Source organism: Sander vitreus, chromosome 22, assembly GCF_031162955.1.
Source record: "Sander vitreus isolate 19-12246 chromosome 22, sanVit1, whole genome shotgun sequence".
Taxonomy (NCBI): Eukaryota; Metazoa; Chordata; class Actinopteri; order Perciformes; family Percidae; genus Sander; species Sander vitreus.
The window spans coordinates 3,653,018-3,925,453 of NC_135876.1; the positions used below are offsets into that span (position 1 = coordinate 3,653,018).

At 40.5% G+C, this 272,436-nt stretch overlaps 5 protein-coding genes, 1 non-coding gene and 1 pseudogene across 7 annotated transcripts; 2 read left to right on the forward strand and 5 right to left on the reverse strand.

Annotated features, from left to right (window-relative positions):
• Nucleotides 1–20,446: 20,446 nt before the first annotated feature.
• On the reverse strand, nucleotides 20,447–39,402 carry LOC144537409 (palmdelphin-like). Its single transcript, XM_078281107.1, has 7 exons — nucleotides 39,355–39,402; nucleotides 36,453–36,533; nucleotides 30,998–31,128; nucleotides 29,872–29,986; nucleotides 25,014–25,038; nucleotides 23,884–23,994; nucleotides 20,447–21,923 (listed from the first exon to the last, which is right to left on the reverse strand). The coding sequence occupies exons 1-7, from the start codon at nucleotides 39,397–39,399 to the stop codon at nucleotides 20,671–20,673; spliced, it is 1,761 nt and encodes a 586-aa protein (XP_078137233.1). The 5' UTR covers nucleotides 39,400–39,402; the 3' UTR covers nucleotides 20,447–20,670.
• Nucleotides 39,403–79,387: 39,985 nt separating this feature from the next.
• On the reverse strand, nucleotides 79,388–179,326 carry cubn (cubilin (intrinsic factor-cobalamin receptor)). Its single transcript, XM_078281249.1, has 63 exons — nucleotides 179,204–179,326; nucleotides 174,114–174,209; nucleotides 172,205–172,306; nucleotides 167,431–167,599; nucleotides 166,176–166,307; nucleotides 164,772–164,867; nucleotides 163,718–163,842; nucleotides 161,543–161,735; nucleotides 160,701–160,819; nucleotides 158,458–158,692; nucleotides 157,465–157,646; nucleotides 156,401–156,563; nucleotides 155,802–155,992; nucleotides 154,116–154,272; nucleotides 153,287–153,462; nucleotides 150,770–150,935; nucleotides 149,140–149,365; nucleotides 148,401–148,531; nucleotides 146,607–146,796; nucleotides 143,558–143,718; nucleotides 142,151–142,332; nucleotides 140,811–140,967; nucleotides 140,324–140,514; nucleotides 134,923–135,082; nucleotides 133,884–134,065; nucleotides 131,573–131,741; nucleotides 129,021–129,202; nucleotides 128,602–128,758; nucleotides 125,499–125,615; nucleotides 125,227–125,340; nucleotides 124,802–124,930; nucleotides 124,522–124,654; nucleotides 123,113–123,318; nucleotides 120,375–120,556; nucleotides 119,113–119,305; nucleotides 118,265–118,462; nucleotides 116,107–116,253; nucleotides 114,441–114,631; nucleotides 112,595–112,763; nucleotides 110,051–110,225; nucleotides 107,898–108,076; nucleotides 106,307–106,516; nucleotides 105,447–105,587; nucleotides 104,080–104,264; nucleotides 102,995–103,166; nucleotides 101,930–102,133; nucleotides 101,211–101,360; nucleotides 100,988–101,109; nucleotides 100,157–100,382; nucleotides 99,816–100,003; nucleotides 98,492–98,648; nucleotides 97,377–97,526; nucleotides 97,051–97,236; nucleotides 96,359–96,488; nucleotides 94,561–94,778; nucleotides 93,237–93,436; nucleotides 91,609–91,771; nucleotides 91,235–91,443; nucleotides 89,364–89,508; nucleotides 88,376–88,557; nucleotides 84,232–84,397; nucleotides 83,813–84,048; nucleotides 79,388–81,719 (listed from the first exon to the last, which is right to left on the reverse strand). Exons 1-63 carry the CDS (start codon nucleotides 179,324–179,326, stop codon nucleotides 81,612–81,614), a joined length of 10,494 nt encoding a protein of 3,497 aa, XP_078137375.1. The 3' UTR covers nucleotides 79,388–81,611.
• Nucleotides 115,551–115,623, reverse strand: trnak-cuu (transfer RNA lysine (anticodon CUU)). The gene has a single exon. It is a non-coding gene; the product is annotated as a tRNA-Lys (tRNA).
• A 3,424-nt stretch (nucleotides 179,327–182,750) lies between the features above and the next one.
• LOC144537079 (uncharacterized) lies at nucleotides 182,751–193,227 on the reverse strand. 2 transcript variants are annotated; one of them, XM_078280502.1, is made up of 3 exons: nucleotides 193,159–193,227; nucleotides 189,218–189,366; nucleotides 182,751–185,704 (listed from the first exon to the last, which is right to left on the reverse strand). In XM_078280502.1, exon 3 carries the CDS (start codon nucleotides 185,690–185,692, stop codon nucleotides 184,934–184,936), a length of 759 nt encoding a protein of 252 aa, XP_078136628.1. In that variant the 5' UTR covers nucleotides 185,693–185,704; nucleotides 189,218–189,366; nucleotides 193,159–193,227; the 3' UTR covers nucleotides 182,751–184,933. The 2 variants fall into 2 exon arrangements, with proteins under 2 accessions (XP_078136628.1, XP_078136630.1); XM_078280504.1 differs by having other exon boundaries at nucleotides 189,218–189,369; nucleotides 193,159–193,216.
• LOC144537489 (uncharacterized) lies at nucleotides 185,873–207,635 on the forward strand (annotated as a pseudogene).
• A 13,900-nt stretch (nucleotides 207,636–221,535) lies between these two features.
• neurod6a (neuronal differentiation 6a) lies at nucleotides 221,536–222,474 on the reverse strand. Its single transcript, XM_078281250.1, has one exon. The coding sequence runs from the start codon at nucleotides 222,472–222,474 to the stop codon at nucleotides 221,536–221,538; it is 939 nt and encodes a 312-aa protein (XP_078137376.1).
• A 12,873-nt stretch (nucleotides 222,475–235,347) lies between these two features.
• Nucleotides 235,348–267,250, forward strand: itprid1 (ITPR interacting domain containing 1). The gene is made up of 17 exons (XM_078280944.1): nucleotides 235,348–235,705; nucleotides 237,234–237,354; nucleotides 238,810–238,861; nucleotides 240,503–240,540; nucleotides 243,048–243,101; nucleotides 244,599–244,647; nucleotides 250,141–250,218; nucleotides 251,049–251,251; nucleotides 252,153–252,676; nucleotides 254,815–254,875; nucleotides 256,867–256,979; nucleotides 257,655–260,099; nucleotides 262,031–262,158; nucleotides 262,357–262,468; nucleotides 263,453–263,740; nucleotides 265,135–265,185; nucleotides 266,548–267,250. The coding sequence occupies exons 2-16, from the start codon at nucleotides 237,243–237,245 to the stop codon at nucleotides 265,180–265,182; spliced, it is 4,305 nt and encodes a 1,434-aa protein (XP_078137070.1). The 5' UTR covers nucleotides 235,348–235,705; nucleotides 237,234–237,242; the 3' UTR covers nucleotides 265,183–265,185; nucleotides 266,548–267,250.
• The last annotated feature ends 5,186 nt before the right edge of the window (nucleotides 267,251–272,436 follow it).

The window sequence follows — 272,436 nt, forward strand, 5'->3', positions numbered from 1 at the left end:
AAAATCTAAAAGAAAACCTAATTGAGTTTCTCTCTGCCCTTTCCGGACCCAAATGCACCAAAATAATAAATAGCTGACAGTGTACAGAAATGATTTCCTTTCATTTGTTTTAAATTCACCAAGCACTTTGTTGTATTTTAGCAGAATACTGAAAGTACACTTCAATATCTGTTCATTTATTGCAAGTAGTATCGTTATCGTGATACACAACAACGTTATAGCATATCACATATTTCCTCATATCGCGCAGCCCTAATAAGCTGCCAATGATTAGTGTAGCAGCACAGAAATAAAGAGCTATGGGTTTGACGTGAAGTTAGATGCTAAACACCATCATGATCCATGACTAATATGAGAGGCGGTCAATGGGACGTCACAGTCTCGGAGATATTAGACAAGAGAATATTATAGCCTACAAAAGGTGATGTCACACTGTATGGTGTAACAAAGAATAATCCTGGGCCGAGACTTTCCTAGTTCGTACTGAACTTTAGAAGTTGCTGTGCCGAAATAACCCAGTAAAAATGATAAAATAAACAAATAAACTCAAATTGGCAGCCATGATGATGATGCTGATGATGCTGACGATGATGATGATGATGATGATGATGATCTGGTAAACAGAATATACATTTTGAAATTTGTTCATGGGCATGTCAAACCACAGTATGCCGTGTTTCCTGCTCTCACACATGCACGCACGCACACGCACGCACGCACACACACACACACACACACACACACACACACACACACACAAACACACATTAAGAAACCAGTAAAACTATTTTCTCCTGCCAGTCACACTTCCTTGTATGCCGATGTAAGTTTTTAATCTCTCACTCACACACACACGCACACACGCACACACGTGCGCGCGCCTACAAGGACACACGCATGCGACAGACTGAGCGCCATGGTAACCATCAACAGGCCTGACACTTAGTGCACTGCTCAGCTGTCGCCGCCTCCACCTCCCCCTCACCACCTCATCAGCAGACTGCTAAATGTGACGGGAAGCAGGACTGCATTCATGTTGTATCAGGAAAAAAAAGTGGTAAATACAATCTTCCTACTTTACTGTAAAAAGTTCCCCTTGTCATTTTGGAAACAAATCTTTCCCATTAACATACTGGAATGACCACATACTGTACAAAACAGTATTTTATGGCACGGCAGCCCACAGCATTAGTGTTTGCAAGTCAACTTTCCTGCAATTTGTTAATGAATTTCAGCAATATAACACCCTTTTATTTAATATTAAAAATAAAAAGCCATTAAGTCCTTTAAATTATTAAATGATATAAATTGATATGACACATGCTCTTGCATTATGAAATGTATTTTTCATGGTATTGTCTTTTCTTTTTATCCCTGTTTTGTAATGCCCATTCTATGTATCTGTGTGTACCTTTGTATATGAACTTTTGTATAATAAAGAATAAAAATAAAAAATAAAAGGCTAGCTCTGTGATTGGTGTTCCAGCTATACATTTACATAGGGCCAAGCAATGTTTTCAACAAGAGAAGTAATTTCAAATGACAAGTCAAATTGACTAATCATATCCAATCATATCTTCACTCTAAATGGGCGGGCTTTGTTATTGCTAACTTTATGTAAGTTCCGCCCGCTGTGGGCACAAGCAGAGACGGTTTAGAACTAAATATGTCTTTTAGCTGTGTAACTATCAAATGTTAGCAAAAGAAAATATTAATAAATTATACAAATATAACTTTTCATCCATCCACACGATGTTCGCTAAACTTTCAAACGAGGCCACGCCCCTTTAGGAGACAGGACGTGTGTACCGTTGGCGCTGCTTGGAATCATAGACATATATAGAATGGAATGCGCTATCTTTAGTGTGTAGAGGATCTTTGGCACAAGCCATACGTACACAAGCTAGCACCAGGAGCTAGGACCGCCGATAAACTAGCTAGGCTAGTAATGTTGTTGCTACAAAGTTTTTATCCACGCCGTTTTTAAGATGAACTTTTAATGAAAAGGTGGAGTCAACAAAGACAGACCTAACTGTTACACCTGGGCTTAATTTGAAAATCCGACGCTTTTGAGAGGCTTTTCGACTTCCTTACGAAAACGTTACACATGAACTTCGACCCAAGTGTGTGTGTGTGTGTGTTGTTCGCTACGTCACCTGTGCACCTGTGTGTATGTGTGCTAATCAGAGGTTAGAAAGGGAGTCGGAATGGATGGGATGGAGGAATTGGGCTCTGGGAAGCCACACATTTTTTTCAACCACAGCTGTGTGCGAGTGATGTTTTTAGATCTCGTCTGCTCGTTGTTGATCTTTCACAGTCAGTCTTTTTGTAGGTGTTTTTGAAATGCATTTATAAAATAAAAGATTAACCTTAAGACGATGGCGGACCTCCATTATTTGCACCAGCAAGCGTTGGAAATGGTTTCAAATTCCCTCCAGTGGCATTTTTTTGTGATCAGATTTCCACTGCAACTATCTATCTGTAAATTTAACGTTACCACGTTATGCACATTTACTGTAAGTCTGCATAACGACCGTTTCCCAAATAAACCGTAACATAGCCTACATGTATATTTAATTAGCCACTGTGCTAATCTAATATTAGTTACTACAAGTATTGCTTGTTTGTGGTGGTGGGTTTCAAAATACAGTGATGGCTGTTTGCTGTCCATGGTTCTGAAGTGTGTGTTGCTCATAGCCACTTGTCTGTGTGCGCGCACGCTGTCATGATGTGTAGGCACACGAGATATAATGTTAGTTGGTGTTGTGTGGTAATGCGTTTAGCACCCCAGCCAGCTGTCACTATTATTGTATTTTATTAACCTTTATTTTACCAGGAAATAATCCCATTGAGATTCAGAATCTCTTTCTCAAGAGAGTCCTGGCCAAGACAGCAGTATAATAGTTCCATATTAAAATATACAGTGAAAGACAAACAACATAAAACTAAAAAAGACAGTTGGCAATTTAACATCTCAACATAATCACCAGCATCACACGTGCATTTAGTAATCAAATAGTCCTTTATCCTAATTTTAAACTGTGTCTTTGTTGGTAGGTAGTCTAATTTAAGCTGATTCTGCAATTTATATATATTCTGCTGAAGTGTACGCACACACACACACACACACACACACACACACACACACACACACACACACACACACACACACACACACACACACAGCCTGTGTGATGATGCAATGTGTAAGCAGGATTTGCATTGCTTTAGAAATCAGCTGTTTCTTGTTTTGGTGGTACTGTCCCTCTCTCTCTGCTGTTTGCTCGTTGCATTGTTGAGGCTGGACAAGCGTCTTGGTTTTTGTTTAAGAACTGGAATTGTCATACATAATTAGGTTGCACGATATATCGACTCAATATCGTTATCGCAATATCACGTCGTGCAATATTATATCTAGGGGTGCAAGATATATCGACTCAATATCGTTATCGCAATATGTCGAAAGTGTTGCAATAAGTATGCAATATTTTGTTTATTTTGTGGAGCGCTGCATTGGCTGTGTGGCTTAGTTGTGTTTGATTTAGAGCCCACTTGAAACACTATAATGATCATCATTTCATTGGCCAGTTACCGTGTCACTTGCACATGTTAGTGCACGTCAGGTCCACTACGTGACAAACCCTATGGGGTCCATACCATGTGTGTGCATATTTCGACAGAGTGAGAGTGTAAGTGAAGAAATAGATAAGAGACAACAAAACAGAACGAATCAGAGAAGGGAAAGAAAAGTTGTGTCCTGTTCTCTTTATTTATATATTTTATACTGTCTAACCAGTAAAACATGTCCTGTTCTATTTATTTATACATTTTATACTGTCCAACCAGTAAAACATGTCCTGTTCGATTTATTTATACATTTTATACTGTCCAACCAGTAAAACATGTCCTGTTCTCTTTATTTATAAATTTTATACTGTCCAACCAGTAAAACGTGTCCTGTTCTCTTTATTTATATATTTTATACTGTCCAACCAGTAAAACATGTCCTGTTCGATTTATTTATACATTTTATACTGTCCAACCAGTAAAACATGTCCTGTTCTCTTTATTTATATATTTTATACTGTCCAACCAGTAAAACGTGTCCTGTTCTCTTTATTTATATATTTTATACTGTCCAACCAGTAAAACGTGTCCTGTTCTCTTTATTTATACATTTTATACTGTCCAACCAGTAAAACATGTCCTGTTCTGTAGACATGGTCCTTACTTATTTATTCATGTTGGACCAGTCCAATGACCGTCAGTTGAAATAAACCTTGTGTTGTAAGAAAACTTGTTTAACTTGTTATGAATCCATTTCGATGCATTTTCCCGTAACTTTTGTAATTTTACATATGTTTAAAAATATCTAAATTAATATCTATCGCAGTATTCATAATTGATAACGCAATCACATTTTGTCAATATCGTGCAACCCTATACATAATGTTTGCAGTTCTTAAGAGAGGACACAATAACCTAGGCTGGTAGTTTGCTTTTTTGCCCCGAGTAGGGAAGGGGGGTCAGAGGGCCAACGTTTAAGAGTCACGGTTTGTGTGCACCCTCAGAATGAACTGCCAGGAACATGTCATTTTGCAACGGGTAATGGAAGAAATAGCCACGGTTCAATACAAGCATGTTTCCAAAGATCCTCTATAGGCCTACTAAAGAGCGAATTTCAAGCAGCACCAATGGTACACACTTCCTGTCTCCTAAAGGAGCGTGGCCTCGTTTGAACGTGTAGTGAACATCGTGGATGGATGAAAAGTTACATTTAAATAATGTATTAATATGTTCTTCCGGGCCCTATAGTAAATATAGGGCAACCCTGAATATGAAGCGTCAAGTTCTTCCCATAAGACTGACAGATAATAAAATAAGCCCATGATGAACACCAAATTGAGAAGTAGAGTTGACTGGTTTAGAGGGCTGATGTCAGAGCCGGCTCTTTCTACTCAAACAGCAGATGAAATTCGATAGTGTCCCATATCTTTAGAAATGACAATAGTATTTTTGACAGTATATATTTTTTCTCCAGAATTCTTATTTTTGTGAGGTTGGAAAAGCCTCGGCAGATCTCATCCTAAAGTAGGCCTGTATCCATTTCTTACTTTCTACTTGTTTCATGCCTCCAGAACGTAATACCCAAATTCCCTCAATTAATAATACATGGAAAAACGTAGGTTACTCTGGTACATTCCTTCCAAATCCCTACAGCTTCTGCCTGGCTGGCAATGAGTTCTGCAGTCACAGCGCTGTGTGAAACCAATACAGCTTTGACATGTTTTTATGTTAACATGGTTCATTGCACTATTGAGTCATGGCCTGGTTCCTTTTTTTATTTTAGTTTTCCATCAATAGAAAGGATGTTACATGAGTTGAGTGACTATGTGGTCTTAATTATTAGCTTCAATACTGACCAAACCTCTTATTATCCTTCCCTCGTCTTATTTGATGTCCGTTTCATACTTTTGTAGCAAGGTTGCGCAAAGAAACTGGTTTGAATGAGTTTTTTACAGCCGCCTCCCTCAGAAGAATGTACGCTTTCAAATGGATATTAAGGGGTGGAACGGTACATGTATTCGTATTGAACCGAAACGGTACGGGCGTCACGGTTCGGTGCATGAATTTGCACGTACACAAATTTACATGCGTCGCCAGCAGGCTGAGCAGTGTCTGGTGTGCGACAATAATAATGATCCGTGTGGAAACACCGTCCGTCAGCAATACAACGTTGGTAACATTGATTTAATGAAGCTTCGAGGCAAATCATTTTGCATCGAGGATTTTTTGTAATCGAATTATTCGAGGAATCGTTTCAGCCCTAATATATAGTTTTTTTTTAATCGTCATTGCAATATCAACTGGTGCAATATGGACATCGTGAAAGACACTCTTTGTCAAAACACAGATTTTTTGTCATTAGAAAGACGATATCAGCAGAAAACTGCACTTTAAATTGAAAGTGTCATTATTAATGTTCATTAATATTATATTAAGGTACACTTTAACATCTGTTTGTTTATCTCAAGTAATATCGTTATCTCGATATTCAACAACATTATCGCATATCGCATATTTTCCTCATATCGTGCAGCCCTAGAAAGAAACTAAAATACTGAAAAGAAAAGAGTGAGAAAAACTAAACTAAAATTACACACCATATCAAGTGTAGCATCGGCTGGTGCTGGCCTCCCACTTCAGAGTGTGGCATACGGTGATGCCAAGGAATTTTAAAAGTGTCAACCCTCTCCACTATCTGGTTATTGATGCCCAAAGAGGGGAGACCCCTTTCCCTCGTTCTGGAAGGCAATTATCATTTATTTTCTCTTAGCAATGTTAAACCAGCTTGTTTGCCCTACACCATTCCACTAGGGCCCCCACCTCAGCCCTTTATGCTGACTCATCCCTTTCCTTATTATGCCTGCCACTGTTGTGTCATCTGCATCTTTGAAATCTGCACAGATTCAGAATGGAATACACAATAGTGAGTACAGCAGAGGTGAGACAACGCAGCCCTGAGGGACCCCAGTGTTGAGTCATAGTCCAAGAGAACCTGGTGCCTATCTTAACCACCTGCTTCCTATCGGACAGAAAATCTACAATCCAGTTGCGTTGGCCGAGATCTTGTGAGATTAAAATGGGACGAGACTTCTTGTTGAGGTAAAAATTGTCTCGCGATATCAGTCACAATGCAGAACAGCAGCCAGTAGACGGAGTCTGGCCTGGTTGGTCTTATAATACATCTGGCTTTGAAGATGAGTCTGGCTTGGACCTCTAAACTAGCAGAGAACTTCCTGCTGCATTATTAAAAGTATAGATGTTCACATTAAGAGTTGATACCAAAGCAGTTACATGAATGTCCTTTTTATTAAACATGAACACACAATAAAGTGCAGCTCGACAGACTCTGCAGTCGTTGAGTTTTGAGTGACATTTCATCCAGATATCTGAAGGGCATGCAGTTTTTCCCCTCAAAATCTTTGGAGGGTTTTTCCTGTCAAGCTAGCATGACATAGCCATACCAATGGATTCCTTAGGTCTTATAGTTTTATCTGATATTAGGGATAGACCTATTACCTGGCCGATTATCGGGCTGTTTTTTTTTTCTGCCAGTTGCAGATTATCTGTATCGGCACTTTATTTGCCTGATAACTGATAAAGTTAATAAATTAAAAAGTGTTCTACTTTGGCTCGGCTACAGCTCTGTGTCTGTCCCTCTGCTTCAGTTTCACTCACCACTGAGTCTGACTTAATGTCCCGCCCGCAACACTATCTGACTCTCTGTTACTGGGTGTTATGTTGAAAGTTTCTCATTTATTAAGTAATTGCTTAAAGCATTTAAACAAAGTTTGGTGTTGGAGTTTAACGTTAAAGATTTTCATTTTCACGGTAAATGCATGTCTGTTCCAAATATCGGTTATTGGTTTCATTAACTACTAATAATTATAGTCATAATTAATAATTGAAAAAACAGTATCGGTCGATCCCTATATGATATAGACAGAGATTGATTCTGGATTTTATGAATTGATACTGTATTGGATAATTCAAATGAAAATTGATTTTAAATTGAAATATCTTTTTTTTTTAACCCAGCCCTACCTGTTTTATTTGTAGGTAGGTAGGTAGGTAGGTAGGTAGGTAGGTGGTGGGAGGCTCTAGGTGCTGCAGGATACTGTGTAGGAACAGAGACACAGCGTAACAGACCTGTTAGCCTGACAGGCAAACTGAAACATGTCCATCTCAGCGCCGGATAAATGGTTCCAGACCAGTTGCTCAAACACCTTCATAACAACAGACGTGCGAGCAATGGGCCTGTAATCATTCACACTGACCACATTAGACTGAGTGGGTACTGGGAGGACAACAGCACATTTCAAACATTTGCTGACAATAAGACAAATATACAGTAACGCCAACCTTGAAACATTTTAGGATTATTAAATGTGACTTTTAAATTGTGCATGCCTTTTTTTTTTACAGGAAATCGTAAACAGCATGCATGCATTAATTTCTAATAAAGCTGCTTTAGGTCCAACAACAGAAGCCCTAATACATAGCACTGATAAAGCTCAAGACATTATTTATATTTGCTGTCTGTGCTATACATTTTAATTTTAATTTTTAAAGTCCATGAGCATGAACAGTCAGATAAAGTAAAAAAAAGTTTACTACAACGTTTGGGGTTAAAGCCAAACTAATCTATCCACTGTTCCTCGACGCAATATACCATAGAGCTGAGCCATACCTACCGTCGACATGGAGTAGATCATCCACACAGAAATCATATCCAGGGAACAGCTTCCAAATAACACAGGTAGAAACGAACTACACAACACACTGCTACTGTATACTGCCCATATGGTAAGGCTCTGTTGGAGTGGTAAGTGAATGGCAGCAAACTTTGGTGGCTTTGTGTGTTGTTTTACACACACACACACACACACACACACACACACACACACACACACACACACACACACACACACACGTATTGGTAGAACTGTCATTTAGATGAAGTTGCGAGAGGAGATGAGTCTCCCTGAGGCTGTTTCCTATTGACACACGCACGCGTGCGGGCACACGCGCACACACACACACGCACGCACACACGCACACGCACGTACACAAATCAAATGTATTTGTCCCATCTTTGCAGTGAGAGCCATAAACAATAAGCCTAAAACAAATCAAGAATGCTACTGTTTTTAAACTCCTGTGATTGGGTTGAATTTCAACAAATTAACAGTAAGTTAGTAGAAAAACAGCTAGGGGATGCTCATATATATATATATATATATATATAGCTGTCAATCGATTAAAAAATGTAATCTAATTAATTACATACTCTGTGATTAATTAATCAAAATTAATCGCATACATAATTAACGGTGCCTGAACCGATGAAACCGAAGAAAAGGAAAAAAGGAAAAAAAAGGGTACTAAACAACAGTTGGTGGCATTAAAGAACGGCTTGTTTATTGCTAAGGCCATATGGTCAAAATTAAATGTTTAATAATAATGTATAACAATAACTTATTTCACTAGTAAATTGCTGTTGAACGACAAAAACAACCACCAGATGGTAAAGGACATTTACAATAACTTCAAATGCACCACGAGGCTGTAGTTTACCAGTTTCGCTGAACGCACCATCTGTGTTGTTTCTCCGACGGCAGCTGCAGATTGTTACATACCGGTGTTGAATCCTCTACAGTAAAACACAGTCAAACTTTACACCGTTTAGCGTTAGCTGTCAGCATTGTAACCGTGTTTAATCCAGCTACTAGCTAGCGGTAGGCTAACGTTAGCTGCTGTCGAGTATAGTGTTAACTAGCGTCACGTGCAGCGGTGTTTGTGTTGCCGGTATCGTCTGTTTCAGAGCATCAGAGAGAAGCGCAGACATATCAGTGGCACCAGATTTTGGTAGCCAGGGATGGCAGGAAGAAGATTTTTACAAGTAAATGTTCCAATTAATGATCCAGGCAGCACATTCTCGTCTCCCTCCTTCATTTTACAGTCGAATGGTGGGTAGAACGGCTCTGGGTCAATATGGAATGGATTAATCTGCGTTATTTTTTCTCAGATTAATTAATCGAAATTATGGACAGGTAGTAAAGAAAGATTCATAAAGATCGGACAAAGGGGGGGAGACCAAACATGAGTTGTATTTGATTGACAGAACTAACAGAGAATTTAAACTTATGACAAGCACAAACAAAGCAAAAGGGTAGAAGCCAGGGCAGAGAGAGAAAGTACAGTTCCTATGTCCACCTATACAGACTCACAGACTCCATCACACGCTCCCTCCAAGTCCATACAGTTTATAGCTGTCTCTCTGTGAAATGAGAGGTTTATGAGTCCTTTCTGTACATTTTCTGTTGAGTTCACAACTCTGTAAAATAACCCACGATGTAGAATGTTTTGATGTTAAAACAGTCAGTGTTCGGCTGGATATCGATCACCTTCAACTTTCTTTGTGTAACCGTTCTAATCTCCGGTCAATTTATGAGGACTGTGGTTAACTGCTCCTTAGGTAGCCGTGTGACAGTGGGCTTTCTCTAGTAAGCTGATTTTTATTTTAAACATGATGTAAACGAGAACCCTAGCTTATGGGAGTCCCCACGGTAAAAGTCTTCCCTAGAACATTGATCTTTATGCCATGTGTATGGAAAGGGTTCTAATATGGTTTTGTTAAGTATGCATGTGCATGACAAAGACTGCAAACAGGGAAAGTACAGTTACAGCGGAGTGAATGGATGGAGGGGAAGATCATTACAGATTGATGTGTATTGTAATGATTCCATCCAAAGTCTGATAGGCTGAACCTAAACTAATGCCGACCTTACACCAAACGACTTTTAATGCGATTCACTGTCTCAGACTAATTTCCAATATCAGAATGAAATCCTGAGAGTCTTGCTAGAGTTGGGGCGCTCCCGTCGTCTCCATCGTTTGGTCTAAGGTCATAAAACTCAGTCCCAGTCAGTCTTTTTCCCGTCTGGACGTTCAGACAAAATCAAACATGTTTGATGTTATCCTAAGTTTAAAGTCTTGGTAGTGAAGTTAAATCACGTGAACATTGTCAACAACCAATGGGTGCTCTCCCTCCAGCACCAAACAGGAAGCAGCAAACGGCTAGAGCCAGTGGTGTTTATGGTTGCTATGGCGCGCGCGCTAAGCTAAACGCTGAAGAGGGAAAGTTGCCGATTTTCAACCCTTCTGAAGCAAGTCATCCAACAGGAGTTTAACCGGCTGATAAAAAGACCTGGAGTCCTGGAGACATTAATCTGCATGTACGGCAGAACAGAAAATCTGCTAACTTTCCCTTCAGTTACCAGCTAACGCTAGCGGGAGCTAGCTAGCTTAGTATAATTGTTTCAAAATGAATCTAGTTGTAGTCTTGCAATGTGTGACCCTGCAAGATCCCCAGTCTTTACATGTTATGACAGTCTTTAACAGTAGATGTGAGATGGTGTCACACTTTAGTTTTTTTAGTCTGTTCAGAGTCTTCTAGTGGATGGTAGGCATAACATTTATTTAGACTACTAAATACGTCTGTTTACTAGGGCTGGGTACCAAATTCAATACTTTATTAGGCACCGACCGAATTGCCTCTAAAGTATGCAGTATTTAAAAATGCCTCGTCATTCAATACCCAATTTCAATACCTAAGGAATAAATCTCATCAGAGTCAGTGAGCCAATAAGCATTGTTCTACCAAGATCTACTAATGTCTGTGATTGTCTGTCTGACGTTACACGTAGTAGAGACACGCAGGAAAAACTGTGTTACACTCTGTGTTAGTAGGAGCTAATGCAAAAATATAAAGATTTGTACCGTAATGTGTATATGTTGTAATTTCTTTTCATTTCATAATACTGGTATCAAAAAAAGTATCATTTAAGAGCCGGTATCAAAGTCTTGGTATTGGTACTGGTATCGGAAAAATGTGAAAAATGTGAGAACGATACCCAGCCCTACTGTTTACACAGATGAACATTCGACTATCTGTAAAATACAGACACTTCGAACTGTGAGGAAAAGCTCCACTCTGTTTGTCTGTCTGTCTGCTGTCCTCTTCTCACTGTGGCGTCCAAAGAACAGTCAGTCAGTTAGTCAGCATCGGACCATCTTCTTTCACTACTGTACTATGGTTAAAATACATAATCCATGCATCCAAAAATAAGGCTAGGCATAGGAGGGGAATCTGATTACTAACCTGCAGCATATACACAGATTTCTACTGCAGTGCAGTAAATGCATTCTCACTGAGCAGCTCACATCATTGTTTTGAAAAAGCTCTGTTGAGCCCGTACACACTGAAACACCCACCGGCACTAAGATTCATACACTCTGGAGAGCCTTTTGGAAAAACTTGTTGGGTGAGACAAAGGTTATTTTAGTGAGGAAGGAGGGTTGAAATGGAGAGAAAATGACGTGTTTATAAATTCAAGCAGGTTAGTGTGTGGCTGTATTCCTAATGATCCGACACAGCGTTGTCACCTCAGGGTTAATAAAAATTATTTGACCACTATTGCGGTCATGGTTAAAAGTAAAACAATGTCTAATGTGGGGATAGACTGATTATCGGTCCTGGCTGATTAACGGGCCATTTTTTGTCAGTTTGCAGATTATCTGTATCTGCGTTTTATTTGCCTGATAACCGATAAAGTTAATGAATTAAAGTGTTCTACTTTGGCTCGGCTACAGCTCTGTGTCTGTCCCTCTGCTTCGGTTTCACTCACCACTGAGTCTGACTTAATGTCCCCCACCCCCACAACACTATCTGACTCTCTGTTACTGGGTGTTAGGGTTGCAGAACATTGACAAAATGTGATATTGCGATATCGATATTAATTTTGATATTTTTAAATGTATGTAAAATTCCAAAAGTTACGGGAAAACGCATAAAAATGGATTCATAACAAATTAAACAAGTTTTCTTACAACACAAGGTTTATTTCAACTGACAGTCATATTGGACTGGTCCAACATGAATAAATAAATAAATAAGGACCATGTCTACAGAACAGGACATGTTTTACTGGTTGGACAGTATAAAATATATAAATAAAGAGAACAGGACATGTTTTACTGGTTGGACAGTAAAAAATAAGTAAAGAGAACAGGACACAACTTTTCTTTCACTTCTCTGATTCGTTCCGTGCAAGTGGCATGGTAACCACGCTAACTGGCCAACGTAACATGATCATTCAGTTTCAAGCGGGCTCTAATTCGAACACACCTAAGCCACGGACGGGATGCAGTGCTCCACAAAATAAACAAAATATTGCATACTTGTGTGTGTGTGTGTGTATATATATATATATATATATATATATATATATATATTTTGTGACACGTTCAATATAATATTGCGCAATTTGAATTTTCACCGTAAATGCACATTGGTTCCAAATATCGGTTATCATTTTTATTAACTACTAATAATCAGTATCGGCATTGAAAATCGGTTGATCCCTAATTTAATGTTTCTAGAAGAATGCCGACAGAGACATTCAGTGTCAAAGTCTGACAACCTTTCATCCATTTGTGTTGCTAAGATCCACGTTACACTTCTTCCATCTCTGCTCTTGACAAACAACATTCATAATCCAATTGGCGCTAGAGGAAAATGTTAGCCTGACGTGGTCATACTCAGATTCTAGTCAGAACTTCCCGACCTTGGATGTTGTGGGCGGGGCTAAGTTCGGCTGGCATCCAGGTTAGGAAAATGTCACAGGTTGGTTCAAGTGTTTGAACAAATAACTGGTGCTGTTGTGTTTTTCTGGGGAAGAAAATCTGTTCAAAAAATATACAAAGCCAGAGTCGACTGTCAGCGTCGTTATTACTACAGCAAATTAAAAAAAAATATCAAAACGACCATGCGGGTGTCTCTGAAATCAAAGCGAGAAAATTGTGAAACATCACTTGAGTTGAATACCCACTTCTTTGGAAATAATGAATTCCCCAAGCTCAGCGAGGAGCAGTGGAGACGTTAAGCCCTTCATAACATGGCACGTTGAAGTTGTGAGGCTGGACACGTGCCAACGTCCTCAGGAGGGTTTTATCTGACAAACTCAAAGCCTGGCATCTTTATGAGCAAACAGGACCTTGAAATGAAGTGCCTCTTGTATCAGCCGTGTGGAGTTTGTGTGCAACATGTTGCATTACACATGCAAAGCTTTTTTTCCGCCTTTGTATTCTGGATGTGAAAGTCCTTTTCCCCCGGTGAAATACAGGGAGAATAAGACTGTCCATCGCTAGGCAAAAGGCATCAGAACAGCACTAATTTCTGCTCTGAATTTATTCCATCAAGATTTAGATGAGGCTACACAAGGGTGGCAAATTGTATTCCACCATTGAAAATAATGAATTCACTAGTGCCTGGAAGTACAGTGGCCGCCACGGAAACCCAAACTTGCGTGTGTTAAATTTGGAACCGATGATCAGATTTGAAACGATTCCAATAAAGAAACTATTCCATTGGAATCGTTATTTTTTTAACGATTCCGAATTTGGAACTCTTTCTCGATGCCCAGTCCTATTTATAACAATCGATTGTTAAATCTGCTGTAGGGCTGCGTATCAACAATGATTTCACAGATTGATTTGATTCCAATTCACAAGGTCCCGATTCAATATCAATTAGGGAAATTTCAGTTACAATGCCAGTTTAGCTTGGATATAAAAGATTATCAGGGAACGTATGCTGTAAGTTGTACGAGTAAGAAGCAACCCTAACATTTTAAGCAAACTGAACATAGTGGCCAAACAGGGGAATTGCAACTTCCGGCCCGTCACGTGATGCCCTTATAGGCTACATCCATGGTGAAGAGGCATGTATACTAAAAGATTGATTTCGGGATTTTATAATCGATGCCTCAGTCACTCAAACAAAGATGGATTTTAATTGGCGAATCAATTATTTCAACCCAGCCCAAGCAAGCTGTCATACTTTTGTTTGTGTATCTTACCAAAACAAAAACCTCATTTAAAAAAAACTACTTTTCCAAACTATTTGTTTTGTTTCATGTTATCAGCATTAAAGATCACAAACCTGCTACTCTTCAGGAATATCGTTATCTGGCAAATCTGCTGAACTGGGCACTCACTGTACTGTAGACATGCAAAAGAAAAATATCAAGCTTAAAGGCTTGTTTCACAAATACAAAACAATTATACATTTCCTCAGAGACAGATATCTCCAACTAGTATACTAGTATACTAGTCAGATAGAAATATTTAAATTTGGTTCAACCAAAGGCATTTATTCAATCCACTAATATCAGCATCTTGGGTCAAAAATTGAAAATGTTATTTCATTAAAAAAAGTGAGCGCTTATCCACTCCATGCAAGGACAGTTCAACCTCACCGCTTATATATATATATATACACACACACACACACACACACACACACACACAGACACAGACTACTGCAGCTAGTCGATACACAGCATATTATCAACCCAATAACTGCTCTGCTAGGACGCTGGAGGCATCTCTCCGTCCACATCAATACCAAACACGAGGTGATTTCCATTTTAGTAGCCACGGCAGATAATGCAGTGTGGATCCATAGTGTGTGTGTGTGTGTGTGTGTGTGTGTGTGTGTGAATGGACCTACCTTAGAGAGTGTGGCGGGCAGAGGGCTCTGCTCTGTTTCTGAGTGCAGCCTCACACTGGCAGCTCTGCCTGGCTGCTGCCGCCTCTGATTGGACGGCTGGTAAAGGAGGGGGGGGTGTACTGGAGAGAGCCAATACTTGAGCTTTCTCTGATGAACCCACACACAGGCACAGAGGAGCTCATCATGTGCTCATTCAAACACTCTGTCCCATAGCGGGATTGATTTGAACCGCCAGCTTATTTCTCCCCGCTAGTAGAAAGAACATTATAGGCTTGTTTGTTTTGAAGCTACATTTATATTTAATTCAAGAGTTTGGGTTATAGTTGGAAAAATAATTTTGTGTTTCTATAGGCCTGTTTTCTTGCTGCTTAAAACAGAAAACATTCACCTAGACGGAAAGAGCCTGTGTGATAGCACTTCATAAATTTGGCAATGATTTGGATGTTCCAAATACATGTTTTGAATTTGTGAGCCAGCCATGCTTTAGTTTGGATCACAGGTTGTTGCTTTAAATGTTACATGCTTTAATTCTTAACACGTAAGTCAATACACTTGTGCCCCATGCTCCGCTGAGGGTCTGTGCCAAATTAGGTGGCGCTGTTTTTCTAACTTTTGAGGAGGCGCTACGTGGCACTTTTCTTGCAAAATCATGAAATATCATACAGTTATTTTTCCAAACTACTCTGCTGAAAAGTAATGCACTATAATCCGTTTGTATTCCCCTTATTTTTTGCTGTACGCACCACACTGACTGCTGCTGTATTAGAACGCTGTGGACCGTGTAGGGAGGAGGTCGAGGTGGATGTTTGGCTCCTAAAACACAGGGCTTTCAAGCCGGGGAGCAGAGTTTGCTTTCCTGGGGAAAACACTTTCACCCAGGAAATGCCTGTTTGTTCCTTGGGAGTGTTTCAATCCTAACCACAATCTTTTTTCCTAAACTTAACTAATCATTTTGGTGCCTAAACTTAACTGCCATCGCCGCATGACGCTCACTTTTTGTCGGCTAAACTCAACCGCCATGGCCTCTGAAAGGAACGTCACCTCTTGTCGCCTAAACTCAACTAGCAACGGCCGCTGATACTACTGACAGCTCAGCTCTGGAAGCTCTGTCAAAATGTATTTTCCCCTTGCGTGATGAATAAAATATGTCTTAATCTTTACTCTTAATCTTAGCCGGCTGCCAGTAATCTATTGTCTTCTAAACTCAACTACCATCTGCCGCTGATATGAGCGATGGCTCACAGAGCTCTGTAGCTGGCGTCCCGCAATCAGCCGGCGGTCGCCTAATTCAGTAGGATATCATACGAATTGGTGTGCATACATTTTTGTACAATATTCAGGGTTTCCCGCAGCACTTTGCTGTTAAGGTGGCCGCCTAAGCAACACATGCCTGCCACCTTAACTACGTCTCGTCAAATAAAAAGTGTGTGTGTGTGTGTGTGTGTTTGTGTGTGTGTGTGTATGTTATATATAAATAAAGTATATGAGCGATATCCGCCGTGTTTCTCTGTCCTGTTTTCTCCCTTTCATTCCAAACCGTGACCAACGCCTTCTCTGGTTAAATTACTGCTGCAATAATTTAACGTTACAAATGAACGTAGCAAACACCAGCTAAAACACAGAGCCAGCCACCGACCTCAGGACAGCTGCAGCTGCAACGGGGAATTCAACGCAAGTTGGTAAGCTTGTTAGCGACTTTGTTTATTAACATTGTAGTTAAATGTTTGTTAGCTTGTGAACGTTACCAGTTAGCTAACGTTAGCCTGTTTAATGTTAACGATAACTTTACAGTTAACAGCTAACGAGTCAGGTGCCAACTTTTGCATTTACAGTGGTTATCACTGATGATAAGTTAAGAGGCAAAACTCCGCGACAGCTCAAACATGTCACTGGCATTACCGCTTAACGTTACTTAATTTCTCTTCTTCATCCACTATGGGACATAAGGCTGCAAATAGATCTCTCTATCACATTTATTCTTTGGCAACATGCTGCGTGTCTCCCTGTGACAGGTGCATCCTGTCTATCATCTATTATCGCACAAACAAGCCCCAGTGATAGAGAGAGACAGAGAGAGAGCGAGAGAGACAGAGATATGTCACTGTAACACTATCATGTGTATGACTATAGAGATGTATCTCTATCTCTACATCTAAGATGTATCCTGGGATTCATTTAAACTTCAATTTGTTTTGAAAAAATAAATAAAAAATTTATTATTTCAGTAAAAGAGAAAATTATATCATTAATCGCAATTATTTCTGAGACAATTAATTGTCCAGCAAAATTTGGAATTGTTACAGGCCTAACAGGGCTTGACATTTTGTACAACTTACCTGTTTAAATTAGATTAAGGCTTAAGTGATGTATAATTAAGTTTTGAGTGAATGGTAGTGATGTCCAAATGAAGCCTCATGAAGCATTTTATTTATTCTCTGAGCCCACTTGATGTCTCTGTCTGTTCAACGAAGGGTTGAAAGCTCACTGAATTGCCATTCCCCAAGCCTTTTTTTCTCTTTAAACCAAGAGAGCCATCTAGTGGGCTCAACAAATACACCTCATGGAAAGGAGGAATAATTATGACTAAAAAGTCATATTAAAAAAAACGTGTCCAGGCACTCAAGGCTGGTTACGAAAAGTGAATAAAAAGGCCTTTAACTAACGGGCAAGACGTTAAAAATACACCAACGCGTATCGGCTTGACCCTTCCTCAGGGTGTAGTGACACTCAGGGCCCTATCTTGCAAGCCTGACGCAAGTGTCTTTGCTATTTTAAGACCGATGCAGTAGTCAATTTCCCGCACAGCGCCCACGTCGTTTCAATAGCAAACGCACCTGCGCCCATCTTTGCGCCCATGGGCGTGCTGGTCTTACAGGGAGGTGTGTTCAGGTGCATGCTTGGCGTATTGCTATCTCGAGGCAGCGGAAAGTGATCGTGCCATTGTTAGCCAAAAAACAACAACATCGATATGTCTTTCCAGAAACAATGTAGTTACACTGGATAAGCCACAAACCCCTCAGTTGTCTTCCAAACTACTTCAGAGGTTGAGGTTATACTTTCTCCTGGATTTGTCTTTGTCCTTTTAAGGCTGTTCAGGAGAGGTGCTACCACATCCACAATGTGTGACTGACTCTAGTCAATCCATGATGAGTAAAATATGAGTCATCACCACAAAAAAAATTTCAATTAATAAGACACGTGCATTCCTGTTGGAGGAGGAGAGAAGAATATATTCACACAGTTGTTAAGTACACTTATCGAGCAAACGAAAAGACAGATTCACCGTGAACAATATAACAATGATTGGTTCTGCTTTTTTCAGGTTTTTGTCTTGCATACAAAATTGCCGTTATATAACTGTATCCTTTAAGCATGATGTCTCGGGTGCCACCTCGTTTTTTTTCCACCCTCCTCCACGTTTCATAATGCCACAGAGAGACGGAGAGGAAAATAAAGCAACCAAGGACGAATGTTACATGAGGAGCAGAACAATAACAGTCAGTTCACCCAGCTGTCTGTCCTGGTCTCCAAGCAAATGCAATTCAGAGCAAACCTGCTGTGCTGTACCTTTTTATGAGCTTATTCGTATCTTTTTTAAATTGTGATTTAAAGCTGTGCACTTGTTTGGGTCCCAGCATTAGGTCATTTATTTTTTTATTACATTTAAAATAATTCTCAGATGTACGTGTCATTTCTCGTTCTTGTAATTGAACGGGCTTCGGTGCTGAATACAGTCAAATAGTTGCATTAATATGAAGAAATGTCTTTTCATGCTGTGTCAGGTACCACTGCCAAGAACAACACTGTCACCGTTAGTTGATGAAGAAATATTTTTAATCACTGAAGGAAGTAAGTGCACACAGGCCAGTTAGTTTAAACAGTTTAAGTAGAAAATCAAACATCATGTCTCGTTCACTGCGGCATGATTTACACATCATTTGGAAAAAAAGGCACCACTTTAAAAAAGCCATACTTTATAGATGTTTGTAAGTTGAAAAAAATAGGTTTAATAATAGTAAATACATGATCTATGAAAGCTTTTTATACATAACAAAGTGTGTGGGCTCCTGAACATCCCTCTTATCATTTTAAACCGTAGAACCAAAAAATGGTCAGGTTTTAACATTGTCTGTGCCCATGTTAATATGACTGTCTAATGAAACTAACTTGCCAGGAGGTGGCAATAAAGCTTTCTGAATCACCAACTGGCACAATGTCAGTAGCTGTCAGCTGCTTTCCTCAATTAGGACGGAGCACAGACATGGCAAGATATGGCACAAAAGGGAAAAGTTGTTGCCTTCCTATTGTATAAAAAAGGCAATTTTAGTAAGGCTGAGAAGCACTGTATGTTGGATTGCCAGCAGGTTATGCATTTACTAGTCCCTCCACAATTTTGCGATGTCTCGATCGCAACAATTCACACAAATTCAACCAATCACCGTGAATTCGGTGCGACTCGCAATTTTGACCAATCACCGCAACTTTTCCGCAAATTTGACCAATAACCAATCACAGAATGTACGACACGCCAATTCGTTCGTTTACAGCGTAGACATACACGCGGATAGCTCAAAATGTGTACAGATGACACGCCACTTGGCTTAAGAAAGTATGTTTTCGCGAAGTCATGATGTCATGTTGCTCTGAGAGCCACTGACTAAGCGGGAGTGAGAACCGGTTGACGTAACACACGTACGTCGCCAAATTCATTTCCTTGTTTCTGATATGAAGACGAGACGAGTGTGACTCGAACATCTCACATTTACCAACAAAACGTACTGTAAAAGACGTGCAAAAGATTTCAGACCGTCCTGCCAACCTGTATACATTTTGATATCAATGTACGCTGTAACGTTTTTTCACTCTAAAGTCGCTGAAAGCTGCTGCTGTTTCAATCCTGTGGGCTCTCTGCAGCGGGCGGGGCTGCTGCTCAGTTCCCTCCGGCGACTGACGCGTGCACACACACTAACACACACGGTGGATGCAGGAAAAACCGGAGATGAGACGTACACGATGACCTAAATTGAGGACAGCTACGCTCGTTATTGTAAGTGCAATGATAAGTTCTGACAAGAGAATCAAGCCACTGACGGATGTCAAATTTGATTCATTCAGTAAATTATTATTGTTTGTCTTAAATCCACCGGCCATTTTCATATACCAACATTTGCAGGATCTTAAGACTTTTTGGTAAGGTTACTAGGAAAACTCAGCCCAGAGTAGTTTTATTCTCCCCGAAACAGGTTTCCTTTTATTTTTAAAGAACTATACCCAAAAAAATCGCAACTTCATTGACACTAAAATACAAAAGACATTGCAACTTTTTTACAAAAGCTCCCGCAAAATCAGGCATTTTGGGCCGCAACAATCTCAAAAAAAGGCTGCAAAATCCTGGAGGGACTGATTTCACACAAGATATGTTCAAATCTATAAAGACCTATGAACATTTTAAATGACCAAAATAAATCACCTAAAGTATATTCCTACATTTCTTCTTCAACAACCTGGTTTCTCACCATTGAAGTTCCATCTCATCTTCCTGTTGAACAGAGCTTCATTTTCTCCATATTAATGCTGCCTGTGTTTGCAGACTCATCCTCCCTCTGTCCCTGCGTGTAGGGACTGGGTTTCCCAGACTTGTGGGTGAATGTTGGCTTGTGTTGGCCTAAATCCTCCCAGTTTGTGTAGGTATCTTCGATAATGTCTCTGCAGCCTGTAACCTTGGCAATACCCACTTTGGGTTGGAAGACTTTGCTGCTGTATCCCTCTGGGTGGTATGAGAGACACTCTTCCTCGCCACTTTCATTTTCACCAAATTGGGCCTCGTCATCATCATTATCGCTGTTGCCTATGATCACCAGCTCAGCTTGGATGTCTTCTTCGTCCTCGTCCTCAGCGTTCTCATAGCCCATGAAGATCATGGTGACGGGATCTGATTCTAGCTCCTCTGGCAAGGCGTTGACGAGGTTCAGAGAGGAGATACTCTCTGCACAGAAGGGTGACTGTCTGTTAAAATCACCGGAGCTCTCTATCAAGGCATCAGGATCAACGTCATACTTGTGGCTGGCTTGTGAAGGACTGCGGCTATCAACAACCCTGTAGGATGGCTGTATGAGTGCTGGCATTCCTTCTGACCTGGCTTTGACTGAGACAAGAGTTGCCGAGTGTGGACTGCCTGCATCCATCTTGCTGTTGCTAAATCCTTGTGGAGTTTTAGCACCCAAAAGAGGCTGTGAAATCAGATGCCCGTCACCAGTCGATTGTCCTGGAATGTGGCAGTAGGGCAGTTTGGTTTCTTCTCTAGGTCTTTGGACTCTTAACTCTGAGTCTTGTTGGATGAAGCTTGGGCTGGGTGTTTTGCTTGGGGTTTTCCATCGCTCCAGGTCTTGGCTGCACTGGCTTTCCTCCCTGAGGATTTGAGCTCTGGGGCTGGGTGTTGGGGTTTGTCTCGGTGTTTTATTTGGTGTCCTGGGTGTTGAAGGTGTGCTGCTCCCTGTGAAGGGTAAAGAGTAGACAGGCTGATGGTACTGCACCTCAGTGGGCACGCTCTTATCTGTGGCCTGATGCAACAGCTCTTCTACCTCTGTGGACGACATCTCTCCAACTGCTCCATTGTGTATTTTGCCTCCGTCTGGGTGCAGTGCATATACGGACTTTCGGCCATCATCATACACCTTTAACCCCCTCTCCTGCATTGTTTCTGGGGTGATGGTTGATGTAGAGACCACCTGACTTTTGCCTGTTCTCTTATCATGCTCCACACTAATCTCCATCGCAAATGTAGCTGGAATAGAGAAAAGACTTAGATGAAGGTCTGTGGACAAAGACTAGAAGGTACATTTAGTTCAATGACATGTCTTGATACATTGAACATTTCTTGATGTTATATTCTCATTTTCATAAAAAGGTAAAAACAAGGCATGCTTGTTAAACTTGCATAATGCTGTTTTACATAAAATACTTGCTTATACATTGCTTTTTAATTTAATTTCAAAGAGGAAAAAGGGCTGGTTCACAGTGATGATTTGCAGGCTGCAAATAGTGCAAACAGACTCATGTTTTGACACAACGTTGTCTTCATCAGATTCAAATATACATATAGATAGTAAATATAGATAGTCAACCCTAGAATAGGTGTACATTTGGACAGAATTTTAAATCTATAGGATATGTGATCCTCTTTTAACTATACTTAACACATATGTACAGGTGGAAAAAAATACAAATCTAAAATCCCAGATAAACTGCAGCAGAGCAGCTTGTGCATATGCTGAAATGTCTTTGTGAGATGGTTGATTTGTGACGAACAATAAGATGTGTCTGAACACAAAACTGCAACGTACACACAGAACACGGTTTATGCCTTTGCACAACGTCAAAGAAAAGCTTCACTATGGAGGTATGTCTACATCAAGCAGACGGCAGGATAAAACTGGGTGGGGAGTTTTCTCCATTTGCCACCACTGAGGTGCCTTTGAGCAATGCCCTTAACCCAATCCGCTCCAGTGGAGCAGCTCAATGGCCAGCAGATCAGACTGTGGTTGTACTGGGCATCTTACAGACAGACAATGTAGCATCCATAATAATGATTAATACAGCTGGGCCTTACGCCTTACTAAATGTTGGCTGTTATGCAGTTATGTGCTTGCTCATAGAAGTGAGGTTGAAGGGATTTAGTTGTTTTTACAGTATAGTGTTGAGGTGTTTTACGGCAGACAGAGGTCTCTACAAAAACGACCAGAAAACACCAATTTGGACACAAATCGTTTTCACACAAAATCAACATTTTAAAAAGTAGACATAGTCCAAGTTCTGGGAAATAGAACTCTCACCATCTCCTTTTGAGTTAGTGACATAGTCAGTCACTGCTTCACAAAGAGGCATACTGGATTCATCCTCTTAACACAGTTAAACCCTTTGGCCTTGCTGGAGAACTTTCCTCTAATTGTTGATACTAGTGCAGTGCGTCATGTCTTTGTCCGTTTTGACTCTGATAAAGACACAGTGGCGTCAAACTCTGTTTGCACTATTGAGGGCTGCAACTCAGTCAGTGTGCTCCAGTCTTTTTCCCTGTGATGAAAACATTGCTGTCTCTGATGATTGACTTCAGCAAAGTTCCAAAATGGCAGGCATGGAGTTAATGTTCAATTCTCCTCATAGTGGAATCTAATTTGCATCCTGGTGAAATGTAAAATTGCAGCTTTTAAAATGATGGAACCACAAGGCATTTTCAGTCAGAGCAGCCAGTCTTAACCAGACAGCTGTGCCTATAGAGCACACAATGTTTTTTCTATCCCATAGTGTACCACTTGTCTCATCATATTTTCAACAGATACCAGGGTTTTCCCCAGAAAAGACGAGGGCCCGGCTGGGGCCAGTAACAATGTAGCATCAATGTAGAGCCCAATAGTTTCTGTGACAAGAGAATCATGGGCGGAATCGTGAAATTGAGGATTTAAAAAGCTATAAGACAGATTCCATATGGGCCATACATTAAGTTAGTGCTAAAAGCTAACTGGAGATGTGAAAATATGACTATGTCTAAGTTTCCAATGAGCTGCCCCACTGTAACTACGTCTTAAAAATACATTCAAAAAATTTCCCCCCAGTGGCTTAGGCCTGGTGGGGGGAAACTTAGGCCCGGTGGGCCACCAGGCTTGAATACTCCTGACAGTTGATCAATCAGCAAAGCAGAAACTGATTTCAGCATATGCAGTAGTAATACCATGCCTGTCTACCCATACCTTTCTTTGGTTCTTCACTGGCAGGCTGATATAAAGGAGGCTTTTTTGTTGGTGTCAGTGGGATGAATGATGGGATATCTGGGAGTGGTGAGGGGGCATGCTGTTTCACATCTGAGGAGACAAATCTGACCAGTGAAATATAAGAACACACTATAAACGCAAAGAGAAGCTGTGTTTGCTAAAAGATCATCAGTAACACGTTCTAATAACCAACATTAACACATTTTACATTTATAGTTAATTGAACTTTAGTCAGTAGTTGTTTTAATGAAAACAAACAAAATGTTATTAAATTAATTGACCTATTATTAGTAATGGTAAAACATTAGTTTTAGTTATATCACATATTTTTATAAATATACACATTAACACAATAACTCAGCAATCACAACTTTATTTTAAAATATATTAATCACACATAATTCAAAATGCAGGGGTAAGGTACTTTAGAGGCACAGTTCACTTTAAAAGTATAAACCATTTTTTAAGCAATTGGAAGATTTTAAAAACATCAATTGCAACTTTATATAGGCCACCTACATAACCTTTATAGATGCACAATAGTATTTATTAATCTAGGGATGTGTTCTTTGTGTCAAGTCAGCCTTCATGGAGCCATTTGTCTACATCTTGAGAGAAAGAATCTCGCCAGATTGTTTTCTCCAGATCATTTTAATCTTAATCACAAAATATTGGTTCTGATGTGTTTCAGGATGACAAAATATTCCAATCATTATCTTGGTATAGCAGTCATCAGAAAATCATGATTTGTTATTTCAAGATAATAATGTCCTGGATTTCAGTTGACTCACAAAAAATACATTATTTAAGTAGGCAAAATCTTGATCTCAAATTAATGGGCCTTTAAAAATGTGCAACCAGTCATTGCTGCCTGTGTCTGAATGATAAAGTGTAAGAGCTAAAGGTGAAATAGTTAGTAGGCTATATCAACAATAAATTAAACATGTCTGTTTAAATCACTAACATTCATTGTTGTAGCTTAATAACATATCAAAGGTTATCATGTCAAATAATGCCCAATCTACTGTGTGTTAATACAGCCCAGAGACGTGAAAAAGGAAATCTGTTACAGAATCCACAACACATCAAAATGCTACTAAAGTGTTTACCTGCCTGGAACTCTGCGTTTAGCTCCTACATGTGAAGACAGAGTAGTTGAGGGTCAAAGTGAAGAGAGAAGCAGGAAGTCAACATCACAGCACTGCTACAGAATAGTGGTGCATCAGCATTTCACCGTTATTTCACTTGTGCAGTGTCTCAAATTGTGCATTTCTGTACTCACACTTGCTATTTTCAGTACACAGTGCGTTCACATTGGCATAGTGTGGCCAACTGCAGCGCACTACGAGTACCCGGTTGCTGCAATCAAAATGGTCAAACCGTTGAGTGTGGATCGCTGGGCACTACTCGCACTCAACGGCCGCCGTCTCTGCTACGGAGCGGAAGCTACGGGACCACCAATGTATTTTAAAACTTGTGAACGTGGCGGCCGAGAAAGCTGCACTGGTCATTATTGAAACGGCAAAAACACAAACTATACAAGTGTAATATAGTATAGACATGTCACTCAATATCACAAAACTGCCGTCACGACAATACGTAGCGGTAATGCTCCGCTTGGCTGCAATTTACCATTTAAGCTTTAGTGCGTAACCTTTTTACATTAATGAACGTCCGTTACATTCAAACCATTGCCAAATGAGTTGCTACAAAGCTAATTAAGACTATCAGCTCCACACAACTCTCTCTGTTTTTCTCAGTATGGCTATGTTTAGAAATTGGTGTCTTCCGGTGACTGTCGCCCGCAGAAAATCCAGCGAAGAAAATTCCCACTTCTGAAGAGTCCATGTTTTTTTTTTTTTAATCCTCCATGGCCTCCTTCGTTACAAGGAACTAAAGGGGGCTGCGCGATCACGGAAGGGTTGTATCATGTGGACGCGCCTACAGTTTTGTTGTCATTACTATTACAGACAGAAACTACGCACTATAGCTTTAAACAGAATAAGAAAAAGAGTCCTTTCCAGTCAGCGCATAATGGCCGTGCGAGATTTGGGACAACACTACCCTATCAAAATGTACGCACTGCACAAGTGAGTACATAGTGTACTACATGTAAGTGTACTCACGGAAGTATCCAAATTGAGACACACTATTTGTCTTCCAGTCTAAGTACAGACCGCAACCAGAAAGCAAATTATGCATATTAGTCCTTGTGCACTGCACACCCACAATGTGAGAAATCCATTTACCTGCCACCTTATTCACTCAAAGCAGCCTCTTGTGAGCCAAAGCACACCCACACAGTCCTCAGTGAGAGCTTCTTGTTAGAAGACGAGCACAGATTACAGGAAGAGCCACAGGCAGCATGCCATGAGTAGAAAACAATGATGCTTTGGTTTGAATTCAGTTTGGTATATTCACAGAAAGCGCTAGAATCTGTTCACTAAGTTGAAAACCCAAATTCTACCTCCTATAACCCACACATCTGATACAACTTTCTAGAACCTCCGAGAACCACGTTACATACTAATTACATACTCATAGGTGCACACGCAAACAAATGTTTAGACACACAATAACCCTGCACACACATTAACACTGTAGAATCATATATTGGAGATTCAAATATGAACAAACTTATATTCCAAAACACTTTGTAATGTAAATACCATTATTTTGCTTTTAGTGGTGATCATGGAGTGGAGGATAAAATGATTGAACTGTCTCAAAGCAGTGCTGTAGTACTTGGACTGCAGTGTTTCCTTTAGGATTTTTTTTTTTGCAGTGGGGGCAGGTCTGTCCAAACAACCTACACTTAGAACGGACCCACCGCGGTGACTCGGAAGAAAGTGAATGTTTTCATACATCAACACAACAGTATGTGGAGTTAAACTGGACGGGCCCAATAACCTCTGAATAGTTCTACTTGTTGTTAAATTGCAATGTCGGCATTATGTCGGCAGGATAATTTAAAAAGCAACCGCGACAACCTTTTTTGTACAGCCCTATTTCTGATACCGTGGTGGCAGAAATTTTGCCATGGTGGCCACTACAAAATCAATATAGAGGAAAACACTGCTGACTGTAGTAGTACTCAAGACGTTTCTTTTTTTATTGTCTCGGACTTGTCTTGGACTTGTTGGTATTTGCATTCGGACTTGACTCAGCCACTGGACTCCTCAAATATTGTAGTTGGTCTCGACCGGGTCCAGCACTATATGCTCTTTTTCTAAAGTTGCTTCCTCCTTCAAGACAAGTAATACGTTCAAGAATGGGAAAATATCCTTTTTTTATTGACACCTGTGTTGCTTTTTATTTGTTACAATTTTCATTGGCAGTCCAGAATGTTGTTGCACTAGAATAAAAGACTTAATGTCTAAAATGTAAAGTTGCACTTCAGCTTAATGTGAAATTGCTCTACTTAATGTAAATAATATGGCCTAATTTGATCCTACAGTGTTGTTATAGATTTACTGTCTCTCACATGAAATAAATTATACAGGTAAGTTAACGGGTAAGTAAGTAACTGGTCTTGAACAGGATTTTTTTTTTCTGTCTGTCTTGACTCATTTGGACTCGGTCTTGCAGAGCTGTAGTACTTGAGTCCAAGTCCGGACTCAAAGCGCTTTTCTGTTGTCTTGGACTCGTCTTGGACTCATTGGTATTTGGACTCGGACATGTCTCGGACTCCGGCATTGGACTCGCCAAATATTGTAGTTGGTTCGTCAGGGCAAGTAATATGTTCAAGAATGGGAACATTTCCATTTTATATATATAGTGTGTTAGTCTGCACTTGCTTTTTGATTATTACGAATAATAAAGCAAAATGATCATCTTAAATAGAAGATATGCTGTCTCTCATATCACAAGTGAGTGAGTCTTGAAGAGGATTTTTTTTCTTTTCTGTCTCAGTCATGCCTGTCTCTCATTTGGATTCGGTCTTGACTTTGACTTGAACCTCTTTGGACTCTGTCTTGACTCGGTTTCGACTAGTCCTGGTCCTGGACTTGTCTTGGACTTTACCAAGGCAGACTTGACTACAGCCCTCTCTCAAAGTATTATAAACCACTGTGCAGTGTTTTGGCATCTGTTAACCCTTCAAACTCTGTTACTCAAACTGACAATCCTCGATCACCTTTCCCTGTCTCTGTATCTGAAGCAACATGGCAGCCACCAAAACAGCCACTTGCATTTTTTAGTTGCAGTGCTTTTTATCCAGTCTAATCGCCCAGTAACACCTACAGAAAGACAACCATTCACACAACTACAGGCCATTGAGAGCTGCCAGTTCACATAACCAGAACATGTGAGGACTATTAATGATTAAAGAGTTCTTCCACAGCTGTTAATCCCTTGTGACAAATGTATTAGCAAAAGGGACCATATTTATCAGAGAAGCATCAATTAAACAACCTTGAAGTGCACAGTGTTTTCTGCCTCAGTAACTGTTTACATTCAATTGTCAAGCGAATTTTAGGCAAATGTTGCAAAAAAGAACTAGGTGCGTTTCGATCAAATGAAGCATAGTGTAAGTTCTGGCAGGTCATGGAGTCAAACTCGGCTATTATCTCAGCTCATAGCTGACAGTTCCGAAACCTTGTCTGACTTAATCAATGTTGTGTCTCTTTCATTGATGCTGCTCTGTTCTGTACCCTATGAGGATCCTGCACTGCTGCTCTCCCCGCTTAAGGCTTTCCATACATGCACATGGAAGGGCAGGGAGGTGTGCTCTCCCTGCCTCATGCTTTCCACGTATGCACGTGGAAGTGCGGGGAGGCCCCAGAACAGGGCCATACCGCAAAATACAAATTGCAGATGAATGAATCTATTTTGACAAAGTGGTCCTGACTGAACTGGTTTGGCGCGAATAAACTAGGCTACAGTAGACTGCAAACCAGAAGAATCTGCCAGCTTCATTTGCTCTTGCAGACACGACTTGCCCCCAAGTTTCCTTGGCAATCTTACGAGAGAAAAATGAAAAGAGGTCTTCAGGAATTTGGTTCAATTGGGCAAGTTTGAATTGTTCTTTCATGTCAGCTACTATTGTATATTCTTCAGAGATGAAGACACATTATGCAAATATCCTGGAAGAAGCCGACAGCGGAAGCAGCTGATCATGTTCTTCACACAAACTTATTCAACAAAGGCATTTTCATATAAACACACACCTCTTTTTCCACAAAAGCAAAAACCACCTCAAGAGAGCGCAAAAACCTTATTGCGCAATAAGTTCTATTGAATTTTTACCGTTTCCATTCAGCTTCTCAAATGCAATACCTAAAAATGTGCATAAAATATGCACATAAAATTGCTTGCGTGTCTAAAATGCGAGCCGCAGGCCATTTGTACAGCCAGGCAGGAAGTGAAACGGCGAGAGAATCCAGTCAGTTTACCAAAACAACCCCAATAGCCTGTCTCCTCTACAACACCATGGACAATGAGAGATTCATCTCGGAGGTGGGAAACATAATAGACATAACAGATCCTTTTTACCAGGACAGCACCAGAAAAGAGAAGGCATGGAGTTTAACTGTAGGAGAACTTGGAGTGGAAGGTAGATACTAGGTTAATAAACACCTGATTGTTCTGTAAAGTACTCGTAGAGACAATATAATCTGCGAGTCGGGAAGCAAGACGCTCTGCTTCTGAGACGCTGCCGGTGTGGTATGGTGCGTGGCGTAGGACGGAAACAAAACCGGAACGCAGCGTAGACGTGCCCAGTGGAGAATGGCTGTTAGGAGCAACATTTCAAACATACAGACCCATGTGTATTCTCACATCAGCAATCAGCAAATGATGTTTGTTAAAAGCTTAAGGAATATTAGATCTCATCATGATTCATTGCCTTAAGATGAGAAGTTGCATATTGCAGCAGATGTAATCAGCAAGCAAGCAGCACAGCAGCAGTGTATGTGAAGAGTAAAGCGAGCGCAGTAATAAAAGGCAGCCAGTTTATGTGAGCCTTACCTTGATAATGTCCTCGGCCGTCCTCTCCACCTCTTTTAATCGTTTCAGAACGACTTCTTCATTGGCAGAGATGTTGAGCTCCTGGGTTTCCAAGGCCTCAATCTCCTTCTCTATTCTGTACAACAGAGTAATGGGCTGTGTTGATTACTGAAAAAGGTGCTTAGCTGGATAGCATTTTCAGCTGTTCTTAACTAACAGCAGCAGCTGGGGAGCATTTGAATGGCTTTTAACAAAGCAAGCACAACACAATTGCTTCAAGGCTTTTTCATCCCCCCCAACAGCATCATGGGTAGTATTGCTGTGTTTGCTTGTAACGTATGTCCAATTTAAAACGTGGCTTTGTACACATGAATGAAAAAGGGTCTTCTCTGAAGTGAAGTTGCTTTTCAGCTTAGGTAATGTGTAACCCTGTTGGCATTTACACATCTTAGATTTTGTTTCTTCCATTTTTAATAGCCTATGTTTAGGGATTTTTTCCCTCTGTTTTACACCTGTTTAGAAACTAATTTCAATTTGACAATAGACTTCTTAGAAAATACAAACCTAGATATCTGCAATTCATATTTTTAAACAGCAGTGATCTTTCTATTTCAGCCCGCCTCAGGGCCTATAAAAGTATCTTATTGCATTATTATGGACAACACAATAACGAACTGAATTGTAATTGTCATTTGCCAAATTATTGTAAGTGGTAGGTTTATTTTTTCTTTTACTTTATCTATTACTTTCTGCCCTTGTAATAAGAGAAAAATGACAGCTTGTATGAAGCGTTCTATTTTCTATTAGTTGAAATTAGTTGAAATGTATTTGCTTATGATTGAATTTTTACTTTTGTTCATTTCTATGGTGAGATTTCAGAGACGTCACAAGAGTTTAACAGGGCAAAACAACTCCTGGAATGACATAAACGGACTCAAATGAGTTGCTCCAAAGTCTGTGACTATTTGCTTCTGCAGAAACTGATTTTCTCCACTGAGATCACTGAAGTTTCCCTCAGGCTTTACATGCATCAGTGCACCCGCACCAAAATATAAATGCCTTCACCCACATGATCTGTTAGCTGTGCCAGCTCTCTGCCGGTTGTGTGTGGGATGTTCTGTGGGATTTACTGCAGTTCTCAGGTTACCTGAGGATGTTGCTCTGCAGGTGATCACTCTGCTGCTGTTCGTCCTGAGCCTGAAGCCTCATGGCCTCCTGTTCCTCCTCCGACTGCTTACTCAGACCATCCATGAGCCACTGCTCCCTCAGGGCTTTCTTCTGTCAATCAAACACACCACCACACAGGCACCGCAGTATTTAGAGTTATATTCTTTTTGTCATAAAGGAGTTTATGACATAGTGACAACTGCTGTCTTCCAGACCTTGTCATTCCCCACTAGGGATGCACGATATCAGGAAAATAACTAATTGCGATTATTTTTGACTGATATTGCGATATGATTCACGATATTGGAGGGAGTGATCATTTTTGTATCAGTTCTCATTTTCATTGAAAAATATAAAAACAAAAATATATATATATATATATATATATATATATATATATATATATATATATATATATACAGTGGGGAGAACAAGTATTTGATACACTGCCGATTTTGCAGGTTTTCCTACTTACAAAGCATGTAGAGGTCTGTAATTTTTATCATAGGTACACTTCAACTGTGAGAGATGGAATCTAAAACAAAAATCCAGAAAATCACATTGTATGATTTTTAAATAATTAATTTGCATTTTATTGCATGACATAAGTATTTGATCACCTACCAACCAGTAAGAATTCTGGCTCCCACAGACCTGTTAGTTTTTCTTTAAGAAGCCCTCCTGTTCTCCACTCATGTAGTACTACCTGTATTAACTGCACCTGTTTGAACTCGCAGCAGGACCTGGTCAATGACCTGAAGAGAGCTGGGACCACAGTCTCAAAGAAAACCATTAGTAACACACTACGCTGTCATGGATTAAAATCCTGCAGCGCACGCAAGGTCCCCCTGCTCAAGCCAGCACATATCCAGGCCCGTCTGAAGTTTGCCAATGACCATCTGGATGATCCAGAGGAGGAATGGGAGAAGGTCATGTGGTCTGATGAGACAAAAATAGAGCTTTTTGGTCTAAACTCCACTCGCTGTGTTTGGAGGAAGAAGGATGAGTACAACCCCAAGAACACCATCCCAACCGTGAAGCATGGAGGTGGAAACATCATTCTTTGGGGATGCTTTTCTGCAAAGGGGACAGGACGACTGCACCGTATTGAGGGGAGGATGGGTGGGGCCATGTATCGCGAGATCTTGGTCAACAACCTCCTTCCCTCAGTAAGAGCATTGAAGATGGGTCGTGGCTGGGTCTTCCAGCATGACAATGACCCAAAACACACAGCCAGGGCAACTAAGGAGTGGCTCCGTAAGAAGCATCTCAAGGTCCTGGAGTGGCCCAGCCAGTCTCCAGACCTGAACCCAATAGAAAATCTTTGGAGGGAGCTGAAAGTCCGTATTGCCCAGCAACTGCCCCGAAACCTGAAGGATCTGGAGAAGGTCTGTATGGAGGAGTGGGCCAAAATCCTTGCTGCAAGAACTACAGGAAACCTGGTCAAGAACTACAGGAAACGTATGATCTCTGTAATTGCAAACAAAGGTTTCTGTACCAAATATTAAGTTCTGCTTTTCTGATGTATCAAATACTTATGTCATGCAAAAAAATGCAAATTAATCACTTACATACAATGTGATTTTCTGGATTTTTGTTTGACTTCTACATGCTTTGTAAGTGGGAAAACCTGCAAAATCGGCAGTGTATCAAATACTTGTTCTCCCCACTGTGTGTGTGTGTGTATGTATGTATGTATGTATATATGTATGTGTGTGTGTGTGTGTGTGTGTGTATATATATAAATAAATAAATAAATAATATTTAAAAATGTTTAATCGTGATTAATCGCTGAAGTTCTATAGTTAATGGTGATTAATCACATGTTTTATCACAATTAAAATTCTATTACTTTGCATTTCAGAACAGTTTTTAAGTACATAATAACAATGGAAAGCAGTTCTTACCAGTGTATCTTGATTGGGAATCAAATGAATGCAAAGAAAGTGACTTTATGAACTTGACTATTATTTATTTACTGTAAACAAATGTGTGAATCTGTCATTATTGCACAATTCCTCCAAGTACCTAACTAAAACACCACAGCAATTGACTGAGATGTAACACTAACATGTTGCTTATACAGTACAAACAAAATGGTCCAAAAACCAGATGCCACAGCAGGACATTTAACCTTTACATTTTTAACAAGGATTGAGAACAATTGACTGAGATGTAACACTAACAACCACCGTTAAGGCAAACGAGTGCAAAGTCCAGCCAGAGTCGATATAGTGTTTAGTAACTCCTAAATCATTTTGATTACTCACTGACGTCCAGTGATCACCAGTTAATGAGACAGCGTTTGCACTTTACAGCAGTTCCAGTTTAGCTGCTTTCTCCGTGTCATACAGGCTGTGTGTGCGTGAAACTATTGTCCCCCTCGATGGCAGTATATAAGACGGGTCAGAACATGTCAACCGTAGTACGTCTTTAAGATCCGAGTCCTCTACGATGCTGACAGGTCTGCAGTTAGTTTTGCAAGAGCTGTAGTCATTTTTTTGGATTTGGTTTCATCCACAGGTCGGCAAGTAGAACTCTCCAAACTAGTGCTTTGCCTGAGCCCGCTAGCATAAATCTGCATCACGTTAATATGCTTAGCTCGGTGGTAGCTCAAGCTTGACGTGCTTCGGTGATATTTTAATTTGGCTTTACACAATGTGCATATGGCTTTCGACATGTCTACTGAGCCGTCCAGGAGTTTTTTTTAAAAGAAAAGCGCCATTCAGAAGTGTGTTGCTGCTGTCTTTCTCAATGCCGGCAGCTTGCCTGCATTCTGCAGCAGAAGATGTGTTATGAAGAAGTACGGCATCGCCAAAGGGTCAAAATAGTAGCTGTTAGGCACGACGCAAAGCCGAGTGAAGTGTAAAATAAATTAATCGCATGCCGGTATGCGATTAAAAAAAATTAATCGCATTGCGTCGGCCCTTAATCGCATCACGATTAACGTGTTAACGCTGACAGCCCTAAAATAACTACATATATACATATATATATACATATATATATATATATATAATACTATATATATACATAATATATATATAAATATATATATAATATATATATATATATAAATATATATATAAATATATATAATATATATATATATATATATATATATAGTATAAATAATTGAGGATCTGTACCAAACTGTATCTGTAGGATACCATTTGTAGGCTGGGACGTTTCTGCAGCACCACAATACCTAATTCAGAATGGTTTAACACATATTTTGCCTTTAAAAATATTGCCCCCCCCTCTGCGATTTGGATATTGCACTAGTCCATAGTCTACAGTCCGGTTTTGCTAAAATTGCAATTAATTGTGCAGCCCTATTCCCCACATTTCCACTAGATGCCCTCAGAGTTTGGTGTAGACCTTTTCAATGGGATTCTATTGCTAGGCAACAGCCTGGCCCCTTGTTAACGTCCTGTCAGTTGTTGTCATTCATTGTAACAGGATATCAACTTAGGGCCATTTGGAATGTTTATGTTTACATCTGTGAAATGGTCTTTACAGTAAGGTTTCAAGCTTCTTGCGTTCAATTCAAGCTTGAAACACCTTTTGTACAGCTCGGATAATTTTATATATTTATAAACGTTTAAATCTTTCACTATGTACAGTATCACCATTTCTAAGGTGTTACACTTTCACACAGACCCACACATATTCCACAGATCTCCACAGCGCTGTGTCATTGCTGGAGTATGGTCTGGGTACACCTCCTATGCATTCTGGGATAGGGGAAAAAAAACTGGCTTTTTAGTATTTCTTTAAACCGATCACAACTGTCCTAGGCGGCGTTAAGCCACTACAGCGGAGATAGCATGAGCAGAGGTACATTCGGCGTGTGAGGGACGCATGTTTTATCCTAATGTACATTCGTTAAGCCACACTACTTCCTAAGGACTCCAGACAGAAAGTTACTGACTTTCTGACAAACTGAAAAATCAGAGCAGTGTTTTCCAGTGTATTGTAAGCCTGGTGGCCCACCAGGCCTAAGTTGCCTCCCACCAGGCCTAAGCCACTGGGAATTATTTTTGGATGTATTTTTAAGAATTTTTTTTAAACTGCAGTTACAGTGAGGCGGCTCAGTTGGAAACTTAGATGTAGTAATGCTGTATTTTCAAATCTCCAGTTAGCTCTTAGCACTGACTTAATTATGGCCCCTATGGAATCTGCTCTATAGCTTTTTAAATTCTCAATTTCGCGATTCTGTCCATGATTCTGTTATCACAGAAACTATTGGGCTCTACATCAGTACTGCCATCAGGCTGTGACTCTGGGCCCTACAGTAAAAAAAATACACTTGCCACTGTGGTAAACAACATTTCTTGTGGAAACTCTGCAGTGTATTAACAAAAGGCCCCACCACACGTTCAGTATCTGCAAAGAGGACGTACTCAGTTTGTCAGTAACAGGCCAGCTACAATGCACGTGCAACATATGCGGAGCGGACGTTCCAACACTACGCTTCCACTATAATCGATGAAACTGGCGACGCCGGGCAGAGAGCAGCGTAGTGGTGCGTCTGCTCAACAAGCGTAAAAACAGGACAGTCTTCTATTTATATTTTTTATGTGAGTTGTGTGCTGCCCTTTTACACAGAAATGGATCATAAAGTCTCATTATTTCTTTTAAATTAAACTACCGATAGACAGGAAACGACTTAATGACGGCCAGTGAACGTGTTGGCAGTTTCATTTTGAGAGTTTCTGTTTTCTCTTTTCCCTCACCTGCATCCTCTGATAACAGCTGACAATAGATTGATGTTTCACAGCGCTGTGCCGGCTCCAACAACTGAAGAAACAAAAATCCCAGAGGGGAAGCTCTCCGTCTCGCCTGTGACTCGCACAATCCTACGCTGTGTGCGCTGCAGGTGTAGCCAGTTAAAAGATACATTCACATGCACATATACGCTTTTTACGCAATTTAGCCAAAGCGTAAGATTTGAATAGTTCTGTCACAAGAAAAATCACAAATGTAACATAAGACAGCAATGTTATTAAAGCTAATATATTGGACAGGTTATTGATACTGTATCGCGAGAATCCAGCTGCCGTGCAAGGTAACAGAAGAGGTCGACTGCCAGTAATAAAGGTGTAGAATAGGAACAATATTACAAAGTTATATAATGCTGATGCAGAGAGACCTCAGTTAATACTTGTGAAATGAAGGTCTGGCCTTGCTTCAGGTTGTGTCTGAGTTTGTACAGAAATGACACAGAGATCGTTGCGGCGTTATTAGCTAACACTAGCTAGTGAATTAAATCACAATAACTTCATTCCAGAGTTCCTCCTGGGAGTATTACAGTCTCCGTTCAGTGTCTGCTGGAGACATATTTTTATAATAAGATTTTAGAACCACATTTCACACATTTGGTGCAGTACTATTTCTCCTGGATATTAAGTTTTCTTGTTGAAAAAAAGTACCTTTATGTACTGGAGTTTTAGTTTCTCCTCTTCAATCTGTCTCCTTTTCTTGGCGATGTTCTCCTGGATTCTTCTTTTGTCCTGTGGGGGAAAATCAAACACGTTTGCAACATGCATACATTTTACAGCATGGAAACTATTCCATCTGTTGTCCTTTCACGCTGACACTTCAACCATGAGCTGACAGCTGGACAGCCATGAATAGCTAAAAAGCAACACAACCTTTATGTCCTGACCCTACCTGTGTGTGTGTGTGTGTGTGTGTGTGTCCACGTGTGTGTGTGTGTGTGTGTGTGTCCACGTCTGTGTGTCCACATGTGTGTGTGTCCACCTGTTCTCTACAACCACTAAAACTTTCCCTGCTGATAAGCACCTCTATATAAGCACAAAATATAATTCATCTTATATAAAACCAGATTGACAGCTGGACATTTACAGTCATTTAATAATGGCCACATATTTGTCCTGATTGGATGATCACAGACAAACGCACACTGCTTAATGGCTTTGACTCAACATCAAAATACAAGCCCTGTGTTCCTTTATGTCACACTGAGGGGGGGGGGGGCTAAAACTAGCCTCTGTGTCTTGGATCAGAGTGGCACTAAGCCCCAGTGAAAGGGGATCTCCCAGATGACGTCTGCTGGTATTTATAGCCCTGTCTCTGTCTACGTTTGACTGTCAAACTCAGAGACTCTGGCACAGGGGAGGCTGGCTGATAGAGGGCGATAGGGCACCGCCCTCCTAGAGCCACACAGGTGTGTGTGTGTGTGTGTGTGTGTGTGTGTGTGTGTGTGTGTGTGTGGAATAAATTAAATGTATAATTATTTTTAGGGCTGGGCGATATGGAGAAAATCAGATATCACCATATTCTTGACCAAATCCATCAATGTCGATATTGCGACAATATTGTCAGGTTGACAATTGGTGCTTTCCCAAAATATTTTTTACAATGAGATTTCAGATAAACACTAATGTGGTAAACAGCTTCAAGTGAAATTATAGAGGAAAAATAAATAATTTGTTTCCAGATTGAAACAGATTTCCTGAGAAAATGGAGTATGTGCTTGTTATCTTTTTAGGCAACGTAATTGTATATCACCATATCTCGATATATGAATTAATCACGATATGATTCCATTGAAAGACGATAAATTATCATATTGAATTATTGCCCAGCCCTAATTATTTTATATATAATTTGTAAAATATACACTTCAAGCCATTTTGTTTGTTAAATATCATGGTCCAATCAGCCGCAGCGTCATGTCGTGCTGTAGATGTTGTTGTATTTGCATGACTCTCTCCAACGTAGTCTCATTGATGGAGATGGGGTCATGTCCTTCACTTTGTCACTTCCTTTAGTTCACAATCTGTGGACTGTGGGGCACAGCAGCAGCAGGACACCGGCAGGCAGTGGATGGAGCGCCGCGTGGGCCTGGGGCCTAGATACCGCTGTCTGGGTCTCCGGGCTGGACCAACCACGGGACTACGGTAGCTTCCGGCTGCCCGGCTCGACGTGCTGCTGCACTCTGCACTCTGGACCGGATCCTGGTATGGGCATGGACTGCTGACTGGAGGACGTTTTCAGGTGAGTCAAAGGTATAATGTTATGTAATGACTAGGGCTGCACAATTAATCGCAATTTTATCAAAATCGCAATATAGACTAGTGAAATATCCATCCCTCCATCGCAGGGGGGGGCACAATATTTGTTAAAGGCAGAATATGTGTCCCACAGACTGAAGAAAAAAATCTTTGTTTGATACAGATCCTCGCAAAAATCACACTATATTTTTTTTATTTTAATAGTTTTCAATGAAAATGAGAATAATGATAGCTGCCCTGCTGCCGACAATAAAAGTAAGGATTGTTGGTGTCCCCCCTCCCAAACCTGTGTGACATCCACTAAAGCCGTCTCCTCACGCAGGCCACAAACATCCAGCAGGACCCCTCACACGCTGGAGACCTTTTTTTCACCACCCTCCCGTCAGGTGGAGGCTGGCCTCTGGAGGACTTATTTTATTTCTTTGTTCCAACTTCCAAGTGGCCTATAGCCTACGTTAGTTAACAAAAATTATTTATCACTCATTCTTGGCAAAAGAGCTGTGTGCATGCGCACATTTGAATAATGTCGGGCTGTAAAAGGATTCGGGCTTTTAAAAAGCTGTCAATCAAAATGCAGTTGTCAGGCTTGGGCCGAATTCTGTCGGGCTCGGGCCTTATCGGGCCTAACTTTTAAGGCCCGATTACAGCTCTAGTGACAGCACTGTTTGGCTTAATTATCAATGTCGTTAGCATTGTGGCTAACACTATTGTTACTAGTTTATGACAAATCGTTTCGGCTGCGCTTTCTAACATGATGTCATTGCGCTAACCGAGCACCAATAAGCCTTTACAACAGAACCGCTTCACTACACTTGTTAGATAATGTTTCATTACAGAGTTCTCTGTTGATTGGTTTTTGTCGCTGTGTGCTCGTGGTCAAAAATTAATTTAAACAAAGCGGTGTCGGAAATGCAATGCGCCATGACTTAGATCCCCTTTGAGGCCAGGCTAATGTTGGAAGTCCCTCTAGTTGACAGAACGTGTAACAAGAACCACATGTTTACAGTGGCATTGACAATACATAAGCATGAGTAGTGTCGTACATATTAATAACAGGCTATGAAATTTGAATGGTTTTATATAAGAAGATTGACAGCTCTAGTGCAGACAAAAAACAGTATTGGTATGGAATATTTCACTGAGTTTAAAAATGGTTGTTGCTTTAAATAAGTATTGGAAGCAATAGATACAGAATATGTAATGTTTTTTGTATTGAATAGTACAACTATGAGTAGTTAAAGTCAGCAAAGCAGCTCCCAACATGTGACACATGGATTATTATTATGGTCCTTACCGTGATGGCCTGGAGCCTCTCCTTCAGCAGGTCAGCCTCCTCCATGATGGCCTGCAGAACAGACACATTACATGACAGTGATTCAACTGCAGGAGATGGAAGTGAAAGGACAAGGCAATTTCCAAATAGGCTCGAAGCTCCAACTCACATTACTCAAACAGAAGGAAATTGCAGAGTAAAACACATTTGGTGCTCTAGTGAGTGTTTCTGGCAGCAGGGTGGTGAATGTGGGATAGGGCTGTCATATCAGATTTTCACGAATAGTCAAATTCATCTTTATCTTTGTTTAGCAAAGGATAATTTACACATTATTCATTGCACTCACAATATTGTACTCATTATTTTGCTTGATGCCCAAACAGCACAGATCTACTGACACTAGGATGGGGTGAGTGTCATCACTTGTGGCCTCTGAGAGCACTTTTACACACGCATGTCCAAACAGGAACACAGCCTTGGATTCAGCATACTCTACTCAATTACATTACATTACATGTCATTTAGGTGACGCTTTTATCGAAAGTGACTTCCAATTAAGTGCTTTCAACCCTGAAGGTGCAAACTCCAATACAAGTAGTAAGTGCAAGTACATTAGCTTTAAATAAGCAAAACTACAAAGAGCCATATGAAAGTGCAGCGTCAAGAAATATATATATATAAATAAATTATTATTCTTATTTATTTATTTATTTATTTATTTTTATGTTTATCCGAGGTGTAGTCGGATAGATGTGTTTTTAGCCTTCAGCGGAAGATGCGTAGGCTTTCGGCCATCCTGATGTCAGAAGGGAGCTCATTTCACCATTTAGGAGCCAGGACAGCGAACAGGTCAGGATTTCGTTGAGGAGGAGCGGTGTAGTGTGAGAGGACTTGGGGAGGTTGAAGACAAGTCGAGCTGCTGCTTTCTGAATGAGCCGCAGGGGCCAGATGGCACATGCAGGCAGGCCAATCAGGAGGGAGTTGCAGTAGTCTAGACGTGAGATGACTAGAGCTTGAACCAGAACCTGAGCCGCCTTCTGCGTTAGAAGGAGACGTATCCTTCTGATGTTATGCAGTATGTATCTACACGATTGGGTAGTTGCAGCAATGTTGGCAGTGAAGGAGAGTTGGTCGTCAAGTGTCACACCCAGGTTTCTAGCAGTCTGGGCGGGGACTACCACAGAATTGTCAATTGTTATAGTCAGGTCTTGGATAGGAGAGCCCGTCCCTGGAAGGAAAAGGATGAGGCCGAGATACGTTCTGCTACTTGAGTTTCAGAGACCGGAAAGGAGAGAATTAGTTGGGTGTCATCTGCGTAGCTGTGATAAGAAAAGCCGTGCGAGTGAATGACAGACCCGAACAGTACAGAGAGAAGAGGAGGGGACCCAGGACTTATTCCTGAGGAACCCCAGTTTTGAGTGGGCAAGGTTCTGAGGTAGATCCTCTCCAATGCATCATGGGACACATCTTGCCCTTCCATAGGCTTCAGCTAGTCTCGCATTGCCAGACCTTCCTCCACAGAGCTGCGGAGGAGGGTCTGGCGAGTCCACACAGCATTCCGGGATGGGAGAAAAACGTGCTCTGGTTTATTGGCATTTCTTTAAACCAGTCACAATCGTCTTGGGCCGTGCTAAGCCCCAGACGGCGCTACGGTGCCTCTGCAAAATAGCCTTGGGAAGGAACTTGTTTTGGTGGAAGATGTGTACGTTCAAAGGTTTTTTTAGTCATGCAACAGAAAACTTAGATTGGACAGATTTACCCTGCAGAGATCTGAGGAGCATTTAACCATAGTCCTCATTAATCCACCGGAGTTTAAAATTCCACCACAAAGAAAGCGGACTGTGACGGACATCGGGCCGAAATGAGGGACATCCAGCGAAATGTCCGGCTGCACCGGAGCAATCCCAGAAGTGGAACATCATGGATATAACAACAACAACACCTTTTTACGTAATACGGATAAATGGATAAATAATCACAGAAGACATTCATTGTTGGATTTATTAGTTTAAAAAAAGTCTGATGTTCTGGTGTTCCATGCTGCATTACAAAGCTTCTGAAAGGGATACGTTCGCAGTGCAGTGCTCGTTGGAAAGCTACAAAAGTAAGTTCTAGACTGCAGTGTTCCGGAGATATTCTAAAAAATATTAAAAAGAGTACTGTGATGTTGTATACGTCATTGCATAGTGAAAAGGCAACCAGATGAACTGAAACAAAAAATCCAATGTGTGGGGCTTAGAGGGAGGAAGACAAAGTGAGATTGGAAAGAAAAGGACATGATTTTGGAGGTGCTGGATTTTTCACATCATGTTCTAAGTATTATAAACATGATACCAATATTTAATTTTTAAATATCACAATCAAATCAATCAAATATAAGTAAATACCGGTATATCGCCACACCCCTAATATGGGATTGAGTCAAAATAAACTACAGTGTGTGTTTATATTTGAATGAATGAACATTCGTTCGTATCGCAAGCATTATCCTTTAAGTGAGGAAAGTTGTTAATATAAAACTCACTGTGATTCTCTTCCATTGTAAAAATGGGTATGTGTGTAAATTTACACAAATCGATAATGTGACTGGATGTATACTTCCAGACATTATATAATACACTGTAAAAGGTTACGCACATACCGTGGTGAAAGTTCAACTGAACAGTGTCTGTGCCTGCCACCAATGATTTACTGCAGTACATTATAACGCACAATATGGATTTGCATGTATCAGCCCTGACAGGAAGAGAAGTAGCATGTGTGTGTCACATGTCATGTGGACGAGTAATCCAGGCCTGAGGAATGGCACAATGACTGTCGGGAATGTAACATGACTGTGTTGGTGTGCTGTGGTTTAATGCACGACAGTAAATCAAACGAGAACAGAATGAACAGGACCTCTCACAGGGCTGTCTGAAAAGAGAGCACTGGGGTAACTTCCATAGCCCTGTGAGACACGCAGTCTGCAAAAATGTACGGTGGGAGTAGGGTTGGGTACCGTTCACATTTTTTCCGGTACCCAACGGTACCTTTTTCCGGTACGTTCCCCTTATAATAACAAAAAAATTAATTTCAGTTGTAAAAATAATTCCAAACTTATTTATCCTATTCATTTAGAAGATTTTACACACCCTCCCAAACCCGTTCCTACTACCTATCAAATCAAATAATTATTCCTTTCTCACACTGCACTGTGACTTTTATTCTTGTATTTGTATCGCATTATGTTAGCCTGTTTGTTTGTTTGTTTGTTTTTCTATCTCTTTTTAACTGCTCTTTAATGTTTTATGTAAAGCACTTTGAATTGCCTTGTTTGTTTGTTTGTTTGTTTTTTTACACGCGTGTGATGTTTGTCCTCTCTCTGTCTATCAAGGTCAACAAACTCTCAAATCCATGCCAGTAGACAAATTATGGACGGGGGCAGGGGTTGCCACAAACAAACAGAAGCCAGTCCTGGGCGAAACTGACAAGCTGCTGGTGCTGGTGTCATATAATGTGAATTCCATATAAAATGACATACGTTTCCATTGCTTTAATTTAAAGGCAAACAAAGGTGGTAGAGCGAGCTAGATAGTGAATGAAGAGAGGTTTTCCTGAACCATAACCACTATTAATCAATCATTCCGTAGCCTATAGTTACCACATATATTGAAGAAATAACTTATACATTTTAACAGCAGCATTAAGTTGCCGACATAATTGCCAAATAATGACAGATGATTGTAACTTGGTGATATTGCTGTCACCGTTAACTCAGTTTCCATCACTTCAGCTTGTTTTTATCAGTAATTAAAATATTTCTAACCCAGGGCGACGTCCTGTCAAATTTCAAGCATGCATTTAAACACCCTATGATCAAATAAACAACAACTTGGATTTGTTCCTCAGCGCACTTGTTCAGGTGAACATATTTTTGTCCAGAGTAAACACAGGAAGTAGTGTGTCCTTTACCGTGTACCAAAGCAAAAAGTATAGAGGTAGATAGTGCTAGAGACTTGAGTTTGCATCCTTACACAATCCACACAACACTACACAACCCTTGTTTTCTTTCACAAACTTTAAAGGTGTTGTAGGTAGGATTGCGAACATCCAGGACTTAGCCAAAAGATTTGAACATCGACAACTTCTCAGTCCCTCCCCCCTTTCCGCTAAAGCCCAAAACGGTCTTCTAAGCCCCTCCCCCCACAAGGGAGAATGAATGCGTGTGCATGAGCAGTGATTGACATGCAGTTAGACACCCCTCCCCTGGCCCTGATTGGTGCATCTGAACAGGGAGCTGTGGATTTTTGCAAATCTCACTACAGGCTGTAGGTGGTGCCAGAGGAGCTGGATTTTTTTTAAATGACCTGCTTCATGTAGTTCTACTGGAACATAGGGTCAGTTTCAGCAAATATGACAGAAAGTTAGTTTTATAAGGCTTACCTACTGCACCTTTAACTATTGTTTTAGTTGTCTTAACTTCACTATACTTTGACCTTAGTTATTTTATTTGTCATAATCTTTCCTTAACCTTTACCATAGTTGCCATACAGAAATATTGCATACCATGCCAATTAATTACGCAATTCTAGGGTTTCAGATTTTTTACACCATTGTCCTCTTCAACTTATCCCCTGCCCCATATTTAACAGCTTTTTTATCTTTTGTGAAATACATTTTACATTGTTTTTTAATTTATGTTTTTATTGTATTGGTATTGATATATTATTATGTCTTTATAGACAGCAATGGTTTGATTAAGATAGGTGCACTGCAATTTTCATGATTTGAATAATGAGGTGAACTGAGTTTTCTAAACATGAAGTGTGCAGATATGTTAATAGCATTAATTGTGCCAACATCATTTGCCTGTGAACCTGTTTAATATGTGATTTCATGTTTCTGGGCTATAAATAAACCACAGGGGGGGCTCACTCTTCACTGGCCTGTTAACACCTTGGCAACTAACACACAGTTTAGCTCTAGCGGGACCGGCCAAGTGAGTGAGTACACACCTCCAGTTGGTTGTCATTTCTCAGGGTTCAGCTTGGTGTGAGTTTCCCGCCCCAAACACATAAAATACTGTAATAACTGGTATCCCCTGATCTCAGCACAACAAGGTCCAAGCTACAGAAAAGTCTGTATTCAAAAGATCCAATGAAATTGGAGACAGGAAACTTGCTGTGGATATACATATATAAACACGGTTTCATATCTCTTCAACTGCTCCATAACTGTAATCTGATTCTTTCAACAATGTCACTCTGTGAAATGCTGCTGTCTTTTCTTAGATCCACCACACATGATTCCACTTTAATGTCTAATGAAATGGCCAGCTGCTGAAAAAACATACTGTCATACATACCCTCAGTGATAAATAAGCAGTGACATGTTTATTTATGTGGTGCTAGTGTGCACCTGAGCTGGGTGAATGTCATCCTGTCCATGTTCACTACTGTGTGCCTCCTCAGTATACCAGAGGGGATACATGGATTCATCTCAGTACAACTAAAAGGTGGTGCTATATATGGCAATTCCTCATCTCCTTGTCAAGGTAATTGTAATGCATGAAGCTGTGGTGGAAAAATGGCAGCTTCTGTCTCACAGCAGTGGTGTAGCTGTTGGTATGTACAGACACTCTCTCACACACACACACACACACACACACAATGTATTTGTATAAAATAAGATGTCGGAAATCATTATTCTATGAAGAACTGTTACAATAATCAAATACATTATGACAAAAGTTTCCCGATGAACAAAAGCAATTTTTTAATACAAGCTGCTGTTAAACTGGCATCGTCCTTTTAACTGCATCCATGTATGCTTCTTTTTTTTGTTTCGTTTTTTTTAGTTTGGTAGCCAATCCGGATACATCAGCATTTGAACACACCGGAAGTGCGATGAGTTACAGTACATGATATGTTCCATCCTACTTCCAATAATGCACCTATAATCAAAACTCAGAAGCGACTGAGCAAACTCACTAACTTTTGGCCAATCTCTAATGTGTCAACTTCATCTAACCACCTCAAAAAGTTGTCTTTTCACAAGTTGGCGGCGGCTCTCTCCAGACCTCAGCTGCTCTGCTCCGCGCACTGGTGCCGCAGAGGGAAACCAAACACTGTTCATCTAAACCAAGAGGCAACCGACAGTGCTGTAAAATTAAGCCAATGCAAAGGGCCAAAAACTGCAGTTTATCTAGTGGCCACTTGAGGCTGGCTCCAAAAAGGGAGTCAATCCACATAGAACCCCATGTTAACTTTAACTTTACAGCAGAATGTTTACAGCCTGGCTCAAAAAATGGTTTTGAGTGACAAGCGGGAAGCCTTCACAGGAGGCGAGCATAGACTGTAGGCTTCAATCAGCCTGCCTCAGCGTTATCCACGCTCCACCTCAGGCACTAATTAATTGAAAGTGGTTTGGAGCGAGCGCTGGCATGTCACTCAAAAACCAGTCCAGCCCATTTTAGGCAATGATGATGGTTAAAGAACAACGACGACTACTCTAAGTAGGAAACAGGAAACAAACAGTGGTCTCTTTTGTCCATGTCACATACTTTGTTGACCACATTGGAACAATCATGCATTTTGGGCAATCCAAAGTATAAACAATAACTTTACTTATTCAGATATGAAATCTATTGATTCAGATTACTGCTTAAAGGGTAACTACCGTTTTTTTCAACCTGGATCCAATTTTTCTATGTGTTTGTGTATAAGTGACTGATGGGAACAACAATCTTTGACATTGGTCCAGTATTAAGCGAGATCGCTGCAGTCGGCAGCAGAGAAACAAGCTACGATGTAAGTTGATAGGACAATTGTGCAGCTTGTATTCATGTTCACAAAAGTGCTCGTTTTGCCACTGACAGACTCAGATTAATATTCTAAGTGTCTGACAACATTATGGAAAGGATTTCTAAGGATGTCGACCTTTCTGTTAAAGAGTAAGATCCTTTTTTTAAACATAAAAACAGCCGCGAAATTGCATTCGCTAAAGCCACCAGACTCCATGTAAATACATTTTAGCATCGTAAAATACACTTCATTCAAAGTTGACAGAAACAAAATAAAACTATGAAAAGCTGTTTTGGGTCATCTTTCCACTTGTCCAACCATCACAACTCTAGTTTTGGTTGAAATAAACACATAGTTTACCAATTTACATGTGAAAATTACACGCTAAAAGTATTGCTTTTTAAAATGGAGTCTGGGGGTTTTAGCGCTAGTGACCTCAGAGCTGTTTCTGGTTAAACAGAAAGGTCTCAAATAGGTTTTAAAAAGGTCTATCTCTGTAGGGGTCCTTTCCATAATGTTGTCAGACACTTAGAAGAATAATCTGAGCCTTTCATTGGCAAAAAAAATGACCATTTGCCCCATAGGGTTACATTGCAGCCCGGTCTGCGGCTGCCTGTTACAACCGGACCAATTTCAAAGATTGTTGTCTATCGGTTACCTACACACAAACACATAGGAATTGGGTCCAGGTTAAACACAACGAAATTACCCTTAAGTGTAAAGGAATAACTACTATACTGCGCACACATGCAGACAGGATCAATGCAAATGTCCTTGACAGTCCACACTGTGTCCACACTGTTGTCAGCTGAGAGGGGACAGATGCCATGAACTCCAGTCATGACAGTACAAGTCTGTTCTAACTACCATATTGTATGCAAGTAGGCGCTTATATTTTTACACATTCATGCTCAGCCCCCTCACACACCCACACACATACCAACTAAAATCAGCCTTTCACCCACACATGGCCCAGGCACAGCAATCATGTCACACAGGGAAGACAGCATGCATTTGTCAGAAAGTACTTCTCAAGTACAACTGCAGGGAATTATGTAATTCATACTACTTTAAAATACATAATTAAATACAATAATCAGGGCGTTTTTGGTCACATCTAAAAAAACAGTAACACTAATGTTCATAATTGTGTGACTCTGCACCGTCACAAACTTTGATGAACCAACCATCCACCCTGACTCCCTTCATAAGAGGTTTTGTGGTGCTATAAAAACGCCACACTACAGTATGTCCGTCTTAATGCTACTGACAGCTTAGCTGTTCCTGTACTGGAACTTTGGTTGAATTGAAACTAATTTTCTGCGCAGAAACAAATATGCCATAAGTAGGATACATATACTATGCTATTTATAGTATGAAGATGCAGTGCCTGAAGATGCTTGACAGTTTAAAATTAAAACCCAAAACATCAAGTCAATTTACCCTCAAAATAGGCATGAAACCTGAAAAAACAGCTCACACACACAAAGGATCAAGGAAACCACAGGTCTACAATTTGATATGAAATCAACATCTAAATTGTCACTGTCCTGTTGATTGAGTGTGACAGAAATTATTCTTACTTGCAGTTGCTTTCAGTTGCGCAAAGAAACAGAGTGGGAGAGGAATGGCAGCTGGAGGAATGCTGAGATTGGAAAGAAACATGAACAACATCTAGGTATGTTACAGAGCGGGACTTTCCTATTAAATCATGAAAATGACAGCATGAGTTGTTTATTCAAATGTACAGGCACAGTGGAATGTAACACTTGAACTTGGTATTTCCATGTGATGCAACTTTACATCTTTACTCGTTACTTCATCTGACAGGCAGATATTGTACTTTTTTCTTGACTTCATTTGTCTGGCAGCTATAGTGCCTAGTTACTTTTTCAGATTGTAATTTTCCGTACCCTTCCTGTCCATTGGAAACCATGTATCTCCAAATTATGTGTTTTTAAATGTAAATTTCTCCTGATAAACCCGACAGGTGAAGTTGTAGTTTCTTGTACAAGCAGCGAACCGTGACTCTTAAACTTTGGCCCTCTGACACCCCTTCCCTTATCAGAAAAAAAGCAACTACCAGCCTAGCTTATTGTGTCCTCTCTTATAGTACTGCAAATGGTAGTTATGATAGTTCCAGTTCTGAAACAAAAATAACGACGCTAGTCTAGCCTTAGCATTGCAATGAACAAACAGCAGGGAGAGAGTGAGAGAGTTATCACCAAAACAAAAGAACAGGTGATTGGCAGAGATGGCAGATTAACAAAAAAGTCACACATAACACTCATACAGTATGCAAAGGTGTTGAGACAGAAAACAAAGTGGACTTTTTGCCTCGGGACCAAACTTGGGGAACCAAGTGAGATCTGAAATTGTGTACACCAGAGACGATATAATCAGGATACGATAGCATGTCTCATAGTTCGTTAGTTTGGATAAGCCACACAACCTTGGCTCCACCAATAACACAGAGGTAAACAGTACAACCTTAATATTTCGTTATAATTTAGATGGCGTAACATTTTTCATCATGTAACGTAGCTAAATTTAGTATAGCAGCACCCTCTCCCTTACAAAATATGTTAAGCTTGCCAGCTAACGTTAGCTAGATACAGTAAATGTTGCTTCTACTAGATATTTGCTGCTCAATATAACATTACCTTACTTTTTATATTGCAGTTATTTTGAAATATTAAGCGATAGCAATGTACTTTCCTCTGCTGTGACAAGAGTGTGTGCTGTGAAATTTGACTTATTTATTAAAATTAGTCTATACTTATTCTGTGGGAAACACTGCAACTATTTCATTAGAATGAAATAACATTATCTCCTCCGTGAACATTATTTCTGCCTGAGTCACGTCTGATAGATTTGTATGGGCAATAAAGACTACAAGTCGTGATCCCACGCTACTACTACAACATCATCAAGGTCTATTGTTTTGAGACCCCTAGTAGAGGGGGCCGTAGCCTGGAGCTCTGCAGCAGGCCTCTATTGGATTTGAGTGACAGAGGGAAGAAGGGAGGAGGAGAGGCCTGTCCACCTGTTGACACTATGGAGGCCTTATCCCACACTGCTGAAAATAGAGAGGCTGCCTGGCTCACAGCTGGACCAACCTGACACTGTGTGCATCAGAGTCTGCGTGTGTGTTTGCAGCAGGTGACATATTGCTCTTCAAAAAGAGCTGATGGTGGGAAGAAAACCCGCAACACTTGTCAATCATTGGATAAACTAGTGGTCCGACAGTCACACCTTGATGCAATGCCCGGACCAAGCAAGAACACCCAGGAGAAAAGAGTCAATAATAAATGCTATGGGCACATGCTGGAGGGCAAAGCCAAGGAAGCCAACACCAGTCACAGCACTGGTAGTTAACGTAGTCTAATTGCAGTGCTCTAGTAAGCCAAAAGTACAGTCACTGGCATGCAAAAGCTGTTTGAGCAGTTTCCAAAGCTTTTTGGCTAGTAGACTTTCACTTCTCACCCTCCCCTTGAAAAGCTCCCTCTCATTAGATTCAAAATACAAATCTGGGACTTTAATTTTTGGAAATTCTCCAAATTGAAACACTAAAAATGCTGGCCATTAGATAGAATGCAGGTTTAAGGCACTTTTGCTTTAGCTTCACTTTTCAGACACGGAGGTTGCCGCTTGATCCTGGGTGATTTGAGTGCATTTACCATAAAGGTCAGAATACTGGTGCACTCCAACTTTAGTGGCAGCTGGCTTGACCACGGAGATGCGAGAGATGGCTCACTTGACCTTAGTTTTTACTCTGTCGGCTGCCTGTGCTTCTCTGGTGGTCTAGAGGCAGCGTCCAGAACGGCCTTGACCGCCAGGTTGATGGTGTTTGTCTCTTTCAAAGAACTTCTGTCAGACTGTGTACAGTTCTTGGAAGCATGCTATGCCACATATCCATATGCTCCCACTGAAGTGAATAATGCGGAAAGATAAGCAACTATATGAAAACAAACAATTTAATTAAATAATAAAACCACAACTTTCAGAAACACAATACTTGAACTATACATGCTTAAGGGACACTATTTTAACTGTAAATATCCATCCATTTATATATATATATATATATATATATATATATATATATATATATATATATATATATATATATAATATCTATGGGTGTGGCAGTAGCTCTGTACTCGGCATGTGTGTATTTCAGGCCTGTGTGTAATAACTAACAACAGAAAATAGAAACTATGTAATTTCAATAATTTACATCTTAAGCTCAAAAGCAAATGAATGAAATCCACCAATGGTGCAAGTTCTAATAGCGCTCAACCTGACTGTTGTGAACATATCTTACTTCAGTGAAAATAATGTAACCCATATTTAAAGGCTTGCTCATTCATAGTACTCGTGTTAGGTCTTCTTCTGCCTCTACAGTTTGAGGAAAATCCCTCCAGGACTTTTTTCTCAGTACTCTGTCCATGATCCATGCCAGAATCCAGTCCCAATGACATGACCCCAATATCTCCCTGTCTGTCTGGCCTTTCAGCCAAGGTCCTCCTGACTTCTAATCCCTGCTTCTCCTTCCTTAATCTGATCTCTGATGGATTAACAGCACACAGGCTAACAGCAGATGCCTTCACTAGTCTACAGCAAGGTCTGCTAAACAACAATTTATCCAGGTGATATTGGCCTTTGATTAACACTCAGATGTGGTCCATGTAGTGTTATGGACTGATAGATATAGATATCTGGTTCTATCTTTTCATCCTAACAATAAAGTAACATTAAAGCTTTAGTGCGTAACTTTTTGATATTAATGAATGTCCGTTACATTCAAGCCATTGCCAAATGAGTTGCTACAAAGCGAATTAAGACTATCAGCTCCACACAACTCTCTCTAGATTTGTCAGTATGACTATGTTCAGAAGCTTGTGGCGTCCGGTGACTTTCCCGCGCAGAAACTCGAGTGAAGATAATGATCTCTTCTGAAGAATCCATCATGTTTTTTTTAATCCTCCGTGTCCTCCTTGGCTACTAGCAACTGTGTGGAGGAAGGGGTGGGGGATTGTTGTTGACAGTGTTGTTGACTTAGAATTCCTCATGGGGGCGACAGAAACTACGCACTATAGCTTTAACAGTGTGAAGTCCCGTTGTGGTGGTGTCTTAATGTTGTGATTTTATTGTTGGTACTATTGTTGTGGTGTATTAATGCTGTGAAATTGTATTGTTGTAGTGGTGTCTTCATGTTGTGGTTCTTGTTGTCGGAGGGGTGTTCTTATGTTGCGAGTTTTTAATACTGTATAATTTGATTGTTGTCCTTTACTGTTGTGTTAGCGTTTTTGTACTTCAGTGTTAGGTTCCCTTCTGTTATTCTCTGTTTCCTGCCCAAGGACTACAGATGAAAATTAGCTTAAAGCTAACTCTGGTACTGCTAAGGAGCTGTGCATTGTCCCTGTAAAATAAATAATAAAAAGACAAAACAAATAAACAGTATTACTACATCTAACTTGCCTTTTCCCAGCCAAATAACCACAAGTGTCTTGAATTTCATAAGTATGAAGTATGAATCCATGATGGATTTTTATAATTTTTTAATGGAAACATATTATATTATATATATTGAAATATTTTCAAGAAGAAAGAAATTAAAGATATTTTTGGAAATATGCATATTCACTTTCGAGTTATATGAGAAAGTGTATGTTGATCATAGTTGAAAAGTTGCCTATTTAGATATCCAGCAGACGCATAGCAACATTATCATTCATTTGGAGTTTTGGGTTTGTTTTCCTGAGAAAATGATCTGGCTCTTTAGCTGCTAAATTTTGGCGCCAAGAAATAATTCCAGCACTAAACTCCCCATAAAACCATAAACTGACATTTTTACATTTGTGTGTCTGTGCCAATTGAACAAATACATGTTTTAGAGGTGTTATATTTATATATTTTTGAACTTTGGATGGAGCCAGGCTAGCTGTTTCCCCCTGATTCTAGTCGTAGGTTAGGCTAGCTACCATGTCCTGACTCCAGCTCTATTCTTAACAGACAGACATGAGATTGATATCCAACTGAACATCTCACTCACAGAAAGAAAGCAAATGTGCATATTCCCCAAAGTGTTAGCTATTCCTCAAGGAACTCCTGCAATATGCTATTAAATCTCTGAAGCAAAAATGAATCCCATTCTGTATTTAATCAGTTTATAGAGGGTTTTTACCGACGTCACGTTCTGGGTGGTAACCTGGATGCACGGCCATATTGGAGGCACTCGGTGTAAACAACTGAATGGAGTAATGGAGTATTGTGCACTTTGGATACTTTAATACTTTATGTCTAAACAACAGAAAAGCTCATCAAAACGCGTCCAAGATGCAAAGGCATGGAAGGACTTGGACCACAAAAAAAGGCACGATATTTTGAGAAATTACAGTTTACTGGCGGTGCAGATCCCTACAAGTTGGCTCCCTCTTCTTGGATCCATGGCAACCCGGTGATTCTTCCTTCAGTTGCATATCCCGATATAGTCAACTACATGGTTTTCTCGCCGAGCCCATACACAGCGGAAGACCTTAAATCCTACAAAAGTTTGGAGGCTTATAACCAGATGGTGTTTGGATGGGTGAGGGAGACACAGTACCAAGTCATTAACGACCATTGTGTTGTGAAGGCCAAAGTAAGTAATGCAATAACGTCTTTAATCAACCTAACCTTAACTGTATGATATCATTGTGATACTTAAGGTGTAGCCAAGTGACTCTCAATAGTTGTTTTTTTTCAATTCAAAGACCGAACAAGACAGAGTTTTCCCTCGTAGATCCTAGTTGAGCTTTGTCAACCACAAGCGCCTCCTTTCCTCTGATAACTTCTGACATTCCTCTCCCTGGTTTTTAATAACTTTTGGAAGTCGATAATATTCCAAATGTTTTTCTCGGTCTGACCTATTGGTACAACCTAAAATACGGTAATAATTAACCATTTTCCTTAATGCCGTTCGGGATCTACTTCAGTGCCTGTGCTTTTGTTGTGATGTCCAACATGGCGACTTCGGGTCTGATGACGCGCCGTGAAAACCCTCTATTCTGCATGTAATTCTTATGAAGATAACAGCAGTGTGATTTCAGGTCCTGACAGATGTGTGAAAATGAGCTCTACTTCATTAGCGTCCTCACTCTGCTCTGCCACATGTGCTGGAATGTTGAAATGACTGGGCTGAGTGGGAGGGAAAGGGCATGAGGTGACTGGTTTCCTACAGGCAGCCCAGAACAACAGCATGTATGTGGGAGTGCATAAATGTGTGGCTGTGTGGCATACATTAATTACGCCCAAAAAACGTGCAATTGTCAGCTGCTGACAGCTTGTCAGTTTGACGAGATGTCATGTAGATACTTTATTGACTCCTCGACTGCTGTTTGCCTGTGTGTTCATCTGTGAGTGAAAGTCTTGTCATTTGAAGCCGGACCCCTGCTGGGAGGCTGCAAGCGGCCGTCAGCTTAAAGGAATTAAAAGATTATAGAATCAAAAAGACCCTCGTGGCTAATTTTAGCTCCCATAACAACAAGTTACCTCAGGATAACTGACTTATGGTAGAAAACTATGTAGGCTACAGAGAGTTGACAACGCATTGGTAATCTCTGTACATAGTAATCTCTCGGAGCTGACAAGAGCATCTACCCCTTGAAAGCCCTCAGCTTCAAATAAATGCCCTACTGTACTTTAGTGTGGCAGAGGCAAATGCAAATAGGAACAGTGAAATACAGAGGTCTACTCACCGGGTGTGTGCTGTGTGTGTGTCGCCGAGCAGGTGATCGCAGAGCGTGTGAGGAAGGTAGAGCTCACTCTCGCAGCGTATTCAACATTACTGAGCCCGGGGTTGTGTCGGGAGATTGTGTAGGCAGAGAGAGATTCAGACTGACTGGGAAGACTTCCCCTCTCTCTCTCTCTCTCTTTCGCGCTCTCTCTCTCTCTCTCTCTCTCTCTCTCTCTCTCTCTGTCTTTATCTGCTCCTTGGGCGTATAACAGAGCCCAACCATGCGCCTAAAATACCTCTAACAATTGCTCGACAAATCTGCGCGCACACACACACACACACACACACTCTCTCTCACACACACACACACACACACACACACACACACACACACACACACACACACACACACACTTACATGTACATACTTAAATGCTGCAATACACATGATAACAAACCGACCAAAAAAATGCATTCACTTTAACTTTTTTACACATCAGTGTCCATGTGTGCATGCCATATTAACCATGTGGGAGTTGGTGGGGATTCTATAAGAGCATAGATTTTGCGGTAAAATGGCGGTCAGTAAATATAGTGCACTAAATAGTAAATGTGGATTTCATTCAGACACCGACCAACAACAGTATTTTCCCTAGGTTTGTGGAATTATTACCATATCTGTATCTAAAACATTGGAAAAGATAGAACAAATAATAAATATATAATAATAATAACACTCAAAAAGCTTAAAGACAAAACTTTGTATTTTAGATTGTAATTTAGATACATCCAATTGGCTTAGGTGGTGCCCCAAATTGCTTGGGTGCCCCTAAGGCTTAGGCCTTATAATGGTAAACCCTGCAACTATGTTAGTTTTAAAATGAAATGAACTCAATAATGGCGCCACAAATATATTTTACAAATATGAAACTTTCATTGCTGAAAACTGTTTGTACATCAAGCTGTCCTGTCAACAGACTAATGGGGAAAATGCTTTTTGGACCCCAGAGGATGTTCTTGTTGCAATATCACAGTTGGCCACTGGAGCTAATCACCAGTGAGACTGATTGGCTGAGCCATGTGAAGCTCTCTTAATAATACTTGTAGGATGGTGTGTGTGTGTGTGTGTGTGTGTGTGTGTGTGTGTGTGTGTGTGTGTGTGTGTGTGTGTGTGTGTGTGTGTGTGTGTGGGAGTATGGGATTGAGTCACAATAAACTACAGTATGTGTGTTCACGGTAATGAAGGAACATGTCACCCAGAGCAACAGTGTGACTCACTGATGTGTTTTTAATAGTTTTTAGACAACAATGGAACTCTATGGCACAGAGGAAGATCAGGCTTTGATACACACATATGTTCCTTGTGAGTAGATACATTCATTGTTGGTTTTGCATATTATTTGTTGGCCATACAGGCCAAGTTTATCTGGTACAGTATATATAGAGAGAGAGGGGCGCTGCTGAGCAATGAGGAGCTAGGACGCGCCTGGCTGTAGCTCCTACAGATTTCATATTAAACCTACATGTTAAACTGAACCTATGCCAATTTAAACTAAATACTAAGGATATTTTGTACCTAAAATGCTCATACCACCTGTAATTTAGGACCTGTAGTTTAGAATGTCGAAACAAAGAAGGAATTCGAAAGCCAAGTCCAATGATGATGGAGGCCCATCTGAAGCCCCGAACCAGAGTGGGAAGGAAAGGCCGGAAATGGGGGTGCAGAGTGCGGACAGCCAAGCAGTATTGGCCGCCATAGCCTCCTTACAAGCGGAACTGTCGCAAGCTAAGTCCGACATATGTAACAAAATCGACGAAAGGATTGCTGAAGTGAGTACAACTTTGAGAGGCAAATTAGCCACTCTGAAATCAGAAAGTGACTCTGCATTTCTTGCACTAAATGTCCGCATGGACTCCCAAAGCGAGACACTGAAAAGTTTAGGGGAGTCGGCTAGCGCTACCTCGGATATTGTTGTGGAACTTGAAGCTAAGGTGAAGCAATTACACGGCCAGGTAGAACAACTTTCGGACAAGTGTATAGACCTGGAGGGTCGGTCGAAACGTCAGAATTTAAGAATTGCTGGAGTTAAAGCAGGGGTTGAAAATGGGCGGAAAACCAGGGACTTTGTAGCACAACTTCTGGCAGATGTCTTAAACCTGGATGAAACACCAGTGATAGACCGAGCGCACAGGGCTCCGCAGGTGTGCCCTGGTGATGGCGAACCACCACGACATTTGATCCTAAGGGTACACTATTGCCATGTGTTTGAGGACATCATGCAAGTTATGAAGTCCAAAGGCCTCACATATGAAGGACAGCGGATTCAGATCTTCAGAGACTTCCCGTCCGCCGTAGTTAAATGCCGAGCAGCTTTTACTCAAGTCAGGAATTTGCTGCGGAACAAGCCTGGAGTTAAATTCGGACTCTTATACCCAGCCAAGCTACGAGTGATGCATAACGGGAATGAGACTACATTCACGGACCTGGAGGAGGCCCGTCTGTATGCTGAACGACACTTCAGACAAGGCAATGATTAATAACTATGTTGTATGTAATATCATTCATCTCATGGACCAGATTGGCACATTTGTGTAAGAGGCCGCAGGTAATACATAACACTAGACAAACTGATGAGGAGAGGCTAATAGTGTGAAGAGTCATCCATAATCACTCTCATGTAAACACTACATTTAAGGGAATAGGCCTACTACAATACTGGCATAATTTGGAATAACTAGTGACTATATTTGACTATATTTAGGGATAGGGCCAATTATTTATTTATTTGTTTACTCTAGTCTACCTCAGGGCTATCTGTTTGCCTTGGTGCTCTCCTTTCACTTTTAAAGTAAGTATTTTGTTAACCTAGGCCCTCCTGCTGGAACGCACATTTAAGTTGGTAATGTTGATTATATTTTCTGGACTACATGTTTCCTGAATGAACAGGAAAAAATCGGAGGCCTTCCTTTTGCTCGAACAGGCTCTGTAATCTCTTGTTCATTTCCAAAAGGATTACTAAAATCTTGGAGTTGGTATTTCCTCACAGTTTACATGAGGAGGATACATATTCTATTTTTTGAGACCAATTTGGTTTGGTTGAGAGGTCTATACTTATTGTAGGACTACTAGTTGGATACATCTAGATCAAGAGTTCAACCAGTTGGTTGGTAGAGTTGGAGTTCATTCTCTGTTTAAAGGGATCTGACTACGTGTAATTGGTTAAATTGATAATGTTATGTTTTTCTCTGTATGTTGTATTTAGGGTGGGAGGGGGATGGGCGTGTCATTCAACTTATGGCTACTTTTACCTGACAGAGGGAAAAAAGAGGGCAAGAATAACTGTCCGTAAACAGCCTACGTAGTGTATAACAACACACAGAAAGAGATGAGGAGGGATGATATAACTTTTTGCTCATGGAACGTAAACGGTATTAACGAACCAGTCAAGAGAGGCAAAGTGCTTGCCCATCTTAAATCCTTGCAAGCTGACATTATTTTCTTACAAGAAACGCATCTGAAGAATGAATTCCACGCCAAACTTAGGTGTAGGTCGATACAGCAGATATATCCCTCCAATTTTTCAGTAAAGGCTAGAGGAGCAGCCATTCTGATCCACAGAGGAGTTTCTTTTGAACACCTCTCCACAATAGCAGACAGGGATGGGAGGTATGTCATCGTTGTGGGGGAAATCCTTTCTACACCAATAACTTTGCTGAATATATACGGTCCAAATTGCGACGACCCTGAATTCTTTAGGAAGGTTCTTAGTGTAATTCCAGACATCTCCAATACCAACCTAATCAAGCGACTTTGAGTTCGTGAAAACCGCTATATAAATTCAATTTATTATTATTATTATTATTATTTCTATTATTAATCATTGGGGGTGATTTTAACTTAGTTTTGGATACTTATCTGGATAGGTCTTCTACACTGAGAGTGGAGCCGTCTAAGGCAAGCAACCTTTTGAAATCATATATTGACAATATGAACCTATTTGATGTATGGCAGATTTCCAATGCCTCCAGCAGAGAGTATTCCTTTCACTCCAAAGTACATAATGTCTACACTAGGATCGATTATTTTTTAGTTGATGGCAAGCTACTGCCATTTTCTTATAATATCAAATACTACAACATTATTATTTCGGATCAAAGCCCGGTATTATTTTCATTGAAACTTTGCGATAATACTTCAAGCAAGAGAAACTGGATATTTAACCCTCAATTATCTCAGATGTGAAGTTTTGTGAATATTTAGAATTACATATTAAATTCTTTTTTGAAACCAATGATATGATTGATTGCTCTCCTACACTATTGTGGGAAGCTTTCAAGGCTTATTTGAGAGGATGTGTTATTTATTTTTATTTTTTTATTTAACCTTTATTTTACCAGGGAAAAAATCACATTGAGATTAAAATCTCTTTTTACTTGTACTTTTAGCACATAAGAATACACTTTAACATACAACAAATAACAGACAGACAAGGATGGACAAAACAAAAAATCACATTTCTTTCCAGTCCTCCCTTAAAAAGCGCAACAAAGCAAAACAACTGGAACTGGAAGAAAAAATACGGCAGTTAGATTTGGAAAATGCCCATCAACCTTCTTTAGATAAGCACACTAAAATCTCAGCACTTAAATACAAACTTAATGAAATATTATCAAGTAAAATTACCAGAGCCTTTATGTTTACGAAACAGAAATACTTTGAATTTGGTGACAAACCACATAAACTATTAGCGAGGCAACTGCGGAAAATTGAGAATGACAGGACCATCCAGTGCATTAAATCAAGAACAGGTAATATCCTTGTGTTTCCTAAAGACATTAATGATAGATTTAGACAGTTCTATGAGGCATTATATACATCTGAATTAAATGTTTCACCAGAAGCAATACAGTCGTTCTTAGACGAATGTGAACTCCCAACGTTAAGTCAAGAGGATCGCAGCGTTTAGATGCATACATCACTTGTGAAGAATTGCTAGCGACCATTGGTTCGTTGAAGAATGGCAAAAGCCCAGGACCCGATGGGTTAAGCAATGAGATATACAAGAAGTTTGGGGGACTACTTGCTCCCTATTTATGTAAATTATATTCCCAGTCATATGAGAATGGCATACTGCCTCAGACTCTGCCTGAGCCACTATCACTCTACTTCCCAAAAAAGGGAAAGATTTAGAAGAAGTGGGCTCATATAGGCCAATATCACTATTAAATACAGATAAAAAAATTCTGGCAATGGCCAGAAGACTTAATGCCTTTATGGGAAAGTTGTTTCACCCTGATCAAACTGGGTTTATCCCCAACAGGAACTCTTTTCATAATTTTAGACATCTTTTTAATATCATGCACTCTCCTAGACTTCCCAAACAAGACCTGATTATCCTCAGTCTGGAAAGTTTGTGTCCTGGACACAAACTTCACAGTGAATAAAATCTCCCTGTACGCAGATGATATTTTGCTATATTGTACCCAACCACTGCTAACAATTCCAACAATACTAAAGGTATTTCATCTATTTGGCACTTTCTCTGGGTACAAAATAAACTGGAACAAAAGTGAGCTACTACCAATACGAGTTGAAGATCGAGAATAACTCAGTCAGCTTCCCTTCCGAGTCACATCAGACAACATAACTTACCTGGGGATAGTGGTCACCAAGAAGTACAGTGATCTTTATAAAGCTAACTTCCCTATCTTGTTAGACAAGCTTCAATGCAATATCCAATTCTGGAAAACACTCCCAATTTCTCTGATGGGTAGAATCAATGCCATTAAAATGTTTTTTTCTGCCTCAAATTCTTTATCTTTTCCAAAATCTACCTATATACCTCGTTAAATCCTTTTTCAGGAAACTGGACGCTGTCATTCTGCCCTTCATATGGAATTATAAATCTCACAAAATTAAAAAGGATCATCTCTGCAAGCACAGGGCCAAGGGGGGGCTTGCACTCCCTGACTTTATATTGTACTATTGTTGCTCATTGGTTAGATGATACCCAGTTGGCATATGATGGGCTAGAGATGGAACGTGAGGACTGTCTACCATATTCTATCAGGGCAGTTATATTGTCACCTGTGCCACTCAACAGAACATGCTTTAAGCATAATCCTATCATTTATGACACAATAAGGATATGGAAACAACTTAGAAAGCATTTCAAGCTCAGTGTGTTGTCATTTTTGCTACCTATTGCAGCAAATCCCTCCTTTACCCCCTCCACCCTGGATGGGACCTTTAATCTCTGGAAGCCAATGGGGATTGGGAATGTTGGCGACCTATATGTGGGAGGTACGTTTGCATCTTTCCAGCAACTTCAGGAGAAACATAACCTGCCTAAGAATAATTTTTTCAGATATCTTCAGATTAGAGACTATGTCAGAGCTCATCTTCCCAATTTCGACAATGCAAAGTTAGAGACCTGCTTACAACTGTTTGCTAAGTCACGTTACATAATTTCTCAAATATATGAGACTTTACAAGGCATGTGTCTGCCAGATATGGACCGTTTAAAAGAAGAATGGGAAAAAGAACTAGGTGTCTCAATACTACCAATGTAGTGTTTGGGAGGGGAGCTTGGACTACATCCATGACTGCTCCATTAATGCTCGACACTGCTTAATACAGTTTAAAGTTCTTCACAGACTTCACTATTCTAAAGCAAAATTGCATTAAATATTTCCAGAAGTGTCACCCCTCTGTGAGAAATGTGAATGCATGGACGCTACCTTACTTCATAGCTACGCTTTATGTCCCAAATTGCAATAGTTCTGGTGCGACATATTTAATTTTCTCTCTATGATCTTGGAGGTCCAGATAGAGCCTGATCCTGTTTTAATAGTTCTGGGTATATCTGAGGAGTTAAGAAAGTTAAGAGTACCACAACAGCGTCTTCTGGCATATGGTGCTATAATCGCAAAAAAACTTATCTTACTTTTTTGGAAAAAGAAAGAGGTGTCCTCCTTCAAGCACTGGCTGACACAACTGACTGATACTCTACAATTAGATTCATCCTGAAGGACAAGCTTAGGGATTTTGAGAACGTTTGGCTTCCCTTGGACTCTTACCTTGGCAGAGAAGGCCTTTAAGACATGAGTAAGAAAACACTCCTGGGGTGGGAGGGGTGGGTAACTGAAGAAAGGGATCCTTAGAGGAGTTAAAGGGAGGGGGTGGTAAGCTATGTCGGGTTTTTATTTGTATATATATTTTCAATTTGTATTACGTCTGTCACTGTTTCTTGTTGTTTTGATTATTCTTAAGGAAACATGTAAATGCCATGCAAACTCCTTTGTTGAATGAAATGTTTCACAATAAATATATTTGAAACAGAGTAGTACAGTATATGTCTCTCTTCTCTGTTTCCAGGAAGCAACACATTCTCTGAAGAGCCTATCCGAGGGTCTGTTTGGTGGTTATAAAACATGCATGCACAATATAAACCCAACAGGGTAAAAACACTCACAAAAACATTGCTCCACAGCCTTACACGTAATCAAAAATCTGGCTACCTTTAAGTTAGCTTGAAACGGCCTGTACATAGACTACTGTATGTCTCTTGTTTTAACAGTTGGGAAAAACAGTGTTTTAGGATGCTATCTTCCCTATTTTGGTGGGGGGAAAACAGACCAAAGGGTATTGGTATTTTTTTTTAAGACTATTAAAGTACTGTTTGAACTGCAGCACATGGCAAATCTCAATCTGGGTATGGGTGTGTGTGGTCAGCTGTCCATGGCCATGATGGACGTGCACAGACATCAGTGCTGACATACAATTAGCATACCACTTCTCCATATTTAGCTTCAAAGAATGTGAGCAGTGAAGCATGGATGGGTATATATCTGTCTGTCTGCATGTCCTTTTCTTTGGGACTCAAGTCCACTTCTCGCAGGCCAACAGTACAGCCGAAACTGCTGCTACTCTAACAATATAAGGCACACTAACTGTGAGCTGTTAGGTTGTCAGACGGCCGTACAGCACTTGTTATGCAGAAGCCATGGTCTATCCAATAGAACTTCATTGTTAGAAAATGGTGGTTTATTCTTGAGGTCCTTTTTGAAATACTGCTCTACCTAAAAGCTTTAATTGGAGAGGTTGCTGTTGCCATAGCAACATTACCCACTCCAAATTTGTACATGGTTGGTAGACAGACCAGAGAGAAGGAATGCCTACCATAGATCTGCTTTTCAGGCAGTGTTTCCTCAGAATAGCAGAATGACTATATACGTTTACCAGTCTTTACTGTCACTGTTGAAAACTGTGTAGTAAAGATCACATCCCTGGATTCTAGTTTGTCCCCTTGGGGCTTTCTGAAATAGGGTTAAATGCATCATGTATACAATCAAATATATTGTATTAGCTTTTTGATCAGAGAACAACATTCATTGAGCTGCAGGTAGGGCTGGGCAATACATCAGTACAAATCAATATCGTAATATGAGAGATGTCGTCTTAGATTTTGGATATCGTAATATGACATAAGTGTTATCTTTTCCTGGTTTTACAGGCTGCATTACAGTAAAGTGATGTCATTTTCTGAACTTTCCAGAATTTTTCCTGTTCTAATATTTGCCTTTACCCAATTAGTCATTATATCAACATTATTGATGATTGATGATGATCACACATTTCATTGTGTAAATATTTTGTGAAAGCACCAATTGTCGACCCTACATATCGTCGCAATATTGTTATCGAGGTATTTGGTTAAAGATATTGTGATATTTGATTTTCTCCATATCGCCCAGCCCTAGCTGCAGGACACTGTAGACCTGTAGTATTGCATATTGCCAGCAGGTCAGGTAGTAACAAATCTCCCTCACTAATTTGAATGGAGCCACTCAGATGATGCAGCAGGGGTGCCAATTTGAAAGGCTCTGGCAAAGAAAACTCAGCTCGCAAAAAGCTGCGTTGGCCAATTACACATACACACAAGCTGGCATTCCTGTAGACTACTTACTACAGAGTATTTCTACTGTTACCCTCACAATTGTTGCAACAAAAGAAAAATAATTACAGTGACAACCTCCAGAGTTGTAAAATCCTGTCTTATAAATATTATTATCCTCTGTGCAGTGGTTTGGCATGTGATTAGCCTTTAATCTCATTAATCTTTTACTCAAACTGGAACGTCCTGAATCCTCACTCAGCCATCCATCATCTCATCAGTAATAAACCCGCCAATGCAGCCCCTTGTGTTGTCTAAACCAAGCAGTATCAATCAACTGCATCATTGACAATCTGACAAAGAGTGGGTGGAAATGGGCTGATAAATATACTGGCAGGCTGATTAGGGAAATGGGAAGCAGGTGAGTATGCGGGCGAGGAAGGCCAGGTGATGGAAATGTCACAGGGGTTACTGCATGGCAGGAGGACTGGCCTGTATGTGAAACGACGAAGGACTGTGACAGGTGGGAAAGTCTGAGGGCATCTGTTGGATGGATGGAGAATGGTAATACAGGGGGCACGGGACATGAGAGTGTGGCTGAAGAGAGGGACTGAGGCAGACTTTGTGACAGCTAGCTTCTTTCATGAGTGATGTAGTAGTGTAAGGTGCCAGGGGACTGACTTCCCTGTTTCAAAGTTAACATAATCAGGGTTTCTCAGATCCCAGCATCACCTCTCAAATGTTGTACAGAAGTACTTTGTTTGGCACTGTTGAAATACTACTTAAAAGAACTTTTAAAACCTTTTACATTGCTATACTTTTGGTGTAAGCAGGCTCTCTAAGGCTATGTTCAGACTGCAGGCCTTAATGCTCAATTCCAATTTTTTTTTTTTTTTTTATCTGACATGTATTTGGACCACATATGAAAGTGGCCCAAATCAGAAGTGGAAAAGATCGGATACCATGTGACTTGGGCTTATCACACTGTCACACAAATCACACAAATGAGATTCGAGCAAAAGAATTGGGTCAGATTTGGGTAATTTTGACCTGCAGTATGAACGTAGCCTAAGTGTGCAATTAGAAAGCAGAGGAGCAGAATTGCTTGATGACCACTTGCAGAGAGATGCTCTTCTGGTGGAAACAGCCAGACGGCTGCTCCGGTCTCTGGACATATCGGTGCTTCCATCCCCGATGTGAACCTGGTGTATAGAAAAGTGAAACCATCCTAGTGATGTCCAAATAAAAGCTTTATGAACCATTAGTTGTATTTGTTGACTCTACTGACGCTCTTGGTTTAAAGAAAAAGGCTCAAGGAATGGCAATTCAGTGTGCTTTCAACCCTTTCTTGAACAGAGAGAGCCATCTAGTGGGCTCAGAAAATAAAGAAAATGTTTCACAAAGCTTCATGGGGCTTCACACGTTAGTTTGGGTGCCGATTTCCATTCCTTGATGACGTCAATGAAAGACTTGTGCCCGGTGAGGAAAGGGGGGAAGGGATGTTTTGTAATTGTATGTGACAATGTGTAGTTTCAGCGTTCTCTTCCCAGCCTGGTCTCACAGAATTCCGTGAAATGATCATAAACTGTTAACACCGCATTACGTGGTGGTGGCACGGAATGTGTGAAAATTCTGTGTGGCCACCACGGAAAAACAATGCCAATGTAAAGTCAATAAGAAGATGACGTAGCATTAGGAGCGACTACGGTAGCGAGTAGTATGAAAGCCCGGAAATCCGCTTAAGGAGGTTGGTTGGGGTGGTGGATGGGTCAAACAAAACAGGACTTTCACCCAGGAGACCAGGGATCGTGTCCCGCATGTCACGTTTCCTAAACCCAACCGTCCCGTTGTTGTCCCGCGTGTCATGGAAACGTAAGCCCACCCACGACCTTTTCCTTAACTTAAGGGGCAGTGTTCATTTCACTTCCGTGGACCCATCACAGAATCTTTTGCGATACCGTGAAACTGCCACAGATTTTGAGTTAAGGGGCCATGTTCATTTCACGGAATTCTGTGAGATCAGGTTGTCTCTTCCAGTCACAGAGTGGTTTACAGTAGTGATGGCCAAATGAAGCTTCAAACAACAAAGCTTCAACAAAGAGCATCAACTAGTGTGCTCAGAAAATAAATCAAATGATTGACGAAGTTTTATGAGGCTTCATTAGGCCATCACTAGGGTTTGTGCATGCTTTTTTAGTTTTTAGATGTTGCAGAATGTTGCACTGGTTTCTGGCGAAATCATGAGAGAATCGCGGGATCTCAAAAATACACGAGATTCCATCTTGTGAGGCTTCTTGATAAGTTTGTGTGTGCCACAGTGACTCTGACCAATCAGCAACATTTGAGGAGCTACTGGCAGCTATGAATGTGGTTTAGGTGTGTGTAGTCTGGATCAACGGAAGTACATTTTCAGGATAAACCCTGACATCCGGCGGGTGACAGGCTTCACCCTTCTCCTTCTGCTCTTTGTGTTGCTGTTCTCTATTTAGATCCCTTCGCTACAGGAAACAACCTTTGTGCAAGCAAGCTGCACGCTGTCAAGTTTTGAAGAACATTTGGATTGTGCAATAAGGCAGGCCTGCTTGGTTCTTTCATTAAAACATTGTAAAGATTTACAAAGAATATGTTTACAGCATTTACTCTATAATTTGGCGATACACTGATAAGAGCAATTTATGCAAAAAAAAAAAAAACAAGTCCCTTCCCGAGACTATTTAGCAGAGCAACCGTCGCTGTGTCTGAGGCATAGCCCAAGATGATTGTGATTGGTTTAAAGAAATGCAAACAACCCAGAGCATTTTTTCTCCTGTCCCAGAATGAATGTGTGGTACTGTGGAAATAGGTCTGGCAATGCATGACTAAAGCTGGCTACACATGATCTGTGGTAAAACCGCGAGGTAAGGCGCAGAGCAGAGAGGCAATGCACATCGCAGGTATACGTTATAAGTGATAAAACTGTTTTGGTAGATGTGGGTATTGCATGCATTTTGTGGAAAGGTATTGCTCATTTATGTTCTATTTATACTGCTTTGCATGGCTGAATAGGTGATGTGCTCACTGTATCGCTGCATCAATGTTTTGTTTCTCCGTTTTGTTCTTCATGTCTACTGTCTTGTGGACACTGATTATGTTGCTTTTATTGTAATTTTGCCTTGTTTGTAGTTTATTGTCACTTCATTAGTTTTTGCCAATGGAATGCAGTTGAAAATTATCCATCTGGCTAACACTGCCGCATTTACAGACAGGTTCATTATTGTGTGTTTTCCTTATAAATAAAGAAATAAAATGAATTTTACCTAATGTTTGTTCACTTCATTTGCAGACTTCCATAAACAGGACATACAATTGAGATTTTGTCTTGACCTTGTAAACAGCAGTTTGTGATACAAACTCATCACAAGGTTCACTCAGTAGCTAACTTTTAAGTACATCATGAAGAGATGTTGTCTATGAGAATATGTTGGCTTAAACATTGGGATTGGACGCTTTCTGGTCCTGATATGCTTAAAATGATCTGCTTGTGAACATGATCAACACAAACCAATCTAAAGGCACATTTAGCTCCCATAATGCAAATAGATAGGTTATCCTCCTTCACCCATTCAGTCATTCATAGCACAGTCCTTTTCATCATGTCATCATTATGCCGTTCTCATCAACTACTCAAGTGCAGTTAGGCTGCACTCCCGTTTCCATGACAACCACTGAAGTGATGTGGAGTATCTTAGCTGCTCCAGTCTAAAGATAGAGCCCATACATATAAACACACCATTTGGGCAGCCCAAACTCCGTGATCATTTCTTTTTAACAAAGACAGAGAAAGAGTGGATCCATCAGAGAATGAATGTGGCACAAAAATACTTTTACTTTTACTTAATACTTTTCACTACTATAATCATCACCATATGCTGTATGGCAGATGAGAGGGGGGCGATTAACTCAGGCAGGTTACACACTCCATTGTCCAAATTATGTTTTACATTATGTTTTACATAATGTGGTGTGCCACATTCTCCACTCTGTCTCTAATGATAGAAATGTATGGAGCATCTGCACTGGCGTCGGCGGGCATAATGTAAGGCTGCCTGTCTTTCTGAAGAGGCCTTCATAACACATCCACAGCCTCCCACACACTCACATTCTGTCCTGGAGAGGAATTGTGTGCAGTTATGAACAACAACAAAGCAGAGAGGATATCACATGAGAGATACACACAGAGCATGGCCAGTAGTCATTTGACATGAAAATGAATTATTATACTTTGAAAGGAAGGATACGCCATAGTTGAAGACACCGGCTCAACATGTTTGTTTGTAAGGCCTGTTAATGTGAATACTAATCTTTTTGCCATTTTATAGACCTACGGGTATGTAAGATGATGTAAAAAACAATTGTTTCCTGATCTTTTCTTTATTTTTTATTGTGAATACAGATTGATGTTTCACAAAACAATCTCAAGGTCCACCTACACCTCTTCCGGAGTTCCAGCTAGATCTGTAAAATCTGCAGTGCAATATTCATATATTGAATCCCAGTTAGTCTCTGTCATTTTAATAATGTGTCTCTTTGAAACATTGTCTAAGCTTCTAAACCTACCACCTGCTTTCTCGTCCCCCAGCTAAACCTTTGAAAGATCTCTTGCCATTTCTGGGACATACAATGCTGAAAATTGGCAACTTGTCACATATGACGGGCATTGTCCCCACTAGCTTTAAGACTGCTGTGGTTTCTACTTAAGAAACCACCTTTATCCAGGGTCTCCATATTATTATTGGCCAACCTAACCTTTTTTTTTTTCAAACTACTGGATCGGTTCGCAGCCGAGTGTGAAGCGGCTGGGATGAGGATCAGCACCTCTAAATCGGAGGCCGTGGTTCTCAGCAGGAAACCGATGGAGTGCCTTCTCCAGGTAGGGAATGAGTCCTTACCCCAAGTGAAGGAGTTCAAGTACCTTGGGGTCTTGTTCGCGAGTGAGGGGACAATGGAGCGGGAGATTGGTCGGAGAATCGGCACAGCAGGTGCGGTATTACATTCAATTTATCGCACCGTTGTGACGAAAAGAGAGCTGAGCCAGAAGGCAAAGCTCTCAATCTACCGGTCAGTTTTTGTTCCTACCCTCACCTATGGTCATGAAGGCTGGGTCATGACCGAAAGAACAAGATCCAGGGTACAAGCGGCCGAAATGGGTTTCCTCAGGAGGGTAGCTGGCGTCTCCCTTAGAGATAGGGTGAGAAGCTCAGTTATCCGTGAGGAGCTCGGAGTAGAGCCGCTGCTCCTTTGCGTCGAAAGGAGCCAGTTGAGGTGGTTCGGGCATCTGGTAAGGATGCCCCCTGGGCGCCTCCCTAGGGAGGTGTTCCAGGCACGTCCAGCTGGGAGGAGGCCTCGGGGGAGACCCAGGACTAGGTGGAGGGATTATATCTCTAACCTGGCCTGGGAACGCCTCGGGATCCCCCAGTCGGAGCTGGTTAATGTGGCCCGGGAAAGGGAAGTTTGGGGTCCCCTGCTGGAGCTGCTACCCCCGCGACCCGACCCCGGATAAGCGGATGAAGATGGATGGATGGATGGATGGAAATATATTTAATGGTAATCTTTTTTAACCTTTTCAGTCTGCTTACATGATCAAAAATCTTACCTATTTATAAAAGAACAAAGCGTGTTTTATAATAATAATAAGAATACTACATCAATATTTTTTTTGATGGAAAATATAAAGTACCTCAGGGCTCTGTTCTTGGCCCTATGCTTTTCTCTCTTTCTATTTCACATTTTGGGCAAATTATACAGTCATGGAATTAATATCGACTGCTATGCTTATGACCTAAAGGTGGATTGTCATTCCCAAATTATAAAATTAGAGGCCTGCTTGTCTTCTGTGAAAGACTGGATGCTAATTTCTTGCTTCTAAATTCAGATACAACTGTGATGCTGGTCATTGGCTGTACTCCACATTGACACCAGTTTCACCAAGTAACATGCTATACAGATTGAAAAACCCCTTGAGGCAAATTTGTGATATTGTGAAAAAAAATACGAATTTAATTGACATTGCTTAATCTGCAACAAGCAGTAAGGTACTGTTTTTATGAAATTTTGTCCGGACAGTCATGGTCCCCAAAGTATAATACATACTGACTTTGATGATTCCCTGACCTTTACTCAAGCAATAATTTGAGTCAATGCAGTTTCCACATTTACTTCATCACAGCAACGAGTATGGATAACTCGAAATGATGTCCTTATCAAATAATAATGCTAGGTGACAGGTGGAGAAGAGAGCCTTTTCTATATAAGAGTAGACACTGTTACCACAGAGTGTGTATTTCTATGTTTTTACTCATATTATACATTATATAATAAACTAACTCTACTGATGCGTGAGCCATGCTGTATGTAATGCATTAAGCCGTTTGTAACTAGTCTAACTTTACTGTATTATAATATTCTCTAACCTCTCTGACTTCCATACGGTACAAACATCTCTTTCAGGCAGTGGACACATGCTGTATTCTCTCTGTATTCTCATACCAGCACAACAGGTCAGCTGGTAGACCGTCTTAATAGACATGATTGTGATGTGTTATTAGATAACTCTGTAAGATATACTTCAATGCAAAACACAATCCCCTCAGGGAGCTGTGAAGGATCATGAAGAATGTGAATCTTTTGTCTTATTCTGTAAAAGTCCAAAAAGTTCAGGCAATAGCATAGTTGAGGGGAAACACTGAGAACAGATGGGGGGGGGGGAGAGAGAGATGGGCAAAGAAGGATGGATAAATGAAAGAGTAGCAGATGGATGATCTGTGCTCTAGCAGCACATAGCAACAGGACAGCTGAACACAAAGCTGAGTAACAGGCTGCTGCTGGCACCACACAAGCTCTGTCATGTCATAAGAAGGCTAGAGCTGACATTGATTTAATAATCAACTAGAAGGGCACTTCTAAGTACATCATGAAGAGACCTGCACCAAGCCATGCCATATCTCACAATGTTAATGCAGTGGGAATATTCACAGTCAGGAACTCATTTTTTTCTGATTATTATGACACCACATGAATCAGCACAAATGACCTATTTCGCAAATGTTAACAAAGTGTATCTGCCTGGTGATTCAGATATGTTCCAAAATGTAATGGGTTCTTCCTTGGCCCATGCTACACCCTTTCACCAAGACTCGGGCCAGTAGATTTTTTCACAATTCTGCTAAGAAACCAACCAACCAACCAACCAATAAACAAACATAATTTCATTGGCGGAGCTAGTTATGCTTTACATTATCAGGTTTCAGGTTATTCAGTGTCCCATCTTAATTGAATTATGTTTTATTAACCTTTATTAAACAGAGAGCAAGGTGGAGGCCTTGTGTCTTGCTTAAGGTGAACTGGAATCAGCTACCTGTCAACATTCCATACCGATTCAGGGACCCTCCGGTTCCCAAGCCTAGTCCCCACAGAGTGAGCTACTGCCGCCAAATGCAACAAAATATGCATCCATTCATCCACCCATGTTTGCATATGTGAGGGCCCTCATTGCATCCCACAGCCCGCCTGCTGTCACACATCCACTTAATCCCACACCGGCAGTATATCCATGTAATGTGAACATAAACAGTACAGTATTGTAGTAGCTGTTGTAGATTACATTAATATAGAATTAAACAAACTGCATCCAGTTTTACAATTTAATATATAGTATCGGCGTGATAGACAAATAAAAATCATTGCACTCTTAACTACACTATTAATAACAAACTACTGTTATACATACTATATATTGCAGATTCATTATTTATGTTTATTTATGTTGGTAGTAGTACAAGCTGAAACTGCTACTGTTTTATACATATAATGTGAATACACACAGATACTGTGTGCAGTTAACTATCACTTAAAGACAAACAGTGCCCTCTATTGGCTTAGATGGTATCTGAGACACACAACACGCACGCACGCATGCACGCACGCACGCACGCACGCACACACACACACACACACACACACACACACACACACACACACACACATACACACATACAGAGGTTCCCTGAATTATTACAGAGATAGATATTACAGAGTCCAATACATTTTTTGCAATTGTAAGTTATAATATCCTTGTATTATCTATTCCTTGTATTACAGTTGACTTATATCAGTAATTGTCAATTCCATGCCTCCATCATTTTAAGGAACTCAAGAAACTACCAACCGGCCAAGGGACAGAGTCAGGGAAGGACACTGTGGCATCCTGATACTCCCTCATGTATACACATTTTTTTATCACTTTATTCAACATAGTATAAGACTACTTTTCATCCCTTTTTTTGAGATGACTTTTTTATTACTTTTTTACGCTAGGGTTTGAATCCCATCGCCGTTGAACCAGCATCATATTACTATTTTTGACATACTATGGCTTTTTTCGACATACTATACTATGTCTTTCATGTCATTTTTTTCAACATAGTATACTATGACTTTTTTATCACTTTTTTCGACATATCATACTATGACTTTTTTAACACTTTTTCTACATACTATGCTATGGCTTTTTTCGACATACTATGCTATGTCTTTTTTCACTTTCTTTGACATACTATACTATGTCTTTCATATCACTTTTCGACATACTATACTATGACTTTTTTATCCCTTTTTTTACACTATACCATAACTTTTTACTTCACACTTCACACTATACCATGACTTTTCACAACAGACAAGGTGGCCGAGTGGTTAAGGCGATGGACTGCTAATCCATTGTGCTCTGCACACGTGGGTTTGTATCCCATCCTCGTCGTACCAATATCTGTATTCTGTAACAATTACATCTCAACAAAAAAAAGTTTGTATTCAAACAACACTCTTAAAAATTGTCATAAAGTCGCTGGTCATTTTTTTCTATACTTTGACATTTAATGACACACTATATGATGACTTTTTTTAAATGCACTATACTATGGCTTCTTTCGACATATTATACTATGACTATTTTATTACTACTTTTTCGACATACTATACTATGGCTTTTTTCGACATACTATACTATGGCTTTTTTCGACATACTATACTATGTCTTTTATATCACTTTTTTTCGCCCTACTATACTATGGCTTTTTTCGACATACTATACTATGACTTTATTTTATATTTTTTTGACATATTATACTATGGCTATTTTATTACTACTTTTTAACATACTATACTATGGCTTGTTGCAACATACTATACTATAGCTTTTTTTATCCCTTTTTTTGACATACTATACTATGGCTTTTTTATTACTACTTTTTAACATACTATACTATGACTTTTTTCGACATACTATACTATGACTTTTTTATATATTTCTTTCTACATACTATACTATAGCTTTTTTTGACATACTATACTATGACTTTTTCATCACTTTTTTTTACTTCACACTATACCATGACTTTTCACAACAGACAAGGTGGCTAAGTGATTAAGGTGATGGACTGCTAATCCATTGTGCTCTGCATGCATGGGTTTGAATCCCATCCTTGTTGTACCAATATCTTTATTCTGCAACAATTAAATCTCAACAAAAAAAGTTTTCATTCAGACAACACTCTTAAACCAGTTATAAAAATGGTCATATAGTAGTATTGAGTCGCTGGTAATTTTTTTCTATACTTTGACATTTAACGACACACTATATGATGACTTTTTTTAAATGCAGTATACTATGGCTTTTTTCGACATATTATACTATGACTATTTTATTACTACTTTTTTGACATACTATACTATGGCTTTTATATCACTTTTTTTCGACATATTATACTATGGCTTTTTGCGACATACTATACTTTGGCTTTTTTATCCCTTTTTTCGACATACTATACTATGGTTTATTTTTATTATACTCTACTAAGACTTTTTTATCACTTTTTTTTTAAATATCATACTATGGCTTTTTTATCACATTTTTCGACATACTATAGCTATGGCTATTTTATTACTACTTTAACATAATAGTTAAGGCTGCTAATCCATTGTGTTCTGCACGCGTGGGTTCAAATCCCATCCTCGTCGATCCAGTATCTGTATTCTGCAACAACTAAATCTCAACAACATAACTGGTTGCATTCAAACAACACTCTTAAAAAACGTTATCAAAATTGTCATATAGTAGTATGAAGTCACTGGTACTTTTTTTCTATACTTTAAAAAAATCATCATATAGTGTGTCGTTAAATGTAACGACACACTATATGATGATTTAAAAAAAAAACATTTCGACATACTATACTTTGACTTTTTTATAACTTTTTTCGACACACTATTCTATGGCTTTTGTATCACTTTTTTCAACATATTATACTATGGCTTTTTTCGACATACTATACTATGGCTTTTGTATCAGTTTTTTTGACATATTATACTATGGCTTTTTTATCACTGACTTACCATTTGGATAAATGTCAATGTTGTTTTTGACATATATATCAAATAATTATATAATTAAATATAAAGCAGTTAGGGGGCTTTTTAAGGTTTGATAAAGGTGATAAAACAAAACTACAATCAAAGAGGGCTCAGTTATCTTTGTTAACTTGATTTCATAATTCAGCACATGCGCAGAAACTCAACGTGTTTTACGACACTGCCTGATCAGTTCTATGCTTGCGCGAACACCGGCAAACTTCACAGCTCTATGCACGCATTGGCGTAAAGATGTTTGGACATTTCCAACCTGATCTCAAAGAATTCCGTGAAACGAACACGGCCCCTTAACTCAAAATCTGTGACAGTTTCACGGAATCGCCGAAAATTCTGTGACGGGCACACGGATGCGATGCCTATGTAAGTCAATGACAGGCATCATCCATGGTCTACGCACGGATTCCCTGATCACAGCACATTTCTTTCTGCCAGTTGGGCTGCGGCAGAGAAGCTGTATAGCTTTGCTATTATTGGTATTTTTACCCCAATAACCGCTGTTTTAATCAACATTTATTCACCAGATCATATCATGGTTTATTTGTATTTCTTTTAATGTTATTATTTCGGTCTATTTCGGCCAGGGAAGCTGGATTGCTTTGTTGTTTATTTATATTATATAACTATAACGCTACATCTAGCAACATATATTTAGATGTTATCATAGTATACATTTCTTAATTTTAATAATATTATTTCGGTCTTATTACCTGTGAAATATTACAGTATGCTGATTACAGCATACTGTAATCAGCATACTGTATGATCCAAGCTACTGACACGCATTCAAAGCCGATATCCCACAATGCAATGCGGGCATTCATTCACAGAATCAGACAGCGATCAGCGGGTTTTTAACGCCAGTATCGCTTCAATGTACATATATACAATCAGTGGTTTAGTCACCAGCAACAACACATTGCTCAGCTTTGTTCCAGTAAGTTATGCACCGTAATAACGTTTAAAAAAATCTGCGCAATACTCCAGAAGTGACGTGGTACGTGCCGCTCGTTGGATAAGAAGATAAAAAAATACGTAATATTCGTAATATTTATGTTTTTGTCTAACGTTGTATTTGAGGATGTAAACAATGAAGATATTAATAATAATAAAACACAGTTTCATGTATTTGTCTCATGTACTGTTTGCTCGGCCGGCCGGTGGGCGGCGGCAATCTGAAATGGAATGGAGCCCACTCACGGCAGACAGCAGAAACACAGGAGTCGAACATGTTCCCCCACCCTCCCCAGAAGAACTACAAGTGCACAAGCTTTGTAACAGGTTCTTGGGCCCCTCTATAGTGGGAGTTGTAGTTTTTAAATATATTGGTATATTTCTCATAATTAGAAATTGGTAATGTAGAATTTTGGGATGGGGAACACACTGGTGTCATCAGATTTTAAAAATATAATCGTTGAATAGGTGAAAATAGCTTATTACCATATTTGACAGTGCTTACAGTGGGTAAACTTTGGTGACCATATCTACATGACAGCTGAGGTCCAGAGCTTTCTATAACAGCTGGTCCTATGTGTGTAGCACCTTCTGTTGCTAAATGACAAGCCTTCAAAGATGGACTGGGTTCAAGGTTCAGAGGTCAATATTTCAAAGCAGGAGTAATGTATCCTCTTCAGACTGACATATGTCACTGTCCAGGTTGAGAAGTTTCCAACGATGTCTTTGCTATAGTCCTACGACAACGTTTTAATTTTTACTATATCATGGAGACCACTTTGCAGGTGATACTATATTGTCCCCAGAGGGATATCTGCCTTGAGTTCAAATGCTTCACACATAACACTTGACATATTGTTTTATCATACAGCTGACATATAATTACAATAAAAAACATAAACAAAGTGATATGCAGATATGCTATTGCTCATCTTTCACAAACAGTGACAAGACCTACACACAACCATAAAGAAGCTATTCCACAACACGCCTTAAGTAACATTATTTAAAGTTTTAATTGAGGTAGGTCCAAATAAGGCCTATAGTTTAGAAATATTTAGTTTACATTGGGGTGCCAGCAGAGGATAAGAGCTACTTGGCATGGAGAATAAAGATCAGACCATATTCTCTGTGCTTGCCTGGAGAGAGTGGTTTCTATTCCTCTCCACAACCTTCATGACAGTCACCTGACAACCAAACTTTAAATGAGATGTTTTTAGATATTGTCATGCTTTCTGACATATGAATATGCTCCGTAATGCAGCCTTGTATAACATAAACCCTTTGATTCACCGTGAGTGTCTGCTCTAAATGATAACACACACTTTGAACACGGGCCTTCCAGCCAGGTGTTGTCCACATGAACACCAAGGTGCCTATAGGATTTGAGCTGATTATGTCCCATGTCACAACGTCACAACCAACTGCTCAGTTTGTGAAAAAAATGCCAAAACACGTTGAATATGTACACAAACAAAGCTACATCTCTGTAAACAAAAACCTCAGCAACAATCTGTTTATCCTTATAATTTCCTGATATGCTTCCTAAAACTCGTCCCTTCTTAATTTTGAAGGCTATATGGCTACAAGCTGTAACCACGGTGATTTATCAATTAGAAGGATCATCTTCTGAATATAATAATTAATATGTTAGGCCTACCATAAATTGATATTTCAAAAAGTCAGTTATTTGCTCATTTTGTGTTTCTCTGTTCTGTGCACCATTCAATATTACCAGGTTCATATTGTGGAATCTGTTCTGTATGTCTGAATGATAAATAGTGCTAATAAAAAATTAAACAAAAAAAAGTCTAATAATAATTATAATAATAATAATAATAAACAACTAATAATGCAGTGTGATGTTAAATCAAAGTAAGTCCCACACATACATATGCTCATGTTTTTTTCCCTTTAGTCTTTGTTATTAACATTCATCAACCACAAAATTAGAAAATTGCATTTTTAAATAATGATGCATGGAAAATAAAATAAAAAATGCTTCTCTTTGTAAGTAGTTTATTTTTATTTTTTAACAACAGAACAAGTCAAAACAAATGCTAATAAGTCAAACATAAGCATAAAACACTATTTTTTCATTATTGGTATATTTATTGTACAAATTCTCACATAGGCTACAACGTGCAGCAAGCTTTCACAGACGCCGTGCGGTAATTACGGAGTCTTCAGCTGATTTGATTTGATTCACAATACATGAGACAAATACATGAAACTGTATTTTATTATTATTAATATCTTCATTGTTTACATCCTCAAATACAACGATAGTCAAAAACATCAATATTACAAATATTACGTATTTTTTATCTTCTTATCAGGGAATCCGTGCGTAGACCACGGATGATGCCTGTCATTGACTTACATACAGTGGGGCTCGAAAGTTTGGGCACCCCAGGTAAAAATTTGTATTAATGTGCATAAAGAAGCCAAGAAAAGATGGAAAAATCTCCAAAATGCATCAAATGACAGATTAGACATTCTTATAATATGTCAAAAAAAAGTTAGATTTTATTTCCATCATTTACACTTTCAAAATAACAGAAAACAAAAAATGGCGTCTGTAAAAGTTTGGGCACCCTGCAGAGTTAATACCTTGTACTGCCCCCTTTGGCAAGTATCACAGCTTGTAAACGCTTTTTGTAGCCAGCCAAGAGTCTTTCAATTCTTGTTTGAGGTATCTTTGCCCATTCTTCCTTACAAAAGTCTTCCAGTTCTTTGAGATTTCTGGGCGGTCTGGCACGCACTGCTCTTTTAAGGTCTATCCATAGATTTTCAATTATGTTGAGGTCAGGAGACTGTGAAAGCCATGGCAAAACCTTCAGTTTACACCTCTTGATGTAATCCACCGTGGATTTTGAGGTGTGTTTAGGATCATTATCCATTTGTAGAAGCCATCCTCTCTTTAACGTCAGCTTTTTCACAGATGGCATCAAGTTAGCGTCCAAAATTTGCTGAAATTTTATTGAATCCATTTTTCCTTCTACTCGTGAAATGTTCCCTGTGCCACTGGCTGCAATAAAACCCCAAAGCATGATTGATCCACCCCCATGCTTAACAGTTGGACAGATTCTTTTCATTAAATTCTGTGCCCTTTCTTCTCCAAACGTGCCTTTGCACATTTCGGCCAAAAAGTTCTATTTTAACCTCATCGGTCCACAGAACTTGTTTCCACAATGCATCAGGCTTGTCTATATGTTCATTTGCAAACTTCAAACGCTGATTTTTGTGGTGAGGATGTAGAAGAGGTTTTCTTCTGATGACTCTTCCATGAAGACCATATTTGTTCAAGAATCTCTTTATAGTGGAATGGTGTACCACAACTCCAGTGTCTGCCATATCTTTCTGGATGGATTGTGCAGTCAAACGTGGGTTTTGACTTGCTTTTCTCACAATCCTGTGAGCTGTTCTGTCTGATATTTTTTCTTGGTCTTCCAGATCTTGCTTTAACTTCCACTGTTCCTGATGACTGCCATTTCTTAATTACATTCCGAACAGAGGATATTGGCATCTGAAAACGCTTTGCTATCTTCTTATAGCCTTCTCCTGCTTTGTGAGCGTCAACTATTTTCAGTTTCAGTTTGCTTAGAAGAACTGTTTAGGAGAACCCATGGTGCTGATTGTTGGGGCAAGGTCAGATAAGTCTGGGCATTTAAAACCTTTGAGATTGACATCACCTGGTCTTTCCAGATGATGATTGAGAACAATCCATGACACTGTCAGGTCTCAGCTTTCCAAAGGGGGCGGTGCATGCTATAAACTCTGCAGGGTGCCCAAACTTTTGCAGATGCCATTTTTTGTTTTCTGTTATTTTGAAAGTTTTTGACATATTATAAGAATGTCTAATCTGTCATTTGATGCCTTTTGGAGATTTTTCCATCTTTTCTTGGCTTCTTTATGCACATTAATAACAAAATTTTACCTGGGGTGCCCAAACTTTCAAGCCCCACTGTAGGCATCGCATCCGTGGGCCCGTCATGGAAATTTCGGCGATTCCATGAAACTGTCATAGATTTTGAGTTAAGGGGCCGTGTTCATTTCATGGAATTCTGTGAGATCAGGTTGACATTTCTGGTTACCAGAAGAAAACATTAGACAGTGACAGTAGACCGTTATGACGGCAGAGATGAAGTTTACTGGAGTTGCCTAAAGTATCTGTTCGCTGTTGGCCATCCAGTACACCATCATGTAGCAAATTAAATAAAGGCTTCAAATTTTACATTTCATCATTTCTTTGCAACTTTGAAGGTAACTTGCTAACGACACCTAGCCTGAGCTAGAAGCCTTGCTTTGGTGTTTTAAGTCATGAATCCATCCTGCTTCAGGTTAATCATGCTTTAAATAAAGTTTAAGCATGTGTATACCTCTCACTTCATGTGTTTGTACTTCTATGAAAGTATCAGGTAAAAACAGGGCTACAAATGAGATCTCTGTGAGAGACCAGCTAACTCCTAGCAAACTATTATGTAGCTCAATGCTGGACATTTCACCCCAAATTCCGGTCACTTTACTGTATTTGTTTAGTATTTGGTTTAGAAGCCTTTATTGGTGATTTTTTAATGGTACAAAGTCCTGCTACATACGTACATATATAGCTAGCTATATATGCTTGCTATATAGTTAGCTATGAGTATGCTAACGTCAGATTGTAGTAGAACGAAGCAGCACTTTCTAATGTCAAAAATCGCAGATAAAGGCTTCTGAACCAAACACTACACAATTGGACATGTTTCAGCAGGAATGTGACCCGGAATTGGGGAGAATTTAACAACATTGCCAGCTAAGATGACATGTTTACTGCCGTTAGCATGTAGCTACTATAGTGGTATACAGCAGTGGTGGCTGGAAGAGCTGTCATCCCGTCTTCAAAAGGACAAAAACAACACTAAAAGGGAGGTAACCTTTCCCCTTTTGATGTCATAAAGGGAAGATTCCAGATCGGCCCATCTGAGCTTTCATTTTCTCAAAGGCAGAACAAGATATCCAGGGCTTGGTTTACACCTATCACCATTTCTAGCCACTGAGGGACCAAAGGCAGGCTGGGGGAACTCATATTAATGTTAAACAACCTTATGAAGTTAAATTTTCTTGCCACGGGAACTTTAAATGTTCAATTAATCCACGGTTCATGGGCGTGCTCAACCACTACTGTTTATTGGATGAATTGACATTGGTGAATAAATAAAGGACTAAAATATATGTTGACATTATCATTGCTCTTTTTTAACCCAAACACACTATAGTAGGACAAGTATTTCTCTAATGCGTATGACATTTAATAGCTGTGTCATTTATCATTTAGTGTAATTGTCTTTACAGATGGTGTTGACATTCTCCCCAAATAGAGGCTTGTGGACTAGTGAATCATGCTTCCCAGAATAACAGAGGACAAGGAAATGAAGCAGCACTGTCTTTACATCAGACTCATTACAAAGTAAGTTTAACTCTCATTAATATGTACTGTCTGTAAGAAAGGATTCATTGTGGTGATGAAACTGGACATTCACTCATCATTCACACACAAGATATGACACAGATCTCCATGTTTACCACATATATATCTAGAAGCTTTTTTATTGCTATTATAATGCTAGCATCCTCTGTTTTAGCTACAGTCCTTGTTCAGGCCCGCCTCCCTAAAAGCATACTTTGTAGTCAATAAACAGACATTACATTTAAGTTAACTTTGGTCTAAACTTTTGGTTTAAATGTGTTCTAATTCTTTTGTCAAAAAATTTCAATCCGATCTAGTTTCACCAAAACCAATAACTTTGTAGTTCTATTTTGTTATTATTGTTATTATGTATGTCTATTTTTCCATCAACACAGGAATGAATGATGTGTTGCTTCAAGACTGCTAACCCTAACCCTAACCCTAGTTAGTCCAGTAGTTATCCAACCTGTCCTGGTAAGATTAAAATTGTATCACAGGTATATTAAATCATACTGTAACATGAAGGTACTTCATGTAACGGTGTAGTGGTGTAGTTTCTTCATCATGGTCTTAACTGACAACTGTTGACCATTTAACACACTTACTCCTACCTTAACTCTGTTAGTGGGTGTTTATCAATGGTGTTGTTATTAAGACTTTTCATAAGTTGGTTGTAGCCTCAACAGGGCCCGTGTGTTTACATTACTATTCAACCTTTCTCACTTTACTGCATAGCATGTGTCTGTGTGTGTCTGAGTGGAGGTCTCTGTGTGTGTACGTCAGTGTGTGTGTCTGTGTGTGTGTGTTTGTCTCTCTGTCTGTGTGTGTCTCTGTGGGTTTGGGTGTGGGTGTGACAGAAAGGTGTGTCAGATGTTGTTGGGTGACCATATAGATGTTTTTTATGTTTGGGTTTTTTTAATGTTGTCTGTTGGAGCAGACGATGCAAGAAAATTGTGTGTGAACAGACAAAGTTTTATCTTATCTTATCAACCACGTTTCCACAAACTTTTAAGACATCATCGTTATTCGAATAAACAAACGCACAGCGTCTTTATAAAGAAACAAAAAATCGCTCTTAACTTCATCCCGCTCTCTTAAATTAATATTTTATCATTAGCGCTTCCGAATCTCCAGAAACAAAACCACACAAATTACTCACTAACCAATAGCATCTCTGAGGTCTCCTGCACACTGATGCACCCTGCTCAAGTTTTCTGAATTAGTTTCTTTGTCTTCTACTCTGTTCCATTCCACACCTGGGTGAAGCAGAAGATACCCGTGAACTTTCAACTGTGCTCCTATTTGTAACTCCCTCTGCTCAGAACTGCCCTCCTCTGTCGCTATTGGTATTGAAACAAAAATTAACAAAACTCAAAACAATTTGAAATGATAAAAATCCAGACAGCTAGCTAGACTATCTGTCCAATCGGAGTTTTCTGTTGCACGACTAAAACAACTTTTGAACGTACACGTTCCATCAAAACAAGTTCCTTCCAGAGGTTATTTTGCAGAGGCACCGTGGCTCCGTCCGTCCAAGACGATTGTGATTGGTTAAAGAAATGCCAATAAACCAGAGCACGTTTTTCTCCCATCCAGGAATGCTGTGTGGACAAGCCAGACCTTCCTCTGCACCACTGTGGAGGAAGGTCTGGCAATACAAGACTAGCAGCTGGGCAGCAGACTGATACTTTATCATTTCTTTAATCAAATAATGTCATTATAAAGTACTACTAGGTACTATAAACTAGTACCTATTATAAAGTCTACTAGGATTTCAAGCAGTTTGAACAAACACAGCAGGTCAGTGGGGTTGTTGATTTAAATACAGATATAACCAAACTAAAGTGAACATCTTAAATGGCAGATGACAAAGCATGTTTTCTTTCAGTATATATTTATATTATAACATTGGTTTGGTGGAAAAATAAATGCACAACAGATGTTTACCTTTAATACTTCATTAGGAAATAAGTCATTGTATGCATGTGTGTGTGTGTGTGTGTGTGTGTGTTTCAGCTGCTCCAAGTGAGTCTGAACCCTGAAGGCAGGGTGGTGTAATTGGCTTGGAAAACGACGTAGACGTGATGGGAGGAGGCGGTGAACGGAGCGATGTTGGTTTCCTGAACAAACAACACAGAGAGGAGAAGTCACATTAGGGGTGTTGGAATGAGTCATTGCATGGATGCATCGCGACTTGGATCATTCTGCATCGCTACAGTGACAGACCATAATTGACTATTGCCTACTGATGTTGCCTGTTGATTTTACGGTGGCCTTTTGTCTGTTTGTCTGCTGTGTTCAGACTCTACATTCAGGAAGTGTCTGTTTTAAAAGCAGATATAATAAAAAAAATAAAAAAAGTTTATTACTAACTAATAACTTTTATTTCTTTTTTACATGATTAGTTTCTTTGTTTTATCGCAATTAATTGCTAAAATTAGATAAGGTCTTAAGGCATATGACAATGGTAATTGTTGATTTTGTTTATATATGCCAAATTAGTTATTATATAAGTGATTATTGATCGGACTAAATACAGTATATAATATTTATTGTTTGTTGGCACTTGACCCTATACACATTCATAGCAACACAAATGACAAGGGGGGGGGGGGGTTTACATGACAGTAACATAACCAAAAGCTGTTTACTAAAAAAGTAATGCATTAAAGAGACAATTATATTGTAAACACAATTATTTCTGTATTGTAATAGTTGTACAGCATCATTTGGAATACAGCTCTATGTGTAGCAATATACTGTATAATAATATTGAGGAGGTGACGCATCGTGATATCAAATCGATTCGCATCGCTGACAGGATAATCGTAGTCGAATCCTGAGACCAGTGAAGATTCACATCCCGAAGTCACATTATGAAGTAACTTCACTGGAGCTCTTCACTGAGCATCACAACGAAATAGGTTTTCTTTTCGCCCAGCATGTTTCCTTGGATCAGGGTGGCCCCTAAATCATGGTTGCAGCCTGTCGCCGTGGTCCTGCTGTGCGCCCTGCTATGCCCTGTTACACCTGCTACGCTCTGCAGTGCCCTGCTACGTCCTGCTACACCCTGCTACGTCCGGCTACGTCATGCTGAGTCCTGCTACGTCCTGTGACGCCCTGCTATGTCCTGTGACACCCTGCAGTGCCCTGCTATGCCATGAACTACTACAGCTACTATTTCTATAGCCATAGTTACATTATCTTTATTGTGAATATTATTGCCACTGTTCATCCCAACTGGCACCGTCAGACACCGCCCACCAAGAGCTTGGGTCTGTCCGAGGTTTCTTCCTAAAAGGGAGTTTTTCCTCGCCACTGTCGTACTGAATGCTTGCTCTTGGGGGAATTAGTATGTGGTCTAGACCTACTCTATCTGTAAAGTGTCTTGAGATAACTCTTGTTATGAATTGATACAATAAATTGAATTGAATTGAAAGCAAAAAGAGCAGCAACGCAGCAGCCTGTTATTTTTCACTCAACTTGTTTTTGTGTTAAAGAAATAATATCGTCAGAGGAGTTTATAATCCTTAAGACTTTCATGAGATCAAACCCTCTTTGTGATACTATTTATGGTCAGAAAGGTTTCCAGCAACAGCCACATGAGTTTACATTCTGTAGTTACCTCTTAATAAATCGTCACCGTATTTATTGTTAGCGGCGGAGAGCACCATTCCTAATACTTCTATGCCAACCCAACATTTTCTATTGCTACTGCTTCATGCTTCATTCTATTAAGCAGTCACAGTAAACGATGTATTTGTCACTCAAGTAAGTGACTAATCATCAAAAATACATCTACAAAACAGGAGAAGTCAACTTCGGGTTGTTGTTTTTAACTCCCGGGCAGTTCAATGCTCGTGTTCCGTTTTTTACCCTCATAGTGTTTTAAAACTTTTTTGTGGCAGCGATAGAGGCAGTGATGTTTCCTGTTTCCTGTATGGGATTCTCACACCGCCTCAAAACACTCCGACAAGTCTAATCTCCAGTTACATGATGGGCCATGGCAGCGTGACACAAGATTGTGCTTCTCCAAAAGTTGAGTCAGTCTGATTGTCCCCCCCTGCAGCAAACCCCGACACAGCCTAACACACTACCCCTGTTCAAAATGAATGGAAAGACCTGCGTTTGACGGACTGACGGACGGCCAGACGCAGGCAGTGTGAATGAGGCCTTACAGTTGAAGTAGTAACTGCTTTCTTGGGTTACGTACCAATCCACAGTAAGGTCCAACAGGCAGCGAGGAGGTGTTTGGGCCATCATACAGCTTCAAGAAGTTGTTCTGGCAATCTCCAGGGTCATCAATACTGATCTGGGCAAAGGTGATGGTCACCACACGACCTCTGGGTGCCATGATGCCCCATTCGCAGTGGGTGCCGTTGGGATAGGTGCCTGGGTAGTTGGGACTTGTGAATGAGCCATGGTCTCCATACAGAGTACCACCACAACCTGGTACACAAACATATAAAACAAAGACGCTTCAGCTGAGAGAAAAAACAGGGCAAGCAAACAGTAAGACATTTCTACTCATCCCAGGCAATATTATTACAAGCAGTTATGACCATGGAAAAAGTAGAAAAAGATTCAATATTTCAAAAACAACTACCACATAAGACACATAATTCAGCTCACCTTGAGGGGAGGATGTCCATGTGGCCTCAAAGCCATCACGGGTGCTGGAGAAGTCACTCTTGAAGCGTAAGTAGAGCTGGTTGGATTGTGGGAAGATGGGGCTGGGCAAGGTGCTGCCGCAGAACCGACCAATCAGTGGTGAGTCCGCTGTGCTGCCATTACGGATCTGAGAGACAACAGAGAGTTTTGTGTAGGGTTGGGCATCCTTTCAATTTGATCAATTCTGATTACAATTCCTATTCTTCCTTTCAGTTCCAGTTCTTATGGATACCTGATTCTGATTATTTAAAGCATGTGTGTCAAATTTAAGGCCCACGGGCCAAATCTCAACCCCTTGCAGATTTTGATCCGGCCCGCATATCAAATTAGCTTCACAATACATTTTGGCCCGCCTAGTTGTGCACCAAACCCAAAAAGACAGGAAAGTCTGGTGAGTCGGCAGCTTTTAAAAATGTAATCATTGTTTGGCTTGATTTGGTAAATTCTACATGGCTAAGGAACTTTTTTACTGACTTTTGTAGGGCTTTATGGCAACAGAAATGCAACAAAAGTGACGAAATATGCGAACAAAGGTAAAAAAAAAAAAATATATTTTACTTTTTCGTTGACATAAAAACCAATAAACTATACGTCTGGCCCTTGATGTGATTCTTATTGTCCAGTGTGGCCCTCAGTGAAGTTGAGTTTGACACCCCTGCTTTAAAGGGTGGAGTTCAAAAGGGGTCACATGCTTATTTCTCAGATAAGAGGAACATTGTATTTTGATTCAATGGTGATTTACAGTTTTACAGGGCTTTTTCAACATAAAAAAAACTCTAGAGCGCCTCTTACTGTGCTCCGTGGCTGCAACACAACTAGTGCCTGGAAGTACAGTGGCGGCTAAGGAAACCAAAACTTGCGTGTGTTAAATTTGGAACCGATGATTGAATTCAAAACCACATTTTCCAAATGATTGCAATGAAAAAACTATTCCATTTGAATCGTAATTTTTTAAACAATTCCAAGTTGGAACCGGTTCTCGATGACCAATCCTAGTGCTGTGATTTACGAAGGCTACGTCTCCACCGCTACGTTTTGAGTTTTGAGCCAAAAGTGTTTTTATCTCCAGTAGAAGAACTAATCTCCGTTTAAACTAACACGCCCAAACCTCATATCTCATTAACATTCTGGTATACTGGGCATAAACAGGAGGCAGCGTGGAGACTCCACCTGTTGCTGGTAGTTGCCATGGTAACGTTAGTAGCTTTAGTCTCAGAGAACGAGACTTCGTGACCGATAAGACCCAATCAAGAGGAGAAACGTTGGAGTCAGTGTCGGTGTTGCCAAAGGTCTCCGTTTGCGGTCGTTGAGACTGCAAAACAACCCCGCAGATTCAGTTTCAGAAAGGGTTTCCACTTTTTGCTCAAAAAGGTAAAAAATCGGCAATTACCAGAATGCACCAATAAACACTCCCGCTGGTGGGTGACACAATGCGAGCACGTCACGGAATCAATATGGCGGCCGCCTGGTAACAAACAATCTCGTATAGCATTTATATGGTAAGCTAAAATATGGTCATCAAAACCTTTTTTTCATTTGATCAGCGCTGTCTAGTTTTACTTTTTCATCTGAGTTTTTTCAGCCTCCACTTTCATAATACACAAAACATAGTTTGGCACCTACTTCCTGTTCACAAACTCCCGTATTAATGCCAAACAGTGCCCTAAAATGTGTTTCCTGAGAAGTAGGCAGTAACAGAATCTTGGTTTATATTTGATCAGCCCTGACTAGTCTTATAGTTTAATCTCGGCCTGAGTTTGAGAAAGAGAGAGAGGGACTCTTGATCTATACTCACTAGCTGTGTTCCAAACCGTGCCCTCATTCACTCACTCACTATTCCCTATATAGTGTTTATTAAATATTGAACTACTGCATATAGGGAACGACAAAACCAGATTTCGGACACTTCGGACACAAAATATGGTTGCGTCAGTAGATGCGCCTGATATTTGCGTGACGGAGGCGGGCGTGCCCAGCATCATGTAAACAAACCGAAACAAAAAGACTTCTTATACGTCCCTGAAACAAAGCGAGCACTCAGGAGAATAGTAAAAGGTTTTATATTATATATGTTGCATGCAGTGTTGGGGAAGTTACTTTTAAATAGTAGTGTTTGCTCGTTACTCGTTACTTCTTAAAAAAGTTATCCGTTACTTTACTTAGTTACCCCCTATGGAAAGTAACTTTTTACTTTACTCGTTACTTTTACATTACTTTTAACAGCAGGGGTCTCTGGCAGAGACTGAAGTTAATTATACAAAAGCTATCTTTGACCATAAAGCCAATCTCTGGTTTATCAGTAAAGTGTCTGAACTACACTGCAGACTGGATTCTCTCCTCACAGAGTGACGGCTGATTCATTATGAACGAGTCCAGCGCGGGTTGAATGCACATCGGCAGGTCATCGGCATTACACGGTGTTAGTGTATACTGTTTAATGTCTGTATTGACTTGTACTGGTCGCGCAGCCACGATGGTCCGTGCGTTGTCGTAGACACATGCAGCCTCTTTTCTGGAAATCCTTGCGTGTCCGTGCAACCGACACAAGTCCACAGCGGTCCGCTGTGTGTATGTATGAGACCATCTCCACCGCATCCATCTGTGAGGTTGTCAGCTTTGTGTCTGCCTGGCTCAGAGCGCCGACTAGCAAAAAGCCACGAAGCTTAAAACACTCTCAGAAGTTAGCTTTGGCTGCTTCTCTCTTGCAATGATTACTCTGCTACCAGCCTCTGTCACGTCCCGTGTGGAGCTTGTGAGCGTGCAGGCGCAGCTGAGAAGGCAGTGTCGCTGTCCAATCTGTCCCTGGGAACAGTAACGTTGCGGCGAATTGAAAAAGGAACTACGTTTCGTTACCAAATTTTCAGTAGTAGCTACTTTTTACCCGAAAAAGTAGTTACGTTACTGTAACTCGTTACACCGTTGTGTAACAACTGGTTGCATGTTACATTTCCACTGTTTAAAACTAAAGTCTGATTCATTTTTTCAGTTGTCGCAGGTGCTTCCGCTTCTTCTTCTCCTCCGGGAAAACACGACCGCATTGTGGTATACGGGAGTAAAATGTAGGGTACGTCGTATATACACTCAAATTAGCTGTGTATTGTGGGTATTTTTTAAATTGGACTATATAGTGAATGGAATAAACCGCGGAGAATTCAAACACCACTACAAAAAAATGTTGAACCGCTATATGGTGCACTATTTCAATGATAGGGAACGGTTCGGAACACAGCTTCTGTGTCTCTATGCAGGAGTACACTCTGTAGATGGAGCAACAGGCCCAGAGCCAGCAGAAAGCTGCCGGCAGCTTTATGCTGGCCTGTGAGAAGGGAGATCTGGATGCTGGTAAGACGGAGGGAAGTTTACTTATTATGTATGTTTTTTTGAAGAGGGAGCAGTCATGTAGTCATGAATAATCTGATGCTCCTGCTGTATGGTGATTTATTGTATTAGTCTGTGTTTTGTATTGTTTTGTCTGTATTGTCTTGTGAGTTTTTGCATTTTAAGCTATGTATCTATTCATGAATTTTTTTTTCTACTGTCTTTTATGTAAGTGTTGAGTTATTGTATTTAAAAAAAGGGTCCATCTAGTGACGCGCATTGCTTATTAAATTAGGCTATACATGCTGTGGTGTGTGGCGTACGTCTATGCTACATACTTGTCCCTATACAAATAAACATAAATGATAATACTACCCACATTATTATAATACAAAGTTGGCTGAAAATCGGCAAAGTATCCCTTTAATGTATACAGACTTGCTATATGGCCAAAAGTACATGGACATCCCTGTGCATATGAGTTTGGCCTTGTAGTGCATAAAAAAAACACCCACAAGTGACTCTAATTTTCCATTTATACTTTGTTTTGACAATATCAAATCATTAAAAGTTTTGACCAATTAAATCTATTCATTATTCAAGTAGTTACCTCTATTTAAAAAGAAAACAGTTCTTGAGGTGAGCACGTTGGATGTGTGCTTACAACCAGGACGAGACCTTTTCTGATTATATTGCATAAAGTGGAGCAGAGCTCATTGCGTTTAAACAAAACCTTGATTACATACTTTATTTAAATATGTTCCTGCGTGTGTGCTGGTTGTTTTACCTCCAGGTAGTCAAACCCACACTGGCTGTGGCTCTCCAAGTCGAAACTGTCAAAGAAGAAGGAGATGTAGCTGTTCTGGGGCGCTTTCAGGACAATGGTGCAGTCCTGGTTGTGGGGGTAGACGTCGGGCCAGCCCGGACTCTTCAGGTAGCCGTACTCCTGTTCATAGGTCCGGCTACAGCCTGGAAATCACCACCATAGACCCTGTCAGAGCACTGCTCTGGAACCACGTCCCCTCAGTACCCATCGTGTGCTACTATTTTATAGGGCTGTGCAATTAATCAAATTTGAATCGCTATTACGATTTCAGCTCCTAACGAAAAAAAAAGTTTTAAAGTGCAGTTTTCTGCTGATATTTGCAAAGTAATTGCAACATCTTTCCAAAAGTCAATGAGTATTTGTGTTAAATTATCGTGATTTCAATGTTGACCAAAATAAAAACCCAGTGTGCGGTGTTCATTGGGACTATTTCTTCGGGAAAAGGAGTCAATGAAAAGTGTGACAGTGTATTCTGTGGATTATCCAGAGAAACATGGACGCCATTTTGGAAAGAGATGTTGACTTTTGTCAAATGCTGTGAGCAGCACAAATAAAATCCCATTAACCTCCATTGTATTGGGTTGAAGGCAAACGTCTCAGAGCCAGATATCTCACAACCTGGAAAATGAAACTAAAACTACCTGCATGGATCGACGCCACTTATGGGAAAAGGAAAATAATGTATTTTCTTCTGTAATTTGGGAGACCCAACTAAATTGAAATGTAATTTCCTGTGTGTCAGTAAAGCGGTGCTGACAAATGGGAAGCTGTGAATATTCTCTCCATTGGCAGCCAGTTACTGTTTAGGTCAATTATCCCAAAGATTAATTTAAATTATTTTTAAATTTTTAAAAAACATTTTTTTTTTTTAAACCAAACTTACACATTTAATTAGTTGCTATTTATGTTTTGCTTCTCATCTTGCCACAGGTGTACTACAGGTACCTACTGGCGATCTGATAGGTGAACCTCAGGCCATTTCCGGTCATGAAGGTGTCAGATTTGAAGTGCAGGAGGAGTGTTCTGCTATAGCTGTAGAAGTCTGGAGGATGAGCATCTGATGCACAGAACTTATGTGACTGCCCATTGTCTCCCTGGAAACACAAGAATTCAGGATGGATTATTACAGAATGGATATTACAATCAGTGTTTCCCATAGGTTGACTGCTTTAGCCTGGCGGAGGGGCAGGGGAAATATGTAACTCTTAAAGCTTGTTCACCTGTTACTCGCGTTATTTCCTTACGAGCAGCAAGTAAACTTCACTGAGAACAACAAGGGCAAAAGGGAATCACCGATCTGTTTTAAGTGAATATTCTCTAGTCTAGCTCAGCTTAAAAAACGGAATTTGTCAGTGTGAAGATAGGTCTGGCAATACCAGACTACCTGTAGGCTTTACAGTTACAGACAACGTTATCTTCACTTCACCTGTTCAACTGACTTTAGTATTTTAGATAACACATTTGACTGTCCTGCTTTTACAGACGTGAACTAACCACAGACTGCTGTCTCGTGCAGTGACTCGTAGCAGTGAGCCGCTGCAGAATGAATATTTGGCCTAATGTTTGGCATTAAACTTTTTTTGTGGCGTGGCAGGGGTTCCTGTTAGCCTGGTGGCCCGCCAGGCCTGTACAGTTATAGGGGAAACACTAGTCTCGCTTTGCCAAACCTTCCTCCACAGCGCTGCAAAGGAGGGACTGGCTAGTCCACACAGCGTTCCTGGATAGGAGAGAAACGTGCTCTGGTTGATTGGCATTTTCTTTAAACCAATCACAATCATCTTGGGCGGCGCTAAGCGCCGGACGGAGCAATGGCGCCGCTGCAAAATAGCCTCGGGAAGGAACTTGTTTTGGTACATGTGCACGTTCAAAAGTTGTTTCCAGCTAATTTAAATAGCTCCCGTTACTGTATTTTGTGAACAGTTCACTTCATTTAATATTGTATATGGCGTTTTCTTTTGCGTGGTGCAAATGTTCCACCAAAACAAGTTCCTTCACGAGACTATTCTGGAGAGCCATCATACCTGCGTTGTGATTGGTTTAAAGAAATGCAAGCAACCCCTGATGTTTATTCTCCTATCCAGGAATGCTGTGTATACTAGCCAAACCTTCCTAGCACTGTGAAGATAGAGCTGGCAATGCGAGATTAGATGTTAGGTCAGCTGCTGTCCTTTGTAACTCAGTTCCACCTGGTGACTATGTTTACATGCACATAATATTCCGGTTTTTGCCGTAATTCCGGAAAATACGTTATTCCGACTGAGCTGTTTACATGGCTAATGAAAGAGAATATTCCACTAATATTCCCATTAAATGCAGCCGTGCATTTTCAAAGTTTTCCACCAGTGGTGGACTTGTTCGACCGTGCGAACACAGCCTCCCTCTTTTCATTCCTTCAACCAGCTTCTTGAAAAGTTCTGGTTGGCTGGTTGGTTTTGTATACAACAACCATAACAACACACAGAGTTGACGGTTAGCTGTAAACTGGCCGTAAACTGTGGTAAAAACCCAGATTGAGATGCATTTTCCGAATGCGCTGTTTACATGTCCAACGAATGCCTCTAAATCCTGAATAATACCGACATATCACACAAGCCTTAATCAGAAAATGCTAAATTGGGAAAGAGGCCTTATTCGGAATATCCAAACGGAGTATGCTGTTTACATGACCTGGATCAAATTCAGAATATTGTCATGTTCAAAATAATAGTGGAATATTAGTGTGCATGTAAATGTAGTCAATAAATGCCCAAACCAGGACTGACCTGATCTCGGCCTGAGCCTCCTCATGTATCCACATTTAAAGGCCAACATGACACTCACCACAGGCCAGTCCTTAATGTCCAGGTAGTTTGTGGCGCAGCTCTGGCTGGGCTGGAGGACAAAGGTCTCAATTGACACTTTAATGCTTTCCAGGGCTGGAGCATCCAGGATCCAGCGGCAGGATGTGTAAGGAGGATAGGCATTGGGGAAGGAAGGTGAGGTCAGGGTCTGGATAGAGGTGGTAGCATTCAGAGTCCCGCCGCATAACACTGAGGGGGAGCAGGCATATTGACAGGTTTGGTAAATGCACATAATTGAAAGTGCAGATGGGTTTTTGGGGTAAGTATTGGTTTTAAGTGAGCAAGATGGTGTTGTACAGCTTTAAGCCTTGTTTAGAGTGTAGTAAGAAGAGTGCGGAGTAGGAAGTGTCTTACATGGCACAGCTCTGTAGGTAGCATTGAAGCCTGATCTTTGTACTACGTTATCAGTGACAAAGTGAATCGTCAGGAAGTTTCCACTGGATGTAAAATTGGCAGGGATGATGTTTCCACAAAATTTCCCAACCAGAGGGAAGTTAGTGTTGTCCCCATCATACACCTTATGGAGATACACAGACATTGACAAACATAAACGAAAAGTAGCAAAAAGCAGGCATTTTTGTCATAGTGTTTTTGCCAATGTAGTTTGTCCTACAGTACTTTAGTATTGCAAGCAGGACAAATCTGACAATGTGCCTCTGATTATTATACTTAGCATCATGAATTGCAGAAATGCATCAACACAGAAGCAAATCTACAACGTAAGTTGAAATTATGTAATACCAATCAAAATTATCATTAGTTAGTAGGGATGTAACAATACACTCAACTCACGATTTAATTTGATACCATTCACGATTTTAAGTTCACAATATACGATTTTTTGGGGGGTCTTTTTTCCCTTTATTTGATAGTGGATAGACAGGAAAGGAAGGAGAGAGAGAGTGGATGGCACGCAGTAAAGGGCTGCAGGTTAGATTCAAACCTGGGCCTCTGCAAACGACTCAGTCTACATGGGGCACACGGTTTACTCAGGGTGAACAAGAGGCCACCCCCATAATCCTAACAATTCAAGCTGCAGAAAAATAACTTTTTCCTTTATATATATATATATATAAAAATGTACAAAACAACAGATGTGTCCTCTTATCTAAATTGATTTTTAGATAAACAAACTTTAGTGACTTATTTAAAATGCAATAAAAATTACTTCTAACAGCAACTTATTGTATTAGTCATTTGCTGTTAAACGTCAAAAAAGAAGAAATACTAGATTGCAGGAGGGTATTTTACAACAACAATGAATGCAACACAAGCTGGACTTGAACGCACCATTAATTAAGTCCTGTCTCTGTTGTTTACAGCGGCAGTGGCCATGCTGTCTTAAAATGCAGCTAGTGTCTTTAGCTGCAGACTGTTGTACGTCCCGCTGTTGGAATCCTTTCCAGTGAAATACAGCCACACTTTACACCGTTTAGCTGTTGGCATTTTAACTGTGTTTAAGCTAGCTAATTATTGGTAGGCTAACTTTACCTGCTGTGTAATGGTATTTCTTTTAAAATTATTCTTTCGAGCATTTCTGCCTTTATTCATCAGGACAGATATGCAGAGGGGAGAGAGAGGGTGAATACACGCAGGAAATATAGAAAACCTCTACATCTGGGTGTGCGCTCTACCAACTGAACTACCCGGGCGCCCCCCCTGCTGTGCAATGTTAAGTAACTCAACCAGTTGTAATCTTTCCTGATGCATCGCTACATCCCTATTAGTAAGTTATCATTAGTTCACACTAGCAACCTACCGATTAAGCATTATGCAGTCTCTGCTGCCTACAGTTCATTGATGTTGTCACACCAACACCTAATCTTATGATTAGAATTTTGCAGTTGGAAATCATTTCTTTTGAATTGTTGCAACAGCATCACACAAAATAGCTATATCTGGTGTCATAGTCAGCTATGATGTTCTAATGACAGATAAGTATTATCTGCCATTAATATTTACAACGGCCGGGGGTTCTTTACGTTGAGATAGTCGTAGCGGCAATTAGGGGAGTTCTCAATGTCGAAAGAAGTGAATGTCAGGTTGATGGCCCTGTTGACCGGCATCTCAATGGTCCACAGGCAGTCCATCCTGGGCTCGTAGCGCCCATCCAGGTCTGGATCTGGAGAACCAAACATGCCCATGGGCATGGACAGGTAGCCACCACATCCCTGTGCTGGACCTGCAGGCAATTCAGCAAACAAGCACTCATCAAAACTAAAACGTAGTAAATGATACATTCATATAATTTACTATATCAAATGCTAAACAAGTGTTATAGTGTTGATACACACTTCTTTTCACTATAATAATAATAATCCACATTTCACTGTCCAATAGTGACGGCCAAATAAAGCCTCATGAAGCTTCATGAACCATTTTATTTATTTTCTGACTCCACTAGATGGCACTCTTGGTTAAAAAAAAGGCAAACAAAAGCACAAGGAATGGCAATTAAGTGTGCTTTCAACCCTTTGTTGAACAGAGAGCGCCTTCTAGTGGGCTCAGAAAATAAAGACAATGATTGAAAAGGCTTCGTTTAGCCATCACTACTGTCCATCCATATGTTAAGTATGTTCCAAATAATCTGAAATGTGAAGTGTCTTGTATAAAATGCAGATGTGATTTAATGCACTAAACCATATACTGTACATGCGTCTCCATGGCCAGATCACACTGATTGCAAACCATTTTGGCTTTCCCGATCTACATGTAAATCAAGGCTCTTAGAATCTCTAGAATGGTGGAGGTGGTACCTATTAGTGATGTCCAAATAATAGCTTGAAGAACCATTGGTTGTATTTGTTGACCCCACTAGATGGCGCTCTTGGTTTAAAGAAAAAGGCTCAAGGAATGGCAATTCAGTGTGCTTTCAAACCTTTGTTTGACAGAGAGAGCCATCTAGTGGGCTCAGGAAATGCTTTATGAAGCGTCATTTGGACATCACTGGCAACTACTATCCATAAACTAACACATGGATAAATATTATTTAACCACCTCTGGAGGTGATTTGAACAATTGGAATTCAATCTATCTCAAATGGGTCTTGGATGCTTTTTTAGCGGAGCTATCAGACAGGCAACTGGATAGGTCTGCACCTTCAAAAGAGCAATATCAAATGAAATCATAATTTCCTTATGGTACGTCCTGCTTGTGTCTTATAGCAGGGTCCTGTGTCAAAATCTACATGACGCGTCAGTGAGTGCCCACAGCTCATTTAGCTGTTTTGCATGCATGAGCTGCTAACAAGTGGAAATAGCTACTCCATCCCCAACTGCCATCACAAATTCAGTAACATTGACCTACCGAGTGTCTCACTGTAAGTAGCCCTCCAACCAATCCCATTCACTGTGGCATCTGTCCTGAAGACGATGAACAACTGGTTGGTGGAGGAGCGCAGATCGGGTGGGAGCACTGCACCGCAGAACTGCCCCAGCAAGGGCGCCAAGGTGTCCTGTCCGTCATACACTGCCACATAGTCATAGCGACAGGAAGAAGATGCCTCCAGGTGGAAGGTGTTAAACCTAGGGAGAGAGAAAAGGATAATTAAAAAACATTTTTTAAAAACTAGTTCTCTGGAGATTTTAAAGTTCTTTTGCACAAACAACCTGATACCCAAGTCCAGCCACCAGTTTGTACTGTGGCCACAAAGAGCCTGTCCAGTACAAACTTGATCCAGCCTAATGCTGTGTTTGCATCACCTGCGTTTCGCGCGAAAGTCAATGCAAAGATGCAAATACCAAACCAATGACGCGATAGAAGTGAACACATGAAATTTGCATTATTCTTGGATCCACGTGAGTTCAAATATTTCAATTTGAGCGAAACTTGCATGAGTAATGCAACGTGAAGCCAATTTCCGCAGCCGATATGAACACAACATGAGCCCAATGGGGACCAACAGGGAATGCTTTGATTTTTTCAAAAATGTTTTTCAAAATTCCATAAAAATATGAAACAAAAATTCAAACTACATTTTACAGGGCGCCTGGATAGCTCACCTGGTTGAGCAGACACCCATATATTCTGCATATGTTCTGCATAGTCTGTCTGCCTCTCCTCCCTCTCCACCACTTCCACTACCTCCTATAACAATAGTTATGTACTGACTGGCACATCGTTTACTGCTTACACTGTTTACTGGCTATATTAGCCCATATGCACAACCTCTCCCTTTATCCTTGCACTATTGGACTTATTTGCACTACCACCATGACATACTCTTATAGAGCACCTTACCACAGAGCACCTTATGCACAATATAATTGCCCTGTCACTGCAAGTGTCTCATGCTTATACATCCCTTAGTACATTCATGTGGATTTTTTATTTAGTTTATTTAATTTTATTGTCCGTATTATTCATGTGGATTTGTTTGTTTTTTATTTGTTATTTGCTATTTTATCATCCTGTTATGATGTATGTGTATGTTGCGTGTCATGTCTGTATGCTACTGGGACCTTGAATTTCCCTTTGGGGATCAATAAAGTATCTATCTTATCTATCTTATCTATCTATCTTATCTTATCTATCTATCATATAGAGGTTTTCTCCTTGGCGCAGCGGCCGCAGGTTCGACTCTGCCCTGCAGCCCTTTACTACATGTCATTCCCCTTCTCTTTCCCGGTTCATGTCCTATATAAATTAAGGCCTAAAATGCCCCAAAAATTATCTTGAAAAAAATAAATAAATAAAAAGTCATGTTTTACATTACGTTTCCTAATTGCCTCAGGTTTGTTTTCCTCAAGTGACAAATATGGTGGCATTCAATTTGATTTGATTATGTGTACATAGCAAGAACATAATGCTAGAATATGGCAATAATCTGCAGAATATGAGAGTAATATTTTCACACTAAACTAACTTTCTATCTCTGCCCTCCCGTTCTCTCTTTACATTTCTCATAGATGCTTTTAGTACCAATTTATGCGTAGTTTATGAATGGTAGATTGATGCTAAACATAATGTCTGTCATTTTTACAAAAAAAGATGTGTTTATGTTGTGAGTTGTATCTTTTTGTTCAAAAAAGAAAAAAATGTTAATCACAAAAAAAAAGGGTATGTCTAAAATACACTTTCAGTTTTCCACTCAGCACAGTCTTACTTGAGATCCATAACTCGGTCTGCACGGACCATGATATGGTAGGTACAGTTGATGTTGTGGTGGTAGTTGGTCATGGAGAGCGCTGGACTGCTCACTGTACCCGCAGTGTTGTTGAAGAAACCCCCACATGCTGCGCACACACACACACACACAGTCACGTTTCCATCACTTAAGAGGAAATTACATTGACTTACATTCATTTCCTAGACACTGACACATAACCGCTACTTGCCTAATTCTAACCTCTTATCTTACCTCAAACCAAATCTTCCCCTTAAAATGTAATGATTCACGTTACGGGGACTTGCATTTTGTCCCCAAAAGGAAGGCGAGTCCCCACAATGTGAAAACAGGTTTATGTCCTCAAAACATAAGTAATACACACACTGTACGCCTAACTTTGTTTCTGTGACTTGTTTTGGATAAATACTGCATAGCATTGCATAGTGCAATGGTTTACCCGTGACCTGAACCTCACTATAAGTCAAGGCAGTGACCCTCCTGTAGGGGCATACCCGGGACTAGCCGCAGTTGTGAAATTCCGTGAACCAATCCAACTTTAACAACATACATTTGACTGACAACTTTGTCCAAAGTCCTTACATTCTCACCTTGTTTTTGTTCACTACAACTGCCAATGGCTTTATTTCATCATTAGAATATAGCAAATATTTATCCTCTTCATTACTTACGAATGGCACTGTATTCTGCCATGAAGCCACGGTCCTCGATCACAGAGTCAGAGTAGAAGTGGAGTAACATGGGGCCAAAGCTGAAGAAGGGCCCTGGGATGCTGCTACCACACACAGTGGCGATAGCAGAGCCACTAGTAGCCAGGCTGTAGATCTTCAGCCCATCATACAGACAGGTGGAGTGTGCTAGACAACAGGAAAAACAGACTGTATACTCAACACATATGTTTATCAAATAACAAAGAGTACAAAACATTATATTCCAAATGTTCCAAAAGGGAGATGAGACGTCTGCAGCTGATTCATTGTCCGTATGCTACACTTGCCTTCTACTTGGAAGACTTTAAAGGTGAGGACAACCACAGTCTGTTGTCCGGCGTCTATGGTGTAGTTGCAGTTGGAGTAGTCAGGGTAGTCGGCTGGATAATTTGGAGAAACCACACGGCCACTGGGAGCTGAGAAGTTTGCACCGCACCCTGATGAACAGAAGACATCACACTTGCTTTGCATTTTGTTGGGACTGACCACATCATACCTCACTGCAACACTGAAGTACCCACCATCATGTGTCAAAACCAAGGCCCGTGGGCTAAATCCGGCCCCTCTCAGATTTTTAGCCGGCCAGGTTAGGTTCACAATACAGTTTGTAACTTTTTCGGAAGTTTTTGTCACTCTTTATGAATTTTTGGTCACTTTTTACGACGTTGTTGTCACTTTTTACGACATTTTAGTAACTTTTTCCAACGTTTTTGGCACTTTTGCCGAAGTTTTTGGGCGTTTATTTCTATGATGGCTGAGGAACATTTTCCTGACTTTTTTAGGGATTTATGTCGACCAAACATGCAGTGGTGACATTAAAGAACGGCTTGTTTATTGCTAAGGCCATACAGTCAAAATTAAAGAATTTATTAATATTGTAATAACAATAACTTGAAACTTAATTCACAAGTAAATTGCTGGTAAATGACAAAAACAACCAGCAGATGGGAAAATGGTATTTTACAATAACATTGAATGCACCACAAGGCTTATGCTACCAGTTTCAGTGAACGCATCACCTGTGTTGTTTTTCCGACAACAGCAGCTGCAGACTGTTGTACGTCCCGCTGTTGGAATGCTCTACAGTGAAATACAGTCACACTTTACACCGTTTAACGTTAGCTGTCAGCATTTTAACCGTGTTTAATCCAGCTGCTAGCTAACGTTAGGCTAACGTTACCTGCTGCCAAGTGTAATGTTAACAAGCTTCACATGCAGCGATGCTTCTGTTGCCTCTAACGTCTGTTTCGGAGCATCACAAAGCAGCGCAGACATTTAAGTAGCACCGAAATGAGGCACCAAAATCCGCATTGCTATTCTGTTCGGTAGATACCGGTTGTTTAGGCACCGTTGCCATAATAGCACCGGGTTTCGGTACCCAACCCTACTGCCTGGTTCTTACTGGTGCTGAAGGAGGCTGAGAAACCTCTGCCAGGGGGTCCAGTGCCCTGGAACCGGCTCGTGATGATGTTATATGGAGCAATGACGGGGCCCGGCGCCACCGAGCCACAGCCTGTTGACAGCAGAGCCTGGGTATTTTGGGTCTGACCTGACCACACCTGCAGGAAAATACATACTGATTCAGAAACGGTTGTCAAATGGAAAAAAAATGTAAAGAGACTGTACACATCTGTACACTCAGATTTACTTGGCAACTTTTGCACACTGCCATTTTCAAAATACAGTTAGAGGCAACTGTAGAGGAACTTTTTTTAGAATCTGTGAAAGAAATCCTGTTGTTCTGCCTCCCCCTAGTGCTTCTTATGGCACCAGCGCCCCAAAGGAAAACAACCAATCAGAGCCGAGGAGTCTTTAACGCAGTGTCAATGATTGCTTGTGAACTGCGATGTAAAACTGTAAAACTAGGCAGCGCTGATCAAATATGAATCAAGATTCTGTTACTGCTTTGCCGATTTCTTACCTCAAGCACCGTTCACTGGCGCCGGCCAGATTTTACAGCTAAACTGTTTTTTTTCCCTAAGTCCTGTCCATCGATTCTATCGGTTATGATAACCTTGATGTACTCACCAAAAGTAATTGCTGTACTGACAACTCAGAACACAGCAACATCATTTAAAAAAAAAGGTCCAACTGGGCAAGCTAGTACATTATTATCTTAAGCTAATGTTAGCATAACTGCAGCCACATTAACAGCAATGTCAGTTTCTCCTGCCAGACCTTCCTCCACAGCGCTGCGGAGGAAGGTCTGGCTATCCACACAGCATTCGGGGGAAAAACGTGCTCTGGTTTGTTGGCATTTCTTTAAACCAATCACAATAGTCTTGTGCGGAGCTAAGGACCGAGCCGCGCCACAGTGTCGCTGCAAAATAGCCTCTGGAAGGAACTTGTTTTGGTGGAAAGTGTACATTCAAAAGTAGTTTTAGTCGTGCAACAGAAAACTCAGATTGGACAGATAGTCTAGCTAGCAATCTGGATGTACCCTGCAGAGATCTGAGGAGCAGTTAACCATAGTCCTCATAAATCCACTGGAGTTTAGAACGGCAACACAAAGAAAGAGGAAGGTGATGGACATCCGGCCGAAAAGAGTGACATCCGGCAGAATTTCCGGCGGCACCGGAGCAATCCCGTAAGTGGAACAACATGGATATAGACTAGTTTCTCTATAAAGCAGCTGGTGTGACCATCATAAAGAAACTGCAGTGTGTATTAGTGCCTGAACTAACACATCATTTGAAAATGTTTCTGCTGTGGTTCAGTGCTTGCACCTTGATGTAGCTGCTCTGGCAGGTCCTGGTGCTGTCTGGAATCTGGAAATCGCTGTTGAAGCTCATCTCCAGGTGGCTCCCCTCATGGGCAATGATACGCCAAGAACATTCCACATTGGCTGGGAAATTCTGGGGATAGTTTGGAGACTTGATTGTTCCCGTATCAGCATGGATCACCCCTCCACAGCCTGGACAGGGGGACAAAAATTGACAGTAATGTATAAATGATCATACAAATGTTATGACCGAAAGATTGAGAACACTGATACAGTTGGAGATAATGGTAATAATGATAATGGAAATAATTCTCCTTCACTTATACAGTCTATGCATCAACTCACCTGAGGAATCAGCAGACCAGGAGGCCACAAAGCCTCCTCCGGACACACTATGGTCAGCCAGGAAGACTACAGCGAGCTTGTTGGATCCTGACTGGATGGTTCCTGGGGAGGTGGTCCCACAGTACTGACCAATTACAGGGGAGCCAGGGGAGCCTCCATTGAAGATGGTGACAGAGTCCCAGCCACATTGAGGGTGAGGCTCCAGGTGGAAGTAGCTGAAGGTTAGCTGCAGTAAGACAGGGGAGTGGAAACCAAGGAATTTATTAACAACATAGTTGGCTACTGAGCAGTAGGTCCTCAGGTTGAACAACCTCAGCAGAATCTGGACACACAAACAGTGATCTCTGCCTCAGCACACTGATTCTTACGTATTTCAATGGAGTTGATCAATGCCGATCCAGCTGAAGGTAATATGGGAGGTCAACTGACCCAAATGAAATCACGGAACCCCATTTAATAAGATTTTGTCCCAAAGAAGAAAGGAAAAAGTCCTAATAGTCTAAGAAAAAACGTGTAATATTTTGAGAAAAAATTCATGAACAAAAGTCGGAATATTATAGGAACAAAATTGTATTATTTCAAGAAAAAAGTCCTCATATTTTAAGAAAAAAAAAGTCTGAATATTTTCCATCTGAAAGGATTTTTGCTTTTAGATGTTCATCACAGAAAGTGTTGAAACCAATCACCAAAACAGTCATACATTCTGCCATTGTGTTACTTATGGAAGGAATTCAGAAAATAAATGATTCCCCTTTTCCGCCTGCAGACAATATATCCCTGTTAACTCCCTCCATTCTTTGAGTTCAGTCAAGGCACTGGGCCACGACTCACCGTAATAGTGTGGCCCACTGGGGCCTCGAGCAGCCAAGCACAGCGACTGGGGCTGGGGTAGATGTTGGGGTAGCCAGGACTGGATAACGCCCCTGTATCACCTGTCTGCCAGCCTCCACACTCTGCAGAGAGAGAATGATCCATATAAGGACTTTGCTGATAACAATATGCCTGATGGATTAGCCAAAGCTAATGCCACATTTAAGCCCTATCTCGGTCTTACCAGAGAACAAGTACTTGGCCTTGAAGCCCAGGTCTCCCTGGGAGGTGTCTGTCTTGAAATGGACCCAGAGTTCTGGGGTGAAGACCACAATGGGAAGGTTGGGGGTGGTCTGCCCACAAAACTTAGCCAACAGCTCCCCATCATTGTCACCTAAGGGAGGGGGTGGAAAGTTTAATAAAAGCAAAACATGAAGACAGATATAATCCATCCATCCATCCATCCATCCATCAATCTATCCATCCAACCATCCATCTTTCCATCCATCCATCCATTATCTATCCATCCATTATCCATCCATATATCCAGGCACTCAACTTAAAAGTACGTGTTGGCTGACACGCTTTGGTGTACTTTTAAATGTCTTGCCAAATGAATTAAAGGCCTTTATTTTTCTGTAACCAACCTTGAGTGCCTGGATGTGGTTTTATTTATGACTTTTTGGGTCATAACTCTTCCTCCTCTCAGTAAACAAACGGACAACTTAACATATTAAAGCCTAATGAGAAGTGGGATTTGGGAAAAGTCTGACTTAAAGTCTCTGAGCCTGTCACCCGTATCCCCAGCTTAGGTTTTCAGACAGTGATTTCCAAGAGGGTGGAGACTGATGAACTCAACTGTCAACTTCAAAACACCAACATTGCATACGCTCCAATATTATAGACTACTTTTGAAACTAGAATGAATAAAATGAAATGCATGTGTCTCTGTGCGGCACTCACCTAAGCGGAACTGGAGGTAGTCTGCGTCACAGGTCTGGTGGTTCTCCAGGTGCAGGTCCTCTATCAGTACCACGATAGAGGAGTTGACGTGCTGTGGGTTCTGGATCAGCCACTCACAGTTGAGGTTGTTGCTGTAGTTGGACACCAGGTAGCCGGGGGACGTGAAGTTCCCGCCCGCTGGGTTGTTCAGGACTCCACCACACTCTGAGGAAAGGCAACATAGAAATGTAGGAGCACAATAAGACAATTAGGGTAAATATTACAAACAGTATAACACAATACAATTCAACAGCAGCACAAATTGCATCCTGCATAATTACCATAAAATTGAATCAAGACTTTTCTTTTAAAGTTTCAACAAAAAACTGAACATTTATGAAGGATGTATTGCAGGCTGTTGTCTTAGGTAAGATAAGAAAAGATAAGAGACTTTATTGATCCCACACTGGGGAAATTCCCTTGTTACAGCGTTAAATAATCAATCCAAGCTATCTCACTCTTTTATACACATAAAAGCAAGCACGTTAATGAAGTAAATTAAGCTTCTCAATGGCCACAGGGATAAAAGAAGCCCTGGCTCGCCTTGCTGTTGTTACGGATAGGCCTGTAACAATTATTACATAATTGTCTAATTGTTAATTTTTTCACATAATTGCGGTGTTTATTAGCTAAGGTCTTAAGGTGCGATTTTGTTTAGATATGCCAAATTGTTGATTTTGTTTAGATATGCCAAAATTTATATAAGTGATTATTGGTCGGACTATATATTTTTATTTCAATTGTTAGTTTTTGGCACTTGACCCTATACACGGTCATAGCAACAATTATTATATTATTATTTTTATTATATTATGTTATTATAAAAGATGTATCCTGGAATTCATTCAAAACTTTAATTCGCAATTATTTCTGAGACAATTAATTGTACAGCAACATTTGGAACTGTTACAGCTCTAGTTATGGATGAATATGCAGCACTGTTACAAAACGTTTTTTGATTATTCTAAATATGTGGTACTGTAGCTAGTGGTTTAGTTTGAGTTTTGGTCGCAGGGAGTATCTAACCTGCAGGTTCCTCAGAGGAGTAGGAAGCCGTGAAGCCGCCGTTGGACACAGAAGCGTCAGAGTGGAACACAACGGTCATGGTGTTGCCGGAGGAGCGCACCTGCGTGCCTGCCGGTACTGTACCGCAGAGTTTCTGCAGGCGCGGGGCATCAGCCGCCAACCCGTTCAGTATCTACAACACACAGAGGTTATCGTGTAGACATCAGTGTGGGGTACTCCTTTGGAGTTATGCTGTAAATGTAGGTGTGAGTGTTCGGAGTGGGGGTTTACACCAAGAGGACTGCACAGAACATTAAGACGTAGTTAAAGGTTTAACAGGGATTACAAACAGTCACAATAAAGTAAGACACTATGACATATACAATTACTGGTGATGTCCAAATGATGCTTCATGAACCCTTTTCTTTATTTTCTGAGCCCACTAGATGGCCCTCTCTGTTCAACAAAGGGTTGAAAGCACACTGAATTCATTCCTTGGGCTTTTTTTTTTTTTTTAAACCAAGTGCGCCATCTAGTGGGCTCAGAAAATAAATAAAATGCTTCACTAAACAGGTCGGGCTTGGACATAAATATCTTAATGCCTGTCGGGCTCGGGCCTGGTTTGGTTACTGCTCTGTCGGACAGGGGCCGGGCTCGGACAGAAAAATGAGGTCCGATCCGCCCTCTAGTCACCACTTAAACACATTTGAAGTTAAGGAATTCATTTGTGATGTGATAAGCATAAAGAATCAATAAATGACTAGGGGTGGCAAAAGAAATCGAAAATATGTCATGTATGTTTTGTGATTTTGTTTGCAATGAGTTTTAAATTTGATTATTTTCCCTAGAATCGATATTTTATCATTTATTTATTTTTTTTACCAACGATTCACCTAAATTCACCTATTTTTCCGTTTTCTATGATATCGCCAATCGGCACCCATGTATTGTGAAAGAATCGAAACAATCGGACAAAGGCATAACATCCCAGCCCTAGTAATTCATTACTACTACAAATTTAACTCCTGTGGTGACCGACGAGGCGAGCTCACCTGGGAAAAGAAAAGTGATGAAACGTCAGGGAATATTGGCATAGAAGGACTTACCTCAACGTAGTCATATGCACAGGAAGTCCCAGAATCCTCCAGCCGCAGGTCATCGATGCTGAGCGTGACCCGGCGGCCGGGTGTCACCACCAGCTCCCAGCGACACACCCGGCTGTGGGGGTACAAGTTGGGGTAATTGGGGGAGGAGATAGTTCCTGAGGGAGCATTCAGCTCTCCTCCGCAGACTGAGAGGAAAAGTAAAACAAAGAGAATTTCAACATTTTGTGAGTGAATACATTCATGTATCTCTCTGAGCGTAAAGCAAAATAGACTCAATATTTATGTATTTTTAAGATTATTTTTTAGGCATTTTAGGATTTCTTTATTACAGGAGATAGGAAAGAGGGAGACAGGGAGAGAGGGGAGAACAACATGCAGCAAAAGGCCATGACACCTGAACTCTAACCCTAACTCTAACCATAACCCTAATCATAACTTGTCATGACAAAAACCAAATGACACTTACTAAAAGAAGCGTTATGTCATAAACGTTTATGACTTGTTTATAATGTTTATGACACGTTCATGACAGTGTCATGTCACTCTTATGTAGATACCTTCAAGTAAAGTGTAACAAAACATTTTTTTCAGTTTGATGTGGGATTTGTTTTTAAAATCTAATTTTTTATTATATTATTCTGTTATTTAAGATTTCTTGTGGTGCAGTGTGTTGCACCTTTGACAAGAGGACACATATGTTGTTTTGCACAGTTCTTATAAATAAAGGAATATTTTTTGCCTGGCACTAAGGTTAAAAATATTTGAGACAGTCGTGAACTCAAATTCATGAATCGTGTTGAATCGTGAGTTGACTGTAAAGTTACATCGCCACATATTAAATGTTTATTTATCATAGAATGTGAATATTACATCCAACACATTTTTTTTAATACAAATACCAAAGGAACAAACCCTCAGAGAGAAATAGTACTGAGTCTCAGACTTCATCAGCTCTCCGTTACCATCGTCAAAAGTACACTGCATGCAGGGTTCAAAATTAGTACCATCTACTAACCAAACGCTGGTAAAATATGCAATTTGGCTGGTAGATTTGCTTCACTCACCAGCCAAAAAACAATTGTAATCTATTGAGTGTCTGGTAAAATTTGAACATTCACTAGTAGAGGTGTGACGAGCTGTTGTGACACTAGCAGAGCAGATCCTTTAAAATAGTGTTAAAATCTCGTCTCGTCTTGTTCTCGTGAACCCTATCTCGTCACACCCTTATTCACTAGCCATTTGTCTGGTGGACAAAAAAGTTAATTTTGAACCCTGACTGCACGTGTAAGTATTATGTTGATGCAATGTAGTTTGTGATTGTGCAACAAAACAATCCTTTTATAATAATCTCTTGTAAACGATCGTACCTTCAACGCTGGCTTCAAACGTCAGACTGAAGCCAGGCGCATTGGCGCTGGTGTCGCTGACAAACCTGACGTAGGCGAAGCTGTCAGACGTGTCCATGGAAGCCGGAAGGGTACTGCCACAGTGTCGGCCGAGGAGGCGCCCTATAAAACACAGAACAACTCAGGAAATGCATCTGACAGTGGGGACTTGCATCTTTGCATCGCGTCATGGCTTTTGTCTCTACAGTCCTTTCTTCTATTCATTTATTGCCTTTTCATTTAATTCACATACATACATTTAAACTTATGCTGTGAAATAAACATACTCTATGACCAGCGACAATGTGAGTTCTACTTCAAAAGCACTGAAGTAAATGTAATAGACATCAAAGAAAAGCCCAAGGCACTCGTCTTCAGCAAAAAAGTAAAACCCCTTCAATTCATTTAAGTTTGAAAGCAACTTCAACGCGTTTCAGCGTCCATCATTCTTGAAGGCTGGACGCCGAAACGTGTTGGAGTTGGTTTAAACTTATTCTATTGAGAACATGCCAGATGAATTAAAAGGTATTTTAAATGTGTCCTTGATGTCTATTCGATTTATTCTTTCGTTCACTAACACTAGTTCCAAAAAGTTCTCCAGTTCTACATTGATAGATGTGTTCGGCTGAATGTGGAATGGTTTTCTTTTAGATCGTGTCTATTCGCCACAAACAGACAATACACTAGTTACACTGACATAAGCAAGCTAACAACACACAGAGGATGTGTGAGTGAAACATTTTCAATGGATGCATCTTTGTGAAGCAACTCTAAAACTCAGACAATCATGCTTTTATTTTTTAATTGTACAGTGATTGTAAGTGATCCTGTTGTTTTCTCACCTGAGGCATTGTACTCTCTGATCTCCACGTAGTCGGCAGAGCATCCTGAAGAGGACTGCAGGCTGAAGTTCCCATAACTGAGGGTGAGGTAGTGGCCCGTGGGCCCCTCCAGGTACCACTCACAGCTGGAGCTGTCGGGATAGTTGGATCCTGGGAAGCCAGGGCTGCGGATCGTCCCCCGCTGACCTATGTAGGTGCCTCCACATGTTGCTGCGAGGGGTTGGAGGTAGGGTCAGAAGTGTTCTTTTTCCTTTAAAATCCTGATATGAATACTAAAACTCATTTTCACTATACAATTAAAAAGACCTACAACCAATTGGAGCAATGAAGCAAGTTGGGGCGGTGCTTGGTCCGTTTTGAAGGAGGGTATGGGTTAGGGTTAACCCATGGCGGCTGGGTCACAAACTTTCTTAAATTACAGCTACACTAAAATGTGTTTTTAAAAACATTTGAGGCGTGAAAACGGTGGTGATTGGTCCGCCCAGGTTCTATTCGGCTAGAAGCCTGTTTGAATGGGAGGGGGGCCAGACATTTTTGATGGGCAATGGAGGCCTTATGAAGCTTGGTGAACCATTTTCTTTATCTTCTGAGCCCATTAGATGGCGCTCTCTGTTCAACAAAGGGTTGAAAGCACACTGAATTGCCATTGAGCCTTTTCCTTTAAACCAGTGTTTCTCAACGGGGGCGGTACCCCGTGTACATGTTTACACTTTAAACTACTAAAAAACAGTGGTCCGCAACATTAAAACCTGCCAGTTCACGGCACTGCAACTGGACGAGACAGGTATCATAACTCTTCTGTGCTTCTGTCAGCTTTGTTTGGCGCAGCTCCGTGCTGCCTTCACGGAAACGGGACATCAGAGCATCACCTTAAATGAACCCTAACCCTATTCTAACCTATACTATTCTAAACATCAACAAAGGGCTCTCACTAACTTTCAAAGGTTGTAAATCTTTATTTCCATTCTGCAGTAGGTGTCGTTCTTCAAGTCATTTGTCATCACCAAAATACTTTTGTGTGTGTGTATGTGTGTGTGTGTGTGTGTGTGTGTGTGTGTGTGTGTGTGTGTGTGTGTGTGTGTGTGTGTAATCCTTCTGCTTTTACCCCTTGATAAGTGCCAGCTTGTTTTCCATTGGAACAATTCGATTATAGATTTTTTACATTTATATTTATATTTTTTGGGAGGCATTAGGGAAATGGATAGGAGCGCGCTGGCACAAAAAAGGTTGAGAACCACTGCTTTAAACCAAGAGCGCCATCTAGTGGGCTTAGAAAATAAATAAAATGGTTTACGAAGCTTCATGAGGCTTCATTGGGCCGTCACTACTGGACGTATGTGCCAGAGCAAACAAAACATGAGCTGGTAGATCACAGTATCACAAAAAGAAATGGTAGCGGCAAACACAACAAAGTCTGAAATTGACATCAAGTGGCTGAAAGTGCATGTAAGTATGTGTATCGATATGTACCGATATAGGACATGATGTGCGTTTGTTAGGTCTGAGCCAATGTCATATGTCATAATAAGAACTGGATCCAAATTCAAAAAACTAAAGCCCTGGATTTGGAAAATGGTTTTGATTTGCCTACCTATGGAGTACTTTGCCTTGAAGCCTTTGTGCGTGATGCTGGTGTCAGTACGAAACCTGAGCAGCATGGAGGAACCCGTTGAATGCTGGCTAGATGGCCGGGTGTTGCCACAGAGGCGGGAAATGAAGCCAGAGTTGGAGGTCGAGCCATCACGCAGCTCCAAGTAGTCATAGGCACAGCTGAGAAACACATGAAAGGAAACATGAAAACATGTCGTATAAGGCGCTTTCACACTTAAAGTTAATGGACTCGGGGGTGAAGTTGCAACATTGTTGCATTTTTTTATTCAGTTCAGTTTGATTTCACACTGCACTTTGTCAAACACACCAAACACTGTAAACACACGTCACGTGATCAAGACGGTCGCACGTTTATTGGACAGGATATCCGAAACTCGCAAACACTTCTGCTCTCAGAAATAATGGAGCCACCAGAGAGACATAGTACTAAGTCTCAGACTTCATCAGCTCTCCGTTACCATCATCAAACGTACACTGCATGCAGGGTTCAAAATTAGCACCATCTACTAACCAAGTGCTGGTAAAATATGCAATTTGGATAGAATATCCAAAACTCACCGACACTTCTGCTCTCAGAAATAATGGAGCAACACCACATTTTAACGTCTTGGGTTTTCTGGTTCTGCTTTAGTGTTTCTAATATTTTAGAAGAAGGTGAACAATGAGCAGCTGACAGACAGCGAGTGGAGAGAGATGATGATGTCACACAGACGACCAGCGATGTGTGGTCATATTAGGTTATGGATCTGAAAGTTATCATCCTTTAAATCATATATAAGTCCGTAAATTGTGTCCAAGGTTGAAATTGCAGGCTAGTAAATTGTGTTTACTAAAAATGTTTTTGGTTCACTTCCTGTTTTTGAGTCGGATCGCGTTCACACCTGAAGTGAACTGAACTCTAGTTCACTTAGAAGTGAACAGAGACCCCCTTTTTCAAGCGGACTAGAGTTGGTTTGTTTGAGCTGCACCAGAGTTGGGATGAGCTTTAACAGCAGCCCAAACCAACCGGACTATCAGACCAAACACTCCAACGTTGGTTTTAAACGGACCAAACGAGACAGGTATGAAAGCAACCTTATAAAGGGCATGATCGCCAAAGCATTGCTAGAAGATGACAGAATGTCTTCAAATAAAAAATGTTCATTGTTTTTAAACTTCTCGATAAGATTGCCCTAATGAAAGTCCAGGTTTTAAGGGTTGGTTTCCTCCAACAATATCCTATTTAAGGTCTCCAAACTCTCACAACCCCAGCAGCCAGAGAGCTAGACGCTGTTGTTTGTTGACTGCTTAATGTTTTTTTTTGGTTTATCTGTCCAGATTATTTTGTTCTTGTTTTTGTCTACAAGAGTTGATTTGTTCAAGCCAACTGAGTTGAACATGGACATTGATGGATGTGAATCGAATTTCTGTTATGAATAATGAACATTAAGTGTGGGTAGGATTAGAAAAGTTCCCAACTTCTCCGTACCGTTTTTGAACATGAACACTATTATTTTAGTTGCTTATTTGTTGCGTATACTGTATGTTGCTGTTGATCTCATCTGGTTTTCTTTTTTTATTGATAATAAGTTTGACTTTGTGTTTGTATTTTTATCAAACAATAAATTGTTGAATTGCATAAATTGACTAATTAAAAAAAAATAACGTTCATTTTGGTCTTAGTTTTAGTTCTTGGTCTACTAAGATGCTTTAGTCGAGAGATCTCCCACTATGTAGGGAGGTCCGGGACATGTCTGCATATATTAACGAAAAGCAACAAAAACATCGAAAACATTGTAGACAAAAATCTTGAAAAAAAAACTCGAAAAAAAGACAACAAGAACTCTGAACCACGCAACAAAAACGGCAGAAAAAGCAACTAAACCCCCCCCCCACACACACACACACACACACACACACACACCCCACCGCTATAAATTACGCCTATGAGCCCTAGTGATAGTAATTTTCTTTTGGAGGGTGTCGAGTATGTACGAATATCACTGACATTAAAGTTTAGAAAAGAAAAGCCAATAAAAAAGGCAGTTCAGTTTCCAAATACTGTACACACTAAACACGCATTACACTGAATTAAAGCAAATGAAAGTGTAAAAATAACCAAACAACAGGCTGGATAGAAAGTAGCAGCTGTACCTGGCTGTGGTTTCAATGTAGAATTCATCCTCAAAGTCTATTTGGACAGCCTCTCCATTGGGCACAGTGATGACCCAGATACAGTCAATGTTTTGGGGGTAGTTCTGAGGATAGTTGGGTGAAGTGATGTACCCTGGAGGATCATTATCATTCAGCTCAATGAAGCCTCCACACGCTGCAGAAAGAGAGAAAGAACACTGTGTTCTTGGACCACTTATAGACCAGCTCATTGCATGTCAATAACCTCCCATGCTTGATAGCAAATACATCCATCCATTAGGCCAATTCAATTTTAATATGTTTATTAGTGACACCAGGATCTTTAAAGTAGTATCACTGGTATAGAAACAAATAGTTTCAAGTCACTTACTAGTCACGTACCTAAGTCAAAATGTCATAATCATTTCATTTTACTACATTAAATAAATGTAATCAAATTTCAGGTCATGACCTACCCCATCTGAGGGTTGTCCTACAGCTCTTGCGAAACGGGTGGCAACTAACTGTACACCTGTCAGCATCGTAGAGGACTCGGGTCTTAAAGACGTACTACGGTTGACCTGTCTCGTTGCCGTCGAGGGGGACAGTAGTTTTCACGGATACACAACCTGTACGACATGGAGAAAGCAGCCCAACTGGAACAGCTGCAAGGTGCTGCAAACGCTGTCTCATTAACCGGTGATCACTGGACGTCAGTGAGTAATCAACATTATTTAAGTGTTACTAAACACTATACTGACTCTAGTAAGGATAGGGATTTTTAGTTTTTTAGTTAGGAATTGTGCAATAATGACAGATTCACACATTTTTCTTTTGTTTACAGTAAATAAATAATTACAAATCTTAAAATCAAGTTCATAAAGTAACTTTCTTTGCATTCATTTGATTCCCAATCAAGATACACTGGTAATAATTGCTTTCGATTGTTAATATGTACTGTATATATAAAACTGTTCTGAAATGCAAAATAATAGAATTTTAATCATGTGATAAAATATGCGATTAATCGCGATTAACTATAGAACTTCAGCAATTAAAAAAATGTATCGTTTGACAGCCCTATTAAAAACCAAACTGTGTGTTGTTAATAATATGATGATAGATACTTAAAACGATTGTGTAAGTAGTAAAACAATACAAATGCAAATGCAAACGTGGCAAATTGTTTTACTTTAGAAACATTTTAAGTACCCCCCTCCCTTCCCTCAAAGTGGTTTGGTGCACTGCCTGCTTTCCCCCTTCACGTCTCTTTTAGTGACTGTTACAGTTTAGTTTAGCTGACAAAAAGGTGTATGTATATATAGCCATGGTATATGTGTGTATCATGTCTGTGTCTTCCGATTTCTTTGACTTTGGTTGAGTTATGTTATTACTCAAATTGCAGCAATCAAGCGTTAAGGGTTTTGAACAGGGCTGGGTATTGCCAAGATTCACAAGGTCCCAATTTGATTACACATCCGATCCAATTCACTATCAATTAGGTTAGGGAAATTTCAGTTATGATATACATTTTGCTCAGATATAGCAGAGGCTCTCTTAGGCCTGATGGTGCCTTCAGTGGTGCAGCTTCCGCCATTTTTACTATTCTCACGCAGCCCACAGCCTAGCATGTTCAACAAGATCTTGTTAATGGGGTTAAAGCTTCACGTGTCCGTGCGATAGTATGCTCCCCAGGAAGTGCGCCGGGCCTTAAAGCAAATTGAACATAGTGGCCATTGGACAGTGGAATTTAAACTCCCTGCCCATCACGTGATGCACATATACATCTACATGGCATATATTAAAAGATACATTTTCTGGATTGCATTAATCATCGTCACTGCTAGGCCATGAACTACTACAACTGCTATTTCTAGTCATAGTTCCATTATCTTTACTGTTACAATAACTGCCACTGTTCATCACACCCCCAACCGGCACCGTCAGACACCGCCCACCAAGAGCCTGGGTCTGTTCGAGGTTTCTCCCTAAAAGTTTTTCCTCGCCACTAAATGCTTGCTCTTGGGGGAACTACTGGAATTGTTGGGACTTTGTAAATTATAGAGTGTGGTCTAGACCTACTCTATCTGTAAAGTGTCTTGAGATAACTCGTGTTATGATTTGATACTATAAATAAAATTGAATTGAAATTAATTTAATTAAATTGAATTTAATCACTCAAACAAAGATCGATTTTAATTGGAGAATCGATTGAGTTAAGCAAGCCCTGATTTAAAAGTACCTTAACTGCCTCTATGAGCTGTGGGTCAACAGCCCACAGCCCACTCCACTGTGTGTTCTAGTGTCCTTTTTCATTACACATCTTGCTCAATTTATGTAGAAGCCCACCAGAAAACCTGCAGGTACTGTAAGTCCATCATACCATTTTCCAGTCAACAGCCTTATTTGTAACAATCAACAATAGTTACACTGTTGTCATTCCATGGCCAAAGTCATTGATAACCTAATGGCATAATATGACACTGCTGAACAAACAGCAACCATGTTGATGTTGATGACTCCTATTGCTGAAGGAGAACATAGAAAACAGCGTGGTGGTTGTACCCTGACTGTGGGCTTCGAAGGTCAGCTTGAAGCCGCTGGCCTCGTTGGTGGCGTCGGATGCAAAGTGAATGAAGAGGTGGTTGTCAGTAGTCTGGAGGAGGGATGGCACACTGGCACCACAGAGACGCCCCCCCAGTGGTGGAGACGAACTATCTGGACCATTCCGGAGCTGTGGAGACAGCAGCAAGTCAATAACAACTGTGAGTAATGGAGAAATAAATAATAATTTACCAACGGATCATTAATAGTGCTTCCAAAACCTCACACACAGATAAGTAAAACCTACAAGAAAAGAACAAAGTTGTTGTACCTGAGTAGTTTTACAAAAAAAAAAAGTGAAGCCAAAACATCTGGATCGCCCCCTGGTGGCTGGCTGCAGTTTAGATAATAAACCCCGGCCCCTCTATGTTACTGGATGGGTAGTCTATATACACGTTCCACTTCCGAGATTGCTCCAGTGCTGCTGGAAATTCCACTGGGTGTCCCTCATTTTCGGCCGGATGTCCGTTACCTTCCTCTTTCTTTGTGTTGGCGTTCTAAACTCCGGTGGATTTATGAGGACTATGGTTAACTGCTCCTCAGATCTCTGCAGGGTAAATCCAGACAGCTAGCTAGACTATCTGTCCAATCTGAGTTTTCTGTTACACGACTAAAACTACTTTTGAACATACACATGTTCCACCAAAACAAGTTCTTTCCCGAGGCTATTTTCAGCGACGTCCTGGCTCTGTCCGGCGCTTAGCTCCGCCCAAGGCAATTGTGACTGGTTTAAAGAATGCCAATAAACCAGAGCACGTTTTTCTCCCATCCCGGAATGCTGTGTGGACTAGCCAGACCTTCCTCCGCAGCTCTGTGGAGGAAGGTCTGGCAATGTGAGACTAATGGATGGAACATGGTCCAAACTGTAAAAATCAAAGTAGACGTCAAATAAATGTTTCCCAAAGTCATTTAAGGCAGTTCTTATTCAAGTGTTTTTGACACTTTGTTTGATGCTATGAAAAAAACGTCATGATTGACTGCTTGGATTGACTAGTGACTGGTCAGTCGGGTGTTATGTACCAGACTTGGCTCCACTATTGCTATATACTGACACTATTTGTATTTATATTTTTCTATCTCACTATATGTTTGCACGTTGTCTTGTATCTTGTTCTGTACCTGTTTTTGTATCTTGTTGTTTGCGTTTTATGTTAAAGGTGCTCTAAGCGATGTTGGGTGACGGCACTTCTTGTTGACGTTCAAAATATTGTCAAACAAAACGGAGACTAGCTCGCCCCTCCCTCTTCCTCATCCCGTCCCCTCCCCCTCCCTTCCATGCACTAACCACCCAACCCCCACCCCGAAATCCTTCTTGTCGGTTATTGGCTGGAACACTGTTTGTTATGTTTGGTAGTGCAGGTTGGCGCAGTTTGTTTTTGTTACCGTTTGTGGAGCCTGGGCTGTCTACAGAGACCACGGAGATGTTTGCTGTAAAACATGTTGTAGCCTAAAAAACGAGTGACATCGCTTAGAGCACCTTTTATTAGTTCATTATTTTGTTTTTGCATCAGGACCAGGGAAACACAATTTTCATTACAGTACTGCACTGCACTGTATATGGATGGATGACAATAAAGTCTCTCTAATCTCTATGTATGTGTTATTTTGTAAAAGAACACAGGAACAATCTGAATGTTAGGAATTATGTGTTCCAGTACCAGCAACTGGACAACTTGTAACTGAAAATCTCAAGTTGATGCTAAGGTGTAAAACTAAACTTTCGCTTGTAGTAGTATGGATCTGGTTTTGAACTTTGATATAATATACAGATTTCAGATTTTGATTCAAGCTTCTGGATGTTGTTTACCTCCAGGTAGTCTCCTGTGCTGCATCCGGTTCCAAAGCCTTGGATCTGGAAGGGGCTCTGGAAGCTGACAGACACTCTGAAGCCTGGCGTCACCATCACATGCCAGCTACAGTCCAGACCGGGCCCGTAGTTCTGGGGGTAGTGGGGACTGCTCAGCACGCCTCGGTCTACATGCAGGAGGCCGCCACAACCTGGAAAGATAAATAATATCATTACTATTCTTGTATAGTAGGGCTGAACGATGATTCGTTTTCAAATCAAAATCGAGATTTGAAAGAATGCAATTAGCTAACCATGAAGACCGCGATTAAGCGAATGTTGGGTTTAACATTTTGTGTTCCTCTTTTTATTATATTTCCTTTTTTTATAAGATAAATGCTGGAGTACTGTTACAGATAACAGATTGTTTACAGAAATGTCCTCTTTTCTGTGGATCTTTCATTCATTGTTTATTACTTTATTTAACATGATGGTAGAAGGTGTAATATGAAGATGCTGCTGTTGAACTGTGGCATAACAGACATTTCAGTTTACAGGAAAGTACTGATTTTTTTTATTGGAATTGTTTTTTATTATTATGATTACTTTAGCTTTTGTGATAAATGTTCTGTTTGACTGTTCAATGTTCAATGCTTATTAAAAGAAAAACACTTATTGCTGTAATTTATATATTTTCTCATCCTTGCATAAGAATATACTGTAGAGCAGTTTTGATGGTGTCTCATGTTATAATGCTCCATGACATGTTTTATCTGATACAGTGTGAATATTACACAGTGAACTTGGCTAAACTTTTAAATGGAAGAAAAAAAACGCAAAGTGAATCACAATCGTAATATCTGGCAGAAAAATCGCAGGAAATGTGTAGAAAAAGAAAGGGACTGGACATGGGGGGGAACGGTTACAATCCAGCATTGAATATCAAATGGAAAGGATAAAATGCTGGATGACCAACGACTTTCTCCAGGTAAATGAAACGCAGTGTTTTTCAGTGTATTGTAAGCCTGGTGTTGTTCAGGGACACTTGTGGCCGGAGGAGCCTGGAATGGAAGCGCCAATCTCGTGGTTGAGGAGCAACCACTCTACTTCCGAGCCATCCCACAAAACCTACACCCAACGTGGGGCTCAAACCCATGACTCTGAGATTAAGAGTCTTATGCTCTACCGACTGAGCTAGCCAGGCTCAAGGAGAGTAAAGCTGTTTCTCTAATCAGGCCCTATTTGCTATATAGTGTAATGCATTTGCTGCATTTCAATGGCACACATGTACACCACTTTCCGTTTACAATCCCCACAATGCAATGCGTTGTATGGATCAGGATGTGGGAAAGTGAACAGGAAAAGAGCCAGGCATACAAACATTTTGGAAATTGGTGATGTAGATGGCAAGGTACTGAAGTGAAGCCAAAATGTATAATTATTACTATTGTCACAAATTTCATTTCACTTCATATCAAACAATTCATTTTATACCTACTTTGTCATAAACACCCAAGCTGAGCGATGTTATAATGTGTTTGTGCCTGCCACCAATAATTGCACAGGCACAGTACAAGCCGATCCAAAGCTTATGGTCACAGCTGCACACTTCAGAAACTGACTACTGACTTTAACTGACAGAGGTAACAAATATATGTTTATTATTATTTAGTTTTTGGTGTCTGACCTCTGGAGTAGGAGGCATTAAAGCCTCGGCCGCTAATGCTGCTGTCTGAGGAGAAGTGGATGAACATGGAGTCTCCTGTTGAGTGGAGAGAAGCTGGAGGTTCCCTCCCACACACAGTGGCCAGCACGGGGGATAGACTGCTCGCACCTGAGAACACACACACACACACACACACACACACACACACACACACACACACACACACACACACACACACAGAGAGACCCACACACACACACACACACACACACACACACACACACACACACACACACACACACACACACACACACACACACACACACACACACACACACACACACACACACACACACACACACACACACACAGAGACCCACACACACATACAGAGACCCCCACACACACACACACACACACACACACACACACACACACACACACACACACACACACACACACACACGCAGACACACACACACACGGAAATCATAGGATGTCCAGAAGAGCAAACAGACCTAACTCTAAAAATATACTGGTGACTCCATTCAGGTTTGCTTTACAATCTTCAATGGCTTTTTTTGGTGACATACTGTAAATGTAACTCTTATAGCCACACAACCAGATTTGATCAGTTCACAGTGTCAGCAGCACAACATACAGGCGGAAACATATAACATATGATACAATAAGAAATAATAAAAATATTCCTATTTCAAAGTACTGTGACAAAAAGCGGGCAAATTAAGCAGAGACACTGATTTTTCTTTTAGTCTTGAGTAGTAATGTTCCGAAAAACACTGGATACAATTTAAACTATAGAAATAAAGGAAAATCCAAGGCACTCTTCTTCAAAATTAATTAAAAAAGCCTTTATTTTACTAACAGAAACAGAAAATGTAGAAGACATAGGGAGAAGCAACCCACGCGTAGCGGCACAGACAGCCTTCTTCAGGGTAAACTAGAACTGCAAGCAGTTATGACGGCGGTCCATGAAAGCGGAGCCCAAAACGGGACGACGGCGAGGCAAACGTCAGGAAATATTGCAACGCGTGAGCTGCAAGGTCTGTAGTAAATTGCAAATGCAAATTTCCCATTTACATTCATTGGTTTATAGGCCAAATTATGTCTACCTCGATTATAGTGCCCCCTAATCTGGCCAATCTTCGCCAGATTTGGTTCAGAGCCTCACGCCACATTCACATTGGCACAGTAGATACGGCTGCGAAATGACCGGAAGTCATTCATTTCCTATGGAGATTTGCAGACCGCATGCGAATGGGTCCGAACCGATGTGAACGAGTGCAGTGCGAAAAAAATCGGGTCCGTTGGTCATCCGGATGCGTTAAAAAAGTTGGACTCGTACGACAGGCAACAGACGGTTCCTATCCGACAATCCGAGCGGAAATTAGCGTTGCTATGGTACTGATAAACAAATCTGAATGCTTACCTTTTAATAAAATACATAACGATATGTTGTCATGTAATTTTTTAATTAATAAAAGATCGATTCATTTTGGACTATGAGAAAAGTTCTCACGTGCAGAAACAATGCATAGGATACCTGCTATGGCTAAGTTGGTTAGCAACAGACATCGAACTATTGACATTATACCGCTATATCACATTTAACCGACCTGACATATCAACATCCTGGGCAACTTTTCTCCACGCAGCAGCCTCTCTGTATATATCTCTATAGCCCTCAGCTGAGAGAATGAGTCATTCTAGTCTCTCCGCCATTTTTTTTTCTACTCGCTTCCGGCACTTTCAACGATGTACGACATCCACTGGGGGCGCATTGCGTATTATGGAGCTGATTTCAAGAGCCAGTGTGAAGGCGGTGTCAGAGTTGAATGGAGAACAAGAATCTCAGGGTTGCCGTTGATAGCATTTATCATGGCCGAGATATTCTAAAGTTTGTGGGAAAAAAAAACAAAATTTTCGCATTTAACCGAAGAAATTAATAAAAACATTTAATTTCTCCAAGACCATAATTCTGATGACATCATCCAGATTTTTTTCCCAGGCCTTAAAAAGCTCCTCCAGAGCCACAAAAGAATTAGACTAGAACTGTCTTCACAGGCTGATTTTAAAGTTGCTCTGTAAATTCCAACAGCGCGAGAGGTCTTGTTATTTTTTTCATCACTGTCTTATCTTGTAGGGTGTCATGGCTTACCGTCTCTGATGACAAGGCTGTCAAAGTAGCAGCCGGGGTAGTCCTCTATGTCCAGAGACAAGAGGTTCAACTCTACAATGGAGCCTGGAGAACGTATCAGCCAGGTACACTCCTGGTTAGGAGGGTAGCTCTCAGGCCAGCCAGGAGAAAAAAGGAAGCCAGGAGTCTCCCCGGTCATTAGCAATCCACCACATGCACCTGAGAGACACACACACACACACACACACACGCACACACACACACACACACACACACACACGCACGCACACACAGCCAAACACACACACACACATCCACAGTCAAGCACACACGCACTTACACACAGACAGTCACACACATGCACGCACACACAGACACACACACACAGAAGCACGCACACACACACACACACACACACACACACACACACACACACACACAGGCTTCCTTCAGATGGTGCACATACTATTCTGAAAATGTGTGACCATGCAGATATCCATCCAGATGATAATGGATAATTATTCATACAGACATACCTTTGGTGCACAGTGGACTGGTTATGATATAATTATTTACCCTTCAGTTCATAAATGTAATTTTACTTTTCACTTTATTTTATTCACTCAGCAAAACAACGTTTTCATACACATAATCAAATTAAGTACACAAACCACTTAGCAAACGTCAGAAAAAAACACAGAAACCATGGACAAATTAAAGGAAAAGCTTAGTGAGCTGTTTAGGATTAAAGGCATCAAGATGCCAATGTGTCCCACATTTTGAATTATTGGGTCTTTTTTTGAGAGTGCAGAAGCAGAATGCATGTCTTACTCGCTGTGTGCTTTATGTGAAAGAGCTCGCTGTCTGACCTGGTGGGATAGTGGGTGGTGGTCCAGAGTCCTGGACAGCAGTCCATTCCACGAGGAAACCTCGCCCCCCCACCACTGAATCTGTCTGGAACTGCAGGGTCACCGTGCTTGCAGAACTTCTAATGGGTGGGGGCAGGGCCAGACCACAGAATGTTCCGATGGGGAAGTAATGAACACTGGGGCCGTCAAATATCTGGAGGGGAAAAAAGGATCGAGGGTCGAATGGATGAGGGAGTGTCATAGCAGTGTTCACTCTCCTCTCTTCTACACCCTGTACACTAGTGACTGTCACACTGAGTTTAAAAAGCCATCACACATCTAAGTTTGTAGAAGGCACAGTTAAAGGGTAACTACTGTTTTTTTCAACCTGGACCCTATTTTCCTATGTTTTTGTGTCTAAGTGACTGATGGGTTTGTCCAGCTTGTATTTACCTTCACATAAGTGCTCGTTTTGCCGCTGACAGGCTGAGATTAATATTCTAAGTGTCTGACAACATTATGGAAAGGATTTCTAAGGAGGTCGACCTTTCTGTTAAAGAGTAAGATCCTTTTTTTAAACATAAAAACATCTGCGAAATTGAGTCACTAAAGCCACAAGACTCCATGTAAATAAATAAACAGTAATTTTAGCATCTTAAAATACACTTCATTCAGAGTCAACAGAATCAAAATAAAACTATGAAAAGCTGTTTTGGGTCGTCTTTCCACTTTTCCCACCATCACAACTCTAGTTTTGGTTGAAATAAACACATAGTTTACTGATTTACATGTGAAAATATGTTGGTTCTATAAATGCTTTTAAAAAGTATTGCTTTTTTAAATGAAGTCTGGTGGGTAGCAACCTCAGAGCTGTTTCTGGTTAAACAGAAAGGTCTCAAAGAGGTTTTAAAAAGGCAGATCTCTGTAGGGATCCTTAAAACAGGACTTTTAGTGGACCAAATTGACGCTGTACATTTGCCCCATAGGGTTACATTGCTGCCCGGTCTGTGACTGCCGGTCACAGTGTTCACGCGTAATACTGGACCAATGGCAAAGATTGTTTTTCCTATCAGTCACTTAGACACAAAAACATAGGAAAATAGGGGTTAAAAAAACAGTAGTTACCCTTTAATGTGCAATCTGTTATGTGATGCATCTATTTTAAATCTGTTATTGTTGCAATGAAGTTCCATTTGAAACAATACATTGCAAACATTCTGACTGTAATGGTTACAAGTTTAATCAAGGATACAAATGTGATTTCATAGCACGTGCAATCTTACTTTGAGTTGGTCGTAGTAGCAGTTTTGCAGGTCCTCTATGTCCATGTCCAAAAAGCGGATCTGGATGTAGCTGTCCCCCTCCACAGTTATGGTCCAGCGGTAGTGGGCATTGTTGGGGTACGTTCTGGGATACAGTGGGGATGCTATCTGACCAAAGTGCCCCACCACATCATTACCATACACTGAGAAACAGAGAGGAAGTCAAAGTTAGATTTCTCATTCTCTTTCTCTGTTTTCTTTTCTTTTTTCAATTGGTCAGACTAAACATAACTCATAAGATGAATAAACAGACCTGTACACAACACAACTTACGTACATTGAAACAATTACATCGGAAATATATTTCTAGGACTAATACCAATGAGAAGGGGCTAGTGCGTGAGTTAAGAAGATGCAATAGAACACGAGACTGTCCTCCCCGGAAAAACGGCCACATAGGTCATGTGTACAAGTATACGAGTATTATGACCCTTATTAACATTTCAAGATTCAAGATTCAGTACATTATTGCCATGAAACTAGTGCCGACCTTCCACGAAACAACTTTTCGAGCAATTCCACTGTCTCAGACAAATTCCCAATATCTGAATGAAATCCTGAGAGTCTCGCTAGAGTTGGGGCGCTCCCGTCATCTCCATCGTTTGGTCTAAGGTCATAAAACTCAGTCCCAGTCAGTCTTTTTACCATCTGGACGTTCAGACAAAATCAAATATGTTTGATATTATCTTAAGTTTAAAGTCTTGGTAGTGAAGTTAAATCACGTGAACATTGTCAACAACCAATGGGTGCGCTCCCTCCAGCACCAAACAGGAAGCAGCAAACGGCTAGAGCCAGTGGTGTTTGCGGTTGCTATGGCACCGTGCTAAGCTAAACGCTAAAGAGGGAAAGTTGCCGATTTTCAACCCTTCTGAAGGGAGTCATCCAACGGGAGTTAAACCTAGGGTGACCAGATGTCCCCGGTTTTGGTGACCTGTCCCCGACTGGAGCTGTCCCAGGAAATGTCCCCGGTTTTCACTGTGACTGACAGACACGAAACTGGAATGAAAGAAAGAAAACATTGATCAAACGTGCACCCTACAGGTGCAGGCTCAAGACAGCCAGAGCAAGCGCTGCTCAGAGCTCAGAGATGTTCTAGAATGCCCATATTTTACAATGCTAAAATTACTGTTTATTTACATGGAGTCTGATGGGTTTAGCGAACGCAATTTCACGGACTTTTTTGTTTAAAAAAATGATCTTACTCTTTAACAGAAAGGTCGACCTCCTTAGAAATCCTTTCCATAAGGTTGTCAGACACTTCAAATATTAACCTGAGCCTGTCAGTGGCAAAACTTTTATGAACGTATTACAAGTTGGACAATTGTCCTATTAACTTACATTGTAGCTTGTTTCGCCATTGCCGACTGCAGCGATCTCGTTTAATACTGGACCAATGTCAAAGGAAAATATTTCCTCAATAGTTTTAATTGTATCCGATACTCAATGAGCTGTTGCAGAAACAAGCCCAGCGTGAAGAAATAAAGCAAAAGCTATCAGATAAATGTAGTGCAGTAAACATTACAACATTTCCCTCTGAGGTGTAGTGGAGTACAAGTATGACGTAGCAGCAGGGGCGATTCTAGGATCTAGGTGACACGGATATAGCGCATGCAAAAGTGTTAATCTGCGCCACGAAATTACCAACTTCTTCACAACCGCACTCCTGCTCTCCCTCTGACAGATAGACAGATGCAGTTGTGACAGATGGCACAACCACCTCAACCAGAATGTAAGCTTTCCAATGATATTAGCGCCAGTTGCTGTGACAAATGGTTTACGAGAAAATTGACATTGAACTTACATGAAATGTTATCATATTTGCATCCATCTGCATACATCTCTGCACACCCATTACTCTCTGTGAAATATCTCACAAACTCTTCACTCAACACATGCATCGGTACAAAAAGCAGTTCCCGGGTAATCTGGTTTTGAAATTGCAACAAAATTTCTACATGATCTCCAACTTTGGGCCAAAATTATAATGTATTCTCATGTAAACTATTTATGTCAGCACAGACATTTTTATAAATTGCTTAGCCAGTGTATCCCACCATAATTGTTATTATATTGCCAGATTCCAGACAATCCCACTTACTTATATATATCCCACTTACAAATATGAATATATATATTAATATATATGAATATATATACCTCTGAATTTCTTTTAAAAGTGCACCAGATTGATGCATTTAAACGTTAAAATAGACAAAATTTCCTTACAGGGGAGCATGCCCATGGACCCCCCTAGGGGGGGCTTGTGCCCCAGTGCAGCTCTAGATCTAGTGATGCCCCTGGGGCAGTGTCCCCGTTTTAAGTTTACAAAGATAAAAACATTACCTGTTTGGGAGGTATTTACGCTTCTGAGCTGAAAATGTCCCCGGATTTTGTCTCAGAAATCTGGTCACCTTAGTTTAACCAGCAGATAAACACAGACCTCCGGGTACTGGAGACATTCATCTGCATGTACGGCAGAACAGAACATCTGCAAACTTTCCCTTTAGTTACCAGCTAACGCTAGCGGCAGCTAGCTAGCTTGGTTAAATTTTTCAAAACAAATCTAGTTGTAGTCTTGCAATGTGTGACCCTGCAAGATCCCAAGTCTTTACATGTTATGACATTATACATATTATGTCTTTAACGTTAGATGTGAGATGGTGTCACACTTTAGTCTTTTCTACTACGCAGACACTCACAGTGTGAGAAGGTGGCTCTGAATCCCTCTCCGCTGATGGATGAGTCTGAGACGAACTTAACCCACAGGATGTGACCAATCACAGAGGTGTAGTTGGAGGGGAGCGACATTCCACAGAAGCGACCAACCAGATGGCCAGTGGAGTTGCCTTCTCTGATTTCCAGGTAGTCGTTTTGACAGCCAGAGTCTCCCTGTAGGTGAAAGACACTGAACAAAACACAAGCAGACGGTTACTGATATGGAAAAATGGGGTATTCTCTGAATACCAAACATCAGCCACAGATAAATCCTCCTAACCACCTCCACCGCATCCTATGCACTACCTACTCAATATGTTAACTATCATTCATACTTTTGTGTAAATAAACAGTAGCGTGTATCTTTAAGGACGCACTGCACTGTTATGTTCAACATCACAAATTGAAAAATACTGAAAAAGGAAAGCAACTAGACCAACAGTTGCAGGTGACAAAACCACAGATTTGAAATATTTAGAAATGTGAATTAAAGCGTTTTTGAAGTTACAGAGCTGCTTCGGATACTGCCCGTTTGCCTGTTTCGAACGTTGACGTTACTACCGCATTGCATTGTGGGATACTTATGCAGGTGTAGTGTGCAGTGTTTGCATACTGTAATACTTCACTGGAAATAGTATGCAATTAAGTAAGTACAATTGGTTTCATACTTAGACATACAAAAATCTCACTAGGCTACCGTCGGTCACGGATCATGGAAAGTGAACCTTAAATCAGTCACGGGGCGGTTGGATTTATCTACTCACTTTCAAAAAAGATTTATTGAAAGCTTTAAAGATTCGCGACGATACCAAACCGATTTAGAACATTGCAGGGAAAAGTTGTAGCAGTCTAAACCGGCCCGGAGGCTCAACAAGCACACGCAAGCACTGTATGTGGTTGAGCAACCTAGAGAGTGACTGAACATAGCGAGCGTCGTTAAAACAAGGCAGTGAGTCAGAGAAACAAAACGTTGTTTTCGCCGTTTCATCACTAGAAGTGTAACTGCAGCAAGCATCTCACTATCACTAGCGTTATTTACATTCATATTTAACGAACGATAGTTTGGAAAATGCCTAATATCGGCCCGCCAATATATCGGTCGGGCTCTAGATGTTATACCGTCTCGTCTCATTGGTGTGAAGTGGCAGCTTTCAGAACGCTGCAGAACCGGTGCATGCAAGTAGCTGCAAGTATACACTTGTCTCGCTCTTGAATCTTTGGTCTGAACTGGACTTTACGGTGCTGTGAAGATTCGACTGTGAGACCAGCCGTCGAATCAGGCTCTTTCCATCGAAGCATCAAATATTCCACTATTCTGGGTCACCCCTAAATGTCACACACTGTTTAAGCCGACTAAAAAGCATGTTAGTGTGAATTTCGGACGCAACCTTACATGAATGAGAGCTGGAGACGGTTCCCTGGCGAGCTTCTGATGGTCCACACACACTCCACGTTCGGCGGATAAGCATCCGGATAGTTCGGGCTGTTGAACGCACCGCTCTCCATCCACAGATCTCCTCCACAACCTTAGCAGAAGAGGGGATAAGAATAAGTTGTTCCTGTCAGTGTCAGTGCGTATGCATGAGATCGTTTGGACTCTCAATTGGCAGTGACCAGGTACTATTACTATAGTGTGTTTAGCTAGACCGGTGAGCAGTACTGTTGTGTCTTACTGGAGGTGGATGCTGAGTACATGGCCCGGAACCCTTTTTTGGAGACGGACACGTCGGTGACGAAGTTGACCACCATGGAGTTACTGAAGGATGTCACTGGGTAAGGTATTTCATAGCCACAGTAGCGCCCTGACAACATTGGACATCACATGTGAATTTGAAATGAAGGCTACACGTTTTTCTAAGAAGCAGTCAACTTATTACATTCAACCATCTCAGCTCAGTAATGTCATCACATACTGTGTCATTGTTAACTCATAGTTTAATTAATTTGATGTATGTTTAAAGGATATTTTTGAGCATCGTCTCAGGTAGTGCACCTGAATCTCATTGTATATGCAATGACAATAAAAGGAATGCATGCACGCACGCACGCACACACACACACACACACACACACACACACACAAACATAGTATAACTACCTATAGACGGCGCCTGGTAGTTGTCTCCATCCAGGATCTCCACTGCATCATGGGAGCAGTTGGAGTTAATCCTCTCTAACTCAAAGTCAGTGAATGACAGGGTCACATGGTTAACTGGCCACAGAAAGAAGGTCAAAGGTTAAAAGAAGGAAGCTTTTTGTATATAAGACCATGTATACCCGATGACATTGTCAGTGATCTCTCCAGGATAAATAAAGGTTGAATGAAATACAACAGGACCATTTTCTAGTCTAAGGGCGAATGCAACTTACATGGTTCCTGTGCTCTGATGATCCAACTACAGTTCAGATTGGGTGGGTATTGTCCTGGGTACCGTGGCGATGCAATGGCCCCACCAATATCAGTGGTCGTGATGGTTGCACCACAAGCTGTTGGAAACAAACAAACAAAATGACATAGTGAGTGTCTTCCAGCCCTCGGCCATCACGACATGCAGGTCGAGCCGGTTGACTTTAGGGTTGGGTATTAGGAATAGACCAATCATCGGCCCTGGCCGATTTTGGGCAGTTTGCAGATTATGTATACATATGTATATGTATTGGCGTTTTATTTGCCTGATAACCGATAAAGTTAATAAATTAAAAAGTGTTATGCTTTGGCTCAGCGACAGCTCTGTGTCTGTCCCTCTGCTTCAGTTTCACTCACCACTGAGTCTGAGTTAATGTCCCCCCCACAACACTATCTGACTCTCTGTTACTGGGGATTATGGTGAAAGTTTCTCATTTAATAAATAATTGCTTACAGCATTGAAACAAAGTTTTGCGTTGGAGTATGTAACATTCCAAAATCTTAATTTTGACTTAAATATTTTAATTTTTACTGTATATGCACATTGGTTCAAAATATCGATTTCATTAACTACTAATAATCGGTATCGGCCTTGAAAAACCAGTATCAGTCGATTCCTATTAGGTATCGTTTTTTTCCGATATTGGTGCTAAAACGATACTTTTGAAACCGGGTAAAAAAGAAAAGAAGAGCACAAAACACCAGTCGGAGAACGGGTTGTTTATCGCTAAGTCCATATGGTCAAAATTAAATAATGTATTTAAATTGTAATAACAATAACTTATTTTACCAGTCAACTGCTGTTAATTGACAAAAAGAAGAACCACTAGATGGCAGAAGGGTACTTTACAATAACTTTGAATGCACCAAAAGGCTTACGAGTTGTAAGTGAATGCACCGTTAAGTCTCCTCTGTGTTGTTTCTCCGACAACGGCAGGGTCCATAGTGCAGCTAGTTTGTGTCTTTAGCTGCAGACTGTTGTACGCACCGAAATCCCCGTTGCTATTCTGTCTGGTAGATACCGGTTGTTTAGGCACTGTTGCCATATTAGCACAAGGTTTCGGTGTCCGACCCAAGTTGACCTACATAGATGACTTTGCTAGTGCAACAAGTCTTACAGCATTAGATTTAATGTAGGAGGTCTTAATGAAACTGGTTTAAAGTAGGGCTGTCAATCGATTAAAACAATTGATCTAATTAATTACATACTCTGTGATTAATTAATCTAAATTATTATTTCACTAGTAAATTGCTGTTGAATGAGAAAAACAACCACAAGATCGGAAAAGGGCATTTAACAACAACTTTGAAAGCACCACAAGACTGTAGATTACCAGTTTCATTGAACGCACGGTCTGTGTTTTTCCGACAACGGCAGCTGCACATCCCGGTGTTGAATCCTTGACAGTAAACTACAGTCACACTTTACACCGTTTAGCGTTAGCTGTTAGCATTGTAACCGTGTTTAATGCAACTACTAGCTAGCGGTAGGCTAAAGTTAGCTGCTGTTGAGTGTAGTGTTAACTAGCATCACGTGCAGCGATGTTTCTGTTGTCTGTAACGTCTGTTTCAGAGCATCCGAGAGAAGCGCAGACATATCAGTGGCACCGAAATGAGGCGCCGAAATCCACATTGCTATTCGGTCTGGTAGATACAGGTCATGAAGGCACCTGTGCCGTATTAGCACCAGATTTCGGTACCCAACCCTATTCAGGAAGAAGATTTTTATAAGTAAATGTTCCAATCAATGATCCAGGCAGCGCATTCTCGTCTCCCTCCTTCATTTTACAGTTGAATGGTGGCTAGAACGGCTCTGGGTCAAAGTTCAATATGGAATGGATTAATCTGCGTTATTTTTTTTAACGCGTTATTTTTTCTCAGATTAATTAATCGAAATGAACGCGCTATTTTGACAGCCCTAGTTTAAAGCTGTGGTAAGAACTTTATTTTTGGCGTCGTTGGGCAATAATTTGAAAATAATCTTTCAGAATATTGTACTTCAAGGTCTGAGAGAAAACTCGACTTCTGCTCCTCCTCGTCTCTTTTTTCAGGCTTTAGATAATCAAGCCGTGACAGCGTCATTTCAGATAGAGAGAGAGAGAGAGTGGTCCTATTGGCTGTTATGCTCAGGCATTGCCCGTACGTCAGAGACGAGAGAGCTGCAGGTAGAGGTTTCATTCTACTTCAAATTCTAGCTTTTTTTTGTGTTCTATCCACTGGCGCTTTGAGCTTGTCTTGCATAAAGCAATGGAATGTTGTACAGCTGTGTCTAGCAGTGGGCTCATGTCCCCAGTCTCTAAATGATGCTATGGTGGTGAGCAGATTGTTATCTAAATTGAGATTTAAATCACTAGAATTCCTTTAAGCTTGTCCAAATCCCTGTGCAATGTGTATGCCTCTTCTTTTGTTTAATACTTAAAGCTTTAGTGCATAACTTTTTGATATTAATGAACATCCGTTACATTCAAGCCATTGCCAAATGAGTTGCTACAAAGCTAATTAAGACTATCAGCTCCACACAACTCTCTCTGTATTTCTCAGTATGACTATGTTCAGAAGATTGTCCGGTGACTTTCCTGCGCAGAAACTCGAGTGAAGATAATGACCTCCATCATGTTTTTTTTTAATCCTCTGTGTCCTACTTGGCTACTAGCAACTGTGTGGAGGAGGGGTGGGGGGCTGACAGTTTTGTTGTCAATACTTAGAATTCCTCATGGGGGAGACAGACACTACGCACTATAGCTTTAAACTGAAAGTGTGTGGGACAGAATTGCATCATAGGTGTGATCTGCCCCACACTGACTTCCTGTGTGTTGTAATTGAAAATTGCAATAATTTGCTTTAGTTATGGAAAGTGGATTAATCTTTTAATCTGTACACCTTGTCCGATATCAGTTGTGCACTTTGCTTTGCCCTTACGGTGTCATGACAGTCGTCTGAGACAAAACAAATGTCTTGTGATGTTAGTAGCAGAGCAATTCTGAGATTTTGAAATTCTAAGGTGAGTATTGATTGATTGATTCATCCACATTCTAGTGAGAAACATAGAGGTTAAAGGAGGCCCACCCTCAGAGAAGCGAGCACTGAAGCCCCGGTGGCTTTGACTGGAGTCGGACCGAAAGCGGATGTAGATGGTGTTCTGTGTGGAGGTGATGGGGGGAGGAAGAGTGGTGCCACACACATGGGCAAGCAGAGCAGAAGAGATGCTTGGACCATCATGGATCTACACAGGGACAGACATATGGTTTCAGTAAAGCTATGTGACTTTAAATACTACACACAAGCACTGCAGCATAAATGGTCATAAATGGTTAACAGCACAACAAATACACAAAAAAAAAGTCACTTTACCACTGCCTGTCATTCACACACATGCAAAAACAAACATAAAATAGGGGCTGGGAGCTCTAACAGGTCAGCGGTAAAACAAAATTGCTTTGACACAACACTCTTAAACTACAAAAGTTTGTAAATCAGTCACTCACAGCCACATAGTCCCAGGCGCAGTTGCTGTGAGGTTCAATGTCCAGGTCGGAGAAGTTGAAGAGGACACGGTGGTTGGGATCCACGCTGATGACCCAGGAACAGTCCACGTTGTTGGGATAGCTGCTAGGATACGAAGGAGAATGGATCTCCCCTGATGGAGCGGTGACTGGGCCGCCACAGCCTGCAGGGGAAAGGACAGTTGATTTCCAGCTTACTAAGCCTGCTGGTGGAAAACTGTCCAACTTGTCTCTGATTTGCCATGTTTTCTCAAATAATGGTCAGTGGCCAAAAGAATACTCAGCCCCAAAATCACTCGGCCCCAAATACAAGTCCGAGTGAAAAAAAATAAGGGTGGATAAACTCCTGGTGCCTGTCAACTAGGCATGGGCCGGTTATCGGTTTCAAGGTATACCGCGGCTTGAAAAAGTCACGGTTTCTAAACGGTTAACATTTTCCATCATACCGTTCCTACGGAATGAGCTGTGTTTTTATGAGTTGGCAAGGACAGAAAGTGCAGTTTAGAAATCCGTCTCCCTGCCAGTGTGCAGTGTTTAAAAATAAAAAACATCGTGTTCAACGGAAAGAAAGTTGGGTAACACTTTACTTAAAGGTATCTACATAAGAGTGACATGACACTGTCATGAACACATGACACAGTCATGACACATGAACCCAAACCCTAACCCTAACCATAACTTCTCATGACAAAAACCAAATGACACTTACTAAAAGAAGCGTTATGTCATAAACATTTATGACTTGTTTATAATGTTTATGACACGTTCATGACAGTGTCATGTCACTCTTATGTAGATACCTTCAAGTAAAGTGTAACCAAAAGTTGTTGTTTTTTACCCACACATTTCAAAATAATACATGTTGAAGCTGTTGCAATACCGCAATACCGTGGAACCGTGATGTATTTTTGCTGAAGGTTATCATACCATCAGAATCTCATACCGGCCCATGCCCACTGTAAACTAAGCATACAGTATGTGGGGCTATGTAAAGCATCTTTGGGGAGTTTGAAATTTCACTTTAATTTATTCTATTCAACAACATAATCTTGCTAATTTCACCCCCTTTGTCATTCCGGATCACTCATCTTAAGTGTTATTATCCTGTCTCAGTAACTGTGGGTGTACGTGTGTTTATATCCCAGCCAAATTGCATTATGTAGTAACGTACACCAGCCACAAGATGGCAACAACAACATTTGAAGTACTATAGGGAAACCATGCAAGTCAGACACATTCCTGCAAATGTTTCACAATTGAAAGCATTTGGAAGGGATGATGTCCACTGAAACGCTTAAAGTAGAACTAAAAATGTTTTTTTTTTGTTCATCTTACAACAATACATAAAATGCCCATTTATATATTACAAGAGTTTTTTTGTCACTGAATTTTCTTCCTCTTGTCCATACTAGCTGGAAAGAGGTCCCTTTTTAACATGATTCCAATGTAAGTGATGGGGGCTGAAGCTAATATGAGGCTTCAGTAAGTTAGAAAAAACTAATTTGAAACTATCAAAGTTTCCAAATTCATAATCTTTCCTACCACCCCACCAAAGAAGGAAGTTGGTACTAAAAAAGATTGTACAAAAATGTATATTATGCCTGCATGAAGCCCCAATTAACAAAACTGGTTAAAAAAATAATATTAATATTTAAATAAATCGCCGGGAGAGTCCAGTATACAGCCTGACTCTGGACATAAAACTGAGATTAGCGCTCGTATTTAAATTTAACTTCTGCTTGTTCAACGGTTGTTTAGTAAATTGCTCTTAAACCCATTTGGAGAGGATTTTAATTGCTATTTTCATTCTCAATGCTTATCATTTTGGCACTAGTGATTTCCCTTTGGGGCTGGCTGAAAGCTCTTCGGAGGGAGCCAACAATTCCCAACAAACCTCATGTATTATAAAAGATAAAATGTCAAGCTATGTTAAGCACTCTTACCCCCTGATGATAGCCATACACAGCCTCTGATATTGCGTGTATAGATATCACAGACCCATTACCCTTAGGATAGTGTGTATAACCTCTATATATTTATTCAAGGGTGTAGGTTTTGTTTGACGGACGACATATCCCCTACGCCTATTGCTTCTATTCTCTTCACATTGAAAAATTATATCACATTGTAAAGCTCTTTATTGTGCAATGCATTCCCATTGTATTTGTATCCCTCCTTTTTAAGTGCATTTATATTGCTGTATCGTAGTTTATTGTATTGTACTGTATTAATAGTAGTGTTTTATGTTGTAACACCTTAATTTCCCCGCTGGTGATTAATAAAGTCATCTATCGATCTATCTATCTATCTATCTATCTAGCAGTCTGTTTTTTTGTCTTATTTTATTTTACTGTATAATCTTGTTTTATTTTAGTTGGTGTGCTTTTCTTTGCCCTTAACTCTTTTTACTTGACTCTGAGTCTGCACAAGAATCCCTATGTGCCTGGAGTGTTTGGTGTATGCACAAATGGCAAATACAAATCTTGAATCTTGGATACTGGCATATGGGCATACACTCAATGAAGTCCACCCACCTCCCTGAACTTCAGCCCAGCTGGCGTTGAAACCTCGGCCGCTGATGTAGGCGTCAGACTTGAAGCGCACTGTGAGCAGGTTGCCGGTGCTGGAGACTTGCATGGGGCTGGATGTGGTGCTGCACAGCTGGGCCAGCCGGGGGGCCAACAGGTCCGGGCCTCCGTACACCTGAGGAGAAGTCAAACGGTCAGGTCATCTTTATTTATATAGCACATTTAAAACAGCATAAGCTGACCCAAAGTGCTCTACAACCAGGGAAGATGGGGTGAAGTCTGCCTCGATTCACAGATAAACAGCAGCAGGCTACATGAATAAAAAAAAGTACATAACAAACACAACAACACAAAATGTAATACAAAACAACTTTCATGATGAAACCAACGTCAGAAAAAGTAAATCTGGAACGGCTTAAATAACAGTATAGGGAAACAAAAGACAGCTCAGGAGATGACTTGCCAGAAGCCAAGCAGCCTCAGACTTCGATCAAAGCGAAAGAGAAAAAAAGGGTCTTTAAATTAGATTTAAAATTTGAAGTCGTAGAACATGCCTTAATATGGGACTGTATCGGACTATGTTGTTCACTGTTTCAAAAATAATCCATTTTACACTAAAAGGTCATTCAATAAAGGGTAACTTTGGTATTTTTCAACCTGGACCGTAGTTTCCCATGTTTTTGTGTCTAAGTCACCGATGGGTACAACATTTTTTGAAATTAGTATTGAGCACGATGGCTGCAGCCGGCAGCCTCGATACAGACTGAACAGTAACCACTCGGGGAATTGCACCGTCAATCTCGGTCCACTAAAAGTTCTGTTTTTGCCACTGACAGGCTTAGATTAATATTCTGTATTATATAAATATAAATATACTTTAAATATAAAGTGTCTGACAACATTATGGAAAGGATCCCTTCAGAGATAGATATTTTGTTAAAGGTACTGTAGGTAGGATTGCGAAGATCCAGGACTTAGCCAAAGATTTGAACACCAACAACTTCTCAGTCCCGCCCCCCTTTCTGCTAAAGCCCAAAACGGTCTCCTAAGCCCCTCCCCCCACAAGGGAGAATGAATGCGTGTGCATGAGCAGTGATTAACAAGTAGTTAGACACCCCCCCTGGCCCTGATTGGTGCATCTGAACAGGGAGTGGTGGATTTTTGCAAATCGCACTACAGGCTGTAGGTGTTGCTGGTGGATTTTTTTAAATTACCTGTTTTAAATTACCTGTTTCATTTAGTTCTACTGGAACATAGGGTCAGTCAGCAAATATGACAGAAAGTTAGTTTTATAAGGCTTACCTACTGCACCTTTAAAGAGTAAGATCCTTTTTGTTTAACATGAAACAGCCCCGAAATCACCATCACTAAACCTGTTTTGGTGGAACATGTGCCTGGGTAGCTCAGTTGGTAGAGCGTGCGCACATATGCAGAGACTCAGGCCTCTACGCGGTGGCCGCACAGGTTCGGTTCCAACTTGCGGCCCTTTGCTGCATGTCATTCTGCCTCTCGCCCCCCCTTTTCGTGTATAAGCTGTCCTGTCCAATAAAGGCCTAAAATGCCAAAAAAAAATCTTGTAACATACCGATTGGACAGATAGTCTAGCTAGCTGTCTGGATTTACCCTGCAGAGATCTGAGGAGCAGTTAACCATAGTCCTCAGAAATCCACCGGAGTTTAGAACACCAACACAAAGAAAGAGGAAGGTGACGGACATCCAGCCGAAATGAGGGACATCCGGCGAAATTTCGAGCAGGACCCGAAAAATCCTGGGAGTGGAACGTCGCCGATATAGACTAGTGTAGATGTACTGTTACAGCAAAGCCAGAGGCTGACTGCTGATGGGTCAAGCCTTCAGTGAGCAACGTGCACGGACATGAGGCGCTATTCTGTTTTCTGTGCCAATCGCCATTTCTTCTTCTTCTCAAGCATTAAAGCAACACCAAAGCACTTTTCCTCTTTGGTCTTCTTTTGGAATTGTCCATTACCGCTGTCGTAATGTCTCATTATGTCTCATTCAAAATACAGATCTGCTACCCGATCTGGAAAACTTGCATAGTGCGGTTATAGCCGATAGAGGGCTGCAAAGCGAATGCAGAAGTGGCGTTCACCCTGTTACGAGTTGATGACCCACTGAAACCATTTTGGAAACAAGGTACAAAAGAATCTTTGGTGTTGCTTTAAGTGGCAGACAGTGACGTGTACTGCCTCTGTGGAAGAATTGCATCCTCCGGTAGCGTCATGTTTTCAGAATTGTGGTACGGACTTGAAGTGGCGGTTCTCGTGACATCCCTAACACAGACAGGTCCATATCTTACTTCCAGCACATCGTAGTTGCAGTTTTGGTGGAACTCCACATCGAACTCATGGATAGTGAGGGTAATGCTGCTGCCAGCTGACGTGCTGATATACCAGATGCACTCCCTGTTTTCTGGATACCTGTTGGGGTAGCCGGGGCTGTTGAAGGAGCCACTGGAACCAGAGAGGTCCCCACCACAACCTGCAGGGACACACAGCATGTCAGGGGGTATAAAGAGTCAGCTTCAAATTGTTCTAACCAAGTGTGTAAAAACGTCACCTAAAACCTAATCTTGCATTGCCAGACCTGTCTCCACAGCGCTGTGGAGTATGGTCTGGCTACACCACAGATGCATTCTGGGATTGGAAAAAAAAACGCTCTGGGTTTCTTTGCATTTCTTTAAACCAATCACAATCATCTTGGCACCAGGGGCGATTTTAGCCCTGTTGATTTAGATTTAGTTGTTTTAACCCTAACTTGATCCCGGCACCCCTAAAAAATAACTGCTAAAAAAATTAATAAATAGCCTGTGTGAATCTATTGTGAGCTAAGGAGTTCTGCTCTAGGACTAAACCTAGAATCTAGACGCTTAGATCATTCAGAAAAACATTCGGGGCCATTTTCAGAAAATAGTGCTTGTCAGCCATTAGTCAAAATCACATTAATCTCTAATTTTCAAAAGTTATTGATACTGCATTTTGGAAATGTCTGCTTTTCTATAGATACATATCTGATTTCATATGTAATACCAGCTCACCTTTGTAGTAATGGTCCTGTGGCTCAGCATTAAAGGAAGTTCTCTCAGATTTGTTGGTGTCTTTCTAGTTACATAATTCAGTGTTTCCCCTATCATGATGCTCCAAAATGATGTTAAAACGCACAGTCAGCACAGTAGAATAACGTTTTAAAAAAAAAAACATTACGTTAAAAGGGTTCCAGACACCCTTAAAGCTCTGATCCTAGAATCGCCCCTGGGTGGCGTTAGCTCCGAATGCAGCAACTCAAGAATAACTGCTATGCATGTCAAAGCAAAAATCCAATAATCATGTCCTTCTTACCATTCTGGTACCACATCATCTGGAAGCCCGGCATGGACACAGAGCCGTCTGATCGGAACACAACTGTGAGAGCTGAGCTTGTGGTGGTGTTGGCCGGGGGGGCCGTGGCTCCACAGTAGGTACCAATCAGAGGGGCTTGCGCGTTTGGCCCATTAAAGAGCTAGGACAATAACATTGGGAGGAAGTGGCATGAATGCAGAGTGTTATACATAGTAGGGCTGCACGATATGAGAAATATATGCGATAACGTTGTTGAACATCGTGATAATGATATTACTTGCGATAAATAAACACATATTAAAGTGTTCTCAGTTCTGCTGCTTTCAGTGTTCTGCTAAAATACAACAAACTGCTTGTTGGATTCAATCAACTGAAAGGAAATCATTTCCGACTTTCTTTTATTGAACAAACTGAACATCGACACCTAAAAAAAGAAAAACCTTCTAAAGTGCAGTTTTCTGCTGATATTTTCTTGTGTGTATATCGCAATATGTTGCAGCCTTTCGCAATGTGTGCGCCTGTTGATATCACGATGACGGTAAAAAAACAATATATTGTGCAGCCATAATACATAGTCACAAAAAATGTATCCGTATATTATGGGTTGACAAGAAATAACAGGAACACCTAACAGTATAATACTATGACAACATTGAACGTGGGACATCTGAGCTAGGGTTTTAAAAATGGAAGATTTTTAAGTGCACTACGGAAAGATTTAATTGTGCAGGTGTTCCTTTCAGTATGTCTCACCACTTTGAACAAAAATGACAGTGACAACAATCAAGAATAGGGCTGAACGATTTTTAAAAATAATCTAATTGCGATTTTTTTCAAAAATATTGTGATTGCGATTCAATATGCGATTATTTTTGAAGCTCTTTGTCTTCTGTATTATTCAACAAAGACAAGCAATAAATCATTGTATAGTATGAACAATACAAGATTAGATAGATTAAACAAACTGTTCTTTCCTGGAGGCCAGGCCTGGATGTGATGATGAAATTAGGTGATGCATGAATTTATATGAATGACATCTTTTATTTAACTACTTCAGTCACAGTAGTATATTGAGCACTGACCAAGCCTGGTGTAAGCATTCATTTGAAAGTCAGAAACAAATCACACAAACTAAAGTGCAGAAATATAAAAACAAATATGTGGCTTTACCACCCTTAGTAGTATTTACATTTAATTATCATTTACTGTAATAAACATATGTAAACATGTGGATTTCACTTTTTAAACACTGTCTTTGAACTTTACTAGACAGTTAAATAAGTAAAAATATAGTATATATACAGTGGTGTGAAAAAGTGTTTGCCCCCTTCCTCATTTCCTGTTCCTTTGCATGTTTGTCACACTTAAGTGTTTCGGAACATCAAACCAATTTAAACAAAAGTCAAGGACAACACAAGTAAACACAAAATGCAATTTGTAAATGAAGGTGTTTATTATTAAAGGAGAAAAAAAATCCAAACCATCATGGCCCTGTGTGAAAAAGTGATTGCCCCCCTTGTTAAAACATACTATAACTGTGGTTGTCCACACCTGAGTTCAATTTCTCTAGCCACACCCAGGCCTGATTATTGCCACACCTGTTCACAATCAAGGCATCACTTAAATAGGAGCTGCTTGACACAGTAAGGTCCACCAGAAGATCCTTAAAAGCTACAAATCATGCTGAGACCCAAAGAAATTCAGGAACAATTGAGAAAGAAAGTAATTGAGATCTATCAGTCTGGAAAGGGTTATAAAGCCATTTCCAAAGCTTTGGGAATCCAGCGAACCACAGTGAGAGCCATTATCCACAAATGGCGAAGACATGGAACAGTGGTGAACCTTCCCAGGAGTGGCTGGCCGCCCAAAATTACCCCCAAGAGCGCAGCGACGACTCATCCAAGAGGTCACAAAAGACCCCACAACAACGTCCCAAAGAACTGCAGGCCTCACTTGCCTCAGTTAAGGTCAGCGTTCATGCCTCCACCATCAGGAAAAGACTGGGCAAAAAATGGCCTGCATGGCAGAGTTCCAAGGAGAAAACCACTGCTGAGCAAAAAGAACATCAAAGCTTGTCTCAATTTCTCCAGAACACATCTTGATGATCCCCAAGACTTTTGGGACAACATTCTGTGGACCGATGAGACAAAAGTGGAACTCTTTGGAAGGTGTGTGTCCAAGTATATCTGGCGTAGAAGGAACACTGCATTTCATAAAAAGAACATTATACCAACTGTAAAATATGGTGGTGGTAGTGTGATGGTCTGGGGCTGTTTTGCTGCTTCAGGACCTGGAAGACTTGCCATGATAAAAGGAACTATGAATTCTGCTGTCTACCAAGAGATCCTGAAGGAGAATGTCCGACCATCTGTTTGTGTACTCAAGCTGAAACGAACTTGGGTTCTGCAGCAGGACAATGATCCTAAACACACCAGCAAGTCCACCACCGAATGGCTGAAGAAAAACTAAATGAAGACTTTGGAGTGGCCTAGCCAAAGTCCTGACCTGAATCCTATTGAGATGTTGTGGTATGACCTTAAAAAGGCCGTTCATGCTCGAAAACCCTCTAATGTAACTGAATTAGGACAATTCTGCAAAGATGAGTGGGCCAAAATTCCTCCAGGACGCTGTAAAAGCCTCATTGCACGTTATCGCAAACGCTTGGTTGCAGTTGTTGCTGCTAAGGGTGGCCCAACCAGTTATTAGGTTTAGGGGGCAATCACTTTTTCACACAGGGCCATGATGGTTTGGATTTTTTTTCACCTTTAATAATTAACACCTTCATTTACAAATTGCATTTTGTGTTTACTTGTGTTGTCCTTGACTATTGTTTAAATTGGTTTGATGTTCCGAAACACTTAAGTGTGACAAACATGCAAAGGAACAGGAAATGAGGAAGGGGGCAAACACTTTTTCACACCACTGTATATACCGACGGTGTTATTTTTTTTACAGCGCACACAGAGGAGCTGCCTCCAGCCCCTCCCTCCCCTCATGAAGTTGCGTGCCGTGTGCATGACAGCGTCAACATTGCACTCACACTCAGAGAGGCTATTGTTACGTTAGCAGTAGCATGCTGCTGCTGGTCTTGCCGTGGGATTAACTGTACTAATAAAACCGTTGAAACAACGCAGCCACGCTGCTGTGAAAGCGCCCCGAACGTCATTTATCAGAGTCTGGTTGTTACCCCTCTCAGTGGCAGTCTCCTTCACTCCATATCTTTATAACGGAGCTAGCTAACTGGAGCTAACCGCTAATCAGAGCTAATCGTTGCTAACCGAGCCTTCAGTTCTGCGTGCCTATATCCATTAACTGCATGTATGGACTTGAGCCCGAATAAAACCCTTCATTTTATTAAAATGGCTGTAAAAGTTTTAAACTACAACTCAGAGTTGTTTGAATGACAGAAATCAGCTCAAGGTACGACGTAGCGTTAGCGTGCTAAGTTGATGCTTTCTCTGCGGGTGCAGACCAAGCCCCCAGGAAGAGCGTCAAGTCTAAAAGCCACCATGGGCTTAGCGGATAACGGTGGTACTGCACCCCATGGCCCAGAAAGACTTTTCACATAGACTTTGCATGGCGAAAGAAACGTCTATATTTCAGCGGATAATTTGTTTCTGGGTATATCAACTTACCAGCCCGAACACTGAAAGGGTCCTTGTTTAAAACGTCATGTTTTTAACATTTTTAACATTCACTAGAAGCGAATCCAGAATTATTAAATTTGGCATGATGAACGCGCATAGTGGACGCGAGCAGAGCCACGGGACTGCGCCCGCCCGCTCACATGACTGTTCTCCCGAGCTCATGTAGCTAGCTGTAATAATGGATATAGCTAATGGTTGTAATTCACCATGTGTTCTATTAATACGTCCATGGTATTATCTTATGAAGTTATGATACATCCGAGGGATGTATGTATGCTGTAAAGCCTGTTAGCTACGTGGATGTAACGTCATTAGCGTTTCCCAAACTGGTGGGCTATCGGCTAGCTAGCTAGTTGCTAACATCATGGGTAGCTAGCATGGCTGTATTAAGATCTATACATAGCTAGTTATACGCCTAGCTACATAACGTTACTACAGACATAGTGATTACATCGCCTTAGTTCTCTCTTATGATACATCCAAGGGCTGTATGCTGTAAAGCTTGTAACGTGGATGAGGGATGAAGCCATGGATGAGCTCTGTTCACGAAACTGCAGGCTAACTGCTAGCGCTAGTTATTAGCTAGCTAGCTAGCTAGTAGCACAACATAATTATTAAATCTCCTTGGTTGTCTAGCTAAATACATCTATTGTTTATTTAGCTAAGCATGTAAACGATCGCGAACAACGAAAACACAATGTTTAACGTTTGTGAATATTTTAGACAATGAAAACGGCGAGTTCATGAGTTCGCCACTTGTACGAGACACGAATGAGGAGCTCATGAAAGTGCATGTTGCTACTGGTTGCTACGACAACACAAACAAATTGTTGCTAGTGCGCATGCCCATCGTGAGCCAACCAGCATTATGGGCCAACAATGTGGAAGAGCCGAGCTCCATGTTTGCTTTATGCGCTTTTGAGCACTCTCATTGGAATGTACGGGGCTTCCCGCCAAACACTGTATCCAGTTCTCGCAATTAATCGTTCAGCCCTAATCAAGAACCATCAGAACAATATGACGTAGGGCGAGTCTGGTCAACTTCATACATTATTGAAATCTCCCAACACAGTGCCAGGATCAGTCGGGACCTAATGGTAACTAATCTTAAGTGTTTCTCTATAGATCAGACATTTGGAAGAAATCAGCTGTAGGGCTGGGCGATATGGACAAAATCAGATATCACGATATTCTTGACCAATTACATCAATATCGATATTGCGACGATATTGTGGGGATGATAATTGTTGCTTTCACAAAATATTGTTTTACAATGGGATTAATTAGATGGCCAGGGTCGTTTGTAGCCAGGGTCGTCTAGCAACTCTCCGTTGGCTTGCGAGCTGGAAAAACCAAACTCTAGTCAGGCCAATCACATCGTGTATAGAGTCGGTGGGCGGGCTTAACATAATGACGGCAGAGTTCTGACGGTTCCGCGTGAATTCCCTGCTACTTGAAACCAAAGAAGATGGCTGCTGCTGCTGGCGAACAGCGGTCTTTCGAATTGGCTTTGGCCGCGACTCTGGAAGACTTGGAGTTAAGCTTTTCTTTGAGAAAAGAACAAAGAACGGCACTGAAGTAATTCTTAAAAAAGGAAGATGTGTTCGGAGTTTTGCCGACCGGATACGGCAAAAGTTTAATCTATCAACTAGCGTTGCTCTGGTTGGCTATGAGTGCAGAGGAAATTTGAAAGACAACCGTTTATCCCGCCCCTCGGATGATGAGAACAGCCTGAATAGTGTGCATCTGAGTACCTTGATGTAGTCATAGGCACAGGAACTGGAGGTGGCCTCCAGCTGGAAGGAGGTGAAGGTGTAGTTGACGGTGTTTCCACTGCTGGCCTGGATGGTCCAGCTGCACTCTGAGTTGGCTGGGTACTCGTTGGGAAAGTTCAGTGACTCCACCACTCCTCTGTGTCGGCCTGAAATGAGCACGCCGCGGCAATCTGAAAACAAACACAACCATATAGGGTTTTTCCTGGCTCAGAATGTGCTTTTTTTTTGGGGGGGGGGGAGTTAAGTTAAATGGAAGTTAGCATTACCGGTCTGCGTACAGTAAAGCAAGAGTCTGTGTTACTTAATTTTACAGAAATCTTTGCATTTATTTACCTGTTATGTCTGACAATTTGATAAACAAAAATGTATATTATGTTTGAGTAAATTAAACCCCAGTTCACTGTGTGTGTGTGTGTGTGTGTGTGTGTGTGTGTGTGTGTGTGTGTGTGTGTGTGTGTTTTCGTACTGGAGGTGTACGATGCCAGGAAGCCTCCTGCGCTGATGATGCTGTCAGTGCGTAGCTTGACGTAGAGCTGACTGCTGGTAGAGTTGATGGTGCTGGGCAGCTGAGTGCCACACAACTTGGCCAGCTCTGGAGAACTGCTGCTGTTACCATCATACACCTGAACCAACACACACACACACACACACGCGCGCACACACATACACGCACACACACACACACACACACGCACGCACGCACGTGCACGCACACACACACAAACAGTCACACACATACACACATGCACGCACACACACACACACGCACACACACACACACACACACACACACACACACACACACACACACACAGTGTTGCAAGAAGGGAAACAAGAAAAATTACTTTAATGATTGTTCGATTGCATTAGTAAATAAATAACAAAAATGAAAGGAAGAAACAAACAAAATGCAAAAGACTTTGGAGATTCTGGTGGCTCAGTACATATATAAGGTCATATTTAAAAGTATACTAAAATCAGACAGACAATCAACCTGTAACCTGTATTTCTCTGCATGTTAGCGTCACCAACTGTTGGTGGAATCGCATGAAACCAAAAGGACTGTGTACTTACTGGGTCACCCACATACAGATGTGTGCACATTCAACAAGCACACCTGGTTTTACTGCACAGGGTACCTCTTCAAGTTAAAGCTACACTGGTATTTTCTTGATTACAGTGGACTCACTGCTGTTTTTTATTTAGTGCCGTTCTTGTTAGAACACCCTTAAAAAGCGTTGAGCTGAAATCTAAAGGTGTTTTAACTTCTTGCCACCCTGAATCAAGCCTTTTAGTACTTACATTTGTGCCAGGAATTGTATTTATTAGGGGTGTCACGATTCTCCAAATCTACAATTCCATATGATTTTGGATTCAAACTTTTTTTAGCAACAGTGACGGCAATGCCACAATAAAAGCCATTAGATGGCAGAAGGGTACTTTGCAACGACAGTTTGAGTTTCTCAGAGTTTACAAGGTGCACTTGAATGCACCGTGAATGCACTGAGATCTAAGGGCATTTTCACATATCGTGTATATATATATATATATACATAGGGTGTTATATAGGGTTGCATATAACTGATCCCCATGGGTTTCGTGTCAATATGTTCAGAAAAACTCAGCTTTCTATAGTGACCCCCAAATTTTTTCTAGAGCAATGTGTAAAGAGATAATTTGGCACGGGGGGCGTTGTTCATGTTTGTATGTTTTGTGTTGTTAAAAAAAAAAGTTTAAAAAAATTGTTTATCACAACAATAAAATCATGCATAGTGCACACCACACACTGTGAGGTACAGTACTCACAGCCAGGTAATCAAAAGAGCAGGAGGAGCTGGACTCCAGGTGGAAATCAGAGAAGGAGAGGAGGAGCTGGCTGCCCTGGCTGGTCCTGATGCTCCAGTAGCACTCAGCGTTAGGGTGGTAGGGCAAGGGGTAGTTAGGGGAGGAAAATCCTCCGGACGCAGTTGTCAACATCCCGCCACAGCCTGGGGAATAGGAATGAAATCAAATGAGCAGGTACAGGGTCTACATGTGTAGAATGCGTGTTTAATATAGCTTGGACAAACAGTGGTTTGTTAGAAGTGGTGAACCATGCCTCTAAGCATAAACTGCCTACCATCCACTAGGAGACTTTGAACAGACTTTTAATGGACTAAAGTATGACACCATCTCACATCTAAAGACAATCATCTCACATCTAACGTTAAAGACTGTTATAACATGTAAAGACTGGGGATCTTGCAGGGTCACATTGCAAGACTACAACTAGATTCATTTTGAAAGATGTAACCAAGCTAGCTAGCTACTGCTAGCATTAGCTGGTAACTTAAGGGAAAGTTTGCAGATGTTCTGTTCTGCCGTACATGCTAATGAATGTTGTTGACAATGTTCACATGATTTAACTACACTACCAAGACTATACATTTGGGATAACATCAAGACAGATTCCAATACCTGAACTTGCTGTTAAACGTCACGTCATTTAGCCGACACTTTTTATCCGAAGCAACTTACAGTTGCTATACAGTATATATCAGAGGTTGCAGGCCTTTGGAGCAACTATGGGTCTTGTTTAGGGACACATTGGTTGATGTATCGCAGTGGGAATCGAACCCAGAACCCCCACACCTAAAGTATGTGTCATATCCACTGTGCCATCACCACCCCTAACTTGCATATCGGCCAATACCGATAACCGATCTGATACGAGTGTGTTAAAAAAATACATATATTCTATTATGTTTTAACAGTTGTATACTAATATCCCTGTATGGATGTGATATGATTGCTGTCCTTGTTGTTAAACTCTTTGTGAAACATGAACAAACACAAACAATGAACACTGTAGAACTTTCTTTTATTATCCAGTTTGACAGCGAGTCATAACGGAAAAAGAACGTAAATAAACTACTTTGAAGTAGATTTTCTTCAGGGCTAAATTGTGTGGTATCGAATCCGTGCATAAACTCCAGTTCTCGCCGAAACCGATACTAGCATTCTAGGCAGTATTGGAGGCTTTTCCGATACTGGTATCGGTATCAGAACATCTCTAATATAACGCAAACTGACATAAACGGTGTACTTTCCCTTGGTGAACATTTGTTCCCCTAGCTTGTTCAGCAAGCCAAGAAGTTAACATAAGAAATGTCCATGCTTATAATTCGGAAAGAGACGCTATCGTGACCATTAAAAAAAACAGTGCTCACTCACCAGTCTGTGTGCCATCCCAGTGGGCAGTGAATCCACGATACGTGGCGCTGTAATCCGAGTGGAATCTAACCCAAAGACGATTGCTATGGGAGACCAGAACTGGAGGCCCTTGGGAGGCACAGAACCTACCAATCAAGGGAGATGTCTCGTAGCCCCCTTCCCTGCAAAAGATGGTGGAAGTTCAGAATGGAAGTGGCCATATTGAATAAAGAAAGACACAACAACCGCTTGATTGAAGTCATTATTTTCTCCCAGTCTGCTTGGTTCCCTGCAACACTAACTCTGCTGTCACTTCAGACATTAACATTGTCTTTTTGGAGCAGGAAACATGATCAGGATTATCACGTTTTAGAAGTGTGGGGAAATCCAAATGAAAAATTGATTTGCTCTACCTCCTTGATTGAGACTCTTTGAAATCAGTCCTTCCCTAATACACCCGTACAATCTAACTAAAATGTCTGTGGAGGAACTTTAGTCACATACAGTGGGGCAAAAAAGTATTTAGTCAGCCACCAATTGTGCAAGTTCTCCCACTTAAAAAGATAAGAGAGGCCTGTAATTTTCATCATAGGTACACTTCAACTATGAGAGACAAAATGAGGAAAATAAATCCAGAAAATCACATTGTAGGATTTTTAATGAATTTATTTGCAAATTCCTCTGGAAAATAAGTATTTGGTCACCTACAAACAGGCAAGATTTCTGGCTCTCACAGACCTGTAACTTCTTCTTTAAGAGGCTCCTCTGTCCTCCACTCGTTACCTGTATTAATGGCACCTGTTTGAACTTGTTATCAGTATAAAAGACATCTGTCCACAACCTCAAACAGTCACACTCCATACTCCACTATGGCCATGACTAAAGAGCTGTCAAAGGACACCAGAAACAAAATTGTAGACCTACACCAGGCTGGGAAGACTGAATCTGCAATATTAATTAATTAATATATCAATAAAAAAATGGAAGACATACAAGACCACTAATAATCTCGCAAGATCTCACCCCGTGCAGTCAAAATGATCACAAGAACGGTGAGCAAAAATCCCAGAACCACACAGGAGGACCTAGTGAATGACCTGCAGTGAGCTGGGACCAAAGTAACAAAGGCTACCATCAGTAACACACTACGCCGCCAGGGACTCAAATCCTGCAGTGCCAGACGTGTCCCCCTGCTTAAGCCAGTACATGTCCAGGCCCGTCTGGAGTTTGCTAGAGAGCATTTGGATGATCCAGAAGAGGATTGGGAGAATGTCATATATATATAACAATGCTGAGTTGCATCCAAAGAACACCATACCTACTGTGAAGCATGGGGGTGGAAACAGCATGCTTTTGGGCTGTTTTTCTGCAAAGGGACCAGGACGACTGAGCCGTGTAAAGGAAAGAATGAATGGAGCCATGTATCGTGAGATTTTGAGTGAAAACTTCCTTCCATCAGCAAGGGCATTGAAGATGAAACGTGGCTGGGTCTTTCAGCATGACAATGATCCCAAACACACCGCCCGGGCAACGAAGGAGTGGCTTCGTAAGAAGCATTTTAAGGTCCTGGAGTGGCCTAGCCAGTCTCCAGATCTCAACCCCATAGAAGATCTTTGGAGGGAGTTGAAAGTCTGTGTTGCCCAGCGACAGCCCCAAAACATCACTGCTCTAGAGGAGATCTGCATGGAGGAATGGGCCAAAATACCAGCAACAGTGTGTGAAAACCTTGATCTCTGTCATTGCCAACAAAGGGTATATAACAAGTATTGAGATGAACTTTTGTTATTGACCAAATACTTATTTTCCACCATAATTTGCAAATAAATTCATTAAAAATCATACAATGTGATTTTCTGGATGTTTTTTTCTCATTTTGTCTCTCATAGTTGAAGTGTACCTATGATGCAAATTACAGGCGTCTCTCATCTTTTGAAGTGGGAGAGAACTTGCACAATTGGTGGCTGACTAAATACTTTTTTGCCCCACTGTATGAATGGGAAGTAAGGCAACTGAAAGAGAGAGTCGGAGCGGGGACCCCCTACTACTCATATTGTATAAAATGAAGTTGCATAATAAACTGGGCCTACAATAACGTATAGGGCGACCTAAAGCCTTTAAACATACCTTTTTTTGCATAGAATACTAAGCTATTAAAATAACCTAATAATTTTTGGCATGATTTTATAAATCATGTTTTAATGTTAAACATACATCAGCACAGTGAATCCTTAGGATTGACTGTATCTGTGGATGGCTACCTTAGTGACTACCTTACCTATAGGCCAGTAAGCCTATCATCAGTGGGGATTTATATCTGCTAATAATATGTTGGATTCATGTTAAGACTTAACAATAATTTGGAGGCCCCACTGCATTGACTCTGAGGATGCCCTAGTTGAAGATCCCTGCTCTAATGTGTCTGAGTACGTGCACATACTCACACAGCATATACTGTATGTGCACTGTGTTACAGTATGGGATATGCTAATCTAAAGCCACTCTAATGCCACACATTTCTTGCTGTGTAATCATCCTGCAAGACGCATCTAGCCTGCCAAGTTTGGGTTTAATTTTTAAGCGACAGCACGCAGGCATTATACTTTTAGCATCTAGATTCTCTGCTTAGCAGGCTGTCATTTCAGACTAATGGATGAAAGCCCATTTGTCTGACAGCCTGTTATCCAGAAAACAAATATGCATTGCCCCAAAGGGCCGTTTTCGCTACACACTCCCTAACAAAAGCACATGGCTAATTATTATACGCTGCCTCGAAAGATTAGGCATGAGGAGTGAGATTGGTTAAGGTTAGTGTAAGAATATCAGTGTCAGCCAATCAAAGGCAGAATTTGGGCGTGCCTAAACCTTATTTGGAAGGTCTGATGATGTCATTCTGCATAATAATTAGCCAGGGAATGCACGTTTGTTTTCGGGACAACAGGCTGTACGGACAAATTTTACGCTCCAATGGGACATTTTTTTGGACAATCGGAGCTTCGGAATTATGAGTCATGGGAAGAGTGGCATAGCATACCAAAGATAGTCAAATTCTACAACTTTATGTCATCCTTACCTGATCTCGACAAAGTCAAAGTTGCACGAAGGAGGGGAGCCTTCCAGGTGAAAGTCGCTAAAGTTCAGCATGATCTGCATGTTGACTTCCACAATGATCTTGAAGATGCAGTCTCTGTTGTTAGGGTAGTTGGCAGGAAAGTTGGGTGAACTGAAGGACCCTGTAGAAGAGGTGAAAGTCTCACCACATTCTGATGGGAGGGAGGGAGAGAGAGAGAGAGAGAGAGAGAGAGAGAGAGAGAGAGAGAGAGAGAGAGAGCGCGAGAGAGAGAGAGAGAGAAAGGTTTAGTCCTTGTGTTCCTGTCGACCATGCAACTTTTTTTTGTTCTTCTGGGTCAAAATTGTAACTTTTCTTCAACGTTTTGGTCGTCTTTTTCGACACTTTTGTTGCCTTTCCACAAATGTTTTTGTCTTTTGTTCAATGTTTTTTGTCACTTTTCCCAACATTTGTCACTTTTATCCAAGTTTTTTTGTCACTTTTTTACAAATGTTTTTGTCGATTTCTTCTGTGCCTTTTGACATTTTTGTGTTTTTCCCCACGTTCTTTTATCTTTTTTTTTTTCAAATGCTATAAAATTGAATAAAACACCCAAATTCAATGAAAGGAGGGGACTGATCATTTATTTTACTTGTGAAGAAAATTGTAGGGAACCATCCAGGTTATTTCTTTTGAAAATTTGGTTGAAAGAAACCCAAAATTTCTGAGAGAGAAACTTTTTGAAAATGGGTCAAATTTGACCCGAGGACAACAGGAGGTTTAAGCACAACCTTGTATTCGGAGTACTGCGTTTTCATTTTATCCAAATTAAAAAAATATACTGTATGACTTGTATTGAACTGCACAAAAAGTCCGAGATTGATGAACGTCAACCTAGAAAAAAATCAGATGCACCCTCAACGGCTGTACTAAGTGATTTTATAAAACCTGGGACCCATTAATAAACTATGTAAATAATTTACCCGGCCTGGAACTATAAAATCATGCATTTATTGGTGATCTGTCCGACTTGCTTAAACAGACTCGGATGCACGTGGTTGTTGTGTTTTTGTTTCGCTTTATTTGGTCCTTTTTCATTTATTTTTTTGTGATCTGTCTGTTTGAGATGTTGCTGTCGTTTAGGTTTTTTTAGTTTTTGTTCTCTACCTGGTATTACTCATCTTCTTTATTCTTTTTTATGACTTGGGGTGATATGTCAGCTCGATGGTGTTTTTTGCCCCCAACTGCTCTTTCCAGGCAGCGCTGCGACCGCTGCCTTCAAGGCATCTAACCCTAACCTTACTGTATTGTTTGATAAATGGAAAATTCGCAAAAATAAAGTGCTAAAAAAAAAGAAAAAAGTCAGAGATTATGGATAAGAATATGAAAAAGGTTCTTGCATGAGGCCGACTGTGTATGCTCATACTAATACAACCCTATCTATCACATTGCATTACACATCATGTCAAACTTCATACTTATCATATAAGTATATAATATATTCATACTTCATACTACTAGGCATCTTGTAAGATTCATGGAATTATTAGGGTTTTTTTTTTTCCTGGATGACCCTGCATTATTTTGGCCTCAGTGCCAGGTGCCCCCGTATGCTAACACAGTGGTCTCACTATGTAATGCATAAGAAGGCTGCATATTTTGAGTGTAGTACTAATGTCAGTCTGAACATTCTCAGTGACGAAGAAGTGATACACACCTCTCAAGTTCTACTGTTACATCCGCCTAAATATCTTCAATTTAAATACCCAATTCAAATGGATGCACAAAAAAATGAAAAAAAGACAATCTTCTGTGTACCTGTGGTGGCATTGATTGAGACATATCTGGCAGAAAATCCTTCGGTGACTAAACTTGAGTCCGACACAAACAGCAGGGTGAGCAGGCTGTCAGTGCTGGTGATGGATGGAGGCAATGAACGCCCACAATACCTGCAAAGAACACAAATCTTGTAACTCACCATATAAAAATATACATACAGTATGTGTGTGTGTGTGTGTCTCTCTGTGTGTGTGTGTGTGTGTGTGTGTGTGTGCGTGCGTGCGTGCAGTGAAACATTATGTTCTGACTGTTTGATGGCAGTTATGTTCTAAAGCACAAATAAACACACACACACACACACACACACACACACACACACAGGCAGAATTTGATGTTTTATTATAAATTAAATTATAAATTAATTAACAATATACAGGCCTACAAGTACAACTGAAATGTTAGACAATTAAACACTTAGTTGATTGACACAACTGTTTTGATCGTTTCCAGATTCTAAGATGTGAGTATTTCTGTGCATTGAGTACTTTTACTTTTTCCTGATGATACTTACATAATTTTACTTAAGTAACATTTTCAATACAGGACTTCTACTTGCAACAGAGTATTTTTACAGTGTGGTATTATTACTTTTACATAAGTAAAGGATCCACAAGGTGCCACAATGTTGGATTCTGAGTGAATTTGGAGCTTCATCCTGTGTGTGTGTGTGTGTGTGTGTGTGTGTGTGTGTGTGTGTGTGTGTGTGTGTGTCATGTACCTGCCAATCTTGTTTCCCGTCTGCACAGTGCCATTGTCGTACACCTCCAGGTAATCAAAGTTACAGTTGGCGTGGTACTCTAGGTTGAAGGAGTCAAACGACAGGCGAACCAGGTTGCCTGGGGTGACACTGATGTACCAGGTACAGTTGGCACCGTGGGGGTAGTTGTTGGGGTGCCCGGGGCTTGTGATGGTGCCCGAAGGACTGGTCAGGGTATCCCCACAGCCTGGTACAGGACAAACAGGACAACTGGTCAACTTTAGAGATCGGTAGACTTTTGAAAATTGCCAGACAGTGCCACTGGCATGTAGATAAATATTAGTATTTTTTGTAGATTCTTAGCATTAATGGCAAGTAGAACATGGCCCAGTTTGCATGTTTCAGCACATTTACAACTATGCATAATTCAATCTCTCTCTCTAATCTATAAAGCAAAACTGCCCACTTGCTGCCTGCCAACACCTTTGTTGCCATTTTCAACATATTGTTTGACGATAATTTTAGTGACAGAATCACTACATCATGGCATGTACAGGGAAATGGAGTGAAACATTTTTAATATAATAATATATAATATAATTTTTTATATTTAAACTAGAAGTTTCTCAAAGGTACTGAATGTTTTAAAAAGTTAAATGCAAGGTAAAAGCTGTCACTGCAACTGGAACTGTAACATAGTGTGTTTGTGCAGTGTGGCTTTTAAAGTGTTAACGAATATATATTTTTGCTTGCCTATTTTTTTCATTGTCTGATTGAAATGAAACTAACATCTGCTGAGGAGAAAGACTCTTAAATCTTAAATATCCGAGTATGCTTTGAAAGACAGCCTGCATTAGTGTAAACTAGAGTTACAAGGTAGACCGAGCTACATTTAAAGCCGTTCATGTGTTTACTTAACTCTATGTTATGCATATAAAAAAACTCTCAGATCATATGTCCACTCAGTAGGGGGATGCACGTTTGTTTTTAGTATGACAGGATGTCGGACAAACAAGCTTTCGGTCCAATGGGACATTTTTTGGGACAATGAGCCATGGAAACAGTGGCACATCCTTTTTCATCCTTACCTGATCTCGACAAAGTCAAAGTTGCAAAGAGGGGAGCCCTCCAGCTGAAGTTTACAAGCTTTCAGCCACATCTCATGCTCTTTCTATGGTGAATGGAGCTGACTATAGGGATTTGTCTTTCAGTGGTTATCTTCGGTCAGACTCAAAGATGACTGTTTGAGATGAGTCCTGTTAATTTAGATTTTTTTGAACGCTGTAGGACGCTTGTGCTTCTTGCTGATTGATGTTATACTTGCCACAGTAGGATGTTAAATTTGATCATGACTGAAAGTCATAATGCACAAAAAAAGAAGAGAACATATCAACCAGGCACACCTGTAAATATACTAAAGCGTATTTCAAATTAAAATGATCAGAATGGAACTAAACAAGACCGAAAAATCTAACAAAAACCCAATCGAACCACATTAAAAAATGTAAAAGACGAAGGATAAAAGCTGTGTGTGTTACTATTTTTGCTAATAAACATTATCGGTGGTGAGATACAGGAGATGTGTTTCTAACCTAAAGTAGGAAGGCAATCAGAGGCTTAAATCTTTGCTTAATATTGGTACTTCTCTCACCCTCCAAGGCAGAGCCATAGGCTGCTTCAAAGCCATTGTTGCTCACAGAGGAGTCTGTCTTGAAGCGGATGTACATAGATCTCTGAGTGGACTGGAGCCGGGGGGGGGTCTCAACACCACAAAATGTCCCCAGCAGAGGAGAACTGGACGTGGAGCCATCCCTCACCTGGAGGAAGGAGGAAACATGCACCTTCATAACTGATCATCTCCATCCATTATCTATCCATTATCCATCCATCCATCTATCTCTCTCTGTCCACCCAGTTCTCTCCATCCATCCATCCATATTCATCAACCTCCATCCATCCATCTATTCATATACTGTATTTCCATCTACCCATACATTAGGGGTGCATGATATAGCGACTCAATATCGTTATCGCAATATCATGATGCGCAATATTATATCGAAAGTGTCGCAATAAGTAGCCAATATTTTGTTTATTTTGTGGAGCCCTGCGTCCCGTCCATTGGCTGTGTGGCTTAGTTGTGTTTGATATAGAACCCGCTTGAAACGCTGTAATGATCCTGTTTCATTGGCCAGTTACCGTGCCACTTGCACATGTTAGTGCACGTCAGTGCACGGGTCCACTACGTGACAAACCTTATGTAGCATACCACGTGTATGCATATTTCGACAGAGTGATAGTGTAAGTGAAGAAATAGAGACAACAAAAACAGAACGAATCAGAGAAGGGAAAGAAAAGAAAAGAAAGGACTAAAGAGAGAGCAAAGGGAGTCAGTGGAGCAAAAGAAAGAACACAAAAGTAAGAAAATATGTGTTGCTCAGGGAGAAGACCAAATAACAGAGATTGAAGAGGAAACTTTAGTGGCCAAAAGTAATCCCATGCTGCATCTTTTTCTCAGCGGTAGCTGTCCCGCAACTTTATAAATAATATTGAATATTGACTATATTTTGATTATTTTTCATCCACGACAGACCTGTGGTCCAGCCGCACTACGGAGCCGTACATAAGTCTCAGTGTGCACTATATTGTTGTGAATCTATTTTGATGCGTTTTCTCATAACTTTTGTAATTGTACATATGTTTAAAATAGGGCTGTCAATCGATTAAAAAATGTACTCTGTGATTAATTCATCGAAATTAATCGCATACATAATTAACTGAACCGATACTTGTAAAAAAAGAAAAGAAAAAAAAGGGTACTAAACAACAGTTGGTGACATTAAAGAACGGCTTGTTTATTGCTAAGGTCATATGGTCAAAATTAAATGATTTAATAATAATGTATAACAATAACTTATTTCACTAGTAAATTGAACGACAAAAACAACCACCAGATGGTAAAGGACATTTACAATAACTTCAAATGCACCACGACGCTGTAGTTTACCAGTGTCATTGAACGCACCGTCTGTGTTGTTTCTCCGACAGCAGCTGCAGATTGTTACATACCGGTGTTGAATCCTCTACAGTAAAACACAGTCAAACGTTACACCGTTTAGCGTTAGCTGTCAGCATTGTCACCGTGTTTAATCCAACTACTAGCTAGCGGTAGGCTAACGTTAGCTGCTGTCGAGTATAGTGTTAACTAGCGTCACGTGCAGCGGTGTTTCTGTTGCCTGTATCGTCTGTTTCAGAGCATCAGAGAGAAGGGCAGACATATCAGTAGCACCAGATTTCGGTAGCCAGGGTTGGCAGGAAGAAGATTTTTACAAGTAAATGTTCCAATTAATGATCCAGGCAGCACATTCTCGTCTCCCTCCTTCATTTTACAGTCCAATGGTGGCTAGAACGGCTCTGGGTCAAAGTTCAATATGGAATGGATTAATCTGCGTTATTTTTTTTAACGCGTTTTTCTCAGATTAATTAATCGAAATGAACGCGTTATTTTGACAGCCCTAGTTTAAAAATATCAAAATAATAATAAATAATGAAAATAATTGCAATATTCAACATCAATATCACATTTTGTCAATATCGTGCAACCCTCCATATCTCCATCCATCCATCCATCCATCCACCCACTCATCCATCCATCCATCCATCTCCATCCATCCATCTCCATGCTTCTCCATCCATCCATCTATCCATCCATCCCTCCATCTCCATCCTTAAAGCTGCTAAATGCTTCAAAATGTTTCAAATGTATGTGAAAGAGGTCGGTCATAGTGACAAATCCACAGAGAATTATGAGCAACATCTGGCTTCTGCCCACTGGCAGGCTCATATATTAGCTACGGCCCGCCCTCTACATATTAAATGTAAAATGACAACCTGTGACCATGGCAAATATTTCCATCTAAATTGTAGTGAAGTAGAAGTATAAAGTAGCACAAACATGTTCTCGCAAGTACAGAACTTGAGTAAATGTACTTATTTACTTTCCACCACTTGTGGTGAGGACAAGGAAATGTCGGTGGGGATGTCTGTGCACGGAGACACCATCCACACCAAAAATAAATAAATAATAATAATAATAGTTATAAGAAGGAGAAGGAGAAGAAGAAGAAGAAGAAGAAGAAGAAGAATGGTGTGGCTGTTTTTCGTTTACCTCAACTGAGTCAAAACTGCAGGAGCCTCCCTCCACATCAAATGACAGGAAGTTGAGGGTAACCACATAGCCCTCTGGCTGGTTAATGACCCACTCACAGACCTTGTTGTGGGGATAGGCATTGGGGTGGTAGGGAGAGCAGAACTGCCCAGTCCCAGACAAAGTACCTCCACAACCTGGGGAGAGAAGGGTTAATGGATGGTCAGTGGCGAATGGAATGAACATAGCTTTGACTTCTTGTCCATTCAAATCTTTGCCTGGATCTGTAATAATTCCTTTATCATGGTTTAGTGGTGCTTTTTCAGTAACACTGAGCTGTTTCCCAGGGGGAAACAAGAGATTAAGACCGCCTTGTCACAGCCATACTGCCAAAGACCTAGCAGTCCCCAACTGCCTTTAGGAGGTTCTATTCACCAGGGAAGAGACCCAACTCTGTTAAGCTGATCAGCTGATCAGTTACCCACTCCCATATTATCTGAGTCTCTCATCCCTTTTGGGAATGAGGATTACAATGTGAATATAACCCAGCCCACCGATTGCTCTGCTTCACTTCGCTGATGGCCTTTTTTTTGTCAGGAGAGTGAAGATCTAGAGTTAGATCTACACTAGATTAGAACTAGAGTGTGGATCTAGGGTTAGATCTACGCTAACCATAACCATAACCATAACCCTAACCGCCATACCCGGGGTATGAAGGTATTAAGTCCACGTCCATCCTCCATTGGCATCTTTATCCCACAGCCCAAACAGACTCAAAACATGCATCACAGAACAAGCAACACATAAACATGAAGTCATATCACACGTGTGTAAATGTGTGGAGTCTAACCAACGGTGTAGACAGCCCTGAAACCAGCCCGGCTGATCGAACCGTCAGACCTGAAACGAATCCATAGGAAGTTGGAGGAGGAGAGAATGGGAGCCGGCAGGGAGCTCCCACAGTACCTCCCTATCAGAGGATCAGTCTCCATTCTGCCATCACGAACCTGGAAAGAAAGGGGGGAGAAGAAGAGGTAAGAGGCAGTTTTAATGGTGTCAACAAAAACTATGACAAACAATATTTGTTGAATAACTATTTTTCACAATGAAAACAAGACTAAAACTAGAGATGCACCGATTGACCGGCTGGTGACCGGAATTGGCCGATTTTCGGTCATCATCGGCGTCATCATCGGTGTCAGACTGACCAGCCACCTGCCGGTGGGGATGCATAGCGCTCAACACCAACATTAAAAACCTACCGCCGGTAGCTAATGTTAGCAGCAGATAAGCCTGTTGACAGCAACATTGGTATTGTTCATATTTATGCACAATGACAAATAAAGCAAACTTGCTAAAAAAGGAACTACATGCTGTTTTCAGGTAACGTTACTGTTGACGTTCAAACAGGCCTGTGTGTGTTTTGAGAAATATCTTTATACTGCAAGGCTATATTTATTTTATTTGTTATTTATACATTATTTTACCTTTTTACCTTCTACCTTTACCTGTTTTCCCTGTTTTCATACATACATAAGTTTAGTTTGCTAAATATATCACGTTTTTAGTTGGATATTGGATGTGAAATGAAAGAAATGGTTCTTCCATAGATGTGAGTGAATTTCCCCCACCAGTAGTAATTTATATAGTTCTATTTTATAGTGATCGATTATCTATTCAAAAAATGTTCTATGAAAAATGGTAAATTTTCTATTAAAAAAAAAGATAAAAAGAAGAATAAATATTTGTGTGTGCTGTAAAGTGGTTAGAAAAAAATGAAATTGGAATCGGCTAAAATCGGTATCGGCTGGTCAAACTCAATGAAAAATCGGAAATCGGAATCGGCCTAAAAATTGTAATCGGTGCATCTCTAACTAAAACTAAATAAAAAGTAACCAGTGAGAATTAGAACTGAAGAAATGTATCATTTTTGGGCAACACATAAAAGTTAAACAATAGAGTCAAAGATGGACGATGGGCGATGGACAAATGAATCAATTCAAACCAGTTGGACTGGAAGAAAGCATTGCCAGCAAACATATTTAAAAAACGTATTTGAAAAAGCCAGTTGTGTCTACATGTTTTTGTAAGATATGGGGTTGCAGTATTTATTTATTTATTTAAAAGGTGCTTGAAGCGATGCCATGCATTTTTTAGGCTACAACATTTTTTGTCACATACAGCAAACATCTCCTCACTATCCGCGAGCTGCCTGTCCCCTGAACACACTGTAAAAAAAACACGGTCTCTGTAGACAGCCCAAGCTCCACAAACGGCAACAAAATCAAACTTGCCAACCTGCACCACAAAACATAACAAATAGCAGTGTTCCAGCCAATAACCGACAAGAAGGATTTGGGGGTGGGGGTTGGGGGATTAGTGCGCGGAAGGGAGGGGGACGGGACGGGATGAGGAGGAGGGAGGGGCGAGCTAGCCTCATTTTGTTTGACAATACGTCACCCAGCATCGCTTAGAGCACCTTTAAGCAAGAGAAATGAATCAGGATCTATGTTTGTGAGCCATAAACAAGTCGTACCTCCACATAGTCAAAGGTGCAGCTGCTGTGGATCTCCAGGTCCATGTGGGTGAAGTTGAGGGCCACCTTCTCCCCCACTGGCAACCTGATCAGATAGATACACTGGCGGTTGTGGGCATAACTGTTCGGCCAGTTGGGGGAGATGATGACGCCCTCGCTGTCAGTGAAGGTACCACCACAACCAGGGTCACCTAAGACACAACACATCCCTGTGTGAGCAGCTCCATTACATTTTAAATTACACAAAGCATTATCACACAGTCACATTTACTGTAACTTTTTGGACAGAAAGATGGTATTGGCATTCCAGTTCGATGCTTATAAAACTCTGTGTGATAGCCCTTCAAATATTTAACACTTCACACAAGTTGGGGAAGTAGGAAATAAAGACGATACAATATGAGTATAAAAATAAGTATTTAAACAACACTTAATGAAATCCCCTTCAAGAGACAATGGCAAGACTACTGACACATTTAAAGATGGCCTGTCCTGTTTTTCTGCTCCCAAGTTCAGAATAATCTTCCAATAAATGTCCTGTGAGACAGTTGCATATGTATAATGTGGTAAATCATGACATGGTGTGCACAGCTTCTTACTTTGTGATGTTGTGTATGTCATGTGGAAGCCTCGGTCAGAGACAACAAAGTCAGAGTGGAAGTGGACCCATGCAGCTGGACCGGTGGTCTGCAGGGGGGGAGGTGATGCAGTACTGCAGTACTTCCCCAGAACTGGGTCTTCAGGTAGAAGACCGTCCCGGATCTACAATATTTGGCCACACAACACAATAAATTAAAGGACAATCAATTGCTAGAACTTGTATGTAAGGCTATGCTGCATTGTAGGCTTGTTGCATAGAGTGGTATCACTAGTGGCATACAGTGCACAAACCTGACAAAATAGCAACCATAGGAAAAAACTGTGCCAGTGTTACAGTAACTGGGTTCAGTAATTGTTGGGTTTCAGCGAGGAAATATGGTAGATGCTAGATAACACTTGATACATGTGTCGATGTCAACACATGAGCATACTGCGCAGGCATCGACACTTGGGCTTCCTGTCCGTCATTGCAACCGAAGACTGACTGTACAGAGTATAGCGGCACTTTCTACCATGATAAATCACCAATAGAGGCTTCCAAACCAAAGACTACACAGCTGGACATGTTCCAGAAGTAATGTGATCTGAAATTGAGGAGAAATTACCAACATCGGCAACCAAGATTACAGGTTTCCGTGACTTTAGCGTTTTGCGGTGGAACAACTGTTACCGAGTATAGCAGCAAAATCACCAATACAGCTTCTAAACCAAAAACTACACAATCGAACGTGTTCCAACAGAACGTGTTCCAACAGAATGTGATCCATAACTGGGGAGAAATGATTAACAACAACTGCAATCCAGAGCGTATGCAAAATATAAACACCGCAGTAACTTCTGCTGACTGGTGTTTAAGCCCAGGTGTTGACACTTGCGCAGTATGCTCATGTGTTGACGTTGACACGTGTATCGGTTGCGATCTAGCATTTACCAGGAAATATGGTTAAGAGATGATGTACAAGTACTGTTTTTATTAGACCCACACAATTTGGCTGTAACAGTTGAACTATGATTGAACGTGATTGTTTTATTGATTGATTTAGTCTAATCCAGCATTTCTCACCTCTAGGAAGTCAAAGTTGCAGTCAGGGTGCTGCTCCAGACTGAGAGTCCCGAATGCAAAGGTGATGAGCAAGCCGGGCTCCACCATCACTCTCCAATAGCAGTCTCGGCTAGGTGGGTAGTTTCCAGGGTAACCAGGTGAGTTAATGTTGCCATAGGGGGCAGTTAGTTCACCTCCACACACTAAGATGAAAAGGAGAATTCAGGGAAAGGATGACCAATTATTTCACACTTTGGCCTTTAAAAAACCTTTGTGAACTGCACCTACAGTAGACGTACACATATTTCACAAAGGAGGAAATCGTTTCATTGTGAACATTGTAATTATAATGTTTTCAGGGCTTAGTATAGTATGTAGGACTTTCCTAAAAACCAACAAATGGACTAATACAAACGTTATCCCTCTAAATCATTACTTATTAGAAGTGATGGCCAAATGGAGCTTCATGAAGCTTCGTGAACCATTTTCTTTATTTTCTGAGCCCACTAGATTGCGCTCTCCATTCAACAAAGAGTTGAAAGCACACTGAATTGACAGAATGAAGGTCTGAATTCACCCATATTCCAGCAATGTGGCATCTTCCTGCGAAATTGTGGGTGTGTTTTCGTGCTTTAGAACATAAGTGCCATGAAAGAAACAAAACGTGTGCTGTTATATATATATATATATATATATATATATATATATATATATATAGAAGAGAGAGAGAGAGAGAGAGAGAGAGAGAGAGAGAGAGAGGTGTAGGCTGTATAAAGAGATGTTGATTTGTCTTGATGTTTTAAAATTTTTCTGGTTAGTCACAGTTTGTTTGTCTCATGGTGGCATCCACCTCCGCTTTCCATCATTTGCATGAAACCAGACATCTGTTCCCCTAAACCAGTCATTGTATGTCACATGTGTGGGTTCAAAAAGTTAAACCATTACTACTTACTAACCTTTTTTTTTTTTAAGGATTACTCATTAACCAAACCAAAACAGATGAATCAGCCCTACCTGGGTTCTGGGACTGCCAAGCAACTGTGAAGCCACCAGCACTGACAGAGTGGTCCGAGCGAAACCAGAAATATAGGGAATTGTGAGAGCTGTAGAGCTCCTGTGGGTTATTGTGGCCACAGTATTTTCCGATCATGTAAGCAGAGGCAGTGTCCCCGTCATGGATCTGAAGGAAGTCAAAGTTGCAGTTGGTGCTGCTCTCCAGATCAAAGAAAGGAAAGGTAATCCGCAGAATCTGGAGAAGAGAGTACAAGTCATTCAATGGATCCCTGTCAATCCGCTACATTTAAAACACAATCACATCCACTAATGCTAACGATGCCCATTTCTCATTTCTCTGTTTCTTTTTTAGCTCATTGTTTTCATATCAGAGCAGACCAGTATAATCAGCTGACTAGAAACAAGACCCAGATTGGTTTAATGTGTTTGTAATGTGGCTCCCTGATTGCTAGATGCGTAAGCATTGTTTAACATTGTTTAACAAGTAAACATAATGTTGCAAGGCCAGCAATGCAACGTCATGATCCATGCAGAGCATGTCGTCTGGACCTATGTTTTTTGGTCTTGCCTGCACTGAATTAGGAAACGTTTGATTGACGTAAAAAACAAAAACAAGCATTCATTGGATATCAAACCTATGCAGTGACAGAGATGGGGGACTCAAGTCTCACGACTTGACTGGAGTCTGACTCGAGTCGCCAATTTGAGGACTCGAGACTTGCTTGACTTACATTGATAAATGACTCGACTTGACTTTGACTTGGTATTCAAGACTTGACTTTGTCTTGAGACAGATGACTTGAAAGGACTTGGCTTTTTATTAATGTAATAGCTGTACTCTTTTTTTTCAAGGTATTGAGAAGTTACGTTTTGTTTCCGGAACATCTTCGTGCTATACGTGCTATACCCTGCCAAGTTGCTAGGCAACTTTCCAGAGCGTGGCAGACCAGCAGAGGAAAACGTAGGAAGCAGCCGTCATGAAAGGGATTATGCCCAACATTTAAGGAGTTTGTAGTCGATGCTCGTTGTGAAAAAAAGAACAGCGATGTACAAGGATTGCAACTCCAAAATTACGGACACGAAAACCACAACATACATGAGTGTGTCTTTGAGCTAATGTTAATGGCAATTTTTTGTATGACTTTACTTGTGACTTGCTTGACTTATAGCAGGTACTCGACTCGACTTGCTTGATTCTCACCACAGTGACTTTAGACTTGATTGTGACTTGCACATGTGTGACTTACTCCCACCTCTGCACAGTGAAATAGAAGGAGTAATACATTCTTCAATCTAGAGAACCTCTATAGGAAGGCATTGTCAGCTGAGAAGCTAAAACAAGCCGACTGTATACTACCTGTCAAAGTAAACCAAAGACAGGAATCTCTTTTACCTAAGGTAAGTCCCTTTTGGAAATGCACTGCACACCTGAAACAATCTAGACATTGCCCACAGAAGCTGTATTGGGAATGCAAATGTCAGAATCAGTTGGCGCGAACTTTAAACGGTCTTTAAGCCCTGCCAGCTCCCGAGTTCTAAGTCTGTGTAATGTCTCATTGACCCTAAGTGTGAATAGTCAAATTTTATTGTCAGAAGAATTCACGGCAAGCCAGTGGCCGTGTTAAGGACGTTTCTATCATGTCTTGCACGAAACTGGAAGAAAACAAACAAAGGGTGAAAAAGAGGAAGAAGGGGGATTCACACGATAGACGCCAACGGAAATGTCTAACTACAAATTTCTCTACATCTGTATCAGTGTCTCTGTGTCCCAACCTGCAGCGGCAGATGGCTGCCCACCAAGAGCCTGGTTCTGTCTGACATTTCTGCCTGTTTAAGGGAAGTTTTTCCTCGCCACTGTTGCACCAAATGCATGCTCTTGGTCTAGACCTACTATCTGTAAAGTGTCCTGAGATAACTCCTGTTGTGATATGACACTATGAATAAAATGTAATTGAATTGTGGTTTGGCTAGAGACTTTGTTGTTTATGACCAAATTACAAACCAGCTATGTGGCTACAGTGTAATCTGCATCATATCATGGCTCCTGCATGCTCTACACAGGCGCCGTCCATTGCCTAAACCAAACAGAGTGTTTTTACCGTAACTGAGAATGTGTCTGACACAGGCAATCTCCTGTTGTGTGCTATATGTAAGAAATGGAAACCTTTGGTCAATGCCCAGACCTGATTCGTTGGACACTGCTGGAGGACAAGGAAAAGGGCTTCAGAGAGACTGCAACTGACCTTGTTTGGGTCAACGTGGATCACCCAGGCACAGCTGACCTGGTGCTCGTAATCATCATGCCCCGGGGTGTTGGGATAACTGAAGGAACCAGCAGGGCCAGACAGGTAGCCTCCACACACTGTAAACACACGTACATAGATTACAGTTTATACTCTCAGGGGTCTTCAACGTTTTTTAGGCCAAGGACAGAGCAGGGACCCCCTACATATATTCTAAAAAAATGTAGTTTCATATTAATTTAGGCCGGATGGATGAAAATGGATGGATCAATTTTCATATATTATTTATACATTATGTTTTAATGTTAAACATACATGTTGAAGGCACAGTGTATACTTAAGCCTAAACTGTAGGATGGCTACCATAATGGCTACCTTACTTAGTGAACATATCATCAATGTTGTGTAAATTAAATGTTTTTTAGTTTTTTTTTACCAATAGGCTGATTCATCTTTGCTAATATTATATTGGATTCATTATTTTTGTAAATTACACATCCAAATAAATATAAAAAATAATGTTTTGTCGGCCCCTCTGCAGTAACTCTGAGGCCTTCCTTGGTGTCATGGACCCCCTGTTGAAGATCTCTGCTCTATATCGTTATATAAGTGATGATAAAATATTTCCTTACAAAAACGCCCCTTATCACAGTCCCCAACATCTGCTAACTAGCCCATCCAGTCCTATCCTTCTGTGTCTCTGCACATCCACTCTACTTTCTCTTTATATATATATATATATATATATATGTGGATGTGATCTTTATCCTGTATCACCCTTCCCTGTCTACTTCTTCCCTTCACCTCACCTAGGGAAGGGACCCATTGCGTCCTATCCATACCTTGCTGTGGGGTCTGGCAGAGTGGGCCAGTCCACTGGGCGGTGCAAGTACATGTGACTCCATTTATGCCGTCGGTGCAGGTTCCTCCATTCTGACAGGGGTTGCTTAAGCATTCATTGATGTTCTGGTCACAGTTCACTCCTTGCCAACCAGGGTTGCAGTTGCAGATGTAGCCAGGAGCCGAGGTGGTGGCCTGTGATAGCAGTAGTGCACTAGTCAGACATCATCAATTTGTTGTTATGAAGGGATTTGAGTCTGGATTTTCTGTTCTTGTGTTGAACGGAGGTTCAGTTGAAAACCCCCAAAAAAAACAAAAAAAACAGCTAAAACTATATTATTGCTCAAAATGTAATAATCTGTGTGAGTGCTTGAAAACATATTAATCTGTATTGCATTTATAACAGGAAAGATAGTGTGCTTTAGAGAAATGCAGTTGGTTGAGTGGAAAGTACTTCTTTCCATTGCTGCTAAAGTGAAGAGAACGGACAGTTTGTGCAGAGTGGTGCAAGAGGAAGTCGGCCGACCACAAACTGTTGAACCCCAGCTGCATATCCTGTATGGCATGTGGTGTGTATTGCCTTGCAAAAAAGATGAAATTAGAGTGAACACCCCCGAGCTGCGTCTATGAGGGGAGGGAGATGAATTGTGTGTAAAAGAGAAGCTTTGCAAGTCAAAGGACCTCTTTTTTTAGGGCAGGACCAGACTCCTCGTGCTCACAGCACAGAGGGTCAGGGCCTCCAATCGGGAGGGAACACTCGTCGAGCCTATCCGGTACGGAGTATGGCACTTAGGGACAGAATAGGGTACCTCGTGCCTTCGGGCAGTGGGACTTAGAAGATTTATTAAACCTCTCAACACTCGAAGGGAAACTCATAGAATCAGATTGGTTTTGAGTGTAGTGCATTTTATTTTTACACTGCTGTGTTAGCTTTGCTTTTCTTTATAACATAAATAAAAATACCTGAGCTCGTGTTGGGCTAGGAAACTGGTCAATGTATGTATAAATAGAGGTAACTCGCCGACAGGCACGAGTTGGTTGATTCTTTTTGGGGCACCCTGTACCGAAAAGGACTCCCGTATCTTAGCATTCATTTCACTCTGTTAGGAATTTAGTGCATTTTTGTTCATTTTCTTTCTGTTCAGCTTTTTGCCTTTCTTAACTTTCTGCTTTAAGTAAAATAAAAATACCTGAGTTCAAGTTTGGACTAGGGAACAAAACCCGCGTATTCGGGCATTTCCAGCGGACCTGAACATTCAGTAATACTGTAAGGAACGGCCTTAAACCGTGAGTATTAATGAAAATCATATGGTTATGAAGCTTCCCTCGGGCAATACTTTTTCTGTGTAGGAGGTTAAAATGCCCTGTGAACAAAGGGACATCTAGGGTGTTAATCATAGCCTCTTGCCTCGTCTCCGGGTTCCCTGATCCGGGCGAGGGCCCTTTAATACGGGCGTGTGTGTCTCTCTAAAAAATAAAAAGACAGGAAAGTATCTGAAATAACTCCTTTTAATATAGGCCAAAACATCCGCTCCGCTCCGCGACAGTAACTGGTGTTAACTGTACGGCAGAAGAGGGCATAGTAGAACGAGGGTTATCGAGAGGAAGATATAAGAGGAGTTAGCTTTTAAAATAAAAGTGATACGAAGTCTCGATAACTGTCACATCACTTGGAATATCATTAACACAAAAGCAAGGTAGGGTTTTTATACACACACACACACACACACACACACACACACACAACACTTAGTGGGATCAATTCCTTCTTGGTTTTGGGCTTTTCATGGAATTTGTTGACTATAATAAAATATAGAATATTAACAGCCTTATCCATTAAAACGGGTGATTGCAGAAAATGTTAGAGTCAACATCTGTGTCATAATGGCCACACAGCATCCAACCATGTCCAAACAGCCGTACACACACACACGCACGCACACCAACACGCACACACACGCACACACACAAACACACCATAACACGCACGCATGCACGCACACACACACGCACACCAACCTGCACACACCCAAACACACACACGCACCATAACACACACGCATGCACACACACACACACGCACACCAACACGCACACACACAAATAGACACACACACACACACACACACACACAAACACACTAACATGCACGCACGTGCGCACACACTCACACTCACCACACACTGTCCATGGACACAGGGGTTGTTGGTCTGACAGATGTTGCTGGTCTGGGTGCAACCATTGGGTCCATACCCGTTGCCTGTGTAGTCTGGAGGACAGGTACATGTAGGGAGGCTGGTGCCTGGAGGATGTGGGAGGGTAGAGGGAGAGGAAGAGTAATGTCCCACATTACTTTTTGTTACCAAATCATACTTTGGACAATGTACAAATATCTTTAAACCATGTGGTTAATTATTTTTAATGAAATTAATGAATTAAATTAGGTTCGGGAGCAGGGCCACGCCTCAACCAAACCTCTAATCACTGACCAGCCTTTATATTCCAAAACAACCCACTCAGTGCGGTTTGTCTCCGACTTCTCGACCCACCCTCCCTTCCCCATCCTCCCGGACCAACCAACCAGATGACCTCTGAAGATCTCTTTTCCATCTCACCCACCATCCAAATCAATTCCTATGCTGTTAACATTCAATATAATCAAGCATTCATTAAAATCTTTAAATTACATATTGTTGTGGCATGATCCTTGCCAGTGAATCAGTCGTTGTATTGAGAAGTGAGACATCTTGTATGTAAATTGGCTAAACAGGAGGGCAGTCCAGGTAAAAAATAATAATGAGGAAGAAAGTATTAAAAAGCCTTTATTGTAGTGGCTTATGACAGTGTCCCTTTGAGGTCTTGTGAGGGGAACTGTGGGAGTCGTTGCTAAAAGTCTTAAATAACTGGAGTGAGGGCTGTGTCCGTATCCACATGATGCATTCATGAACGTATTACATCAACATTTTAAACTGTAAATAGCCGCAAATAAACTCATGCACAATGTCTTACTTGCAAAAAGTATATAAAGTTTAATAGTAGGCAACGTTAATAGGCCAAAAGATAACCATTAGTATTTGTAGAAGAAAACAAAAAACACATAACTCCCCCTTTCTGATTCCACAACTCATCTATTAATTGTTGTACAATCTCAAATGTCCCTTGACAGCTGCAGGGACAGTGTTGTGTTGCAATAATAAAACCAAGTCATAAAACCATGCAAATGTTTCATACCTGGGCTGGAGGAGCAAGTGGCCAAAGGGTGACAGCCTCCATTGTTGCTGGCACAGATATTGGTCTGGGTGCATGTTCTCCCATCCCCCTCATAACCTGCACAGACACAAGATTTGTCTTTAAAAATGAGGCACATTGTGGCTTTTTGTACTGCTTGTTTGTGGCTTTTATTGCTCAGGAGCCAGGGTCTCAGAATCACTCAGGAGACAGTCTCCAAAAAGTTTGAATCTGATTCAGGGGAGAGGTAGTTCCTACATTCACTCCTTTTCAAAATCGTAAACTATAATTAACAATGATGTCTTGTAGTTTGCTCAGTAGTTTTTCTCTTCAATCCAGTCAAGTGACCTACAATATATCACCAGTTTTCTTATACAGTGTACAATCGTCTTGCCTTCTTTTCAAGTATATTAATACATACTTTTTGGGGGGTGATTTCTTTTATTTTTGTTCCTGTTTTTTTTCCTCCAAATAGCATTCTTCCACTGCCCTGCACAGACTGAGTGAACTCTGGGTAACTGTGGAGTACCCAGAGTTACCCCGGAGGCACATTACCCATTGCATAGCTCCACCACATTTACAGTTAGGGCTGGGTAATATGCTTGAAATAAATATTATATAATATTATTTATCAATCAATATTATTGATAGACAGATTATTGGCCCTGGCTGATTATCGTGCCATTTTTGGGTTTGCAGATGGTCTGTATCTGTGTTTTATTAAAAAGTGTTCTACTTTGGCTCGGCTACAGCTCTGTGTCTGTCCCTCTGCTTCCGTTTATCTCACCACTGAGTCTGACTTAATGCCCCCCCCCCCCCACAACACTATCTGACTCTCTGTAACTGGATGTTATGTTGAAAGTTTCTCATTTATTAAATAATTGCTTAAAGCACAAAGTTTTGTGTTAGAGTTTGTAACATTCCAAAATCTTAATTTTTACTTTTTTGCACTGTTTATGCACATCGGTTCCAAATATCGGTTTCATTAACTACTAATAATCGGTATCGGCCTTGAAAAACTAGTATCGGTTGATCCCTAATTAAAATTTACTGGAAATTCTTTAATAAATAATGGTGAATTGGTAAAAGGTATCGAACTCCTGCACTGCACATGATGGGCACGTCCAGCTAGGAGGAGGCCTCGGGGAAGACCCAGGAATAGGTGGAGGGATTAGATCTCCAACCAGGCCTTGGAACGCCTCGGGATCCCCCAGTCAGAGTTGGCTAATGTGGCTCGGGAAAGGGAAGTTTGGGGTCCCCTGCTGGAACTGCTGCCCCGCGACCCGACCCCGGATAAGCAGATGACGATGGATGATGGATATCCAGATATACAGTCTCTGGCCATCATGCAGAATTCATAGGACTGTAGTTTCATTCATAACTCTCATAACTTGTCTCTCCTCATACCTGGAGGGCAGACGCCACAGTGAAAGGAGCCCATGGTGTTCAGACATGGCACCACGGGAGTGGTGGAGCAGCCGCCATTATTGATCAAACATTCGTCCACATCCTGACAGCTGTAGCCATTGCCTTGCCAACCTGAGACATATTAGAGGAAATCTACTTATTCAGGCTATACATTTAGCCACAGTAACATGCACAGCCATACACACACAGTGGCAATTCACAAAACTGCAGTATAAGATAGATTTGTTTTCAATTACAGTAGTACAAACGTAATGTGGCATGTCCGATATCAGTTTTAATGTGTGCAATTTGTTGTCCAGGGGTAGAGTACCAGTGATAGGAAAAAGGCTGGAGCATGTAAAGTAGCCGTCGTTTACTACTGCAGTGTTGCTAGGTTGGTTCAAAAACTTAATTATTAGTCAGCACTATAACAAGAAAAGGGCAAGATTTTGTCAACCCACCCAAGTTAACTTTTACCAACGTATTCCATCCTAAAGCCGTCCAACTAGGCCCAAGCTGGCAACATTTCTTGGATAAAAAATGTTCCGCCCCAGATCCAGTTACTCCCAGCATGTGGTCAACCAATCAGGGGCCACCAGGAATACCCAAACGTATTACCGGTACACACATTCCACCATCGGGCGGAGAAATGTACGCACAGTCAGCACTTTTTAATTAGTCGTCATGTTTCTGTAATAATGTATGATTTATGTGAGTGACAACTGTAATTTATACACACATAGCACAACAATATCAAAAACGATTTTTCACTAAAATATGTATTTCACGAATTGCAAGAGAGGCAGCGCCCCAGCTGTGACCACACAACACTGGGCATTTCCACGTTCGTACCCACAGTGCTTGAAATTATCTGAGAAATGTTGATCTAATTAGGCAATTTAAATGAATAACTCCACATATAATCCCTGTTACATGACAGAAAACACCATCTAGAATGAACTATTGCAAATATTTGGGTTGTGTATAATTGTGCATATAGAATTAGAATTGTATAAAACAAAAATTCGCGCTCAATTTGATTTGAAACTGTCACCAACTAGGACTTCTCTTTTGTTGTTGGACAACTCCTCATAATTCTAATTGTTCCTGCTCCAACCCTATTTTCTTGATTTTACTTATATTCTGCTCAAGCACCATGTGTGGTTCTGGTTTCAAAGTCACAAAAATCCATTAGGGAACCCCAGCACTTGCAGCCTGTTTTATTTAAAATAGAGCCGAGTGTGAGTTGTGTTACCAGCAGGACAGGCTCCACAGTAGAAGGAACCCTGAGTGTTGTAGCAGGGAACAGCAGGGTTGGCGGAGCAGGGTTTGTTGGGTAGGTTACACTCGTTAACATCAGCCACACAGGACGGGTTCCCAGCTGGAGCCTCCCAGCCACCGTCACAGATGCATTGATATTTAGGCTAGTTTATTGGGGGGAAATAGTCACAGTGTGAAAACTTTGTCTATTAAAATCTACAGCAAAACAGAATCATGGAAACAACAACAAAATGATATAATACTGAATTGTTATATAAAAGCAGTTGATTACAACTATATGCCATGGAGGCCCGATAACATGGTTAGTCTTTTACTAGTATTTCCAATTGATATTTGCAGGACTTTTTGTAGACTACCATATCTCCCATTCAGCATCACAAATAGGGAGTTCTGTCAGAAGTAATAGTGATTTCAGTAATATCAGCAGTCAATCTTAAAGTGCTCATATTATGCTCATTTTCAGGTTCATAATTGTATTTAGAGGTTATACCAGAATAGGTTTACATGGTTTAATTTTCAAAAAACACCATATTTGTGTGTACTGCACATTGCTGCAGCTCCTCTTTTCACCCTGTTTGTTGAGCTCTCTGTTTTAGCTACAGAGTGAGGTATCACACTTCTGTTCCATCTTTGTTGGGAGTCACACATGCGCAGTACCTAGGTAAGGACTACTAGCCAGTCAGAAGCAGAGTATGAGGGCGTGCCACGCTAGCAGCTAGGGGAGCATTATAACATGTGTTACAAAGTGATGCACGTTGTCACGGAAGTAAAGGCTGGACTACAATAGAGCTGTTTGGAACAGTTTGTGAACAGTGGTTTCTGTTGGAGATGGTAAGTCCCTTTGGGGTGGACTTTGGGCTTTTTCACTTTGTAAACCTATAACATGCACAAAAAGATTTATAACACAATAAAGGAAAAAGCCAAAAAGCATAATATGAGCACTTTAAAACAAGTTAAAACTATAGTCACACTAACATATTTTGCAGTAAGGGTAATATCCTTAAAATCTGCTGTTTTTTTTTATTTGTGTAAATTACTGAAATCAGAGTTTGGAAAGAAAACTAAACTTTTGGGCCTCCGTGGACCACGGCAGAAAATTGTCACTACATGACATCACTAATTCACCTGCTATTCACACACATTCAATCTGGCATGCAGCAGAACCTTCTGTTCTACTGCTCTAATCCAATCAAATTTCAAATATAAAGTAAACCCTATATCCTCTCTGTTTCCTTTCTATGATGAAACTGGCAGCACATTGCTGTTTCTCCATGAAAAAAACTTTCACTACTGTGCCATATAACTGTGCCATATCCATGTTTAAAGGTCCCATAGCATGCTCATTTTTAGGTTCATACTTGTGTTTGGGGGTTCTATTAGAACATGTTTCTATGCTTTAATTTAAAAAAAATAGTCATTATTTTCTCATACTGTCTGTCTGAATATACTATTAGCCACCCTCTGTCTGAAAAGCTCTGTTGGATTTCTTGACTGTGTTAAGTAAACTGGTTACCTGTCCAGTTACAACCCGGTCTGCATCGATACATGTGCCATGTACACACAGGTCTTGTCCTGCATTCCTGCAGTCATCATAACGCACCGTACAGAGAGTCCCGGACCATTCTGGAGAACAGTTACACCTGCACAGAAAGAGAAACATCATAAAACACCATAATGGTGGCTGTTCAAAAAAGATTGTGTATGATAGATAAATAAATTGATCACTATCAAGCAGTGGTGGAAGAAGTATTCCAATCCTTTACTTAAGTAAACGTACTAATACCACACTGTTACAAGTAAAAGTCTGGCATTGAAAATGTTACTTAAGTAAAAGTATGTTAAGTATCATCAGGAAAATGTACTTAAAGCTATAGTGCGTAGTTTCTGATGCCCCCATGAGGAATTCTAAGAAATGACAATGACGCTGTCGGAGCATCCACATGATACAAGCCTTCTGTGATCACGCACCCCCCACCCCACCCACCCCAGACCCTCCTCCACACAGTTCACTTGAGTTTCTGCGCGGGAAAGTCACCGGACGCCACGATGTTCTGAACATAGTCATACTGAGAAAAACAGAGAGAGTTGTGTGGAGTCTTAATTAGCTTTGTAGCAACTCATTTGGTAATGGCTTGAATGTAACGGACGTTCATTAATATCAAAAAGTTACGCACTAAAGCTTTAAAGTTTTAAAAGTGAAGAAAAATCCTCACATTTTAGAAACTGGAAATGATCCAAACTGTTCTGTGTTTAATCACTGCCCCACCTCAATAAAATGAAGGTTACTGAAAGATGGTCGGCAAAATGAAAATAGCTCCGCTTCACGGCACTTCAGCGTGCGGTGTGTTACCAGCGTAAGACAGTTGTTCCTGTGAAATTTGCAGCAACTGTTGTGGTACAAATACTGTCAAGCAGTTTCTTTAGGAAAAGAGACTCAGCTAATCGAGGTGTGCTCGACAAACTCTACAGGAGGCATCTTTTTGCTTTTTTTACTGTTTCGGTTTTTCTACTCTGTACTGCCTACAGGTTAATCTGCATAGTCTGTGTGGAGTGGCAGCACAGCTGTATCTTCCGTCTGTTTGTGAGTGTCTGTGTGTCTTTGTATGCTTGTGTGTTTCATTTGGATAACATTAAGAGAGTGTCAATAGAGTATTATGGGAGGCCTAATACATACGTGAACGATCCAGGGGTGTTGACACAGGTTGCTCCATTCTGACAACTCTGAAATGTTCCTGAATATACCTGACACTCATTCACATCCGTTGCACAGTTAGGACCCTGAAACACACACACACACACACACACACACACACACACACACACACACACACACACACACACACACACACACACACACACAGAGCAAGAGCAACAGAATCGGTTCAGAGTCAGCTGGATATATTATTAAGATTTTAGATTGTGTGGTCATTGAACGGTAATAGAACACAGCAAAGTGTTTTATTGACAATAAAACAAAAAGTTGTTTGGACACACACACACACTACCATTTTAAAACAATTGAGTGAATACATATGCTGCAGTGATAGACATTTCTCATCTACAATACTGGATTTCAACCGCCGGCACCGGCCCTGAAAGCCTTATACTCCCATACTCCCGTCATTTGATTTTTGGTTATATGATTAAATGCAAACATATTTGGAAACGTGCCACTAGAGTTCAATACCAACTTAAATGATACAGGCCTTAAGGTGGGTCCCACATTGTTACCTAATTTGAAGGCCCTTTCTCAAAGAATTCTGAGTCATATTTTTTGCGTTGTGCTCTATCTTTTGATTTATCCCACCTGTGACCAGTGGGATAGTTTAAAGTATGTTTTAGCTTATAGTATATGATCGTTTATAGTTAATAGTGTGCTAACTGGGTGTCTTCATCTAGATAGGCATTTAACCGGATAAAAAAAACAAAACAAAAAAAACCTGAGTCACAGCAAATTTGACGGCAAATAGCATTGCAGGTAACAGTAGGTTTCTGGGGCTCTGGACAAAATATAAAGTAGTCTGCTGTGTGAACTATTTAGAATTTACTTTATTCCTTTGTTGTTTTATGTAGCCAACCTTATGCTTGTTTTGTTTTAGTTTTTTTTTATTCAGTGTTTACTTGTGTTAAATTTTAGGACTCTTGTAATTAGGTTACTCATTATAAATTAGTTTCCCTTCCTAGGGATTTCTTAATCTCACCTGCACAATCTATATATATATATATATATATATATATATATATATATATATATATATATATATATATATATATATATATATTCCCCTTGTTACTGTTGCCTTGCTTTTATTGTGCAAAATAAACAAATTCAAAATTCCAATTTTAAGCAGCGCCAGTATTGATATTGAATAATGTCTACAATTAATATATAGAAAACTGTAATAATGTAACAAATAAAAAACCTATAATACACTTGGTACTACTTAACCCAGTATGGGCTACTCAAAAGCACGTTTTCCGCTTGACAGAGCAAGATACATAAAAAAAAAAATTTAAAAACTGAGCCGTATTGGGTCGGATTGTCCGTACATTATGTGACTGGACAAATGACCCAACAGAATGGCCAGAGGTGTTTTTTTCTGACATTTCTTAACTTTACCTTATTGAGTCTCCAGGTAAGAGACAGCTAACGTTGACAGTTAGCTTATTAAATGAATAAATTCCATGTAACTGTCACAGTTTAGATTGTAGCAGTGATGTAAGTGGTATTAACGTTAGCGTATATTCGGTGATGTGCTATATCCCACAGGAATCTACTCGCAGAGCAACATGAAGAAGTATAGGTCCCTGGAGGCTCACAATGTTTTCACCGGTGGCTTTGTGGGAGTGGTTTTTAGTCACAAAATATCACGGAGCGACATTTGTTTATTTTGTTGTGATGTGAAGCCATCTTGGAGAGTTACTGCCCTAAAAAAAGCCCCATCAGACCTGAGTTGTAGACAGGACAACACAGTCCGTCTATTCAGCAGTATATAAAACTGAGCATCAGGATTTTTTTTTTAAATTATTAGAAGTGCAGAATGCCACACAGCAACTTTTCAGGCATTGTACCAGTCAAAAAAACAGTCGTATATATGACAAAGAGTAAAGATCAACCGCTAACAAGGTCTACACTCATTAATTCCAGTGGTTTGTTTTCCCCCACGGCATAAACAGAAATGATCTTTTTAGTGGGCGTTCCCAGTAAATGCCGACCAAGTCTATGTAACAAACAGTATGGAACTTACAGCCCAGTTGCTGGGACACACACAGTGGTATGCGTTGAGTAAGTTCAGACATGTTCCTCCATTCTGACAGGGATTACTGCTGCAGGACACCTTCTGCACTGTCTGGAGGAGAGAAAGAGGAGAAGGAAAGCTAAGAGATAAACGTGACATGTATAGCACATAAAGGTCATCAGGTCTTCAGTTTGAGCCATTACAACAAACAGTTTTTAAATGTCTTACCAATTCAAGTGCAGTCACTTTATTCTCAAGTGTTGACACCTGGAAAGCATGGGAAATATGTTTTTATGCTGTTCAGAATAAGCAATAGTTATTTGTACAGAGGAATTCTAAAAAGCTATTATTATAAACCCACAATAGTCCGTTTGATTGCATCAAACCACTTCATAACTGAAAACAGAAATTTAAACCAAAATTGGCATTCTTTTATAGAAATAAATCTTGCCTCACCCAAAGTTATAGGAAACAGATTGTTCAAGCTACGTTTCTATCAGTTTTGGATTACGGGGATATCATTTATATGCATGCAGCTTCCTCTACATTAAAGCCACTTGCAGTTTATCACTCTGCCCTTAGATTTATATCTGGTGATGGATTCAGTACCCACCACTGTCTCCTTTATCAAAATGTAGGCTGGACTTCTTTGGCTCCAACAAGGAAGCAACACTGCATTCTATGTATTTCCAAAGCCTTGCTTAACAAATTGCCTGTATATTTAGCTTGCTGAATTTTAAATCGTATCACTATGGCATTCGGGATTCCTTGGTCCTAAATATTCCAACTGTTAGGACAGAATTAGGCAAAACTGCATATGAATATTATGCTCCATATAAATGGAATAACATGCAGATTCAAATTAAATTAAACAGCCTGATTCAATTTAATCAGTTTGTTTTATCTAACTAGCACCCCCTCTCTCTCTCTCTCTCTAGCTTCACCACCGCTTGTCACAAATCCACTAGTGGGGAAGTGACAAGCGGGGGTTTTCTGGAGTCTTCTCTCTCTTTTCCTCTCCCTCTCCTCTGCTCGCTCTTTTTCTCCTTTCTCACAGTGCAGCGTGTGACCGGCAGCTCCCAGGATGACGCGCAGCTGCAAGAAATCTCTAATCAACCACCTGTTTCCCGTGGCTCATCAGTGCAGCGTCTTACTACTACTCGTTCGGCGCCGGATAGTTAAGTCTAGTCGCCTAGGTGAACGTCCAGCTAGTATCTGTCTCTGAACTTTTTTCTAACCTGCTGTTTTTTTGCCTGCAAACCTGAATGCTGTTCTTTTGTGCTTTGAAGGAAAACCACTCTGTTCTACGGTCTCTCCACCCTGCCATCACCAGTCCTGCATGCCTCGTTTTCCCTGCCTGTATCCACTAGCTGCTCTGTCGCCTGAGACGATTTCCCCACCAGTCCATTCTGCTACATTTTCAGATTCATGAATAAACTGTGTAAAAAATTCGAACTGTCTATTTGTCTGCTTCTGGGTTGAAGTCACAAATCCTGACACCGCTTTGTTTTATCTAACGTTCACAGCTCTCGCGCCACCACTTTTGTTTTATCTTACGTTAGCACTGCTCCACATAGCGCTCTAGGATACTGTAGCAGTAGCTGTTATAGCAACAAAAGACGCTCTCGGCTGCTTTTTGGATCCAAAACGCTGCCAGCTTTTTTTGTAACTTTTATGTATTGTATATGGCATGTAATCAGATAACATAAGTTCACACAAGAACATGCAAATGAGCTAAAAGTGTAAAAGTAAATAAGTATTAAAATAACTATACATAAGGAACATGTTTGTGGTGCACAAGGAATTGTTAAAATGTGGTTTACAACTGGATTTGCTTGATTTCATTTTGTTTTTTTAAATGATTCTGCATATAAGATTATCATCCAACAGGAAGTAGCTGTAATGTCTAATTTCTAACCTTGGTATCAAGCTGGTTCAGTTTGTTGGTGACATCAGGGGGAACTGCACCTCCATGAGATTTTATGTCATTAATGTCTTCTTTGTTGGTTTTGATCTGAAATCAGACAGTGACAGTAAGACAAAAGCTGAAGACAAAATAGTTCCTGAAGAAAACCTCCACGAACATTAACCATCTGAGCAGGGGCATAGCACAATATTCTGGGCCTTGTAGAAATCATTCTCTATGGGCCCCTCCCCGGACATGAGGGTCCTGCCTCTGAGGACAAAAGAAGCACCCGTGAGTCCAAGCGACGTTTGACAACACTCCTACTCAAAGCGATATTACATTTTATTTTAGACATTTATTTGCTATTTTATTCATATATTACGCTACTTTTGTGAACCCAAGACTTTTGTCATCTCATTTCAAGCACCAAAACAATTGAGTGTAGGAATGTTTTAACAAGAGATTTGAGAAATATTTCAACTTTAGGACTTTTTTATCTCTTTACATATTGCTCTGGAACAATTTTGTGCATCACTAGACTGAAAGCTGAGTTTGTTCTGAACATGATATGAAACACACGGAAATCAGGTTGTATGCAAAAACCCTTAAAAGGAGAATTCAAGAAGATATCTATAAATGCCCTTAGACCTCAGAGGGTTGACAAACTTACAACTTAGTACATTGGGGTCTGAAAACATACTGTGAATTATTTCTGATCAAAGAAGGTTTGTATCATGTGGACGCGCCGACAGTGTTGTTATCATGACTTAGAATTCCTCATGGGGGAGACAGAAACTATGCACTATAGCTTTAATGGAGAAAATAATTGACAGGTTAATTGACAATGAAAATAATTGTTAGTTGCAGACCTACTTGAGATTGAGATTGTTTTTAATTATTTGATGTCTGAATCGTTTAAAGTTAAACAATAAATACCAACTGCTTCCAACGTGACACTGTTCATTCCTCTCCTGTTCATTTTAGGTCTGAGCACACATCACAAGGCTTCAGATGTTTAAGTATGTTTGACTCTAATGCACCTCTAACTCTACGGCTTCTGATCTTTGGCCCTGTCCAAACTGCTGTGTCTGCTTCCTAATTTGTTAATCATTCATAGCCTTATATGAGAAGCAGCGTGCTTTCGGTTGTGTAAAGCTGATAAGAAGTTATAATGGGACAGTTATGTATGTGTTTGGATAGGCTAATTAGATTGCTGATGTCATCATGCTGACGTGCTGGAAGTACGACCAGATCACTTGTTTCAACAAATAAAGCCAAACCTCATGCATTCAAACAGGAGCACCAAAGTAACTTGGTGCTCCTGTAAATACTATCTGTATTTCTGTATATCTGTGTCTCTGTGTCCCAACAGATAGCAGATGGCCGCCAACCCAGAGCCTGGGTCTGTCCGAGGTTTTTTTCTCACCACTCAAGGTTTCTGCCTAAATCATTGTGTTGTCATCCCAACGACCATGCAACTTTTTGTTTTTCTGGGTCAAAATGTAAAATTAAAACTTTTTTTTCAACGTTTTGAATATCTTTTTTGACACTTTTTTCCAAGTTTTTTGTCACTTCTTTTTTTTACATTTTTTTTTCCAACATTCTTTGATCAATTTTTATTTTGAAATGCTATGAATATGAATAAAACACCCAAATTCAATGAAAGTAGTGAACTGATAATTTATTTTACTTGTGCAGACCGTTTTATGGAACCTTCCACGTTATTTTTTTTGATAATTTGGTTGAAAGAAACCCAAATTTCTGAACTTTTTTGAAAATGGGTCAAATTTGACCCAAGGACAACAGGAGGCTAAAGGGAATTTACACTGTTGCAGTAAATGCTTGGGGGAATTGTTGGGTCTTTGTAAATTATAGAGTGTGGTCTAGACCTACTCTATCTGTAAAGTGTCCTGAGATAACTCTTGTTATGATTTGATACTATAAATAAAATTGAATTGAAATTGAATTGATGCCCGGAACATTTTAGAACTGGAGTTAGCAGCCAGGGCTGTAGTCACGTCCACCTTTGTTGAGTCCAAGACAAGTCCAAGACCGGGACCAGTCAAGAGGTTCAAGTCCAAGTCAAGACCGAGTCCAAATGACAGTCAAGATCGTAGAAAGAAAGGGTCAAATTAGGTCACATTATTTACTTAAAGAGCTCATATTATGCTCATTTTCAGGTTCATAATTGTATTTAGAGGTTATACCAGAATAGGTTTACATGGTTTAATTTTCAAAAAACACCATATTTTTGTTGTACTGCACATTGCTGCAGCTCCTCTTTTCACCCTGTGTGTTGAGCTCTCCATTTTTGCTACAGAGTGAAAGATCTCACTTCTGTTCCATCTTTGTTGGGAGTCGCACATGCGCAGTATCTAGGTAAGGACTACTAGCCAGTCAGAAGCAGAGTATGAGGGCGTGCCCTGACAGTACCTAGGTAAGGACTACTAGCCAGTCAGAAGCAGAGTATGAGGGCGTGCCCTGACAGTACCTAGGTAAGGACTACTAGCCAGTCAGAAGCAGAGTATGAGTGAGTGCCCTGACAGTACCTAGGAAAGGACTACTAGCCAGTCAGAAGCAAAGTATGAGGGCGTACCCTGACAGTACCTAGGTAAGGACTACTAACCAGTCAGAAGCAGAGTATGAGGGTGTGCCACGCTAGCAGATAGGCAAGCATTATAACGTGTGTAATAAAGGCTGGACTACAATAAAGCAGTTTGGAGCAGTTTGTGAACAGTGTTTTTCTGTTGGAGATGGTAAGTCCCTTGGGGTGGACTTTGGTCTTTTTCACTTTGGAAGCCTATTACATGCACAAAAAAGATATATACCACAATAAAGGAGAGAGAAAACGCCAAAGATCATATGATCACTTTAAAATATAAAATGGAAATGTTCCCATTCTTGAACTTATTACTTGTCCTGAAGAATTCATAGTACAAAGTGCTTCGCTGACATTGTGTCTGTGGCTAAAATGAAAACTATTGATACCTAATGATTGAGGTAACCTACTGTATATGCCAGGTGTATACCAGGTGACCAATCTCGATGCCTGTTCTAGATGGATATTAAACCAATACCTGTTTTCTGAACGAGCACACTTCATCAATAGTTTTGACCAGAGGTGTCAAAAGTATTCACATTCGTTACTCAAGTAGAAGAATAGATACTAGGGTTTGAAAAGACTTCTGTAGAAGTTGAAGTATCAACTCAAGCTTTTTACTCAAGTAAAAGTGTAAAAGTACTGGTTTCAAAACTACTTAAAGTATAAAAGTAAAAGTAATGTAAGGGGAAAAAAATGCCATTAAGGACAAAAGCTTAGCCCGCCCCACAGGGGCCTATAGTGCACTACCCCACCTCCACAAAAAAAACATTTTTCTAAAGGCCATAATGACTATAATGTTATATTAAAATCATACGTGCAAATTCAGAAGGGCTGAAAATGGTGACACATCTCTTCTGTGTTTTTCAGACAATGGCAGCTACAGTCTGGTGTTACAATCCTCTACAGTGAAATACAGACACACTTTTACACCGTTTAGCTGTCAGCATTTTAACCGTGTTTACTCCAGCTGCTAGCTAGGTTAACGTTAGCTGCTGCTAAGTGTAGTGTTAACTAGCGTCCAGTGCGGCAATGTTTCAGTTCCCTCTAACGTCCGTTTTCGGAGCATCAGAGAGAAGCGCAGTCATTTAAGTGGCACCTAAATAAGGCACCGGAATCCGCATTGCTATTCGGTCCGGTAGATAGCGGTTGTTAAGGCACCGGTGCCGTATTAGCACAGGGTCTGTGCAGGTGCGATGGATGGACAAACCAATAAGGTGTTATATATATATACTTCTCATCCAACCACAATCAAATTGACTCTCTCCGGATGGCACGATTTATCTGGATAGTTGTTTTTTTTTGTGTGTTTTTTTGAACGATGACAAGCCGGAATGAAAACAAGCCGAACTGAAATAGGAGTAACGAGGCTATTTTTAAAATGTAAGGAGTAGAAAGTACAGATAATTGCGTGAAAATGTAAGGAGTAGAAGTAAAAGGCTGCTGTAAAATATAGATAAAGTATAGATACCCAAAATGTCTACTTAAGTAAGGTAACAAAGTATTTGTACTTCGTTACTTGACACCTCTGGTCGAGACCTACTAGAATATTTGGCGAGTCCAATGCCCGAGTCAAGTCTGAGTCCAAATACCAACGAGTCCAAGACGAGTCCAAGTCAACAGAAAAACATCTTGAGTCCGAGTCTGGACTCAAGTACTACAGCCCTGTTAGCAGCTAAAATGATTGGATGCAAACTATGCTCAGGAACTGGAAAGTGACTGAAGCAACTCCTGTTTAGTAACACACGACTCTGCAAGGGAGACTTGTGCGGACCACGGTGGCAGTTTTAATCATGTGACTGTTCTTTTTAAAGATTATTTTTTAGGGCATTTTCGGCCTTTATTTTGACAGAACAGCTGAAGACATGAAAGGGGAGAGAGGGAGGGAATGACATGCAGCAAAGGGCCACAGGTCAGAGTCAAACCAGGGCCTGCTGCGTCGAGGAGTAAACCTCTATATATGGGCACCCGCTCTACCAACTGAGCTATCCGGGCGCCTGTGACCATTCTTTTTAAAGGACGCAGTTTTAAACCCATAGTTAGCATTGATTTTTGGTTTTATACAGGTCTGAACCCTGGTCTCCGTGGTCTGTTTGGCCCATCCACCACTCCAACCTGTGTCCTTTCGTGGAATTTGGCGCTCTTATACTTTGTCGCCTCACATTCTCGTTTGCTCCCCCGATAATTACTATATCCATGACAGGTCGCCGCCTAACAGCAAACATTTTTCATTTCATTTCATGTTTATTTGGGACAGATGCTAAGACACAGACATTTGTGCAACAAATCTCCAATGTACAGCATCACAGCATTTATAGTTAATATCCAATGTTTAAACAGTCATAAAAACAAATATGAAACATTGCTAAATTAAAATACATAAAGCACATAAACATACAAGGCACATCCATCTGTACCATCTGGTTTGATATTATGAACCACTGGACTTTATTCCAATGAAAGGGGCATATTTTTTGTTTGTTTGTTGAAAAAGTGAGCTTACCTGACTCAAAAGTTGGGTGAGGTCTTCATTATCCACTTTAACCCGGCCTGATGCCGACGTCTGGAAGCGGATCTCTTTATTATCACCAGTTGTGAAGACAAGGTGACCATTATCTGACAGCATGCGAGGCCTACGGGTCAAATCAGCCAAATTCCATCAACAGACTGTGCTGATATATTTCGTACAGAGCAGTTGTACTTAGGTACAGTCAAGGTTACGTGCATAGAATATAGTTTTATGTTTTTATATAACAAAGCAATGTAATATAAGTAATACTGGTGTAGTCAGGGTCCAACATTAGCACCATCTACTAGCCAAATGCTGGAAAAATACGCAAGTGGCTGGTAGATTTGCCTCACTCACCAGCCCAAAAATAATGATAATCTATTGAGTGGCTGTTCAATTTTGAACATTCACTAGCCATTTGGCTGGTGGACACAAAAAGTTAATTTTGGACCCTGGCTGTAGGCCATCATTTTTACCCTATCACTATATAAGACTAGAGATGTTCTGATACCATTTCTTCCTTTCCGATACCGATTCCGATGCCTAAACTTGCTTATCGGCAGATACCGATAACCGATCCGATATGAGTGTGTTAAAAAAATACATATATTTTATTATGTTTTAACAGCTTTATACTACTATCCCTGTATAGAAGCGATATGATTGCTACCATTAAACTCTTTGTGAAACATGAATGCCGTAGAACTTTCTTTTATTATCCAGTTTGACCGTAAATAAACTACTTATTCTTAAATAACGTGGTATCAGATGGTGCATAAACTCCAGTACTTGCCAATACCGATACTAGCATTTTAGGCAGTATTGGAGGCTTTTCCGATACTGGTATCGGTATCGGATCATCTCTATAGAAGACATCCCTGTTTGAACACTAGAAACCCCAACTCACTGATCATTGCTGATGTCCCTCTTGTTCCGTCGCAGTGCTGTCTCTTTTAGCTCTCCTTGCAGTCCCACCAGAAGAAAAATGAGCCCGAAGAAAAGCCATGAGAGCCGCAGTGTCCAAGCCATAGAAAAGATGTGTTGCCTGAACACTCTAAACAGCGTTACTGGGGTTTGACGGGCTGCCACACTCTAATGCTCGTTGACCTGACACTACAACAATAAAGTACATCTCAATTTACCGAAGCTGGTTAACTTTGTTAATGAGGGAGAATGTCCCTCACATGACTGTAGGAGATGAGTAACCTGCTTCATCTGACTTAATGTGCATGTGCATGCTGAAGGGGGTTATCACTGTGACGATGAAATTAAATCTTTTTAGTTCTGTCTTCACCATAAGAACATTATAAATAGTATTTTTTATATATTACAGTCAGATTTTGAACATTTTCAACACGATCAGTAGGTGTAACATTTTGAAATGCTATTGTTTTTAAATGAATCATCAAAGCGTTTTCTTCTTAGTTATTTGACTTTAAAAAAAAAAGTCCCTTAACAAAATTGAGAAAAAACAACAAACTTAAGCAATTTCCATGATGGTGATACTGCAACAGCCACTTGAATTTCACAACTTAAATTCATTGATTTGATTAACCAATTAAAATCCATTACATTTTGCATAATGTTCCAGTGTCATCAAAAGGATAAGGCAGTAACGGTAAGCCTATAGGAGCCATCTACCATTTAAAAAAACTGTCTTTATTTCAGATTTAACTAAATTAAATACAGTAATACCTTAACAAGTGTTGTATTTGTTTCTTATGATTGTGTTCCCAGTAATAAATTGGCCTGTTTAAACTGTCCTGCATAATTTAACATCATCATTTTCCTTTTATTATGTATTATAAAACTCCTGTGCTGGAACATTTTCTCCCCATGCTGAATCATTGCTCCTTCAGGCTTGACCGCTCATAGTCCAAGGAAATGATCCTGACCAGTTTTACACAACGTACAAAGTGCTTTTTATGCACTTTACTATTCCTTATGAAACTCACTCAGGAAGAATATATCAAAATGTTTATGATTTTTTAGAACCATCTGCATATTATTTACTTGACATAGTCCGACACACATAGGCTGTTATGTGTAACCTCCTGAATCATGTGAGCCAGCCAATAAAGGTAACAGCTTTGCTAAAATGAAGTTGTTTTTATGATGGAAATATCATTGGCACCTTTACAAGGCACTCCAGTAGAGAGTTCACACAGTTCTCACAATAAAGTGGTTAGGACTGCGTGCCTGAATAGGTATACATGTATGATATTAGGCCACAGACATTCCTGTTCTTACGTCGCAAACTCTGCTGTTGCTATTTAGAAGCCTCGGAGCCTGAGTGGTCAAAGGAGCGGCTGGAAAACGGAGGATGTTAAATTTTCCATAAATTCCTATAATTCTTAGATAAATCTTAGCAGTGCATTCATTCAACTCCAAGGATTAGGATTAGGGCCACATGTGAAAAAATGTATTTGAGTTCTGAGAAAAGTCAGAATTCTGACTTTAATCTCAGAATTCTGACTTTAATCTCAGAATTCTGACTTTATTCTCAGAAATCAGACTTTTTTGTACTTTAAGAAAAAAAAATCTGAATTCTGACATGAACTCAGAACTCAATACATTTTTTTCACATGTGGCCTAATACTCTTCCGTAACTCATAATTTCAAGTTATAAGCATTCAACTCGGAACAACTCATGATTATAAGTTATGAACCGGTCTGAAAATAATAACTAGGGTCCAAGGAAATTGCTTGTAATAATAATAATTTCATAAAATGAAATAGGGCTTTTACAAATCGTAATGATTTACTAAACAGGCTGAGAGAATGAGATTTGTTTTTCATATAACTTCATAACCATAACTCATTATTCACATTTTCATTTTTAAAAAACAAATGATTTTAGATTTTTGCAAGGATCTGTACCAACGATTTTTTCTTTAGTCTGTAGGATACAATTTGTAGTTTGACACATCTTTTGCCTTTAACAAATATTGTGCCCCCTGCAATTTGGCTATTGCGCTCGTCCATGTTGCGATAAAATTGTGAATAATTGTGCAGCCCTAGAAGGGACCTTATCCGATTTCTACAGGGGGAAATCAGCACTAGGGGAGGCAGCACAAAAACAACTGTTCAAAATAATTTATTTACATGTGAATTAACGCACGAAAAAAAACTTTCCTTAGTGTTTAAAGGTCTTCATGGAAAGATGGAGGATACTAATGAAGAGAAACGACACCAGCTTGGAGAAACTGCCACTGAGAGAGGATCCAGTCAGGATCCAGATCACCACTTTGAGATCCCAACTGAGGATGCCTCACTAGTGCTTAATGCCTTCGTGTAGCATTTTGCAGCTACCAGATAAAACTATAGCCTACCCACATTCACACTACAATTGATTTATCTGCCATGAAAGAGTGATATGTTGTTGGAATCTAATATGTGTATTGAATAAACTCTTGTTACCCAATCTCTCCTCTTCAATGATCATTCAAAACTATGCCTGCATATTGAGAACTACTCCATAATAACACTTTTAGGACAATTATCTTGTATGTAATAAGAAAATACCAACTCAATAACAATGTCAAAGGCCACACTACTTTACATTTTATTTGGGTACTGTAATTCAACAATCAAACGTAGATACATTGTTCAGAAAGAGTACACTTTTGAGTGAATTACACATGAAATATACTGATAAAATGAAATGTTAGGAACTCATTTTTGATACAAGAAGGCTCAAGTGTTGCTGGCATAAAACAGAAGACAATGTAATTTTTTTAACAGGAGGAATGAATCACACATTATGAAAATGTATAGATATGTTGCAGAGGGCAACTAGTGAACATCTATTGGTGAATTAAGACTTGAAATGGTCATTACGTTTCAGATTTTCCTGTAATTAAACCCTTAATGACGCTTTTTGAGTATATACAGTACATGTTACCTTGCATGGCAGCCAGATTCTCGCGTTATCACAAGATCATGCGAGAATCCTTCTTGTCAGGCTTGGCTTGTTTGAACCACCAGCAGTTCGGACCAATCAGCATCCGGTAAAGAGCTACTGTTTGATCCAAACAACAATAACGGATGTGATAGACAGATTGTACATTCAATTACCTCCCAGCTGTTTTTTTTAAAGTGATTGCTGTTTTCCGAGGGCTCCAATGACGGCTTTTCAGATGGTAGTACTGAAGCATGTGTTAAAGTGTTGGGTTTGTTATTGTAGTTTGTGTTTGACACCACCGGTGGTTATGTTATCTGTTTTTGGTTCGAGTTAGAATCTTCTTTAGGTAAATTTAGGGGGATGAGCTGAGTGTGACTAATTGTTTCATGCCATACTAATCATTAGTGATGTCCAAACGAAGCTTCATGAACCATTAGGTGTATTTGTTGACTCCACTAGATGGCAGAGATGTTCACAAGTCATGTTTTGGAAGTCCAAGTCGAGTCTCAAGTCTTTGAGCTCGAGTCCAAGTCAAGTCTCAAGTCTTTGAGGGGCAAGTTCAAGTCAAGTCTCAAGTCTCTGGCCATCTGATCTGTCCTTAACACTGTATTGTTAAATCTTTTGAATTCAAACCATGTCCTGTAGCTACCATTCATACAGTACAGTATCAAAATCAGTTGTAGGATAACTTTATGGGGGCTACTGCAATGCAATCTGAAGAAACATAAATTAAGAACTCTGTTTCAATTTCATAACTGTATTTTTCAACATTTCAACTTGTGACGGGAAAAATATCACGTATGCTTTAATGGAGCTAGCTTAACTTTGTTACATCCAGAACTTACATTGGGTCTCCAACTTAGGAAATCGTATAGTCTAATCTTATGCTACTTAACATATCCCTCTAGCCCTCTGACCTGGTGAAATATTAACCTAATTATATGGATACAACTATAAAGATACAATTTGCTTGTTCCTAGCATTAGCACAACACTTTGCGATGGTTAGCTTGTTACCTGTGACGATGTATGCTAAATTTAACGTCTCTTTCACATTAGCAAGTGACTGACCTGCCTGGGTGCGTTTTGAGATGCCTGATGAAGTTTGACGTTGATCCGGCATCATTTATCTTGGTGCCACACACCTTGTATGTAGCGGTTCGCTTACTGCCACTGTTTACCAAGTTATTGAAAGCAAAACTAATGACAAAAGGCACAACTCCGGGAGGACTTTGTGTCACCATCATCAATGCATTTTTTGATATGTGAGTGTGCGCACAAAAAGCATATAAGGCATTACGTTGCACATTATGGCAAAGGGCAGGGGACAAGTAGCTCGTCATACATTTCCCCAACGTATATGGCCCAATAAAACCGCTTTAGATTTAAGAAGCAATAACTGCATGAAAACGGGTTGTTGACGAGTCTCGAAGCTCAAGTCCGAGTCAAGTCTGAAGCCTTTTGGGTCAAGTCGCAAGTCAAGTCTGAAGTCACTGTTTGTGCGACTGAAGCGCGACTTATCTCGGACTCGAGTCCCCATCTCTGCTAGATGGCACTCTTGGTTTAAAAAGAAAGGCTCAAGGAATGGCAATTCAGTGTGCTTTCAACCCTTTGTTGGACAGAGAGAGCCGTCTAGAGGGCACAGAAAATAAAGAAAATGTTTCATGAGGCTTCATCTGGCCATCACTACTGTGTACAAGGAAGGAGGGGGGATTGGGGTGGACCAAGTGTGAGGCCCTGCTAAGGATCAGTTCTACAAGGGTGCTAAAGCATGCATTACACCCTTAGTTTAATATTTTGCACTTCCTGTGACTCAAGCTGTTACTCCAGCTGTGACCCCACCTCCAGCTGTGAATCCCGATATGACTCCTGCTGTGACTCCAGCTGGGCACCCAGCTCCTGCTGTGAATCCAGCTGTGACTCCAGCTGTGACTCCAGTTGGGCCCCTAGAGCCAGCTGTGAATCCCGATATGACTCCAGATGTGACTCCACCTGTGACCACTGCTCCTGCTGTGAATCCCGATATAAATCCAGCTGTGACTCCAGCTGTGACTCCAGCTGGGCCCCTAGATCCAGCTGTGAATCCCGATATGACTCCAGCTGTGACTCCACCTGTGACCACTGCTCCTGCTGTGAATCCCGATATAAATCCAGCTGTGACTCCAGCTGGACCCCTAGATCCAGCTGTGAATCCCGATATGACTCCAGCTGTGACTCCACCTGTGACCAATGCTCCTGCTGGGAATCCTGATATAAATCCAATTGTGACTCCAGCTCTGACTCCACCTGTAACCACTGCTCATGTTGTAAATCCTGATCTAAATCCAGCTGTGACTCCAGCTCTGACTCCACCTGTAACCACTGCTCCTGTTGTGAATCCCGATATGACTCCAGCTGTGACTCCAGCTGGGCCCCTAGATACAGCTGTGAATCCTGATATGAATCCAGATGTGACTCCAGTTTGGCCCCTAGATTCACCTGTGAATCCCGATATGACTCCAGATCTGACTCCAACTGGGCCCCCTGCTCCAGCTGTGAATCCTGATATGGCTCTAGCTGCAACTCCAACTGGGACTCCATCTGTGACTCTGTCTGTGATTGGACAGATGTGAGGTGTTGTTAGTTTTGGTGAAAAGCATGTTATCATATCTGCTTCAGCTTTCAACATTTGTGAGTAAAATAAATGAATCAAACAATTAATAATTAAAGCTGCAAGAAGAGATGAACAGGCCCTCGCCCCTCCCGGCATGTACTGGCGGGATGCCGCTGTATATTTCCTATCAATCTGACACTGTGGACACGAGTTAGACATTATTGCTAATATTTTTAACCGACACATCTACCCCTCCTGCTCTCTCCTTCACCTACTCTTTCACCCACACAGCCAGACCCACTGGCAGAGGTGGTGGTACAGGCCACCTCATCACCCCCAAATGGAGATTTTCTCTCTCTACATGCTGCCACATTTTACTCCACTGTCTTTTGAATTTAATCCTGTGAACTTAACTCATCTGCTACAAATAAACATTATTGTTTTCTACCGCCCATTAGGTCCTTTGGGGGAGTTCTCGGAGGAACTAGATGTCCTCCTTTCAAACATCCCTGAAAATGGCCCTCCACTTGTTCTTCTTGGTGACTTCAACATCCAGACAGAGAAGCCCTACAGTGTTTCCCACACATAGGCTAATTTGTGGCGGTGAGCCATACGATCAACCCCGGCCACCACATATGGCATTTTGTTATTCTTTTTCTTTTTTTAACGCTATTTAAAACACGCAGCGTATTCGTTCAGCTGCATTTCCTTTCCCTGCTCTCTCCGTCTCTCTGTCACTCATGTGTCTCTCTCACATAGGCCACACACACACACACACACACACACACACACACACACACACACAGCCCCTCCCCTCCGTGCACACAGCGTCTGTCTCCATGAATACGAGAGAAGATGGCTGGCGAAATTCACACCTTTACACAATCACACATTAAAAAGTGCTATAAAAATATTTAATATTCTGAATATAATGTTGTCAGTGTGTTAATGTAGGAGTCCCGACCCGACTCTTAGCAAACAAGCGATTGCGCCTGCTGTAGAAAGTTAACTAGTCGCAAGTTTGCGGTAAAATGCAGTTGGGTTGTCGAGGTCAAAACACTATATGTAGCAGCTGTGAATCAAATAAACTTATTATAAATCATTTTTTTACTCTTACACTGAAGGTTTGCTGCTTCAATCCAGATGAGTATTGAAAAGTACTTTCCGCGACTGAAAAAGGCACATGTTGAGGATGAGGACCTGCCTGAACCAGAGGTATCAGTCTGAAACAGAGCTGAACAGTCCGACCAGTGTAATTAGTTACGTTATTAATTTGTTTACAATATTCTTCAACCATGTGCTGCTCAAGCAGAAAGACAAGGTCAGGGAGAGAAAGAGATAGATTTGTTAGGCATTGAAGAAAGAATAGGAGAGGAGGACAGCATCCAACAGTCACTGAGCGACTTCACACTGCTAGAGCAGCCTCTTTCGTCGTCATCCTTCAGGACCTTTCTGCTGCTTTTGACAAAGTGAACCATCAGATACTCATTTTCATCCTTGAGGATCTGGGTGTTTTAAGGTGCTTACACACCAACCAGATGGCCGACCGTCGGCAGAAAAGGCAGTCGGACTGATCAGTCGGGTCCCCGAGGTCCAAAAAAATGCCTCAAACACACTGAGGCGACGCCGACTTGAGCGTGCACGAAACGTAATATGTCTCCATAGCAGCAGGCGGCGCTTCTCTGTATTGTTTCCATTAACAGTCTATGATTGTTTCCCAGAAAATGAAAACCGGCAGGTGATTGGAAGAACGCGTCACGTGGGTCTTTTTTCTCCGGAAATTCACAGCCAGACTGTCATGGCGGCTTGTTCAGAATACGATCTCATATTGTACTAAAATAGTTCAACAAAACGTGTTTCTGAAAATATTTTAAGCGAGAAATAGGCCATGCAGTTGCTTCATTTCAGATCAACAAAGGTCAGTTTAAAAGATTTTCCCGACTGCCCTGTCTCCGACTGAGCATGTCGGGTCGGCCAAAATGAAGGCCGACGGCTCCTCCAATGGACGACGGCACGGAACACACCAAACAGACTTGAGTCACCGACCTCGCCAGACTGTCCGACGGCCGACAATCGGCTTGGTGTGTCAGCTCTCTTATGCTCTGCACTCTCTCTCTGGTCAAAGAGGGCACTTATTGGGTAACTTGGAGAGGATCTTTGTCAGAAACGTGTCCACTCACAACTGGGGTCCCTCAAGGTAACATCGTGGGTCCCCTATTCTTTTCTCTGTACACCAACTCTCTCGGTTCCATTATTCACTTACATGACTTTTCATACGCCAGCTAAGCAGACGACACCCAACTGATTCTCTTTCTTCCCCAGTGTGAAACCCAGGTATCAGCATGAATCACTGCCTGTCTCTCATTGGATGTCCACATACCACTTGAAACTCAACCCGCAACACAAACGAGTTGCTTCTCCCACCCAGGACCTTACTATCACCATCAATACCTCTGTGGTAATCTCCATCCAGACTGCTAGGAACCTGGGTGTTCGACGACCAAATCCCTTACTGCCAATATTTCTGTAACAATCAGATTGTGTAGATACATGCTGCACAAGATCAGGAAGATCTGGCCTTTCCCTTTAAACCCAGAAGGTGGCTCAGGTTCTGGTTCAGGCGCTTGTAATCTCACGTCTTGACTACTGCAAATCCCTCCTGGCTGGTCTGCCGGCTAGTGCCATTTGACCTCTGCAGTTCATCCAGAATGCAGCAATTTGACTTGACTTCACCCCATGTACAAAGTCTCAGACCTTACTGCAGCGGCCGCGGGTTTGATTCTGACCCATGGCCCTTTGCTGCATGTCATTCCCCCTCTCACTCTCTTTTCCTGTCTTAAACTGTCCTTTCAATTAAAGGCCTAAAATGCCCAAAAAATAATCTTCATTTTATGAAATACACAAATGTATTTATAGTCAGATCTACTTGTGACCCAGATGGGGCAGTGATATTAAAAGTCTAAATGATTGGATTAAAGGGCTGGTTATTGTTAAAAAATGTCTAATACTGGAACCGATACCAATACTGTGACTTTAATACCGGTTCCTAAACTTTTTTCGATATTTTATAAAACAAAAATAAATGCAACATTACAACACAAATCTGTTAATGTGTTTTTCAGCTGCTACTACTACGTGAGCCCCGTCTCTGTGTAACGTACCTAGGAGGTTTTCCTGCGTGTCTCTACGACGTGTAACACTAAACAGCCAGTCAGCAGCATTACTAGATCTTGGTAGAAGCATGCTGCATGCTGATTGGCTCATTGACGCTAATGAGATTTACTCCTTAGGGATTGAAATTGGGTATTAAATGATGAGGCATTTTTAAATACTCGATACTAAGGAGGCTATTCGGTCGGTGCCTAAAAAAGTATTGAATTTGGTACCCGGCCCTATTGGATTTTTTTTTCGGGGGGAGATAAAAATAAAACTTAAAAAAAAAAATTAAGAAAACTAAAATTAAAAAAGTTACATCACACACTGTGAATCAAAGGCAACCTGGGTTGACTTACCAAGTTAATAACGACTGTCGTGGGACTCCTTAGCTCGACTTAGTTGTTAGGTTTTGTGAAGCCTGATAACCACGGCAGATATTCTGGCCTCGGTATGTTCAACACGATTCGTGAGCTGAATTGTCCCAGATGACTCCGACCTCAGGTTCCTGCTGAGAGAGAAGAACACAAATATGTTATGGTCAGTTTGTACCGATGACCAAGAACATCACAACAACTAAAACTACCACTTGCATACAGTGCCTTGCAAATATGTTAAACTCACCCTGCTAAATCACTCATTTGACTAGAAAGCAATTAATACATTCATATGTTTGTATATATGATATTTTAATTCAAAACAATCATATTTGGCTTGGGACCAGTTCAAGTCCCTGTACCAACCAAGTACAGAGTGTGTACTCAAAGCTTCAGAATCAGATAATCGGAATCGCCAACTATTTTTTTATGAAAAATAGTAACAATACTCTGATTCCAGCTTATGAATATTTTCTAGTTTCTTCTCTCCTCTGTGACAGTAAACTGAATATCTTTGAGTTGTGGACAAAACAAGACATTTGAGGACGTCATCTTGGGCTTTGGGAAACACTGATCCACATTGTTCACCATTTTCTGACATTTTATAGACCAGACAAGTTATCTATTAATTGAGAAAATTATCCCAGATTAATCGACAATGAACATAATTGTTAGGGGCAGCCCCCTCGCTCTGAGAGCTCTCCATTAGGAAAGATGCTTTTTAAAATTGTTGCTGCCTTTTAAAATGGTTTTATTTTGTATATTTGTAGTATATATTGTAGATGTTACATTGTTTGGCATTCAGTGGACAGCAAAGGAAGAATATCATTGTATAGGGAGACATGTTTCCTTACTGTGCATATGGCAATACACTTTGAATTGAATTAATACAGGTGTATAGGTCCTGTTTGTGCATGTTTTTGTATTTTGGGCCTGTGTGTGTAATGTGATGACAGAGTGAATATTTTTTATTTCTTCTCTGGGATTAATAAAGTACGTCTTCTTCTTTAAAGAGGAAACTGGGTCGTTCACATTGTCAGATATTCTTTTAAAACTTGTCAAATCAAACTGAACTTAACTTTTAAAAAATGTCAGCATCCCCAACATGTAACAAACTAGAGCACATTTTAAATTCTACTGTCATTGGATCCGTGGCTCTGCGGTGGCAGAGGTCTACTACCCGTACATCTAAGAGTAGAACAACTTAAGTTGAACCATATGTTTAACATTGTTAATGGTCATGCCCCCAAATATTTATGCTCTAATGTAACCATGGTCCACACGCAGCATAGTCATAACACTATGGTCAGCATCCACTCTTGCATAGTTCCTAGAGCTAATAATGCAATTAAAAATCCTTTTACACTTTTATCATGGCATGGAATAGTTTGCCTACTGCTACAAAACTCCTATCATCACGAGGGTTTTTTAAAAGAAAGGTCAAGCAGCTTTTATGGAATATTTATTGATGAATTGGATATAGTTTTTACAGCATTTTTTGTTTCTTATTTATTTTGTTTTATGCGATGGCTTTTTTTCCCCTCCTAATACTGTATGTCTTTTTAGTCTGAGTTTGTCTGCTTCTTGTCTATTGTTTCCTGTGTGTAACACCAAGGACCGTGCTGGAAATAAGTATTTTACTTGAGCATGTCACCCTTTGGATTACCGTTTTATCGTCTTGATCTAGAAATCAATCAATCAATCAAAACATGTGACAACAACACGTTTTTCCTCTGACCAAAAACGTCCACAGGACTATTGCCACCTCTTAAGGTGGCAATAGCCTTTTGTGAATTTCTACAAAAAAATGGATGTGATGTTTACATATGTATGGTTTGAAGCCACCTGGTGGGTTAATAGTGCAACTGCAGGGAGAGTGTTTTCCCCCATTGTGCCTTCAGCAAAGAGCAACACATTGAAGCTGGAGAAATGAACGTGTGCATTTTGAATAACACACTGTTGATTGTGTGCTGTTGTAATGTTGACACCGGATTAAACAGAAAGCAAGAGCAAGAGCAAGTCCTGTGAGGCCATTCCATCCTTCCTGTGCCTTAAACATTAGGGGACACACATCAATACACAACGTTTGTTTGTTTTTTATTGACAAAATGCATTATACATAGAATTAGGTAAACAGCACATACACCTCAACTGTAATTCTTATAAAGATATAAATAAATAAAACACACAAAATAATACAAACAATACAATTACCCATTCATTACATATAACAATAAAAAGAGGTACATGTAAACATAGAAAAATCACATCTAGTCAGAGGTTTCATCTATATCAGGGATGTCAAACTCAACTTCACTGAGGGTCACACTAGAAAATAAGAATCACATCCAGTGCCAGACATGTGTAGTTTATTAACATGCTTTTATTTAAGAGAAAAAGTCTTTGACTGTATTATTGCATGTCTCATATAGTCTTCTCACTTACAGTTTGGTCGCCCTAAAAAAGTCTGCAGAAAAAGTTCCGTAGCCATCGTAGAGTTTATCAAATCAAGCAAATCCAAGATTACATTTTTTACAGCAACCTGTTTCACAGCCTGAATATGAAAACTCTGTGATTATGTGGGGAATTTGTGAGTCACAAAGTCAGAAATCTGCCAAATTGAGTGTGCGTAATTACCCTTTGAAAACAGTTTCCTGCTTTTTTGGTTTGGTGCACAACTAGTGAACCTGTGAACCTAACTTGATATGCGGGTGGATCATAATCTGCGAGGGGCCAGGTTTGGCCCGCGCGCCTTGAGTTTGACACATGTTCTCTACAGTTTCCACAAGTTTAACACTTGTTGTTGTTTAACAATCTAAGTAACTTGAGTAGAGACTTTAGTTCTATGAGAAAAGGTACAAAAGGGCGCCCGGATAGCTCAGTTGGTAGAACAGGCGCCCCCATATAAAGGTTTACTCCTCGTTGCAACGGGCCCGGGTTCAACTCTGACCTATGGCCCTTTGCTGCATGTCATTCCCCCCTCTCTCCCCTTTCATGTCTTCAGCAGTCCTGCCAATAAAGGCCCAAAAAATTATCTTAAAAAGAAAAGGTACAAAATTAGAAAATACATTTTTGTTTGGGAATATAAAACGTGGCCTATAGAATGATGAAATTAATGAAATACTCAAGAGTACAGTTAGAGGAAATGTTTTATTATAATAAAGGGGCGTGGTTTACTTCATAGGCTGTGTATTTGTGTTATTACATTATCTGGGTCACATAACAGTGATATATATCCAAAATATGGATCCTGGGATTCATTCAAAACTTTATTTGTATAAAAAATTATTATTATTAATAAGTAAAAAATAAATATTTTTGACTGAAAGAGACAATTTTATTGTGAATCGCAATTATTTCTACAAATAATTGCACAGCAACATTTTGGAATTGTCACAGCTCTAGACCCAGCATCTGGAATGGGTTGTTTCTTTAACCCGCCTCGTGACAAAGTGCGCCACAGGTGCCTGAAGGAGTCTGTCCACTAATGACCAAAAAGCGCGTCCGGCGCGCTCCCGTCCCGACATGGCAGGACACCTGACTGCGACCAGCGCGCGCACCCGTCTTAATGGACACCGCCTCCATTCTAGTGGATCACATTATTCACACACACGTTTCACTTCTAACTTTCAACTACAGAACTCGCGACTTTACATCTGTAAGCGGTTTATTCCAAAATGAACACGCGCGTGAGCGTAACCAGGGCGTTCCAGTGCGCATGCGAACTGTAGAGCTCTAACTTAGCTCTTTTTTTTTTTTTTTTAATACTTTGTGAAAAACTCTCAACGTGAAGAGTTTTAAAGTCCGGACTCCTAGTTTGATATTCTTCAGAGTGTCTTTAAAGGGACGTGTGTGTCCGGTCCTCACTAATCCTCCAAACATAATCATAATCATAAACATCAAAAGAGTCAATGCTTACAAACCTTTCAGATGAAGAGAAGACGCTGCGACACCCACGAGCACACAGAGTGAAACTTAACTGCAAACAGGAAGGAAACCACTGACAGAGTTTCAAAATAAGTGCGTTCCCCATCATGTTTGAAATATTTCCTGAACACATCATCAGACAGACACGCAACCAGAGGGGGAAGAAGTACTCTTTTCTTTTACTCAGCGATATCTCAGTTGGACAATACTCTGTTACAAGCTTTCAAAATCTTCCTGAAGTAAATGTGCAAAAGTGTTATGAAGAAAATGTACTTAGAGAATAAAAGTACTCACTTAGCAGCCAACATGGGCTCTGTCATTGTTACATTATTAATATTATACTGTTAGATTAGTATTATTATTATTGTTATTATTATTGAGTGCAGTGACAAGTAACTTGTAATGTGTATGCTGTCAGTTTGTATGAAATCAAATTGTACACGTATTATATGGTTGATTTACTGTATCACAACGTTATATGCTCATTATAGGTTTTTAATCTTCATCTGCAAAGTAGGCCTAAATACTTATTTATTTATTTATTTCAGGTTTATTTAACAGGGACAATGCACACTAATAATACATCAAAGTAAAATATGCCAGAATTAGCATTTCACTGATTATTACATTCAGTTATTTATTGCAGATGGGGGGGAATGAATGTTGAAATATATTGTTAAACATATTTTAATAAACTAAATAAACTAATATTAGGTGTTTTTTTTCACATGAAATATCTTCAAATCCAGATAAAAAAAAACAAAACAAGATTGTGACCGTCCAAATTGCCAAATGGGGCTGCAAAACAGCGTTGTTATGGAACCAGTCTCGCATTGCCAGACCTTGCTCCACAGCGCTGCGGAGGAGGGTCTGGGTAGTCCTAGTCTTTATCCACGACGTTCCACTTCTGGGACTGCTCCGGTGCCGCCGGAAATTCCGCATGATGTCCCTTATTTCGGCCGGATGTCCGTTACCTTGTGCTTTCTTTGTGTTGGCATTTTAAACTCTGGTCGATTTATGAGGACTATGGTTAACTGCTCCTCAGAAAGAAATGCCAATTAACCAGAGCATGTTTTTCTTCCATTCCCCTAATGCTGTGTAGACTAGCCAGACCTTCCTCCGCAGCGCTGTGGAGGAAGTAGAGCGAACGTTAAACTGCCTCACTGCAGTTTGGTAAAGTCACAGTGAGACACGGCAATGCACGTAAAGCGGACACAAGTGTGGTTACACTTTTCAAAACTTCATGCAGACACCGTTTGCTGCAATATAATATCATAGCGAGATCGCCGTCTAAACACTCAAACACTTCCATTTAATCGCTCTGCTCCAAGTAAAGGTCAACTCTGGTAGGACGTAAACCAACAACCTCTGAGTTTAACAACTAACTCCAGTATTTTAGCCGGAAGGGATTATTCCAACAGGGATTCTACAGTTTGCAGGTTTACTAATTCCTTTTGCCATTAATTGCCATATTTAACCCTCCTGTTGTCCTCAGGTCAAATTTGACCCGTTTTCAAAGTTTTTTATATCAGAAATATGGGTTTCTTACAATCAAATTGCCCCAAAATAACTTGGATGCATGCGTGTACATTGTATGGAACCCATACCACATTGTTCACAGGTAGAATTAATGATCACTTCCATTGAATTGTGGTTGTTTTATTCAACTTTTATAGCATTTGAAAAACATTTTTTAAATGGTTTTAAAACAGTATCCTGACCAAACCAGTCTGTGATTCACTTAACATCCTCTGATCTAAACTATTAGGCAAAATAGTTAATAGTTTCTGTAGTTTAAACTCAAAAATTAGGTGTAATGTCATTTAAATTAGGTTTATTGACCATGAATAAAATAAAATAAAATAAAAAAGTGCCAAAAGCATTTTAAAAAAGCGCCAAAAACGTCGGAAAAAGCGCCAAAGGTTGACCTCACAACCTTTGAATCACTGCTTCTGAGATTAGTTAGAAGTCCAATGCCCTGCCCATTGCACCACAGAGTCCACATGATAAATCCCACAGCATGAAGACATTAATTCAAGCTGTAATCTTATATTGTAGTTCAAATGTTCACTGCCTTAACCTTAAAGGAGAATTCCGGTCGATTCCAACCCATAGCTCTGTTGTTTGCAAATTAGGAGTACTGTCAGTAGCGAGAAAAACGAAAACAATCGGTGCTGCCTACACCGAGTTATCCTCCTGCTAGATTTTGCAACGAACAGGCTTAAACAGCTGTCACATCTACTGCAGTCAAATTCGCTGTGTTCCCTTGGAAGGAATAACTGCACATGGCGAAGGAATAACTGCAATGGCATTTCGAACATGTTTAGAGGCTAAAAACATGTTTAAAACTTGCCCTGTTTAAGCCCTCTTTAAGCCTGTTCGGTGCAAAATCTAGCAAGAGGATAGCACGGTGTAGGCAGCACCGATTGTATTCGTTTTTCTCGCTACTGACAGTACTCCTAATTTACAAACAACAGAGCTACGGGTTGGAATCGACCGGAATTCTCCTTTAACATTTCTGCACGAATTCTTCATTTGAAACTATAAACATAATCTTTTCTTCTTCTAAACACTCAAACCTTCCTTTTAATCGCACTTCTGCAAGTAAAGGTCAAACCAACAACTTCTGAGTTTAACTCAAAGTAAATTCAGTAAATTCCGTATTTTAGCGTGAAGGGATTAATCCAACAGGGATCCTACTAGGGGTGGGCAATATATCGATATTACATCGATATCGTGATATGTGTCTGGATATCGTCTTAGATTTTGGATATCGTAATATCGTGTTGTCTTTTCCTGGTTTTAAAGGCTGCATTACAGTAAAGTTATGTCATTATCTGAACCTACCAGGCTGTTCTATTATTTGCCCTTTTCCCCACTTTGACATTATGTCCATATTACTGATGATTATTTATCTAAAATCTAAGTGTGAAGATATTTTGTTAAAGCACCAATTGTCAACCCTAGAACATCGCAGCAATATCGATATTGAGGTATTTGGTCAAGAATATCGTGATATCTGATTTTCTCCCTATCGCCCAGCCCTAGATCCTACAGTAGAGGCCTGTTGTCATTGATTGCAATATCTAAAGCTTGACTCTGGTTGGACTCGAAAGACTCAAAAGCCTCTGAGTTTAAATGGAAATAAATTAGTTTTTTTAAGGAGAAGGGTTTATTTCAACAGGGATCCTACAGGTTGAAGGTTCACTAATGCCTTTTTACAGCAATATCTAATGGTTGACTCTGGTGGGACTCAAACCCACAACCTTTGAATCACTTCTTCAGAGATTAACTAGAAGTCCAATGCGCTGTCCATCGTGCCACAGAGCCCATGTGAATGAAAAGTAAATTGTCACAACAACAAAAAAACAATGCATGAAGGGATTTATTGACCCTATAACATTGATTACTATACCTTTAAGGTGTGATAGAACAAGGCGCTCTATTGAACAAAAGTGGAAGCTACTTATAAAATGTTGTAAAACACAGTTATTGTTTGATAAAATTAAGTCATTGAACTTCATAATTCATCACAGATTTAAACAGTTTAAAAACTAAATAAATAAATGAATAGATTGACAAATGAAATGTCAAACTTCACCACCTGTATACTGGTGGCAGCACTCACTTAGACAATATGAGAGTAAAAAAACACACCCCGGTCCCTAACATATCATTTATGTTTGTATATTTATTTATTTATAAATGTTAGCATACTTAGCATCAACAACGGAGATACATTTATTTCTGAAACTGACCTCCTGAGCATGTCTTGACACCCAGTGAATGTCCCTCCCACCCTCTCCACCTTCTCCACCCCTCCACACTCTCCACCCCATCCATCCCTCTACCCTCTCCACCGCTCCACCTTCTCCTCCCCTCCACCCTCTACACCCCTCCACCTTCTCCTCCCCTCCACCCTCTCCACCCCATCCACCCCTCTACCCTCTCTATCCCTCCACCTTCTCCTCCCCTCCACCCTCTACACCCCTCCACCTTCTCCTCCCCCTCCACCCTCTCCACCCCATCCACCCCTCTACCCTCTCTATCCCTCCACCTTCTCCTCCCCTCCACCCTCTCCACCCCATCCACCCCTCTACCCTCTCTATCCCTCCACCTTCTCCTCCCCTCCACCCTCTACACCCCTCCACCTTCTCCTCCCCTCCACCTTCTCCTCCCCTCCACCTTCTCCTCTCCTCTACCCTCTCCGCCCCTCAACCTTCTCCACCCTCTCCACCCCTCCATCCTCTCCGCCCTTCCACCCCTCCACCCCTGTCCCAGTTGAACTTTCCTCTTTCTTTTCCTCTTAAAAAAAGAATGAACCAAATTGTTTTTTAAATAGCATCGCAAGTGACTAATGACTGAAACACCCTAAAAGCCATTGCAGGAGAGATTTTCTCCGCAAGACAAATGGAATATCAGCAGAATAATTAACTTAATTAACAAATTTGCATGCATATTCATCAAGCCATTGATGTCGCTCCAGCAGCAGCTTGATGAACTCTGCTGTAATAAGGATCTCATTTACATTTTGCCATCCACTGCCATTTGTAGATGAAGATGGGATGAACTGGAAAAAAAAAGAAAGGGAAAGAGAAATGAAAGCGAGACACTGGTTAGCCAGAATCTATGTCCATACCATGAAAATACATTAATGTTTTGTTAAAGGAGCATGTGGGTGATGCCGGCTGCCCAACAACCTATGCCAATTCTGTCTCTTGGCTACATGATGTCAACCAGGCTCCCCTGCCTCTTGTGTGTGATAGAAATCTCCACTGATCCTTCAGATAAACAGGCCAGTTAGCCTGCATGACATTTAAACTGATCTTGTGGGTAATGCATGTATAATGTGATAGTAAATGCAATCTTTATGTCTATTGTGGGGAAAAATGTAGATCATAGGGACTTAGCTGATGTGGTCAGAATGTGATGCTGGATTTTTTGAAAATGTTATTAAGCCAAATTTTAGAACACTGCATAACAGTGGTGCTGGATACATTTTTTTAAGATTTTAAGTTTTTTTTTGGCATTTAGGCATTTATTGTGACTGCTCAGACATTAAAGGTTTCACTCAACTCCACCTATTATTCCAACCTCTGCATGCCACAATACATACAGACCACAAAGGACATGTTGGTCACTTTTATGATTACTTAAAGCTTTAGTGCGTAACTTTTTGATATTAATGAACGTCCGTTACATTCAAGCCATTACCAAATGAGTTGCTACAAAGCTAATTAAGACTATCAGCTCCACACAACTCTCTCTGTATATCTAAGTATGACTATGTTCAGAAGATTTTGAAGACTTTCCCGCGCAGAAACCCGAGTGACTATACATATTTATTTATTTTTGTCACCTTCAACTGTGCAATATGTCATTTCTATTCATCCACACCTTACTAATCTGTATATCTGTGTTGATATACTGTCTGTTTATAGAATGGTGTTTATTGTGTAAATATAATTAGCGCGACCACGGAAGGCTTGTATCATGTGGACGTGCTGACAGTTTTGTTGTCATTACTTAGAATTCCTCATGGAATTCCTGACTGCAGACCCGCAGACCTCAATGTGGGTGGAGTTAAACGTTTAACCCCGCCCACTCTCCAATATTTGACCCCGGCATCACCGTGATGCTTCCTGTTCGCGCCAACGATGTTTAACCCCGATTAACCCCGCCCACTCGCCAACATTTGACCACCATGATGCTTTAGCTGCACATGAGCTAATATTTAAACTAACGTAATACTAATATCAGAGTGCATTCGGCGGTGTATGCACTGTAATGAGACTCAGAGTACAAGAAAAAAATTTAATGGATAGTCAGTATTTTGTGACTTTGTAATCATGTTTTTATTTTTATTTTTATGTATAGAGACACATTGCAATCATACGTACAGGCCCCCTAACAGACAACCCTGGCCCCTGAAGACCCTCAACAGCAATCAGTAATCTCCACTGGCAAGCGGAGAACTGTAACTTGTCCACACTGTCAACTGAAATTAAACATGAAAAATTTAAAAACGGAAGCATACAATTGGCTTTGAAACAGTTACTAGGGACAGATTTTTGGCATGCGAGTGTGTGGATCCTAAAAATGTGGTGTTTGCTGTTGAGAAGTCATTTTTGTTTGCCAGCAACACCAATCCATGTTGTAAAAATACTCCACACACCAAAATTGATGTGCGAGGTGGAACAATGCTGTCGCAATGCTGACTTTGCTGTGAGGTCGAGGATGCTCTCTTTTGAATGTCAGCATATACAGTCCTTAATGTTCTGCCGACGTGCAGACAAACCAGCAGTTGATTTGCCACAGGAGGCCTTGGTGGAAATGGTGGGAAATAAATGGTTTGAAGAGGATCGCAAAGCCAGTCTCCTTCAGTCTTCCTTCATGGTGTGCCCCTGTCTGTTAAGCTTTCTGTTGGTGGCCCATCCACAAAATTTCACATTTCTGTTTACGAGCCAAAGGTGTCATACTATTCTAGGCTTGGAAGGGTTGTGGTAGCATACAACAGTAAGCAGAACAGCTGGCATTGCCCCTGTTCTAAAGCTAGGCATTCTTGTCTCCACAAATCAGTTGGAAAATGGCACCTTTTTGCAACACAAAGGGAGCTGTTTAAAAGGGTTAAATCCACAGAACAAGAAACCATTTCACCACAGCCCACCACAGACCAAACGTACACAAGTGAAATGAAGGAAGGGTCTTATCCACCTAATGACCAAGGGGTAGCAAAAATGCTAAATTACCTTCTTTCATATAAAAAGTTACCTGCTGAACTCCCCAAGGCTGTCATTGAACAGTCAAGAGATGGAAAGCAATTGGGTACCTTGCCGAAGCACCTGATACCAAAGGAGTCCAGATGCAAGGAGTGTGATGACATACTTACTGACCCTATACTCACCACTTCAAAAGGGAGGATTCTAATGACCACAGGCATAGTTGAAGGTGAGTGGTTTGAATGTTTGATTGATTCTACATTTTTACATCTTTATCATACAGTAAGGTTTCACCCCCAAAAAGAAAAGGAAAAAATGTATTACTCTTAAAAGGCATGCATGCAATTTGTACACCTTTTGGTTCAATTTTCTTATTAGGCATTTCAACCTACAGCAAGTCATGCGTGAAGTGTGGCATGTTCTACAGATACCAGGAGTGGGATGATGGTCTCCACAACTTTGATGACCACATAATCCTGTCTGTGCACTTATGCCTTACAATAAGGAATGCATTACAGGTGAGGACTTAAAAATGTGAAAATAGATTGTGCTTGATGAAATATTTGTCACACTACACGAGACACACACACACACCACACATTAACAAGCCCGCTTGTTCATATCCTTCTCAGACATGATAGCGTAATTTTGACCAGCAAATAAATGTGACAAGAAATGTGTGTATTGGATGAAATACTGTGAAATATGCTTCGTCTGCACTTAAAGGTATAATATGTAACATTTCTGCATTAAAATGTCTAAAAACGACCATACCTATGTTATATATTTTTTGGAGTTGTGTTCTTACACTATCCCAAATGTTTCCACCAAATGGCAAACCCAGAGAAATTTGTTATTTTATTTTCAGACACGGCATGTTTCATTTAGTCGCCCGTCAGTGGCGTCATATAACCTTTCACCCTCTAGTTACTCGTAACTCCCGTCAAAGCATGGCACCCAGATGATATGTTCAGGAGTAATTGTAAATCGTACAATGTCACAGTAAAAAATACTTGTAACCGTAATACTGCTTTTTCTGTCACAAGGCATCATTTTGTGATTAATTACATGACACTTTGCAACACAGTAATACAAAAGAAACCTTATTTATTGATACATATCAATATCAATCAAGCTTAACGTTACTACAATGTGTTGGTTGACAAGTAGCTAACGTTAATGCTAATGCTTGGTGGGTAACATCATAAGGTTACAACATCGTTCATCACGCTCATAAAGTTATTAGTAGTAGCCTATGATTGTTTTGACTACAGATAAAAGCAGCGCCGGACTAACCCATGAATAAGTTCACTAGTAACGTTAACATTAGATGTATAGATAGACTAATCTAATGCTAATTTAGCCAGCTAGCTAGCACTTCATTTGGGATGAGTGCTGACAACACCCCCAGGACATATATAGCTAGTTACCGTTAGCCCCTAGCCAAGCAACAGCCACCCAATATTACAGCAATCCTTATCTGGCCAGCACTTAACTTCAGTGCCAGATGCTAACGATGCTAACGTCAGTTTAATGAAGCGTCGGGAAACAGGCCATATCAGAGCCAGTCACAACAGCAGCCATCCACAACGTTAGCTGCGTCTCCGTTAGCGCTACCGGTGTTCGTGCCAAAAATCTCCTCCGTGCCGAATTTCTCCCCCCTTCGCGTTTGGCTGTCTTTACAGTTAGCTAAATTAACCCGACAAAAGGTGGGTTAAGCACCAAAATGAATAGTTAAGATTACAGAAACGTGAAGGGGGAGATCGTTCTGGGCAGCTTGGAGATGTTCTGCTGCTGTACTGCTGGCTAATGTTAGCTTGCTGGCTAACTAACTAACTGGTCAGCTAGCTACCAATACAGATCAAATCAATAAAATGTAAAAAAAAACGTAATTATGTTGGGGACAATGCAGCTATTTTCTTAGAATGACATGAATAAACGTTACTAAACGTAACGTGAATAAACTTGAATAGGTGCACTCGCCCGTGAACAGATGCATTCTAACCAGCGATGTGTTTAACAATAAAAACTACAACTCCCATAATTCCACGCAACCTCCCAACGTCATCAAACGTCTGTGTTTACAAACCATTGTTTTGGTTGAGAGACACCTAGTGGCAGAAAGTTACATATTGTACGTTTAATGCATAATTTCTGGAGTCTTTAAATGTCAAAATAGAGTGGTAGAGATGATGTATATTTCAATTAGATTAATATTGCATTTCACCTGTCCCCTCATTTTTCCAGAGACATACTGCTGTCAGCAGAGTTGTTGAAATAATTGAGGCAACTGAGGGAGTGTCCTTCCCAAACAAAGAAAGGGTTCTTCAAGGGTATCTCCATTTTGAGACCCTTACTGAACATGACTACAAGTTTGCTTGTGTATCATGTGGATACAGTCCAGCTGTTGCTGTGATGGACCTACATAAGAAAGGTGTTTTCAATATGCCATGTAAGTTTGACAAGTTTTTGGTTCTCATAATTTATAGAATTAAATGCTTGTCTCATAACTCCTCTCTCTGAATTATTAAGATGAACAGTCACAGGGTTTCCACATGTCCTGGACTACCCGACATGTTGTCCAGGAAATGCCTAATTTTATTTAATTTGACGCACAACTTTCTTGTTTTTTACCTCCTTGTTTATTACTCTTATAATCATCCAAAATGACACAATGTACTTGAAATTGTTTTTCAAGTTGGGGGAGCCCAGATTAAGCTAACCAGGACTTTGAAAAAAAACCAACATAGAATTCACCCAATTATTTTGTACTGTAGACATCTAAACACAAACTTTTCCTTAAAGAGTCAGTGACATCGAGGGGCCACCCCAAGACTATGATGGACAGGTGGACATCAACAAATTCTGGGATGCTGTTACCACAGAAATCATCAGTCGGGGTTTCATGACATGTAAGTCATGCAGAAACGCGATTTTGAGAACAAAATGTTGTGTAAATAAGTGTGTGAATTCATTGAAAGTGGTCCCTAACATTACTACTTTTTGTTTCCCAAGGCGGTAGAAACAATCCTTTTATCATGCCCCCAAGCCAACACAACTGGGCTCCATGGATTGGCCCACATACTAGACAATCCACTGTAGTCCTGAACACAGAACATGACAAATTACAAGCACCTAAAATGACTACTGATGTTGATGACCAAATGTCTAGTGATGGTGATGACACGCAGGTAAGAAGAGCGCTCAGCTGATGAACTCCTTAACTTAAAGGTGAGTTCTAAAAGTGAAATAAGATTTCTGAAATAAATGTTTTGGCACTGACAAAATATGCTTAAGATAAACATTGACTTAGAATTGCTTTTGTACAACAGGTAGAGGAGGTGAGAGCGCTGTGCAAGCAGTGTGGTTTGGACAGCAAAGGCTCCAAGATGGATCTTGTCCTAAGACTGCGTGACAAGATGTCCAATAGGGTCACCTACAACAAAGTTTTTGAGAAGGTATGGGGTGCCTCTGGTGAGTGAAATAAAATATGACATTTCAATAATTTGTAAGTCATTTAATCCCTGAAAATGTACATAAGTATTTATAAACACTTATGTTTTGTTATAGGTGGCAGTGCTGTAATTACTTGTCCATGTGGCATTGTGTGCTCTGTCAAATTTAATCTACGAGCGGAGAGTCCACGTGATTAAATGGATATGTTACTGTCATGGAAACACTTTCCCAACATCATAGTCTACGACTATGCAAGGGGACTGGCGTTACATGGCAACCGCTGACAACCAGGGACATTCCATCCTTTTCAAGGACTGTTGGTGGAGCCTAATGTGGACAACATTAAGCAGGCTTCAGAGGAAAAACTAACAGTGAATATGTCTTGGTTGAAGCACCCCAAGGTACCAGCTGACGATAATGGCCATCCTCTCACTGGGTCTTCAAAGCATTTTGTTCTTAGTGATGTGTTCCACCAGGGCAACAGCAGAGATGAGAGGGATGTGCTGAGAAAGATCCAACACATGCCTGAGCTTGCTGGTTACATCAACAGTCAGTCTGGAGCAGCTGTTTTCAGGCATGAAGAAGAACAATTACTTCTTGAACATGACGACACCCTCAACCCATATATTTCTCCAAAGAAATATACTGCACCACTACAATGTGGAAAGGAACAAAAAAGCAGAAGAGCAATTTTTTGTTCCAGAAAATGGGTTGATGCAGTTGGACAGCTATGGAAGACTCATGTTGGGTATGCTGTTCCTTTGTGCTTTTTTCCTCCTTTAACACTTGTGCAAAGCTGGAAACAATATAAATATGAAAACCTGTATATTTTTGCTGTGTTAATGCCAATGGCATGAAATTTGGGAACTTTTTATAGAATTCCAAAATTGTAATCTCAGTTACAATTATAGATTTAAATTGTGTTTAAACCTCCTGTTTAGAATGGGTACATTTGTAAATTTGTTAGAGTGGTGCACAAGGCTTAATCCCTTTTTTCTTATATGCTGTTATATCAGAAAAAATTTAGATAATTTCATTGAACAGCTCCTTCTCTACAACCTGTGATGTCCACTACGTCCTTTGGCTGCGGTGGAGGAAGTGAGGAACAACAGAAGTATGAGTCAGCTGCTCTGATTGACATTAGGTTTTATGAAGCAACTTTCATATATAACGATTTTTTTTGTGTTCTTTCAATTAGTAAACAATGACAAAGAGCAGACAGACTTCACCGGTCTTCAGAAAGTCAAGCCAAACAAGGCATGCTGGGGTCAGGAGTTTCAGAACATGCAAAAAAAAAAAAGGTGATGCAAAGCAACTGTACTACGAATTGTGCTTACTATTAAAAGGTACAGGTCTTGATTTTTTTTTTCTTCCCCTTAGTTAATGAAGGTTTTGGATAGGACCAAAGATCGTAATTAACACCTAGCATTTGTAGTCCTCACTCAATCGGACTTTTGTAGTCTGGGATTGATTGAGGACATGGATGGAACAGTAAGAATCGAGACCATACTGTCTTTACGCTAATGAGATGATGCTTATTGATGCAAGTTAATTTAATTTAATTTAATTGTTAAAAACATTTTATAACCCATGTGTCTATATTCTGGCAGATCCTGAACAGCTGTCTCGAAGTTATAGAAAAGGTAATGTTTGTAAAATATGGAATTGATACACACAATTTCTTTTCAACAATAATAGATCAACTATATCTGTTACAGAGAGTGGCGGGAGAGTTTGCAGCAAACAGCCATGTCACAGAAACTTGGTTTCCGCCAGTGTCCTTGAACCCTATGGATCACCTGCCGGTAATTTCTTTATTGATTCTTCAATATGTTAGCTTTTTTGTTTTTTTAAATAATGAAGTAATTTTTTTAATAAATGAAGTACTCACATTTTATATTAACCTATTTTCCTCTCTAGGAGAATGCAGCAACTCTGCAGTGCATTCTGCTCCCAGTTTGGATACCTGGACACTGGACTATATGTGTACGTACATTTCGTTTTAGGCTTTTATGCTTTTCTGTTTAAACTTACTATAAAACAAAGTTTCCCATTGCCAATCTTAATCATTGCCATAATTGCAGTGCATCACAGCTAATTCGTCTTTAAGCATTGCCTGTAGTTTTCTGTTGTGTTCTGTACAAGGTCAACCTTAAAAGTCATAAAAAAATGACAGCAAAAATGTGTGTATGTGTATCTGTTCATATTCTAACACATTTAACAGATAATGAAACCACAGAAAAGGGAGATTTACTTTCTAGATCCCCTTTATGGCATTGGCTGGAGAGATGACAGTCAAACCCTACCATTCAGGTTTTTGGGACAATAAGGTTTTGTTCCATCTGGATGGTGGTCCTTTTTTTTTTTTTTTTTAAATCTACGGTTCTGTTTTATATAAACTTTAGATGTTTTGGCACATTAATGTATGTTCCAACCTCTGTCAAGTTCCTAAATGTTCAAAGCATTGATTATATGTTGGTGTATAAATGGTTTTTAAACTTCTATCGCTCAGACCTTGTCCCCTGGACCTTGGAGGACTTTTGGTGCAGATGATAAGGTATTTCTTTAAATAAATCTTATGAACTGTACCACTTGATCATCATTCTTTCATTAAAAATGGTATATTGCTTATACCACAGGGCCTACAAAAGCAAGGTTCATCCAACAACTGCGGCACGTTTGTTTTGATGGTAAAATGTTAGGATATTTTACTGATCATATTTGTGTAGAAAAGTTTTTCAACTTATTATTCCTGTATTTACGGCATGCAAATTCAAACTATTGTTGCTCATACTGCTTGTATTTCTTGACATTGTTAGACATGTTTAGTAAACTTTTTACACTTCATACACTGTTCATACATGGAAGTCCTAGGAGACAGATGCTGATTTGATGACATGATGTGACTTCATGGCTCCCTCTTCTAAATCCTCAAATATATTCCTGGGGATGTCATCAAAATTGATCAAACTAAACCTATTTTTTCTTTTTTTTTTACTTTTCCAGTATGCGTTTTATGTGGTGATGGAGGCACAGTGTGACTTCAACGAGGTATGCATAAATTATGACGACATTTCGTCACTTGTAATTTTGTTTTTGAGATACGATCCAACACTTTACTAAAATCAAGTCATATGTTATGTTGATTGTACTATGTTATATGTAGCAGCCTGTATGTCCAAGACAAATTTCCCTTGGGACAAATAAATAATCTTGAATCTTGATTGACTTACTGATTTCCCAGTTGATTCCACCTGTCAGACTTCTGCTACTGCCAGTCAGGAGGAGCCTGTCACTCTACCTGTAGCCTTCATGAGAAACATGTTTCCAGTGTGTTTTGGAAATGACCATACAATTGTGTTATTAGTGATTTATTTATTCTTTTCCAAAGGGAAACATGCATCAAATAAGGAAATGGTGGTGCCTGGTTCTCCTGGAAAACTTTCCTATGATGTAAGTCTGTAAAATTATTAAGGCTTCACTTTAAAGTTTAACATAAATTGTCTCAATGATAATTATATTACTACATTTTTTGTATAATGAATGGATATCATTGACTCACACAGATCTAAAGAGAAGATGGCCAAAAACAGGAAAAGACGACTTGAACATCAAAGAGCACGGGTATGCTGTCATGATTACTGGGATAGTCTTTAACCAATGTGAAAATGTGTTGAAAACTTAAAAGAATATCCATGTGCACAGCAGTGATGTCAGTGATGTGTCAACTGGTGCAGGATAAATGAGTGTTAAACATTGTCTAATAATTATGGCACGCTCCATCTGTTACATATTTGCGATGGATCTGCTAAATTTTGTATCTTGTTTATTTTTCCATTTAAACACATTGCTCAGTAAAGTTACGAGTATCAGTAATGGGACGCAGCTGTATTGTGGGCTGTCTATCAGCAACTGAGGATTTCAATACACACCTGATCACAAATGTAAAAAATGGTATGTACTGCAACGTTAAACAAAATGCCACTGTAATTCGGTCAGTAAAGAAGTGCAAATGATAATGAATCACTAAACTGTACCTATTCATTGTAACATGTTTAAGAACAAGCCATTGGTCAAAAATGACCAATTTAAATGCAGTTATGACTGCATGTGGGATTTATTTCTGATTTCAACTTGGGTCTTGTAACTAGGTCAAGCACCCAATCCTGAATGACATTCAGAAAGCAATGAACTGGTTCAACAGCCACCAGCCACCAGGGGAGGTGATGGAGTCTCCAAATGGACCCTGCAAATCAGATAAAGGCACTTCAGGACGTTCTAGAAGGACAACTGGATGATGGAAACAGAAAGGATTATTTTCTCATTACCTTTCAGCACCAAGACGACATGGAAACGTTCTGATGAACAACACTTAAAAATCAATGCCATGTTCCTCGAAGAGTGATATAATACGATCTCTACCTGAGACCCAGACCAGTACATGATTGCTATAGTTCTTATTGTCATTATTATTATTATTACTATTATTATTATTTTCATAATTATTGGTGTTATTATTATTATCATCATTATTATATTATCATTATCATCAGTAATATCATTATTATTAATTTCATTATTATTATTATTATTATAATTTTTGTCATTATGTTCATCATTAATATAATTTTTGTATTTCATTAACATTTTTACTGTTTGCCTACTTGTTTTATGTTAATGTTTGTTTGTTGTTCAATAATTTGTTGATAAATAAAAATAAAAAAACAGTCTAGTGATCCCTTTAATTTTGATAACATTAAGAAAGTATCTCAGGTTACATTTGATTATGATAAATACACATTCAAATATATTACTTTTTTATCATTTAATGCATAATTAAGGTAATTTAATTAGTTACTAGGTAATTAGGTAGTTAATCTGTTATTTTGTGAAATGCATCAATATTGTATTTCATAATTAGTAAAACCAAAGATTAAGTTCATTGTGTTTAAATCGCTGCATTTCGCCACATTCATTAAGGTTTCTTGTCTCTTCGGACACCGTATTAAATGAGTTGGGCAGTGGGCAGGGTTAAACGTTTAACTCCGCCCACATTGAGGTCTGCGGGTCTGCAGTCAGGGGCTTCTCGCTTTAAGAGCCAAAAAGTGAAGTTCATCGAGTGGCCACTTGAAGATGGCTCCAGGAGTGAGTCAATCCCCATGTACTTTACAGCAGAATTAAACACGTTTACAGCCTGGTACAAAAAGCAGTTGTGTTCCTTGTAGCTTAGTTCCCCCTCCATGAGAACTGGGGGGCAAATGTTCATAATGTGCAGTTCTAAGAACGTTTTGCTTTGAGACAGGTGGGTGCAGTCCATTGACATATATATAATGGACCAACAGATCCCGTTCCTCTGGACGGAGACCAGTGAAGGCCATTAGAAGCACTTCTGTGGTGATGGCTGAGCGTTACTGAGCAGCCTCCAACTGAGAGAGACAACGTAAATGTGACGTGAGCAACCTGTCTGAAAGTTGTAAGTCTTCTGGTAGCTGTGCCAAGAGAAATCTCAATCGTTCCCAATCTTGGAGAGATGGAGAGCGTAGGTATATGTAAGGAGATAACATAGGCACAGGCTAATTACTGCTAACTAAAATGCTAGTTAACATTAGTAATTACACTTAAACAGCTAATGTGAGACGAAACTGCCTGAGAGCTTCTCCTGTACTATACGGTCATTTCTCTACTGTGCGACAGTACGTCGCGTGGTTATGACACAATCGTTAGCCTATTTTTATAAAAACGTCTGCTACGGAGCCATAACGTGAGGTACAAGGTAATGGAGCGTTTTATACATTGTCGTGTTTCTTTAGAAATAAACAACGGACAAATAGAGTCTTTAAACGCTTCAGATGTAAAGTTATTTGCTGTCAAAGTGGCGCCAAAATGAATGGCAGTCAATGGGATGCTAACTAGAGATGGTCCGATACCAGTTTTTGCTTTCCGATACCGATTCCGATACCTGAACTTGCGTATCGGCCGATACCGAGTACCGATCCAATACCAGTGTGTCATATATTTTATTATGTTTTAACAGCTGTATACTACTATCCCTGTATGGATGTGATATTATTTCTATCTTTGTTGTCAGTCTGGCTCAGGTTAAACTCTTTGTGAAACATGAATGCCACAGAACTTTCTTTTATTCTGCAGTTTGACAGTCAATTATAACGGAAAAAGAACATAAATAAACTACTTTAACGTAGATTTTCTTTAATGCTTTATTACATGGTATCGGATCAGTGCATAAACTCCAGTACTTCCCGATACCAGCGTTTTAGGCAATATCGGAGCCGATACCGATATCGGTATCGGAACATCTCTAATGCTAACGGGAGGTGATGGCTTGGTAGCATCAAAATGGCGCCATAGGAGTTACGCTAGTATATCACACACACACACACACACACACACACACACACACACACACACACACACACACACACACACACACACGCACACACACACACTTTATTATGCCATCTTCAGCTGGTGATACATGCTGATCTGTGCCATACTTGTAGTGTTGTCACTCTTCTGTCCAAGACACAGCAATAATTTATGGCACTATGTCTGACATAGTGACTGTGGTAAAAGATCCTGGCATTATTAAAAAAGACTCTTTTCAGTCCAGTTTGTTTGGCTGTTTTTTTAATGACGTCAATGACATTTTAAAAGGCTTTTTAGAACAAAAAAGCCAACACCCAGCAGTGTGTATTTTCTTAGCCTCCCCTTTCGAATGCAACATTCAAATTACTAGGCAAAAAATTATATCCTGAGAAAAGTGGATTTTGAGGGGTATAGCTCCATAGAGTCCCATTCATTCAGCACTCGCCTGTGAGCGCCCCCTATATGGAACTCTGGTGGAACTGCAACCAGCGACTTTGAGTTTGTGACAAGACTGTATGGCTGCAGCCTGGAGCGTCCCGTGTCATGCCATCCCGTCTCATGCCGTCTCGTCTCATGCCGTCCCGCCTGGTGCCGTCCCCGAGCTTCTACTTTTCAAAATAAAAGCTCGCGTCTGGAATAAAATAAGAATACTTAAAAAAATATCTCGCTTACTTTTCAAAGTAAAAGCTTCCCCGAGCTTCTACTTTTCAAAGTAAAAGCAGTAACGGCAATCATACAAATTAATAAAATACTTAAAAATATATGTCTGTCTATAAAATAAATGCAGATTATAGGCAAACAAAAAAATTCATTCTATGGCTGCAACCTGGAGCCTCCCGTCTCATGCCCTCTCGCCTTGCTGATAAGCAATTGTATTTGCAGCAATGTCCCAGTGAAGTGTGAAAACAATATAGACTATAAAAATAAAAAGGAGTATTGGAAAGAGTGTAACATGTTTATTTTTGTATTCTTGTGTGTGCAGATCCTTGTTATCCATCCTCAGGAAATCCGGTCAGTGTATGTTTTGGTCATTCGATTTTCATTTCATTAACAGATATTAAAAAACAAAAAAAAACGAATGGCTATTTGATTTTCGTTTTAAAATACAAAATTAAAAATGTAAATACAAGGCGTTTTTTCCTTTTCCTTGTCAAAAGGGAATGTGAACATTTTAAACATGCTTCGATTTTCATTTCCTATTTCATAAAACAAAAAATTAAATCACTAGAAAACAGAAATAAAAAAATGCCTTTTTCTTTCATATTCTGCAAAGAAAAGAAAATGATTCCCAGCTTAGCTAGAGCGGGTAACGCTAGCTCTGCAGACGGACCAGAGTCAGTCAGCGAACCAGGGACCCAGGTCATAGGGCTGGTGGCTAGCTGCTAGCTAGCTGCAGCGGCAGCAGTGAACATTATAACAGACCACAACAGAAAGTTTGCTGGGATCAGACTTTGGCGCTGTACGGTAACGTTAATGTAACAGTAACGTTACAGCCGTAAACTGAAAGTCTATTTCCTCAGCTGGTTAGACTCTCTTCAAGCGAAGCTGTCTGCTGCGGGTAGAGACAGAGAGTCAGAGGAAGGCAGGGAGAGAGGGTAATAAAGAAATGTATCGAATCGAATGACTAAAACATACACTGAGCCTCCTTGATTGCAAACATGGTCACGAACTTAACCATGACTCCATCTGGAAAATAATTCGCGATTTCGTATTTTGGCCCGCTGAACTTACTGTTGGACACGCCTCGGCACGAGACGGGATGGCATGACATGGGACGCTCCAGGTTGCAGCCATACCTGCCTCGTTTGTGAAAAGCGCTATATAAATTCAATTTATTATTAGTTCAGAAGCCGGAAGTAACAAGAGAGTGCAACTTCTTCCCTTATTAGAAATTCTTTGGTCATACAAATTTGCTGTTGTTTCACACCAGTTAATGCCCGTTATCCCATAGTCTTGCCTTTAAGCACTCAGCATATAAGAGAAAACACTAATGAGAAAGACATAGCATTATGCTGACGTGTTAAATTGTTGTGTGATACACAGTGAAGCTCCACTGGTAACATATTCTCACTCCCATTATGTCAGGTGCCTTTAGTGTTTATTATTGATGCAAAAAGTCTCCTTTAACGATATATTTAGAAGTGCTTGGTCGGGACTCTTAGCGTCACTTTTTGACGCTCTGGATGTAGGTTTACACGAACCCCGGTCTCCTGGGTGAAAGTCCTGTGTTGTTTGACCCATCCACCAAACTCCTTGTGAGGATTTTCGGTCTTTCATGCTACTCTCTACCGTTGTCGCTCTTAATACTTCATCATCTTACAGCGCCGCGGTCGAGCTGCTGCTCTGCCCGGTGTGTTCCATACAGACGCTAAAGGGGGATTTTTGTGTCGGTATTTGACACTGAGAGCCACTATCCAAGCGTCAGTATTTTATGAGTTGGGAGTAAGAACGGATTCAAGATCAAGATCAAGATTAACTTTATTGTCCCACAACGTGGGAAATTTGTCTTGGGCACTCAACCCATGCTGCAGCCATGTCCAAAGAGAGATCACAAATACAACAATTACATATCTTCATCGTCATTCAGGCCTGTTCTGCCTATTACTTTTCAGTCACTGCTATTTAGAAGCTTAATAGACACTGGGATGAATGAGTTTTTGAAACAGTTAAGTCTGCAGCGAGGAACTCTAAACCTCCTACCGGATGGCAGCAGCTCATATTCTACGTGCAGAACGTGAGACGTTGTGTGCTTGTCGCAAAGAAGCCTGTTCATAAATACTCTGCATGGATAAGTGCTCTTTAACACCAATGATCTTCCATGCAGTATGAATCAATCATAACAGTTTAGTTTTCAACTGCACAGGGAGGTTGCCAAACCAAGCTGTAATACCGTACCTGACCAGGCTCTCCAGGACTGCTTGATAAAATATCAACATAATTTTTGTATCTACGCCATGAATTCGGAGACGACGTAATATAAACACCAAGATATTTATATGAGTGGGCCTGAGTGATGGTTTGGTTATGGATGACCACAGGCCTGTGGTCAACGACTCCCCGAGGGTCAAACACCATCTCTTCAGTCTTAGAAACGTTTAGAACAAGATGGTTATCGTCGCACCAATTCACAAACCTTTCAATTTCCATAAAATAATCAGATGGGTCACAGTTCTTTTTCAGCAGAGATAAAATTGCAGTGTCATCAGAAAATTTAATGACATGATTATTTGGATAAAAACTCATCTGTGTATAAAGTGAAAAGGACAGGTGAGCTGACACAGCCCTGAGGGGCTCCTGTGCTCAACATTTTTGATTCAGATAGAGTCCCATTAACACTGACCTGCTGTCTATGATTGGTTAAGAATGAGTGATACCATTTGATAATAAGGGGGTGTACTTTAAAATCATTCAGCCTCTTAATTAACAAATGTGGCTGCAGCGTATTAAAAGCTGGTTGGTAAAAGGAAGCATCTTACCAACATTCTGTAGAGTTTTCTTCAGGCTTGTCTCTTACAGGCAGTTCCACTCGGTCTGCTCTCTCACATTAAGCTCCAGATAATAGATGAATGTTGGCTGCCAACAAACCATTTGGTCTTTGTGTGGGCTGCAGAGACAGTGTGTGTGCCCATCTGGAAATGCGTGGTACCAAGAGACAAACACACATACACATTCTCCCTTCACAAATGTGTGCATATTTACAACTGCACCATACTCTAACAGACACGCCACGACAAGATCCAACTTTACTTTTCCAAAGTGCAACACTGCTGTTTAAAGATGGTCTCGGAGGTTTTCATCTGGTGCTCACTGATAGCTGATGTGCCAGCTGGTATTATCGTCTGACTCTGGGTAAGATCTGTGAAGATAAAGACCTAAGATTTGTAGATGTAGTAAAGCAGACCTGTGTGTAGGAAGGGCCCCTCCTTCCTCTTCCTTTATTCCATGCCATTTAGAGTCGGAGCTTCTTGTCCATGGCCAGGTACTTCCAGAGTGTGGAAGCCACATCAAAAGCATTTAACATTGACGATTAAGTGATTGTGCAGACATCACTTTACAGCCCCTATAATGTTTACTGTGTCAGAAAATTTGAAGTCTTTTTTTAATGTAAAACTCATAAAAAATATGGAAATATGATGTTTAATATGAATGCTAACATGTGTATTGTCAAGCTACTGTTTTTCCAAAGTCAACAATGAACCCTCAAGTCTAACAAAATACAGTTTGCTCTCCTATGTGAGCATTTTACACACACACACACACACACACACACACACACACACACACACACACACACACACACACACACACACGCATACACACATGACATTGTTTGCCAATATTATCCAAAACTCTGTTTTGTGGGGGAAGTTGGGCAAAGGCCTAACTAATGGCAGCAGAAAAATCTGGGCTATCAACGGCTAGCTTGTCAGAGAAGATGCATTTTTGATACCTGTGTGTGTTATTGGAATGGTACCTGGTCAAGCACAGGCTCTTTCAGGATCTCAAACATCTTTTTGAGAGGATTGCCAAACATGAAATAAGCAGAAAACGCCATTGGTCACCACTATGGTCAAGGTTTGGTTTAGTTCAGGCACCAAAAAAAAAAGTGATGGCCAAATGAAGCCTCATGAAGTTTCATGAACCGCTTTTTTTATTTATTTGTTTGAGCCCACTAGATGGCGCTCTTGGTTTAAAGAAAAAGGGTCAACGAATGGCAATTCAGTGTGCTTTCAACCCTTTGTTGAACAGAGAGAGTGCCATCTAGTGGGCTCAGAAAATAAAGAAAACGCTTCAAAAAGCTTCACGAGGCTTCATTTGGCCGTCACTACAACTGTATCAAAGTTACATGCTTTGTTGACCTTTTCCTCCTAAAAGGGTTTTTGTTGATCTACCTCTTTCATTGTTCCTGACAAAGAATTCACACAGCCGCCAGAGGTCTTCATCAGGTGAACACATCATAGGTCCCACATTACGCATTCAAACACATGGCAAATGTTTTTTGTTGGGAGGGTAGAACGTCTTAACCTCACACACCAGATGGTTTGTTACACAGAACCATCTGAGAAGCCGTCATTGGAAACTGTTTGGAAAAGAGCATGCACTTTCAAAAAATACTTGGCAGGTGATTGGATGAACCATCTGTCTATCAAACTCTTGCTGAAGCCAGTTGGGGAAAGGGGGGAAATATCTTTTCCATCGAGAAAAAAACCCTTCAGTGTCTTTGCTCTTCTTGCTGGTTTCAATGTGGAAAAGGCATGAATTCTTCCTTTGTGGTTTGTGCTGTTTATCATTTGTTGTTACCAATACGTTATTTCCTCCACACCTTATTCATTCTTATATTCCAAGTATTGTAGGAAAAAAGACATTTTCTAAAAGCAGATTTTTTCTTTTTAATTTAAACTTAAATACCTCTTCTTAAATGTTAAATGGGCGGAAGAAACTAATGGTATTTTTAGGGACTTTGATGGGGTCATTAGCAGTTAGTGGATGTCAGTATTAGCTGATATAAATGGCCTCATTGTATGACATGCCATTCCAAATAGCTCTTAATGTGGCCCTGATTAGCCTGAGTCAAGGACAGACAAACTTCATGTAATTTGTCCAGATAGGATCCGTTCATGCATATTTTATATGTATGAACTGATATTTATTATTCATAGCTTCCAGATAGATGAGCTCAATTGTTCTCATTCCACGAGGCACAAGTGCACTTGTTGGAGTGCACGCCTTTGGATGGACGTGTGATTGGACATTTTGCTGTCCTTTGTCGAGGAAAAGAGTTAAAAGTTTCTCAAAGTATGGGTCAGGATTCCCAGTGGGATGAAAAGAAATGCAGACACAGTGAGCTCATTTTCAGGGATATACTTGTATTTTGTGTTTCTATTAGACCATGTTTATATGCTTTAATGTTTTCTCAAACTGTCTGTCTGAATATATCTGTATTAACCCTCGGTCGGAAACGCTCTGTTTTAGTGTCTGCCTCTTGAAGCCCCCCTACTGAAAAAGTCCAGTCTGCTCTGATTGGTCAGCATTTCCTGGGCTTTCCGCATCTGCTCTCATGCATCTCTGCATCGTCACTGCAGCCGGGGAATGACACCATATCGGCACTTTATTTATATAGCACCTCAACCTGCATTATAATTACAAAAGACATGGAAATATCACTATTTATAATATGGGACCTTTAAAGCCAATACTGAGGATGGAGAACGCGTACAAACCTCAACTGGTGGTCTCAGAAACTTTCAATACTGCACATACTGGATTTATATATAACTTTTTGGAAACACCTGCACATATTTAAGAGTTTTTATAGAATGTCAAAGATCACTATTGAATAATGGGTCAGTGTATAGTGCTACAGACCTCCGTCATAGCTCGTCGCAGTTAGATGTGTTTAGCCGATACAGAGCTCTGCGACGCCAGCTACGGTGCTCCGCATGGTGCTCCGTCAGGTCAGTGGTAGTTGGTGGTTCAGTTACCCGAGAACGCAAGAGGAGAGCAACGCAAGCTGCCGGTCGTTTCGGCGGAGATTATGGTTAAGTTTAGGCACCGAAATGACTTGTTAAGTTAAGGAAAAAAATCATGGTTTGGATTAAAACACTCCCAAGGAACACGCATTTCCTGGGTGAAAGTATTTTGTTTTCCCCGGGAAGCAAACTTCACTCCCCGGCTTGAAAGTCCTGTATGTTAACGCCCACCTTACCACCCCGACCTCCTTAAGTGGCCAGCTATGTTCTTATACAGCAGCAGTCAAGTGATGCACACAGCAAAAAAATTTGGAAACCATATGAATTACAGCGCTTAACTTTTCGTAGCTTTTTGAAATTATGGTTCATTAGAACTGCCTGTGTCTGTCCAGGCAGTCTATGCCATGTCCAGGGCAAATAAGTTAATTGATTGTTAAGTGAATAAATGATTGTATGGAAAGATGAATGTGAGTAATTTACTTTTTTAATTTACTTAGATATTTCACTTTTTTTTTATAAAGGCTTAAATAATAAGGCGGATATAATCTGTTTGGATATTTATATTTCATAAACACACAGCATTTCATAGTGTTTTTGATAAGCCTTTACAGGACATCCTAACAGCCAACAACCCTGCCAAAACTACATGTGGGACGGTGCCAAACACAGAAATAGGGGGAGTTCTTCAGGGGCCAGGGAAGAGCAGGATGAATGCCACAGTGACTCCAGTCTAAAATGCAAATTACTTGTTGGCTGTTAACCACAGTGCTACTGCAGGTTTTGGAGCATCACCTGCACCCACCTCTCTTGAGAGCCACTTTTCTGAGGGGGCTTAGCATCTTAAACCCTCTAATTAAAACTAGAATCCCTCCACCAGGCTCCACAGCACCCTACTCATCCAAAATCAGATTATTGAGAATTTAATGGAGGAAATTGTGTGTCCCACGCCATCTGCGTGACTCGGGACTTGTGGCAGGATTTTGAAAATGTTGACAGAGGGAGAGAATACAGTGCAGTTTCAACCAAAGTAATTGCTGAGATCTGGAAACATAATTACATGGCAACAACAATGTCCCGATCGGTGCTATGCTTAGGCAGGTACAATTTACCACGATTATTGAAACCACGCATTGTATTGAACATAGGAATGATGGTAAAAACTATGAATATTAGACCTTAGTTGTTAAAACAATTAACGCAGATTAATCCATTCCATATTGACGTTTGCATAGAGACGAAAATCTGGTGCCACTGATATGTCTGCGCTTCTCTCTGATGCTCTGAAACAGAAGTTACAGGAAACACAAACCCCGCTGCACGTGACGCTAGTTAACACAATACTCAACAGCAGCTAACGTTAGCCTACCGCTAGCTAGTAGCTGGATTAAACACGGTTAAAATGCTGACAGCTAACACTAAACAGTGTAAAGTTTGACTGTGTTTTACTGTAGAGGATTCAACACCGGGATGTAACAATCTGCAGCTGCCGTCGGAGAAACAAGAGAGACGGTGCATTCAATGAAACTGTTAAACTACAGCCTTGTGGTGCATTTGTAGTTATTATAAATGTCCTTTTCCTATCTGGTTATTGTTTTTGTCGTTCAACAGCAATTTACTAGTGAAATACGTTATTGTTATTGTTATACATTATTATTAAATCATTTCATTTTGACCATATGGCCTTAGCAATAAACAAGCTGTTCTTTAATGTCACCGACTATTGTTTAGTACCCTTTTTTTTTTTTTTCTTTTTTTACTTTCTTAAAAAGAAATTTCAGAAATCACAGAGTATGTAATTAATTAGATTACATTTTTTTATCGATTGACAGCCCTAATTTTTTAACATCTATACATGCATGTTTTTGGAAATATATTGCGTAGTGTATCAACTTTTCTCTCTGTGTGCAGGGGCCACAGTAGTGATGCAGTCAGACGTCTAAGAGAATATACGGGAGTGAGTTTCCTTTATCCCAATGTTCCCCAACGTTCCATGGATGCAAACAAAGAGATGAAGCACGGACGGCACAGAGCGGGCTTTATTTCCCCAAATGTGTTAATTCCTTTTGACTAATTCAGAAGATGACGCCTTGCAGCTAATGTTGGCATCAGTGAGATGTTAAAGGGGTGAAGACGAAGTGCTAGCTGTCACCCTGTCATAGTGAGATGCATATGAGAAAAGTGTGAAACTTCATTTCTATGGAGGCTGAACCTCACCACCAAATCAGCCATTGTGTGAGGTTTCAGTCCTCACCATCGAGTACCTGGTGCCCCTTTTAACGTAGCTTCTATTGTGTATGGACTTTTTATGTAAAAGTGTTTCGATGTGTCCTGACTACATGTGATATGTTTTATGTAATATACCCTTTTTTTTATTGCAGTCTTTGCACATGCAAACCAATGACAAATTCCAAGCAGACAAAGTATTTTCTGTACCCCACAGATGTAGTTTTAATATGGATGGGCTGTACATTAAAAATGAGTCTTCTTTCGTAATGTAGAAATAATTTAAACCCAAAAATCGGTCCTCAAGTAAAAGTATTTATAATTATATCAACTGAAGTAGAAGTAAAAGTACTCATAAAAATAGGATTTAAAAAGTGTGTGTGTGTGTGTGTGTGTGTGTGTGTGTGTGTGTGTGTGTGTGTGTGTGTGTATGTGTGTGTTGTGTGTGGATAAAACAATATGCACACACAAATACTCAAGAGGTTAACATTGGAACTGCTGCTGCTGTCCTGGTTTTATTGGCTCCTTTAATTTGGAAATTGAATTTGGATTTTGATGTTGATGTTTGGAGGATGTTTTATGATCTAATCCCTTGATGTGTTTTATGCTTTCATTCATGTATTTATTATTATGATTTTAATTCATTGTCTTTTATCTACAGTTGTATTTCTTGGCTGCATTTCATTTTTTTCTAATTTGTAATTGCGTTTTCAGTTTTTATGTCTGTGAAGCACTTTGTATTACTTATTTTGACAAGTGCTATATAAATAGGTTTATATAGATATTACATCAGTATATCACTGACTGACTACTAATGCCACAGGTTTGCACTCTTTGGTCTTTCACTCCCACACATACAACTCAAATGATTCAAATGTAGAATATATTGTGACTTAATGTTCTGGTCAGGACACCGCCTCACACAGACATCCTGTCTGCTGCAAGTCAAACAAAGATACATATTGACCTAAAATTCAAATAGATATAGCAGCCCATACATGGAATACCATACCCACAGAACTAAGGAACATCACATCTTTCAAATCCTTCTCCAAATCCATAAAACATTGCTAATCAAATATGCTGCCATAATCCAGAACAATGTGTTTGTCTTTATCGCTACAGTAGTGTCTCTGTGTGCACTTATGTGTTGTTGATGCGTTCTAATGTGTGTCTATGCACTTTCACCTGTGTCTACTGTGTATGCTACTTGTGTTATGTTTTTCTCATGCCATCAACCTGCCAGTTGTCATGATCTGGAATAGTGGCTGTGTCGTTTTACTTGTCTATGCCTGTCTTTCTTGTTTTATGTGTAGTTGTTGTATTGTTGTAGCGTATCTATTGTTTTAAGCCATCAACCTGCTAGGGACTGCAGATGAAAATTAGCCTGTATGGCTACATCTGGGACATTTACATGTTGGACTCTGTGCTCTTGTTGATTAATGTGCATTGTCCCTTTTAAATAAAGAAATAAAAATTCAAAAAGCCTACACCTCCAGCCAAAACACAGCATATAACGAGTAGTTCTTCCTTCCAAAATAAAATAAATAAATGAATAAAATGTGCAAAGAATACAATACAGTTTAGGAACACGCCGTATACTTTCATCACTTGTTTTCACTCGTGTTTTATTTGTCGTGTGTAACAAAGCTGTGACAAAGAGTTGAATAAAGCAAAAGTATAGTGCACCAGAATAGAACCACCCCCCCCACAAAAAAAAATCCACTTCTTGGCCAAAATGTAAGAGTTAGCCTACAAACCCATTTGCATAAGTCATGTTTGTGATGCATTTTCAAAATAAGGCTCTTCAGTAACAAAAAGAAGAAGCGAGAAACAGCAGCAGCCCCCTTACACTCACTGAGGGCCGAATAATGAGAGGAAAACCATATCACATCACATTTCAATGGCACATTCTTATATCGGCCCAACTGTGGCCAAACAAACAACAAACAATGTTTGCACATTTCATTTGACAGTAGATTAAGTCTGAATAAATTCAAATTCATTTTAAATAGCTGCAGTGGTTATACTTATTTTGCTTTATTTAATTGTGAAAGAATCTTCTTATTAACATGGTAAGGCCTGAGTGTAAGGCAAAATGATTACCACCAATATCTAAATCAGTGTGGGCCTAATAGCTGTCCAATTCCACTTACATAGCCTACAGTCGGGAAGAATTCCAGCTTCCCATATAAAACCATATACAGTATTAGTTATTTTCTTTTTTTCAGTGAATGTTTCACTCAATACTTTTCATAAAATAAAAAGGAAAAAATCCATTGATTATTCTATAATGAATTACATCATTATTAATAATGATGAGAAATGCAGATTGCATAGTTCCCTGTGCCTTTCTTTTCCGTTATAGTAAAAATACCAGCGTCAACTAAACAACCAAACAGATCAAAACCAAACAAAAATGCTAAATATGGCTGCCATGTGTCGACCTGCTTGTGTATGTAGGCATATGCGTGTGTGTGTGTGTGTGTGTGTGTGTGTGTGTGTGTGTGTGTGTGTGTGTGTGTGTGTCTGTGTGTGTGGTAATGTGTGTGTGTGTGTGTGTGTGTGTGTGTGTGTGCGTTTTCCTTCTAAGACCACAGCATTCCTCGTCAAAAGACGCTGCTCCCCAGACAATTAGCCTTCAGTTTAGATGAATTTATCAATAAACTATCATTCATCAGATGGCTGCAGCCAAGCGGTAGGGCTGCATGATATGAGGAAAATATGCGATATGCGATAACGTTGTTGGACATCGCGTTAACACTATTATTTGCGATACATGAGCAGATGTTAAAGTTTTCTAAGTTCTTCTTTCAGTATTCTGATAAAACAACTGCTTGTTGGATTTGAAAACAAATGAAAGGAAATCATTTCCAGCTTTCTTTTATTGAACAAATTGAATTGATATTGATATTTGATATTTTCTTTCGACTAACCCAAAAAATCTCTGAGTGTCTTTGGATCTGTCGCAGCCTTTCACGATGCGTTTATTGCGCCGGTTGATATCGCGATGATGATAAAAAAACAACTATATATTGTGCAGCCCTACCAAGTGGCCCCCCAAAATATAATAATTTGGGGTTTCCAATTTAATCAACATCTCTATATACATAGTTCATTAATAAGTGAAAGGCTTGTTCAATTCCTCTTGCGCCTGGTAGAACTGACCCCGGAGCCGGACGTCGTATGGGCCGAGGTCTGCGGAGGAGCCCTGGCTGACGGAGCAGTAGCGGAGGCCGTAGTGACAGCTCCGGTAGTCCCCCGGTTCCTCGCGTTTCAGGGAGAAAATTCCGTCGAAGTTGACGGCTGGGTTGAGGGTTCCTGCATCCAGAGGGCTGGACCCGTCGGGAGAGGGACTGTCATACAGAGAATCGTAGGGGCCGCAGAAGGAGCCCAGGGGCCTGCTGCTGTCCGCCGAGCTGCAGCCCACTGCCTCCGCCCCGTGGTGGTGGTAGGCTGGGTAGAGGGGGAAGGACTCCCCGCCTGGCTCCGAGATGAAGCTGCGGGGGTTGAGCTGCAGACAGCTGGCCACCAGGCTAGTGGTGGGCTGGGAGAGACCCTTGCACAGAGTCTGGACGAACGTGAGCAGGTCCGGTCTCTTCCCGGTGTTTAGGATCTCGCCGAGGGCCCAGATGTAGTTCCTGGCCAGGCGGAGCGTCTCTATTTTGGACAGCTTCTGCGTCCTGGAGTGGCAGGGAACCACTTTCCTCAGGCGGTCCAGCGCGTTGTTCAGACTGTGCATGCGGTTCCTTTCCCGCGCGTTGGCCTCGATGCGCCGCAGCCGGACATGCTCCAGCCGGGCCTGACTCGCTTTCTTTTTATATGAACCCCTTCTTCTCTGACCACCGCCTTGTTCCTTTTCCTCTTCCTCCTCCTCTTTCTCCTCCTCTTCTCTGTCATCCCTCTCTCCAATTCCTCTCCTGGACTCAAACGTGTCCTCCGGGGCTCTATCAGGCTCTGGCTTAACCGATCTGATTAATTGGTTGGCGGCCCAGCTGGTCCTGAAGGGACTGCCGGTCCGGTTGGAGGGCGGCTCATCAAAAGGCAGAGTCAGCATGTTCTCCTGCAGCACGTTTGGGGGGGAATCAGTCAGAATCCTTTAAAAAGCATTTATTGTCATTGCATATGAATACAACAAAATTAGTTGTGACACTCAAGTGATGCATTCCAACATAAAAACATAAAAAAAACACAACACAAGAGGACATCCAGTGGGATGAGAATGCGATAAATAAATACATATTAAAGTATTTCACCCTCTGAGGACAAAAGATGCAACCCGGCGAGTCAAAGCGATGATTGACAACATTCTATTAACACTCTACAAAATTTAATGAGAGATTTGAGAAATATTTAAGAGCTAAATTATCTCTTCACACATTGCTCTGGAACAATTTTGGGCGTCACCATACAGAAAGCTGAGTTTGTTCTGAACATTTTCATATTAAACACACGGGGATCAGGTTATATGCAAAAACCCTTAAAAGGAGAATTCAAGGAGATATCTATAAATGCCCTTAGACTTCAGAGGGTTAAAGTGCAGCAGGTGCATAGTGGATGCCGAATGGCAGCAGTAAAAATGACTTGGTTTTTTGTCTATTTAGTGTGCCGACGGCTGTAAGGGAAAAAAAACTGTCTCTGAGTCTGTGAAATGAATATAAGACAGGCTTAACAAAATGCTGTATGCCTGACAGAGATCAGACGTAAGATCAGATACAATTTTATTGATCCCCAACAGGAAATATGACCTGTTACATACCTATTATTGTAATTATTGTAAAAAATAAATAATAGATAAGCTTGTTCCCACCTGCATTTTCAGAAACAACCTATGTACCTTCAACTACGTGGCGAATGATCCCCATTATTCTTATAATTACATAGTTTTTACTATCGAAGTAAGAGTCAGAATGACGGGTCTACACTTTAAGAAATAAATCAGTTAAATAACAGAAAGAGTTCTTACCCAGACTTTGTCCCGTAATAATAAAAAAAAGTTATGTGACACAGCAGATCACTTAAAATACAGAACATTTTGTTAGGCCTATAAAATGCTCTCATACCAAGCTGCTCAGTTTCTGAAAACGTTAGAAGAAAAAACTTCAAAAACATACGAAAAAGCACCAAAAAGGTCAGAAAAAAAAGGCACAAATTTAATAAAAGAAGTGCCACAAAAGGTCTTAAAAAAGCGACAAAATCTTCGAGAAATACAAAAAAAGGTAGAAAAATAAGTGCCAAAGTAGACTCTTTTTAATTTCCCAAACCCTCTGTGGCCGACAAAAAGTTGTCGGAGCACAAATTATACAATTTGAACTGTGTAAAAGAAAAAAAACACAACTGTGAATCATGTACAATGGACAATTTCTGTTAAAATATACAGACATACAACTGTAAGTACACAGATATTTCTTAGGGTGTATGTCTAAATATCTAGGAGCATGCCTACAGTACATAACATACCACTACAGAACAGAACATAACAAGGTAACACTTGTTAAAAAAACAAGGAGACATTAAATAAAAAAAAAAGAAATGCAAAGGAAACCCAGAAAGCCCCCAGGGGGATCGGCATGTTGGGTTCCCTACAATTATTCAACAATACATAACAGGAAAAGACAAATACAAACAGACATATAGTCTGTGAAAAAGGGACGGAAAGTGTGAAGAAAGACAAACAACAATGATTCTGGCACAAAACTGGGATAAATCCTAAACCATGCGATGAGAGAGCATAGGTTCGGAAAAAACAAAAACATGTCACATAGCTATATGAACATAACAAGCCCACCTTCTTTTTAGTAGTAGCCTATTATTCTTCTTCAATTAGACAAGTCAACCTCAGGCAATAATCTGACAGATGGTCCATTTTAATGTAAATCTCCTGTCAGTGGATCGATGAGCTTCTCACCCAGTTTTGGTGTTACATTCCAGAGAGCATCCAGACACTCTCAGACAGGCTTTCAGTAGCAAACATCGGCCCCTCCTCCTCATCCTCCCTTCTTCCTCTCCTCTCCTCTCCTCTCTTCTCCTCTGTCTCTCCTCCTTAATGTCTCTCTTCTGTCTCTCCTCTCCTCTCTCTCTTCTGTCTCTCCTCTCCTCTTTAATGTCTCTCTTCTGTCTCTCCTCTCCTCTCTTCTGTCTCTCCACTGTCTCTCTTCTTCTTCCAGCAGGAAAGACATTGATGCCATCTGCTGCTGACGACGTCAGCGGGCAGGTTAACTCTCCAGGGATGGTCTCTCTCTCACTCTCTCTCTCGTCGCATTTTGTTACCAAGTCAAACATCCAAATGCATAAGCGTAATTTACAGCGGGGGTTAAAAACCCCCCTATAATCAAAACTGGCCAGTGCAACACCCCCCCCCCCCACACAAATGTTAAATAATAATTTCCTTTACATAAATGAAGACATTTGCATCATGAAGAAAAAATTCACCAGAATGCAGAAAATGACGTGTTTGATATGCTGCAAATTTCAAGTTTGAAAAGTCTAAGTGAGATCTGCAAATTGTGTTTTACCATGTGAAATGGTTTAAGGTATTGGCAACAGACTGCACAATTAGCTAAATGAGTTCAGGGAACTGAGAACTTGTTCAGCCAATGGGTTTTAGTGTTTTAGCAGTTGAGAAAAACTGTAAAAAAAAATGACATTAAAAGGGTTCCAGGCACCCCCTAAAGCTCTGATCATAGAATTGCCCCTGCATGAGGCAATTTTTTAAAAAAAATTTGCAATTCCACTTTCCAGAGAACACCTCTGGATCTGTGTTACTAATATAGAAATGCACCGATGACCAGCAAACAGACACACTGAACACAACCACTCCCAATGAGAACAGACGCATAGTTAACTTCCATGTCCTTTATCCACAAACCGCTTGGCATCCATTCAGACAGAGCTCCGGAACCCCACTAACACTGACTCTTAACCCCCCACCCCATCCCTCGTCAATACACTTTGCTGTTTGTTTGTTTGTTTATGTATGCACCTTTCACCAATGCAAATTCTCATGTAAGTGTATTTATTGTGACAATAAAACCTTTTCTGATTCTGACTCTGCTGTGTGCACCCCGCCTCCCTGGATGCCTTTCTTGGGTTTCATGTTTTCACACACACACACACACACACACACACACACACACACACACACACACACACACACACACACACACACACACACACACACACATCTAAACTCAAACTCCCTATCTCAAAGTAATTACTTCACAGCAGTAATTGCAAAACCAAATATGCAAATTCCTATTAATTCATTACTCTGTAAATTAGTCATCTGGTGCTTTTTGGGACAATACATCATCATGCAGCAGATAGAAGACAAAGAGGAGTCACCATCCCATTCTGACATAAAGAATTGAACACACACACATCCACATGCAGGCTAATCCCAAAATAGCAGGTGAAAAAAAGGCCCGTTGACACTGCTCACAGCGTTTTTTAGCAGTTCACACAGACTGACTTCATTATCACATTCACGGCATTCACAGTTTTTTTTCGATTGCTAAATGACAGTGGGCACAACTAGAGCTATATGTGCAAAACTTTAACTACAGTGTGCAGAAGCAGTTCATGTGGACCAAACTCTATTTCGTTTTTCATTGCTTGATCACAGTTTTCAAAACTCTACACACTTATCCCATGACTTTAACTACAACATGCACTGTGGATCTACAGCACTTTGTTCAAATGCTAACACACTGCTGTAAAAACTGTTAACCACACATTCAAAACAGAATGGATTTCAGTCTGGTGCCTATCAAACACTGCTGATTGCAATTTCAGCTGAAAGCCTAAGCAGGTGTCTTGTTTTAGACTAGTTAGTGAACATATACTGTATATATAGGGAAAGCTCAGAAAGCCTTTTTTCTGCAAATAAAGAAACACCAAATAAGAATGAAGCAGTTATACACTGTACCGGTCTAGAGAAACAGTGTAAAAGAGGTAAAAGAGCAAAGACACCAATATGTCCAGGTAAGATGTCTGAGGTTATGTACACAGCTCTTAAAAAAAAGTGAAAAACACAAAATCTTTACTATAGTAAAACGGCGTTCTTACTGTTTTTCAGAAAGTAATGGAGGTGAAACTAATGGAAACACCACATTCATTAGTATTTAGAGATGATGCAGACATCCAGTGTGATGAAGAAAACTTTCCGCATGATGCTGGAGAGAGGCAGGATTAGTCACACTATTCGTTGTTACTGTTATGCACCTTTAGTTTTTTTTCCCAGTAATTCCATCAATTACTAGAGACAAAATACTATATTGAAGTAAACTGCTGATTTCCATTCCTTCTTGTTTACCTTATGTGAAAATTGGTATATTATAAAGTCTATATTTTTTCTTTAAAGAAACTATTGGGTAGTGTGAAGTCACTCAAATTGTTCAAACTGTAAAGATGAAAAGTTGGTATGTTCTGTCTTGTGTCTGACTGTTTTTCCTCTCAGTGTGTTCTGAGTGACAGTGTGTGTTTTAGTGAGGATTGTTGAGTGTTTGGCTGCTCTGAGCCTGTTCTGAGATGTGTGTGAAGAGTTGTGTGGCTGTGAATGAGTTTTGCATGTGATGTGAACTGTTTAGCTCAGGTGACTGTTGGTAGTGCAGAATGTAGTTAGAGTTTTGCACATGTGGCTTCAGTTGTGACCACTGTCGTTTACCGATCGAAAAAAAACTCTAACGACAAAGCGATGGGAGGCCAGTCTGTAAATGAAGCTAGTAAAGTTCACACCACGTACACGTGGCCGGGCTTACACTCTCCGGTATCAGTGGCAGCAGAGGTGTTTCAGTGTACCGTGGTAAGACAATGGTAATTACATGAGTCTGGAACTCTTTGTAGCATCTGAGGTTTAGCGCCGCCCAGGACGATTGTGATTGGTTTGAATACAACGAAACCAGAGCATTTTTTCCCCTTTTTCCAAAATGTTAACTCGTGCAGCTAGATCCCTACTCCAGCACTGACACGGCTCTGCGAGACTGGTTTATGATATACTACTGAGAAATACAAGTTTCAAAACTTGTGATTATTACATTTTTAAGTATCAACCTCTAAACTGCTCCACTTTACAGTCCATAAAATAAAAAAATAAAAAATTAGACAGGAGTGAGAAATCAATTGTATACAATGAAAATCTCCTTCACACACACACACACACACACACACACACACACACACACACACACACACACACACACACACACACACACACACACACACACATGCACGCTTTGGCTGGATTCCTGCTCTTTAGATTCAAATGCTCCAACAGCACCAACCCCCACCATGTGGATAATAATGAGTGTATAAAGAGCAATGCAATCACCTCTGACACACGCACACACACACACACACACACACACATAAGCAGAAACACACACACACTTGCTTTGCTATTCTTGTTTTGTCTTTGCAAAGCACTTCTATTTTGAGTGCTGTATAAGTGAATGATGATAATTGCGTTACAATTAAATCAGGCTCACTGAAACATCTTCTATCTCCATCTTCCAGGGGGATGATGATTCTTTGGTCTTATTAAACGTCTTGTGTTCTAATAGAGCTGCTTAATGATCCGTGTGGCACTGAGGAGCTTGTGGGTGTGGCTTGCTGCCGCTTTTACAGCGATGGCTGCTGAGAGGCCAGTCTGCCTGCGTGCGAGTAAACTTGGAAAAAAATACATAATTGGTGGGGGGTGTAGCAGGGGTCCTCGCCCAAGAGATTCCCTCCGCTTTCCCGCTGCAGGGAGACTTCTTTGCTGAGGGAACAGACAGTGGTGGAGGAAGTACTGAATCTCAGTACTTAAGTAAAAGTACAAATAACCAGAGATCTATTTACTTTAGTAAAAGTAAAAGTACAACAATGAAAACCCTACTTAAGTAAAAGTAAAAAGTACCTGCTTTTAAATGTACTTTAAGTATTAAAAGTAAAAGTACTTGCATAACGATTTATTCTCTTAATGTCTATATTCTAATAATTAAAAAAAACTGTATGGGCTGTGGCATTTTAATTAAATTAGTTTTAGGTTAATGTAATTGTGCTTACCATCTGTGGCCCAGTTTACATTCTGACTTAGAATTCTGGTTATGTATCAGGGTGATCTGCATGAAGCTCGACTTTGCATTATTTCCCACGGGACAGTGAATGCTGCACACATTTATTTAGCAAGAACACACGGGCTTGGACAACAAGTGCTTGGCTTCACAGCTGAGGAGGACTGGGAGTGTTTCTAAGATAGATATACGGGTTGTATATTAACCCTTTGTGAACGGATGCTTCACATATGACCAAGTAGAGTATCGGGAGCAGCAGCAGTAACAGGAGCAGCGGTAGTACCGGGAGTGGTACGCGCCTGGCCAATAAATGCTATTGAAGGGCGGGTCTTGGCGTGGCCATAGTGGGATTCGTAATATCGCGAGCGGCACCGGGAGATTGATGGCCGCTGCTGAAGGCTTCCCTGCGGACTGCAAACATGTGACGGTCAGGAAGACGTTTTGTCAGGGGGAAAAACCAAGGGGGTAAGCTTCTCCTCGGACCGCGAACCTCCTATGGCGCCATTTTAATGCTAATAAGCCATCACCTCCCGTTAGCATTCCATTGACTGCCATTCATTTTGGCGCCACTTTGACAGCAAATAACTTTACATGTGAAGCGTTTAAAGACTCTATTTGTCCATTGTTTATTTATAAAGAAACACGACAATGTATAAAAGGCTCCATTACCTTGTACCTCACGTTATGGCTCCGTATCAGACGTTTTTGTAAAAATAGGCGTGACTTACTGTCGCATAGTAGAGGAATTACCATATAGTACAGGAGAAGCGCGCAGGCAGTTTCGTCTCACATTAGCTGTTACTAATGTTAACTAGCATTTTAGTTAGCAATAATTAGTCTGTGCCTATGTTATCTCCTTACATATACCTACGCTCTCCGTCTCTGCAATATTCGGAATGATTGAGATTTCTCTTGGCACAGCTACCAGAAGACTTACAACTTTCAGACACGTTGCTCACGTCACATTTACGTCGTCTCTCTCAGTTGGAGGCTGCGCAGTAACGCTCAGCCATCACCGGAAAAGTGCTTCTAATGGCCTTCACTGGTCTCCGCCCAGAGCAACGGGATCTGTTGGTCCATTCTTATATACTGTCTATGGGAAAAACTGATCCGAAAATGTAACGGAACGTTGTAGAAATGTAGTGGAGTAGAAAGTAATTAAAGAAAGAAAGAATTAAGTATTAAGAAAGTATTGCCGCAAAATGTAACAAAGTAAAAGTCAAAAGTATTTACTATTGATTGTACTTAAGTAAAGTACAGATACGTGAAAAATGTACTTAAGTACAGTAACGAAGTATTTGTACTTCGTTACATTCCACCACTGTGAACAGATGACAGCCCGGGAGACAGACAATTTGGTTAGCAATCTCCCTGTGTCCAACCCCCGGCAGAGTAGGCTCTCTGGGCAGGAGGGCAAAGGCTGTTTTGTTGTTTGTATCCTAGCAACAGTTGGTATAATCGGTTTCTCGTTTTGAACGTACACTAATATGCACACCAAAACGTAAGATATCGTACAAAACTAGGAGACCGCTGGTCATGTGACGCCTGCTACAGTGGCCGGCTACGAGCTCCATGCTACAGAGCGGCAGTTGCTAGCTGTTTTTAACCCGCTACAGAGCTTCGTGACGCCGGCTACAGACCTCCGTCACAGCTCGGCCGTATCAGTGACAGTTAGTAGATGTGTTTAGCCGCTACAGAAGATGGAATTCTTACGAATTATAGTGCTTAACTTTTCGTAGCTTTTTGAACGTATGGTATATGAGAACAGGCTGACAAGCATGGGCGTAGGTTTCTGGTGGTGCGCGGGGGACATGCCCCATTCAATATTTAAAACAGTTGCATGTGCCCTCCCCCAATAAAAACATTAAAAGGTAACTACCGTTTTTTCAACCTGGAAAATGTTTCCTATGTTTTTGCGTCTAATCTTTGTGTTGTTCCCATCAGTCACTTAGACACAGAAACAGAGGAAAACAGGGTCCAGGTTGAAAAGAATGGTAGTTACCCTTTAAAGTAGCAAAGGACAGATACACAGTTTAAAACAATCTTTGAAAAATATTGTACTGTATCAGTAGCCTAACGTATTTATTTTTTAATTTTGTTTATGAATACTTTTCCTTTTCTCTCTTTCTTGTTTCTTTATTTTCTGCCCCCCCATTTAATTGTTCCTTTCTTCTGTCCTTTTTTTCATAGACTATGTTTTAAATATTGTTTTATTTTTTAGAATTATGCTACCTTTTGTTGAATTATTTTAGGGAACCCAACATGCCAAGCCCCTTGAGGGTTTTCAGGGTTTACTGTGCATGCCTTTTTTACTTTACTTTTTGTAAATGTAACACTGTTGTTGTTTTACATCTGCTTAATGAAATTACAGTATCCTAAACCCAACTTTAATGAATATTTAGTGTTTCTTTTTTTCAATTGAACAACCAAATGGTGTCAGTTTTCTCTTTGTTGTTCTCTGTTCTGATTGGTTGGCCACCGTCTTCCTAAGCCCCAGATGATCCAAAAGGCCCATCTGGCCGCCTGCTCAGGGTGCTGATTAGTCATGGACTCGGCCCCCTGCGCCCTGCCCACTCCCCTACTGACTCCCATAGGTGTCATGCCACCCACATGCAAGCTGTGCATATGGCAGCCTTCTCTGAGAAGAAATGTGAAGCAATGTGAAGCAGAAATAAAGTTCACATTCTTGATTCATTTAAAGACTTTCTTGTCCTTTATCAAGTCAGAGTAGCGGCTGGGAGTGTGTGAGTACTAGCATGCAGGTACAATCTTGATTTATTAAGATGATGTTCTTTCATTTTAAGCTTCTACACACATAAAAAGTGCTTAGTTGTATCAACTTAAAATAACGAGTGAACTACTGGCATGAATTATTTTGAGTTATATATTGTGCTGCCAATATAATGATAATAGTTGAGGCTGCAAACATAATGTGTCCCTCCAACAAATTCCCATGTTTTCCTAACAACTATGGTAAGTCTTTACAACTAACTCTTAAGTTTTATAAGGTTAATTTTGGGAACAGGGCCTAGTGAAACGGGAGAAAGGAAGCCTTTTCACAATAAGAAATGGGCCAATGGCATGTTTCATGTTTCCCCTTCAGCGTGTTCAGGCTAAAATGGTCTGCTATTCAAACACCAACTTAAATATTCCAGACAATGCCAAGTTGTAATTGGTTGAGGGGTGTTTACTGTACTTCAATCTGAAGTTCAGATGTCCTGTATTTCTATATGATGTGTAAAGTTATTAAAGGTAATACTTATACTCAGGGCTTTAAATTAACTTTTTTGATCGCCAGATAACATGGCTAGTAAATTTTTAAAGCTACTAGCCAATCAGATTTTTCACTAGCCACGTTTGTTTGTTACCCTCACTGACTTTACTTTAACTTCAGCTCCTCTGGTTCGTTTGGTTCAGTTCCGTTCGCCGTCTCCGTTTTGGCGTACCATGAAATCTCTAGGCACGTAGCGGTTGTCTGACGTGTCACTACTTAGTGTTCATGGGAAATGTAGGATTAGTACAACAAGCAGTGTTGCCAAATAAAGATTACGTTTCCAAGTCGAAGACACAGAAAACTTCCCAAATTTCTTGGCGGAAAACAGACCAATCTGGACACCCTGACTTGTCGGATCGTTTCTGCAGCTGGCCGATTCAAACAGACGCTTCGCTTCATTCATCTCTGGCCAAATTGGCTCTTAACTTCCAAATGTTACCCGCCAAAGTTAATGTTTACCCGCATTTGGCGGGTTGGCGTGTGTCAATTTAAAGCCCTGCTTATACCTATACTAATACCTACTAATACTATAGTACAAACTATACTTACACCTATACTATACTTATACTTGTGTTGTGTTGCAAGGTGAGGTGCGTTGTAGCTCAGAGGAACCATGAAGCAGATAGAACATCACACTGGCAGGAAGGTTTGCCGGGAAAACTGGCAGACTTTTAATTTTCAATTTAACCCTTGTGTTGTCCTTCGGGTCACCGGGACCCGGGACCCCGAAGCTCAACACCAGGCCAATATAAAACATCAAGTAAACTGGACGGGTCCCGGTGACCCGGAGGACAACACAAGGGTTAAGTGAGGAAAAACACAGAGGGTACTCCTCTTTACTCTGCTCAAACTGTCCTGGTGCTGCTCCTCAAACAAAACAGCCCCCCAAAAAAAACCTCTCACATTCTACTCACACATATAGGATTAGATCAGTCTAACCCAATCAGGTCATTACTCAGGTCAGTAATCAGGTGTGGTACATCATCCAGTAATTAACATTCATCCATACAAATCAATCCTTCGTCTTTGTTAACTGATGTAGGAACTTTGAATAAAGAAAATAAAGAAAATAACCTAGTGAGAGTAAATGTCTACCTTTATGAACAAAATGGTTAGTAAGGGAGTGGGTGCTTATTCGCAACTTGATAATATTTGATGTGTGCATGTAGACATGTATGTGTTGTCTGTAGTAGTAGTAATGTAGTTTTTGATGTAAGGGTAGGATCAGACTTGCCTTTACTGTTACCGGGTAGAAGTCAGGGCAAGCTTTAAAAGGCTGTCAGTGTCCATCAAGTGCTGCTGCTGTCAGTACCACATGCTGCCTGTGCAGGGGCGGGTCTAGAGGTGGGGGCCTGGGGTGGCACCTGCCCCCCCTGAAATATGATTGCCCCCCCCCCCCAATCCATTGGGCTAGAGTGCTGTCAATCTGACAAATTTGATTTCCTTTGGATCAGAGTACTGCCATTTTGCTGCCTGTTCTGCCAATCGCTGCCTTTCCATTTGGTAAATGGATCACACATTGTATGATAATGTTGAGGCCATTTGAGAAGTAGAAACATATTGAACTCACTGTAGAGCACTTGTTGCTGTAAGAAATAAATTGTGTATTGCACTGCTCTAAGTGTACAGCAAGGTTTTTTTTGTTGAAGTTTGAGGCAAGTTTACTGTAAATGTATTACACTTTATTTTTTATTCGGTTCTGTGACAAAAAAATCTTCCCAGCCCTTGTCACATAACCAATCAATGTTTCCATGATGACTTTCCAAACGTTTGCCTTAAGAGCCCATAGAAAATGTGTTTGTTTGAACATTTGTTGAAAATAAAAACAAGTGAAATTAGTGTTTGTTTGTTAGTGTTTCACTTAGCAAAATGACATTGTGTTGTTCTATCCTATCCAATATTTCCCATATTTCTAAGCAGATTTTCTATGCTGTATTCTGATAAAATCCCCTGCCCCCCTCCCGATTATTGGTCCCGTCCCGTCCCCCCGTCCCCGTCCCCCCGTCCCCCGTCCCCCCCCGTGCCACCCCACTTAAAAAAATCCTGAAATCCCCCGTGCCCATGACATTCATCTATGTGGTTATTTATGGTGAAGTAGAAACAGACTCATCCTCCTGCTTTGAATATCCAGACAACTGTCATCTTAACACACAATGCTCCTAAAACCACAATGGGCAGGATATTTAATGCTGATGTGAGCTGATGCATATATTGTACAGTATGTGTTTTCATTATTAGCTTTCATCAGTTCTCTCATTTCTCTCAAGTGGAGTGTTTTGCAAATAATGTATTTCATTTTATGGTAACTAGGACAAGTAGAGTTCAGGAAAACCACTGTGTGAAGATTTGAAATGTGTTGTCTCCCCCTAGTGGCACAAAACAAAAAGGACAGCGCTTACACAAACGGTGTAACACACGTACACGTACACACACACACACACACACACACGCACACACACACACGCGCACACACACACACGCACACACACACACACACACGCACACACACACACACACACACACACACACACACACACACACACACACACACACACACACACACACAAACAGTATGAGAAGCCACCTAGGCCAGAACTGAACACTTGCACATACAAATTTACTGGTACTAAACATTTGCACATGCATGCATACTTTACTTCTGCTTACATATATACTACACATGCACACATATATATATATACTTCACTTGCACATACATATATACTTCACTTGCACATACATATATACTTCACTTGCACATACATGTATAATTCACTTGCAGATACATATGTACTACACCTGCACATACATTTATACTTCACGCATACATATATTTAACCTGTATAAATAAAGGTTACATACTGTATATACTTCAATTGCACATACATGCATACTTTAGTTAGGCATACATATATACTTCACTAGTATAGTATTGTATACATATTGTATACATATAAGTATATGTATGTGTTTAGTACCAGTATATATGTATGTGCAAGAGAAGTATTTAATTTTGGCCTACACACACACACACACACACACACACACACACACACACACACACACACACACACACACACACACACACACACACACACACACACACAGGCTATTTCTTCCTTTTTCTGCTAATTTATTTCTTATCTTTGGACACACATAGCCAGCTCTTAAAACCATTGAGAGAACAGTTTGCATTTCAAAGGCAGCCTATCAGCTCAGAGGCCTGCTGCCTGTGACAGTAATACAAAGTGTTGCTGATAGCAGACTCACTCTGCAGACATGACCCAATACTCCAAAACATCTGTCATCTGCTCCAACTTTTAGAGGCTTACCAAATCTGAAGGTTTGGATCAACTCAAATCAATCAAGTTTTTGTTAACTTGCTTCAATCAGAAATTACAGAAATACCAATGACAACAAGCATGTGCGTGTGACACGGTCTAACATCATACAAAACACAACATTTGCATGATGATATAAATATAGACGCAAAACAAATGCTCTTGTTAGGGTTGGACAGAAAAAGGGGGTGTTATTGCAACACGAAAAGACACTGTGTTAAAACAGCGCATAGACAAAAAACAGAACATTGAAAAGAGGAACATTAACTCTTTTAAAAAATGCATTCAAACTTATTTGACCCTCTACTAGGTACTTTTCCTGGAATATAAAGAATTTTCCTCCACTGGCATGAACTGATAAAAGAGGAGCAGGAAGCAATGGGAGGCTGCCAGGATGTAATATTTCCTTGTAGGGCTGAGAAGTCTAACCAAGTCATTTGCATGTCCCTTTTTTGCTCTGGCATGTTTACTGAGCGGGACAGGAGCTGAATGAGAACTCGGGCTCAGCTTACTCTGCTGCATCTTTACCCAGGCTCCTCGCTGCTGCCATCCACTCAGCTGCTGCTGCTAATGCCAATGTAAAAACCAGGAATTATCTGGGTTAACTGTCCGATTACACAGGTCAGTGTTGTGTGCACAGGTGTCTGTGCTTCTGGTGTTTTTTTTTGTTTTTATAGTACATCTGTTTAGAGCTGGGTGATATGGAGAATATCAAATATCACAATATTTTTGACCTTGGTTAGCAGTAGACCTGTGATGGCTGCAATACAGAAACCGAGACCTTCTGACACATGTTTTGGAATGTCAATCTACCAATAGTCATGAAGTAGTTTTACAGTTGCTGCGTTCTTATAAGTTATTATCATGCAAGAAAAACTCGCTGCCATTGGTCTTGTTTGCAATCGCTTTCCGTGTATTTTCATTGTCTGCTCTTATTTTTTTGGTCCTTTTTAGGAAATGGGGACATATTTCTGCACTGTAGCCATGACACAACATTTGACGTTTTGAGTGGAAATATTTCCAACGGTATAGAAACAATATTTAAAGATCCCTATTCGGAAATTAAAGCTGTTATTGTTGCCTTGGCGCTTTTTAATTACATAAATTACATAATGTACAATGTCAAATGTGTGAATCGTAATACAGAGCTGGGTGATTACAGTAAAATTTCACTTCACTATACTGTTGGGGCTTTCAGAAAATATTAAACAATGACAGTTTTGATAAATAATCACCAATGATGTGGGTACATTGACTTAGTGAGTAAAGGCTGGTGATCCCCTCTGTTGTAAGAGTTTAGAATTTTCAATGAGTTTTTATTTGATTTTGACTTTTCGATTTGAGTTTAGTTTTAGGTACCTTTTCAGAGTGTGTTTGCTAGTTTTAGTTCAGTTTCAGTTTTTCAGAAAGGTTTTTTATATATTTAGTTTTACAGTAGTTAAAGTTTGGGTTAGGGTTTTACATAGTTTCAGTGTTTTCTGTTAGGGCCAGGTCTAATTTCTCAGAAGTACCATATGTAGCTACATATGCATACACAATACATGCTTTGAGAACTGTATAGGAATGGCCATAATCTTTTTTTAACCTGGCAATATAGTTTCAGTTTAGTTTTTCTTGAAGGTTTTAATTTTTATTAATTATTATTTAAAATATGATTTAGTTTACCAAGAAATGTGTTTCACTGCTTATTAGGGCTGGGTATCTTTCAAAAAACTTTGGTACAGGTACCGATATCAAAATCCGGGACTTCGATACCGGTTCCTAAACAATGCTTTTTTCGATACCAATTTTATAAAACAAAAAGAAATTACAACATAACAGCACAAATCTTTTTATGTATTTTTCAGCTCCTACTGCGTGAGCCGTCTCTGTGTAACGTAAAGTTTTTCCTGCGTGCCTCTACTACGTGTAACATCAGACTATCAATCACAGACACTATTAGGTCTTGGACGAAGCATGCTGCATGCTGATTGGCTCTCTGACTCTGATGAGATTCACTCTTTAGGTATTGAAATCGGGTATTAAATAACGAAGCATTTTTCGATACTCGGTGCCTAAAAAGTATTAGATTCGGTACCCAGCCCTACTGCTTATTTTTAGTTTTCATTGGCGTTTACTATAATAACCCTGCCAGTGGTTACCTCTCCAGTTTCATGCCATGGCATCTGAAGGAGCTCCGGCCAAGAGGAGCAATCTAGTGGCATCCAGGGTCCACTGGAGCCCCATGGACCTACCCGAGTTCATCACAGCTCAGGACCAGGACGCTAACGGTATGGACGCTACCAAAATGTACTTTGTCAGCAAGTGGTGTGTAACAGGGAGGGGGACATTTTATACAGCATAGAAAGTCTGCTTAGAAATATAGGAAATATTGGATAGGATAGAACAACATAATATAATTATGTTAAATCAACTTCACATTCATTATTAATTTCCCTTGTTTTCATTTTAAACAAATTGTACATCAGAAAAAAATACACATTTTCTATAGGCTCAGTCTGCCACTTTGAAAAAAACAAACAATTCCAGTGCTGGTTCCATGGTACCAGAATTTTGGATTGTTGTCATGGAAACATGAATTGGTCCTGTGACAAAGCTGGGAAGATTGGTAGAACAGGCAGCCAAGTGACAGTACTCTGATCCAATGGAAATCACAATTGTCAGATTGACGGGGGGGGGGGGTGCCACCCTGTTGCCCCCCTTCTAGCCCAGCCCCTGTTTATCAGCCTATGATACATACTGAAATCAAAGAATGTTACCAGCGATTTTACCAGTTTAATCCTATTTAGTATTAATCACCTTTTACTAATGTGAAGTTAAACTGACATTAAAAGTTAATTGCAATCATTTTCAACAGTGCACTATTGTGTTTTTAAATTTTCCATGCATGACATTCAACCAACAGGACTGTAAAACTTGCTTGAGTCAAAATCAGTGAACATCAAGTCTGCTGTTATTGTTGCACAGTGATGCAGTTTTGAGTACACACATATGCAGTGTGGATAAATCTGTGGTGGATTAAGTATTCAGATCCTTTACTTAAGTAAAAGTTCTGATACCACACTGTCAAAATACTCTGTTACAAAGAAAAGTACTGCATTGAAAATGTTACTTAAGTAAAAGAATGTAAGTATCATCAGGAACACGTAGTTAAAGTATTAAAAGTAAGGAACTCTCCTCCCATTTTAGAAAGTGTAAAGGATCCAAATTTCCAATTCTAAACAGTTGTGTGTTTAATGGTCTAATCATTTCAGCTGGACTTGCAGGCCGTTATATTGTTGGCTAGTTTCATTTAGAATAAAACATCAGATTTTATAAACTACATTTGTTTTTTGTTTGTGTGCAGGAATCTTAATGTGTAAAGTAACTAAAGCTGTCAGATGAATGTAGTGGAGTGAAAAGTACAATATTTCTCTCTGAAATGTAGCGGAGTAGAAGTAGAAAGTGACATGAAAAGAAAAGACTCAAGTAAAGTACAAGTACCTCAACATTTGTACTTAAGTACAGTACTGGGGTAAATGTACTTAGTTACATTCCACCACTGGATTACCAAACTAAGTAAAGTAATTAAACAAATGCCTGAGAAAATAAGACGGTTTTGAGTTTGCTTTTGAATGTGGACACAGTTGTGATGGGCCTTCCTACTTGTGTCACTCTGTGTGTTTGCTATCAGCAGTTACTCATCACCAGCCTTGTTATAATGTGTTGCATCATGTCAACCACAGGAAACTCAAGCCAGGACAGTGTCAGGAAATGGCTCACCACCACTGTGACTGAGTGAGTATCACAATGGGAATATAGGCTACCGTGTCAAGGTTAGCAATCTAATTTAATTTGTTAGATATGCGAGATGACTACACATCTTTCAATTCATTGATGATTGGCGATAAAGCGTATCTTTTGGCACGTGCAGACTTCATTACCCAGATAAGATTTAAAATCCTTTATTAATCCCACAATGGGGAAATTCACACTGTTGCAGCAGCAAGGGATTAGCCTGGCTCCGCCCTCCTACGTCATTCCGCTCAATTTTTATTTTCCTTAAGTACTACGTCTGGGTTTGCGGTATATTCATATATAAATATTTGGCGGTCCAAATTATTTGGCAGTCCAATTAGCGAACAGAGGGAGTGGCTGAGAACGATGACGTTGAGGTTCAGTAACCTTCGGTGAGTTCCGTACTAATGGCGGCAGAGAAAGATGCGAACAAAGCCAATCGGTCCGTTGTGGCAACGCTGTCGAATATCCAGAAGTTAAAGCCCGAGCAAGAACAATCTTTGCTGAAATTTGTTGGTGGCCATGATGTTGTGGCCCTCCTCCCCACGGGGTTCGGGAAAAGTTTGATTTTCCAGCTCGCTCTGTTAGTGGTGAAGGAGTTGGCTAAGGCTAACGCTAGCGATGCTAAGCCGACGTCACGACCAAACGTTAGCGATTGGTTATGGCAGATCCAGAGTGGCTCTGGGCAGATCCCATAGTTTTAAACTTCAACAGAGTACCCGCCTTCAAGGAAGTTAACACTTGTCAATGGAGAGTGGCCAGACTCTCTGGACAAATGAAATGTACCAGAGTCTGGTAGGACCAGGCTAGCAAGGGATAGGGGGGAAAGTACAAGACAAAGATAAAGAAACAATAAATAAAAATAAGTAAAGAGAATAAATAGTAAAATGTATTTACAATGTACAATGTATCCTGCACTTGTCCGGACACAGCACCGGCTGGTATATGATGCTTCACAGAAAGTGTCACCTTCTTTGTGTTGTGTTAAAGTATTGAAACTTTAAAAAATATGTATCCCTTTTCCATTGAAATAAGCTTTTACGAATAGAAGAAACATGGTTTGAGTAGCCTGACTTATTCTGAAAAAACAACAACAATATGACAGCTAAAATGCGTATTGACTGTGCCATAAGCATACATGACAACCCAGAACAAACACTGTTTGGTCGTTAAAGGATCAATATCCAGTTTTGCTTTAAAAAGTGACTAACTCAATTCATGGTATCAAACACTGAAGTTAAAAAAATAAAGAAAAAATGACTAGATGTGGCACTTATTACTGTAATTGTGTCAGTTAGTTAAATATTGACTTAAATAGATGAACGTGGGTTTGCATTTTCTTTAAGATATCGGTTGTACTGTGTCTTCCTATTATAGTCCTTACAATAAATATATATCTTCTGCTTTAATGTTTCTGTTATGCATTTGAATGATACTGTATAAATATTTGGGTGGTACACTCCAGACACCATACTATATGTTTATATTGCCCACATCACGTGTGTGTGTGTGTGTGTGTGTGTATGTGTGTGTGTGTGTGTGTGTGTGTGTGTGTGTGTGTGTGTGTGTGTGTGTGTGTTTGTGTGTGTGCTTTCTTGTACTCTGTCCCTCCTTCTAATAAAATGTGACCTGTGTTTGCAGGGAAGATGCAAAGCATGAGCCACTGCTGGAAGCTGCAGGTATGACCAATGGAAATCCCCGTCACTCTCTGATTTAACTGTGGAGAGGTGTCTGTTGCCTTTACTCTGTGTCAACTTTACGTTGTATTCTTCCTTTGTGTGATTCGGTGGTACATGATGGTGAGTACAGCGTTTGGTTTGCTTCGGAGCACTTCAGTAGTATGGATGAGAACAGAATGAGTAGGATAGTTCTGGTTAAGTAATGGGCTGCGAGTTGATAGGTAATGTCAAGCCTGCGTGTATTATGTCACAGAAGTCATTAGTGAGAGAAGATGCAGACATACAGTAGCTGAAATGCAATATGTACAAAATGTGCTGCTGTGTAGTGTAATATACCGACAGCCATTGCTGCTTTAGTGTAGGGAATTCATTGCTGTTTTTTTAAATTATCCAGAAAACTTTTTTAAAGACTTTCTTTAGGCATTTTGTGCTTTATTTAGATACTGTAGTGACAGAGAGGAAGGGGTAGAGAGAGGGGAACTCTACCAGGGAGCCCTTCAAATCCACTCTAAATCCTTTTTTCAAATTGAATTTTTTTGCCACTTCTTTCTATCAGTTGCTACAGTTATTATTGTAGCAACTTTTCTTTTCCATAATGCTGAATATAAATTGTTATTTCTGAAATAATTACACTGATGGGTGTTAAAATGTGTTAAAATCGCAGGCCAGATGAATTCACACGTTGCTTAGCAGTGTGTATTATCTAACATACCCCCCCAGCCTGAGGCTAGCCCATTCAAACAGCATGCAAATGGTGGTTGAGAAAACCATGGGAACGGCAGATTGCTCCTCATGCCTCTGCCCGCTCCTCTCACCTTCCAGAAAAGCAGCCCTGTTTGGCTGTTTGGCACCCAGCCTAAGACCTTACCTTTGTCCACTGTGCTGGGTTTATTTAAGGGTCTATAGAAAGTAACCCAGACCACGGTGATGGGTGGGTAGTACAGAATGACAAACAGAAATCACTTGTGCTGTAATGCCCAAATAGAGATTTAAAAGCAACGCGGTTTAACAAGGTTTTAAAGGTTTGACTATAGAACGACTTTAGGTGGGAGCATGGGTGGCTGGCCATTCTGCTCCTGAACAATCAATCACTCAATCAATCAATCAATCAATAAAGAATAACCCTTCAGCACAAGTAGTAGGCTCTGAATCAAATGTGGTTGATGTGATTTCCCTCCAAATGTTGTTAAGCCTGATGTATGCTTTCACCCTAGCCTATGTAAATGGCCTGAAGTTTATACTTGTGAGTTGGTGTGTGCGTTGAGTGCGGCGAGTGAGAGAGTGACAGGGATTAGCTTCGGAGTGAGTAGTGACTCTAGAGTCATTTTGGGAGGAACAAAGTGTCTCCCTGTTCTTTCTGACCACGGTGGGAAATCTGTAGCAGGAAAAGTTAACCCTCTCCTTGATTTCATGTTGTTTATGGAGAAGGAGAACCAGGAAATGCTACTCTACCAAGCCACGGCCGAGTAACGTGCGTCGCCGCAACGTGTAGTTACATATTTCGAGAGGTGCAGGCTATGGCGTAGGGTCGGTATCTCCACGGACCTACGTACGTAGCCACAGCGTAGATTTAACGCAGAAGCATAAATCAGCCTTTAACCTGTGCCTGAATTATTTTATAATATAGATAGATTGAGTGCAAGTAATGACTCAATCTCTTAGTGACCCATTAAATGAATGACGTGTGAATTCCCCAAAACAGTTAAAGGGAGGACTAGCAGCGCTGTGAGGCTGTACTTGGGCACAGTGATGCTTTGAGCTCAATGCTTAAACACGTTGTCTAGCTGAGGATGATGGGAATGTCATCAGTTTTGCGGCTATTTAGTCATGAGCCCAAGTATTAGACAAAATAAAATTTGGACCAGATGATGCCAGATGAATATGGAGAGTTAAGGGATCACCAAAGTGAAATAGTGTACTCTAAAAACATGAAGTGTAATATGACCTTTATGTTCGTTGTTAGCCTTGCTATATATCTATATGTCAATGCATGTAGCAAACATAAGTAGTATCCACAGGGTAATCCACCATTTTTTATGTGGGGTGGCACAGGGGGGGACCAATAATTAGTAAGGGTGGGGGGGGGGCAATATACATTTTCTATAGGCTCAGTCTGGCACTTACAGAATTGTGGATGGTCGTCATGGAAACATTAATTGGTCATGTGACAAGGGCTGGGAAGACAGGCAGCCAAGTGACAGTACTCTGATCCAATGGAAATCACAATTGGCAGATTGACAGCACTCTAGCCCAATGGATTAGGGAGGGGCACGGGGGGGGTTATATTTCAGAGGGGGGTCGGTGCCACCCTGTGCCCCCCTTCTAGCCCCGCCCCCGAGTATCCGGTCCAGAGGAGAGATGTAATTTGCCTCATCTCTCCCGACAATAATTCTGACATGCATTACGAATATGAGCCCATGCTGCTAAACAACACAACAAACATTCTGTTGTTGTCTGTAACAGTATTTTTCTGGTTCTCATGTTGCTTTGTTCTTTGTCCCGTGCAGAGCCTCTGAGGAGGAACACCAGTGTTGACGATGACCTGGCCTTGGGTGTTGAAGGTAAACAGCCTTCTGTTCTAGACTTGTAAGGTGCCATTCTCAGCAGGGAATCTTTACAGCCTGGCAAACTGACTCTGCAGTTTAGGAAAGCAAGCCAAATATGTATCTATCAGTATGTATCTTCCAACACCAACAGAGAGAGCTTCCAGAATCTCTTGCGTATTTAAACTGAGGAGGGTGCAGAGTGGTGTGGGGAAGTTCAAGTGCCCAGACCTGTGAATGTATTGGGTCTTCCAACACGATCTGTCTTTGTGTGATTTTGACTAATGGCTGACAAGCAATATTTTCTGAAAATGGCTCGAATGTTTTTTTGAATGATCTAAGCGTCTAGATTCTGGGTTTAGTTTCACGATGCCGTGATATTCCTAGAGCAGAACTCCTTAGCTCACAATAGATTCACACAGACTTTTTTTTGTAGCAATTCATTTTTATGTCTGGGCTCTTATGTCATCGTAAACTACATGACACTTCATAAGATCATAACACTGTGGACTACAACATAACTGACACCAGTCATTACCAGTCAGGAGTTTATTGTGAAAAGATTCATCTCTTGCAGAAATGCCTGCTGGGGTGTCAGAGTTTTTTTTTTTCTTCTTCAAAAGTGGTGTGTGCATTAAACAAAATACAAGGTATGGCTCTCAGTGGTGGAATGTACCTTTACTTAAGTACTTTGAGATAAATTTGAGGTACTTGAGTCTTTTCATGACACTTTCTACTTCTACTCTGCTACATTTCAGAGAGAAATATTGTACTTTTTACTCCGTTACATTCATCTGACAGCTTTAGTTATTAGTTACTTTACACATTAAGATTTCTGCACACAAAACACATGTAGTTTATAAAATCTGATGTTTTATTCTAAAGTAAACTAGCCAACAATATAACGGCCTGCAAGTCCAGCTGAAATGATTAGACTGTTAAACACACAACTGTTTGGATCCTTTACACTTTCTAAAATGGGAGCAGAGTTCTTTACTTTTAATACTTTAACTACATTTCCTGATGATACTTACACACAAGTAACATTTTCAATGCAGGACTTTAACTTGTAACAGAGTATTTGTACAGTGTGGTATTAGTACTTTTACTTTTGTAAAGGTTCTGAACACTTCTTCCACCACTGATGGCTTTACAGAAGGAGTAAGACTACTTTGTTCTTGACACCATGCCAGTGTATAATGGAGTCAGAGTCTGGGAGAGGGAGGCTGAGGCAACTGCCAAAACCCAAACACACACTGGAGGGAAAAAAAAGAGGGAGGGATGGAGGGAAGGGAGGGATAGATAAAGAGAGAGAAACACTTTCCTAATATAGCTCAAGAAGCCTTGACACCAGACCTGGACAGGATGTACTGGATTTTACCCAACAGAAAACCAAGGAGACATTTCCCTGTGTTCTGCCTTCCTGATGTTTGCTTCTCTGCCTAAGTGTCATGTTTGGCCCCGCGTGCCCTGTTTTGCTTCATGTCCAGATAACATGACATTTGTCTCCTGCAGCGTCTTTATATGGTAGCCAGGGAGTGAGGACGGTCCAGGAGTTTCTGAGGTAAGGGCGCCACTATTCTTCTTGTTCTCATATCCTTTCACATGTACACAGCCACGCAGCCAGCACTGAGTATGTTAACATGCGCACCAATATTCCACTATCATTCTGAATATGACGTTATTACGAATTGGATACAGGTCATGTAAACAGCATGTTCCATTTGCTATTCTGAATAAGGCCTTTTTCTGAATTTAGCATTTTTGTTGCGATTAAGACGTGTGATATTGGGGTTTTAGAAGCATTCTTTGGACATGTATACAGCACAGAATCTGTGTCTCAATCAGGGTTTTTACTAGACTGGGTAAACCTAGACCCATCTGCAGCTCAGGCTAGAAACCTGTACATTTTTCTATCCTGCTTCCGTTACAAATCTCACAAACTGGCTTATCCACCTGGCGCGCTATTGGCGGGTTTAACAGGATGACGAAAGAGAAGCGATGGCAAGCAGCTTTTTGTTTACATTCAACATGGCGGCCACCGAAGCGCAGCAACCCGTTGATGCCGCTGACGCTGCTACATCACCCGGATCATTGGTCTAATTGGTTGAAGGACTATATAATTACGTACAGAGTCATTTGAACTATGCCCGTTGATCACGCCTCTTGTGCAGTAGAAAGAAGATTGAGCTTGGTCTGGTGATAGCCAGACTAGGTTTTTACTGCACTTTGTGATAGTTTATGGCCTTTTGCCTGTTTACAGCTTAAGGTCAGCTTGGTGCGTTGCTATGGTTAGTACACAAACCAACCAGCTGACAGTTTGCAGGGCTGAGGTAGAGATGCACAGCCAAAAGAAAAGAAGGAGAAACATAGCTACTTTTAAACATTATGAAAGACTTGGATATCAACAGGTTTTTGGATATGCGCAAACATCGTCACAACGTCAACTTTCTCCAGACAGTGGTTAAAGGAATGAAGGAGGAATGCTGAAAAAAATCCTATTTTGCAGGGCTGCATGTGTACGGGAATATTATTGGAATATAGTCACTTTTATTAGCAATGTAAATAAGGGCAAAAAACGCAATAGTGAGATAGGCTGAGTGATATCATGGAACACAGTGCTGGGATTTATTCTAACACAGCTGTTAGATATTGATTGTTGGAAATGCAATTTTGTGTGGACATTTTGAGGTCAGTAATGATAAGTGAAAATGCTCTGTCTTCAGTAGTCCAAAACTTCTGTCACTTTAAAATAAGGTGTAGCTGTTTATGATCTTCAATCAAATTTGAAAACATTTTATTTGAAGGTTAGAATTAATTAAGGTTTGTGTTGTGTTAAAATGTAATCAGGCAGGCTGCAACAAAATGCATGGTTAATGTTTAACTGCTATTTCAACAGGCTTATTTCCAATTTCAGATTAGTTTATACAAGTATCATAAGACATAATGAAGAAATGGGACACCCTTCTATCTAAAGCTTGTTTATAGGGGCTCAGATACAAACCAGATACTAGACATATAATTTAAATACTAGTACAGTAGTAAAAATAAATTAAGTTATTACTATACAGTAACATTTATAACCTATAAAACAACCCTTAGAACTAACTTCCCTAACCCTAACCACCAAATGTTCCCAAGACATTTAATCAGTCCAAACATTTGTTAAATAATTAAAAAGGATTTCAGAGTGCGGGTAACTTGTTTACAAGTCCCCAGCTGTTCCCAAGCTTTCACACATGTTAGCAGTAACTGCAACAACACGACAGTGTTTCAGAGGCCTGTGAAACTCTGGACATCCCCTCAATCCAACCTAATGTAAAATCTATATGAAGATTATAAGTATACGAATTAAATCTTACATCAACAAATCTACAGTATCCCTAATCTCAGTTTTAATGCTTTATTGTTGGTGGAACAATCCTAAAACACAGAGCTGCAGGGTTTATGTCTAACAACACTGCTGTGTTCAGGAACCTAGAGAACTGAGGCAGGAGATTCTTTCAGAACACACTTGTGTTTTTAAGGCTTCTACTTAGACTGATATGATGCAAGTTGGCTTTCACAAGCCCAGTGTGCTGTGATGGTTTCTGAATACTAGTGTTGAATGACTCGGGGCGAAGGAATTGGTCATAATTTGTGTTCACGTTCACTTCTCCCACTGGAATCAATACACTCAGGACCTGCCGCTAGTCTCCTAAAGAGGCATATAGAGGATCTTTAACGATACCTGCCTATCAGGCGTGTAGCACAACATTCTTGACCCTGTACATAGACATTCTCTATCGGCCCCTGTATACTGTACTCAGTCCCCCCTTTTCGGTCTTGGTCTCAAGACCACTTTTTCAATGTCCCGGTCTCGTTTTGGAATCAACTGCACTTTTTACTCTGTCTTGTCTCTCGAGCTCGGATAAAGAAGACTCTGGATTTTATTTCAAGACCGGTCAAGACCAGAACTGCAGGGATATCGCAAAATTGCCTGTGCATTACTGTAATCGGATGTAAAACGTCCTGCTTCAAATGCAAACAATAACTAATGAAATAACTAAATTTGTTACTGTTAATCACTTCCCCCCTGACCCTTTAACACGCACTCCCAAGAAAGTGAATGCGGGAGACAGGAGTAAAAGCTCTGGCCGTCTGGCACTGGTCTGGTCTTGGTCTTGACTCTGTATTAACCTCTCAAAGTCTTGGTCTTGTCTCGGTCTCGATACACTCTAGTCTTTCTTGGTGTTGACTCGTTCTCGGTTTAGGTGGTCTTGACTACAACACTGAACAGCTGAAAGCTATCTGCAACACATTTTACGGAGCCCAGATCTGTCACATATTCAGCATACCTTCATAACAAACACAATATAATGGTAAACATACTATAAAATCTCATAGATGCTTTTTGATCATAGTGTCTTGTTTTGCATGAAAGGTTTTAAGGTGTTTTAAACATTGCAGTGTTCTCTCCAACCACGATGGATGGAGAATGTTGGTGTATAGTTAAGGCTTACCATCACATGTTCAGACAGCTCACCGTCTGCTCACTGTTTGTCATGTTTTTGCAGGCAGCAGGAGCGTCAGACTGGGAGGAAAAGGGGGGACTGAGTACAGTATACAGGGGCCGATAGAGAATGCCTATGTACAGGGTCCAGAATTTTGTGCTACACGCCTAATAGGCAGGTATCGTCAAAGATCCTCTATACGCCTCTTTAGGAGACTAGCGGCAGGTCCTTGTTTCCAATGGGAGAAGTGAACAGTAACACAAATTATGACCAATTCCTTTGCCCCATAGTCACCAAAGTAAATAGTGAAGCCATTCTTCAACAAGCCACATATCTCCAGAAAATTCTGACACTAAAATAGCATTTTCCAGACGGACATATAAGGAGAAAATTAACGGTTTTTGAGACCTGTTTCTGTCTCAGGACCAAACTCTCGCCAGATCTGGCAACACAGAGAAGCTAAAGTCAGCTAACATTTTTGAATGGCCAAAACTAATCTCTGTGATGCTAAATATGTCTTTTAGCTGTGTAAATATCTAACGTTAGCAAAAGAAGCCTCAAGTTTGGCAATATGGCCGTCGCAATCTTGATTTTTTGAAACCGGACGTGGCGATTTTCGAATGAGAGGGTGGAGCTGGGGAGAATGACGCGGCCAAGCTAGTGTTATGGTTGCAATGGAGCTGTGCTAAGCTAAACACTAAATGGGGGGAAGTTGCTGATTTTCAACCCTTCTGAAGCGAGTCATCCAGCGGCGTTTTGCCAGTGGGTTAACGCAGACATCCGGGTCCTGGCGCCATTCATCTGCATGTACAGCAGTACAGAAAATCTGCAAACTTTCCCTTAAGTTACCAGCTAACGCTAGCAGTAGCTAGCTAGCTTGGTTGGCTGAATGCTGAACAAAACATTTTTAGGCGACCAAAATTTTCCAGTTTACTTTGATAAAGTAAAAACACAGTGAGAGGGTCAAAGTTTAAGATGAAAACACGGACAACATCCAAAAACAAGTTCAGGTCTATTTTAATCTCCACAGTGCCATGATTAGCATTGCTAAGCCTTGTACGTTTCGTCCATTATTTTTTTTAATGTCTATGGCTGGCATCCTTCCTTGCATATTACGTTTGTGATCCAAGTAACATGTGCATCATGTTTGGGTGCGTCTTACGATTAATTCTGACTCTGCTAAGAGTTTACTATAAGTATTGTAAATACTTGTTTATATTGTTCATTGCTTATGAAGCTTTTTTACGTAATTCAAACAACCCCTATTTTGAGATAATAAGATACGTTAAAAGGCAGATAAATGGAACACAACAGCACTAGAGTTTTTGATGGAATGAAACGCATTATAAAGATAACACATATTACATAACATTCACTTGAAGCAGATAGTGAGAAAGCCATTGCCTATAATTTGGTTAATTAGTATGTTGACAAAACCTGATAACCTGATGCAAAATAGGCAGATTGATTGGAAGAAATTTCAATAGCTGTTCCTGTAACGTGCTATTAAAGATATGCGCTTCACAAGTGCTACAAGGCCATCGTATTTCTTTATCAACTTTCTGATTACATTTTTTTTTTTTTTTAGAATGAATAAGTGTTCTGTGCTTAATTTAAACACTAATAAAAGGTCACATGGTAGCACTGCAGTGCGTCTCTGACTGACAGTTGTTGGTTCAGGCTGTGTAAGCAGTCTCTGGACCTGAACACATAACTACAAGTTATATTTACCAGGCAAATAAGCCTCAGCTCCACCTATGCACACACACACAGCACAGTTTGCATAGGAAGCGATAGCATCCAAGGAAAGTTATTACAATGCTTGGCAGCTGTACAGAAAATATGAATCAGCTAAGATCAGAGGGGATAAGTATGAAATATGAAGGACAGCAGATTACACAGGGTTCTGTTCAACAAAGACCGGGCACAAAATGTGAGTACACAACAGCAGTTATTCACTATATGGCTGTCATTTTCTTCTGTTTCTGTTTCTTCTGTTTAAATTCAATCTTAATCTCAATCTTGATATTTTCTTATTGTTAACAAATCCCATTCAAAGAACAAAACCAACAATGTGTCGGTGTCTTAATACATTCTGACTTATACTCTCTATGTGGCTCTCAGCTCCAAACCCATTGGTTCCTACTGAAGATATAACATTTAAAAATGTGTCACTAATTTCCTAAAACAGCTGGTCACTGTAGTTTTTTTATCTAATGCTACTCAAACTATTTGTTGGGGACTATTTTCAGCACCGGAGTAATCCACATTTAAGTTTAGTAAGTATTTTTGGCAGCAGGACGGTGTATGTGGGATTGTGTCAAAATAAACTACAGTGTGTGTTCATGGTGATGAAGGAACATGTGAACCAGTGCAGCAGTGTGGCTCACTGATGTGCTTTTAATAGTTTTGGACAACAATAGATCTCTATGGCACAGAGGAAAAATATATATCAGGCTTCGTCATGTTATATAGTAAAGTGATTTTAAAATAAAAGGCAGGTTACAAATTTGAAAATTGTGTGTGACTGGAACCACAATGTGTTGTGTGCTGTACCTGTCCAGGTGGCGCAGGTCAAGTCCTGCTCTCAGCAGGTGGAACAGCTTCAGCACAGCAGCTTCAGCTCACTCTGGACCACTCAGGTTAGTGACACGCACACACACACACACACACACACACACACACACACACACACACACACACACACACACATATGCATGCGTACACACACACACACACACACACACACACACACACACACACACACACACAGGCGGACACACACAAACACGCATACACGCAGGCGCACACATGTACACACAGACACACACATGCACGCAGGCGCACACACGCATACATGCAGGTGCTTACACACACACACACACACACACAAAGGCATGCGTACACACACACACACACACACACACACACACACACACACACATATGCATGCGTACACACACACACACACACATATACATGCGTATACACACACACACACACACACACACACGCGGACACACACAAACACGCATACACGCAGGCGCACACATGTACACACAGACACACACATGCACGCAGGCGCACACACGCATGCATGCAGGTGCTTACACACACACACACACACACACACACACACACACATGCATGCAGGCACGCACACACACACACGCAGGCGGACACACACACAAACACGCATACACGCAGGCCCACACATGTACACACACACACACACACACACACACACACATGCACGCAGGTGCACACACGCATGCATGCAGGTGCTTACACACACACGCGTGCAGGCGCATACACATGCATGCACGCACACAGGCATGCAGTCCCGCACACACACACACACACACACACACACACACACACACACACACACACACACACACACACACACTGTACATTAGTGTACACTAGAGACATGCTCAGTTCTTATGCTCCGTTGGCCCCCTGTTGGCAGTGTAATGGACGTACTCAACTTGTGGAATGATGACCCAGAGGAGGTTCTCTTGGACCTGGGCTTTGGCTGTGATGAACCTGACCTCTCTGGACGCATCCCAGCTCGATTCATCAATCATCAGTCTCAGGCGAAAGGAATAAACCTCCAGGTGTTTCTGGAGGCCCAGAAGAGCCGGCTAGACCTGGAGAACCCAGATGTCAGCAGTAAGTTTAGGTTTAAGATGAAGTTAACTGTTCACACACTACAGTTAGGTGAGCTGTTTACATTCATTCATTCATCTCTTCAACCTTTATTTATTACTCGATATATCACTTAGGGGCGACCCTCCTTGACAATGTCATCGAGCCGAATAACAAAGACAAAAACAGAACAACACAGAAAACACCATCATAAGACAAATAGAAAGACAATAAAACTTTCTGAATTAAAAATATTATTTGATAGATAAATTAGGACAATAAGGAACCAAAAGAGTGTACAATTATGTGAAACAACTACAAGTAGAAGATTGCAGGTTTAAAAACCGATTTCTAAATTGTCCCAAAGTCACGAGTGGGTTGATTTTAAGGAAGTGCTTTAATTTGTTCCAGGAGTCAGGTGCACCAAAGTGAAAAGCAGTTTTTCCAAGTTCAGAACGAGCTCTTGGAACATGAAGCCCTTCAGCAGAGTGAGTCTGATAATGCTCCTCTGAGTAACAGAGAAGTTCTGTAAGGTAGTGTGGTAGCTTTCCAATAAGATATGCCAGTGAGTATCACGTCTTTTCTTGGCGAGAGAAGACTTTAAGACTTAAATTAGATGGATACATGGTTACTGGTTATCTGGCCTCTTTTGTTTTCAACAGATCTTTAGTATATCGGTTTCAAATTTGTCATAAAGATTATTTTGTGGGCATTTCCGCCTTTAATTGATAGGATAGCTTAGATATGAAAGTGGGGGGAAGACTTGCAGGAAAGTGCCGCAGGTCGGCTTCAAACCATGGGCCTCTGCATCAAGGAATTAACCTCTATATATGGGCGCGTGCTCTACCAGGTGAGCTGCCCAGGCGCCCCCTGTTTAAAATTGGTTGTCAAACTTTTTTCTTCTTTCTTCTCCTGTCTCCTTCAGATCGTTTCAGACAGCTTGAGGTTCTCCAGCAGGTAACTACAGCATTCTCGTCCTTAATGGGGTCTTCCTCGTCCTCCCCTCTCACGGCTCCGCTGGGGAAAGCCCTCTCTCCTGAGGCCCGGGAGAGGAGGCGGCGCATGGGCATGCTGCTCAGACGAGCGTCAAAGAATTCACTCAGCCAAATCCACAACCCTAAAACCCAGGACCTAACTACACCTGCTACCACCTCTTCTCCCTGTGCTACACATGAGTCACTGCAACCTCTACTCAGTCTTGGAGACAAGAATGTCCTCTTAAAAAGAGTCAAACCTGGACATTCGGAAACTGTGTGTCTGAGTCCTCTGGCAGAGGAGCTAGGTGCCGTTCCAGACCTTCAGCCCCAGCCTAACATGGCCCCTTTGATAGTCCAGGAGGGAGCACTCAGACACTGGCAAATGACGGAAGCGAACCCCCTGACAGCAAACACTTTTTCACTGAGGCAGAAGAGCCCAGGGCAGGCCAGGGAATCATTTGAAATGGAAGAGGCAAGTCAAACAGCAAATGCAACAGTTCTTAAAACTTCATCAAAGGCAACACTAACTCTATTATAGCAGTGTGGTTTGTCTGTAGGGCATGAGGCCCCTGCACATGTAGGGATTGCTAGTAGTAATAAAAGTTATGATAAAGTAAGATTATTTAAAGGGTTATTTTGGTTTTTTTCAACCTGGACCCTATTTTCGTGAACAATGTAACTGGCAGCCACAGACCGGGCTGCAATGTAACCCTATGGGACAAATGTTCAGTGTCAGTTAGCGTCCACTAAAAGTACTTGTTTTGCTCGATTTTTGAAAGTCTCAGATTAATATTCTTATTCTAATACGTGTCTGACAACATTATGGAAAGGATTCCTACAGAGATAGACCTTTAAAACCTCTTTTTGTTTTTTTGTTGTTTTGTCTTTCTGTTTAACCAGAAACAGCTCTGAGGTTACTATGTTAGAGCCAACATATTTTATGTAAATCGGTAAACTATGTATTTATTATTAACCAAAACTAGAGTTGTGATGGTTGGAAAAGTGGAAAGATGACCCAAACCGGATTTTCATAGTTTTATTTTGTTTCTGTCGACTTTGAATGAAGTGTAATTTACGATGTTAAAATTACTTTTACATGGAGTCTGGTGGGTGTTTTTATGTTTAAAAAAAGGATCTTACTCTTTAACAGAAAGGTCGACCTCCTTAGAAATCCTTTCCATAATGTTGTCAGACACTTAGAATATTAATCTGAGCCTGTCAGCGGCAAAACAAGCACTTTTGTCCAGGTTGACAAAAATCTGTAGTAACCCTTTAAGTAATACCCAAAGTTCAGCTATTGAATACCAAACCCTTACGTCCTGTAAACATTTGTTCTTACTCCGTGATGGAGAACAGAGGCTGTGGTTAGATTTCACTGGTTACCAAAATGTCCAAAGCACTCATTTCACCAAAAGACTCTAGTGCATTGTGTGAGATTTTATACAAATATATTTGTTTGATATTTGATTATACAGAAAAGAAATGCTTTCTTGTTATGAATTTGATGTAAAATGGAAATAATTTGATTGAACCTACATGCAAAGTTCATGTTTTCAGTGTCCGCTCCTGTAAATAAAGCATGATGTCCATGTTTATGGTTCTATTTAGGCAACTCAAAACACTTTGTTAAGTGTAGGAAATGATAGTGGTCTTATTTAAAGGTCCTATGACATGCTGCTTTTTGGATGCTTTTATATAGGCCTTAGTGGTCCCCTAATACTGAATCTGAAGTCTCTTTCCCAAAATTCAGCCTTGGTGCAGAATTACAGCCACTACGAGCCAGTCCCACAATGAGCTTTACTTAGGATGTGCCATTTCTGTGTCTGTTGCTTTAAATGCTATTGAGGAGGAGAAAGGGGGGGGGGTGGAGAGGGGGTGTGGACTTGACCAACTGCCATGCTTCGCTTGTTTGCAAGCCATGATGTCTCTCTCTTTCTCATGGGCAGGCCAAATTCTCTGGGCGGACAAAGCAGAGAAAGGGGAGGTAACCTTTCCCCTTATGACGTCATAAAGGGAAGATTCCAGATCGGCCCATCTGAGCTTTCATTTTCTCAAAGGCAGAGCAGGATACCCAGGGCTCGGTTTACACCTATCGCCATTTCTACCCACTTGGGGACCATAGGCAGGTTGGGGGAACTCATGTTAATGTTAAAAAACCTCAAAGTGATTTTTCATGCCATGTGACCTTTAAATATAGAAAAAATCAAAGGTGGCCAAACTCAGTTTTTGGTGTCAAAGCTATGTGCACTGTGGTAAAGAACATCACACTCTATCCTGCATTAGAAAAAAATGTTGCCAGTAAACATTGTGTGTCCTTTAGAAGTATGAAACAGTAGTGACCATGCAAGTTGCATATTAATGCCGATACTAGGAGACAGGGTTGACATGAGAGGGGCAGAGTATGAGAAACACATACCAACAAAAACTGAATATTATATCTTTACTAAGATATGATTTGTTGTAGAGCTTTTGCAATTGGATGGCATTAGATTGTAAAATGCAATAAGCTGATAACTCCTGTCTGTGTTCTAAAATTTTCCCTGCTGTTGTCATATTACTACCCACTGTCCTTTGTTTGTTAACATTGTCTTATTTAATTTATCATTCCAGATCCACAGTTTTGATGAAAGTAGTGTCACAGGGAGCTACACAGGAGGAGCAGAAAATTTAGGTGGGTCATTAAGCATATAATTAATTAATAAAGTTTTCACATGTTCTCTCTCGTGCTCGCTCTCTATCATCACTTCACAGCACAGGCAAACATTTTCATCCCCAAACAGAATGAGACTTGAACGAAACTTATACAACACAGGAAACTTATTTGGCTTTGAGGAGTGTTAGTTTTAGATATGCAATCAATAGGTACATGAATATGTAAATTGTTTGCATACAGTTTCAACATCATGGAACGGTCTGGCACGATGCAGAAATGCAAAGCGATTAAAGGCTTTGGTCATTTTCATATTGGGATTATTGCTGGTTATACAGCATTTAGTCCATATCCTGATGTTCCACTTCCGGGATTGCGCCGCTGCTCCCGGAAATTCCGCCGGATGTCCTTCTTTTTGCGCTGTGGAGGAAGGTCTGACAATGCGAGACTATTTAGCATGTGATGGGTTTTCTGTCAAGGCAAGATGTTAGTGAGGTGAATTTCACCAGTTTTGTATTGCATGTTCTATTATGTCAAACTTGATGATATCATGATTTTTCAAATGCAGTACCAATGTGTGATAGAAGAAGCACTTATTGGTTTTCCTGCCTTGCTCTCCCTCTCTCCCTCTGGTGTAGGGACTACAGTATAATGTACATTACAATATAAGACATAATTGACATTAGGAACCATCTTAAAGGACTGCTTGATCCCGTTTGTTTTTGTTATTGTGTCTAACCAAGTCTCGCTCAAGGAGAAATCTTGTTCTAAAATCTTTCGAGATGTGACTTGTTGCCGGAATACAATGGTTGAAACATGAGTGAGAGTTGGAATTAGAGTGCCGAGAAGAGTTTGTTGTGTTGGGACGGGAGCAAAAGATTTTAAATGTCATGGCAGAATATTTAGCTGATTTTGGACAATGTGGAAAAAGCCACTTGAGATTCCAGAATGAGACTTCTCCGTGAGTGAGACTTGGTTGGACACAATGACAAACAGACCAAATCAAGCAAAAGGTACAGAAAAACATTTTATGTCACTGTAGGTTCCAATGGGGTGTCTAGACCATTTCAAGTGAGAGGCCAGGTTGGGGCCACAGGTGATTTAGGGGTACCAAATATTTTAAGCACAAGTGTTACATACTATCAACCCTCCATAGGTTTGGTTCTATAAAAGACTAACGATACATATATCAATAAATACAAGAATACTCATTCAGAGTTAACCTACATTTTATCTATCACTGCACATGAATATTATCCCCTCTTTGAGGATAAAGGTGGGGTTAAAAATGTATGTAACTATTTGCCAAAGTTAGGGGGGCAAGAGGGGGGTTGACGCATTATATTTAGGGGGCACTGGCCACCCTTGCCCCCCCCCCCCCAGAACTGCCAATGGTAGGGTCCTTTCCATAATGTTGTCAGACACTTATAATTTCAATCTGAGCCTGTCAGTGACAACAACAGCACTTTTAGTGGACGTACACAGTGGAAGCAAAACATTGCAGCCGTTTCATGGAGTGAAAGTGCAGTGCTCTCGCTCAATACTTGGCCGATTTAAAAAAATGGTTGTATGTAATTTTATTATTGTGTCATACACACATAAAAGTATGCCAAGCCCAAACGGGCTTCCAAGACAGCATTATTTATAACAAAGGACCAGATACCACAATTAAAAAACTAAACCTTCTTGTTTTTTTGCCGTGCTTCAGAGACAAAAAAGTTGCCAACTTATATGTATTCAATTTAAACAACTACTCCATTTGGTTGTCATCAGTACACCAGTCCATTTCAGGATTTCGAACAGATAGAAAGATAGGTGTTCTTAACTCATCATAATACCGACAATACCAAAGAAAATGGGATTCATTCTCAACTTCTCTTCACATAGTTCGCAAAACCTTTTATATTCATGGATGTTTTTATGTTGTAAATAAGTTTCCCTTTAAGTTATGATAATAATGCACTGTCTCTCCCTTCCGTTTGTCTTTCCTTTCCTCCCTGGTGTGTGAGCAGTGCAGTGTGTAATACGGACCAACAGCTGCCAGTCAGACAGCAGTGGTTTTTTAGAGGAGCCCTTCATCCCCTCGCTCTCTCAGCAGGCGTCACCGGGACCCGATCTCATCAAGGTCTCCTCACTTACTAATGCACACTTCTCACGCAATGCCTAATCGCTGTACCCCCTTTCAATAACTCAACACTGACTTGATGGCAGAATGTGCTAAGCAGTGGTGTAAGAAGTATTCAGATCCAAACACACAATACCACATTGTAAAAGTACTCCGTTACAAGAAGAAGTCCTGCATTGAAAAAGTAGTAAAAGTATGTAAGTATCATCAGGAAAATGTACTTAAAGTAAAAGTACACAATGCAGAAAAATCCTCACATCTTAGAAACTGGAAACAATCAAAACAGTTCTGTCAATCAACTAAGTGTTTCTTTGGCTAATCATTTCAGCTGGACTTGTAGACCTATACATTGTTGGGTAGTTTAATTTATAATAAAACATTGTATTTTATAAACACCATGTGTTAATTAATTTGTAAAGTAACTCAAGGTGCCAGTTTAATGTAGTGCAGTAATATATTACTATAATATTTCTCTCTGAAATGTAGCGGAGTAGAAGTAGAACGTGGCATGAAAACAAAAAACTCAAGTAAAGTACAAGTAGCTTGAACATCAGTAAATGTAACTTAGTTACATTCCACCACTGGTACTATGTGACAAAATCATGATGCATGATATATGTAGATGGGTCCATGTGTCTGGTTGTTTGACTGTCTGCATTGTATGTTTGGTTGCAGGCTCTGTCGGGCCTGTCAGGAGGTAGCACTGACAGCCAGAGCAGTGAGAGGCCGGGTTCCCCCTCTCCTTCTCCTCTGACCCCTCCTCCATCATCTCTGACCTCTTCTGGAGTTGACAAATCTCCTATTTCCCCACCCAGTCCTTCAGAAGAGCCTTCGTTAGTCTTCAGCCCTTCCCCATCTCCTGTCTCATTGTGTCCTCCAAAGTCGGACCTGCAAAAATCTCCAGAGACGGAGACAGCACCAGAACAGGATCAGTCTCCACCTGCATCACCGCCTGCATTGGTGTGCGAGTACCTTTCTCCTCGCTCTCCCTCGCCCGGGTTACAGAACGAAACTCACTCCCAATCTCCAACTCTCCCTTCGCCTGCCGCCTGTACCTCTCTCTCCCCTACATCTTCCCCCATGCAGCCTGCCTCATTGATTAGAGGATCCGAGGAGATTAAAACTGAGGACAAGGATGCTCTATTTTATGACTCTGAAGGCCCAGCATGCTCTACCTGTTTAAGTGTCCCTCATCCTGCCTCATCTCCTTCTCCCATTCCAAATTTCGACTGTCTGTTTTCTACGTTAATTACTATGCCTTCTACACAGCCTGACTCCTCTGGGAGTCCAGCAAACATACAGTCAGAATGGACTGATGTGACTTTGCATGGAAACTCCCTCTCTGCATCTTGTGGCGTATCATCTCTGCTTCCCTCTTCCCCTCCTGGTTTCCATTGTCCATCCTATTTAGCCTCTCCCCCAGTTGTTGAGTCGCTCTCACAGAGTCCAGAAAACAGACAAAAAGATTCACTTTTCCCAGACTCAGATGGAATAGGCCTCTCTGATCCACCGACCAATACACAGAAAAAAGGGGAAGAAACACCCTCTGCTGTCTCCTTGCAGTTGGACAAGGACAGTCCCTCAGCTCTATCCTCTCTCATTCTGGACTCCTCTGAATTTGAGAAGAGTTGTCCCACGCTGCCCTGCCATTCCCCTAACCCTTCCATTTCAGTTTGTCAGTCTGCCATGTCATCGCTATCACATGATTCAGATGGTCCGATAGATCCGGCGGTTGGAAGAATTTCAGACCTGACGGAGCAATCCATCTCCCAACAGGACAGACCATGTTCTCATGATGACACAGATGATGATAACACAGACCCTGCTCCAGCCTCTCCTGTCCAAGATGTTATTAATTTTAAGATGAATCGCGTTTCCTTGGACCTTGAGGATACCCATCAGAGGAATGGAAAGGGAGAGGTAGAGGGTGAGAGATATACTGACACTGTGCAGATTCAAGAGGCTGTTGTTTACATCACAGATACAGACAGTTATGCAGGCCTGTCAGAAGGTTCTAGATTAGTCTCTAAGGAAGTATGTAACCAAACTGAAATAGATCCACAGGTTCTGCCGTGTAGTTTGCATGATGAGCTTTCAACTGGAACCCAACCGGAAGAGTGTCAAAGGGAAATGAATGACTCAGAAAGTGAATCACTTAGAAGTTCTTTAGTTTTACCTGAAGATGTGCCAGAAGCACACAGTAGAACTGAAGTGGAACCCAAGGATCTAATTAGGATTGAGAGCTTAGATCAGGTATTTCAAACCTCAGTGGATGGCTCCGAAAGCGAAAATGGAGATATGGATGCCTTTTTTCAACAGCTTGATACTGAAGGGCGAGTCTATTGGGCAGAACCCATAGAGGTTTCCAATCCATCCAGCTTTGAAACCTCAGACGGATCTCCTGGGAATTCTCTGTTGCCTAGTGGCCCAGCTGTTCAAGATTCATTTTCATCCACAGGCAGAGCTAGGACTTTATCTTTGTCATCCTCAACAACAATGGACACTGACCAAACATCAAGAAATACAACTGCCTCCTCAGATACACCCTCCTCCTTTACCCTAGCTCCATTCCCATCCCCCGCCACAACCATAGACCGCAAGCCATCAAGCCGCTCTGTTTCTGTCCAGATGTCTTCATCCCTGTCTTCTCATATTGTCAACAGGAAGGATGTTCCCTTCATGACCGATTCAAAACGCATCCTTCTCACTAGTGTTCTCCCTTTGGACACCTCCACCCCTTTCCGTGCTGTGCAGTCATGGACAGATCTGCAGATTCAACGAAACACTCTCACCAACAAGTTATCACATGGGGCTCTTTATACTGCCCCAAATGAGGTAACCGTATCCACGGGTGCCTCAGAAATGACACCTGCACTGAACTTCTCTTCATCTCCGTATTTCCCTCTGCTGTCACATGACTGTGTCCCTTGGATGGAAAGAAATGACAGTACCATGTCAGTTTCTGTGGATAAAGGACTGTGGCCTAATGAGGAGGAAGAGGAGGATGGGATTGGAAATGAAGATGAGGAGACGTTTTGGGAGGGCAATCAGACAGCCACCGTGGCATGCTGCTGCTCCTGTGATCATCAGTGTACCCAGAACACTCTGGGAAACACTCCTGTGAGTAATACCACTCTCTCCATACTGTAGTGTGTCCTTATTTCACTTCATGTATTCAGTCAAACATATTCACGCCGACAGCTTCCCAGTGTGTCACGTTCTGGTTGCGATCCACTTCAGTCACAGGTCTGTTAGATTTCAATGTCCGCTGGAAGCATTTTAGAATTGGAGACGCATTCAAATTATAGCCTAGTTTAGTGTTGTTTTGCAGACACATTTTTGTGTTTTAAAGCATAAATACAAGCGTGCAGCCCAGTATGATGTGTTACCGAATGCGTTTATGGCTGCACTTGAATATGAAAATCTCTGGTCACTCACTTTAAATGTCAATACAGCCAACTAGACAGCACAATTGCTGTCTTTGACCTGTATTTTTAAAGCCACATGTTTAAACTTCTTCAATTACTTGGTTGTTACTTGGTTGCAGTTCCCCAACAGGGTTGCAAGCACACAGTAATCTCCAGCCTCATAAAATCCTGCCATCAGGAGTCACATCCCTATTGTATGTATGCTATTATATTGTATGCATACAGTGAGGAGTTCCAAACAACTGGATAAAAAGCTGAATTCACAACAGGTTAGGAAAATAAAAGGTGTAGCCCTATAAAAATAAATAAGTATACATAATTACACTTATGCACCCATACATTTATACTCACATACAAACAGTCATCCACTTAAATTATTCATACGGTCTATGTAAGTGCCTTGAATACAGTAAAATAAGATATCATTCACGGGTTGAGCTGGATAAATAATCCAAATCTGTTACACACAGGTTTACAGATATTTAAGCTCTATTAGAAATATTCACACAGTGCCACAAGTCACGGAAATGTTAAACATGATGTAAAATTATGAAGGAAATTTATTTTCAAATGTCGAAATATCAAACAGCTGCTGTCATTAACGACAAAACCAATCAGCACCATTTTGCTCAGTGAAAGAGTTTGTTTGGACTATTCAGCTTGATATTTTTGTATTCACCGATGCTAGAAGCAGGGAGAGAGCAGTGACCTGTGACGTGTCCGTCTTCCAATGAGTCACGGTGTTCGCACGTTGATATAGGCAGTATATTTGTTGTCATGTTGCCATAGTTCTTGAGACGGAGGCCCTTTCAAAGCAAGGACCATATTAACATATCAATGTCTTATTTGCATGTGGAGCTTGTGGAGCTCTCTGAGATTTGGACAGAGGTGTGTTGGCACACAGGCTAAACGCTGCCTCACCAGGATTAGTTCTGACCCTGGGGACTGTAAGGTTCATAATGAAGCAGATCAGAAATATTTCAGTGCTTTATAGTCCAATAGCAGTATTTTCAAACTATTCGACATACATAAAGCCAGTGCAAAGACCTGAGAACTGGACTGATGTTGTCCACTTTTCTGGTCTTAAGTAAAAATAGCAATACCGCTGTGTAAAAATACAACATGATAGTAATGGTGCTGCATCCAAAACTTTACTTAAGATTAGGTTATCCATTTAAAAGTATAAAAAATAAAAGTATTGAAAAAAAGCTCACAGATCATCTGTTGTCAGGTGCACATTTAAACAAAAGAGAGCTGTTCCAACAGTTTATTGGCAGCAATGAAGATGGTATTGATAGATAATTTCTTTCTATACAAAGGGAAGGGAAATATTTCAAAGAAAATATTACAAATAAGGATTACATTCATGCCGAATAATAAAATAAATCAGGTCATGATTATTAACTTTTGGGTTGCAATTCCCTTTTACATCATTAATACATCCATAATCTCAATAATGTACAGGTTATCTTCAGGCATTACTAAACTCAGTACCCAAACATAAAGGCAAAACATTTCATTAAACACTCAACTTATGTGACTAATATGACGTGGATTTTCAATCATTCTTGAATTTTGATATTTTCTGTTATCTGCATATGTGGTTGCACTTGTTCCCCACAGTACTCTCTGGATGAGTTGGAGGAGATGATGCTGTGTGTGCAGCAGTTTCGCTCGGTACTCAGCAACATGGAGGAGCAGCTCTCTGAAGACCAGGCTGCAGTTTACAGTGTTCTCTCTGAGCAGGACAGGTACACAGTCCAGTCTAAAAAAAGCTTGTTAAGACCCTGACATCTCAAGATTAAAGATTATGACATTTATTGATCCTATTTGCAATAAGCAAGATGTTTTAGTCAAAAAAACTTAAGGCAAACAATAAGTATGTGTGTGTGTGTGTGTGTGTGTGTGTGTGTGTGTGTGTGTGTGTGTGTGTGTGTGTGTGTGTGTAGGGAGAAGGTTCGGGACATAGAGGAGCTGCGGCGAGCAGTGAAACGGGAGGCTGGAGAGCTGGAGATGCAGTTGAATGAACTGGCACATCACTATGACGACAGCTTGAAAATGGTAAAACACTCAGTCACCCCTGTCTGCCGGCAGAGTAGTCCCTATAGAAAAGATAACCGAAAAGAAACTGAATGCCATCAGCACAAAATGCACTGATGTTAACTGATTGCTCCTGTCAACTATAGCAGTTCAAATGTAATTAAATACTATACATTATCAAATAATGTATCATTATTCTGATACTACGGTAATGGGCCATTGAGGGGACATTGTTCAATACACCCCACAATACAAGAGAGTTGAGCAGAGCATACTGAGGACTTTGCTCCTATCTGGAGTTTTATCAATGTGTCCTGGGGATGGCACTACGGGTGGCATTACGCTGACATCAGTCTCGCATTGCCAGCCCTTCCTCCACAGTTCTGCTACTGGAGCTAAATCTTCATTGTGGACGGAGATCGTTTTTGTCTCAAAACGCTGCTTAAAAATGAAAAGGTAGTATTGTAGATGTAGCCTAAGTCTTTACTGGGTTATATAGTTATAGTAGTGTCATGTGATCAAGAAGTGAAAATATATATATATATTTTTTTTACATCTAATGGTAGTATCAAAAACAAAGAATATGTGGACCAACAGCAATGCACACGTTGGCATTTGTTATGCAAGCGATAATGTAGAGCGAGCCGGTCAATCCAAATTAGAACCACGTCGGAATTGACCAATCAGAGTCAAGTACACGATAGAGTCGTGTAGTAAGCCACTTTGTTTTTTATGTGACTGTATATAACAGAGAAACAGGGAGAGAGAAGGGGCGATAACAAAGAGTCTGCCAAAGTCTCGGTTAGCCTACCTATACTGTATGTCTTAACCAATCGACCACCAGGACACCCCACAAGTTTTTGCTGTTGCATTTTTTTGTTTTCAAATTTTATATAATCTATATACAGTTTCTGTCTTGTTTAAGTAAAATGGTATTCTTTCATAAGATTTTGTTTGACTATGTGTACTGCTGTTTTCTGATTATCGTTCTTTGTTTTTGAGTAGAAGATGCACAGACTGTTGGATGAGCAGTCCCTGCTCTGCTCTCAACTCAGAGTCTTTCTGCCTGAAAAAGTGCCCACATCATCCAGCCACGTCCCCCACAGGACAGTAGCCACTCAGTGCTGTCTGCTGCCCGGCATCCCGCCAGCTGACGTGCAGAGCAGCCACTGGAGCACCTGGAATGCTGACTCCCCTAGACAGTCACCGACTGGATCAAAGTGCATCTGTGAGTGCCTGGGCTGTTCTCCTGCTAAGGCAGACAAGCTGGACATGATGGGCTTCCTCCAGAGAGTAAGAACATCACATTATTATACATAGGGAAACAAGTACAGAGTGAGGAATCAGTTACTCTTGCCTCCTAACCCTAACCCGAAGAGTCTCAATATTTCTGAACCAATATAGTTGAGAAGATGGTATCTTTTTTAAAGAGCCCCTATTAAACAAATTTTCAGCGTAACACTTATACTCTTGGGGTCTACTAGAATAGCTTTACATGCTTTGATGTTCAAATAACATATAATGTTTCTCATACTGCCCATTGCTGCAGCATCTCCACCTGAAACACTCTCGGTAAATCTCATAGCCCTTAAATTGCCTCCTCGAGTCCTCCACTTGCCTCCCTTCCTTGCGTCTTAGTCCCTCCCACCGAGGAGGCACGGGAGAGACGCGACAAGCTATCAGATAAGGGTTATGAGATGCAGCCTTTGTCTTAGCTCTTGGCTCGCCTTCCTGAAAAGCCCAGTCTGCTGTGATTGGTCAAGTAGCACCAATGGGCAGCACAGATGATAAACTGGGCTGGTAACATTAGTCAGTTATTAATGATGTTACATCAGTAACATCATTAATTGGAAGTTTTAAACAGGAATGTGGGCAAAGTGCTTTTAGGCAGTAAATAGATGTATACATCTATTACATACACAAACAACTATACAACACACAAAAAACAGGAAAACCTATAAAAACATAATAGAGGTTCTTTAAAAAGTTGAATTCACAATCTTGGAGTTATTAAAATGTATGAGGTAATCCTTATACAGTACTCTATAGGGATTATATGAGTTAATGGGAGAGACAACAGGAGACAGCAAGTGATGCAAGTGGCCAAGCAAAATAGTACATGATATGACCAAAAATGTATGTTTCTGTGTCCAGGCTGCTGTATATTTAATAATGCACAATAATAAATATACACAATAACCACATTTGCATTTAAAATTCACTATAAGGTATACAAGTTGGATTTATGTGTATTATTTTAAGCCAAACACCAGGCCGATACACATTAATCAATTATGGGGGAAAGAGTCAGTGTCAATCACTGAACATCTGTATATATGTAGCTGCTGCTTTTAGCTATTCTATATACTTTTGTCTATAACCTTTACTGTTCCTGAGCTGAGGTCATATTTAAAAAGAGAAAATGATACTGTATACTACGCAGAGGGTACAGGAATAGAAGTAGTTGTGTAACACTTGTGTAAACAGAATTATTGCTGTGTTCAACGGTCACCATTTTGCCATAAGAAAGCAAAAGAAATGTCCATTAACTGCAGGTTAACTGCAAAACATGTTTCTGTGATCAGTTCAGTATATGCAGAATATTAAGCGATATAGGCTAATTTTCAAGCCAGCAGATGTCTATGAAATCATACTGCCGTCTAAATGTTGTGTGTCCTGTTTTCCAGTTGAAGGAGTCTTTGCGTCATACTTTGAACACCGATTCGTTGGAATAAAAGGTGAGTTTAATGTTTTTACATTAATCGTTTAATCATTGTTCAACAGTCTACTCTTGATTCAAAGGTCATCTATTTTCTCCATAAATGAGACTCATTGGCATGCACATCACATAACGCCATCCAGTATCATTAAATCAATGCAAGAACAACTTACAAAAACGTTTAATTAATTTAACAGGTCATTACAGAAATTGAGTATACCAATTTCAAATTTTTTTGCCTTTTTTTTTTTGCCATTTTGGGCCTTTATTTGTGATTTGATAGGACAGCTTAGACATGAAAAGGGAGAGAGAAGGGGAGTGACATGCAGCAAATAGCCGCAGGTCGGAATCGAACCTGAGGCCGCTGCGTCAAGGTCTGAGCCTCTGTATATGGGCACGGTCTACCAGGTGAGCTACCCTGGCCCCCAAATTTGACATATTTTAATAAACAACTGAATGATGGACATTTCACTAATGTAATGTTTTCCAAAAAAACTATACACTAAATTGACTCAAACTATAGATAATACCTTAAAGTGCTCATATTATGCTCATTTTCAGGTTCATAATTGTATTTAGAGGTTATACCAGAAACAGTGGTTTAATTTTCAAAAAATACCATGTTTTTTGTTGTACTGCACATTGCTGCAGCTCCTCTTTTCACCCTGTGTGTTGAGCTCTCTGTTTTAGCTACAGAGTGAGGCATCTCACTTCTGTTCCATCTTTGTTGGGAGTCGCACATGCGCAGTACCTAGGTAAGGACTACTAGCCAGTCAGAAGCAGAGTAGATATACTCTATATCTATATATATATATATATATATATATATATATATATATATATATATATATATATATATATATAATAGAGCTGTTTGGAGCAGTTTGTGAACACTGTTTTCTGTTGGAGATGGAATTCACTTTATAGACACTGCCGCTATATACCCCTGCGATCAGGGCTTTAAATTAACAGCCGCCAACCCACCAAAAGCGGGTAAAAATTAAGTTGGTGGGTAACATTGTAAAGTTACTAGCCGTTTTGGCAAGTGATGAATAAAGCGAATAAGTCTGCATCTGTCTGAATCGTTAAAATCACTTGTGTGCACGGAGATCGCTTTTGGCTGATAACGTAGCAATGTAAATGTAGCCTAAGATTGGATAAGGATTAAAATTTTATGAAAGGCTATGGAACCCCAACCCAAGTTTGCAACATCAGACAACTCAAGATGGCAATTTGCTAGTGTTACTAACAATAGTTATAATTTATACCCTAAATAATCCATAATTGTAGGTTATTTGCCTTTGTATTATCCATTATTGGGCTTTTACATTTTTTTTTATTTGTGCTCATTTCACAACCTTTATATCATCCTGCATTTCAGGTGTCTGCGTGCTGCATGAGGACTGCATCTGACTCCTGAAAATCTGAAGTTTCCTGTAGTCTTCCATCCACTGAAGAATATGCCTAATTTTTTCGCATTTACAGTTTTGTGATAAATGTCTCACATGTGACTGTAGAACCACTACAAGCTGCATGACATGCAAACAAGAAAAATGTAATAATCCTAGGACCTAAAACAAAAAGCAATAGTAACAACATAGGGTATGCTGTTTGTTCATTATTTAAAATTCTTATTTACAAGGTAAAATATATCAATATAAATGCAGTTATATAAAGATGTATTTAATGTATGTTATTACACACTATGCCTCTGCTTAGTGGATGCACAATGCTTCATATGAATAATTGCACTACACTCTACCTAAGAACCGTGAAACATGTTTGTGTTGTTGTGTTCAAGTACTCTGTGAGTCTTTGTTGCATTGTCTAAAAACACATTGGGGCTGTCGTGCTGCAGCACACACTTGAGAGCAGGATGTACCAATTACCAGAGTACAATCACTCATCAAGACTTCAAAAGGCTTTGGTTTATTTGGAGCATCAAAAGTGTTTTATTTTGTAGGAAACAGAGCCAACATAACTCACCTGCCTTAGAAAGAACATGACCAGAAACATACACAATGTCACTTTCCTAACAATTAAGATGATATACTTGTGCAATATAAAAAAAAAGTGTCAACGTTTTTATTTTCTTAATACTTCTTTGGTTTTTGGTGAGTGTAATGATGCATGAATTTTATTGGCGTAAACAAGGGCTGTAACTTGATTTTGGTTAATCTAGTCTCTTGGACTTGGAGGATTTAGTATTTTTTTTTTAATACAAAGTATTGGTAGATTAATAGCATGAGAGTTCAATCTGCCATTCAAAAAACATGCAATTGCTTTATGATTTTTAAAGAAGGTAAAGTTGATTCACTTTATAGCATGTTTCTAAATCAGAGGTCATAAAGTGCTTCACAATATGCGACTAAAGCAACACCTAACATACAGACACAATGTAATGAAATAGAGGCCAACAAGTTCACGGATAAGGACTTTGTATTATCAGCATTAAGCTGTCCAAAATTGTAAACCTTCATGCCATCTTATGAGGGTTAAAATAGATGTATAATTGAAAATCATTTACATTCCCTCTATGCTCAAAAGGGAGTCATGTACAAAGTATATGGAAATATATGAGTGTGTTGTATAATCTAAAGCAAGTGTCAAACTCAAGGCCTGCGGGCTGATCCTGCCCCTCGCAGGTTTCAATCTGGCCCGCATATTAATTTAGGTTCACAATAAATGTAATCTAGTTGTGCGCCAAACAAAAAGGGATGGGAAACTGTTTTTCAAACTGCAATTACGCAACACTTAAGTCTCGCATTGCCAGACCTTCCTCTACAGCGTTGAGGAACGTGTGTACGTTCAAACATAGTTTTTGTCGTGCAACAGAAAACTCAGATTGGACAGATAGTCTAGCTAGCTGTCTGGATTTACCCTGCAGAGGTCTGAGGAGCAGTAAATCCACCAGAGTTTAGAACACCAAAACAAAGAAAGAGGAAGGAAACAAACATCCGGCTGAAAAGAGGGCGATCCGGCGGAAATTCTGACATGGAACGTCGTGGAGTTTTCATATTCTGGCATATTCAGGTTGCTGTGAGTTGGCTGTCTGGTAACCTGCTTTTAGAAATGCAATCTTTGTTTTGCTTGGTTTGCTAAACTTTGTGATGGATAGGGAACTTGCAGACTTTTTTAGGGCTTTATGTCAACAAATATGGGACAGAAGTTGAAAAAAGTGTCGGAGAAAGCAACAAAAATGATGAAAAATGCAACCAACGCAAAAAAAAAGAAGCGACATGCAGTAATACAGTCAAAGATATTTGACTTTTCTCAATAAAATCTACATGTCTGGGCCTTGATGTGACTCTCATTTTCCATGGTGGCCCTTAGTGAAGTTGAGTTTGACACCCCTGTTCTAAGAGAAGCAGTATGTTGAGTGTTAGATAAACACTGTCTAATTTTCGGTTTTTTAACCCTCTATGGCATGACTTTTTATGTTTTGGGGAAGTGAATATTCTACCCCTTTTTGGGAGTTTGTTGGTCCCTAATAATATATCCACCATGAAGTTTGCCCCAATGCCGTCAATGATGTCTATTATACAGTAGTAACTGTTATCTAGTCTCTAGTCTAGCTGTTCTTTTTAGTTAGTCTATTTAGTTATTGTAATTTTGTTATTAATAAGGCCTACTTTTGTTTATTTTAAATGCCGCTCATTTCAAAGGTTAGGCTATATAACCATGTTACTACTGTGGTAATTTTACATACATAATAGCCAAATTAAATTATAAAATGAAAGGATGTTTTGCTGCCTTGTCATCTTTAGTTGTTAATACAGAATTCATATTTTCTTAGACTGAGAAAAATATGAATTCACTGCTCAAAGGCTTCCACTGTCAGCTACTGCAACATTTGGGCCACATCCACACGTACCAAAACGATCTTTTTTTCCTCCCCGTCTTCCTGGCATCATTTCAAGAATGTTTGCGTCCAAACGGATCCATTTGTAAATGACTCAACATGCTACTTCATATTCCAGGCTTATAGGTGGCGCTGTTTCTGCTACAAAAATTCACCAAAAACGGAGAAGAGGCAGAGCATGTGCATAAAGCTTGTGCGTTGTATACAAACAGACAGTAGAAGAAGAAACCAAACAGCCCTAGTAACCCTAATAGGCTCAATATCTTCTCCAGCAGGAACACAAGCATGTAGTCCGCCATTGTTGTTGTTATGAGACGTCGTCGCGGGATAAGAAGTCAAAGGCTAGAGGTCGAGGGGTGCGGCGATGACATCATCGATACGCAAATATGCGGCTTCGCCGACCAAAAGAAGATGCAAGGGCGGCATTTTCAAATCTTTTCACCCTGGGACCAGGTTTCAAAAAAGTGTGTATTCAGGCAGTGCATTTACAGGATTCGTTTGGACGATCGGCCAAAACAATGCAAAACATACGTTTACACCAAAAAGCATTTCCATGTGGATGGCCCCTTAGGGTGAAATGTTTCTTGCATGTTACTCAATAAGAATGTATCCTTTTGTTCAGCTGATGGGCCATTAACACTTCACTCTCAGTGCTAGCAGCAAGAACACACAACCCCCACCATACATTGCCAGATAGTTTATCAAACAGCTTAAACTGACACTAAACTGGTGTAGCAGTGTAAAATTTGCTATTTTAGACAAAAATATTTTCACGCTGCCACTCGGTGCAGTAACTGTCATGATAATTTACACATAGGAGGATTACTGTGACGATCAATACTGTGGACATATATACCTCAGTGTGATTATGAATGACTGTAAGTACAAGTGAGTGAATATTCTTAAAAAATATGAATTCAATTTTATTTATAGTATCAAATCATGACAAGAGTTATTCCAAGACACTTTACAGATAGAGAAGGTCTAGACCACACTCTATAATTTACAAATACCCAACAATTCTAGTAGTTGAGCAAGCATTTAGTGTGACAGTGGTGAGGAAAAGTTCCTTTTAGGGAGAAACCTCGGACAGACCCAGGCTCTTGGTGGGCGGTGTCTGACAGTGCCGGTTGGGGGTGTGATGAACAGTGGCAAATATAGTCACAATAAAGATAATGAAGATAATGGCCTAGCAGGGCACTGCAGGGCATAGCAGGGTGTAGCAGGACACTGCAGAGCGTAGCAGGGCATAGAGCAGGGCTTAGAATTGCAACCGATTATGCAGACTGAGAATATTCCATATTCCTTTGTATTGCTTTTATTTTCATGCAGTTCTTTTGAATAACACGACTTTCACGGAGAGAACAGTTAGTAGTACAGACGTGTCTCCCTCAGCTGTATTGCTACTTCCTTAAAGCATTAAAACAAACAAGCCATCTGAAGTCTATCAGGGTTTTACAAAATGCTTCAGCAGAATATTTTCACGACAACATGATATGATTAACGTAGCGTAGTTGATTTTTCAGGCCAGTAAACTGCTTCAATGTCCATATCACTGCTCTCTCTGGTGGATAGATCAAACATTGCAACTATTTGTTTTTACACACAGCACTTAGGGGCATTACCAGTCGGCCCCAAGTCATCGCGGGGGATTTTTTTCCAGCCACGGCCCGTCCAGTAACCTGTCACGGACCTGCCGGGGCCCCAGCACGGAGGGAGCAGAATTTTTAGGTGGCTTTATCTGTAAGTGGAATATGGAACATAATACAGTATTATCAATTGAAAAGCAAGTTTAAATATGATCAACCACAAGTAAACACATAAAACAATCAAATAGTCGAGTAAAAGTACAAGTATCTTGCCAGAAAATTACTTTGGTCAAATTTAAAGTCATCTTTTAGAATATAACTCAAGTTAAAGTCTTAAAGTATTTGATATTTACTGTATTTAAGTATCAAAAGTAATTTTCTGAGAATAATATCCTTGATTATTAGAAGTAAAAGTTAAAAAACTTTGATTATGAACTTTATTGTGGCTTCCTTACAGTTAAACATAATATTCAGGGTTCCCACACATTGTTAAACACCAAATTCAAAGTCTGACATCAACAAAGAGAAAAGCCAAAACAAAACAGAAACTTTTTTTTGTGAGGAAGAATCTTTCACGCCAATTTATGCAAATATTTATTGCAAATACGGCCACAGGTGTGTAACATTATCTTCCCCACTGTCGTCAGTGTGGTCACTGCTTCGGATTTTATAGTAATGAGTAATAAAGATGCTTAGTGGAAATACTAAGTAAAAGTATACATTATTTAGGAAATGTAGGGGAGTAAAATTAAAAGTCAAGTACAGATACGTGAAAATTCTACCTAAGTACAGTAACAGGAAGTTTTTGTACTTTGTTACATTACAACACTGCAAACTAGAGAATGCAATTTTTGAAGAAATTGCGGTGTGAATGCTGTATGTTGAAAGGCTAAAGGCTGTTTTATGGTTCTGTGGAGGCTCCACGCAGCGCTTTCGCCGTAGCCTATGTAAGTGGCCTGATGTTTATACTTGTGCGCTGGCGTGTGTGTCGAGCCTGCATTTGTGTGTGTGTGTGTGTGTGTGTGTGTGTGTGTGTGTGTGTGTGTGTGTGTGTGTGTGAGTGTGTGTGTGTGTGTGTGTGTGGGGAGTGTGTGGTAGAGTGAGGGATCAGTGAGAGAGTGACGGCGATTAGCTTCGGAGCGAGTACCGACGCTAGAGTCATAGTGAGACAAACAAAGTGTCTTCCCTGTTCTTTCTGACCACAGTGGGAAATCTGTAGCAGGAAAAGTTAAGCCTCTCCTTGATTTCATGTTGTTTATGGAGAAGGAGAACCAGGAAATGAGTCAGGGGAAATGCAACACTTCTAAGCTACGGCCGAGCGACGTGCATTGCTGCGACGTGTATTTACATTTTTTGAGAGGTGCACGTCAGACTACAGCATAGGGTCCGGTGTAGGTTTGTATCTTCACGTACCTATGTGCATAGCAATGGTGTCGATTTTACGCAGAAGTATAAATCAGCCTTAATACTCCACTGGATTGCTGGCTAGAATGTGTAAGAAGGTGAAGTAGTGACAATAGTTGAAAAAGTTGGAATGTGTTTAACTAGTATGGATGTCATTGAATATATTGAAGTATTAATGGGATTTGAAAGTTGAATACTACCCTGAATGTATGAAAGATGTGGAACATTTTAAAGTTTGAATAGTGTTTCTCGGTGAATGTATGAATGAGTAGAAAGCAGTTGAAAATGTGGGAATCTGTGTCAAATTTAAAACATCCTGTCCATCCACTTGAATAGGTCAAATTTGCCTGCAAAATGTTGTATATTTCGGAAATTATGTAAGTTATGAAAAATCTGTATTCAAGCAGGAATGTCC

Coding starts and splice junctions, on each gene's coding strand:
- LOC144537409 (XM_078281107.1), bottom strand. CDS start 39,399: ATGGAGGAGGCTGACCTGCTGAAGGAGAGGCTCCAGGCCATCACG. Junction 29,987..30,997: donor CTGCAGAGCAACATCCTCAG/GTAACCTGAGAA, acceptor TCTGTTGTACAG/AATAGAGAAGGAGATTGAGG. Junction 25,039..29,871: donor CGGCCGAGGACATTATCAAG/GTAAGGCTCACA, acceptor CTTCACATGTAG/GAGCTAAACGCAGAGTTCCA.
- cubn (XM_078281249.1), bottom strand. CDS start 179,326: ATGCTGTCAGATAATGGTCACCTTGTCTTCACAACTGGTGATAATAAA. Junction 119,306..120,374: donor GCTACTACGACCAACTCAAA/GTAAGATTGCAC, acceptor TTTCCCCTCCAG/ATATTTGACGGCCCCAGTGT. Junction 91,444..91,608: donor TACCTACAGAGCTGTGCCAT/GTAAGACACTTC, acceptor GCTCCCCCTCAG/TGTTATGCGGCGGGACTCTG.
- LOC144537079 (XM_078280502.1), bottom strand. CDS start 185,692: ATGGAGTCCCAGTTGGAGTTGCAGCTAGAGCCATATCAGGATTCACAG.
- neurod6a (XM_078281250.1), bottom strand. CDS start 222,474: ATGCTGACTCTGCCTTTTGATGAGCCGCCCTCCAACCGGACCGGCAGT.
- itprid1 (XM_078280944.1), top strand. CDS start 237,243: ATGGCATCTGAAGGAGCTCCGGCCAAGAGGAGCAATCTAGTGGCATCC. Junction 251,252..252,152: donor GGAGAACCCAGATGTCAGCA/GTAAGTTTAGGT, acceptor TGTCTCCTTCAG/ATCGTTTCAGACAGCTTGAG. Junction 263,741..265,134: donor TGATGGGCTTCCTCCAGAGA/GTAAGAACATCA, acceptor CCTGTTTTCCAG/TTGAAGGAGTCTTTGCGTCA.